This window comes from Thrips palmi, unplaced genomic scaffold (assembly GCF_012932325.1).
Source record: "Thrips palmi isolate BJ-2018 unplaced genomic scaffold, TpBJ-2018v1 HiC_scaffold_15, whole genome shotgun sequence".
Classification (NCBI taxonomy): Eukaryota; Metazoa; Arthropoda; class Insecta; order Thysanoptera; family Thripidae; genus Thrips; species Thrips palmi.
In genome coordinates, this window is record NW_023144624.1 from 10,869,066 (window position 1) to 11,138,259 (window position 269,194).

General features: G+C 56.9%; 23 protein-coding genes and 2 non-coding genes across 40 annotated transcripts in view; 12 read left to right on the forward strand and 13 right to left on the reverse strand.

The window, feature by feature from the left end:
- Positions 1 to 3,856: 3,856 nt before the first annotated feature.
- Positions 3,857 to 4,564, forward strand: LOC117641004. The gene is made up of 3 exons (XM_034378091.1): positions 3,857 to 4,011; positions 4,100 to 4,145; positions 4,288 to 4,564. The coding sequence occupies exons 1-3, from the start codon at positions 3,952 to 3,954 to the stop codon at positions 4,506 to 4,508; spliced, it is 327 nt and encodes a 108-aa protein (XP_034233982.1). The 5' UTR covers positions 3,857 to 3,951; the 3' UTR covers positions 4,509 to 4,564.
- On the reverse strand, positions 4,509 to 6,301 carry LOC117641003 (protein takeout-like). Its single transcript, XM_034378090.1, has 7 exons — positions 6,141 to 6,301; positions 5,851 to 5,953; positions 5,682 to 5,774; positions 5,334 to 5,484; positions 5,131 to 5,264; positions 4,887 to 5,030; positions 4,509 to 4,798 (listed from the first exon to the last, which is right to left on the reverse strand). The coding sequence occupies exons 2-7, from the start codon at positions 5,927 to 5,929 to the stop codon at positions 4,650 to 4,652; spliced, it is 750 nt and encodes a 249-aa protein (XP_034233981.1). The 5' UTR covers positions 5,930 to 5,953; positions 6,141 to 6,301; the 3' UTR covers positions 4,509 to 4,649.
- Positions 6,302 to 7,721: 1,420 nt separating this feature from the next.
- On the reverse strand, positions 7,722 to 11,571 carry LOC117641216 (ionotropic receptor 75a-like). The gene is made up of 9 exons (XM_034378368.1): positions 11,493 to 11,571; positions 10,617 to 10,735; positions 10,353 to 10,520; positions 9,950 to 10,233; positions 9,667 to 9,875; positions 9,344 to 9,511; positions 9,107 to 9,225; positions 8,787 to 8,925; positions 7,722 to 7,760 (listed from the first exon to the last, which is right to left on the reverse strand). The coding sequence occupies exons 1-9, from the start codon at positions 11,526 to 11,528 to the stop codon at positions 7,722 to 7,724; spliced, it is 1,281 nt and encodes a 426-aa protein (XP_034234259.1). The 5' UTR covers positions 11,529 to 11,571.
- A 1,375-nt stretch (positions 11,572 to 12,946) lies between these two features.
- On the forward strand, positions 12,947 to 19,276 carry LOC117640940 (CLIP domain-containing serine protease 14D-like). 2 transcript variants are annotated; one of them, XM_034377975.1, is made up of 7 exons: positions 12,947 to 13,444; positions 16,239 to 17,180; positions 17,269 to 17,429; positions 18,064 to 18,179; positions 18,267 to 18,532; positions 18,620 to 18,789; positions 18,876 to 19,276. In XM_034377975.1, the coding sequence occupies exons 1-7, from the start codon at positions 13,318 to 13,320 to the stop codon at positions 19,050 to 19,052; spliced, it is 1,959 nt and encodes a 652-aa protein (XP_034233866.1). In that variant the 5' UTR covers positions 12,947 to 13,317; the 3' UTR covers positions 19,053 to 19,276. The 2 variants fall into 2 exon arrangements, with proteins under 2 accessions (XP_034233866.1, XP_034233867.1); XM_034377976.1 differs by lacking the exon at positions 12,947 to 13,444 and adding an exon at positions 16,068 to 16,149.
- Positions 19,257 to 22,525, reverse strand: LOC117640942 (T-complex protein 1 subunit eta). Its single transcript, XM_034377978.1, has 8 exons — positions 22,371 to 22,525; positions 21,667 to 21,927; positions 21,079 to 21,429; positions 20,681 to 20,979; positions 20,440 to 20,592; positions 20,211 to 20,362; positions 19,945 to 20,133; positions 19,257 to 19,834 (listed from the first exon to the last, which is right to left on the reverse strand). The coding sequence occupies exons 1-8, from the start codon at positions 22,371 to 22,373 to the stop codon at positions 19,599 to 19,601; spliced, it is 1,644 nt and encodes a 547-aa protein (XP_034233869.1). The 5' UTR covers positions 22,374 to 22,525; the 3' UTR covers positions 19,257 to 19,598.
- Positions 22,526 to 22,886: 361 nt separating this feature from the next.
- LOC117640941 (spermine oxidase) lies at positions 22,887 to 26,712 on the forward strand. The gene is made up of 6 exons (XM_034377977.1): positions 22,887 to 23,078; positions 23,255 to 23,424; positions 23,533 to 23,799; positions 23,878 to 24,824; positions 24,911 to 25,031; positions 25,148 to 26,712. Exons 1-6 carry the CDS (start codon positions 22,907 to 22,909, stop codon positions 25,334 to 25,336), a joined length of 1,866 nt encoding a protein of 621 aa, XP_034233868.1. The 5' UTR covers positions 22,887 to 22,906; the 3' UTR covers positions 25,337 to 26,712.
- A 275-nt stretch (positions 26,713 to 26,987) lies between these two features.
- On the reverse strand, positions 26,988 to 27,101 carry Trnal-caa. Its single transcript has 2 exons — positions 27,064 to 27,101; positions 26,988 to 27,033 (listed from the first exon to the last, which is right to left on the reverse strand). It is a non-coding gene; the product is annotated as a tRNA-Leu (tRNA).
- Positions 27,102 to 27,584: 483 nt separating this feature from the next.
- LOC117641218 (laminin subunit alpha-1) lies at positions 27,585 to 96,627 on the reverse strand. Its single transcript, XM_034378369.1, has 40 exons — positions 96,615 to 96,627; positions 92,829 to 92,832; positions 91,498 to 91,553; positions 80,926 to 81,275; positions 64,149 to 64,421; positions 63,612 to 63,840; positions 63,170 to 63,411; positions 62,753 to 62,908; positions 62,523 to 62,678; positions 62,033 to 62,434; positions 61,372 to 61,965; positions 60,824 to 61,068; positions 60,562 to 60,749; positions 60,193 to 60,302; positions 59,936 to 60,113; positions 37,291 to 37,397; positions 37,034 to 37,217; positions 36,775 to 36,914; positions 36,190 to 36,501; positions 35,927 to 36,100; positions 35,506 to 35,849; positions 35,249 to 35,383; positions 34,923 to 35,178; positions 34,201 to 34,854; positions 34,019 to 34,130; positions 33,615 to 33,931; positions 32,988 to 33,536; positions 32,562 to 32,910; positions 32,280 to 32,446; positions 32,034 to 32,204; positions 31,542 to 31,966; positions 31,144 to 31,458; positions 30,751 to 31,030; positions 30,534 to 30,674; positions 30,394 to 30,450; positions 29,961 to 30,307; positions 29,337 to 29,862; positions 29,057 to 29,206; positions 28,731 to 28,893; positions 27,585 to 28,648 (listed from the first exon to the last, which is right to left on the reverse strand). The coding sequence occupies exons 1-40, from the start codon at positions 96,625 to 96,627 to the stop codon at positions 28,140 to 28,142; spliced, it is 10,080 nt and encodes a 3,359-aa protein (XP_034234260.1). The 3' UTR covers positions 27,585 to 28,139.
- On the forward strand, positions 73,433 to 73,505 carry Trnar-ucu. The gene has a single exon. It is a non-coding gene; the product is annotated as a tRNA-Arg (tRNA).
- On the reverse strand, positions 93,629 to 134,325 carry LOC117641426. The gene is made up of 8 exons (XM_034378723.1): positions 134,115 to 134,325; positions 98,850 to 99,073; positions 98,628 to 98,772; positions 97,325 to 97,447; positions 96,986 to 97,132; positions 96,615 to 96,872; positions 96,250 to 96,289; positions 93,629 to 95,938 (listed from the first exon to the last, which is right to left on the reverse strand). The coding sequence occupies exons 1-6, from the start codon at positions 134,284 to 134,286 to the stop codon at positions 96,634 to 96,636; spliced, it is 1,050 nt and encodes a 349-aa protein (XP_034234614.1). The 5' UTR covers positions 134,287 to 134,325; the 3' UTR covers positions 93,629 to 95,938; positions 96,250 to 96,289; positions 96,615 to 96,633.
- A 1,776-nt stretch (positions 134,326 to 136,101) lies between these two features.
- LOC117641154 (uncharacterized protein C11D3.03c) lies at positions 136,102 to 138,787 on the reverse strand. Of its 2 annotated transcripts, none has more exons than XM_034378289.1 (7): positions 138,662 to 138,787; positions 137,868 to 137,982; positions 137,218 to 137,364; positions 136,928 to 137,132; positions 136,614 to 136,771; positions 136,345 to 136,450; positions 136,102 to 136,265 (listed from the first exon to the last, which is right to left on the reverse strand). In XM_034378289.1, exons 2-7 carry the CDS (start codon positions 137,976 to 137,978, stop codon positions 136,183 to 136,185), a joined length of 810 nt encoding a protein of 269 aa, XP_034234180.1. In that variant the 5' UTR covers positions 137,979 to 137,982; positions 138,662 to 138,787; the 3' UTR covers positions 136,102 to 136,182. The 2 variants fall into 2 exon arrangements, with proteins under 2 accessions (XP_034234180.1, XP_034234181.1); XM_034378290.1 differs by lacking the exon at positions 138,662 to 138,787 and adding an exon at positions 138,481 to 138,614.
- Positions 138,788 to 142,522: 3,735 nt separating this feature from the next.
- LOC117641441 (uncharacterized protein ZK1073.1) lies at positions 142,523 to 152,944 on the forward strand. Of its 3 annotated transcripts, none has more exons than XM_034378765.1 (9): positions 142,525 to 142,770; positions 148,961 to 149,075; positions 149,147 to 149,264; positions 149,353 to 149,563; positions 149,693 to 149,767; positions 151,033 to 151,047; positions 151,300 to 151,418; positions 151,498 to 151,660; positions 151,871 to 152,944. In XM_034378765.1, the coding sequence occupies exons 1-9, from the start codon at positions 142,699 to 142,701 to the stop codon at positions 152,114 to 152,116; spliced, it is 1,134 nt and encodes a 377-aa protein (XP_034234656.1). In that variant the 5' UTR covers positions 142,525 to 142,698; the 3' UTR covers positions 152,117 to 152,944. The 3 variants fall into 3 exon arrangements, with proteins under 3 accessions (XP_034234657.1, XP_034234656.1, XP_034234658.1); XM_034378767.1 differs by lacking the exon at positions 142,525 to 142,770 and adding an exon at positions 148,307 to 148,508; XM_034378766.1 differs by lacking the exon at positions 151,033 to 151,047 and having other exon boundaries at positions 142,523 to 142,770.
- A 5,325-nt stretch (positions 152,945 to 158,269) lies between these two features.
- Positions 158,270 to 160,661, forward strand: LOC117641439 (phosphoglycerate mutase 1-like). Of its 2 annotated transcripts, none has more exons than XM_034378763.1 (4): positions 158,270 to 158,488; positions 159,504 to 159,736; positions 159,847 to 160,111; positions 160,196 to 160,661. In XM_034378763.1, exons 1-4 carry the CDS (start codon positions 158,386 to 158,388, stop codon positions 160,354 to 160,356), a joined length of 762 nt encoding a protein of 253 aa, XP_034234654.1. In that variant the 5' UTR covers positions 158,270 to 158,385; the 3' UTR covers positions 160,357 to 160,661. The 2 variants fall into 2 exon arrangements, with proteins under 2 accessions (XP_034234654.1, XP_034234653.1); XM_034378762.1 differs by lacking the exon at positions 158,270 to 158,488 and adding an exon at positions 158,550 to 158,893.
- On the reverse strand, positions 160,637 to 162,934 carry LOC117641440 (ras-related protein Rab-24-like). Its single transcript, XM_034378764.1, has 6 exons — positions 162,729 to 162,934; positions 162,545 to 162,633; positions 162,333 to 162,459; positions 162,157 to 162,256; positions 162,026 to 162,076; positions 160,637 to 161,913 (listed from the first exon to the last, which is right to left on the reverse strand). The coding sequence occupies exons 1-6, from the start codon at positions 162,837 to 162,839 to the stop codon at positions 161,813 to 161,815; spliced, it is 579 nt and encodes a 192-aa protein (XP_034234655.1). The 5' UTR covers positions 162,840 to 162,934; the 3' UTR covers positions 160,637 to 161,812.
- A 215-nt stretch (positions 162,935 to 163,149) lies between these two features.
- LOC117641476 (homeobox protein Nkx-6.1) lies at positions 163,150 to 203,822 on the reverse strand. Its single transcript, XM_034378841.1, has 3 exons — positions 203,095 to 203,822; positions 191,016 to 191,269; positions 163,150 to 164,912 (listed from the first exon to the last, which is right to left on the reverse strand). Exons 1-3 carry the CDS (start codon positions 203,657 to 203,659, stop codon positions 164,163 to 164,165), a joined length of 1,569 nt encoding a protein of 522 aa, XP_034234732.1. The 5' UTR covers positions 203,660 to 203,822; the 3' UTR covers positions 163,150 to 164,162.
- A 5,257-nt stretch (positions 203,823 to 209,079) lies between these two features.
- LOC117641683 (PRADC1-like protein) lies at positions 209,080 to 211,298 on the forward strand. 2 transcript variants are annotated; one of them, XR_004587494.1, is made up of 7 exons: positions 209,093 to 209,215; positions 209,295 to 209,434; positions 209,573 to 209,709; positions 209,799 to 209,914; positions 209,997 to 210,164; positions 210,249 to 210,478; positions 210,557 to 211,298. XR_004587494.1 is itself a non-coding variant. In XM_034379196.1 (6 exons), the coding sequence occupies exons 2-6, from the start codon at positions 209,335 to 209,337 to the stop codon at positions 210,367 to 210,369; spliced, it is 642 nt and encodes a 213-aa protein (XP_034235087.1). In that variant the 5' UTR covers positions 209,080 to 209,215; positions 209,295 to 209,334; the 3' UTR covers positions 210,370 to 211,298. The 2 variants fall into 2 exon arrangements, 1 of the variants encoding a protein (XP_034235087.1); XM_034379196.1 differs by having other exon boundaries at positions 209,080 to 209,215; positions 210,249 to 211,298.
- A 456-nt stretch (positions 211,299 to 211,754) lies between these two features.
- On the forward strand, positions 211,755 to 221,263 carry LOC117641680 (beta-TrCP). 2 transcript variants are annotated; one of them, XM_034379190.1, is made up of 11 exons: positions 211,755 to 211,918; positions 215,281 to 215,500; positions 215,584 to 215,770; positions 215,856 to 215,949; positions 216,034 to 216,204; positions 216,283 to 216,474; positions 216,552 to 216,814; positions 216,903 to 217,013; positions 217,119 to 217,197; positions 217,275 to 217,509; positions 217,588 to 221,263. In XM_034379190.1, the coding sequence occupies exons 1-11, from the start codon at positions 211,868 to 211,870 to the stop codon at positions 217,599 to 217,601; spliced, it is 1,617 nt and encodes a 538-aa protein (XP_034235081.1). In that variant the 5' UTR covers positions 211,755 to 211,867; the 3' UTR covers positions 217,602 to 221,263. The 2 variants fall into 2 exon arrangements, with proteins under 2 accessions (XP_034235081.1, XP_034235082.1); XM_034379191.1 differs by lacking the exon at positions 211,755 to 211,918 and adding an exon at positions 214,883 to 215,009.
- A 134-nt stretch (positions 221,264 to 221,397) lies between these two features.
- Positions 221,398 to 222,761, forward strand: LOC117641684 (sulfiredoxin-1). 3 transcript variants are annotated; one of them, XM_034379199.1, is made up of 3 exons: positions 221,398 to 221,613; positions 221,976 to 222,118; positions 222,230 to 222,761. In XM_034379199.1, the coding sequence occupies exons 2-3, from the start codon at positions 221,981 to 221,983 to the stop codon at positions 222,437 to 222,439; spliced, it is 348 nt and encodes a 115-aa protein (XP_034235090.1). In that variant the 5' UTR covers positions 221,398 to 221,613; positions 221,976 to 221,980; the 3' UTR covers positions 222,440 to 222,761. The 3 variants fall into 3 exon arrangements, with proteins under 3 accessions (XP_034235090.1, XP_034235088.1, XP_034235089.1); XM_034379197.1 differs by having other exon boundaries at positions 221,600 to 221,725; XM_034379198.1 differs by lacking the exon at positions 221,398 to 221,613 and adding an exon at positions 221,635 to 221,808.
- A 610-nt stretch (positions 222,762 to 223,371) lies between these two features.
- Positions 223,372 to 238,128, reverse strand: LOC117641678 (cyclic AMP-dependent transcription factor ATF-6 alpha). Of its 3 annotated transcripts, none has more exons than XM_034379188.1 (14): positions 237,826 to 238,128; positions 233,263 to 233,427; positions 228,030 to 228,091; positions 227,772 to 227,925; positions 227,507 to 227,676; positions 227,235 to 227,403; positions 226,964 to 227,140; positions 226,452 to 226,873; positions 226,222 to 226,362; positions 225,996 to 226,141; positions 225,680 to 225,910; positions 225,329 to 225,583; positions 225,019 to 225,239; positions 223,372 to 224,932 (listed from the first exon to the last, which is right to left on the reverse strand). In XM_034379188.1, the coding sequence occupies exons 2-14, from the start codon at positions 233,387 to 233,389 to the stop codon at positions 224,469 to 224,471; spliced, it is 2,739 nt and encodes a 912-aa protein (XP_034235079.1). In that variant the 5' UTR covers positions 233,390 to 233,427; positions 237,826 to 238,128; the 3' UTR covers positions 223,372 to 224,468. The 3 variants fall into 3 exon arrangements, with proteins under 3 accessions (XP_034235079.1, XP_034235078.1, XP_034235080.1); XM_034379187.1 differs by lacking the exon at positions 237,826 to 238,128 and adding an exon at positions 235,897 to 236,176; XM_034379189.1 differs by lacking the exon at positions 233,263 to 233,427.
- A 224-nt stretch (positions 238,129 to 238,352) lies between these two features.
- On the forward strand, positions 238,353 to 240,837 carry LOC117641681. The gene is made up of 6 exons (XM_034379193.1): positions 238,353 to 238,710; positions 238,792 to 238,847; positions 238,943 to 239,104; positions 239,183 to 239,347; positions 239,433 to 239,627; positions 239,710 to 240,837. The coding sequence occupies exons 1-6, from the start codon at positions 238,497 to 238,499 to the stop codon at positions 239,875 to 239,877; spliced, it is 960 nt and encodes a 319-aa protein (XP_034235084.1). The 5' UTR covers positions 238,353 to 238,496; the 3' UTR covers positions 239,878 to 240,837.
- Positions 239,912 to 241,959, reverse strand: LOC117641682 (cell cycle checkpoint protein RAD1-like). Of its 2 annotated transcripts, none has more exons than XM_034379194.1 (8): positions 241,468 to 241,682; positions 241,169 to 241,267; positions 240,951 to 241,096; positions 240,773 to 240,872; positions 240,562 to 240,696; positions 240,419 to 240,483; positions 240,199 to 240,343; positions 239,912 to 240,114 (listed from the first exon to the last, which is right to left on the reverse strand). In XM_034379194.1, exons 1-8 carry the CDS (start codon positions 241,570 to 241,572, stop codon positions 240,034 to 240,036), a joined length of 876 nt encoding a protein of 291 aa, XP_034235085.1. In that variant the 5' UTR covers positions 241,573 to 241,682; the 3' UTR covers positions 239,912 to 240,033. The 2 variants fall into 2 exon arrangements, with proteins under 2 accessions (XP_034235085.1, XP_034235086.1); XM_034379195.1 differs by lacking the exon at positions 241,468 to 241,682 and adding an exon at positions 241,847 to 241,959 and having other exon boundaries at positions 239,973 to 240,114.
- Positions 241,960 to 247,757: 5,798 nt separating this feature from the next.
- Positions 247,758 to 251,417, forward strand: LOC117641219 (paired mesoderm homeobox protein 2-like; the record flags this gene model as incomplete). The annotated part of the gene is made up of 6 exons (XM_034378370.1): positions 247,758 to 247,833; positions 249,878 to 250,068; positions 250,151 to 250,226; positions 250,326 to 250,430; positions 250,688 to 250,873; positions 251,007 to 251,417. Coding segments are annotated over 6 exons (747 nt in total), but the record flags the coding sequence as incomplete, so codon positions are not given.
- A 669-nt stretch (positions 251,418 to 252,086) lies between these two features.
- Positions 252,087 to 262,064, forward strand: LOC117641737 (protein son of sevenless). The gene is made up of 24 exons (XM_034379315.1): positions 252,087 to 252,465; positions 253,066 to 253,332; positions 253,423 to 253,506; positions 253,588 to 253,668; positions 254,663 to 254,869; positions 254,967 to 255,107; positions 255,184 to 255,393; positions 255,466 to 255,581; positions 255,670 to 255,797; positions 255,886 to 256,086; positions 256,199 to 256,316; positions 256,442 to 256,598; positions 256,673 to 256,780; positions 256,862 to 257,025; positions 257,113 to 257,383; positions 257,457 to 257,612; positions 257,694 to 257,876; positions 257,976 to 258,093; positions 258,183 to 258,352; positions 258,471 to 258,587; positions 258,694 to 258,949; positions 259,034 to 259,365; positions 259,445 to 259,733; positions 259,814 to 262,064. The coding sequence occupies exons 1-24, from the start codon at positions 252,361 to 252,363 to the stop codon at positions 260,293 to 260,295; spliced, it is 4,461 nt and encodes a 1,486-aa protein (XP_034235206.1). The 5' UTR covers positions 252,087 to 252,360; the 3' UTR covers positions 260,296 to 262,064.
- An 810-nt stretch (positions 262,065 to 262,874) lies between these two features.
- On the reverse strand, positions 262,875 to 267,689 carry LOC117641739 (ras-related protein Rab-11A). Of its 3 annotated transcripts, none has more exons than XM_034379318.1 (7): positions 267,529 to 267,689; positions 267,338 to 267,429; positions 266,375 to 266,496; positions 266,149 to 266,222; positions 265,792 to 266,066; positions 265,534 to 265,707; positions 262,875 to 265,454 (listed from the first exon to the last, which is right to left on the reverse strand). In XM_034379318.1, exons 2-6 carry the CDS (start codon positions 267,375 to 267,377, stop codon positions 265,571 to 265,573), a joined length of 648 nt encoding a protein of 215 aa, XP_034235209.1. In that variant the 5' UTR covers positions 267,378 to 267,429; positions 267,529 to 267,689; the 3' UTR covers positions 262,875 to 265,454; positions 265,534 to 265,570. The 3 variants fall into 3 exon arrangements, with proteins under 3 accessions (XP_034235209.1, XP_034235210.1, XP_034235208.1); XM_034379319.1 differs by having other exon boundaries at positions 267,338 to 267,453; positions 267,529 to 267,676; XM_034379317.1 differs by lacking the exons at positions 267,338 to 267,429; positions 267,529 to 267,689 and adding an exon at positions 266,851 to 266,926.
- A 692-nt stretch (positions 267,690 to 268,381) lies between these two features.
- LOC117641738 (nucleolar complex protein 4 homolog B) overlaps positions 268,382 to 269,194 on the reverse strand; it is a 4,352-nt gene continuing 3,539 nt past the window's right edge. For both annotated transcript variants that reach the window (XR_004587497.1, XM_034379316.1), the window contains one exon: positions 268,382 to 269,194. This exon is cut by the window's right edge. The gene's annotated coding sequence lies outside the window, so the exon portion shown is untranslated.

Here is a 269,194-nt window from a genome sequence, read left to right on the forward strand (position 1 = left end):
AAGCAAAATTTTTTCCGTCCGATGGGGCCAGAATGGCCTCAGTAATGCTAGGTTAGGCTAGGTTAGTGCAACCTAGGCTTGGGAAGCCTGTCCGGGCGAAATAAAAATCGGCTTAACTAACCTAACCTAACATAACCTAACGTAACACAACCGAACCTAAGCAAATTTTTTTCCGTCCGATGGGGCAAGAATGGCCTCAGTAGGGCTAGGTTAGGCTAGGTTAGTGCAACCTAGGCTTGGGAAGCCTGTCCGGGCGAAATAAAAATCGGCTGAACCTAACCTAACCCAACCTAACCTAACCTAACCTAACGTAACCCAACCCAACCTAACACAACCGAACCTAAGCAAAATATTTTCCGTCCGATGGGGCCAGAATGGCCTCACTAGGGCTAGGTTAGGCTAGGTTAGTGCAACCAAGGCTTGGGAAGCCTGTCCGGGCGAAATAAAATTCGGCTTTACCTAACCTAACCTAACCTAACCCAACCCAACCTAACACAACCGAACCTAAGCAAAATTTTTTCCGTCCGATGGGGCCAGAATGGCCTCAGTAGGGCTAGGTTAGGCTAGGTTAGTGCAACCTAGGCTTGGGAAGCCTGTCCGAGCGAAATAAAAATCGGCTGAACCTAACCTAACCCAACTAAACCTAACCTAACCTAACGTAACCCAACCCAACCTAACACAACCGAACCTAAGCAAAATATTTTCCGTCCGATGGGGCCAGAATGGCCTCACTAGGGCTAGGTTAGGCTAGGTTAGTGCAACCAAGGCTTGGGAAGCCTGTCCGGGCGAAATAAAATTCGGCTTAACCTAACCTAACCTAACCCAACCCAACCCAACCTAACACAACCGAACCTAAGCAAATTTTTTTACGTCCGATGGGGCCAGAATGGCCTCAGTAGGGCTAGGTTAGGCTAGGTTAGTGCAACCTAGGCTTGGGAAGCCTGTCCGGGCGAAATAAAATTCGGCTTAACTAACCTAACCTAACCTAACATAACCTAACGTAACACAACCGAACCTAAGCAAATTTTTTTCCGTCCGATGGGGCCAGAATGGCCTCAGTAGGGCTAGGTTAGGCTAGGTTAGTGCAACCTAGGCTTGGGAAGCCTGTCCGGGCGAAATAAAATTCGGCTTAACCTAACCTAACCTAACCTAACCCAACCTTACACAACCGAACCGAAGCAAAATTTTTTCCGTCCGATGGGGCCAGAATGGCCTCAGTAGGGCTAGGTTAGGCTAGGTTAGTGCAACCTAGGCTTGGGAAGCCTGTCCGGGCGAAATAAAATTCGGCTTAACCTCACCTAACCTTACCTAACCCAACCTAACACAACCGAACCTAAGCAAAATTTTTTCCGTCCGATGAGAGCACACCGCTACAACTAGCACACACGACAATACCAAACGAATATCATCGAAAGAAAACCAAACGAGTATCATCTGCTTTCATTAACGTTCGTTGAATGAGATTTTTTCAAAAAAAAGCATGTTTATTTGAAATATTAATATTTTAATGGTAGACGCCTTTTTTGGTAGACACAATGAGCCGCCCCCATTTTTGGCTGAGCGATAGCGAAGCCTGTTACTCCAGTGCGGTTGAAAAGTTTTGTCTGTCTGTCTGTGTGTCTGTCTGTCTGTCTGTGTGTGTACACTACTCCTCCTGAACGGCTCGGCCGATCTGGCTGAGATTTCGCAGGGTTATTAGGTATGTTCTTGGCTCGGCACACGCGAAATTTCACCATCCTAGCTCAAGTGGTTCAGTTTTTATAGCCGAAAAACACCTAAAAAACGGCGAAAAATCGAGTTTTCTGTCGGTAGACCTCTCCTGCCTGGATGAAAGGGGGGTCTGGGGGGCGGAGCCCCCCAGCCACGACAAGTTGAAAAGTTACAAGGGTCAAGATCGTGTAATTTGTAGATGAAGCACCTCTATCTAGAATAAAGGGGGGTCTGGGGGCGGAGCCCCCCAGCATGCAACAGTTCTGAAGTAACTGATGATGGACAAGCATTGTCTGCCGGAGGCAGCCTAGCGCCGCAGGCCAAGGTAGGTACGCCAGGCGCGGGTTGGAGAAACAGGCAGCGACACATCGCGAAGCCTGTTACGACAAGACGCGGTCTGGCGTAAACCTACCTTGTAATGGTAGACGCTTTTTTGGTAGACACAATGAGCCGCCCCCAAAATTTTTCTTCCCCAAGTCGGATAGCCCTGGGGTGAGGAAATGTGCGGCTGTCCGACTGGACCCTGGATCCACCTCTCCCCCTCCCCCACCCTCCGCGGCGGCGGCTTGAGGCGTAACTGCCCTGAAATTGGTGCCACGTGTCTCGTCTCGTCCTCGTCTCGGCGAGACATCGGCAAGCCGGCAAGACGGCGGGTGGGGCAGGCCTCGGGCAGGCCCCGGGCAGGCCGACCAGTACGGCCCGGACAGGTTGCCAGGGCAAAAGGCCCCGAAAGAGTGGTGCCGTGCCCCCCCTCTCCCCTTTTGACGAGTATTCATTCACTCACGAGGACGCGGTGGGCGTGGCTCGGTGGTTCACCCTGCGGCCTGAACAGTGTAGCGTGGCAAGGCACGGGGTGGGTTCACCATCTTCTGGGGAAATGCGCCAAAAGGGAGGTGTAAATAGTTTCTCCAATCTAAGGATGCTTTTGTTTTCATTACCGCAGTGGCCCCGCGTCATCGGTCAGGTCATCTGTGGTGTCGACTTAGTCGTATCAACTGCCCCAACCTACAGCAGCCGAAGTTTGAGGTATCGATTGTTATTTTTGACGCTCCCCCCCTTTGTCCTCCGGACAATCTTCATTAAAAGCGCAAATGATTTTTTTTTTCGCAATTCGGAACAACTGCCGTCAAGGGGTATGCCTGCTCGACCATCAGTTTATTCTCCCACTCGACAGAGGGTGCTGCTGCAGCGGCGCGCGGTGAGGCGCCCGAGGTGGCGCACCACGTGGTGCACGTGTTCCCGTTCCGGTCGACCCGCGGCAGCGCTCAGCGCCGGGCGGCGCGCGTGCCGGGGCGCCGCGGCCGTCCGTCCCGGTCCGTCCCGGTCCGCCCGCACATGGAGGGCGCGAGGGCCGAGCACGCGTACGCAGACCAGCCTCTCCCTGCCGCACATGGAGGTGGAGGGCGCGGCGCCTGCACGCGTCACCCTGGGCGTCACCCTGGCCGTCACCGCCCCGCCCTCGCCGAGGCCCTGGCGACGGACGGCGGGCTGGCCCAGGCCTGGCCGCCCCGTCGCCTCAATTTGGCGCCTTTCTTTTTGTATCCGGATGATGGCTGACCCCGTGTACCCAGTCTAGGCCAGGCGCGTGGCGGCCGTGGCGCTCTCGGCCAGGGTGACCTCCTTCGCGAAACGGTGGCAGAGGGTGCGCGGCAGGGCGCGGCGCGGCACGGCGGCTACCAAGGGCACAGCGGGACGGGCCACCCTCTGCCCCCTCCCCCCCTCCCCCTCCCCGCTACGCCGCGCCTCGTGCCGGCTGCCAGTGCCGTGATTAGCAAGCAGGCGAAAATCGAAATCAGTGCCGCTGCCGCTTCGGGTTCCGAGTTTCCAAGCCGCGCCGCCTGTCTTGGCCGCCTTGTCTTCCCCTTTTCCCCCCTTTGACCTCCACTCGGCTCCACACACGCCGATTTACCTAGCAGTGGGCGCTATCCTTTCACGGCAGCAGCGATGTGAACGACCGCGGGAAAATGACCATCCCAGCAACGGACGATAGACACGAAATCACGAAATACGTGAATGCGAATAGGTCAACGGCAGTTCCATGTGGCTTATCTGCGCTCGCGCCGCATCACCGCCACTCCGCGCTTGGACAGGACATGATTCAAGGCGTGTTTTTTGAAGCAGCCAATCAATCAATCACTCTCGCGCTTACTCTCGAGTGCCACAAATTATCAGCTCCGTCCGATTGCGGCAGGACAACCGCACGGGACGTGGGCCCATTCCTCGTGACTCCTCGCCGACGCCATGAACACCGTCCTGACCTGCTTCGGCCTGGCCCTGCTCGCCGGGGTGGCCTGCGCCCAGGTAAGGATCGGATTGCACGTCGCAATCGGCATTGTTTTGGTTGTTGCTGCGATCACGGCGTGTGTGTGACGGAGTGCCCTGTGTGCAGGCGGCAGCCCCTCGCGACGCCGCGCTCGCCACCACCTCGACGAAGGGTACGTGCACTACCCCGCCCAACAGTGTGGCAGCAGACCGACTGACGCGGGCTACACCGCTTCAGTCTGGGGAGCAGTGTTGGCGATTTTCTACTTGTTTGTGTTCCGATCTGTCACTGAGTGTGGCCCTGTGTCTGCGCAGCCCTGCTGCCAAAGCTCGGCTGCTACCTGGAGGCCACGGGCCAGGTGGCCCGGTTCATCGCCGACATCCCCCGCAACTGCCTGGACCTGGCCTGGCGCTCGCGCCACCGCCACCCCGGCCCGCTGTACGTGTTCCCGCCCTGCCTCATCACCTCGGCCGCCGCCACCTACCAGCTCACCACCATCGTGTACAAGCCGTGCAACGCAATGAGTTGGCACTGATAAACAATTCCTAACTTAGTTTATTGATGAAAAAATATGAGGACTATGTACATGCATTTGTAGTGTCATTGGTCTAGGGAACACAGGCCCTTTAGAGTAACTTATCACAGCAGTTCGAGAGTGGGGGTGGATGCGGGGCGATTACTGGGGGAACAGCTCGTCGTAGGGGATGTCGAACACGGGGGAGACGTAGGTCTTGATCCTCTTGGCGAAGGCCGCCGCGATGGACGGCCGCATCTCCTGCATGATGGACTTGTCGTTCTCGCTGACGACGCGGCTCAGCAGCTCGGCTGCAACAAGCACCTCGCCGTTGACCCCACACACGTCGCAAGAAACAGGGAAAACTTTTAAAACGTGTAAAATAGGAAATGGACTCACCCTGTTGGGCGTGTGCAGGGTTGACAAACTTGAAGGCGGTCTTCTGGGGGATGATGTCGAACTCGACGTTTTCCACGTTGAAGAAGTCCTTGCCGCCCTGCTGCTGCTTGTGGCCTTGGAGGTTCAGCTTAATCTGCACGTTATCTGGAAAGTGGAAAGTAAAAAGTGGGAAATGAGAAACTGCCGCCTGCACTGTACTGGTCCACTCCGGCGCCCCGGTCCGCCTAGTCCGGCCCGGACTCACCCATCCTGATGTTGGCACGGCCCTCCCCGTTGATGGGGATCACCAGGACGCGGCCGCGCGTCTTGTACTTGCTGACGAGCGTGATGGTGGGCACCTTGAAGTCCATCATGATGCGGCCCTTGGCCAGGTCAGCCCTGCGCAAAGCACTCCGTCAAGGCCGGCCCCGCTGCGACGGCGGTACACAACGCTTGCCAAAGACTCACCGGACGGTCTCCAGCTTGGCCAGGTTTGCTCCGCTCACCTCCGCGTCCGAGAACGTCATGTCGATGTTGAGGGGGCCGTTCCCGCCCCTGTTGAGGTGGATCGAGCCCACCTTCAGGGGGTCCAGCGGGGCGATGCCGAGGTCCGTGTTGCCTGCGGAATCAGCAACCATCGGTCATGGGGTGGTTGGTCACGGGGTGGTTGGTCACGGGGTGGTTGGTCACGGGTGGTTGGTCACGGGGTGGTTGGTCACGGGGTGGTTGGTCACGGGGTGGTTGGTCACGGGTGGTTGGTCACGGGGTGGTTGGTCGTGGGGAAGAACGCGCGGTTGCGGCGGCAGCCAGACTCACCCTTCCCCAAGTCCTTGACGGCCTTCGTGATGGCGGACTGGAGGCACTTGTTGAGGTTGGCGCCGGAGGCCTTGCACGTCTCCCATCCGGCCGCTGCATGCAGTGACAACAAAAACCGTTCAATACAGGTACTCCAGACGTTGCACCCAAACGTGTTGGCGGTACTCACGCAGCTTGTGCTCGGCGAGGGCCAGCGCGATGACCCACATTGTGGCCAGGAGGCACAGCACGTTGCGAGCGGTCGTCATGGTGGAGTGACAAGCCACAGATTTCTGCACGAAAACGAAATCAGCAAATGGGCACTGCAGCTTGCGGGCCACGCTGGCAGTGGCAGTCCCGACTGCAGCCCTGTCAGCTGCACTGCATGCACTGAGCCGCTCGCCGCTCGCCGGCCGGCGTTCTGGCGTACGCTAGCGTTCGGTGGCTGGAGGCTACTAGAGGCCACTGGAGTCTACTCACCTGCGCGGCGCGTCGACGGGGAGGGGCGGCTGGTCCGCGGGCTGGTCCAGGTGATTAGGAAGTGCGTAGCCGGTGGGGACCGCGGAGCGACTGTGAACCACTTGGGTCTGGAAGTCAGCAGCTAAGCTCGCGTCTGTGGCCGAGCCGAAACTCAGAGTGCTCCCTCCCCACTTCCTCCGCGCAAATACTCATCCTCCTTTTGCGTAATTCATCTCTCCCCCTCCCTCTTTCTCTCCCCTGCCCCTTCCTTCCTCTACTAGGTACCCCGGCGCCACAGCCTTTGTCCCATTCGCCGCGCGCGCCTGTAAAGACCTCCCGAAAAAAAAGTGCATCGATGACACTAAGAAGTGCCATAAGCGACGCGCGGTTTCTAAGGAGCGCTCTGCAAACTGACGTGTGTACATTGTACACTCTTATTAGAGCATGCTTCCAAGCACACTCTTATTTACAGCATACTTGCCAAGCACACGCTTATATAGAGCAGTGTGCCTGGCATGTACACGCTAAATAAGAGTGTACTTGCCAGGTACACTCTATTATGGCGTGTGCCTAGCAAGTATGCTGTAAATAAGAGTGTGCCTGGAAGCATGCTCTAATAAGAGTGTACTATGCGCACACTTCCGTTTGCAGAGCGTGTGAAATGGAACAAAACGAAAAGGGACGCTCTGCGACACGGGAGTGACAACACGGCGGGCGACGTGCGGCGGCCGGTCAATTCGCGTACTACGTTACGTGCTGCCCTCCCGACCCAAGCCCAAGGCCATGCTTCATTCCTTACAAGTGAGCTCTGGGCAAATCAGCTCGATCCGTGGTTTGGTGGATGCGCGGCGGCCGGAGTGGGGACCTGCGTGAGCGGCGTGGTCCTCGACGTGGTCCTCGGCCCAGGGAGGCTGCGGTCGCTGTTTGGGGGCAGGCCGGGCAGGCCGGTCAGGCCTCGCGGTGCGCGCTTACGGCCGCCCCCGAGTAATTGACCCCGTCGTTATCTGGCGCGCATTCCCCGAAAACGGGCGGCGAAGGCGAATCCGAGCGGCGGGCCGATAGGCGTAACGAGCAGTGGCGTGCCGGCCGGCCGCGTCGCCGGGCGGCAGCATGAGCAACACGATCAAGATCAAGACGAGCAGGCCGAGGTGAGGTGCGCGGTGCCGAGTTTCCCGGAGTTTCCGCATTCTGAAGCGTTCATCCAGAATGTTCCCCCGCGGCGGTGCCAAGAATCATCGGAATCGGACGGAAAATTCCCGCGACAATTTTGGAAGCGTGATAATTCATCAACGGATTTTGATGCGTGCCGCTGTTTGTGGCCCTCTGCTCCGCGACGCCATTCATCGAGTGCTGCGCGAGCATGGGCACGCGGCGCGAGGCTGCGTCCGGACAACGCTCTGCTCGGTCGCCACGAGGCGGAGCGCGGAGCTATTCGGATGCTGCGTGCCTCCCAGGCACTGCCCGCCCGCCGCCGGTCTCGTGTCTAGTGTTTAGCACCACAGAAAAGCGTCGATTCGGTGCGTCCAACCGGATGATCCGTGGAATCCAGTTTCTGATCCGCTCTCTGACACGTTCGAAACGTGACGATCGAACTGGATTTTGTCAAGTCGTCAGTCCAACCGTTTCCTTGACTTGACCAGACTGGAAGAAATAAATTTTACATGAAGCCACTATAGTTCAGTTCAATACGAATTGTTTTTAACAGACGCTTAATTATTTTCCAGAGAGATACATCGGCCTTTTGCTAGGTACAGTCCTGTGTTGGCTTGCTCCGTATTTAATTTTATGATCTCGGCCTGTGGCCAGCACAGCCAGCACAGCACACATCTCGCCGTTTACGTCATGAGTCACCCTAGACTCACGGGTTGATGGAGAGCCATACAGTAGGCCACGCGTGGGGCTCGCCCGGAGTGGACCGCGGCCCCCTTGCCCGCCGCGCCCGCCTCGCCGTGCCCACGGAGTGAACTTCGGCCCGTGCCAGAGTCGCCAGAGTGCCTGGCCCGTAAAAGACAAACGCCTGAACCAACAAGCACCGATTAAACGGTTGGCCCGACGAGACATGCCTGTATGTCGCATGGGTAGCCAAGGTAGGTACACTGTTACGCCCAGCGATCTGGTAGGAAAAACACAGGCACCGCACCCCCACCCTCGTCCTGGGTTCGACGTTTCCAGAAGACGGCCTGCCGCCGCCTGTCACCCGCCGTGCCGCCGGATATGCTCTGGTGACGCGCCGCGCGCCGCCCCTAGCCCGATGGCCGGTCCGGAATGGTCCAGGGTCCGGCTCGGCAACCTGTCCAAGGTCACGGTCTGGGCGCGCGCTGGAGCAAGTAGGTACCGCGAGGCGCACGGAGCGCGGCGTGCGTTCGCCGTGACGCAGTTCGATCACCGTGACGTGATCGAACCGGCCAGCGCGCGCGCGATTGGAGAAGTGATCCAGTGGCCTGCGCCTCGCTGACGGTGATCCCGGCTTTATTCCTGACTCCTCGACGTCACCACACTGACGACGTGCACGGCAACACGTCGCCGTCAAGCCGGTCGCTCCACCTCGCCGTCGCCCGCGGCGCCGGCGTCCACGTCGACCGCCGTCGCGTCCACTTGGTTCCTGGAGAGGCGCACGTGTGCCAGCTCGGCCAGCAGCACGAGCACGGCCAGCGCCGTGCCGCCCACCATGAGGTAGTACGAGCTCCTGGCGCCCACGAAGCTCATGGAGGTGAAGCGGGCGCCCTGCGCGTCGCAGCGCGGCTTGCTGTACAGGCTGCGCAGGATGAAGCGCGCGCGCAGGCCGCGCTCCCACTGCAGCAGCAGCCTGCAGCAGAGGGCAGGCTGGCCACAGGCTGGCTAGCTGGCTATGCAAAGCGCCCGCGCGCGCCGCGATAGGCAACCCGCGCGCACCGCAGCGTGGCGGCGTCGCCCACCCGGAGCACGACAGGCGCTCCGCTACGCGCTCCGCTACGCGCTCCGCTACGGCCAGGGCCTAGAAGACTCACTTGATCTTGAACAAGTGCGTGATGGGCGAGTCGCGGCGCGTCACCAGGTTGGGGTGGCGCAGCGACGAGTAGCCGTCGATCTCCGCCAGGTCGCACTTCTCGTGCTCCTCGAAGGTGGCCTGGGGGCGGGCAGAATCCAAAATCGGCGTCTTTATGACCTTGTGTGTCTCCCTTACACACAGGGCCCTTGTTGGAGCCGAGGCACTGCAAGCGGCTGGGGCTGCAGAGGGCGCTTGCCTGGATGTGGCCGTAGAGGGGCGAGTCCATGGCCACGAAGGCGAACAGCCCGTCCTGCAGACGGCGCACGCCCTCCGTCATGCTCAGGAAGAGGCGCCGCTTGCCCTTGCGGGCGATCTTATCGTAGAAGAGGCCGCGCCGCACCTCGTCCGTGCCGTTGGCCATTTGCTGCGAGAAGCAACCGCAGTGACGCGCGTTCCAATCCGGGGCACCATTTGTTGACACCCAAGTCGATGTGCATTGGAAACGCGCATACAGTAAAACAAACGGACAAAATTTTGGCTGGAGAACGACTTGTTTTCACGAGCCGTGCCCGTCCGTACCTCAAGGAAGTACACGTTGTAAGGCATGTTTTCGGCGCCTACGGAGAGGCGCGACTTCCAGAGGTCCCTGAGGGTGCGGATGGAGGAGGAGGCGCTCTGCAGCAGCACCACGATGGACGCGGAGTAGCACGTGAAGAGCAGCAGCACGGCCAGGAACAGGACGAACGTCACCAGCCGCCCCACCAGGCCGCGGGCCTCCACGGGGGACCCTGGAAACTCGGGGTTGAGTCTGTTGCGAACCCCCAGCCCCGGCCTCGGGGTTCAAGCGCAGCACTGCACGCACCCTGCTGCGCGATGGCGCCAAACGCGAGCATGAACACGTCCGAGAAGGAGGAGCGCATGGCCTCCTTGCGAGAGCCCTTGCCGGCGCCCAGGCGGCGCTGCCCCGCCAGCCCCGCGTCCTCGTCCTTGCTCTCGAAGGGCTCCTCCAGGCGCAGCGCCAGCACGGCCATCACGCAGCACACCGCCACCATGATGAGCGACGCGTACCACAGCGAGTCCGGGAACGGCAGCCAGAACACGTTGTCAGTGTAGGCCAGCGGCGGCTGGCGGAACACCGTCACCGCCCTGCGGCCGAGGTTAGATTGGGTTAGGTTAGGTTAGGTTAGGTTAGGTTAGGTTAGGGTACGTTAGGCTAGGCCCGATCCGAAACGACACCCCGCGGCGGCGCTCGATGTACGACGCACCGCATGGGGATGTGGAAGCCGGTGTAGCGCATCGCCAACATCCTGAAGGCCACGGGCAGGGTGGCGGTGCCGCCGACCTCCACCAGGCCGTTGAGCAGGTCGCCCAGCAGCCCGTCGAACTTGCCGTTGCGCACGTAGCCGTGGGAGTTGGTCACGTGCAGCGACAGCCTGTCGGCGCGCGAAGCAAATGGTTAGGCCGGCTGGCTAGTCAGCCTGCCGACCTCTCGTTTTGTCTGCTGCCGGGCACTGGGCCGGGGCACTCACGTGGCGTTCATCAGCTCGTAGGCCTGCAGCAGGATGGGGAACGTGGTCTTGGTCAGCTGGTCCAGCTCCTTCTCGCGGCCGTCCGTCAGGTGGTGGATCGAGTTGTTGGAGTCCAGCAGCTGTGGCGGCAGAGGGAGCAAGAGTCAAGAATGCCCCCCCCCCCCCAACGCATCGAGAAGTTTGTTCATCGACGGTGCGGAGCCTCACCGCGATGCCGGTGGGCACGACGTGGCCGCCCATGTCCCTCTGGATGTCGCCGCGGCGCGGGCGCAGCAGGGCCACCTTGTTGGGGCGGCGGCGCGCCCAGGAGGCCACGTGTTCCGGCACGGGGGCCGCGCCCAGCACCGGCCGGTGCGCCTCGAACACGTCCACGCCGCCGTCCGCCACAGGGCACGCGACCGTCACCTGCCAGCCGATGTCCGCGCGACGTAGTTATACAAGGTAGAGAAGTCGAGAACAATGTTTTTAGGCCGAGTGCATTCTGAGAAAAAGCGAAAATTTCATCTGCCTAAAGAGCCGTCTGAGGAGACGCGAGCGCCATCTCGTGGCGAGTTCGCGTACTACACTGTACTCGGTACTCGTTGAGTTGGTCTGGCAGCCGCCTGGCCTGGAGCGGCGCTGCCGTCGCTCCAGCCCACGCGTCGGAGCGGAGGTACACTCAAAGGGTTCAATGAAAAAGCAGGCTGCCGCACCTGGCTGTCCACGAGGGCTGTCCGCGGGGTGGCCGCCGCGACGGTGTCCTCGGCGCACGCGGGCTGCACCAGCACCCAGCGGAAGGGCCGTCGGAACAGGTTCAAGTCGCTGGCCTGCGGTCAGCAAAACGCTATACACCCAGCCCCAGCCTCGGAGTCGTTCTGCCGGGTACTGGGGACGTACCAAGCTGAGCACGAGAGGGGCGTCCGGGCAGCTCATGTCGATGAACACCTCCTCGGCGAGGGCGGGCTCCACGGGCACGCCGGGCTTGCCCCTGGACGCCAGCCCCAGCAGCAAGGTCCGCAGGGACGCTGGCTGCAGGGCGTGGAGCAGCGGCGGGGGCGGGGCTCGCGGCAGGAACAGGGCGTTGCGCGGCGCGGCCGGGACCGCCGCCACCGCGGACGTGGACGCCGACGGCGAGGTTACGGTTGAGGAGTTGGTGGCGACAGCAGCCCCCACCACGACGTGCGCCGCCACCCCGCGCGACGACAGCGCCTTCAGCACGTCACGCCGGCCTGGAAGACAGCAAAGACAAGAGTCCACCGTCGCATCCGAAGCAAACCGGAACCACGCGGTCAGAACGCCTGCAGTCGGTACCCACCCCACCGGCAGACCACCCCGCTGACGTGCGACGGGGCGATGGTGCTGGCCTGCAGCGCGAGGAAGTCGGCCAGGAACTCGAGGGGCGGCGCGGAGGAGTCTGTCCCTCGCGCGGCCGCCAGCACCAGGAGCGCCATGCCCCACAGCCGGACCATGGCGACCTGTGGCGGAACAGAAGAGTGTTACAGTTCCTGCTAAAGACTGAAAAGTTTGCGTTCCGGCCGCCAGTGGCTCGGTGCCGCCCGTCTGGTGGCTGGCGCGCTCCGTTGGGGAGTGCGGCGCGCTTGGGGTCGGCCTTGGCAGCAGGCTGTGCATGGACGACGACATCGACGTCGCCCCGGTACGGATCGGCTCGGCCCCCGGTAATTGCAGGTCTGCGACACGACGTCTCCACGGCCCTTTTTTTCCCACGCCAGATTGCAGTGTGCGCGACAGGTTGATTCGCTTGCTAGACGACCTCCCAATTGCCAGTGCAGCTGCTGCTTCGCTTCGCCGGGCGGGCCGGGACGGGAGCGTCCGTCCGCCTGCCGCTAGCCACACCAGCGCACGGCTGTTCGTTGGGCTGCCTACCTCCCGGGCGCCCGGGCGCGCGCTCTGGTGAGTGCCTTTCCAGTCTTTGCTCTGATTGTCTCCTCACCGATTTATTTTCAGTTTCCGTAGAAACCGACAAGCCGTATCTCGTGAACCACCTCGCCATTTTTTCACGTCCTCTCGAACGGGTCTTCCGCGCGTGTCGGCGAGATTGTGCTCTTTCCGGGGAATTCCAAACCCGAGCCCCGTCGGCGACTGGCCAGTGCTCTGGCTGGCGCCGCGCCCCGCCGATCGACTACCAGGATGACTACTGGTTTCAGAAACGGAGTCTCAGTGGCAGGGCAAAAGTGAACAGGCTCCGGTCCAGTGGTCCAGCGCGAGGAATAGGGACCAGGGCGATGGGCGATGCAGATGAGGAGAGGGAGGAGAGGGGGGAGGCGGCGCGTGGAGGCAAGTTGTTGTGTTCTGTGCCGTTGTTCCACCAGAAGCCAGAGCCAGAAGGTGCCGGTGCGTTGGTGAGGCTGGTCTGGCCAGGCCGTGCTCGGCAGTGGCGGACCGCGTCAGTGGCGTAGTTGTCGTGGTTTCGTGACCGGCGTGACGCCGTGGCACCGTGACGCCGCCGCCGTCGCGTGTCGCCGAGGGTCCGAGGGTTCGTCCCGCTCGTCCTCGTCGCCGCCCCGCTCGGGCGCACTGGTGCTGCAGTGCTGCCGCTTCGGCCGTCGTCGTCGCCTTCGCTCGGAGCCTCTGCGCCGTCGCCCACCACAACTGCGCCGCGATCCAGGGTGGCTTGACCGCTGTCGCCCAGGATGAGAACGCGACGCGGCCCGGCAAGGCAGCCAAGGCCCCGCCACTGGTAGTGCACTGGCCTGCCTCCGCCATGCCGCTCGAGGCCGGCGCCGGCGTGGCTCGCGTGGCTACGCCACCGCTTGCAGCCCTGCTGGTCGCTGCCCTGCTACTGGCCGGCCTGCCGGACTCCCAGCAGCAGCCGCAGCAGCGCGACAGAGGTGCGTATCCAGTGGCGAAGCAGCGCTCGCAGCGCGGACGCTCTTTGCTGTTGTTGATGTGGTTGTTGCTAGTGTTGGGTAGTGGCGTACTTGCAGCGCGGACAGGTTGGTGGGGAGATGCGGTTATGGGGCGGGAATTCCCTCACTCCGTAGCGTGCCTATTGGGTGCAGCGGACTTCGATTTTCAATCAAGAACGAGTAATCGACTTGATTTCCATTCGCTGCCACATGATAGATAGAGCGAGTCGCCAATGCATAAACAATGCCCGATCGCGGCCAAGATTGGTGGCGACGCGCGCAAGATGGCGGTCGCCAGGCCGTCAGGCCGCCAGGGCGGGGAATGGCAGTGTGTATTCCTCTCACATTTCCTGGAAGGGCGATACTGCAAGATTGTGCGTGTGTTCGGCACGACCACGACGAGGCGCGGCGCGGCGGCCGAGGCGAGGCGAGGCGAGCGTGGTGGGAGGAATGACCCCCAAGGTTGTGCTGGAGCTGCCGCCCCGCCCGCCTCGCCCGGCCGGGCCGGGCCCGCCGTCTTAGGGGTGGCGAACCCCTTCGCCGAATAATCTCAAAGTGCCCCGAGTTCTTTGTCGCGAGGCGCGCTCCGCGGAAAAGGCGCTTTGCCTGGGGCTATGGGTCGGGCGTTCCGGGCGTACCGGGCGTTCCGGGCGAGCGGCTGGGACCAGGCCGGCGGCCGGTTTAGCGAGGGCGCCGCGACCCGGAGCGACCCGATGTTTCCACAATGGAGTGTGCACGGTGATTGTAGCCGGCGGCGGGGCGGGGCGGGGCGGCCCCCCAAATACATTTCCCGCCACAGCTTATTACCGCGCGGATCTCGCGGCTGCTCGCGGCCGGAAGCGACAACGCCCGGGCGGCACGCAAGCACACGCACTCCGCGCTGGTGGAAAGATTCCTTTCCAATTCCTTTGGGATTCCCGGGGCGGCTTATCGAAACCAGGCTTTGTTCGAACTATTTCTGATTCGGAGTTGGATTTCGCAGGGCGTCTTGGCGCGAAAGCGACGCGGGCACGGCCGACGCGTACACTGTAAGTGCCTCGCGGACGCGGTGCGGGATTATGAGGGCGGGGCGCGAGGAGGCCGGCCGACCGGCTCGGCTGGGGATTCCCCGAAGAAGGCCCCGCTGACTCCTGATTCCTGTTTGCGTTGTTTTGCTTTCCTTGAGCCTTTCCTTGCCTTTCCTTTTTTACGGTGGGGCCCAGCAGCAGGTGTATGACATCCCACGGCGAGGGGGAGGGGTAATCATTGCAGCGCGCAGGCCGCCCAGTATCTGAAGAATAAATCGAGGGGGTAGCAACTCCCAAAAATCGCGGCCCGACTATTACGTTTTGAGACTATTACGCGTAATAGATGGGATATTACGTATATTACGCGGCTATTACGTTCTATTACGGACTATTGTGCTACGCGGTTATTACGCTTTGAAAAACAGCGCTAAATCTTTCACGTTGCTTCCGCTTCCTGCAACATACTCGTGTTATGAAAAATCCCGCTGTACATTTGCAGTGCACAGTTTTTCTTTTCTTTTTTGGTTATTTTTGAAGGTTGTTCGAAGTTATTTACTAGAACTAGGTCCAAATCAAGTGAATTTTCAAAGTGGTCCAAATCAAGATCTTCTTTCAGAAATGGATTCGTCTCGTCAAGACAAACAAAAAATGTCAACACATCTCATAGGTTTGGACGGGAATGACAACGTTATTGAGCTTCAAAAGTACCAAGAAGGTCATTTCTTGACCATCTTTGCAAGTTTGTAGGTGAATAGCCTTTTTATGTTCCATCCAAACCTATGACATACGTTGACATTTTTCTGTCTTGTCGACACAAATCCATTTCTGTAAGAAGATCTTGATTTGGACCATTGGAAAATTCACTCAAACCGCTGAGAAATATTACAAGATTGGATTTCAAGGCGGCACTTGTAACGTCAAGTTGAAAAGATCTCGGGCTAAATCCATTTCCAAAAAGTTTTAGTAAATTTTCAAAATCGTCTAAACTTTGATGTCATGAAATGACTGCCTCTTGACAAGTGTACTGTACAAATTAAGGTGATGCCGTCCTTTCAGGTACAGTAAACGCTGTACCTCTAGGTACAGTAAACGCCGTGCTTCTTAGTACGGCAAATCCTGTTAATAAATTAACAGAGAATACCCTACATTTTTCGCACAGTGTACCCCCTCCACCCGACTCTGGGGGAATGCCGACAACCGTGCGTGGAGTATAGCCAACGCCATCAGGAGCTGTCAATACTCCCTGACAGGGGCATTTCTGACCTATTACGCGGTTATTACGCGGCTATTACGATAATATTACGTGTATTACGTTATTATTACCGATATTACGCGACTATTTCGGTTATTACGCCGTCATTACGGCTATTACGTTGTTATTACAGAGCAGGTGACCCGACTATTACGCGAGTTGCTACCCCCTCGGAATAAAAACGTAAACAGGCAGGAGCGCGTCCCCGGCGCGGCGTGCGCAGCGATCCCGAGGCGATGTGTGCCCATAATGAAAGGGGTCCGACCATCTTTTTTCCTGCCGAGCTGAAGTGTAGTGGGCAGCACTTTGGAAGCGCGCCACGCGGTATGAGCGGCATCCGGCCGCCTCCGGGCTGGAGATACTTGGAGATTCTCCGGTACGACGGGCTGCTTCGGAAGACTCCGCGAGCCGTCCCGTCGCCGCGGCCTGTATGAATCAACAGGGGTCGGATAGCACTTGACTGGAAATGTTGGGGCAATAACGACAATAACGCTGTCCGCCTGCTTTCTGCTTCCAGCCGGATGCCAAGGGGAGTGCGTGGCCTCGTCGCGCTGCCCGGAGGACCAGCGGCACCTCCCTGACGCCGATGGCCCTGGCGGCCCTGGCGGCCCTGGCGGCGCGCACTGCCCGGAGCGGCTGGTGTGCTGCACCCGCGGCGACGACAGGGAGCGCGTCAGCAGGCGCAGCATCGGCGGCAAGCCGCAGACCAAGGGCGCGATGGCAGCGTCCTCCACCTCGTCCTCGCTGCAGACCACGTCGGACTCCCCAGTGGCCCTGGCGCTGACGCTGCGGCCCGGCACAGCGCCGGCACTGGTGTGGCCGCCCGCGAGCTCCAGCCACTCCAGCGAGGCCAGCGAGGCCAGCGAGCCCGCCGTGGCCATCCCATTGCTGCCGCCCGTCAACGCCCCTCAGCCGCCAGCCCCCACCGTGCCCCCCGCCCCTGTGTCCAGCCAGATAGCGCAGCGCTCCGGCGGGCCCCGGCAGGACGCCGCCGACGCGGACGTCTGGTTCCCGGAGTCGCCGTCGCCGCCCAGCAGCGCACACCGCCCGCCCACGGCGTACAACCGGCCCTCTGAGGACGCCGCCAAGCGGCCCGGCGACTTCCGGCCGCACGGGTTGTTCACGACGACGACGAGGCGAGGCCAGGACGCCGCTGCGGACTCGACGCGCCGCCCCTTGAGGCGGCCCGGGTGGCCGCACTGGCAGCACGACAACCTCGGGGACAAGCGAGTGCCGGACTCCCTCGGCGACGGCATGGCCACCAACAGCAGGCTGCACTTGCACGTGGAGGCCGATGACGAGGCGACGTCCAAGATGCGGCCCTCGGACGCCACGCCCAGCGTCCCCAGCAGGACGGGCTGGGGGGCCAACCAGTTCGACGGAAGGTCCACGACGGCGCAGTGGGGGACGCCACAGCCCAAGCGCACTGTCTCCAGGACGCCCCGCGTCAGCGAGAGAAGTAAGTCAGAGTCACCTTTCACGCGCTAGCGGCTAGCGCAATCCACTGCTCGGGCCATCTCCTTATCCAATCACTTGTTTGTCCCCAGAGTGCGCCGAGTTCGCTCGCCTGCAGACCGAGCGTGTCGTGGCGCTGCCGCTGGTGCCGGACCCCAAGCCCTCGGTGCAGCACGTCCAGAAGTGCGACACCAACTCCGTGCCGCTGGTGGTCGGCGGCAGCGACGCGCGCCTCAACGAGTTCCCGCACATGGTGAGCTGCAGCGCCACCCACGGTGCAAAAGCTAAAGGGCTGAGCCCCTGCGAGCGTAGGCAACGCGCCCCACAGCGGTGCGCCCCCCTTGGCGTGTTGCCTACCGCGCGGGCGGCAGCGCTCGTGCTCGCTAACGGTTCCACCATACCGCGCCGTCAAGTCGCATCTCTGCCGTCGTCACGTCAATGTCATGGCCGGCCAAAGCGGCGCGTAGGTGTATCGCTGGCATTGCATAACCGCAACCGCGGAACTGGTCTAGCCCGGGCGAGCTGCTCTGACCGCTGCATCTCCGCAGCACCCCAGACAGCACCTCGCGCAGCATGCGACACGGCCAAGAAACAAAACGCGTTTCGGACGCGCCCCGCATCCGGGTCGTCTAGTTCGCGAGGCGTGCTGTGGGCTGCCTCTCGCTCTCCTTGGGGACGCCTCGCCTCACGGGTGCGAGGGGGACAGACGCAGCCCCGTTTCGGACTCAGCCTGCTGCCCTATCAGGCAGCGGGCGACAGCGGTAATGAGACGCGAGACATGCGACGAGTGACACCCCCAATAGCGGCTGAAAACAAACAAACACGCCGAAAATTGTCGATTGCTGGTGGTTTTTGAACCCGGGTCGTCGCCTTTGCTTTGCTTGCAGGTGGCGATCGGGTACCGCGGGCCTGCACCCAGCTCTCGCATCGAGTGGAACTGTGGGGGCTCCCTCATCAGCGAACTGTTCGTGCTGACAGCGGCGCACTGCACGGCCACGGCGCAGTAAGTATACATACCACGTCGCGGATCTTGGCGCCGAGGCCGTGGGGTCTGGGTTTGGACGCCGTCTCACAGGCTGCCCTCTTGCAGGGGCCCCCCGATCCGCGTGCGCCTGGCCGAGCACAACCTGGAGTCCAATGAGGACGGCGCGCGGCCCGTGGACGTGGCCGTGTCCAGCATGGTGCGGCACCCTGGCTACCAGCCGCCGGCGCGCTACCACGACATCGGCCTCCTCCGCCTCGCCCGGAAAGTGCCTTTCGGCGCCACCGTGCGGCCCGCCTGCCTCTACACCGAGGACGAGGACACCTTCGCCAGCGAGCCGCTCGTCGCCACGGGCTGGGGCCACACGGAGCAGCGTGAGTGGCGCCCCGCGTCCCACTTGCTACTTACAGTGTCGCGTTTTCCTTTTGTGTTTCGTAGCGTTGATGTGAATTGGTTTGCAGTTGGTGAGAGGAGCCAGGTGCTGCAGAAAGTCATCTTGAACTTCGTGGACCAACGCACATGCAGCTCTCTGTACTCCGCGGACTCGACCACCTCCAGTCTGTCCAAGGGAATCGTCGCGGACTCCCAGATCTGTGCTGGCGTCCTGGAGGGAGGCAGGGACACGTGCCAGGTATGAATCCCCATTCCGGCTGCGTTCACACTTCACTCATCAACCTGAATCCAATATGGTGATGCATGTTGCAATATTTTTTCCAGGGTGACTCTGGAGGACCGCTGCAAGTCACAAGCCACAATAATCAATGTGTGTTTCACATTGTAGGCATAACTTCCTTTGGGAAGGTGTGTGCAGCTCGCAACTCTCCCGGTGTATACACGAGAGTATCCAAGTACATTCCCTGGATAGAAAGGCACGTGTGGCCAGAGGAAAGATGACAAATTTCCATTGAAGCCTTTGCTTGCCTTGACAAAGAACAAAGCAGAAATTGAACATCTGCTTTATAAAATGGTGCATTTGATCTCTCCAAGATATGCCCATAAGCATGAGATTTTAATTTATTATTCCAGTGACATTTCCCTTTGTAGAACGTAATTAGTATTAGATAGGACTTAAGTGTCAATAAAAAACCATTTGCCAAATAAAGTCAGTAGAAATTTAATAATTCTCCTTGATACAAAATACTATGAAATGCATTCACAATAGAAGTTGGCATTACAGTAAAGCAGTGTGTGCAGTTAGTAGTTAATGGTAAATATAATAATTAACAGTAGATCAATAAAAGCAATGAAATGAAACGTGACAGATGTAGACATGACTGCATACAACATCAACAGGCACTGGGATACAAATTTAACCAAGTCACTTGCCTAATTCATTGTACTGAAACATCACAAAATGATTCAGATGCAGGTATGCACCAAGGCACAAGGTAATGAGGACTGTGCAAAAATAAATTAGAGCCAAGATTTATGATAATGATCCTACATAGGTCGGCCCATGCCCCTGCCCATGCCCCCGGGCATTCCCCCCATCTGCGGGGCATCGTGGCCACCGGACTTCGGGCTCTTGATGGTTTCATCTACAGACAGGATTAAGCAGGCTGCTTCACTTGCTGCAGTCAGGGCATTGATCTTGATAATAGCGGGCTCCCACACACAGCTTTCGAAGTTGTCTGAAATATCTTCCTTCATGATGTCAACACCAAACCAAGATTGACCTGTTAACAGCAAAAACATTTTATATCAGTTACAGTTCACATCAAACCATTCATTCACACGTCATTAACAATCGCAAATCCATAATAGACTGAAAGAAAATGACAAACACCTTGGGCGTGTTTCTGCCTCAACTTGTTCAGAATATTGGTGGCATCGAAACCGGCATTGTCACAAAGCTGGCGAGGGATGACTTCCAAAGCTTTGGCAATGGCACCAATGAGAAGCTGCTCTTTGCCAGCAATTGTTCGTGAATAGTCTCGAAGATGACGGCTCAACTCCATTTCAATAGCTCCGCCACCTATTAAAAAACAAATGAACATTAGATTTCCAAGGAGACAACTGCCACTAGATCTGAGCAAGTCATATGATCCTTACCAGCGACAACAGCATCATTTTTAATTGTCCTTCTAACAATCATGATGGCATCATGGAGAGACCTGTCAGTTTCCTCAAGGAACTGTTCAGCTCCACCACGAAGTAACAGTGTGCAGGTCCTAGCATTTTTGCATCCTTTGAAAATATTAAACCTGAAGCAAATAAAAAATTGTCATTGCTAAATAATCTAAAACAATTAATGACAATTAATGATTGAATTAGGGCTCACCTCTCACCACCCACTTGGATCTCCTCAAACTTCTCACACTGGCCAAGAACTGAGTCCTCCAGGTCGTGAGCTGTGGACATAACTGAACCACCGCACGCCTTCATTGTCCTCTTCAGATCATCTTCAGGAACACGACCAGCACAGAACATATCCCTATAGAGAGACAAGGATCAGATATAATAATTGGAAAATCAGAATAAAGTTTAAAATTAAGTTACATCAAATTAAAAAGATGACTTGCCTATCAGCAAAATACTGGGTGGCAACATCTCCAATTGGGAGCTTTGATAAAACAACCTGGGCACCACTCTTTACAATCTTGTCAAGCTTCTCGTAGAGGATTTGCCATTCTGCGTCAACAACCTTCTGGTATTCACTCACAGATGCCACTCTGACCTCAGCATTATCACGTTCTGCTTTCAATTCCAATTCAACATTTAAGAGGGCAATTTTGGGGTTATCATAATTTTTAGGTTGCATTTCAAATCCAGCATATGAGAAGGTTTTCTTAAACGCTACACCGCTAATTAGCTGAGAATCCTAAAAATGACCAAATAAAGAAGAAAAAAAAAGTTACAATTATTATAAAACAATAGTAATATAAATCTCTGGTCCAAAACATTAAGTAGATAAACTTACCTCAAGAGCTCCACCCTGGATTTTCTTCACACCAATCATATTCAGGGGCAACAGCTCATCTAGCATCAGAACAGCATCCACAACCATTTTGGAAAAGAAAGCCTTCTGTTGATGAATAAGCTTGGAGCTAAGAGCAGTGGCAGCACACTTCTCAAGAAGGGCCCGGTGCTCCGCAGCATTAGACTTCTCAATTTTAACAGACAGGCTGTTTATTTTTTCTACAGCAAGCTGTGTAGCCTTGCGGAAGGCACGAATGATGATTCTGGGATGAACTCCCTCTTCCACAAAAGGCTTGATTTGCTTCAAAAATTCTCCAGCCAGCAAAACAACACTGGTGGTACCATCACCAACCTGACAACACACAAAATTAATTTAGTAAAATTAAATAGGGAGTTTAAACATTATTGACATAGAACACAGTTTGAAGAATGTACAGTGAAACATGAAATGATGCTCCGAACTGTCAAGCATCATCAGTCTAACTTCAATAAATTTATTTTCTCTCCTAAATTGTCAGGTATGGAACTTTAAATCTTCAAAGAACATACTGGCAGGAGATCAAATCAAAAAGAGAAACAAATTTCTCACCTCAGCATCCTGAGATTTTGCGATGTCAACCAGTGTTTTGGCAGCGGGGTGAACAATTTCCAGGAGTTTCATGATTGTTGCGCCGTCATTTGAAACTGTAGCCTTGCCACCTTGGTCGACAATTAGCTTGTCCATTCCACGGGGACCCAGGGTAGTCCTGACAGCGTCCACCACTGCCTGACATGCTGTGATGTTTGAAAGGAGTTGCGAGGTGCCCTGAGAGCTGTCCGTCCCCTCTTTCAACAAAATGATTTGAGGTTGCTGAAACAAAAATATAAACAGAGATGGTTAAAAATCGATATGGGGGCACTATGCTTCGAGTCTAAATCGCTGAGTAGAAGAATAAGAAAATTTACTAGACAAAGTAAAGACAATGAAAATTTTGAGTACAGGTTAGAAATTAGAAAGAGGTGGATACGATGATAGTGGAGGCAACATTGAAGCCGCTCATTCCAGACAATGGGAGCCACTGACAAGGAGGAGATTAAAAGTAATTGCAAGTGACGTTATGTAATATGCAAAACATTAGACAAACTATTGAAAAACGCCGGACATGAACACCTGATATTTCGAACCGATATAATAGAACGAAATATATGAAACTAAGGGTACAATACGGTACCAAAAAGTCGTAAATTATCAAATTTACAATTTTTAAAACAAATGGATGCACGATGGATATTCTTTCCGCGGATTAAAATTACCATTGTCACGGGGTCTTGTGTTGCACAGACAGAAGGATCACTCACACTCCCTCAAAAAACACCGCACCGCCTGACTAACCCAATCGCAATCTCGATGCCAATGTAAAGAGAGTTTTGCATGGATGTATGAGAAATTGTGCGAACAAAACAAAGAACTTGAACTTCGGATATTTGTGAATCTGTGGCTCTAATTTTGTTAAATAGCCTGCACTGCTAAGGATTTAATATTTATGCTACACGAATTTGGATTTGAGTCCTTAAATTGTTCAAGGATCAAATCACCATAGGCAGCATCTCACCGCGAGGACAGTCGCGCAAATCGGCAACAGAGATCCTCCTTGACTTCTTCACCTTCACACGAATGTATGGAAAAGTCTCAACTCAAGAGATAATTTAAAATTTATGTAGGTTTTTAAGGGTTTGGTAGTGTTCTATCGAAAACCCTCACACTCTGCATGATCTTACATTTTACAGGGAGGGAGAAGGGAGAGGCAGGGAGAGGGGGCAGCGGGCAGCGGGGGAAGCACGTATAAACAATGGCGTCGTCTGAACCTTCGGATGATCGAAAAAGAGTTAAAATCTTAATTATTGGTGCAGGGATGGCAGGATTATCAGCTGCTAACCATCTAGCCAAAAACGGGATGACCGATTTCCTCGTTTTGGAAGCTTCAAACAAGATCGGAGGCCGAATTTTCTCTGCACAGACAGGTACCAGAACTATAGCCCTTTTAACCTACCGGCCCACCGCTATTCATTCAATATTTTCGTCTATTGACCTCAATTATAATGATGTTGACTTCTGCAAGTATAACCACTAATGACAACTAGTCACGACATTCACAGTTTCGTCAAGTCTAACCAGAGGATATTTTTATGTGTTTTAGGAAAGCACAAACTAGAACTTGGTGCCAATTGGATCCATGGAGTTCTTGGCAACCCGCTGTATGAAATAGCTGTAGCCAATGGTCTAATCGACATTGTTCACGTACCAAAGCCTCATCGAGTAGTTGCAGCGACAGAGGATGGGAAACAAGTACCCTTCGGAGTACTGCAGGTTTGTCATTAAATAACCACAACTTGATTCATTTTGTTTTGATTCATTATTTTTCATTGAGAGTTACTAGCTTAGTTAGATATCTTAAATCACCCTTGGTCATTGCAGGAAATGTACCAGGCTTACATTTGTTTCCTTCGGAGATGTGAAGAGTATTTCTTATGCCAGTATCTGCCACCTGAAGGTATCAATAGTGTGGGCGAACACTTGGATTTGGAGATGGCATTGTTTTTAGAAAGAGTGAGTGATCCAGCTCAACGCCACCTTCGGTCCCTCATTTTTCGCTGCCTTTTGAAACGGGAGACGTGCATAGCAGGCTGCCATAGCATGTCTGATATTGACCTCATGCAACTGGGTAGCTATACAGAACTCCAGGTTTGTGCATTGCTTTATAAGTATTTGCTTGTAATTTTTATAAAATTTAGATCTTTAAAACATTTTTTATTGTTTCAGGGAGGAAACATAGCTTTACCCTCTGGTTACAGTAGCATATTAGAACCTGTCTCTAGATTGATACCACCTCAGAATGTTTTGAAAAAGCATCCTGTGGCAACAATTCGTTGGCGCTACAGTGAGGAGTTATTGGTTGGCAATTGTGTTACTAGCCCTGGAACAGACTCTGGAATAGATTTACATGGGTTAGGAGATGGTGGTAATGAATCTGATGACTCTGACGTAACAGTCACTGGAGATACTCCCCCTGACACATCTCCAAATTCGAGCAGGGAACCAAGTAGTGAAAAAGAGTGCATTAGTGTTGTTGAAAATTTAAAAGTAGAGGATCCTAATAATACCACAGCAGAAGGTGGAACCAATAAAGACAACGAATCATCCGAAGCACCAAAGACTGAAGGAGAAAGAGGGGCTGGTATTCAGGATCAGAGAAAATTTGAGGGCCTTCCTAGGAGACGAAAGAACAAAAAACGAAGATCCCACCAACCAAATGTAGAAGTAGTCTGTGAAAATGGACAGCAATTCTATGCTGATCATGTTATATGCTGTGTCCCATTGGGAGTGTTAAAAGCACAAGCCTCTCAGCTTTTTAGCCCATCTCTTCCTCAGTTCAAGCTGAAATCAATAGACAAACTTTTATTTGATACAGTGGATAAGATTTATCTTGAATATGATAGACCTTTCCTGAATCCCGAAATTTCAGAAGTTATGCTATTGTGGGACTCAGAAGAATGCTGCAATGATTCCAAAGATATGAAAAACAAGTGGTTCCGTAAAATATACTCATTTTCCAAACTGTCAGAAACTCTTTTACTAGCGTGGATCTCAGGAAAGGAAGCTGAATACATGGAAACGCTATCTCATGAAGAGGTTGCAGAGACCTGTACGATCATCCTCCGAAAGTTTTTGAATGATCCCTTTGTTCCACAGCCAAAGTCATGTATTTGGTAAGTTATTTTATAAAATAATTAATATTATTAAGGAAGGATTGTTGTTGGCATTAGTTTCTAACAGTCGCCCATTTTACCCTTAGTACAACTTGGGGCTCTCAGCCTTATACACGAGGAGCATACACAGCAATTGCTGTGGGAGCGTCTCAGGATGACATTGACAACGTGGCTCAGCCTCTTTATTCCAATGATCAGCAAGCAAAGGTAACATCATTTTGCCTTGACATCTTACACAATATTAATATTAACATGCTAACGGAGAATGATTTTTTTTTTTATTTAATTTATTTTAATATGATGATGCTATTTTTACTTTACAGCCTGTTGTTTTATTTGCTGGTGAGCACACCCACAGCAGCTTTTACTCAACTGTTCATGGAGCTTACCTAACTGGTAGAAGTGCTGCACAGATATTACTGGCACCAGACTCCCCTGAAGAACTGATTCTTGAAGTTGATGAAGATGCAAGTGATTTGAGCTCGTGGATTCAAGGAATTGCTCTCCAATGAGCTGCGTAGTTGTTTTTGCTCAGTAGTCAAAATGAAAACTGTGATGCGTTTTTGTGTGTTAGTGAAAGTCCTTAGCTAAACATTTCCAGTTTAGACTTGCAGTATTGTTCTGTGAATGACTCCTATAAGTCAAAGAGTGCACTCTGGTTATAATTTATTTTGTGTTGATTGGTTTTGTAGCATAATAGCAGCAGATTGTATGCAAAAGCCCAAATCATTGAACTGTCATTTTTTAAAGCTGAGTACTTTTGAAAGAAAAACATTCATATTTCGGTTTGAATGATGTACATTATGTTGACACATCACATGAGATATTTTATTTGTTAGTTTATTCAGATGTTTATTATTCTACTCATAAAAGACCCTTTGTTAACTATGTGATTATAGGAATATGATTTATTTTCTGTGTCAAGGGCAATAGTTTCAGGTGAGTTAACAGGTTGTTTAAAGTATGCAAGGTTTAAAGGTTCAAAGCCGCATTTAGTGAACATCAGTGCTTCCAAATTATTGGCAGGTTTTTGATACCTATTTTTCATGTTCATACAAACCTGATACTGGTGCTGAATATCTCACTCACCTTGCCTGCTTGTTATGATTGCTATTTGAAAAACAAGTTTAATGTTGTATAAAAAGCTGTGATCGTAGAGAATCTGTTATGATAGTTTATTAAATTTAACATTTTAGGAGTATTTTCATAAGCATGAAAGTGGCTTTTATGGAAATGGACAGCACATTTTTACACGTATTTATATTTCTGTATTTATTACTAGTGTCTCTCTCCTTTTTTTAAAACCCATTTTCATTTTCCTTTTTTTAATATTACCGGTATTTTTTTTCCATAAAGAATTTTGGACTCAAACTCAAATGTTGGTTTAGTTTGAATGTTTGGGCCCTGCTTAAAGGAGAAGACTCTTTTCTTCTCTTTTTACTTTCAATGAAAGCTGTCCATCTTTCATTGCCAATTTCATTACCCTCCCTGCTTTTCTTGTAAGAGCTTTTATAAGCAGAGAAATAAGACTGTCAACTTAGTAGTCTCCTTTCTTCATATTGTGATGAAAACTTTGCAGACATGTGTGGGTCAATAAATTTCAATCACATTTATGAGGCTGGTAAAACATGTCACAAAAAGGTTTGTGACTTTTAGTGCTTCAAATAATTACTGACGTGCATGCTATGCAGAATAAATTAAAGGAAAAATCTAGACAATATTTGCTGCATTTGTAGATTTGTTGCTATTCTTAATACACTGTACAATTTGGCACAATGGCATCCACACCACACATTTGGTTTTCTTTCTTTTCATTGCAGATAAGCTTTTACTTGAAGTTTTGTTTGTATGGCTGTTTCAATAAAGTGAGAAATCTTTCTAGTCATTTCCCCATGTTTTGTCTCTTCCGTTTTTCTCTATGTTTTTTGGATTTTAAAATGTTTTTTTCTTATTTTAACTAGTAAGCCTTATCCTGTAAAGATATTTTATGCTGCCAATAAATCTTACTCTCCATTTCCGGGTGCCCTTACTTTCTTTGTTTCCTTTTCCTTGTGTTGGGTTGAATACTGATGCCATATTTCACAATATGCTGATCAGAGGTCCTAAATTATCATTTAGGTCATCTACATACGCCACCGGTCATGTTCTACTGCATAAAATGTATGTCAGAAGTGGGATTTGAACCCACGCCCTCAGATGAGGACCAGAACACTCCACCCGCTGCGCGGGCAAGGATATCCTTGAGTCTGGCGCCTTAGACCGCTCGGCCATCCTGACATGCTGCGCAGAGGCGGGCTCGGCGCTGTACACACCGCGCCGCTCTGTACACGCCGCTTGCCTCCGAACAGCGTGCTTCGTCTGCGATCTCCGTCGACGCGGGCTCGTCTCTTTTGATAAAAACGGCACGCTGTAGTTTCTACAAACTTTAAAGAGATTCATTTGACCTTTTCCTGAAAGTTAAAGCACAGGAAACTTAGGGGAACTTAACCTCACCGAGAGCATCGGGCGAGCTCCTACCAACGTCTCGGATATTAAAAGAGAGGTTCAATCGCAATTTGCTTCTCAGTTTTGTGTTTCAGATTTAATAGTTGAGTGTTTCTATATTTTACACTATCTATTTTATTATTCAGAGACTGGGTAAAATTGGATAAAATGTCCACCCATCAAGACGTTGGAAATATGGCAAGGCTGGTAGTGTTGCGCGTAAGTGTAGAGTACAAACTATGGCGGGAAGTAGAGGGAACCGAACAAAATACAGAATTTTACTTGCTTACAAAAAGCACATTTGGCACATTGATTTATTTCATTGTTACTTTAAGGGTACATATGCATGAGCACATAGTACATGACACGATTTCATAGATTAATGACCATGAGACAAAGATGATGAAGGAACTTGTACTTATAATACACATGTAGTTTGGAATGCACTGATTTTTAAGAGAATTTTGTTCAAATAGACAAAGTATCATTGATATGAACTTGATATGAAGATTTATCATGAAATGAGACGAGCTCTTCCTTCTCACCTGTACACTAATCTGGCTTACAAAGATTTATGTACATTATAAATATAATTACATATAAACAATAAATAAGCTTATAATTTTTACAATCCAATATATACAGGGACTAATACATTCTACAATTAGTAACAGATTTTTAAATGACACCACCCTTAACTGTTTGGTCCCGTGACAAAGTCCACAGAAAAATAAACAAAATGCTCAGTCTGTGTCAAGTCCATTCGGTTGTATCATTTAGGAACATTCACATAAAGCTTCTTTGGCTAGCAAAACCAACAAAAACTCGCAATCAATTTTCCACAGGACATGATCCAAGTCCTATGTTATGAAGATCAGCCATCACAGTCCAGTCTCTACGCTCACCGCCAATCATAACTTTGCGGATGCAGCCTTTGAAGTTGTCTTTCACCCCTAAACCTTCACGGACAATACCTTCAGGAAGACCCCCAATGAACATAGGACTGTTGGTCCTAGTTTCTACGTAATGACCATCATCAGCTAATTGGTGCACTTGTTTCAAGTCGTCAACTTGCAACTGAAGCTCTCCACGCTTGTAGCTAGTCCGTATCCTGTGCCATCGGTTGTCACAAAGAGTCCACTGGGAAGGCAAGGCAAGATTAACTTCGAACCCACGTCGATCTCCAATGTCTCCCGCCAAAACCACTCTTCCATTATTTAGCTCCAGAGACATAGCTGGGTATCCTTTTTGCTCTGATATGCTCAGAAGGACTCCGGTCAGTTCTGAAGTTCTAAATTCAACCTCCACTTGGAGTAGATCTGCTACCACAAATTTATTTTCTATGGGAAAGAGGAAAAAAATAATTAACAGGATAAGAAAAGAACAAAATAAGCCATAAATTCAAACTAGAAGGTAACTTACTATATATGGCATAAGCATCACCCGCAAAATAGGAACCTAATTCTACATCAGAAAAGCATTGCCCAACTTGGTGGTGGGTGGCATCATCTCCCACCAGGTCCTTAGGAATCGAATTGACTGTCAGACTTCTCATACAACCTCGGAAATGCTCTAATCGCTGGACCTTCAAAGAAAAACAAGAAAAAAAAATTAAATTAAAAATCATACAAACAAAAACAAAGAATTTCAAATGAGTCGTCATCGTCACTGATAATAAGTCTGCAATACTTCATTAAGTTCATTAAGAAAGAAACGGAAAAATAGTGAATAAAAATGAGTACACTTACAAAATTATCAGGAGCTAAGAGACTATTGTCTGGCAAGCCTCCAAAGTATACAGAATTTCCTATGTTCATTTTCTTTGGACCTTTCCTCCTCTCTGATGGATCATTATCCACACTGAGGGTTAAAGTCCGCCCTTCTTTCTTCAATCTCACCTGCAGCAACAAAATAAATAGGATAAAAATGGTTTCTTTAGGCTTAATTAACTTTAATAAACACCATTACAAAATGAAAATTCAAGAAAGAGTTTTGAGCGTGCATTTTGTCCTGACCGTTCTCACTCACCGTGTGCCACACGCCGTCGTTGTATGTGTTGGGCAGTGACACTTCCAGCTTGTTGCGACCTTTGTAGATCACCTGGAGGATGCCGTCGAGTAGATAGGCGGCCAGGTACTGACGCTGCCTTCCGCCTCCTCCGCCCCCTCCTCCGCCGCTGCCCGGGACGAGGTACAGCATTCCGCTCGGGTAGAACGTCCTGAACTGCAGCTCCACGGCGAAGTCTCTCTGCAGGATGTTCCTCTGGCGCCGGAACGTGAAGAGGACGTGCGAGTCGGGCGCGTCGCCGAACTTGACGGCGCCCGACTCGAACGAGTAGCTCGACATCCGGCGGCAACCCGCGGGGTCTGCGGCCTGCAGCGGCGGCGCCTGCGCCCGCGGCGTGGAGGCCGGAGGGGACGACGGTGAGGATGACGATGACGGCGCGATGGGGGAAGTGTTGACGGGCGGCTCGAGGAGGGCGATGGCACCCATCGGGACGAGGCGGCCGATGGCAGCGTTGTCGAACGACACGGGTCGGCCCATGGACAGCAACCTGCACAAGGGAAGTGCCAGAGTAGCAACAAGCGGCACCAACGGACCGACACAGCGTACCACAGTGCGGCAGCCCGAGGCGCAGCTTGCGCAGCTTACTCGTCATTGAAGATGGCGTCCTTGATGGTGCCGATGAGCGGCATGCTGGTGGCCAGCATGTCCGACACGTTGAGCGTGGCCGGCACGCCGCCGAAGTACAGGCCACCCTGGTCGCCGGGCGCCCTCACGGCGGCGGGGCCCTCCGGGAGGCTCGCCGTTGACTGCAGGACGTCGTCGACGCGGAGCTCGAGGCGACGGCCCGTCTTGGTGACGGCCACGGAGTGCAGCAGGCCGTCGTTGAGAGGGCCCGCGCCCGGCGCCGATTGCAGCACCACGGTGCCGCGACCCGCGTCCACGCGCACGTCCAGCCGCCCGTTCCACAAGGCGCTCGAGTAGTAACTGTTGTCCTGCAAAGCCACATGCACACCCTGCTTGAGGACACGTCGCATCACGGAAAAGTCAATCCGTCGCCTGATGAATAGTGCGTACTCACCCCACTCTCAATGAAGTTGGTGTTCTCTTCCTCGACCTCGCTGCTGATAGGGCCTCCCTGCGAACAGAAGACGACCACGTCCCGTTTACAGAAGACAAGCACGCTTCGCCTCCTTGCTGCCACTGGCGGACGGTACTTACCGGACGCTGGAACGTCGACACCATGAGCATGGTGTCCGGCTGCAGAGTGCTGAACGCGAAGCCGAATGACGATTTCTTCCTCAGTGAATGCGAGGCTAGCTCCAGGTAACCGTTGCCTCCAAAGCTCGCTACCCTCACCGGCTGCAAGACACGGGGGAATGTTAGAGAAATTAAGTCTTGCTCCCGGGAAAGCCCTTGGCAGCCCTTGGTGCATTACCTTGTCAGTGCAGGAGGGCTCGACGCCGTAGAACTGCCCCCGCAGCGGGTTGTAGCCCTCCTGAGCCGCCTGCACCATGGACATGCACCCCAGGAAGGACACGAGCGCTTCCGGGGGCCCCACGGTCCTGAAGCCCGGAGGCACACCGCCGATGTAGTACAGGGCGCTGGCCAGGTCGGGGAGGCTGTCTGCCTTGAGGGGCGTCGCCGGGGAGCCGTGGCGCACCTCGCCGTCCACCTTGAGGAGGCCCTTCTCGAGGTTGAGCTTGCGGTCGAAGTACCTGCGGACAGACGGGCGGAGTCACGGTTAAAATGCCGCTCTAACAGAGAGACGCGTGACAAGACCAAGACAAGGCAGCTCATTCGTTGCCCGCTCGGCCGTGCAGTGGCGTACCTGCTGGCCTCCACGCTCGTCCAGTTGCCCGAGTTGTACCGCGCCGCCGTCGTGATCTCCAGGTGCTTGTCCTCGTGGCCGCCGTAGCCGATACGGAAGCGCACCTTGCCGCGGTGCAGCGACAGGGACACGTAGCGGCCCAGCGGGTCGTCCTCCTTGACGGCCAGGAACAGCAGCGCGTCCTCGTCGAAGGACCGGAAGTTGAGCGACACGCTGAAGAAGTACTTGTTGTAGGGGCTGGAGCTTGAGTGGCGGAGCTCGGAGTAGCCGTCGCCGCGGAAGTGGTAGGCCTGGTCGTCCTGCTGCTGCTCCACTCTGCGGCGGGAGAGAGTCGTCGGTGTGTTAGTGTGGGCAGAGCGGCAAGGCGCGAGGCGCAAGGCTCTGCCGGGAATACTCACCCCTGCTTGCAAGCGCCGCAGCCCGCTGTGGAGGTCCTGAAGTTCCACAACCCGATGGGCCTGCCGTCCAGCTGGAGCGAGTGCAAGCAACCGCCCAGCCCCACGGCCGCCGCGTGGGCCTCGTCCTCCGTGCTGCCGCCCACCCAGGCCACGCTGCCGGTGTCCAGGCGGCCGAAGCCCGGCGCCGTCGCGTTGAACACCACCTTGGGGGGCGGGGCACCGTCCGGCCGCACCGCCTCCACCACCATGAGGTGGCCGATGTTGCCCGTGCGCTCCGCCTCCACGCGGTACCACAGCACGTCGTCCGGGTTGAGGCCCGGGCGCGCCACCAGCGTCGTCGGCGCCGTCACGGACCCCGGGCCGCCACCGACGTCCCACGACAGCCGCACGCGCCGCTCCACCATGTCCAGCGCGATGAAGTCGCCCTGCGCGAGACCAAGAGTTAGACGCTGGACTCGCACCGGCGAGAGGCGGGGGTCTGGGACGGCTTACCGTGGCGGTGCTGGGCAGGTAGAAGATGGGCGCGGACCTGGCGCGGCCGGATATCGAGTAGAACAGACTGATGGACGTGGTCGTCGTGGGCCCCGGCTCAGGCAGCGCGTACGACCGGGAGCATCCGGGGTCCTTGGCGGAGTCCTTGGTGCTCTTCAGCGGCAGGCGGATCTGGAAAGAGGAATGGTGCGTGCAACGGACCGTCGAAAGAGTCAAGCGACGAGAGGAACAGCAAGTGGTACTCACGCCGTCCGCGACGTGCCTGGCGCGAGCAATCTTGTCCTTGAGGGCCTGCAGCTGCTCGGCGAAGGTGTCGTTCCAGCGCTGGAAGTTGTGCTGCTGCTCCGCCGACGCCTCCGCAAGCGTCTGGAGCGTCTCCTTGGAGCGAACCAGCAGCGTGTGGGACTCCTTCACTGCAACACCACGAAGCCGAGGTTTAAGGGGGCGAGCGCCGGGAGCGCAGGCAACCACGAGGCAGCCATGCACGGCGGGCTGGCCTACCCAACCCTCGCAGGGGTTCGCACTCACGCTGCCTCTCCGTGGCGGCGAGGCCCTGCTGGCCCTGCTGGCCGGCCGCGTCGCCGTCCAGAGACAGCCCGCCCATGGTGGGCCTGAGCACGGCCGTCACGTTGTGCAGCACGTTGGCGGCGAGCGTGCGCTGCTGCGCCGCCAAGCGCTGCTCGTCCAGCATGTCGTCCAGCACGCGCTGGGCCTCGCCGCGCTCCAGCAGCAGCTGCCCCTCCAGCTGCTGCAGCTGCTGCAGCGGCTTGTGGTTGTCGTTGTTGCGGCGCCCGGCCAGGATGATGGTCTCGCGGAGGGTGGCCACCACGCTCTCGTGCTCCTCCAGGTTCTGCCGGAGTCTGCTCACCCGCCGCGCCTGCAAGGCAAGGGGCACCGTGAGGACCGGTAAAGTACACTCCGTGGGCAACGCGGGGCCACGAATGGACCACGAACCTGCTCGTTGGCCGAGCCCTCCAGCCGCTGCGAGTCCTGGAAGGCGAGGCTGCTCTGGTCGAGCAGCGAGTCGAGGTGCTTGGGGTAGGCCTTGCGGTGCGCCGAGTCCGCGGCCTCGCTCGCGTTGCTGGCCGCGGCCCACGCCTCGCGCAGCGCGTCGGCGATGTTGCGGTACGCGGCGCTGGCCTGCAGGGCGAGCTCGGCGTCGCGCTTGGTGCCGGAGAAGAGGCGCTCGTACATGTCGGCCGTGTGCTGCAGCATGTTGGCGCGGTCCCGGGCGATGATGAAGTACGTGGTGAGGTCGGGCCGGCTCTCGGAGCGCACGCGCTGCTCTAGGGTGGCCGTCTGGTTGGACAGGCGGGCCTGCTGGCGGCGCACACCCTCCAGGTTCACCTGCGTCGCGCTCACCGCCGCGTCCGCGCTGTTGAGCGCCTCGGCGTTGGCCGTCACCATGGCGGACAAAGAGACCTCCTCGGCCGACAGCCACGCCGCCCGCGCCACCAGCTCCTTCATCTTCCGCCTGTTCTTGTTGGTGTAGCGCTGATCCACCTGCCGGGACAGAAACACAGGGCGTGACTCACGTGACGGCCGCGCAGCCCTACTCAACAGGAAGGAATAGCCACTCACCTGGCTGGCGTTGCTGTTGCTGAGGCTCAAGGTCTCGTTGAGGTCGCGCAGCCCCTCCTGCAGCTGCTGCACCCGGTTGCGTACGTTGGCAAGGCGCTGCACATCGCCGAAGTCCAGAAGCTTGACCAGCTCGTCGTGGATCTCGTCGCACTTGCGGAAGTTGTTGTACGTGTGCGTCGCGCGCGGCTCCAGGAAGGCCATGGCTGCCACGATCGAGTCCAGCACGTACTGCGCGTCGGCCAGCGCGCTGCCCTGCTGTCCTGACGGCAGGTGCGGCGACGGGCCGGCCGCGTACGTCCTGAGGCTGGCCACCGTGTCTGCAAGCAAGCGAAGCAAACCCAGGGGTAAGTTAGGCTGCGCGTTGGAGCAGGGCCGGGGTGCCTGGAGGCCACACGGCCACGCACCTTGGATCTGCTTCCTGGTCTTCTCGATCTCATCGAACACGCCGTCCACGCCCTGCCGCAGCTGCGAAGCCACGCCGCTCATCTCCACGCTGGCGTGCTCTACTTTCTTGGCCTGCAACCGAAAACCGTCGTGTTCAGTGCCCCATGGCGCACCGAACTTGAAGCCGCACGCTGGCGCTCACCTCTTTGAGAGCCTGGTTGGCGGGCTTCCGCATCGTGGCCGGCATGGACACGGGGATGTCGTTGGCCTGCTCCGCGACCTGGCGCCACGCGTCGAGGCGGGCGCGGGCGTGCTTGGCCTGGCCGTGGATGCCGTCCAGCACGGCCCAGGGCGCCTCGAGCGCGCCGCCCGTCGCCTTGCCCGCGCCCAGCTCCAGGTCGAAAGCCAGGTCCTCGATGCCGCGGAGCAGGTCACCCGTGCACGCGTCGTCGCAGGTGGTGCACAGCCCGCGCGCCGTCAGCACCTGCCGCGCAGGGCATCGGCTGCAGCGCAGCCCCGACACCCCCGGCAGGCACGTGCACTGACCCTTGTCGTCGCAGGTGTCGGCCGCGCTGCCCAGCGGGTCGCACAGGCAGGGCTGGCAGGAGCCGCCCGGCCGGAGGGGCTGTCCGAACCACCCCGGCGCGCAGTGCTCGCACTTGGCGCCCTCGTAGCCCTCCCTGCAGTGGCACACGGCCGGGCCCGCGGCCCCGGCGCCCACCTCGCACGACGTCGCGAAGTTGCGGCGCTCCGACGGGCAGGGGCACGCGCGGCAGCCGTGGGGCGCGTCGGGGTGGCCGTAGTGGCCCTCGGCGCAGCGGTCACACGCCGGGCCTCCCGTGTTGGCGGAGCAGTTCTGCGCAAGGGCAAGAGGGTCAGGACGCGCACACACAGACAACCAGGCGCACGCACAAACACACTCACCTTGCAGTGGCCCGACTCCACGTCGCACACCTCGGAGCGGCCGTTGCACTGGCAGGGCCTCGCCTCGCCGATCATCTGGATGACGATGGTGGAGTGCACGGCCGTCTTGTCGTGCCAGCGGAAGAAGCCGATGCTGGGGTCCTGGCACGAGGAGGCGCTGTACTGCCTCGGACACTCGCACAGCTCCACGCCGACGGCCGGGGGTCCGCGGAGGCCGAGCACAGCCTGCGCCGTGTCCAGGGAGATGCCGCGCAGCCTGCAAGCACACGTCGTCCTGAGGACACCGAAGGCGGCAACGACTACGACAGACGCCTCCCGGCACTTACACGGCCTTGGTGAAGTCGATGGCGTCGGTGGCGCGGATGAGGACGTGCTGCACGTTCTGCAGGGCCAGCATGAGCAGCTCGCGCGTCACCTTGCTCGTCGCGTTGTTTTTGGCGCGCCACAGAGAGTGATGGAGGCTGTATGGGACAGAAAAGAAAAGATCATTAAAAACTACGTCCTCTTTTCGTCCGACCTGCCGAAAAAGAGGACAAAAAGAGGTCGCTCCGGCCATGCGTTGCCCTCCCTCCCTCCCACTGACCGGACTTCGTAGTGGCCGTCGGTGCTGGAGTGCGACGGGAAGTGCTCGAGCACGATGCGGTTGTTGCCCTGCAGCTGGATGAGCGGGTACGAGTCCAGCACCTCGGGCGGGAACAGGGTGGAGCCGCCCTCCGTCTCCACCGTGAAGCGCAAGAAGCCGCCGAACGAGAGCACCCTGTCACCCAGGAACTGCCTGGGGAGCTGCCAGTAGATGGGCGTGTCGAACAGGTAGTTGACGCCCATCTCCACGTCGCCCGCGTCGCCGGGGATGATCCGGAGGTTGTTGCTCACGTCCAGGCGGTCCGGCGTCGTGTTGAGGCTCTTGTCGGCGCCGGGCAGCGCCAGCTGCGAACAACGGGGAGCTCTGTCATGGCCTTGAACTCCCGCGGCTATACTCTGCACTGGAATCACATGCTCCTCACGTTGATGTAGCAGATCTCCTTGGTGTTGACGGGGAAGAGCTGCGCGCCGGGCCGGAACTGGGGGTTGGTGGACTCGTACTGCACGGAGAGGGTGCGCGGCCGGAACTGGGTGACGCGGCCCCACGTCAGCCCTTTCTCCGAGCACAGCGACGACCGCCCGAAGCAGAAGCAGGCCTGGGGCGAGAAAAACAATAAAACGAGTTCAAGGAGTCGCAGACGCGAGCGCTCTGCTTTAAAAATGCAAGGCCCACTGGGCAACCCACCTGGCAGCCGTCGTGGTCCTCGGCGCGCAGGCCGAAGGTGCCGGGCTTGCAGACGTCGCAGCGCGCGCCCCCCGCGTTGCCCTTGCAGCTGCACTGGCCCTGCGCGTCGCAGCTGCATCGGCCCTCGGCGTCGCAGGTGGCGGGGTCGGCGCCGCGCGCGTCGCAGCGGCAGGCGCGGCAGTTGGGGTAGCCGTAGAAGCCGTGGGCGCAGGCGTCGCAGCGCGGACCCGCGAAGCCGCGCCGGCAGGAGCACTGCCCCGTGCCCGCGTCGCACTGCGACAAGTACGAGCCGGCCGGGTCGCACGCGCACGGCTGCAACGACGGCGTGTTCAGCAGGAGGACATTGACAACGAGCAAAAGGCCACGAACAACCCACAGCGGGACCGGTGGAGGCGGCAAAAATCCCGGAGTCGCTAGATACTACTCGAACCGAAAGTGTGACCCCACCAACGGATTCCTCATTCAGAGAGCAGTCCATTGGTGGAGTCACACGTCCCATTTAGCGACGCTGGAGCTCAAAACATTTTGACCGCCTCCACCGGTCCTCTGGCCCACTGTGCAACCTGGAGCCAGGTGGAGCCTCACCTTGCAGCCGCGGCCCGTGCGGAAGCCCCACGAGTCCATCTCGCACACCTCGCACTCCTCGCCGAACGTGAGCGGCGGGCACACGCAGTGGCCGGTGTCTGGGTCGCAGACGTGTCCCGGCCGGTCGCAGGGGTCGCACTCTGCAAAGGGAACGCCGACAAGGCGTTACTGGTGGACAAGTCACCCGACTGATGCAGCTGCAGTCGCCGTCGCTCCGTCCCTCTCTCTCCCACCCGAGAGGGACGGAGCGCTCCCTTACCTCTGCAGCCGTCCGGGGAGAAGCCGACGTAGCCGGGGAGGCACGAGTCGCAGGCGCGGCCGCCGATGCCCGGCTTGCAGGGGCACTGGCCGGTGGCCGCGTGGCAGGACTCGTTGTAGGCGCCCAGCGTGTCGCACAGGCACGGCGCGCAGCCCTCGCCCGCCTCCAGCCCCCAGAAGCCGTGCTGCAAAGGAACGACAACGTTAGAGGGAGGTATGCTCCGCGGATTGAGACTCGGAACCCCGGGCTCCACCAACCTTGCAGGCATCACAGGTCCTTCCCACCACGTTGGCCCGGCACTCGCAGCGCCCCGTCACGATGTCGCACGCCGCGTGCTGGGAGCCGGCAGGGTGGCAGCCGCAGCCTGGAGAGCAGAAACAACGCAATCAAGAAGAGGAAAACAGAAACAAAATGGAGAGTCGTCGGCTCCACGAGCAGCCCAAACCAGGGTGAGCAAATTGCCTCATTATCGCCAAACGCGCGTGGCGGTCGCAAGACTCGCAAGATCAAGCCGTCACATTCACGTTCACATTCACTCTGCCGGTGCAGGCCGCCAATACGTAAACTACCGCCTGGCCCTGTAATTTGCCGCCGTGCCGTCCGGCGGCTACACTGTAGACTCATTCCGAGAGTAGTATGTCTCTCCCGCACCTACATGGGACGCTCCATGAGTGCGAGAGAGACAGAGCGACAAAAACGACTCTCGGAATCAGTCTTCAGCAGCCTCATTCCAGACAGTGGATCGTCGCTCTGTCGTCCTCGCACCATTCCAGACCGCCCCTCGAGTGCGAGAGGGACGGAACGACGAGAGCACCGTCCGGAATCAGCCTATGCGCTGTCAAATAAAGTGGCCGGGCCGTCGCACGAGCCGCTCGGAGAAGCACCGGATTATTTGCAGGCAGTCCATAAAGAGCGGCTTGGGCAGTTGTCACAATGCCTGGCGCTGCCCATAAGCAGCCACAAATCGCAGGACCACCGCGAGGCAGCCATTAACGCGCCCGTGGGGCTTACCACGCGGCTTACTGCTTTCCTCCGAAACGAGACGGACAGGACAGCCGAGCGATCCGTCGCTCTGTCTCTCTCGCACCCTTTCGGAGAGCCCCATGAGTGCGACAGAGACAGCGACTCTTCTGCATCGCTCGCGGCAGGCGGCCGGCCGGCTGGGCATGAATGGGACTGGGATGAATGGGACGCGCGCTATCGGTCGGCCGAGGCCGCGGACAGAGACAGCGCTATCGGGCAGAAAGGGAGGCAGCGCCGGCTCTGCCGATATCGCGATATCGCGACGCGTTTCCGGTATTTTAGCAACCGGGCGAGAGCAGCGAAGCGCCGGCCGCCGCCTTATCGGCCGCGGGGGTCAAGACGTCAAGGTGTCTGTGTGTCGCTGGCACGCTGTGTGGGAACGACGCAGCACGCAAGCATACGCCCGTCGGCAGCCCGGCGAAAAAGGAAGCGGTTTGGCGCGGCGCTGCTGGGCGCTCCAAGGCGCCTGCGGAACGCGGGGTAGGCAGCCCTGCAAGACAGGCGGGCCGCCGTGCTGCCTACCCCGAGGTTCGCAGGCGTTCGCGCCACACCGTCGGCGCCGCCGCACGGAGTGCACGTGTGTTGGGCGTGCGTGTGAGTGTGCCGGTGTGGGCGACGATGAAGCGCGATGCCAAGGTTGGCCGGCGGACTTGGCGGGGTCCTCCTCCCCCCTCCCTCCCCCTTCCCCGTCTGCGAGGAGTGGGCGGCGTCGTACTGCAACGCGGCGGCGCGTGTGCGTGCAGCGGCAATAAAAGAGACACGCACGTTTTAAAAAGGCGAATCTTACAATTGGCCCGTAGCCTGTAAAATAAATAAATCAAAAGCGGGAGAATTTATCTCGCGAGAACAGCTTTGGGGGGGGGGGGGGCTCTTCTTGGCGAGAATAACGACGACACCACGTTATTACAGTTCGGCCAGGAATGCCTGAAAGCCTGCAACCAAGGCACGCGTCGCCTGCCCGGCGCGTCCCCTCACACGGAAAATAAAAAAATAAAAAATAAACCATCCACGGCATGCATCCGGCTGACGCATACGCACGAAGGGCCTCAAAGTCTCATTAAAATATTCGAACTACGCGCGATGGACAGGGACTCCTGTCTTTCATCGACAGCTGGCTAGCGCAGTAAAAAAAGAAGAGGTAATAAAAACATCAAAAAAACAAGATTGCGATGCCGGTACTCGAACCCACGCCCCGGTGCGGCCGCGCGAGGGAAGCCCCGCGCTCCCATTCGAGCGACTGTGAGACAAAGAAGGCCATCAAGGACATCAAAGACGGCTCCTTTTAATTGAAGCGGCTGTGAGGCTGCGGCTTGCACCGCGCCCCGCCAGCCCCGCCAGCCCCGCCCCTCGCGGGTAATTGAAGCTGTTAACTTGTATTAGGTGGCCGTGTGGCCTGGCGGGCCGCGGTCGGTTCGACAGTGCGTGTCAACAACGACTACACCACAAAGTAAGGCGGGTCACGGGGTGGCGTCGCGCAGCGCTGCGTTGAGCGGGCCCTGCCCTTTGTTGTGGGCCTGGGCCTCGGCCTGGGCCGGCCACCCACCTGCAAGCAGGGCCCGCAGGCCGAACAAGCGTGCCCTCGCTCTCCCTCTCTCGCACCCCTCGCACGCCCCGTGGGTGCGACAGAGACAGAGCGACGAAGCGTCGATTCTTCTTCGGAGCCCGCGTCTGGCGCGGCGTTGCGTCACGGGCAGGGCGTCGAGGAGGTCGTCCTGGAGGGCCAGGGCCTCGGCCAGGGCCTCGGCCAGGCTCTGCAGGGCGACGAGGCCTCGGCCGAGGCCCTGGCAGTGCACTGCAGGCAGACTGATTCCGAGAGACGTTTTCGTCGCTCTGTCTCTCTCGCACCTGTGCGGGACGCCCCATGAGTGCGAGAGAGACAGAGCGACTCGGAATGAGTCTGCTGGCCGTGCGCGGCGTGCGTGTGTGTCACGTGTCGCGCGGAGGTGCGATAACGGGTCGACAATGGCGTGCGCGGCGTGCACGGCGTGCCTCGTAAATCATAACCCCCGCGACGCCTCGCGACGCTCGCCCCAAATTAAGCCCGGGTAGGGCAAAGGCTCGCGCCGAGGCTCGCGCCAAAGACGGGCACGGCACCGCTTTTGCTTTTGTTTTGTTGCGAAACGAGAACGGAAAAGAAATGAAAGGGCGGTCATGAGTTTAGTAATGATTTTCAGCACGTTACGCGGCTCGGACCCGACCGTTAGGTCCAAATTTTGCCTTGCCAGTGAGGCCTTTGTTGTTTTTTCATGGACACAATTTTGAATCCCCGACATGAAAAGATTAATATCGAATAGGGATCTCCGGCTTTCTCTGGCCTGGCCTTTCAAGGTCGACGTCGATGGCTCACTCTCGGCCGCACGGGCCCAGCAGGCTGATACCGAGCAGCGCTCTGTCTCTCTCGCACCCCTCCGGTGCACTGCGAGTGCGAGAGGGACAGCGCGACGGCACTGCTGTTCGGAATCAGACCGCAGCCAGCCGACATGATAGCGCGACAAGCGCGGCCCCACTGTGAATGTGGTCGTCGTTTTGTGGCAGTGTCAGTGTCAAGGCTGATTTTCCTCACAAGAATGTCATCAAAACAGTGGCCAATGGTTTGCTCTGCATTGGTGGGGTCACACGCTTGGTAGGGTCAGGGCGGGGAAGAACTGGACAGGGGAAGAACTGGACACCCCATATTTTACTTCAAATACCGTAGGCACAGGAATAACAACTATCAAAAGTTGTTCCGTGGTATCAGCGGTTCATTACACGACAGTTGTCAGGCCAGTACTTACGGCATTTGAAGTAAAATGTGGGGTGTCCAGTTCTTCCCCTGTCCAGTTTTTCCCCGCCCTGACCCTACGAGTCCTTGATTAGCGACTCCGGAGCTCAAAATGTGTCTAGAGTTTTGGCCGCCGGGGCCGGTCTTCTGGTCCACTGTGCGCTGGCGCGATGCGATGACACATTCGCGCCCCGGTCCGCGGTCCGCGTCGGGCAGGCCGGGCAGACCGCGCAGGCAGGCCGCCTCGGCGCGCATGACTCAGGCCGGCCGACAGCCAATCAGATGGCCGGACTCATTTCCATATTTCCTCGGCCGGCGCTGATTGGTCGATAGCGTCACGCTGGGCTGCCTGCCCGTCTCCCTCGCACTCGTGGGGTGCACTGTAGGGCCGCGAGAGAGACGGGGCGAAGAGGCACGATCGCAAGCTGGACGGAAACCGGAGACGCGGAGCGGACGCGCGCTTCCGCGAGCTGCGAAGTGCGTGCGAGCATGGCCCGCAGCACGGCGGCCGAAGCCGCGCCTTCAAAGAGGACTCGAACCGATCGTGTGACCCCACCAATGGATTCATCGTTCGTAGCGCAATCCATTGGTGGGGTCACACGTTCTGTTCGAGTCCCATTTAACGACTGAGGAGCTCAAAATGCGTCTAGAATTTTTGCCGGCTCCACCGGTCCTCTGGCCCACTGTGCAGTGCGCCAGGCCACACCTGCCGGGCGCCGCGCCGCGCCGGCCCGACCGCTTCGATGATTAACATGTTGGTTTTGGCAGCCAGCAATAATTGCCAGGCCGACTTCGTTAAACTTCGTTACCGCCGGCCGCTGTTCGGAGGCGGACCTGCCGGGCCTGCCGGGCCTCGCGGCAGCACGGCGCACGGCCAGGCCGGCCCGGCCAGCGGCAGCAGCGAGCCAGCTTCCGAAAATTGGACGTATACTCTGCCAGCGGCCTAGCGATCCCAAACACGAAACACGCGCGCGCAGTTCCACCGAAAGGTTCCCATTCCACCTTCCCTCCAGTGCAGGGCCGAAAGCCACCGGGGCCCTCCCGCCCGCTGGCGCAGGAAAACAAATGCGCGCTGCGTTTTCGCTCGGCGGACAGGATGGGCGTGGCGGCAAGGTCCTGCCACCGCCGCCACCCACGCGCCGGGAACCGCGGCCGCGACGCGCCATTCATAAACGCGAAACGCAACAAGTAGCAGCCAGGCACGCCGTGGCGTGGCGTCAGGCGCAGCGGGGCCATTTTTACTCCGTCGCGGACGTGGTCGATTTGTCAGTCGCCGATGCCTCCTCCGGAAGGCAAAGAAGCGAACATACACTCGACTCAAAAGAAACAGAAACGATGACCAACGATAAACAACGAGTGCGATTTCATAGTCGCCGTCGAACGCAGCGCTGACGCGCGCGCACTTGGGTGGCGGCCGGATCACGGGGTACGACTGTTCGACAGAAGTAGGTCGCCGTAGTGACTCCGCGTGCAAGGGGCCGCGTCGCCGGAGGTGCCGCGCGAGTGACGCGACGGCCGACGGCCCGGGGGACCCGCTTGCCGCGTGCCGCGTGCGTGGGGAGAGGAGCCCCCGTGGGCGGGCCACGTGCGAGAGGGTCGCGTCCGAAAGGACAAGGACGGACCGCCAGCAGACTGAGAGTCGTTGTCGTCGCTCTGCCTCCCTCGCACCTATACGGGACGCCCGTGAGTGCGAGAGTGACAGAACGACGAAAAGACTCCTCGGAATCCGTCTGCAGGACGGACCGCCAGCACGGCGGCGAAGTGGCTTTAGCGCGGACCTCTGACCCGGATCGCACCGGGCCGCGACCCGGCACACCCGGCCATATACCCTCTGTCAACTGGAATGCCTCTTGTCACCATAACAGATTCGCAGAGTGTGCTTGTGAGCTTGGGAGAGTGCGATAGAGAGAGCCGACTGCCGGCCTCCGCGGCGCGGCCGGGAAGGGCCCTGCGTTCAAGTCCCCGCGCGGCAGGAGCTTGCAGTGACAGTCGTCGAAGGGTGCAAGGACTTGTTTTGGAAGTGGCGCTTTCAAAATAGGGCAGACAGACGCGTTTGAGGGCTTGAGGCCGTGGCCTGCCTGTCCGGGCGGCCTCTTGCCGCCGGCCAGTCCGCGAGGCGTGAAGGCAACTGGGCGCGACATTCAAGACATTCAACCTGCCGCGGCACCGCGCGGCCAGGCTGCAGCGCTGCAGACGCGGAGAAAAAGAAATGCCGCCGAGCCAGTTTACGAACCAAGTCGCACTTACAGCGAGCCAGCGAGCTTGCAGGGCCTGTGGCTGAGGCTGCCGGTGGCTGCCTGCGGACGCCCTTCCAAATACAGGCCCTCACGTAGCGCCGCAGCCGCAGCGCCAATATGGCGGCCAGTACTACGTGTCCAGCGCGGGGCGGGGCGGGGCGGGGCGGGGGCCGGTACAGTTCCATTTCCTCTAAAACCCCTGACCGCTCGAAAAAGGAGGAAATCAAAAAGTGAAGCGCTTGCCGCCTTGCCGCGCTGCGGGATGCGAACGACTCACACCAAGTGACGCCCTCTGTCTCTCCCGCCCGCGGCACAGTGCATGGGCCAGGGAACCGGTGGAGGCGGCCAAAACTCTAGACGCGTTTCGAGGTCTAGAGTCGCTAAACAGGGCTCGAACTGAACGAATGACCCAACCATTGGATTGCTCGTTCGGAGAGCAATCCATTGGTGGGGTCACGCGTTCGATTCGAGTCCCTTCAGCGACTCTGCAGCTCAAAACGCGTCCGGGACTGCGACTCCCTCCACCGGTCTGGCGCACTGAGCTGCGTCTGCGCCACTGCGGCGGCGGTTGCGAGGCGGACTGTACCGCAGCCTTCCCTGCGGCCGTGCCCCTCATCACCGTTTATTCGACGGGCGCTTTACGGTGGTGCGATACGTGTGCCGACAGAAGGGCGCGCCATTGTCGTTGTCATGAACTGTCATTTGTCGCCGTGATACCCATCTCCACCGGCGGGAACAAAATTCATTCAGCCCGACGCGGCAACAGTGTAGCGACTCGTTGCAACGCATGACAAACAGTGTGTGGGCCTGCCTAGGCCTGCCAAGGCCTGCCACGCCGCTCCGCTGCTCCGGCGCCGCAGCCTCCTTATCGTAGGTTAAGGTCCCAGGCTCACGGGCGGCGCGGCGGCGCGGCGCACCGACCGCAGTCGTAAGAAACGCTCGCGTCGTTAAAGTTTGCGTAGTTTGTTCCGCACGGCGGTGATTTAGACCGGACTCGGGCCATCAATAACTGTAATTGTCGGCGTGTCACGCATCGCTGCCCCGCCACCCCGCCTCGAGGGTAGGCAGGCCCGCGACGCAAGCCAGGAGCAAAGACGCACCGGGACGGAGCGCACGGTGGATTGGCCAGAAGATCAGCGCAGGCGGCCAAAACTCTAGAGTGTTATGAGCTCGAGAGTCGGTAAACAGGACTCGAACCGAACGTGTGACCCCACCAATGGATTCCTCGTTCGGAGAGCAATCCATTGGTGGGGTCACACGTTGGTTTCAAGTCCCATTTAGCGACTCGGAGCTCGAAAGGCGTCTAGAGTTTTGGCCGCCTCCAGCGGCCTTCTGGCCCACTGTGGAACGGGGACGTCGTCGTGCTTGGCGCAAGGCGGCCCCCATTCGCGGGGTAGCGCCACGGGCACAGCGAGGTCCGGGGCGACACACCGTAATCCGAGAAGGTGGCGCGCGGACACACACAGACACTGAAGAGCTTCGCGTGCCGAGGGGGTTTTCGCAAAAGCCGGTTTTCGTTCGCGTTTGAGCCGTTTTCCTTCTTTTGTCTCTTTCTAAGGAGCTGATCTGATAAAAAAAAAATAATCCTGGGGGAAAGAGTAAAATTAATGGCGCGCAAAAACTGCAGATGGTCGTGCGTTTTCATTTAAAACCCACAGCCGTTGCCCCGGAGTGTTTGTTTAGTGCGCGTGTTGGACTACCTACTGTGCGTGCGTCTCTGTGCGTGTGCATGTGTGAGTGCGAGCGCATGCGTGTGTGTGTGTGTGTGTGTGTGTGTGTGTGTGTGTGTGTGTGTGCGTGGGGGCCGTACCCTCATCAGCCTTTCCTCACCCATATCCTAACTCGCCAACGGCCATTGATGCCCCGGAGGTGCAACTCGGAGCCCGGTTGTGTGTGCGCGTGTGTTTGGATTTCAGTTCGTGTGTGTGTGTGTGTGTGTGTGTGTGTGTGTGTGTGTGTGTGTGTGTGTGTGTGTGTACCTACGCGATGATAAACCAAACCGTCCGGCGGCGCTAACTGCATCTTGGCACACTAGAGGGCGCGGTCGGATTCCCCACGCACGCATCCGATAGGATTCTGTCTCTGTCTCTCTCACACTCACACACACGCACACGCATACACACGTTGCTCGTGGCGGGTCGAAGGGCCAAGAGGGCCGGCGCATTAAATAACCCCTTCCCTCATCAAGGTTGGCGAGACTTTAATGGTCTCTCTCGCCCTTTTTTGCTTACAGAGTAGGGGGCACGGGCTATGACACGAGGGGGAGAAGAAGAAGAAGGAGAAGAAGAGGCAGCGAGAGAAGCGCACCAGCACCGCACTGCGCCGCTGAGTCACTGCTAGTCACTGCCGCCGCTACAACAAGGGGGCTTTCCTTGTGTCAGGCAAACGGTTAGCGTCAAGCGGGGAGATAAGAGGCAGCTATAATGAGACAAGCTGACCCCCACCCCCTGCCCCTCCTTCCGTATTTCCTTATTTCCCGTCATCTCTCCCCCTTCCCCCGCTCCGAGAGGGCCGAAGAGGGCGAAGGGGTGGCGCGGTGCAGGAGGGGGGGGGGGCGTCGTGCCGCACCTGCATCGCGCACCGCGTCGCCGTGTTCACGTCTGTTTCGCGTTTCTAAATTCAGCGGCTGGCCGTAAAGCGTAAAGCGCGGTGACGACGGCGTCGTCGCGCAGCTGCAGCGCTCGGTGACGCCGCGACACGCCGCGACACGCCCGGTGTGACGCGACATCCGCACCCTCGCGGTCCGTCCCTCCTTCGGGCACCTTGTTGCACTTCGGCGTGAGAAAAGGGAAAAACTCTAGGCGCGCTGACCGCGGACGGTTTCTGTTCCTCTCTCTTTCGGAAAACGAAAACAACGAAACAACTGAGCGCGCTGACCACCAGAGCGGCTTGCTTTTGTTTTCCTCTCTTTTAATCTCTTCATAAATCCTTCGCTTCGCGGCTCGAGCGACGCGTGAGTGTGATTTACAGGCCCCGGCCCGGCGGTCCCTCGCGGAGGGAAATTTCGCGCCGACGACGCGCCGTTTTTCAATTTCCGCGCTGCTCGACTGTCCTTATGGTTTTCCACAGCCGCGCGCAGTGGGCCAGAATACCGGTGGAGGCGCCCAAAACTCTAAATGCTGAAGAGGACACAAATGGAACGTGTGGCCCCACCAATGGATTTCGCGTTCGGAGAGCAATCCATTGGTGGGGTCACACGTTAGGTTCGAGTCCCATTTAGCGACTCTGGAGCTCAAAACGCGTGTAGAATTCTGGGCGCCTCCGCCGGTCTTCTGGCGCACTGCTGCGGGGGGCGCTGGGGGCGGAACGTAACGTACCGGCGGGGCCCTCGTCCAGGCCCTCGTCCAGGCCCTCGTCCAGGCCGCGGCCCGGAGAAACTCGAGGTCGCCCCGCCGCTAGCGGAGCTCCGCCACGACGCGCCCATCGCCTTCATTTTGAAGCGCTGCGCTCGGCGGCGTGGGCCGATACGGCCGTCGGGAGTCCGGGCACCATCACTCTTTGCGGCCGGCCGGCCGGGCCAGGCTGCCAGGCTCCGCCAGGCTCCGAGGGCGCAAGGCAAGGCGGCGCTAGACAGCGCAAGGCGCAACGCACCGGCATGAGGGACGGTTGCACCAGTACTGCCCACACGGCCACGCCGCGCCGCGGCCCGAGAAACAAAACCAAAGGCAGGGCGAGAGGTACGCGTTATCCGGGCGGGGCACCTAGGCCTCCTCACACCGAGGGCCACCGCGACACCCGACACTGTCCACCGCGTCCACGGCATGCGGGTCCAGTCCGGAGTGGCCCCGGCCGGCCGAGGGCGTAAAACGAGATTTGCGGCGCCCGCCGAAAACGGCTTTCCATAAATTTCGACCGCATTTTCGGAGTTTTTCGCGCCGTCTCCACCGCCATGCCGCAGCTGGACCGGCCGGGCTGCAGTGCCGGTGCATACGACCGAGCACAGCAGCAAGCCGAGCTGCGGGCCGCCAGGTGGGAGGCGCGGCGGCGAGGCGGCGAGGCTGCGGCGCACCACTGGAAGAAGAAGGCGGCGGAGTGCGCGCCTATGCCTAATCCCAGAAATAGAAGCACCTTATGCTGGCGCGCACCTCGCGTCTACACTGTTATCAGGCTTGCTGCAGCTGCACCAGCCTGCAGCGACCAGAAAGGCCGAAAATGGGAAACTCGTTGTGTTGTCGTCGGTGACGCGTTGCTCGCTGGTTTGGGGCTGAGGCCACTCACCGTACTTGAGGCCGCGCCAGTTTTCGTACTGCTGGCCGTAGCGCCGGTGCGCCGCGGGCCGCGCGGGCTGGGGGGCCTGGCCGGACCACCCCGACGCCACCACCTGGATGGTGGCCATGGGGGGCCGCGAGGGCCGCGAGGGCCTACGCGGCGCGGCCACGGCGGTGGGGGCGCGCAGGGCGGACAGCGCGCCGGAGGGCGCCGACGGGGACGCCCATGCCGCGGCGGCGCCCACCGAGTACGTCGAGGACGTCGACGACGTGGTGGTGGCGCTGACGGCGACGTGGAAGCAGCGCGCGGCGCACAGCCGGTGCAGCCGCGTCTGCGTCCACGGGATGGCGTTGCTCTCGTGGTGCTCGCTTCGCGCGCCGCCGGCGTGGACGAGGCAGGCCACCGCGGCCAGCGCCCACAGCGAGGCGGCCACGGCCAGGGCGGGCCTCATGGCGCGGCCATGTCCAGGCCATCTAGGGCGAGTCGGGGGTCAGGCCTCGCTGCGTCCAGCGTGGCGGGCAGGCGGGCAGGGTCGACGCGTACGTGCTCGGGGGCGGCCTCAGGGGCTGAGCGCCGCGCCGTGCCGCTGGCCGTGCTAGCAGCGCTAGCAGGCGCAGAGCAGCTGCAGCGGATTCGCACTCCACGCGGCGAACCGCCACACTGCAGCAACGACGCACGACGCGCCCTACACCCGAAACTTCACTGCACTGCACTGCACTTCACTTTCACTGGCACCGAGCGCGTCGGTCCGAACCACAACACTGTCGGCGCGAGCGCCACCATTTTTCATCCTTTTGGCCTGGACGCCAACACTGTGCACTGGGCGGCACTGACCCGGCCCGGCAGCCAGACTGGCAGCCCGATAGCACTATCGGCGGCCCCTTTCTACTCGCGCCACTTCGCGTTGCTTCGCGTTTGGCGCCGCGAGCTGCACTTCGCGAGGCGGCGGGGCGCGGCGGGCGTCGCGGTGTGCGTCGCGGCGTCGCGTCTGCACCGGGCGGCGTCCGACGAGGGACTGGCGGGCCGGGCAGGGCAGGCAAGGCAAGGCAGGCTGCGGCCCGCACGGTCCCCGCCGCGCTGTCCGCAGCATCCTTCTCTCTCGCTCGCCCACGGTCCCGCCGTCTCGCTCACACGATCCGCGCGCCGCCGCCGCCGCCCCGCCGCCTTCCCAGAGGCGCTCGGTACCTCTGGCCAGAGTACACGAAGGGGGGCCCATCTTTACAATGTCTCACTCGCAACGTGGAGAAGAGAGGGCCGTGCGGAAACTGCGGCACAAGCCGCGTTTCTTCAAAAATTACGTGAGACGGACTTACATTGCCTAAATAAGAGCGATTTCCCCGACAGCATACGAATTTGAATTGCCCGGGGCGCCCCGCGCATAAAAATAAACGCACCGCCGACGAAATTAAATCGAAACTCATGAGAAAATGATAAATAATGGAGTCGGCCCGAAGTCAAAGGCTCGTGATCGGGCGACGCAGCGAGGCAGCGACACCAATCAAGCTTCCATTTGCCACTCATCTCGACGGCCATAAATCGCGAGTGCGTTTTTCGCGCCACCCGCAGTTCATCATCCCAGCGGTGTGTCTGTGTGTGTATGTGTGTGCGTGTTCTCAAATCGCTTCCATAAATTAATTTCTTTCCGGTTTTCGTCCCGAAATTACAAACTGCAGCCCCCCATTTCCTCCAATTACAACAGCAGCGCGCACCCACCGCACCCAGGAGAGGAGGCTGCACCGCGTGGCGCGTTGCTGCGCGTTGCACCGAGGTGTAGGTAATCACGACCCGCAGCGCGGCAGGAGGCTCATTCCGAGAGTCCGTGTTCGTCGCTCTGTCTCTCTCGCACTGATACGGGACGGCCCACGAGTGCGAGAGAGACGGAGCAACGAAAACGACTCTCGGAATGAGACTTACACAGCGCCACCGCGGCTATCATTGCGCCTTGATTTAGTACGGTCCAGTGCGCACGGACGGACAGACGGACGAGCGGGCAGGCGGCCGAACGGACAGAGTGCAACCGAGAACGGAGTCATCCCGTATTTCAGTGAACGGAAGATATACGGAAATCGTTATTTGGGCCGAATTTGGGGGGTCACTGCGTTCAGTCGCCTCCTGAAAATGATATTCCCGTGAAGGGAAACGTCACGTGCCCTGCGTATCAGTCGCGTCACCGACGCGCGTCGTCAATTGTTGGACGAGGCGACAGTGACGTGACGACGTGACGTCACACCCTGGATCCGAGGACCGAGAATGCGGGTGAGATTATCTCGATCCGACTGACTTTTACAGCTCCGCGATAAGCCCGACAGTCGCTTTCGTCGCTCTGTCTCTCTCGCACCTATGCGGGACGTCCCACGAGTGCGAGAGAGACAGAGCGACGAAAACGCCTCTCAGTGTGCGGCCCGGCCTGACGGAGCGCCTGACGCGAGGGCGGGGCGCTGTCCCGGCGTGCCCCGGCGTTGCGGCGGGGCTTCGCCATGGCCTCGCGCCTCTGGACTGCAACGGCTGGGAGCGACGCCGCACACCGCGCGGGGAGCATCGCGGGACTGTACGGCGTGGTGCCTCGTCTGTAGACTGATTCCGAGAGTCGTGGTCTAGACCACGTTTGGTTTTTCAGTGTCGGAGCGGCTCCCGGCAAAGCTGCAACAGTGTTTGCGCAGGGCGAGGGCGGCGGGGGCGGCGGGGGCAGGTGCTCCAGGGCGACTTTCGGGAAGGCCGAGGGCCTGGCCGAGGGCCTGGCCGAGGGCCTGGCCGAGGGCCTGGCCGAGGGCCTGGCCGGCCAGGGGCGGGGAAAGGGGAATCGGGTGCGATGCTGTGTTTCTGGAAATAAGATGCGATAAGATGTTGCCAGCGACGTGTTTCAGCGCTATCTATCGGCTTGCCGGCTTGGACGACTTGCCCGCGCGCTACGGCCCGCGCGGCTTGTCGGCATGTCGGGCATGGAGCGGTCCTAGCTGGCTGCCTCGCTAGTAAGGGGTATTGAAATGCACGTTTTTTTTAATTCCATACCGGCACACTCGGAAAAGGGTTCATTCTTACCTAAAACCACCGCAAACCAAATTTGAGACCGATCGAAAAATATTTAGGGGTCGCTACAATGGCTGAAAGTTGTAAATTTGACGTAATTTTTGAAACTATACAACTTTGGAGTATTTGAAGCCCTGCGCAGCCGGTGTCGGTCCTAGCTTGTTGCCCCCGCAGACGTTTTTTTCCCGGGATCCAGGCCGACCAAAAGAACCCTACGGGATGCATTTTGAGCGAATGATAACGGAACTGGGTCCATTTTACGCTCAAAAAAGTGTATTTTTCTCCGCTTTAAGGGTTTTAGAGGCCTACCAAACTATTGCCTTGCGTCACAAGAAATCCAAACCCATGTATTTTGATAGAAAAAAGGTTGCTCTTTTAAATGGCGGTCACGGAAACAGTCTAGGATTTTTGGTTTAGACTCCAGAGCCGTTTAAAGTTGAAAAATGGATTTTATTTTAGTGAAAATTAGAGCAAATGTTCACTCGTAGTCACGTGCGACGTATGGTTTGGCCACTAGCGCTACCCGGCGAAGTGCAGGCGGTGCGCTGTGGTGGGAGGAGCTTCACGGGTAGAAATGTACGGCTTTTATACGGCTGCAGAATATTTTGAGATCAAAGTAACGCCAAGGCGTTCGAAAAATTCCCGGATTATGTTTGGACTGTGTCAGCAAGATGTCGACAAAATATTCGGATATTTTGCGGGCGTTTTGCCAGTCTCTGGCCGGCCGCTTTTCGACGTCTTTTCAAACAACCTTAAAAAGATGTCCAGAAGGCAAAGACAAAATATCGGCAAAGAGGTGCCGCATCGCTGGCCGATGCAGCAAAAGAGAGACCACTGGCGTCGATCCACAAACCTGCCGCTTGCGAGACAAGGGCGGATCCGCTGGGCCGGGCCAGAGCGTCAGCGCTGAAAACGAATTGCAGCTGAGCGGTCCGTCCACGTATCCACGACCGCGTGAACTCAGCCGGTCCCTGCCCCAGGATCAAGCCTATGATGTCACGATCCAGCGAATATAGCGTGGACCTGCTGCGACCTGCTGTGAAAGAATGGGAGAAAAGAGGCTGACACAGTCCGAACATAATCCGGGTATTTTTCGAACGCCTTCGCCTTACTTTGATCACAAAATATTTAGCAGCCGTATAAAAGCCGTACATTTCTACCCGGGAAGTTTCTCCCACCACAGCGCACCGCCTGCACTTCGCCGGGTAGCGCTAGTGGCCAAACCATACGTCGCACGTGACTACGAGTGAACATTTGCTCCAATTTTCACTAAAATAAAATCCATTTTTCAACTTTAAACGGCTCTGGAGCCTAAACCAAAAATCGCAGACTGTTTCCGTGACCGCCATTTGAAAGAGCAACCTTTTTTCTTTTAACATACATGAGTTTAGATTTCTTGTGACGCAAGGCAAAAGTTTGGTAGGCCTCTAAAACCCTAAAAGCGGAGAAAAATACACTTTTTTGAGCGTAAAATGGACCCAGTTCCGTTATCATTCGCTCAAAATGCATCCCGTAGGGTTCTTTAGGTCGGCCTGGATCCCGGAAAAAAAAAGTTTCCGGGGGCAACAAGCTAGGACCAACACCGGCTGCGCAGGGCTTCAAATACTCCAAAGTTGTATAGTTTCAAAAATTACGTCAAATTTACAACTTTCAGCCATTGTAGCGACCCCTAAATATTTTTCGATCGGTCTCAAATTTGGTTTGCGGTGGTTTTAGGTAAGAATGAACCCTTTTCCGAGTGTGCCGGTATGGAATTCAAAAAAACGTGCATTTCAATACCCCTTACTCGCTAGGTGCAGTCCAGCCCGGCGTGGCGCGGTGTGCATTCCCAGCCCAGGCGCGAGGCCCGCGCACAGTGGGCCAGACCGGTGGAGGCGGTCGAAATCCCGGATGGTTTTTGAGCTCCTGAGTCGCTGAATCGGGCTCGAACCGAACGTGTGACCCCACCAATGGATTACTCTCCAAACAAGGAATCCATTGGTGGGGTCACACGCTTGATTCGAGTCCCATTTAGTGACTCTGGAGCTCAAAACGCGTCTGAGTGGCCGCGTCACTGCAGCCTTGCGACCGCTTGCGACGCAGCGAGCCCGGCACCAGTAGTAGTCTCCTCTGCGGCGCGCCACACTGCAAGTGCATCACTGCAGTGCATCACTCCGCCGTGTCGCACTGCTGCGAGCGCTGCAAGCTGCAAGAGTCGGACAGCTCAAACGGCGGCGGCGTGCGGTCACGGTGCCCGTCCGTCGTGCGCGTCCCCCGGAGGCGTGAAGGTGAGGTGCTCGTCGGTGAGCACCCTGGGGATACCGTGCGGCGGGCCAGCACCGCACAGCACCGCACCACCGCGATGCAGAGATATACCGCCGTGCCGGTGCCCTTCGGCAACCTTCGGGCCTTCGGGTGCGGGCGGGACATCACAGCACGCCCCGTTCGGGAAAAACGGAACCCGAACCGAATGAGCCGAGGCAGCAGACTCGCGCTGCCGCCGCCGCGCCCTGGGTGGCGTACCGGGGCGTTCCGAGGCGTTCCGAGGCGTACCGGGGCGTACCTGACGTGCAAACGCTTTCAGGCGATAGCGCCCACGGGGCACGTGCCGGAAGAGGCCGCGGAGGTCGCACGCGCCAAAACGGAAACGAGCTAAAAGCCCCGCGACGCGACGCGGCGGGACGCAGGGCGACAACGAGCTGTGGCGTTGCGCGCGGTGGCGGAGCGGGGCAGCGGGCCTCGGCGAACAGAGAGAGAAGTACGTAGCCTAGCGAACCAAGCACATTACTAAATTTTCTCGCAGGCAGATCATGGGTGCTAGGTATGAAATAAAGACAGCTCGGAAATCGATTTTGAAAATCGAGTTTGTCCTACACATCACGGTTTGTAACCCTCGCGGTCCTTCGCGGCACGTCGTCTGGCGAATGGTCCAGCCGCAGAAGGGGAAGGGCGCCTCGCCGAGAGAAGTGAGAAACTGAATACAGCGGGGCTGGCTTCTGACACGCGCAGCGTTGCGCGCAGGTGCAACCTGCATTGCGAGCACAGGTGTAGGCGGAAGACGGGGCGGGGCGGGGCGGGGCGGGGCGGGGCGGTGACGGATAGGACAGAGGCCCCTTGTGGCGACACCTCCGCACGCCCCTGCACCTGAGCCCACGACAGCAAGCGTCTCATGGAACCTTCCAAAACCAACGACACACTGTACGTGTAAGTGACCCGTGTCTCGGCGTGCGGCGTGTGGCAGTGTGCGTGCGAGCCCGCAAGTGAGACGGCAACATTTGAATGGGGTGCTCCGCGTGCTGCGCGGCGCTGCACCGAATTGGCAACACTCGCAACACTCAGCGTATCCGCCGTATCTGCGGCGCGCCGCCCCGAGAGTTGCGTGACTGTACACTGCGCACCCACCGCCTGCTTGTTTGTTGCACTTTGAGGCGGCACCGCCAGGGCACCGCCTTCTCCAAGCCGCCGCCGCCGCCGGCGTCTGTTTGCACCGCGGCAAAAAGGCGAAAAAAGAGGCAAAATGGCAAAAAGGAGAGGCAGGCGAGCTTGTCTGTTCGTCATTCCGCTCTCCGAAAAGCAAAAGGGGGAAAGGCATGCGATCTGGCGGCGCGGTAATCCTCGCCTCGGTTCATTTGGCAATCGCCTTGTTCGCCTCCATCCCGCCTGGGCGCGGGTTCGAGTACTCGCTCCGGGGGACGCACTTTTGCCGCCAAAAAGGTGGAACTCTACACCCTCAGCTTAGCAGATGACACCTTTTGGACGTCGACGCAGGACGGACGCCGTCGGGCCGGCGAGCCACGCAGAGGAGGCGGCCGGCCGGCAAAGGACGGCCACTGACCCCCAGGCCCTCGCCGCCGCGCCCGCCGCGCCTGCCGCATTCGTGATGCACTTCAAATTCTACGAGAGGAAAGTAGAGAGGAGGGGGAGGGGCGCCGGTGGCGGCGAGATAACTTAAAATAGCCGTGTGTAATCGCCAGAGACGGCTCGGTGCCTTGCCGCCCTCGCCGCCGAGAAAGCCCTTTCCCTTCCCTGTTTTCCTCGTCCACGCAGTGCACGCCGGGCCAAAACCACGAGGACCGGCACGCCCGTACTGGAGCGCGGGGACATCGCCGCCGCTACGCGCCTCCAGCCACGCCAGCCGCGGCCCCAGCGTCGTCCGTCCGCGAGCACGGCCTCCGTTTCCTGCCGCTGCACTGCTGCATGCAGCACCACGTGCTTCTTGGCCTGGCTAATGTCTCAGATCGTGTTTATGGTTTGCGATAGAAGCCGCCGCTGCCACGCCGCGCCCTGCCCTGCCGCGCCCTGCCGCGCCACGCCAAGCGTAAGAGCAGGGCTGTGCCCAGGGCTCACCAGGGCTCGAGCGCACACACTCACGAGCATGTTGCTTCGCACGATAGCTCATGGAGAGCGAGCGGCCGGCCGGCCGGCCAGGGTGGGGGCCTCTTGGGCCTCGTGGGGCCCGTCCACCACACGGCCAGTCCTGCACACTGATACCGAGAGTCGTTTTCGTCGCTCTGTCTCTCTCGCACCCATGGGAGACGCCTCATGCGTGCGAGAGAGACAGAGCGACGAAAACGACTCTCGGAATCGGTATGCCGCGCCGCTATCGGGATGGCAGCGTCCAGTCAGTCAGTTTCATCACCGGCTCCGGCCGGATAGCCATAGCCCACCTCGTTATTGGGAGATGCCTCCTCCCATGGTCAGAGGGGGGGGGGGGGACTTATCGGCGCCGTTTTTGTTTAGATTCCCGCGGCGTGATCGTGTGTTGTTTTTGGAGGAGGGCCGCGAGGGCCGCGAGGCTGCATACACCGCCGGACCGGCTGGCCGAGGAACTGAAACCGCTACACCAATCAGAGCCCATACACAAAGATCCACAAAAAAAAATGACTCCATTTTTTTCGGTCCGATAATGACGGTAATAAAATGCGACATTTAGGGACCACCCCTGCTGCCGGGGCGGCGGCGCACCGCGGCGTGAGGCGCGACAGAACACACAGAGGCTGGTCCGGCTCATGAATACCTAAGTGAGATTACCACCAGCCGAGTCGCCGCGGAGGGAGGGGGCAGGGCGAAGCAGGGCGAAGCAGGGCGGCGTCATCGTCGCCGCCCCTAAGTACGGGGTCCGGCAGGGTCCGGCGGGGCCACCTGCGGCGCAGTGGCCAGCGCGTGCCACGGCCGCACAGTGGATTTGCCAGAAGACCGGCGCTCGCGACCGAAACTCTAAACGCGTTTTGAGCTCTAGTCCGCTAAACAGAACTCGAATCGAACGTGTGACCCCACCAATGGATTCCTCGTCTTGAGGGCACTGCGTCGGTGGGGTCACACGTTCGGTTCGAGTCCCATTCAGAGACTCTGGAGCTCAAAGCGCATCCGGGATTCTGACCGCCTCCACCGGTCTTCTGGCCCACTGTGAGCCAACCCGCGGGCCGCAGGACGGCGGTTCAAATCACCCGATTCGCGGCCCCTTTATTTCCTCCTGCCTGCCGACAGTGTCGCCGAGTAGTGTAGGCCCTGGAGGCCTCGGAGGCCCCGACGCCCACACGACACGCGGCACTGCGGGCAAGGGTGGACCACAGCGGCTGTTGCACGCCAACAGGCCGACTGATTCCGAGTGGGAGGTCTCTCTCTCGCACTCAAGGGGCGCTACCGCCACGAGAGAGACAGAGCGACGGCTGCACCGTGCGGAATCAGTCTAAGGCCAACAGGACCGCCAAGACCGCCCCCCACGGCCGCACTGCTACACCGTCAGGGCGGGGAGCAGCAGAGTCGTTTTCGTTGCTCTGTCTCTCCCGCACCTATACGGGACGCTCCATGAGTGCGAGAGGGACAGAGCGACGAAAACGACTCTCGGAATGAGTCTGCGGGCGGGACACACGGAGTGACAAATGACGTCGTGGAGATGGATGGCGGGGGCAGGCCCATGGCCCATGGGTGGTTGCGGGTGGTTGCCTGCCAGCCGATTCCGAAGGCTACGCTTTGGTCGATCTGTCTCTCTCGCACCCACGGCACGCGCCATGCGGGTGTGAGAGAGAGAGAGAGAGAGAGAGAGAGAGAGAGAGAGAGAGAGAGAGAGAGAGAGAGAGAGAGACACAGCGCGACGCAAGCAGTCCTCGGAATCGGCCCGCTGGCCCGCAGCGCATTTGCGCCCCGAAATAGGAATAGGAGCGAAGCGCCGTGACTGCAGTGCGGTTGCAGCGGCCGAGGGACTGCGCGTAAATTATTAATTATTGGCCCCGGCAAAGCGATATCCCGCGTCGGCCGTGCCGCAGCAGCGCAGCAGGTCCACTGCGAACCGCGCTATCGCCGCTGTCTCTCTCGCACCCACGGGGCGCACCGTAGGGGTGCGAGAGAGACGGGGCGACACGTGCGGAATCGCCGACTGCGGGCATCGGGGCATCGGACAAGCGCCGACGACGACCGTCCGCGTTAGATTGCATCGCCATTGCAATTGCAGCCGCAGTGACGCAGCAGCGGCCGTGGCGGCCGGCAGCGCATGCCGCAGCAAAGCGAAGCAAAGGCTGCATGGTCGAATACCAATACCAATACCGATGTCAAAGGAGAGGCGATGGGGGCCGCCAGATAAGCAACCTCATCCACGGCGTCATCGGCCGCGCCCCGCCGCGCCCCACCAGGCCGTCCAGCAGCGGCTGGTCCGGTCCCCAGTGAAAAGATCATCCAGGGCCCGCCGTGGCAAAACGGAAAACGCAACAGAGGATTCGAACCCACGACAAGCCGAAAAGACCTTCGCCGTTTCGGTCATCATGTGCTTTCTCTCTGCTCCACCTTGACTGCGGATCGGTCGGAGCGTCAGTGTGTATGTGTGTGTGTGTGGGGGGGGGGGGAAGACACCTGTTGCATCCCCCCCCAATATGCACACACACACACACACACACACATACACCTCCGTTTCGCGGTACGCTACGCCACTTTAAACCACGCCGGCGAACTGATTAATGGAGTCAATCGATCTCAATCTCACAAGACGAATCGAGACGCGCCTGCAGGGACGGGAGGAGCGGAGAAGGGGGCGTCAGGTAGGTCGCGGATGCAATCTTGAGGTGGCGTGGCGAGGCGTGGCGGGGCGGGGCGGGGCGGGGCGCAAAGGACGACAAGGAGCCCGTCCTGCAGCACGCCCTTGCTCGTCACCTGCCCGCCCGACGCCTCTCCTGACGTGCACCGCCGCGTTCACGTCAAAACCAACGTCCGGGTTTCCCAGGCGCACCCTGGAAAAATGCCCTGTTTTTCCAGGGTGCGCCTGGGAAACCCGGACGTTGGTTTTGACGTGTTCTTGGCGGCGTCGCGGTTCGTCGCGGAAGGTGGCGGGGACGGCGCCGCCGGTGTGCGGTGATGAGTTTACCCACTACCCTCGGTACGCGACCGACGAAACGCACTTCCCTACAGGAGAAACAAGAATGATAATCAAAGTTGGTTGCGGTCCGAGGCGGCGCGGCGCATCCGCACGCAACGCCACGACACCGTCAAGGCGCAGTCGCAGTCGTGCCGGGGGAACAAACACAAACCGCACCGCCGCACCGCGGTTCAAGGGGCAGCCCCCAAAACCGTAGCCCCACCCACACCCCGCGCCAAAACAAGACCGCGCCAACGCAGGCAGTGCGGCGCCGGCATAGAAAAGGGGCGGGCAAGCCGAGAAGTCCGAGTGATTCCCAGAAAGGTTCTAAAATAATCCCCATCATAGATGCGTGGCGAGGATCAGACCCCAGCGCGCTGGCAACTGACTCAAACACCGATTTAAGACGAGTGTGGCAGTGTATGGGATCGCGGGCACCGGATCGCGCCGGGCTCGCCGTCGAGGGACGGGGGGCACTCCGTGGCGTGGAGCGTGAAGCTCGAGGCTGGCAGCGTGCTCAATGAGTCCCGCCATGCGAGAGCGCCTCGGAGAGCGTCGCGTCGCGTCGAGCGCGGGACGGGACGGGACGGCCGCAGACCACGCACCGCGGACCGCGGACCCGGTTCCCGTCCGCCCGGCCGGCCGGCCCGCCGTGCGCGTCGCTAAAGACGCCAAATCCGTCCGTCCGTCCGTCCCACTTGAACAAACAGTCGTGATGGCAGGGGAGAGATTCGGGCGGAGAAATGGCCCATGTCGCGTCGCGGTCAGGGAGGGAGGGGAGGGGAGGGGAGGGGAGGGACGGGGCGGCAAGTGCAATGTCAGTCTGCCTCGCGGTAAAGCGCTGCGCCGTCCGGAAATAGAACCAAAGAGCTCCATTTCATCCGTTCGACTCGACTTGCACACGACGCACCCCCCCCCGCGCCACCTGCTCCATATTCCCTCGCCTCTCTCTCTCTCTCTCTCTCTCTCTCTCTCTCTCTCTCTCTCTCTCTCTCTCTCTCTCTCCCCCCTTCGCGACTCCCTTCGCCGCGCGCCTCGCGACCAAGAATAGTGGACGGGCGTTACGTCTCGTCAGACCTAAGTGACCGCCGTGGCGGAGAGGGGGCCTCGTCTGCATTCAAGTGTGCTTTCGTCTGTTTTCTGTCACGCGGCGTCGCGGGACGCCCCGCCCCTCCCCCCTTACGGGGCGACGCCCGAAGAACGAACCACTCATCATTTTTCGGGGGACACGGGCGTCGGCAGGGGCGGGGTAGCTGGGTAGCTGTCCCATAGTCGGTGTGTCGCGGCGGTGCCAGAGGCCAGGCAAAGCGCCGGAACTAGTGCTCCGAACTGTCTCTCTCGCACTCATGGATGCCCGCAGGGATGCGAGCGACTGGAACTTTCTCTCTCCTACTCATGGAGAGTTGCGCAGGGATGCGAGAGACGCCTCGCGACGAAAGCTCTGTTCGGAATCAGCCTGCGGGGCCGCTATGCGCCAGTCACGCGGTTGCGACCAGGCCGGGTCGCTACGGCGAAACAAAGACAGGCAGACAGACACTGACAGACGGAGATACTCGGAGGGGAATCTCTGCCTAATTGAAAATAGTACTACTACGCGGTGTGGTCGGACCGGACCGGCCGGCCGGCCCAGCCACGGCCCGCTGCAGGGCGCTCTGCGTGACGCGGCTGACAGAGCAGGTCATGACGGCCAGGCTGCACTAGGGCAGCCAGGGCAGCCAAGCCCGCAGCCTGATGCACTGGGCTGCACTGGGCCAGGCTGGCTGCCTCATTCGGAGGGGTCGTTTCTCGGCTCTGTCTCTCTTACTCCCTTGCGGGACGCTCCATGAGAGCGACACAGACAGAGACGAACTGATGGTTCGGAATGATGCGGAGCGGCCCCCGCCTTGGCCCCCGCAGCACCGGCATTCCGTCGGCCGCCGCACGCACACCGGAGACCGTACTACCCCGGGACGGTTTCTCCCTCTCGAAATGCCAAACAGATTATCCTTCTTTCTTTTTCCCCGCCGGCCGATTTCTAGAGCGGAGTGCAACGCGCGCTTCTCTCGTCGATGTCGATGGGGGCTTCGCCTCTTAAACGGCCGTAAACGGCCGAAACGACACCGTCAACAGTTTGATGCCGTCGTAAACGGCCCAAAACGAGTGTCTCTCGAGCGACTCTCCAAGTGGATTCGCTGCCGCGGCCGGCCGAATGGACCACTGGTGGCTGGCTGGGGGTTCGCGCCGCGACCGGGGCGCGTGCAGGCCGCCCATCCACCGCTCGAGTACGATGGGCTGCCTACCCGCCGGGCGCGCGGCGCACGGGGCACTGAAGCGAGACTTACCTGCGCAGCCGGTGTCCGGGTCGTCGTAGTGGTGCTGCAGGCAGGCGTGGCAGTGTGGTGGCGAGTAGCCGGGCTTGCAGTCGCACGCCCCCGTCACCGCGTCGCACGAGGTCGACGTCGAGCCCTTGCCGCTGCACGCGCACGCCACGCAGCCCGCCGTCACGTTACCGCGCCCCTCCTGTCACGGACAAGTCACGTGGTTAGTCACGCGTCGTCACACACACACACTGGCGTCAGGGAGTCAGTCACACACGTACCTCGCAGCGGTCGCAGGTGCGACCCGTGTACCTCGGCTTGCACTGGCACTGCCCCGTCGCCTCGTCACACGAGTCCGTCGTCACGGCGCCGACATTGTCACACTGGCACGCTGGATGGGAAAGAGACACTCCGTCACAGTTCAGCTTGAAGCTCCACCGCAGGGGCGCGATGGCGGGCTGAGGCACAGTATGGGGTCAAAACTCTACAAGCGTTTTGAGCTCCAGACTCGCCAACCGAACGTGCAACCCCACCAGTGGATTGCTCTCCGAACGAGGAATCCATTCGTGGGGTCACACGCTCGATTCGAGTCCTGTTTGGCGACTCTGGAGCTGAAAACGCGGCCGGGGGGTGACGGTGAGCACACTCACGTCTGCAGAGGCCCTTGTCCGGCTCGCCGAAGTGGCCCGCCTTGCACTTCTCGCAGCGCCAGCCGTCCGTGTTGCCGGGGCAGCTGAGGCAGCGCCCCGTGGCCGCGTCGCACGGGCCGCCCCCGCACTCGCACGCCCGGCACGCGTCGCCCGGCACCGTGGGGTCGCCGAAGAAGCCCTCGGCGCACCTGCAACAAGTCAGTACTGTACCAGTCCGAAATGCCCGGGGCGAGAAACTTGGCGAGGACGGCGCCGGCCTCACCTGTCGCAGTGGCGGCCCGCGTGGCCCCTGGGGCACGCCGTGCACACGTAGTCCTCCAGCACGTCGTTGTCGCCGACGGGGTCGGTGGGCATCTGCAGCTCGCAACTGGGGCTGAAGTTGTTGGACGGCAGCAGCAGCGGGCAGGCGCACGGCCGGCAGTCCCCGGGCAGGCCGCGAAGCGCGTCCCCGAAGAAGCCGTCCGCGCAGCGCTCGCAGCGATCGCCCGCGGTGTTGTGCTCGCACGTCTGCGTGGGAGGGATCCACGTTAGTGAAGATTCTCCTCGAGAATGTGGTGGACAGTCGCACAGTGGGCCAGAAGACCGATGGACGCGGTCAAAATTCTAGACGCGATTTGAGCGCCAGAGTCGAACCGAACGTGCGACCCCACCAATGGATTCCTCGATCGGAGAGCAATCCGTGCGGTGGGTTCACACGTTCGGTTCGAGTTCCATTCAGCGACTCTGGAGCTCAACACGCGTCTAGAGTGTTGGCCGCCTCTACTGTATGAGTCGCTGCGTCGTTCTGGCCATGCGCATTCTCACGCTCACCCCGCAGGCGTTGGTGTCCGGGTCGCAGGAGGCGGCGTGGCCGTTGCAGTTGCACTTGGCGCAGAGGCCGCGGTGGCCGGACGCCAGCCCCGTGGTCGCGTTGCTGCCCAGGCCCTGCGCCGACACGCGCGCGTAGCCCCACGCGCACGCCTCACAGGACAGCCCCACGTAGCCGTCCGGGCACGCGCACTGCTCCACCAGCGTGAGCATCACGCCCGGCCTGGAGTAGCCCGCCATGCCGTCGAGGAGGTCCTGGTCGGGCGCCGGCTCGCCGCGCTGCAGCACCGCCATCTCCAGGCTGCCGTCCACCTGGTCGCGGTGGTACTTGGCTCGCACCAGGACGTGCTGCACGTCGGCCAGCACGGAGAGCAGCTGGTTGCGCGTGGCGGGCTCCCCGCGGTACGGCGACTCGACCTGCTCCGAGCCGGTCCGCCGCAGGCGCGTCGAGATGTCCCGGACGCCGTCCCGGAGCAGGTACCACGACGGCTCAGCGGACTCGTGGCCTTCAGGGCCTTCTCGAAGGGGCACCCTGACGGTGGCGTTGTGCTCCACGTGCACCGAGTCACCGTAGCCCACTCGCATGCCGTTCGCACCCTGGGTGGAGAAACGCCGATTAAGAGAGATTCGAGCACAGTGGAGGCGCGCCAAGCCCGAGACTCACGATGAGGATGAGGTCGGGCCCCGCCGTGGGCTTGCCGCTCGTGTCGCCGCGCATCACCACCCAGGCCGTGGCGAAGGTGAGGACGCTGCCGTAGGACGCCAGCAGGTTGCCGCGGTAGGGCGGCGGCGCCAGCCAGTAGTACGAGTCCACGTCCAGGTCGGCGTCGGCCACCGTCAGCAGCCCCGTGTCCTGGTCCACCACGGGCGTGACGGTCTCCGTGACGCGCAGGTCGCTGACGAGCCAGCCCTGGTAGTGGTTCACCTCGGTCAAGGCCAGCGCCGCCTCGGTGCAGTCCGTGGTGATGCCCGAGCAGAAGCACGCCGAGCAGCCGTTGGGGTCTCGCCGGTCCAGGCCGAAGTAGCCCGGGCGGCAGCGGTCGCAACGCGCGCCCTCCACGTGTGCCTGGAGGAGGACAAGCGGGGCGGAGCATAAGAAAAAGTACAGCACTGCGCAAAATGAACTCGATCCCGCGACGGTGGCGGCGGCCTACCTTGCAGAAGCACTCGCCGTCGCAGTCCGCGGCGTGCTCGGAGCCGCGGGGGTCGCAGGGGCAGGGCTCGCAGGTGGGGAAGTTGCGGTGGCCGGGCGCGCAGCGGTCGCAGTGGAAGCCGGTGAAGCCCTCGCGGCACTCGCACGCGCCCGCCTCCTGGAGGAGCAACAAGAGCACGCCGTCAACGCGGTGCCCCTCACGCCGCCGCAGTCGAACCGCACAGTACTCACCACTCCCGGCGTCGTGTCGTCGGCGGCGCACGCCCCGGAGGAGCCCTCGGGGTGGCACTCGCAGGGCACGCACGGCTTGGTGGCGTCGGCGGCCACGCCGGCCGGCCGGAACCAGCCCTCCACGCAGCGCTCGCAGTTGTTGCCCGTCGTGTGTCCCTGCAGCAGGGCAGAGGCAGGCGTCGCCGTCACCATCACCGTCGCCAAAAAAGGTCATCGCACAGTGTGCCAGAGGACCCGCGCAGGCGACCAAAAGTCTGGACGCGTTTTGTGCGCCAGAGTTGCTTAGGACTCGAACCGAACGAGTGACCCCACCAATGGATTGCTCTCCGAGAGAGGAGTCCATTGGTGGGGTTGATTCTTGGCCACCTGCGCTGTCTTCTGGCTCACTGCGCGCCGCCGAGACGACGTGGTACTCACGGTGCAGTTGAGGCAGACTCCGCCGCCGCGGTAGACGCCGTGCTTGTCCATGGAGGCGCCGCGGCGGTCCACGTCGGCGTCGTAGCGGCAGGCCCGGGCGTGGCCGTGGCACTGGCACTCCTCGCAGGGCTGGCCGTGCGCCCAGGGCTGCTGCTGGAAGCGCGCCCGGCAGCGCTCGCACGCCGCGCCCTCCGTGTTGTGCTGGCACTTGCACGACGCGCGCTGCGACAGAGACAGAGAAACTCGCTGGGGTCGCTGGGGGTGCTACGTGAAAGGCAAGCTGAGGCCAGGGCTGAGGTTGGCAACCCTTTTGACACTGCTGCAGTGTGTGCACTGGCGCACCGCCGTGAGGGTAGGCCGCCCAGCCGGCGCGGTGCACGTTGGGCTGCCTGCTCTCCGGGCGGCGCGGTGACTGCAGAGGACTCGCGGTGCAGTGGGCTACTCACGCCGCCTTTGGCCGGGCTGGTGCACTTGCTGGCGTGGCCGTTGCACGCGCACTGCGCCCCGATGGACAGGAACTTGATGGAGTAGAAGGCGCGGCGCGGGTCGGCGTTGTGCGGCAGGGACAGCTTCTGGAAGCGCAGGCGCACCTTGCGCGCCGCCTGGAAGGCCCGCAGCGAGTCGGACGACGCGTTGGCGCCGGGCCGGCCCTTCACGAGCCACGTGTGGACCTGCGCACCACGAGCACGACCATGAAGGACGGGAAGCGAAGGCCAAAAGACCGGTGGAGGCGGCCAAAACTCCAGACGCGTGTTGAGCTGCAGAGTCGCTGAACAGGACTCGAATCGAACGCGTGACCCCACCAATGGATTCCCCGTTCGGAGAGCAATCCATTGGTGGGGTCACACGTTCGGTTCGAGCCCCGTTTGGCGACTCTGGAGCTCAAAACGCGTCAAGAATTTTGTCAGCCTCCACCGGTCTTCTGACCCACTGTGCGTACCGCGACCCAACCCGTGTTGGCCAGGGCGGCTCAACTCACCGCCGCGTCCTCGGCCGGGTACGCCTTGGAGTGGAAGCTGGTGCAGATGACCTGGTCGTCGCGCTGCAGCACGGCCTTGGCGGGGTCGCCGGGCGTGGCGGCCACGCCGAAGCGGCCCCAGCAGTCCTCGTCCGTGGGGGCGTAGTACTGCCACGGCGTGAAGGCGCCGTCGCCGACCTCGCCGTCCGCGTCGTCCACGCTGCGTTCGAGCACCCACGCCGCTGGCCGCGGACTGGGGCCAGTCTTCAGGATGACGTAGGACACGTGGTAGACCTGGAACAGTGGATAGAGAACAGGCCGTAAGAAACGCCAAATCCAAGACAAAAATCAACGGCTGGCGATTCGTGGTGTGTATTCACTTCAATCAATTTTTCGGGAAAAGTCGGCCGCACTGCGGCTTCCGTTGGGTCCCCCGGGACGCCGTGTAACGCCCACTACCTCCACCCCGACACGAGTCTTTATCTGAACCTACATCTAAATTAAAAGGCACGGCGGGGCGGGGCGGCGTACGGAGCACCGCGATGCGATGATGGGGCGTCAGGGCCCCGCCAGGCCCCACCAGGCCCCGCGGCCTCGAGGGGCAAAAGGCATAATGGCTGCTAATCACAATAAATCGGAGCCCCGCCCCCCGGACGCCCCCCGGACGGTTCACACCGCGACCAATGGCATTGGACGCATTCGGCGGCGCGTGGGGCAACAAGAGGTTAAATCAGCTGAGAGGATCATCGACGGCCCATCGGGAGGATGGGGAGAAAAGGAGGGGGGGGGGGAGTCACCGCCCCCGTCGTCCACTTCGGCCACGCGGTCTTCGGATACCTTTTCCGGCCGTTTTCGCAAATTAGCGACCTGGCGCTTTGTCTCGCCGCCGACGCGGCGTCGGCGCGGTGGCGGCACGGCGGGACGGCAGGGACATTCCGTGGGGCCGCTGGAGTCTCCGGACCGGAGTCCGCTGGAGAAGTAAAGCGAGCCGGAGCAGGCTCACAAAAGGGAAGGGTGTTTAGCGCCGTCTGGAGACGACCCTGCCGCAACTCAACACTGTAAAAAATTCCGTACTTTTGTACGGAAATGGTACAGAAAAATAAAGTACGGAGGTACGGAGAAAAGTACGGAACGTTCCGTACTTGCTCCATAGGAACCCATGTAAATGGGTACGGAAAAAAAGTACGGAACGTTCCGTAGTTGGAAAGTACGGACGGTCTAGGCAAATTATTGACCAGACATGTTCCGTACTTTTTCCGTACTTTTTTCTCACAGTGAAGATAATCACTGCACGTCTAGTTCATAATCAGTGAAATAATCAACATCATCCAATGAAATGACAATCATACTTTCGGGGATTCAATCACTTTTGACCATTTTTGCGAGACCACTGCTCCCAAACTATCAGCGGTCAAAGCCTTCCCGAGGCGGGTCATGAAAGAGTGGGGTCTTTAGAATAGTAAGGCGTCGAGGGAGGCCTTTGACCGCATCTAAATTGGATGCAGTGACCGCTCAAAGTCAGCAAAAACGGTAATTTTCTGAAATCCATTCACTTTCTGACCATTTTTGCGAGACTACTGCTCCCAAAGTATCAGCGGCCAAAGCCTTCCCGAGGCGGGGTATGAAAGAGTAGGGTCTTCATAATAGTAAGGCGTCGAGGAAGGCCTATGACCGCAACTAAATTTGACGCAGTGGCTGCCCAAAGTCACCAATATTGAATTTCCGACACTTTAACAGCTTTCCGAGGTCGGCGCTCAAATAATCCCCAATATTTCCCAATAATCAACATAATAACCTCCTATAATCAGTGATAAATAATAAAATAATCAAAATAAATCACATGTAATCATACTCTAAATATAATCAGTGTACATGAAAATCTTGAGTTGGTTACCCCTTGCCCGCTGCCGGCCATCGGCGCCATATCGGCACGTCCCCGTCGTCCAGCCCTCCTCCAGCAGCGGGGCCAGCCTCTCCAGAAGCCCCCAGAATCTGTCCAGTCAGGCGCAGCTCGATGGGTCCTACCGAAAACGAACGATCTCTAAAGTACGAATAAAGAACGAACGATCTCCAAAGTACGAATAAAGAACGAACGATCTCCACGGGACTGCCCAGATTTGAGGTTATGTAAGACATGGGTGTGAAACAGTTTGCTTCGGTAAAATCATTGACGCATTTCCAAGAAATACAGCTAACAACGGAAAACTGAACAAAATGTATTTCTTTTACTTGGGCTATCGAAATTACATTTGCTTTCTCCGTATTTAAGCATATCGTTCGTTCTTTATTCGTACTTTGGAGATCGTTCGTTCTTTATCCGTACTTTGGAGATCGTTCGTTTTCGGTAGGACCCATCGAGCCAGGAGCAGGCCGCGAGGGCCCCGCCCTGCCGCCCCTCTCCCTCCAGCAGAGTATTCACCTGTCCGCGACCGAGACAAGGTCCACGACGAGATTAGCAGCACGTGCAAAATTAGTGGTGCGTGCTGCTCTCACTGCGCTTTTGTTGGTGGCGAACGTGCCCTGCCCTCCGTGCCCTGCCCTCCGTGCCCCCACTCCCGCTGCGCTCACAACTCCGGGACTCCGGGCGCTGCCCGCGCGGCCTGCGCTGCTCCGGACGGCTCCGGACATGCCTCAGTGCCTGCCTCACCTGGCCGGCCGCGGCCGAGTCACTCCGGGCGCTGCCCGCGCTGCCCGCCTCCGGGACTCCGGGCAGGCCACCTCCTCGGCCGTGCTGCCGCCCTGGTGTCGATCTGGAGCAGAGTGCCTTCCAGCGGCATAGCGCACGCATCGAATCCGGCCGGACAATGCCGCCAACCCTTGCCTGGCCGGCCACGCCCGCCGGGCCAATAAAAGGAAGCCAATTTAATGGACTGTGTGCTTTGGGCTTTGGGCGTGTGGGCGTTAAGGGGTATTGAAATGCACGTTTTTTTGAATTCCATACCGGCACACTCGGAAAAGGGTTCATTCTTACCTAAAACCACCTCAAACCAAATTTGAGACCGATCGAAAAATATTTAGGGGTCGCTACAATGGCTGAAAGTTGTAAATTTGACGTAATTTTTGAAACTATACAACTTTGGAGTATTTGAAGCCCTGCGCAGCCGGTGTTGGTCCTAGCTTGTTGCCCCCGGAGACTTTTTTTTTCCCGGGATCCAGGCCGACCGAAAGAACCCTACGGGATGCATTTTGAGCGAATGATAACGGAACTGGGTCCATTTTACGCTCAAAAAAGTGTGTTTTTCTCCGCTTTTAGGGTTTTAGAGGCCTACCAAACTTTTGCCTTGCGTCACAAGAAATCTAAACCCATGTATTTTGATAGAAAAAAGGTTGCTCTTTCAAATGGCGGTCACGGAAACAGTCTACGATTTTTGGTTTAGGCACCAGAGCCGTTTAAAGTTGAAAAATGGATTTTATTTTAGTGAAAATTAGAGCAAATGTTCACTCGTAGTCACGTGCGACGTATGGTTTGGCCACTAGCGCTACCCGGCGAAGTGCAGGCGGTGCGCTGTGGTGGGAGAAGCTTCCCGGGTAGAAATGTACGGCTTTTATACGGCTGCAAAATATTTTGAGATCAAAGTAACGCCAAGGCGTTCGAAAAATTCCCGGATTATGTTTGGACTGTGTCAGCAAGATGTCGACAAAATATTCGGATATTTTGCGGGCGTTTTGCCAGTCTCTGGCCGGCCGCTTTTCGACGTCTTTTTAAACAACCTTAAAAAGATGTCTAGAAGGCAAAGACAAAATATCGGCAAAGAGCTGCCGCATCGCTGGCCGCTGCAGCAAAAAAAAAAAACCACTGGCGTCGATCCACAAACCTGCCGCTTGCGAGACAAGAGCGGATATCCGCTGGGCCGGGCCAGAGCGTCAGCGCTGAAAACGAATTGCAGCTGAGCGGTCCGTCTACGTATCCACGACCGCGTGAACTCAGCCGGTCCCTGCCCCAGGATCAAGCCTATGATGTCACGATCCAGCGAACACTGTTGATCATGCGCGGCAATAACAGCTAGTGTATAGCGTGGACCTGCTGCGACCTGCTGTGAAAGAATGGGAGAAAAGAGGCTGACACAGTCCAAACATAATCCGGGTATTTTTCGAACGCCTTCGCCTTACTTTGATCACAAAATATTTAGCAGCCGTATAAAAGCCGTACATTTCTACCCGGGAAGTTTCTCCCACCACAGCGCACCGCCTGCACTTCGCCGGGTAGCGCTAGTGGCCAAACCATACGTCGCACGTGACTACGAGTGAACATTTGCTCTAATTTTCACTAAAATAAAATCTATTTTTCAACTTTAAACGGCTCTGGAGCCTAAACCAAAAATCGTAGACTGTTTCCGTGACCGCCATTTGAAAGAGCAACCTTTTTTCTATCAAAATACATGAGTTTAGATTTCTTGTGACGCAAGGCAAAAGTTTGGTAGGCCTCTAAAACCCTAAAAGCGGAGAAAAATACACTTTTTTGAGCGTAAAATGGACCCAGTTCCGTTATCATTCGCTCAAAATGCATCCCGTAGGGTTCTTTTGGTCGGCCTGGATCCCGGGAAAAAAAAAGTCTCCGGGGGCAACAAGCTAGGACCAACACCGGCTGCGCAGGGCTTCAAATACTCCAAAGTTGTATAGTTTCAAAAATTACGTCAAATTTACAACTTTCAGCCATTGTAGCGACCCCTAAATATTTTTCGGTCGGTCTCAAATTTGGTTTGCGGTGGTTTTAGGTAAGAATGAACCCTTTTCCGAGTGTGCCGGTATGGAATTCAAAAAAACGTGCATTTCAATACCCCTTAGTGGGCGTGCGGGCAGCCCGTTGCGGCCAGCTTCGCGGCTACCGTGCGTGCGGTGACTGCGCGCCGATTTAGCAGGCGATTCCAGGGACCCTGCTGGAGGCGGAGGCAATCTTTCGCCTGGAAAATAAATTGAAAGCGATCCAGAGGACGAAAAGAGGACTGGAAGGCAGACAATGCCCCGAGCCCTACAAGGACCAGGCTGCGACCACGCCCTCCGAATCGAGATAATCGAGATGGCATTCGATTAGAAAGCGCGACCGCCGAGTTTTGACAGACGAACTGGATACCATGACGACACGCAGGTGCCACTGCACCACGGCGGAGGCCTTCTCGGGGGCCTCGGAGGCACGCACCACGCCCTGCTGCAGTCCGCGAGGACCGACGCCGCGAAGCGCATCGTTCTCTCCTCACCCTCGGCCCTCTTGGCGTCGCTTAGCACGGCGACGCGGCGCGGCCCGGCGTGGCTCTGTGTACTCGCCTGCCTTATTTGGCAGGACTAAGCCCAGCCCTGCCAGTCCCGTCCACCAGGCCAGGCCTGCATTCCTGGCGTCCCCGTCGCGACCAAGCCGGCCGAGACCAAGCCGCCGTGGCACTGCCGTGGGACTGCCGAGGCACTGCCGAGCCGAGGGGCAACGAGTCCACGGGGCCGTCGGCGGCGACCCGGCGGCCACGGGGCACTGCGTCGTCCTGGGTGACCAGCGGGCCGATACCGAGAGTCGTTTTCGTCGCGCCGTGTCTCCCGTATCCATACGGGGCGCCACAGGGCTGCGAGAGAGACAGCGACGAAAACGGCTCTCGGAATCTGTCTGGTGTCCGCGTCGAGCACGTCGCCGTCGAGCACGGCGGCACGGAGTGTGTCGTCGTTGTAACTCCCAGTGTAACTCCCCAGATAAGGTCCTCGAGTACTCGCTTTACTGGTGACGGCTCTCGGCCGGGGCGCGGCCTGCGCGCTCTCAGAGAACCTCGCGGCCGCCCGCACCGCGGCACCGCCGTGGAGGTAGTGGCGCGCTACACTCGTCAGAGAGCTCCCCACCGTGATTCGCGGCGGACGCGGCGGACGCGTGAGGCGCTGACCTTTGCAGAGACACGGCCGTCTCGAAGCAGAAGACGGCCCTAGGCGTTACGGCCGCGGCCCAGGCTGCAGTTCCAGTGGCACCAACGGCCGCCAATAAACGAATTAGGGACCGTTGAGCGGCCAGAAGCGCGCGGCCCCCGCATGCGTCGTCTGCCAGCCAATCCGTTGTGCGGGCAGTGTAGGCGCGCACACGATGGATCGCCGCTATTTTATTAGGAAGCAGACGTCTGGAGGGAGAGAGAGGCAGTGATTGAAAAATGACAGCACTAAATCGCGGGAGCCGCTTAACGAACGAACATGTGTACATGACTCGTGCATGACTCCCTCATTGCGCTGCAGTTGGCTGCACTGCCTTACCCCTTCCATCTTAATAAAAAATCCAATTATCATTAGTTTTGCTGAGGGGAGCAAACGAGCATGCGAAAACCAGGTCCAACGGCGGGAGTCGAACCCGCGACCTTCGGGCCTCAAGTCGGACGCAGCGTCCACTTGTGCTACGGAGACCTCCACGATTTCCACGACTATTATTACCGAGGAGGCGATTGACCCACATGTGTCGGGCAAACAAGCGAGTAACGACTCGGCGACACGGAGGTCCGCGCGCATCAGCACGGCACGCGACTCACACTCTTCACTCGGCTCGACTTTACTTTCTCTCTCTTTTCTGCCAGAAAACGAAAAATAAGTCACGGCCCCCTCTGTGCCGATCCCAAACCGAACCGCGCGATCGCCATTACCTCATGCATTGCCTTGTAAAGTAAAGTGCACCTGAATCGCCAATTAGAGGTGACCCGACACAGCCGACCCTTCGAGGCGGGCCAGCAGTAGAGAGCCTCTATTAAGGGGTATTGAAATGCACGTTTTTTTGAATTCCATACCGGCACACTCGGAAAAGGGTTCATTCTTACCTAAAACCACCTCAAACCAAATTTGAGACCGATCGAAAAATATTTAGGGGTCGCTACAATGGCTGAAAGTTGTAAATTTGACGTAATTTTTGAAACTATACAACTTTGGAGTATTTGAAGCCCTGCGCAGCCGGTGTTGGTCCTAGCTTGTTGCCCCCGGAGACTTTTTTTTTCCCGGGATCCAGGCCGACCGAAAGAACCCTACGGGATGCATTTTGAGCGAATGATAACGGAACTGGGTCCATTTTACGCTCAAAAAAGTGTGTTTTTCTCCGCTTTTAGGGTTTTAGAGGCCTACCAAACTTTTGCCTTGCGTCACAAGAAATCTAAACCCATGTATTTTGATAGAAAAAAGGTTGCTCTTTCAAATGGCGGTCACGGAAACAGTCTACGATTTTTGGTTTAGGCTCCAGAGCCGTTTAAAGTTGAAAAATAGATTTTATTTTAGTGAAAATTAGAGCAAATGTTCACTCGTAGTCACGTGCGACGTATGGTTTGGCCACTAGCGCTACCCGGCGAAGTGCAGGCGGTGCGCTGTGGTGGGAGAAACTTCCCGGGTAGAAATGTACGGCTTTTATACGGCTGCTAAATATTTTGTGATCAAAGTAAGGCGAAGGCGTTCGAAAAATACCCGGATTATGTTTGGACTGTGTCAGCCTCTTTTCTCCCATTCTTTCACAGCAGGTCGCAGCAGGTCCACGCTATACACTAGCTGTTATTGCCGCGCATGATCAACAGTGTTCGCTGGATCGTGACATCATAGGCTTGATCCTGGGGCAGGGACCGGCTGAGTTCACGCGGTCGTGGATACGTAGACGGACCGCTCAGCTGCAATTCGTTTTCAGCGCTGACGCTCTGGCCCGGCCCAGCGGATATCCGCTCTTGTCTCGCAAGCGGCAGGTTTGTGGATCGACGCCAGTGGTTTTTTTTTTTTTGCTGCAGCGGCCAGCGATGCGGCAGCTCTTTGCCGATATTTTGTCTTTGCCTTCTAGACATCTTTTTAAGGTTGTTTAAAAAGACGTCGAAAAGCGGCCGGCCAGAGACTGGCAAAACGCCCGCAAAATATCCGAATATTTTGTCGACATCTTGCTGACACAGTCCAAACATAATCCGGGAATTTTTCGAACGCCTTGGCGTTACTTTGATCTCAAAATATTTTGCAGCCGTATAAAAGCCGTACATTTCTACCCGGGAAGCTTCTCCCACCACAGCGCACCGCCTGCACTTCGCCGGGTAGCGCTAGTGGCCAAACCATACGTCGCACGTGACTACGAGTGAACATTTGCTCTAATTTTCACTAAAATAAAATCTATTTTTCAACTTTAAACGGCTCTGGAGCCTAAACCAAAAATCGTAGACTGTTTCCGTGACCGCCATTTGAAAGAGCAACCTTTTTTCTATCAAAATACATGAGTTTAGATTTCTTGTGACGCAAGGCAAAAGTTTGGTAGGCCTCTAAAACCCTAAAAGCGGAGAAAAATACACTTTTTTGAGCGTAAAATGGACCCAGTTCCGTTATCATTCGCTCAAAATGCATCCCGTAGGGTTCTTTTGGTCGGCCTGGATCCCGGGAAAAAAAAAGTCTCCGGGGGCAACAAGCTAGGACCAACACCGGCTGCGCAGGGCTTCAAATACTCCAAAGTTGTATAGTTTCAAAAATTACGTCAAATTTACAACTTTCAGCCATTGTAGCGACCCCTAAATATTTTTCGGTCGGTCTCAAATTTGGTTTGCGGTGGTTTTAGGTAAGAATGAACCCTTTTCCGAGTGTGCCGGTATGGAATTCAAAAAAACGTGCATTTCAATACCCCTTAGCCTCTATTTGTGAGAGAGGTGCCAATGTCACGTGACCTCTCCCACCACGACTCTCCGCCGCGCTCTGATTGGTCGAAACCCACTTTTCTGGCGGCAGAGCTCAGTAACGCGGGAAAATGTAATGCTGTCAAGTTAAAAGCGAGGAGTCAGGTGGATTATTAATTACTCAAATGGGCTGAGCGATGTATTTTAGTAAAGCAAAGACAAATTTAAGACTAATTAATACAGGAAAACCCCGAATAGAAGAGTAGATGCCACTGTGTTTCACGGGAAAGAAAGTGAGGTTATGTTGGTTAAAATTATTATTTTCGTAAAATAGCGTTAGTTTCAGGGCAAGTTGAGTATTTTTTCTTGGATTTGCAAACCAGTAGAGTTAAACCTCACACACACAAACACTTGACGACTTCTATTTTTTTAAAAATTAAGTATAAAAATCCCGAAGTGGACTAGGCTCTCGGTCTTTGGCAGCGCTACAGACGCGAGTTCAGGCTCGGCTCGCTACGGCTCGGGGATCGGTTGGGTTGGAACCAATCAGAAGGCGTATAGGTCACGTGACATTGGCACCTCTCTTTCAAAATAGAGGCTCTCTAGGCCAGCAGGGACTCGCACTCGCAGTGTAGGGGCATAGCGCAGCAGAATGTCAATTATGCAAGCCGACGCACAGACGGAGCGCTCCGCGCTATTCGCGGGAAGCGTCCCTGGCGCGTGATGCAGTGACCGCAAGTCTCTGTAGCGCAGTGGAAAGCGCGTCGGACTTCTAATCCGAAGGCCGCGGGTTCGATCCCCGCCAGAGATGGTGTGAGTTATTTTACTGTACTTCTCTCCGCGATGGTAATCTCGGTTCCTAGGTTAGTTTCGAACGAGGACGTGCCACAGCCCGCCACCGCCACCCACGTCGCAGCTCCTGCGACAGAACGTGCCTAGGTTCACAATTCACAATGCACCAGATCCTCTACGCTTTTTAAAAATGTTTTTGGCAACCCGTGTGTTATTTTCCGATCATTTATTTTTAACGACGGCGTAACTTTTTTCGAACGAGTAGCAGTCGCCGTCTCGGCACGTGGGGTCCGACCCATCACACCCAGAGCGATCGGACGGGGTAATTTGGACAATCAACTGCAAGGCACGGGTAGTTCGCCACGCCCTGCCACGCCCTGCCACGCCCCGCCACGCCCCCGGGAAGCCGCCGCGCGGGACCTCACCACAAAAATGGACACTGCAGAAAGCGGGATTCGAACCCGGGGAAGCGCCGTCTGCACTTCCTCTGGCTGACGAGCCTCTCGCTGCGGGAGAGACAAAAGGCCGTGGCGACAAGCGACGCCATTTTCACGAGGAGCCGCGCCCTGGCCGTCGAGGCACATTCAGCGCATAACCACTACACTGACACTAAAAAATAAAATCTCATTTCACTAATTATTTATTCTTTTTTCAAAATTGTGAAGATGGACACGGTTGGTCTTGTCAGCGGTTTGGCATCAAACACCGTCGACGCGGCGCCGGCCACTCGTTCCGCGCACGACGACGGCAAGACGAGACGACGAGAGGCTACTTCGGGGCCTCGTCCCGGCCTCTCTAAAAAGTGGGAATGTCTCTCTACGTCTCTCTCGAACGGCGCGCCGCCGGCATGGAAATGGGAATGACGACAGAAGCGGCCGAACGGGGGCCTCGCGGCGGCGCAGGCGCGCAGGCGGCGGCGGGAGAATAAAAATTTACAGTTTCCTTTGCTGCGCGTCGCTCCGCGTCCTGCAGCAGCGCAGACCGAGAGTCGACCTGTCTCTCTCGCGCCTGTAGGGGACGCACCGTGAGCGCGAGAGAGACAGAGTGACGGAAACGACTCTCAGAGAATCAGTGTGCTGGTCGGGCTTGTTGCGGCTCCCAGATTGGGCCCATCATCCCTGCCGCGGCGCGTAGCGCGCAGCGCGCTGTTTCCTCGCGCACCCTGCCGCCGCGCCGCCCTGCCCGCGGTCCGTGTTCGAGACTCGGAGCAAGAGATGGATCGGGGAATCGATTCGACGCGCGGTTCGAGATTCCAGATACTGGGCGTCACGTCTCGCACCTGACACTGAGCTCTTCATCACGGCACGGGCGCTTCTCGGCCTTCTCCGAGGAGACGAGCGAGGAGCCGAGCACCCCGCCGCCACATGCATTCAGATATCGCGGCCGAGCCGGCCCGCCTGGCAATCGAGGGGTTACCCACCCTGGGAATGCGTACAGTATAGTAGTGTGTACACCAAGTTCGGGCTCAAAATTTTCACGAAAAATCCGTCAAGTTTCAATGTAAGTCTGCGCGTGTACTATACAACGCACCAACGAGTGGGTAATCCCTCGCTGGCAATCCTTTACACCACGCTCACGCCTCTCCTCCTCAGTTACAGTTACTGTCGGTTTCAGCGGCAGGAGCCACAACATGCACATTTAGGCCATTTTCTTTCTTGTAGTTTCTTCAACTTGTTTTATTCGTTGCTAGTCTCACTTGCTGAAAAGCCCTGAGGAGGAGCAGTTTGGTCCGGCTGACGACGGGAGCAGCGGCGCAGAGCCCTCCGGCGGAGAGCGGAGGAGAGGGTGGAAGGGGGGGGGGCATCGGCGCTTTGAGAGTGTCTGGACATGCAGCGAACGCGGCGCATACTAATGTTGGTACTGTCGGGGGGTTCCTACGCCCCGCCACGCCCCGCCACGCCCCGCCACGCCCCGCCACGCCCCGCCACGCCACGCCCCGCCACGCCCCGCCACGCCCCACCACGCCCCGCCACGCCCCGCCACGCCCCGCCACGCCCCGCCACGCCCCGCCACGCCCCACCACGCCCCGCCACGCTCCGCCACGCCCCGCCACGCCCCGGTCACTTGTACGAAATCAAGTCCACAATTGTACTGCGACACGGCAGTACTAAACACGACAGCAAAACAAAAACCGAAAGGACGAAAAAAAAATATCTCAAAACAAAAAAATCCCACACGCTTTTCCCACAGTGCTGGTTTGATAATAGGGGCGCTTGGCTGCGCTTTGGGACGGCCCGACCCAACAAATTAAGGGCCGGCCACCCCAAAGGCACAAGGGCCCAGCGGCGGTATGCATTAGAGACTCACAAAGAGGACAAACCTCCATTGACAACTACGGCCAGCGTGAGTGAACTTTAGAGGGGAAACCCCAACAAAAGACGAGCGCCCGTAATACAACACAACAACAACAGCAACAACAACGGAGCATCAGCCGAGAGCCGCTCCAACCGGATAAAAAGGGGGCGAGATTCGAGAATTATGTAGGCTGGACCACCTCAGCCGGAGGGCCCGGGTGAGGGCAGGGGGGAGGGGGGCAGGTGTTAAAGAGAACTATTTTTCCGGGAAGCGTCAGCTGTCATGGGGCGGGGGCCACCTCTTCTAGTTAGAGTCAAAATGTTTGGATCGGGCTGCTGCGCCTCGGTCCCGTTGAAGGAGTGGCGGCTGACGCTGCGGTGGAAGGAGGACTGGGAGGACGCGGGAGGGGCGATGGCGACGACCCCGGCAGTGCCGTGGCGGTGCCGTGCCAGTGCCGCCAGGTGTGCAACAATGGGGCACCAGTGTGTGCCCCGAGCGCCCTGGGGACCTCGTGAGCCAGCGCGACCCCCCGGCGAGCGCCGGGCTCTTTATCAACCGAGGCCCTGGTGCCCCCCCCCCCTCTCTCTTCCTGCCCGGCCGGAAAGGACCTTTGCTTTCGCAGACCTGTGCCTCCCCTTTGCAGCGGAGGGGCTGCGACGCGATAGCGCGTGCGGTTGCGGAAACCCTTCTTTGTGCGATCTTTCCCGCCAAGACGACGAACGAATTCTACGGAGGAGGAGGGGAAGAAGTGCGAGCGGCAGCAGCAGACTGATTACCCGACGGTCCTTTTCGTCGCTCTGTCTCTCTCGCACTCTCGGGGCATGCCGCACAGGTGCGAGAGAGACAGCGCGACGAAAACGACTCTCGGAATCAGTCTGCAGCGGGGCCAATCAGCAGGCGGCACTCACGGCCTCGTCCCGCAGTCCCGCAGAGTCATGCAGTGTGCCAGCACGCCGTCATCGTCATCGGCAGCAGGAGGTGGCGGCCTGCAGACCGATTCCGAGAGTCGTTTTCGTCGCTGTCTCTCTCGCACCGATGGAGGCATGCCGTATAGGTGCGAGAGAGACAGAGCGACGAAAACGACTCTCGGAACCAGTCTTGCAGGCGGCATAATGACAATCGCACACACGACCCTCGGCTCGGCCGGCACGTTGGCCGTCGGGCGCCCCGCGCCTGCCTGGCTAATGCCGCGCCGATCCATCGCCACCGCGATCGAGATCGGGAGGGATCCATCAGAGGCAAGGAGCAAGGCGCGAGCGCGACCTCGGCGAGATGAGCCTCCCACATTCTCCTACGGCCGTGCGGCGTGTTTGACACTCCGACTGCGAGCCGCGTGAGTGTATTTTGATTGGCTTCACTCGCGTGGACCCGTCGCAGTGACCGGCCAATCCCGGGGATAGGCATAGTTTTCGGGTTTTTCGAGCACAATTTGCCTACTGCATGGAGGCATGCTTTACCAGTGTCGCGGTGCACACGCGTGTCCGCGTGACGGTGGTCGCGAGTCCGCGTGACGGCCGCGGTGACGAAACATGACGGCGGCGGTTTACGACGCTCCGAGCGACGCCGCGACGCCGCCACACTGCCACGCCTCGCGACGCCCTGTCAGCGCCCCTGATTTACCTCAGTCCCCTCAGCCCTCGCGCGTTAGCGTAGCACTGGGTGAATTGGCGCGTCGTACGACACGAGGTTCGGTTCGAGTCCTGTTTGGCGACTCTGGAGCTCAAAACGTGTCTAGAGTTTTTGGCCCTGGCGCACTGGGTCTATTTTGCGGGAGCATGCAGGACACAAAGCATAGACCCTCTCCTCGACGGCGACTCCGCGCCGGGAAGGGGCGTATTAGCCTCCGATGGGATTTCTCATTACAGCGAGTACTTACTGGTCCATCGCGCTGGGCCGTCCGCCTCGCCACGCCCTCGCCGCGAGGCCGTGCGCCCGCGGCGCTCACGTGTGGGTGCGGGGGGCGCCGGCGAGTCGAGAGGGCCAGAGCGGCGCCGACGCGACCCCGGTAGAGCTGGCGCCGGCCGAGGGGTCGACAACTCCCATATTACCTCGTACGCAGAGCTTATATTACCTCTATATTACCTTATATTACCGTATATTCCCGTATATTACCCTATATTACCTCTATATTACCTCTATATTACCACTATATTACCACATATTTCTGTGATTTGCTTGTTTCTAACCTAAACTAACGTTAAACTTGTCGTACTGAACCTTGGTATCAAGGTGTTAAAGCTATTAGGCTTCTCCTTGCGACAGGAAGAAATTCGGATTTGATGTCCGTGTTCAATCTGACATGAAGCTACGCGCCATACTTTTGTCAGATAGGTTGCATCGGGTTGCATACCTTTTATCTGACAGGGGGCGCTGTCATGAAACGAGGGTAAGGTCTGCATAATACCAAAATTCTAGCCAGAACTCCTGATTTTAGCCTTAGTCAAGGATACTGTGTCACGTTCTCATCTTCTTTTATCATATATTACCGTTGTTTTATTGCCGTATATTACCTTATATTACCCTATATTACTTATATTACCGGTAATATATACTACCTCGTACACGGCTCGAGGTAGTTGTCGACCCCTCGGCGCCGGCCAGCCGGCCTGGCAGCCGCGCCGCCACGCCACCGCGCCGCGAAAGGGGTTGGACACACCTGGGCCGGGCCGCCTCCTCGCGCCACATGCAGCACGCGGCGCTACGCAGCCCCGTTACGTTGTTACGTTCCAGTCGGTATCAGTTAACAGCCTGGGCTGGCCGGCCTGGCTGGCCTGAGCCACTTCCAGGACACTTCCACCGCCGTAAAAATGAGAGCCGGAACGGCCGCTATCTACAGTGGAGGATGGAGAGCGGGGCGTGCGCCGCGCTCTGGGGACACTGCAGGGGCACTGCTGGGGGCACTGCTGGGGCACTGCTGGGGCACTGCTGGGGCACTGCTGGGGCACTGCTGGGGCACTGCTGGGGCACTGCTGGGGCACTGCTGGGGCACTGCAGGGGCACTGCTGGGGCACTGCTGGGGCACTGCTGGGGCACTGCAGGGGCACTGCAGGGGCACTGCAGGGGCACTGCTGGGGCACTGCAGGGGCACTGCTGGGGCACTGCTGGGGCACTGCTGGGGCACTGCTGGGGCACTGCAGGGGCACTGCTGGGGCACTGCAGGGGCACTGCTGGGGCACTGCAGGGGCACTGCTGGGGCACTGCAGGGGCACTGCTGGGGCACTGCTGGGGCACTGCTGGGGCACTGCTGGGGCACTGCTGGGGCACTGCTGGGGCACTGCTGGGGCACTGCTGGGGCACTGCAGGGGCACTGCTGGGGCACTGCAGGGGCACTGCTGGGGCACTGCAGGGGCACTGCTGGGGCACTGCAGGGGCACTGCTGGGGCACTGCTGGGACACTGCTGGGGCACTGCTGGGGCACTGCCGGGGCACTGCAGGGGCACTGCTGGGGCACTGCAGGGGCACTGCTGGGGCACTGCTGGGGCACTGCTGGGGCACTGCTGGGGCACTGCAGGGGCACTGCTGGGGCACTGCAGGGGCACTGCTGGGGCACTGCAGGGGCACTGCTGGGGCACTGCAGGGGCACTGCTGGGGCACTGCTGGGACACTGCTGGGGCACTGCTGGGGCACTGCCGGGGCACTGCTGGGGCACTGCTGGGGCACTGCTGGGGCACTGCTGGGGCACTGCTGGGGCACTGCTGGGGCACTGCTGGGGCACTGGAAGGGCGGGGAGGCGAGGCGACGTCGAGCGAGACATCGGGAGCAGGAAACCGAGGAAACCACATACAGGATGGCGTAGGTCAAGGATAGCGCGCACGGCGGCGGGGCGCAAGTGCGGCCGAAGTGCGGCCGAGAGCCCCGCCGCTCGGTCGTCGGACCGTCGGACGACAAGACCCTGGTCATCCCGCTGACCACACACTGCACTCGAGGGAGCCGCGGGACGGGAGGGAGGGGGGTGAGACACGACTTTTTATCCCACAGGGAAATCTGATAGACGCTACGCTGCGAGGCAACACTGCCCCCTGTGGTGACCCAGGTCCGGCCAACAAGGGAGATCTTGCGTGACAGGTGCCTCACACACACACACATGCACGTGCACACACTCACCGACATGAACACACAACTATACACACACAGACACAGACTCACACACACACACACACACACACACACACACACACATGTCTCTCGCGATGGCAGCGCGGCGCGGCCACCCACGCCCGCGTTCCAGGAGCCACGGCACACTCCCGCCCGACGTACGTACTAACACAAACTCACGCCTCCTACGCACACACGGCCACAAACACTCACACACACACACACACACACACACACGCTCGCAGCAATTCGCCGCGCGCGGTTTGACTCAAATCGATTTGTCCGGCCACTAATTTAATTAATTAACTCGCGGCCCGGAGACAGCGGCCGCCGCAGAAGCGCGCGTCGCTTTGTTTGCCTTTTTCGTGCGTTGGTTTCTTTTCTCCCTTTTCCTTGAGCTTATATTCGCCGGGTCGGCCGCCCCGAAAAAGGAAACAAAATGACGGGACAAAATAAAAATGCGCCGCACGTGCGTGCCTTCCAGACGACGGCATGCAAATACCGAGCGGAACGAGTGCGCCGCGCGCCCTCATCGAGGCCCTCATTCTCTTTAACAAGTTCCCCTGGCGTCGCGCCACGCCGCGCCACGACAGGGCGTCCATACTCCGGAGTGGTCTCGCCATCGGGTTCGCCGGTTCGCCCACGCCGCCAGTGAAAGGCCCCGTCATTTACATGTGCACCATTCTGATTCCGCGCCAAGGTCAAGGATGCCCCGTGACTCACGCCTCGCGTCTGGGCGGACGCGGTCAACGTCCGGGTGCGCGGCCCGCGCAGCGCGGCACCAGAGGGCCTGAAGACCGGTGGAGGCGGTCAAAATCCCGAATGCGTTTTGAGCTCCCCTGAGTCGCTAAATGGGACTCGAACCGAACGTGTGACCCCACCAATGGATTCCTCGTTCGGAGAGCAATCCATTGGTGGGGTCACACGTTGGTTTCAAGTCCCATTTCGCGATTCCGGAGCTCAAAACGCGTCCGGGATTTCGACCGCCTCCACCGGTCTTCTGGCCCACTGTGCGCCACAGGAAAATGTTCGAACGTCGGCAACCTTACCTGCTGCAGGTCCAGCGTGACGGTCACGTGCTCGTACTGCGCGCCCTCGGCCAGGGTGGGCGCCTGCCACCAGCCGTCCGAGCTGGCGTCCAGGGCGAGGTCGGCGGGGTGCGCGCGGTCGGGGTGGTGGCGGTGGCACGAGTGGCACTGCAACCCCCGGCGACCGCCGCCGCCGAGGCCGCCGCCAGGGCCGCCGCCCTTGCACCAGCGCTCCTCGCCGCGCTCCCCGCACGTCGCGTTGGCGGCGATGCGGCCGTGCGGCGCCACGTTCACGATGGGCGGGTACAGCGGCGAGCCCAGCGGCGCCGCGTCCAGGTCGTCGTCCACGGTCCAGTACACGGTCGACGGATCTGCAAAGAAGGGGGCGGCTCGTTACCGAGTGTGTACACCATCCTTCGCGCCTCGTTGATCCGAATCGATTCGAATGGGAGCGAGATAAAAACGCGCAACGCGTCGAAAGAAGACGGGAGGTAAAGACGCCCTATAACGCGTCAATCCAGCGATGCTGGGGAGCGCTTCGCGCCGCTTCATGCGCACCGCCCTATTGTTATGTCTGTTGGTTCCAGTAATAGCCGCTCACAACAACACACGCTCGCACGCACACAACAGCGGGCGCAAACGGCCGAAGAGGAAAACCTCTAGCGCCAAACTTGATCGTCCTGACGGGACGCGCTTCATAAACGTCACTCAATGAAAAGTAATTCCGTAAATTGATTGACGCTCCACTTTGCCCGGCTGCTGCTGTACTCTGTTACTTACTCGCGTGCGGTGCGGTGTGCAGTGCAGTGCCTGCATCGGGCCGCCCCCGTCATCAGGGGCCACTTACAGTGTACTTACAGGACCCTCGCAGCACCTTCCATCATGCAGTGCAGGCACATGCAGGCAGTACGTAAACGACGCCCTGCAGCGTGGTCGAGCGTGGTGCTTTCGGGGGGCCTGGGCCCTGGACCTGCTTCCGCACCGGCCGGACCGCGCGTGCCGCGCCGCCGCCCTCCACCTCGAGAAGGCCCTACTATATTATGCAACGTTTCTCTATTCAATATCTCCATTGAAAAGGTCAACTGGAACGGTCAAAAATAGAATTTTCGACAAGTGTATTTAAATGCCTCGCACCGCCCTGCGGAAGGGCCGAAGCTGCTCCCCCTTGCACCTCGCTGCGAGAGGGGGGAGGGGGAGGGGGGCGCCTCACGGGTGGTTATTTTTACGCGCGGAACTTGCAGTGCGTCGCGCACTACACGCACCGCGAGGTGTCGCGGCTCCGCGTTCGGGAAAGCCTGCCTGAATCAGAATCCCCCCCTCCCCCCTCCCCCTAGGCCTCCTCGATGCGTTCGATTCATCGCCCCCGAGGCTTTACGAATGATCGATCAGGCTGACGCCCTCGCCGCGCCACGCGGCCGCCCCGCCGCCACGCCCCACGGGATCCCCGCTGCCATGTTTTGTAAACCAAGTGACACATAACTGCGTTGGCGGCGGTCCAAGCCGCTACCTCACGCCGGCAGACGGCGACGCCCCGCGGCAACCCTACTAGACGACGACGACGCCGGCCGGGCGGCAACCCTAGGAGGAAGGCGCCGCCACGCGGCCGCGGTGCGCCGGCGGCGCGAAATCCGCCAAACCGACGACGGCGTCCCCCCCGACCCCCGCCGCCGCCTTCCGCGACGTGTTTTCATGACCTCCTTCCCCCGCGCCCCTCTCCCCCGTCCCGGGCGGGCCGGGCTGGGCCGGCGGCGCTCTGAGCGATCAGATCGTAAAGGGCTTTACGGCGGGCAGATGCTCCGCGTCCGGTCGAGTCCAACGGCTCCCAAATGTTGTCGTCCTTTCTTCCTTCCACGCGGCGGCGGCGGCGGCACGACACTGCATTGTGCGCGGCCCACCGCGACAAGAGACGCGCGCTCTCCGACGCCTCCTCCAGGACGACCAGGACTCGGGACCGCGCGGCCGGCTGTCTGGTCCGCTCCTTTGACTGCCCGGAGGGATACGCCCTCCGAATGGACTTCCCTATTGTCACTCTTGTTCGTCACGGCATCAGCCGGCCGACACGTGCGCGCCGTCGGCTGTCCGGACTTTGATACCCAACCCGACTGTCCCACCCCACCCCACCCCCCGAGGAGTTTTTAACTGAACTGTCTCAAACGTGCGGCCACCGCTTTGCTTCTCGAAACGGACAAACAGAACAAACAAACGGCGACGACGACTAGCGGTGGACTCGCTGATGCTACCCGGGCAGGCCGGGCTGGCCGGGCTGGCCACGCTCCGCGCATTGTTCCTATCGCCGCGGTCTGCGATCCGCGCAACTCGGCCGTCCTGCACGCCAGTTACACTGGTAAACCGGGGACGGCGGCACCGGCAGGCCCCGCGCCCACAAAGGCCCTGCACTGTGCACGGCCCCACGGCTCGGCTCGGCTCGGCTCGGCTCGGCTCAAGCTGAATACGGCCCCCGGCTCAGCCCGTACGCTAAACAGGGTGGCGCGGACTTTCCCCGTTATCAAATAGGCCATGCATACAGGCAGGCAGGCTGGCCGGCCGGACCGCCGGACCCTCTGCTCTCCAGAGGGTGGCCCCGCCCCGCCGTACGAGTGGAGAAATGTCTCGCATGGGTGCGAGAGAGAGAGAGAGAGAGAGAGAGAGAGAGAGAGAGAGAGAGAGAGAGAGAGAGAGAGAGAGAGAGAGAGAGAGAGAGAGCCGCTGTTCGCAATCGCCCTGCTGACGGGTGTGACCGGTACAAAGCCCACAGCCCGGGGCACTGAAGCACAGATTGCACTCATTATCACGACCACCTCGACCACGCCGCGGCTCAATCCACTCTCACTCAATCCACGCTCCGTGACGAAGGCCGCGTCGGCAACCTCAACGCGCGGGTCGCTGCCGCCGCGCTGCCTGTTGCTGGCAGGGTAGGGTAGGAGTGTGGCTCCCTGCCAGCGCCGCCCTGCCGCCCTGGTGACGGTCTGGGCCGTGGCGCGGCGCGGCGCCGGTCTAAGTCGAGGAGCAGCGCGCCGCTCCGCGAAGTAGCAAAATAGCGGACGCAACCCTCAAAACGCCGGCGGGGCGGCGCGGGGCGCTCGGCGTCTAGAGCAAGGCCCCCGCCGCCGGCACGCCGCGTCCCATGCACCGCAAGCGCCCCACGTGCACAGTGTACCGGTGCGGCCGTGTACAGCACGCACCCAGCACGCATCCCCACTCCCCGGCCTGATTTAAACACCAATAAATACTGACCCAAAGGGCCTGCAGCGCCCAGAGGGCCGAGCCGAAGGCAAGGGCCGAAGAGGGCAGCCCGACGGGCCCGGCCTGGAGGAAGCGCGGCGTGGCGGCGCTGCCGGCCTCTCCAAGGGCCATGCCGCCGCATGCCGCCGCCACGGACCCTACGGGGCCGGGCGGGGCCACGGGGCCCTACAGGGGGCAGGGCCGGCGGGGCCAGCACGGCCAGCACGGCCAGCACCACGGGATGGGCCGGAATAATTATTACGGGGCTAGTTAGCAGCTCACACGGGAACAAAGCAGACATCATTGGACAGACATGAGCAATGGGCCATCGCGGCCATCACGCTCGAGAGGAGGCCGTCAGGGAAACGCGTCGGGCGTGCGCGCGGGCTGCGGGTTTGAACACCGGCAGGGCCGTTTTCTCCGGACTTACAGGGTGCTTCCGCGTCCTGAGGCTGCATTGCTGCAGGCATGCACCGCGCCGTGCCGTGGGGCCCACAACAATGAGCCGAGCGGGCGTCGACGGCGTGGACGGCGTGGACGGCGCGGCGAGCCCCGGGCGCGGCCGCGGGTCCGATCCGCCCTCAAATCGAACAATGGCGGACGGAGTCATGAGTCCAAGGCGGGACGGTGGACGGGCTTGTCCAGGACGCCAGGACGGCCGGCGGGGAAAGGAAACGTCCCATCGAGGACGCGATGGCCGCCGCCGTCATGAACCAACAAGTGGGGGCCAAATTAGGCGGGCCTCTCGAAACGCAACCGCCGAGAGAGACGAGAGCTCGAAACTCCGCCGATGACGTCACGGCTGGGGCGTGTGAACTGGGGGTTGGCCTGGCCGGCCAGGGGTGCGGGCGCGCCACTCGGATTCCAGGGCTTCCAGGGCTTCCAGCAGCAGCAGGGCGTTGGTCGCAGCTTTCCGAGAAGATGGCCGAGGCGCTCCTGGCCGCCGTCGCGCCGCGTCATGTTTACCCCACACTTAGTGTCACTGCGTCGGGCGGGGCGGGGCGGGGGGGCGGGGCGGGGCGGGACGCGGCGGGGCGGGGCGGGACGCGGCGGGGCGGGGCGGGGCGCGGCGGGGCGGGGCGGGGCGGGGCGGGGCGGGGCGGGGCGGGGCGCGGCGGGACGCGGCGGGGCGGGGCGGGGCGGGGCGGGGCGGGGCGGGGCGGGGCGGGGCGCGGCGGGGCGGGGCGGGGCGGGGCGGGGCGGGGCGGGGCGGGGCGCGGCGGGGCGGGGCGGGGGGGCGGGGCGGGCGCGACACCCCTATTGATGGCCCTTCGAGTCCCTGCGTCCTCGTCGTCCTCGTCGAGTCCCTGCCGATGCGCGTCCATCGGGACCATTGTGCCGCTACGCCGTAAACAGGGACGCGGCCGGTGTGGTCTTCCTGGTCTTCCCCGGGATTTTATTTCATGTTAAACAGGTAGAAAAATACCCGGCGATGGGGACAGAGTGCCGCTATAAAAGTATTCTGCCAAAAAAGGGCGTGATGAACTAACGACTTCCACCAGACGTTGTTTGGTTCACGCGGTTCAATTCTGTTCCAAAGTGTGGAAAATGACACTGCGACCACGCGTGCGAGTGCGTGAACGTGCACTGTGCGTGGGCCGCCCCGTGGCCGCCGCTGCGCCCACCTCGAGTGTGACTTTCACTTTTTATCCTCTCTTTTTCCGGCGTCAAATTTATTTCCACCTCGGCGAGTCGAGTACCCCGCATATCATTTCACGTTGATTTCCGGCCCGTCGTCCTCCTCTTCGGGGTCTCGGCCACTCCGTTCCACTCCGTTCGGGCGACACGCGAGGCACCGGCCGGCCAGCAGACTGGGAGTCGGTGTTTTCGCCCTGTCTCTCTCGCACGTGCATTCGGGAGCGCTTCGAGACGCGTGAGCGCGAGAGACAGAGCGACAACGACTCTCGGACGGTCTGCATGAGCGAGCACACCCAAACACGGTGTGGACGTGGAGCCGAGCGCCTTGTCCCGCTGCTGCCCCGCGGCCAACTGTCGGCTGGGGTTCGACTCCCGGCCGCGACTCGATGCTTGTAATTCGATTTTCGTTCTGGCACTGTACCCTCGGCGCAGCGCGGACTGATTTGATTCATGGACTCCAGTGGACTCCAGCCGGGAGCCACGCGGTGCGCAGCCTTTTGCGCAACGGGAAAGGTACATGGGGAGGGGGCATTGGCATAGTGCACTGGTCAGGATTGTGCAACACGCCACATGGCAAACGCCCCATCACAGTGCCCTTGTGTGAGTGAGCGAGTGTGCGCGTGTGAGAGAGTGAGAGCCGTATAGAGAGAGAAAGGTAAGATGCGGCTCGTCTACCTGGCTATCAGTGGGGGTGGCGGCTCGGGCGCCAAGAGGCGCGAAGTCTTAAAAAAATCAGGTGATAAATCCCCTGCGATAAATATCGACGTCGCCCTCCCACAAGCCGCTCACCAAATTTCTGGTGCAGCAGACGCGCGGGCCGCACAGGCCGTACAGGGAGGCGGCAGAGGGTGGGGTCTTTCTTCCCATCCCACAGGACTCCGGGGGCATAAAAGTTTTTACGGGCATGCAAAGGAATTAGCAGACGTCCACTGCACTCCCCCCCCCTTCCCTTTCCCCGCACATTCCTCCTCATCGCCTCTCCTATTTCCTCTGTGATTGGGACTGCTTTCGGTCCTAAGCGAAGAGGCCTCCTCGGCGCTCACGCACACACGCACACAGAAACATCATCATTACAGCGTTAAGTGAGTCGCCATCACGCCTCGAAGGTGCAGTGTGCACGCTCATCTCCCTCACGCACACACACACACACACACACACACACACACACACACACAGCGCATTCACACAGACACGCGGCGTCCAAGGGGCTCGCGTGCAGCCGCCTTGGTCCAGCCAAAACACACGAGCAGTATCATTCACTGCAAAATACACCGCCAAGCGGCAGTGGCGGTGGCTATTGAGAGAAAAGGGGGGCGGGGCGTTTCCGTCGTGCGATAGATGGATTTCGCCCTTCGTGGCCTTGTGTCTGTGTATTTGCATGCATGTACTCGAGAGGTCTCGAAAAAGAAACGAAAGAAGTAGTACCCGTGCGCCGCGACAAAAATGAATATATGATAAAAAGACGAGAACGAAACAAAAACAAACCCGATCGGGGCACTCTCGCGCGCTGCAGCATCAACAAAAACAACAACATTGTCCGCACAATGGGGCCGTTCGGCCGTTCCGGGCACCTTATACGACGCGGCCGCGCTCCACCGCTCCGCCGCGCTCGGACACAAAAAGCCTGTAAAGCAGAGTAACGCCCGGTAACGCCCGCCAATGACGTCGTAACGCAAACACTGCATCGCACTGCATCGCCAACGACGTCGCATCGCCGGCGTTTCGCGCCAATCCTCGGCGCCGGCGTGTGTGTGTGTGTGTGTGTGTGTGTGTGTGTGTGTGTGTGTGTGTGTGTGTGTTCGCAATAATTCGGAGAGCATCCCTGCTGCAGGCAGACGCTGACCCCTGACCTATCGGTGGCCGGTGGGCCGACCGAGCCTGGCCGCCCTTTGGCTTCGGCTCACTTCGGCTCACTTCGGCTCACTTCGGCTCACTTCGGCTCACTTCTGCACGGCGCACTTGGCGTTGTCCAATTGGCGTCCAATCGCCGGCCAAACGGCAGCGTGGGAAAGCAACGGCCCGTTTCCGAGAGTCGTTTCCGTCGCTCCGTCTCTCTCGCACGGCACGGGACGCTCCCGGGAGTGCGAGAGAGACAGAGCGACGAACGCGACTCTCGGAATCAGTGTGCTGCGCACCTCTGCATCCGCGAGAGGAGGGGGAGGGGAGAGGAAAGCAAAAAGTGTTTTATTGTTTTATCCAGATGTCGCGTAAAAAGTGGCCCGGTCGCGCCAATCCATAAAAGGGGCGCTGGTCATGCGGAGACCGGACCGCTGCTGCTGGGTGCCCCACGGTGCCCCGTGCGCCGCGCGCCGGCGAGGCTCACGTCCGAGGATGGCGGACCCGCCGCCGCAACACCGCCACGCCACGCCACGCCACGCCACGCCACGCCGCACGGCGACCGAGCCATCTACACACCTATACAGCCTATACACGACGCCGGAATTACACTCAGCCGAAATGAAATCGGCGACACACAAAGCCGGCGGGCTCTAAGGCGTGTTTGTAGAGCGGCTGAGCGGCCGCCGAAATCTGGCTGTGAGGCGTACGAGAGACCGGCCGTCGTGATGCCCGGGACGGCGCGCGGCTTTTGTGCGGAGATGTACCCGGACAGGTTCGCCCTCCCCCCCTCCCCCTCCTCCCGATACACCTGTCCGCTGTCCCCGTTGTCATCGGCCTCCTGATTGCCCACCCACGGGGAGGGGGAGAGGGGAGGGGAGCTTTGGCACCCTCCGAGCCTCCAGCGGCCTCCAGGAGGTCTCCAGCCCAGCCGGTGTAGTGGCACTGACATGACAATCAGGCAGGACGCTCTGCACACTGGAGGATGCCGCTGGAGGCCAAAGCGCGCCAAGGCGTCAAAACGTCCCCGTGTTCCCGTCGTACTTGCGCAGCGCGGAGGCCGCAGTTGCGTTGCTTTGGTGCTGTGCGTTGCTGTGCGTTGCTCTGCGTTGCTTTGCAGACGGCGAGTGACAGGGACGACGCGCGGTCTGTGGAAACTCGGCGCGGTACAGGCGCGGCCAAAAGTGCGCGCCGCCCTGCTGGTGGCCGGCGGCCCCCGTCCGCGGCGACGGCGACTCCCCGGGGAGGGAAAGCGCGCCGACTTACGGACGGCCCCCTTTATGTATGCGCCAGAGGGACTTTATTAGTTTTCACGTTGAGGTCTTTTATGGGCGGGAACAGGGAACAGGGCAGGGGCACCTCGGCATGCCCGGCCAGTGCCCGCCCCGCCGGCCGGCCGGCCGCCCCGCCCCCTGCAGCACGTCCCGCGCGTCCGAGCCGAGATCAGAGCAGCAGGCCGTGGAGGCCGTGGAGTCCGTGGAGTCCGTGGTGGCCGTGGAGGCCGTGGAGGCCGTGGTGGCCGTGGAGGCCGTGGAGGCCGTGGAGGCTGTGGAGGCCGTGGAGGCTGTGGAGGCCGTGGAGGCCGTGGAGGCCGTGGAGGCCGTGGAGGCCGTGGTGGCCGTGGTGGCCGTGGTGGCCGTGGAGGCCGTGGTGGCCGTGCAGGCCGTGGAGGCCGTGGAGGCCGTGGAGGCCGTGGAGGCCGTGGAGGCCGTGGTGGCCGTGGAGGCCGTGCAGGCCGTGGAGGCCGTGGAGGCCGTGGAGGCTGTGGTGGCGGTGCATGCCAGGGGGTCCGGCCGGCCGAGAGGCTGCAGCGATGCAGCATCCAAAGAATGCACTCGGTGACCACCTCGGGGCCGCCGAGGCCGAGACCGTGGCGCCCGATGCCCGCCAAAACCCCTGCAACCCTCAGCCGGAGAATCCACATTCAAAAGAATAAAAAGGATTGAATAAAACAAGACAGCTGCGCTGCACAGCAGACCCAGCCTGCCAGCGGGAAGGCGGCATAGGGGAAGTTGCCAAAATTGTGGGTCCTTTTGGCTCCTAAAAAAGTAAAAAAAATATCTCGTTCTAAATTTTTTTTAGCATTTTTCCTGTATTCTAGGGGTCATTCTAAACGCATTTCCGAAGGAGGCCAGTATTTTCTCGCACTTTGATTTTTCCCCTATACTTTACATGGGGGAATGGCACGGAAGTTACCGAAAATGTGCATGGCACGGAAGTTACATCATCAAACAAACCGTGAAAACGGACCAACCGGTTCACCAAATCGAACAGGTGTCTCGCCTAAAGTTTAAAAGACGTAAAAGCGCAAAATGGCCAGGTGGACCGAAATCGATAGGCCGAGTAGCAAGCTCGCAATTGATGACACGGAAGGTTACACATAAACCTGACACATGCCGGATTTTTACCTTTGGTGGTCAAGCTAGCCGGAACGGAGCCCTCCAGCGAAAATCCGCCTACCGCGCTGGAAAGAGGAAGCCGTGCTGCTGATTCGGGACGTTGAGCCGAACTTTTCCCGCTACAGGTTCGGCGCTGAGGCGCGAAACTAAAGTTGACGATGTTGGAAAACCAGTACACGGTGGACATTTTTCATCCAATAAAGCAGGAGGTGAGAGTCACTGGAATAAATTGCTATCCAAGAATGTCATAAAGGGTTGCCAACAGAACAAAAGGCTGTTCGCGGATTTGCTCTCCGACAAATAGTTCAGGAGATTTTCGCCTTGAAACACGGACTTTTTGGACAATGGACAGCACGGAAGTTACATTTTGCCCAGTTTTAGCCTGTTTTGACAGGGAAATGCTTGAACTGCATGCTCGGTTAGTGTGTGGGATAGTAGGGGAGATGAAGTTAAGTCATAGGAATCAAACCGCAGGTCGATACGTCGAAAAATAAGGAAACTGTGGCCCAAAGACACAAAAGGACCCACAATTTTGGCAACCTCCCATAGCTCCGGACTTCCAAGCCAAACAGTGGAGGGTCCAGAGCGCCACCCCCATTTTTGGCAGGGTCGAAAGAATAAGAGAGCCCTCGATGGGGTGGGCGGGTAGGGCAGCGTGCGCAAACACATCCTCGTCTCTATCGCACCCGCTGGCCGGGCCGGGCTGGGCCGGCGGCGCGAGGGAGACAGCGGCACCCCCAGCCAGGTGAGCTCCCCAAGTGAGTCCGGCGGGGCGCCTCGCACGCAGCCGCCGCGGCACGCCGGCCCGCCACGGCACGCCAGCCTCCGGAGCGACAGAGACGGCGGACAGCTTCGGACCCTTCGGACCGCAAAGGACCGAGAAAAAGGGCAGGGCCACTGCAGGGCCGGTCGTAGATCTTCGTTAAGGTGTCAGAAGGTGCTGAGGTCCTTTGCTTTGAGGGGGACCGCCAGGCGTGTCCTTCCTCCTTCCCCCGAGAGGTGGCGTCATCGGCCGCAGCCAAAGACAGCCCGAAGACAGGCCTGTCCAGGGTCCCGAACAGTCACACAGCCACAAAAGCCCGGCGTGGCGTGTCAATCAGCGAGCATTCGTGCATTCCAGTCTCCCCGACACGGCGACGCCACAGCGACAGGATTAATCGCGAGGCATAAATAAGGGCCGACGGACTGCGAATTCACCGCGAATAACCGTCGGGCTTTCAATTTGCTGCATTTGAAGCGCAGTGCCCGCCGACAAATTTGGCGAAGCAAAAAAATAAAAGGTAAACAGGCATACACACGTGCGCACACGAGCAAGGAGGTGCAGGAGGACTACATCCATTCTCCTCCTGGTCGTCGTCGTCCTCGCCGTCGTGGCGGGGACTGGTGGACGCGCACGCACGCACGCAGCACGCCGCATCTGTGCAGTGACATTCTGCCTTGCCCGCGGCGTGGCGCGCGGGGCGGGGCGGGGCGGGCGAGTGATGGACTTGCTCCTTACCTTGTTTGCCAATACCGTTATGCCTTGTCGCTCGGGCCCTGGCGGTCCTCGCAGTCCTTGCCGGCTCGAGGCCATCCCTGTCCCAGGGCTGGCGGTTGCTGCTGCTGCCGCCGCCGTGGCCGAGGCCGCCGCCGAGACAGCACGCCGCCAGCACGGCCACCAGGGCCGCGGCGTGGCCGAGGTCGAGCCCGCGGCCCCGGCGCCGCGTCGCGCCAGTCATGATGAAGGTATCCTCATGGCGTTGGTTAATCCTTTACGGGCGCAGCGGGCAAGTCAGCGGGCCACTCCGGGCTTGACAGCACATCACACTCGTCGACACGGCACAAAGGGCACTCACTAGCGGTGCCGGTGCACTGGCCGCCGCGGTCTCGCACAACCGGCGCAGCCGGCGAGCGTGGCACGGGGAGGTTAGGACGGCGCGGGGGCGGTCGCGCCCGATCCCGTCGACGGACACCAACCGCCACGCTCTGGGTCTCGGTCGGCTCGGCTGCCGTCGTCGCGCGGACTCGAAGCTTGTCGCCTAGCACTACCCGAAACAACGGTCCGAACGTCACGAGTGGGTGCTCGACGGCCGCGGCGGAGCGTGGTCTGCGAGACGGTCTGCGAGACGGCGCGGGACACACGCCACGTGGGGCGATGCGCGGCGAGGGGCGGCCGGCGGAGGACTGAGGAGGACTCACAGGACTCTCTTGTTGTTTGGTTGGTCCGTCCGCTCCGCACGGCGCACGGCACGGCGCGCCGCAGCGGCACTACCCCCTCCACCCCGAGGCCCCTCCGCGCCCTCCTTCCCGCCTGCCTTCCCTGTGCTGCTGGAGATGGCGCGAAAAGTCCCTGCGGGTCCTCAGCAGCGCATTTGCTCCTAAGCACAATGCTGAAAGTTTTGCTCTGAAAGATTCTATCTCGCTCTCCTGGATTGTTTCTAAACATGTCTCTGCAACGGCGGCTGCTCCAACTGCTGTTACCCCACGCGCGAGGCCGGGAGCGTCGTTACCCCGCGTCTGCGCATCATGGGGTATCGCCTGCTGCTGTGGGGGAGTGGGATAGGGCGCATCACGAATCAATCATAACGCAACTAAATTCATTATGGTTTATCTCTTAAACAACAGAAGCAATTTTCTTCCAAGAAGCTAGAGGGAAAACGCTTCCAAAGAGATATTTTTCACAACAAAACAATCGCTACCACAAACTAATTAGGTACTTCACACGAAAGAACAGACAGGGCAGGGGATTGGAAATCCAGCTGCTTACATAATAGAATCTAACTGCCGCTTTCAAGGTCCTAAATCCACTGCTTCGCTCTCTTAAATACTCAAAACATAAAGACAACTCACCAATCTGCATTAAGAAAATGAAAGCCATTTGTAATATGATTTAATTGACAGATGTCTTATTGTGATTATTGTGCATTATAAGTATCATTAAAGATTCAAATGGTTCGGTTCGTAAGCTTTGGAACGTGGATTACTGGCCTACTTTCGACAAAACTGCATGGAGTGGGAATCACTTTAACAGGAACATTGTATGTTTCAGGTTGATTTTTGAACAGTCAGCTACCTGCTCAGACGTTTAAAAAGCTGTGCACATGAGTCTCAAAGTACAAAATTAGGCACTAAATTTTGTTAATTTGTCACAATCAGTCGTCCGCTTCGGAAGCGTTGTCAGGTATATTTATATCAAATATGAATGAAATAGAGACTCGATGACTGTAATGGTCCGGCGAGAATAAAAGGCAAAATGCACCAAAATTCCATGCACTGATGAAAAATTTATCTTAGAATGACTAACACATTCTTTATTCAGCCGTTATTATTTATTATTTCTGATCTGCTAAAGCTAAACGAAACTTTCTATGAAAGGCGCCGAGTTCTGCTTCAAGTTGCATAATTATTGACAGATGTTAGCAGTGACAAATACATCGAAAATGTAGAGAATCACACAGAGGACAAAGAAAGACGAGCATAAATAGCCATTAAAAATAAGGACACTTTCGTGTATAATCCATAGATAATGTAGAAATAGCTATTGTCATGAAATTGTTCTTAAGACATTGAAACTGCTTGAAGTCCAAGCTAAACCTCGTCGCTGGAAAACTGTCAGAAGGTTCGTTTTCAATCTTTTAATTGACCAAAGAGAAGATCAAAGAGCAATTTTAATGTGACTTTGCGTTATAATCCACCTCATGCCGTGTAACCTATTCGTTTTCTGCAAAAATCCACAGCCATTCAAAACAGAAAAATTAGTCGTCATTCATACTGAAGTCACGTTTACACCAAAAACTCGATCAGGACAAGAAAGCCGCTTTGTCCGTGATTTTCAATAGGGTTAAAAAGAAACAAAAAACAAAAATATGAAATGACCCCTTTCGTGAAGCAGCGAACAAAAAAAGAACGACCGATCGCGGGCCTTTGAAAGAAAATCGTAGCAAATACCACAAGTAGCTACAAGTTAGGCAATGTACAATTTGCGAAGTAACTGTCTTTCAAGTGTCTACGAAAGGGGCTTTACGGTGAAAATTTTTTCTTTTCATTTTTTTTTAGAAAATGTGACGTAGATTTGACAGGACACACGGTCAAGAACGGGATAGTTCGTAACTCATATTTCCCCGATTTTGACCGATTTGGCACAACATAGTGCAGTGCAATTTGCATCACCACTCATACTCGTTAAATGTTTCAAAGCCCTTCCCGAGCTAAAAAATTACCCCAGTTCAAAGAGGTGAAGAGCTTGATTCACGCAGATAAGTTATTTTTTAATCACTCGTTGAATGCGTATCGTGATTGCATTGGTAAAACCACCAAATTGGATAAAAGCTTGATATACGATCTACTACAGCATGATATAAGTGTTTTTTACAGACTGTCGTGACAATTGTCAAAGACTGGGGATATGAAATCATAGAGGAGTCATCACAATTGCCAATAAGCATGATATGAGTAATTTACTTTTGAACAAATTCAAAACGGATATGGCTAAAATTTTAAATAAAAGTCGACATTTGATAAATGACCGAACAAAATATCACACGGTATAATTGATAATCGTAAAATGAAGTACCAACTGCCATTCAGAGAGTTGCTACAATGATATTGTTATAAAATGGTTTTGACGCACTACAAGGAATAAATATGATATGCAAAACAAATAAAAATGCTGAGAGCTTTTTAACTTCTCGGCTGATATTTGCGTCTGGTTCCCCCGACACTCCGAGATCGCCAAAAAGTGCTCGTGTCTTTAGGCAAGAATCCTTTACCCGATTGTTGTGGACCACACAACACCAACACCAACAACACCTGGATATGTTTTCACTCATGCTTTGTATCACATTCTGACCATGCCAGCACAAAGCCGATACCTTTTGAGGTCTGACGAAAGTTAAAATTTAAAAAGCCACACGAGGATGGACTATGCAATTGTTACTCAACCAGTGTCTGCGCCATTTTGAGCACAAGGAACACAGTCAAGGCAACCATTGAGGGGTCCATCTGTGTTTTTCAAACGGCACACGTTATGTGTGTACGGATAAATAATCAATCAGTATCCAACACTTCTCTTTTGTAATATTTGAACAGACTCACCGAGTGTTCCAGACTGAATTCAAAAGGATTTTTCCCGTAGGTGAATCAACAGAAGTAAATCCCGAAGAGGACAGGCAACGTCACGATACCTACCCTTAGAGTCACTGAAAGTTTACGTCTCTGCCATTACATAACCTAACTCAATTTAAAATGGCGCAGCCTGCGTCGATTTATTATGACTCGGTATCCGCAGTACCCCAGAAAACAATCATGGTAAATAAAAAGAGGAACGCGTTTTGAACGCAAAGTTTGTTGAACACTGGGTGAGTCTGTTCACATCTGCACGCACCTGAAGCGCTTCTTCATATTTACACATGACTAAAACTTCTGCATGGTAACAAAAAATGGTAAACAGCTATAAACTATCCATAATATTACGCAATCGTTCAACTTGTTTTAAACCTTTTTTTTTCTCTCACAGAACTTCTTCCTTGTGCTGCACTGGTTCGTGCCTAGACACAACGCGTCCATACATATTATCTAAAATTGTACTATTTAGGGCTCTCGCTTCTCAGTACGCTCCGTCTCTTCAGAAGCTCCCTGTATAAGTATTGTCGTTTCGTTGTTCTCTCCCTCACACATGTGCGTCTGTCTATGTCGGACACGTGAAGGTGCACAATTTTTCATGTTTTCTGAGCGTGTTGGCGCTCGCCGCACTCTCTGCCTGGATGGGCGCAGGGAGGCGGCCGGGGCGCGGCCTCGACGTCCTCGACGTCCTCGACTTGGTGGATGTCCTCGACGTCTTGGCCTTCAAAACGCCCCTTGGTGTTGGTTGCAACTACCCGAGCTAGTTGCACTGCCGGCTGGGGTTGGGTACCACCCCCGGCACGGACTTCACCCTGCAAGACACTCGGCAGGGCCTGCCTCTGCAACAACACGCAAGCAACGGGGTTAGTTCCAAGAGCTTTAGCCTAAGGTGCTTTGGCGGCGCCTCTCACCACCCTCTCACACAGCACGTGAGAGGTCTTTTGCTAATTTTGCTGAGTAGTTACACAAATAATTAGCGCCATCATCATACGAAGTAAATTGCCCAGTTTTCTGATACTTTATTTTCATTAAGAATTCTACGAAGTAAAAAAAGTTTGCTTAAACGAATGCGTCTTTAACGAGAAAGAAGCCAGAACGGGCTGAGAGGGCTTAAGTCGTGGTAATAATATTGCAATTGAAGCACACTCACCTAAACAAACCATTCGTCTTTTTGGCTGGAGGAGATATCGCTGGAAGCAAAACAGGGTTGTGTTTTTAGTGCACCATATTACCGGCGGTTGGTTTTTACAGGGTTATGTATGCGGCGAGGCAAGGCAAGCAATGGAACGGAAGGCTGGTGTATGAAGTAGAGATGGCGGGACGGCGCGTGGATGGGCAAAGTTCGCCGTGGTTCCCAGAGACGGGGCAGCGCGGGCCAGCGCGGCCAACGCTACTCTGTTTCGAGCACGTCAAAACGTCGACCGCGCGTATCAGGAGAGTAGCAACGATTAGGGGACGGTAAATGTTTGAAAAGGGCGGTGTGCTCGGGAGTCGAACCAAGGACCAGGGACTCACCTGTCTGAGCCATCGCTCCTCACTTTGCCAGGCAGCAGTAGAGGCGGGCCCACACCCCGCTGTACCCGAGCTGTGTTCCCACAGGGCATAACCAGTTTCCCGGCTGCATCAACGACAGGGTATGTGGCGGGTTGCCCAGCGACGGCCCCAAAGGGGGACCCAGCGGCCCCCGCGTCAGAGTCGTCGTCCCGGGGCCGTGGTTCAGCCCGGCACCCGTGTGCCCCGCGCCATTCAGCCCGCCGTGGTGCACTGCTTGGACTGAAACAGAAACGTGGTTCAGTTATTAACCGTGGCACTGATGCTCACCAGCAAACTTGAGAAATATAGCCGAAGCGCGAATTTGTGGGTTGAAGCTGTTCGTCGGCACTCACAGGGCGGCGCGGCGGGGGCGGATGGCCCCTGTCGGTAGACGCAGACCACGACGCCGACGACGGCCAGCCCCAGGATGAGCAGGGCCGACACGCACGCCACCACGAGGTGGGTCACGGACACGCCCATGACCAGCCCCATCTCGCCGCCTGCAAAACAATAACACATTTCGCAAATTATTTATTTTGGACGGGAAAGATTCTGTCAACACGCGCGGCGTGCGCAAACGGCCCGCCGGTTTACAAAAGGAGGCTGCCGAGTACACAGAGTCACGGACAGCGAATAAATGAGGACGATTAAAAATGAAAAGGGGGAGGGAAAAAGAATAAAAGAATACTCACGGCCGCACTTTTCGCTGGCGGTCTCGTCGCTGCCGTCGGCGCAGTGGTTCACGCCGTCGCACACCAGGTCCGTGTGGATGCAGAACTCCCTGGTCTTGCATTTGAAGTCATTGCACGTCGTTTCTGCAAAGCAAAAAAACACAACGCGCGTGTTTTTACGACTCGCTTTACGACAAACTTGCGTGACAATATAGTGCACCACACAGTCACCGCGGGCGCCTCAAACCTAAAACAGAGCGCCTTCCCGGCCGACGGCGCCGACGGCACAAACAACGGCCTTTTTTACGGCCAATTCCAGAACGGAGGCGAGGCGCGGTGCGCGCTGCCTGAATCTTTCAGCGGGGGTTCGCGTCCGCCGCGTCCGCCGCGCCGGCCCGCTCGCCATCGAGGGGACGGAAGGGACAACTACTGCCCCTCCGCCCTCCGCCGGCTGGAGGGCTGGAGTCGGACAGGCCGTCATCCCCGGCTCCGATGACACCCCCGACACGTTTCCGATGGGGGCAGCGTAACGAGGGGAGGGGGGCGGAGCGGCAGGGAAGGGAAGGACAGGCGACCAGCCCAGCGCGCCGTGCGAGGTAGGCAACACATCGTGGCCCCGCGCGTGGACGCTGCCAGCAGGCACGGGGCCCCGGCTGGTCGCGCGGGCCCGGCGTCGCTTGCCCGACTATTTAGCCATTCTTTGCCAGAGCAAAAGCGTCCTCCCTGGGAAGCTGAACCCCTGAATCCCAGGGAAAAGGGGGAGGGTTGGGGGTCCAGCAGTAGTAGGACTATCGACTCGAGTCCAGTCCGGACCATCACACTCGGCCGGCACTCTCGCGCCAACAGATTGGCGTCATATTTTAGCGCAGCAGGTCCGCTCCGCCGTGGGCCTCTGGCCGCCACAACCACTGCACGTGGGCACCGCGAGGCGGGGCGGGGCGGGGCGGGGCGAGGCACTTCGGGCTGTTTGGTTTGTCTGCGCGGGTCGGCCGGATTTATCATGGTCACAGAAAAAGGAGGGAGGGGAGGGGGTGAAGACTGCGTGGAGATTGCTAACACATATTTGGACGGATGATGGCCATAAGCGGGAATGGCAGCCAATCCGACGCGTCGGACCGCGCGGCGCCCCGGAACGCCGCTGGAACGCCTTTCGGAACGCCGCTGGAACGCCCGCGCGCTCAACGCGCGTTCGGCAGCTGATTTGTTCATTTCTGGGGCCGGCCGTCGCCGTTCCCGCGCAACCCCTGCGGTGCCCCCCCCCTCCTCCCCGAGCGAATAAACCATAGCGCCGCCAGTGGGGCAGAGACTCCGACTCCAGACTCACGGGGGTCCTTGACGGCGGTGATGATGAGGTGGAATCCGCAGCGCTCCGTGCCCCAGTTGTCCGTGACGTACTTGAGCGTCACGTGGTTGGTCCGTGTGTGGATGGGCCCCACCAGCTCGCGGGTGTCGCGGCAGGAGAGATCCCACTGCAAAGAAAACGTGCCAGTCAAGAAATGTTTCAACTTGAATAAGAGTTGGTTTAGCTGGCGGGGGCGGTCCCCACCTTGGCAGTGCCCACTGCGTGCGCGCCGTCGTAGATGTACAGGTGGTCGTTGCAGTCCAGGTGCAGCTCGTCGAAGCGCAGCATGAAGGACTGCAGGATGGAGTGCGTCTGGAAGGTGACGATGCAGTTGAGGTTGCGCTCGTTCTGCGAGCGCAGCTCCGCGCCGTCGATCTTGCGGAGCTGCTGCTGCCGGAAGTAGTCCTTGCACAGCGTCTCCATGTTGTCTGCAACAACAACAACAAAGCCGGTTATTAGATTCCGATTCGAAGCGGTGGCGAGAGGCAACGCGCGCATTTTGCGGTTCCTGTTGGATATTTCCACAACAACAACAACAAAAACAACAGCACCACCACCACACTCGCGGTGGGGCTGCGAAAGCGACGGAGCGCACCAAGTAGCCCCGCGCCGCGCCACGCGAGGCTCTTTAGCCAGACGGGCCGCCACGTCCCGTACAGTCCAAGCGCGCCAAGCGCGAACGTCCAGCCCAGACTTGGCCGAGTAGTTTCGAGGAGCTTTCGCGTGCCGACAGCCACGCGGCGGGGGTGGCATGGCGTGGCGGGGGGGGGGGGGGCGGGGGGGGGGCGTGGCGGGGCGGGGCGGGGGGGGGGGCGGGGCGGGGGGGGGGGCCCTTTACACGAGAGTACTACACAGCCAGTGCAGCAACAAAGAGCGCGCGCCGCCGCGGCCGAGCGGCCTGCCACCCGCCCTTGTTGGCGTGCTGCAGGGGGCGTGGGCCAGGCCGGGCGTCGGCCTGCACATCGCATCGTGGGGAATCGCATGTCTGCTAGAGGAAAAAGTTGGCCGCTCTGAGGCAAAAAGAGGAACCGAATCGAATCCGAATCCAATTCAAATGCATGCAGCTCCCGCTTGCTCCGGCCTCTCTCTCTCTCTCTCTCTCTCTCTTCTCTCTCTCTCTCTCTCTCTCTCCTCTCTCTCTCTCACTGACGCCGCTCCCGCCAGTGCCGTCTCCCGCTGCTCCTCGGCTCAGAGATGAAATGTGCGGAGAGCAAATGTTTGAGTGCTGCCTTGGCTTGGCTCAGTGGCGCCCTCGACGCCGAGCTCGTCTCGACGCGTGCAGTGCAGGCGTCCTCAAAGGCAGGGAGGGAAGGCGAGCTCCATTTTTCGTTTTCTCGCGTCCATCCGGGTGCCGAAGTGCCGAAGCGCGGCGCCTCGCTGCCATGCCGCCACAGCCGACGGGTACTCCATAGGGGTGGGATAGAGACGCGGGCGAGGACGGCGAGGACGGCAAAACCCTCTCGGATTCGATCAACGCCTGCATTAGGTAGGCGCTAGGTACAGCCTCGCCAACCTCCCCGAGGTGGCGGACGGAGCGATGTTCCTCGTCGCCGAGCTGCTGCCATAGCAGACTGATTCCGAGCCGGTAGGTCTCTCTCTCTCTCTCTCTCTCTCTCTCTCTATCTCTCTCTCTCCCTCTCTCTCCCTCCCGGCTTGCCGCACTGAGAGCGGTTCAGCACAGTGGAGGAGGATCAGGCCGGAGCGCGCAGCGCGCTCTAGAGGGAATTCATTAGCAGCCACCATGTTGCTGCCGCTACCGCCATCCACACCACAGTTTTACTGATTCACACGGCGACCTGACCTGGAACGGGGGAGGCGGGCAGGCAGGCAGGCGGGCAGGCAGGCGGGCTGCAGGCGGCCGGCCCGAGCTGGCATCCGAAGGTTGCCTATCCACGCCCCTGGCTTGCGCCCGCTTGCGCCCCCGGCGCAGTAATGACCCGGGACGGCGCGGGGCCGCGCGGCGAGTGACGCAGATATCGAGACAATGGCGCTGGCGCAGCGCGGCGCCAAAGCACGCCAAAGCCCCAAAGGCTTCCAACTTCATTTTAAGGCGACGATGCCGGGTGGCGCCCCGACGGGGACCCCTCGCACCCCCCGGCCGGGTAGCAGCGCCCGGGCAGCTCTATGGGGCGCCGAGGAGGCTCGCCTTTTGTCCCGGAATCGTGACAAGAAGCAAGAAGCGGAGTGCCACATTGCCTCGGACAGCCGGGACTACGGCCTTCCTGCGCCGTCGTCTGCTGGCGTCGTCTGCTAGCGTCGTCTGCTGGCGTCGTCTGCTAACGTCGTCTGCTAGCGTCGACTGCTAGCGTCGTATGCTAGCGTCGTCTGCTAGCGTCGACTGCCGGCGTCGTCTGCTAGCGTCGACTGCCGGCGTCGTCTGCTAGCGACGTCTGACAGTCTCGTCCGCTCCTCTCGACTTGGAGTGCCCTCCGCTGGTGTCGCCAATGCCATCACGCATGCACGCGGACAAGCAGCGCAGCGACTCACTACCGCTGCCGACACGTCTGCCGACCGGAATCCCGTCCAGTCGCTTTTCCTCCGGGCCGGCGGTCGATGCGGCAATGATGATGTGCGGGGTTGGGCCGGTTGGGGGCGGCGCGGCAAGTTGGGGGGGCAGGGTGACGCGGCATAATGGTTGCGGTGAACATGTCGCCTCTTCGCACCCGATGAGGAGGGAGGGAAGGGGGTGGGGGGGAAGGGGTGGGGGAGGGGGACGCGACAGCTGTCACGCCGTGAATGGAAGTAACCGCAGGGACGGCCTGACGCCGAGCCTGACGCCGAGCCTGACGGCCACCGCGGCCCCGCCCGGCCCCGCCCGGCCCCGCGCCTTGTCCAACGGGCCAACGGGCATAATGAAGCAGTTCCCCGTCATCGCAGTGGCGCTGCCAATCACGAGTCGCAGACAGAGTCAGACCGGCAGAGTGTCACAGCCAAACGGGGACGTCGAGTGGAGTGGCTGTTTGGCCGTGTGTGTGTGTGTGTGTGTGTGTGTGTGATAAATCTGTACGTGTGAGTGTGTGCGTGGAGAGGTCCTCAATTTATCCCCACGCCATGTCCGTCCGAACTCCCGACCTCGACGCTCCATGCTCCGCGCGCTGTGGCCCGGCAGCGGCTAGCGGCCTGGGGGACAGCGGGACAGAAACTGCCACCAGGCACATGCGTGGCAGGGCGTGGCAGGGCGTGGCAGGGCGTGGCAGGGCGTGGCAGGGCGTGGCAGGGCGTGGTAGGGCGTGGCAGGGCGTGGCAGGGCGTGGCAGGGCGTGGCAGGGCGTGGCAGGGCGTGACAGGGCGTGGCAGGGCAGGGCAGACGAGGCGCCACATCCGCCGCGAAGAAGGAGTGCGGCAGGGCGGCAGTGCGGCTGAATCCGGGACACGTATATGGGATAGCGAAGCAGCGGCAGGGCTGGCGGGCTGGCGGCGGGCGGCGCGGGCGGGGCGGGTCGACATACTCTGACACCAGCGCGGTATTGCAGTCGCTTGTCGCACCAGAGTCTGCTCCAGCGGCGGCCCCCCCGCGCCATTGTTTTGCAGCGCAGCCCACAAAGCAGTCCCTCCTCTGCACGGGGCGCGGCACGGCGGCCACGGCACGGCCTCAAAATAATGTAGCGCGGTGACTGCAATCCCTGCAATCCGTGTGCAGGCCGGCAGGACCAGGGACTAGGGACCTGGGACAGGGCGACGCCACCACGGCCGACCTGTGCACCCACCCCAACCCTCAACCCAACCCACCCGGTGCAACGCAGGAATCTGTGAATCTATACAGGCAGGATAAAGGTCTCTTGGGTACCACACCAACACACGCACACACACCCACACACGTGTGCACGTACACACACGCAATCCGGTTCAAAATGCAGCCCCCCGGGTGGGGATGGGCCCCCCCGGCGGCTGGCTGACCGCACCTCGCTATTGGCCCGGATTCGATGAGGCGCTGGCCAATGAGCGGCCAGGAAGGCCACTGGCCCCGCGTCGTCCGTGCGAGCGGGGGAGGAAGGGGCAGGGGCAGAGGAAGGGGGAGGGGGGCTCCTTGTGAAACCGGAAATGAAAAAGATGCAGTCCCCCGATACCGCAAAGCAAGTCTTGGACTCGAACTTGGTGTGCAAGACCGCATACACTCGCACGCACGACGCCGGGCGCGCGCCCCCACACACTCACAGCCTACACCCCCGCTCTTTCTCCCTCCCTCCCACCCCCGTCTCTCTCTCTCCCTCTCTCTCTCTCTCTCTCTCTCTCTCTCTCTCTCTCCTCTCTCTCTCTCTCTCTGTCCCTCTCTCTCTCTCTCTCACGCACACACACACACACTGACGCACACAATAGCATTCCGAGCGTGAAAAGCTTTGTGCGCGTCGGAATGCCGCCAAATTAGCCCGTTATTAGATGTGGCAGCGCCAGGCATACACAGCCAGCAGCCAGCCGCGGAGTCGGGGGCCAGACGGGCGGCGCGTCGGCCTTTTTGCTTTAGTCTCGTTGGTGTCCGCTCGCCCAAATGAACGCCGATTAATTTGTATCTCACAGTTTGCTTGTTTTTCCGGTGGTCACTCCCTGCCGCGCCGGTGTGTGTGTGTGTGTGTGTGTGTGTGAGAGAGAGAGAGAGAGAGAGAGAGAGAGAGAGAGAGAGAGAGAGAGAGAGAGAGAGAGAGGGAGTCTCGGTGGCGTTGACAGTGGATTGGAGAGACGGGGTCACAAGGCCGGGATATCGGGGTGGACGACGGAGGCGATGGGGGCGACGACGGGGTGAGAAGCATGTCATATTGACTCAATCAGGCATGGGGCCAGTTTGATGGTGAGCGCGGCGCGATCCAATCCTTTTTCCTCCTCATCCTTCTTCTTCTTCTTCTCCTCGTCCTCGTCCTCCTCCCTGCTCCTCCTCCGCCTCGCGCGGCCAGTATTTCGTCATTACGGGGAACGACAAATCACTTTGCGACTGCGGTGCTGCGGCGCTGCGGTGCGGGGCTGCAGCATCACGGCGGCTCCGGTGCGGCGGCGTGTGCGAGGGAGATAGCGGCCGGCCGGGTCGGGCGCTCTCCGCGTTCGACAGAGACGCGCGCGTTTGTTATTTGCAAAAAGGACGCCGTGAGAGCGGTGGCGGCGCGGCAGGGCGTAGCAGGGCGTTGCGGCGTGGCGCGGCGTGGCGCGGCGTGGCGCGGCGTGACGGAGGAAAAGAGTTAGGGAGGGACCGTATTCCGCGCTGCCAGGGGCTGCCTCGGGCTGCCAGGGGTAATCGTGACAAGTATCCGAAAAGGGGTTAGAACCGGGAGCAGACAGCTGCACTTCCCGGCGTCAATTCCCGACCCTTTTCAAGGAGCGACCGGCGGCTGTCTCTCCCTCCCCCGCCCCGTCTCCCCCCCCCCCAGCCTCTCACGTGAATTAGGAAGGACAGAGAACGGGGCTAGCAGCCGGCTGGGATTCACAGTGATCCGTCTCGGACAGTAGTTGACTTCCAGCTCCAGCCCACGCCAAAGTTCATTTCGAAGCCGTTGTGCAAATCTCATCTGGTGTACATTTTCTTTCGGTTGCGTTTGTTCATTTTGGGGTCCTCACCGTTTGCATCGGGTTCGCATTCCTTGAGGGTAACGCGTTCATTTCATCATGTAAGGCTTCAAATGTCTCCAGTTCGACACCGTTTTTTGTGGAACCTACATCGCCAACTGCCGCACTGAGCGTTGAAGCAAAAGTTTCCATCCCGAAGAAAAATCAGACAAAACAACAAGCATTGTAACATTAGAAAAAGCTGGTCCGGGAACCAACAAGAACAGTGAGGTGGTGAGGCTACGAGGCTTTTCCTAACGCATAAACGTAACAACTCACAGCCCCAAAAATATAACACGTCCCTCTCCTAGTGATTCAAATTTCGACACCTGTAAGGAAAAGGCACGCAGTAGCGGCCGCGCGATCCAAAAGGCGCTCAGTTGCGGCCCTGCGATCTGAAAGGCAAGCAGTTTGCCGCGCGCGATCCAAAAGGCACTCAGTTTGCTCCGCGCGATCCAAAAGACACGCAGTTTATGGCTGGCGGCCGGCAAACTGCGTGTCTTTTGGATCGCGCGGGGCAAACTGAGTGCCTTTTGGATCGCGCGCGGCAAACTGCGTGCCTTTCAGATCGCAGGGCCGCAACTGAGCGCCTTTTGGATCGCGCGGCCGCTACTGCGTGCCTTTTCCTTACAGGTGTCGATTTATCGGCTCCATTGAAACATGTCGGCTGCTTTGTGTGTGTTTTGTTCCTCTACTACCTGGACGGCGAAAGAGGGGGAGGGGCCGGGGGGGGGGGGGGGGGGGGCAGGCATCAAGTTATCATCCCAACTCGTCACAAAACTCCCCCCCCCTTTCCTCCCGGTAAGCGTCCGCCCCTTCCCTCCCCCTCCCCCTTCCGCTCGCAGGCCTTGAGGCTGAGGGAGGCACGGCGGCGGCAGGGCCTTACGGTGTGCTCGCAGCTCGCATTCCGCAGGCCGAAAGTTGGTCCGGAAAAGTCTGGCGGCATTGTGTTTGGAAATGTGTCACTTGTCGGCCGGACTGCCGTGCCGTGCCGCGACTGCCTCGCTAATTACGCCCCGAGTCGGCAGTCGCAACGTCGCAACGCGAGCCGCGGCACTGCCAGGGAGGGACTTACGCAAGCTTATTTAAAGTATGGGCCCTCCAGCGCCTCCAGCGCCTCACTCCAGCGGGGCGGCAGCGCAGCGGCAGGCCGTCTCTATACCCGTCTCGCAACAGTAGTCGGGACGGAGGGAAAACGGGGGCCGCTGTCGGCCCTTTTTTGTCCCTCGCGAGGAGGGACCGACACGCCCTCTCTCTCTCTCTCTCTCTCTCTCTCTCTCTCTCTCTCTCTCTCTCTCTCTCTCTCTCTCTCTCTCTCTCTCTCTCTCTCACACACACACACACACACACACACACACGCCCACGCAAACGGCCACCCACGTCACGCCCACACATGCACGCACGTCTCTCACAAGGTAAGTTAGGGAAACCACAGCATACCACAAATACCTGGTGCTGGCGAGGCAGCGGAGTGGATCTCGGGGGAGTGCTCACTCACCCACACACGCACGCACGTTCACACACACAGAGACACACACACGGCGCGAGGGCGGTGTGGCAATGGTCCCCAAGTGAAATCAGAGCACTCAACCGGGTACCTCCCCCAGGTCAACGACGGTCGTGCGCTTCTCGGCGCACCTGAGCGGATGTTGTGCCCCGCCTGGTTACGGAGGTAGGCTGACCGAACTACGAGCAAACGGTGGCCTTTCTCGTTGACAAAGGTGCAAACGCCGAAACCCCTGGGACCAACGAGTCAGCCGCCAGAGCGCTCAGAAAATGAGTCGCATTCAGCGTCCAGTCCGAGAGCGGCCGCCGCTCCGCCTGGGCGGTAGGCAGCCACTCGGCTGTCTTGAACGGAAAGTGTCCAATTTTCATTGTTGTCGTTTCTGTGGTTATCACTGAGTGCCGTCGACGGCCCGGCCGGTGTTTCTGTTGCTCTGTCGGCGATTTCCGAGCCGTTTCTCTTTGGGTTACGCCGCTCTGTCTCGCAGCGTCGCGGACGCGTCGCGGACACGTCTCATTTTCTGAGCGCTCTGGCGGCTGACTCGTTGGTCCCAGGTGTTTCGGCGTTTGCACCCTTGTCAACGAAGGTCGTGCGCTTCTCGGCGCACCTGAGCGGATGTTGTGCCCCGCCTGGTTACGGCGAATCAGGGGTGCAAACTTAGGGGTTGAAAGTGACACGATTTAACGTCTTTTGGGCCCCGGACGGAAACGAATTGACCGAATCACTTCAAATTTGGTGTGGAGCTGCCCGAGGGACCCCTCCTTCGTGCTGCGAACACGGGGTCCCGCCGGCGGCCCCCCATCCCCTTCAAAAGGGGTGAGGGGCGTAAGTGGTTTCCACCCCCTGCCAAAACGTTGTTTAGCAACGATGTGCAGTTTTTTTCGTCTGGAATCGATTCAGGCGGTTAAAATCAATTGTGTTTCTTGCTTTTGGGCCCAGTTTTTGACATTTTTGGTGGTTTTAGGGTATAAACAAGATTTGGGGTGTCAGTCGTTAGGGGCTGGACACCCCCTGGAGAGTGCCACGGACACGGAAACACTTTTGTCGTGTCCGGGGGACCTCCCGCTACCACGCTGACCACCTGGAAAAGGTCCTAAAGAATCATCCCTTGCAGGGGGTGGTTTTTTTTCTGGCTCAGGAACGGTGCGTCGTACAGGGGTGGCTCTGGTCTTAATCGAAAGAGGACGTCAAAATGAGTCAACTCAGCAAGTTTGAACCCTCTGTAACAACGGGAAGGCCATTTTGAACCCCACAAAAGTGTCAAAATTTGACACTGTTTTACGGGAGGGGTGGAAAAAGACGGATAGGGGTGGGTTTCGTTGTTCAAACTTTGGGGACGTTTACCCAACACTTTGGCCCACCTCTCCTCAAAATTTCAAGTTCATAGCTCAATTCTAGCAAGAGTTATAAGAAAAGGAAAAAGTGGGGCTTAAATTTTGACGGCCAGTGTAGGCCGTTTCCGACCCCTGCCCGGGGGGCCCGCTACACTGGATGCGGCGCCGCGATACTCGATCGGGACTCCAGTTAGTCCAGCGGGTGGAAACTCCCTTAGCGCGGCTGGGACCATGTCTCGGGCGGCTCGCCACGGCCCGGTCGGCCGCCCGGCGCCCGAGAATAGGCTGCACCGGCCTCTATTATTGCTTAGAAATCAATTAAAAATTCGACTTTTGGAAAAAGTGGCCATGCTAAGCCACAATTTATTAACCAAGGAATCGTTTTCATTCATTGTATTTGACCAACAGACATGTTATAACAATGAATTTCTCTCCGAAACTTTTCGGCGGCGACGCGCTATCCTGCGAGCTACGGCCATCCTACGCATAGCAAACTTAATCCGTTTCGTTCTCAGCAATCGTTCATCGCATTGCAAATCCGAGGACAGATTCGGAATCTGCGTGAAATTTCCTGTGGCGTAGGACGTATCGTTATATTTAAAATTCTCAAGATAAAGTGTAGTCATAAGAGGGAAAATAACCTAAAATGACCTTGAAAAACCGGCAAATTTAACGTAGTTTTCTCATTATAACTACACTTTATCTCGAGAGTTTTAAATATAACGATACGTCCTACGCCACAGGAAATTTCACGCAGATTCCGAATCTGTCCTCGGATTTGCAATGCGATGAACGATTGCTGAGAACGAAACGGATTAAGTTTGCTATGCGTGGGATGGCCGTAGCTCGCAGGATAGCGCGTCGCCGCCGAAAAGTTTCGGAGAGAAATTCATTGTTATAACATGTCTGTTGGTCAAATCCAATGAATGAAAACGATTCCTTGGTTAATAAATTGTGGCTTAGCATGGCCACTTTTTCCAAAAGCCGAATTTTTAATTGATTTCTAAGCAATAATAGAGGCCGGTGCAGCCCATTCTCGGGCGCCGGACGGCCGACCGGGCCGTGGCGAGCCGCCCGAGACATGGTCCCAGCCGCGCTAAGGGAGTTTCCACCCGCTGGTTAGTCGCAACTCGGCCGACCCGCGCCGTCGCAGCGCCGCAACGCCGCGCGATGAATCGGCCGGCATATCGCTGCGGCGCGTCGCCCGACATGTACAAAGTTTTAACGAGACCGACGTCCTATGTGACAGCCCCGCCCCGCCCCGCCCCGCCCCGCCCCGCCCCGCACGCACCGCCCGAAAGCTCTAGCCAGCCGGCCAAACTTCGCTTGCTCGCCGGAACATTCTATTACGTACGAATAGCTGGGGGCTGCTCCCGCCCCCCTCCCCGTCCCCATCCGGCAGTGGTGCTGACTCGCTCGAGTCGCCGCTTGTTCCGCTAGTGCCAAGACAAGAAGGCAGCAGGGGCCCCGAAGGCCCGAAGGCCGAGCCGAAGGCCCGGCCCCGCCCGACGGCGCGCGTTTCTTGCCCGTGTCCGATTGTCCGATGTAGCGCGTCCCGTCACGGACACCAGCAACCCGGACGGCGTCCGCCACTCCAGTGCACGCTCGAAAAAAAACTGTCACGGCACTTTTTACCCCACGAATATGATGCGATTTTAAGCACATCCACCCCACCATACTGCTGGAAGTCAAAATCATTTTGGCGCCAATTTTTTCCTTGAGCGCTCACTGGGCTCCAATCGGGGGCGCAACAAATAGCTCGACAGCCAAGCAGCAGCAGCAGCAGCCAAGCCCGGTTCGGTGGAGTGCCCTCCAGTCTCTGCCAGTCTCTCCGGCCGAGCTCTCCAGTCCCTCCAGCGTCCGGACCGTCCTCCTCCAGGCCACTCCGACTTGCTGCGCAATGCCAGTGGCGTGGCACGCCGAGGCTAATACGCACTAATTGGCCTCGCTGCCAGAGATATCGGCCCGATTATCCGCGGCCAGAAACAGACAATGCGGCTGAGAGGCCGGGGCCGGACAGGGCTGGGCTATATCCGGGCCTTAGCCATGCCGGAGCGCTGGAGAACCAGCTCAAGCGAACATGGCTCTCAACTGCAAAACCCAACGCTGCGAACATCGCACGAGAGATCCCGCTGTCTGTGCGTGTGTATTACACGGCACGCGATGTGTGAAAAAAAAGACCCCACGTGCCCCAAGCGTTAGTCCTCTCCGAAGAGCCTCGAATCGAATCAAACCGACTTGCCGTCCCAACAGTGTATCTCGCAGTGTATTTATTGGTGCCATGTTGTGTGTTAACACAAAGCTCGATTCGAGTCTTGATTCGAGGACTCGAAGAAGCGTGAATACGGGTCCCCTTTCCATTCTCTCGTCTCCTCTGGCTTCCGCCTTTAGCGCCGTGGAGGCAGGCAGCCCGGCCGCTGCGGCGTCGTGCGGGCTGGCCTATCCTCTCGTCTGCAGGCGCTACACTGCCCTAGGCCGCGTCACGACGGCAAACCCCCCTTTTTATTTAAAGTTGGCCGGGGCCAGTCATTCTGTAGAGTGCGTCGCGGCGTAGCGGCAGCGAGGCGCAAATACGCATCGGCAGCGCGGGCGGGGCGGGGCGGGGCGGGGCGGGGCGGGGCGGGGCGGCGGGGGGGGGCGGAACGGGGCGCGGCGGGGTGAGACAGCCGGAGGCGTTGGCAGACAGAGCGCCCATTTTCCAAAGTTGGCATCCCCTTGTTGACAGAGTAGCGGCGCGTTCGCAAGTTGGCACCGTTTCTATTGACGCAGAGCGGGTGTGGCGCAAACGCCGCGGGCCCAGGGGACGCCGCCGACGAGGACGAGGTCGACGACGAGGAGCTGGACGAGGGGGAGGAATACGGCGAGGACGAAGACGACCGCGAACGCCAACCCTGAACAGCGTGTGTGTCTGCACGCGCGGCGGCGGGGGGAAACAAGCTCGCGAGACAAAAGTGGACAAAGCAACAGGGCGCAGGGCTGCGCAGGGCGGCCCAGCCGAAAATCCCGGTTACGGTTCCGGAGAAAATCTCCGCTTACGATCGTAAATCGCCCCAAATTTTCCGGTTGCGATCGGAAACCGGACCTAATTTACGGTTACGGTCGGTCACGTCCCGGTTACGATCGGACTCGTTCCGGTTACGACCGGACTCGTTCCGGTTACGACCGGACCCATTCCGGTTACGATCGGACCAGATCCGGGTCCGAGGCCGGACTCGAAGAAGCATGTCCCATGCGTTTAAGTCTCCAGCGAATTTTCAGAAACACTCCATAACTTGTGAACGGTAACTTATAATAAATTTCTGAAGTCAAAATTGGGCGTAGCTCGCAAAGTTTACCCTGTGTTCATGCATATATAACGCGGATCCCTGCTTGACGGAGCACCACAGAAGACAAACTTGATGTCTTGTGACACTTTGTACTCCGACCGGAATGGTCAGTTACGGTCGTAAACCCTTCCTGGTTACGATCGTAGTCGTAACCGGAAATGTCCGAAATTACGGTCGTAATCGTATTCCGGCCGGAATCGTATCCCGGTCGTAACCGTACTCGGACCGTAACCGGGATTTTCGGCTGGGGGAAGCGAGCGAACGGGGACCGGCGGGGGCCGAGGTGACAAAACCAGATGCGTGGCGAGCACGCCGGGAAAGCCGGGGCAATCCAAAGTGAAATAAAAACGCGCCATGAAAGAGGGAGCAGGCGCCTTTGAGGAAATGAACAAGAGGGGCCCTCGGAAAAAGAAACAAAGGACTGGGAAGGCCCCAGCCCGCCCCGCCCCACCCCACCACGTCCCGCCACGCCCTTGCCGCTCTCCAGGAACCAGGAGCGGGCGATAACGCGGAGCAACACGACGAACACGGGGCGCTACAAGATGAAGAATGACCAGCCCGCCTTTGTGATAGCCGGCAAGAGGGAAACAATTTAACATCGCCGTGCCGCTGCACTTTCGCCCTGGGACAGCGGGACAGCACAACACGCATCAGCAAAGTGTCGCCCGGCGGGGGGACCGGGGGACCAGTGGCCATGAGGGGGGGGGGGACTCGCCGCACACGCAGCAGTCGTGACCGCAGACGTTGCTGGATGGAACACGGAGGCGCCAGTTTTTGTAAACCTCACACATACATTCGCGCACACACACGCGTGAGGGGCCTCCCACTGTAACAATCTGCGTAATACACAACGAGCAGAGGATTGTCCGCCCTACGATCTTGCATCAGAAACGCCTGTTCAGTAGACAACACACGCCACACTATCCTAGAGACACCTAAACTATCCGATCCAATCAAACTATCTGTGTAAAGCGAAATTTTGAGTGAGGGACCCCTGGCGTGCACACAGAAAGACAGACAGACAGACAGACAGACAGACAGACAGACAGGCCCATGTGGGCGGGACCCAGGCGGTGCGAGACTGCGAGTGCCAGGTGCAGTACACGCCGTGGACCGCACCCTGCCACCACTGCCACCGCGGCTGCCACTTCACCCCGTTGGAAATAGTCACACTGTCTAGGCGGGTGCAAACGACGGCAGGTCCCCCTCCCATCGGCCTATTAATTCCACCTGCAATCTGACCCTTCACCCCCGCCGAGCCCGCCGAGCCCGCCGAGCGCCCGCCGCCACAGGATCAGCTTCACGTGCGCCTTGTGGGCGCGGCGCCGCCTGCGGGCCCGCCACCAGGGGGCCCGCCCCACAGTGGGCCAGAAGACCGGTGGAGGCGGTCAAAATCCCGGACGCGTTTTGAGCCACAGAGTCGCTTACCAGGACTCGAACCAAGCGTGTGACCCCACCAATGGATTGCTCTCCGAACGAGGAAATCCATTGATGGGGTCACACGCTCGGTTCGAGTGCTGTTTGGCGACTCTGGAGCTCAAAACGCGTCCAGAGTTTTGGCCGCTGGCGCCGGTCTTCTGACCCACTATGCGCCTGGAGGCCATGTCAGTCACTGGCCCCGCTGCGTCGCGCTTCCTCTCCCTCACTCCCACGGCAAGCCCCGTGAGGGCGATAGAGCGACAGAGACGAAACCACCGTTCGGAATCAGCCCTGCCGTGGCCCCGCCTTGGCCCCGCCTTGGCCCCGCCCGTGAGCCCTGCCTTAATGGAGGGGCTAATGAAAGCCTGTCGTGGCGCGCACACACTGGCAAGCTGGCGGGCTGGCGGGCTGCAGCGCGGTGCTCCGTCTGCTGCGCGCTGCTCCTGACAGGACGCCGCCGCCACGCCGCCAGACACCGCCAGACGCCGCAGCGTCGCGACAGCGCAGTGTCGCCCCGCCGCCTTCCTGGCGGTAATTACGGCACCTGCTCGCGGCAAAAAACAACAACAACAACAACAACAAAACATTCACGGCGTGGCGGGGCGCCAAGTGAGCGAGCCAACGTGATAATGGGTTCGAATCAAAAAGCGGGGCGGCGGCGGCGGTGCCGGGAGTCGAACCCGCGCCGGACAGCGACGGCACGCATGCAGCGCGCGGGACGGGCGTTGACTTTGTGACATGAATCGATGGTGGCATCCGCCAGAGTGTGAGAAAGAGAGGGACTGTATCGACCGCGGGTGCGGCAGCACGGCGGGCACGGCGGGCACGGCCTGCACGGCGCGCGGCCCGGTCGCTCCACAACGACACGAACTGACTGTCTCCGTCCCGCCAATGGGAAATTACCGGTCACGATGGCGCGCCACGGCGGCAGCGCTTTCCGCATCCCCATGAATAAATGATTCCACAACGAGTTGAAACTGCACGCAGTCACGCTTTGGACAATAGGCCTGGCCTCCCGGCCCGCCGGACCCCCTCCCCTCGCCCCTCATCGGGCCCAGGTTGTCGCACTGTAAAGAGTCACACGACTGACTCACCGCGCGTGCCGCAGCACGGCGGGCCGGCGCGCCCGGCCTGCCGCCGCGCCCGATCCCCACAACGACCCTCCAGCTCCAGTCTCCAGTCCCGCCCACTTCCAGCGCTCCGACAATTCCGCTCACGATGGCGCGCCACGGCGGCAGCAGCTTTCCGCACGCTCCAGGCTCCATGATCCCCACACAGTTGAACTGCAGCGCCAGTCACGCTTTGGCAATAGGCCTGCTGCTACATGCTCTCGGCAGCGCCTCAGGCCCAGGCCCTGCCGCTACTGCCCCGGCCACCTCCAGGCTCAGGCCATGTTACATGCTGCTCGGCCAGCGCCTCCAGGCTCCAGGCCCATGCTCTACATGCTGCTCGGCCAGCCCCTCCAGGCTCCCATGTGCTACATGCGCTCGGCAGCGCCTCAGCTCCAGGCCCATGCTGCTACATGCTGCTCGGCCAGCGCCTCCAGGCTCCGGGCCCCCTGCTGCTACATGCTGTCGGCCAGCGCCTCCAGGCTCCGGCCCATGTGCTACATGCTGCCGGCCAGCGCCTCAGGCTCCAGGCATGCTGCACATGCTGCTCGGCCAGCGCCTCCAGGCCCATGCTGCTACATGCTGCTCGGCCAGCGCCTCCAGGCTCCAGGCCCATGCTGCTACATGCTGCTCGGCCAGCGCCTCCAGGCTCCAGGCCCATGCTGCTACATGCTGCTCGGCCAGCGCCTCCAGGCTCCAGGCCATGCTGCTACATGCTGCTCGGCCAGCGCCTCAGGCTCCAGGCCCATGCTGCTACATGCTGCTCGGCAGCGCTCGGGCCGGCCTGCTGCACATGGCTCGCCAGGTAGGCTCCATGCTGCTACATGCTGCTCGGCCAGCGCCTCCAGGCTCCAGGCCCATGCTGCTACATGCTGCTCGGCCAGCGCCTCCAGGCTCCAGGCCCATGCTGCTACATGCTGCTCGGCCAGCGCCTCCAGGCTCCAGGCCCATGCTGCTACATGCTGCTCGGCCAGCGCCTCCAGGCTCCAGGCCCATGCTGCTACATGCTGCTCGGCCAGCGCCTCCAGGCTCCAGGCCCATGCTGCTACATGCTGCTCGGCCAGCGCCTCCAGGCTCCAGGCCCATGCTGCTACATGCTGCTCGGCCAGCGCCTCCAGGCTCCAGGCCCATGCTGCTACATGCTGCTCGGCCAGCGCCTCCAGGCTCCAGGCCCATGCTGCTACATGCTGCTCGGCCAGCGCCTCCAGGCTCCAGGCCCATGCTGCTACATGCTGCACGGCCAGCGCGCGACGCGTGCAAATCATTTCAATTTTCGCCGCTCGTCCTGCCGGTCCCGGTCGTGCTTCGTGCACGATTCGGCCGCGCGCTGCATAGGGTGGCCACTCGGCGGCGGCGCCGTTCAATCAGGCGGGGAGGCCGGATCAGTCGGCACCCCTAGGCATTGCGGGGCATTGCAGGGGCATTGCCAGGCGAGGCATGTGCGCGGCACCGAAAACGTGATAATCGACTCGGGCCGCAGGCGGGTCTCGAACCCGGGCGCGCGGCTCCTCTCCGAGAGCCGGAGGCTGCAATTTGGGGCGCCCGGCCGCCGCGGGGCGGCACGGCGGCACAGTGGCTTTCGCCACCGGTTGATTGTAACTGTGTATGGGGCGCCCTTCTTGTAGGCCAGCTCATTGCCACACTATCGAGCAGCCCTAAGCTCCGCCGCGCCGCGCCACGCCCCGCCCCGCCGCGCCCGGCTTGTCTGAAGCACGCCACGCCACACGCAGAGCCGAAGAAAACAACACAAATACGGAGGGGTTGGGGGGACAAGGCAGTAAACATTTTAATAAGAGACGTGACATGACTTGAGATGGGGGCTGCGAGGGAGGAAAAAGGGAGGGGGGGGGGAGGCTGCAGGCAAGGGCGCCGAGCCCACTGTGGTGAGGTGGCAGTCAGCGGGGAGTGGGGCAGGGCAGCCCGGCCTGGGGTAGCAGGCGTAGAGATACATTTCACGCACACATGCACGCCGCACGCACGCACGCACGCGCGCGCGCGCACACACACACACACACACACACACTCAGATTGTCCAAACCGAAAGACAAGCGGGGCTGGTTGTGTGTCGTCTGCTGGCAGTGTGGCCACACCGTATCACTCACCTGCAACAAAGGCGAGAAAAACGAAAGAATCAAGTCAGTGCTACCAAGGGCGGCCGAGGGCGGCAACGCCTTGCAAAGCGCGCGTCTCGTGTCTGTCGTGTGTTGGGTGCCAGAGAGGCAGATATATATTTCTTCCCCCTGTTTTTTATCCTTGGTTCTCGACACGTGAGAGGAAAAGGGATGAGGAATTCGCACCCCGTGTGTGTATATTGCCTTGCAGCTGCAGCGGTGCGGGGGGTGGGAGGGGGCATCCAATATCAGGGCTGCATACACCGCTGTCGTGGGGGTAGGCGTTAAGAACCCCAGCCCCGTGCGCGCCCCCCCACTGGGGGATCTTTGCCCGATTATTAAGCAGCTCCACACCCCCTCGCCGCGGCACGGTGGGGCGTGGCGGGGCGCGGTGGGGCGTGGCGGGGCGCGGTGGGGCGTGGCGGGGCGCGGTGGGGCGTGGTGAGGCGGGGCAGGGTTGGGCGCAGCCCTACTAGCTCCTCCATGAACATTGCTTCATACCGCACAGCTACACGGCGACAACTTTGAGGATTGGTCACAGCAAGCTCCAAGCCCTGGACCCACGCGGGGCCGCAGGGGAGTCGGGGCGTCGGGGAGCGGAGTGCGTCCCGGCCTCGGTCCCGGGCCCTGGCCGCCCTGGCCCCTTGGCAGTGTAGGGCCGCGGGGGACTCGGAGAGGCGCCGCCTGGACAAAGGTCAATCGGCATCCACTGCCGTCGGCAACGACCCTGCCTGGCCCTGGCTGCCGTGCCGGCCTGGAGTCGTGATTAGAAAGGAGGAAGGGAGGGGTGGCCGGGCCGGCAGCACCACTACCCAGGCGGCATTGGGACATGACGACCCACAGAGACAGGCCGCCCCACCAGGATCGCCCCGACGATCGCCACCACTGCCGTCACCGCCCCTGTTGAGCCCCGCGCCGCTGCACTGCGGGGCTGGCGGGGTGCAGGCCAGTGGCGAGTTCGCGGAGGAGCCCCCGGACCCCCTGTTTCCGGTGGGGCGGCGCGCCGCGGCGGGGGTCGTCGCCGCCCATCCATCTCGCTGCGGTTTCCGCCGCCATCATCGGCGGGCAGCGGGCCGGCGGGGCCTCGGGCAGGGCGGCAGCGGCGGCAGTCCGAGTTACCGCAGCGCAGTGTTCTCAAACGGGCGGTCCGGCTCGGCCCATCCCGTCCTGGCGCTGCTTGGCCAGAGCGCCCAGCCCGGCCCACCACTCTGAGCATGGGCCGGGTGGCGGCCCGGACCGTCCAGAGGAGCGGGCCGTCGCACAACCCGCTCCGATCGGCACCACGCTTGGCTTCGGCTGCGTAGCCGAGCTCGCAACGCGCTGGCTCACTGCGAGCGGCGGTCGGTTCGATCCCAGGCAAGGCAGCGCGCCGCTCGGCAGCCATCCTTGTCTAACCCACTGGTCGCCTTGAGTGCGAGAGAGACGCAAGATGTGCTCGCTCGTCGAGCGCCGATCACACCTCCGCCGCCGGTCCACTGGCCGCCGGCGGCCGGTGACAGAGGCAGCCGAGCCGAAGGCAGCCGAACCCAGCTCGGTGCCTCGGACGTGTCCCGCAAAATTCGGACGGGAGACCGACGGCCCATCATCGTCCACTGCCTAGGCGGTGGGCCGAGCCGGACCGCCCGTTTGAGAACACTGCCGCAGCGGCAGCAAGCGGCAGCGAACGGCAGCCTCGCGGAGCACAGTGGAGCCAGAGCCTCACCGACAACAAGAAGGGCGATTATTTCCATTATTTCCCCACATACCGCCGGCCTTTTCATTTCCACCCTTTTCATTTCGAGCTCTCTTTCTTCCCCGCAGCCTTCACCCCCTGCCGCTTTTTTGTTTTGCTTTTCTGTTCTTTTTCTTTTTGTTTTGCTTCATGTTTGGCGAGACGCCGGCAGAAACCTCCACGCGGTTGCCGCGCGCGGCTAAAACCGGAGAGTGGGATACAAAATGGAAGAGCAGCCGAAATGCTGGGCGCCGTTGAAAGAGCGCCCCATCCGTGGGCGGCTGCCACCGCGGCCACCGCCGCAACGCGAACACCACCGCGCTCGCGAGGGTGTCGAAGCAGAGCAGGCACCGGCCGCGCCAACACGCCGTCGTCATCCGGAACAAAATGTCCGCCACCTTGGAACAAACTTGCCGGACTCGGTGCTTCCCCGGCCGTTCCGCGCTTCCTCTTTCTTTTCCTCCAGGAGTTGGAGCCTGCCAGGCTGCTGGAGCCGCGACTGGAACCCTTCCCCCTTCCCCGCAAGGCGGCTCGCTGTCGGAGTTCCCCCGCCAGTTTCACAGTCGTTTGCTTATTTTATTTACAAGTTTGTGCGCCGCGTCCCGCGCGACGGACTAAACCTGCCCCCGGCCGCCCCGGTCTCCGTTGACCCGAACGTGTTCTCGTCGGGGAGAAAAATCACGCCAATTTAAAACGGCGCTCGACTCGCCCGGTGCTTTCCGCGTTCCGCCGCGCCGCGCCGCCAGGCATCCGCGAGGCATCCGCGGTATTGAATTCCGATGCAGAAATAACACAAAACTTGGCGGAAACGTCCGCCCTCCGCGCGCCCGCCGCCGTGTGGCAGTGTGGGCGACGACAGCTTGGGGCGTCGCGGCGCGTCTCGTTATAACGAACGACCAATTGGGGGAGGGGGTGACGGCAGTCACCCGCAAGGAGTGTTGACCATGTCGAACTCGGGCAAACAGCGCGAAAACCCAGCCAAAGTACCCCCGCGCCCGAGCACCCCCTCGCCCGGCCGCGCAGCCCTCACAGCCCCGCACTGCCTCCAACACGCTCCCCGTCCCCCCCCCCTCCTGCCCCACCGCTAGCCGCCCTGGCACCCATGTCGCTGCGTCGCCACCGACGTCAAAGACAGCCGCCTGTATTTGCTTGTGTGCTGTGTGTGCGGTGTGTGCGTGCGGTCTGTGTGTCGTGTGTTGTCTTCGACGAGGCTACCCGCTGGCGTCTGACCCGACGCACGCAGGCAGACCGACTGCCATGCCAGCGGAGCGGCATCGCACAGTGGGCCAGAAGACCGGTGGAGGCGGTCAAAATCCTGACGCGTTTTAAGCTCCATAGTCGCTAATGGGACCCGAACCGAACGTGTGACCCCACCAATGGATTGCTCTCCGAAAGAGGAATCCATTGGTGGGGTCACACGTTCGGTTCGAGTCCTGCTTAGCGACTCTAGAGCTCAAAACGCATCTAAAGTTTTGGCTGCCGGCCGGGCCTAGCAGCTCTGATGATGCCAGTCTTCTGGCGCACTGTGCGTCGGAGCGCCCGCGCATTCCAGGGTAGGCCACGCGCTCCACTGGCGCGCGCGGCGTGCGGACCGCAGCTCGCTGCAAGGCGCTTCGCCACGCTTCGCCCTCCGCCCCACAGTGGGCCAGAAGACCGGCGGAGGCGGCCAAAACTCCAAACGCGTTTTGAGCTCCAGAGTCGCTAAACAGGCCTCGAATCGAACGTGTGACCCCACCAATGGATTGCTCTCCGAACGAGGAATCCATTGATGGGGTCACACGTTCGATTCGAGTTCTGTTTAGTGACTCTGGAGCTCAAAACGCGTCTAGAGTTTTGGCCGCCTCCGCCGGTCTTCTGGCCCACTGTGCGCCCCGCGCTCCATGACTCGGCTCGGCCTGAGGCTGGCGGCCCTGGCGGCGGCGCGGCGAGACCTGAGTAATTCTCCAAGTATACACACCTCTGGGAACAACCCCTCCCCTTTCCACCCGCCGCCACTTCCATGCCATCAGGGTGGACGGAATCCCGAGCGCTGATTGGGCGTGGGAAAAATGGCGCGCTGACCGAAGGCCATTTGTAACAATTTGGCCCTGTTGCCGCCTTGCCGCCTCGGCGCCGTGGCACGGCCGTGCCGCCCTCTCGTCACACCGCCAGCTGACGCCACCGACAATTAGTTCGGGAAAGAGTGAGAGAGTGAACGGGCGTGATGGGAGAAGAAACGCGATGGGAATAAAACGGAATCGAATCGGTCGAGACCGGAGCGAAGCGAGAGAACCGAAAGCGGCTTCGTTGCCACAGTGGAGCGCGTCGCGCTGGTTGCCCGCGTCCCCCGACAATAATGATGGTCTCCATGACCAGGCGGACGGCGCGAGGGGGGGGGGCAGGGTGTTGATGCTCTGCTCACGAAATAGGTCGCTGAGTTGCCGACGCAAATCATGGCCATTCATCATAACGCGGGGCAGGGTGTGAGGAGGGCGAGGGGGACTCATCGTCGCGTGGTTGGTAGCCCTGGGAAGTAATCAACTGCCGGACGTATCAAGATGCAATGCAGCCAACTTGACTTTAGTTAAATTCATCAGCGCGCTGCTTAGCGCCCCCGCGGCCCGGCCGCCGAGTGTGACTCGCTGGGCGAAACTCGCGGCTCGTGACCGGCCCTTCAAACAGCTTTCGAAAAGACTGAGCTCGGCCGTTTCGCTTTCGACGTCGGGGGTCTTTGAACCCGCGGACGAGGCGCGCCGTGCGGCCCGCCATGCACTTGGACTGCAGACATGTCCGCCCGTCTTGCTGTGTAGGAGCCCAGGCCGGCCTCGGCAGTGCAGAAGGGCCCAGGGCCCAGGGCAGCCCGGGGGTGGAAAGGCCAACTTTGCAGCAAACAAATGACGAGCCGGGAAGAAAGAGGTCTGTTTGGGGAGAGCGGGGACGCCCAGCCGTCCCGTCCCGTTCCCCTCTTTTTGTCTTCAACCAATCATAGCATCGGGAGGACTTGGCAGCGCAGTGAAAGAAACGCTCCCAGAGTGTTTCATCCACAGTTAATGTTTTTCTCGCTTCGCTCATTTCATCCCGCCCCCTCCCCCTCCCCCAGCCCCGCTCCAAACTCGCGGTCATGGCGAGTCGCCGGCAAAAGTTGAGGTTGTATTGAGAAGAAAGGAGAGCGACGGGCGCGGCAAGTTTCGGTCAGAAAAGTTGGCCAGAACCGATACGTTAGGGAGGGGAGGAACAGGCGCAGCCCGCGGAGCCCGCGGAGCGGCGGGCGGAGCCCTCTCGCCAAGATAGGGGATTCCGAGCGCCCCGCCCCGCCCCGCCCCGCCCCGCCCCGCCCCGCCCCGCCCCAGCTGACCCCGCACTCCGCCGGCCGGGATGGCGTGCCCGCGAATCCGTCTTACTCGGCAAGTGTATGCGAATGAGTTGCAGGCGATAGGAGCGCCGCGTCCGTCCGGCCGGCCGTCCATCCGGCGTCCGGGACCGTGCGGGGCGCCCCGCACGAACCTCCGCCAAAAGGCGAGAGCAGATACGGCTCCGCGAAAAGAGTGAGAACCGAAAATCGAGTTTACCAGAAATTACGGATGAGATTCGTTTAGCCCCGTTTCACCCTCTGGTTTTGCCGTCGTGTACAAAATGACTGACTCATCAAAGGAAAAGCCGACATTTTTTTCGGGACTAGGGCCTTTCCTATACCTGCACTCGCCGGCCCCCCTCCTCGATGCCTCCCAGCCTGCCTCATGGCCTGCCTCCCCGCCGTCCCATGACGGCACGATCACTCTAGGAAAATTCCAGCTTCATCATAAAATCCTCGGGATATTATGCAAAGGAGCCTTCTCCATAAACGTCCCCTGGAGAGGGACGAGGTGGTAGCCCCCTCCCCTTTCCCTTCCTTCCTTCCTTCCTTCCTTCCTTCCTTCCTTCCTTCCCCCAATCATGGGAGAGTCGAGGCCAACTTTCCGGAGCGAACCGAAAAGCAACTTGACAAAAAACAAAGACACGCAGCCTATGGGGGACCACCGGGACACCTTAGTCGCGGTATGACACCGTCAAGCCTGATGGCCGAGGGAAACGAGGAGACGGAGCGACGCTGAACATGCCACTCCTGCCGATTGGTTTCGGTGACCGGGGCGGCTTGGGATGGTGGTGGGCTTGGGCTGGCGGTGGGTTCGGGCTGGCGGTGGGTTCGGGCTGGTGGTGGCCCCGTCGCGCGAGAAAGTCAGGTTCGAGCGGGGGCGTTTCAGATTGATGGACGAGCACCAAAAATGAAGCTATCTGCGGGGTGTCAGGGAAGCGAGGTGGAAGGCCATCCGCCCGTCCGTCTGTCCGTCTGCCCATCTGTCCGTCTATCCGTCTGTCCGTCTGTCCATCTGTCCGTCTGCCTGTCTGTCCACCAGCGTGACAGCCAGCGGGTCCGCCTGCCCGCCGGCCAGTCCCACCTGGTTGGCGGCGGGACGGTAGCGGCGGTACACTGTTGCGCCAAAGTCGCCTCCTCCGAGTCCCGAGTCTCCGAGGACCTGTCAAGGATCCCACGGTGCGCCGCACTTAAGCCGCGCGGCTTAGAGACGGCCGGGGATTAGCTAAAGCTCATCGAATAATTTGTCCGCCAGGCCGGCGGGCGGGCTGGGCCAGGCACCGCTACGCACCGGCGCAGCGCCGCAGCGGCCTGGACAGAGCTGCAGGTGTCGCACGGTGGGAGGGGGAGACACCACCGCACATTCGCTGCCGAAACCTCGTTGCCGGCCGGATTATGTAAACTAGAAGGAGGACTGAACAAGAACATCAAACTTACATCCATCACACTCCCCCCTCCCCCTTCCTGGCCTAATACGGCGCGCAAAGCACCACTTCTACACTACGACCAGCGAATGGCGGTCTCGTATAATTCCGGCAGACATAGCGAAGCGTGGCGCGGCGTCGTCTGCTCGTACATGCGCGGAGCGGCACGGAGTGAAATGAAAGGGAGGGGGAAGGGGGGGTATTTATTCCCGCCTCGGGACATTTTTGCGTCAGCCGGGCAGCCCTCATGCTTTACAGTTAGCCAACTCGATAGTGATCTCAAGAGAAGGAGCGAGAGAGAGAGAGACAGAGATAGAGAGAGAGAGCCGTGGAAGAAGCGGCAGCAAAAGTTTGCAGACTCCTTTTTTTTCTTTCTTTTCATCGCGCCACTCCAAACTCATAATGTATTTTTGTTTCGTTCATGAATAAACGTGGAAAATACGTATTCAAGTGTGCGAGGCCGGGGAAAACGACTTTGAATGTCTGTGTACACAACGCCCACAATATTTATTTTTAAAAAAATCCAATTAGAGCGGGGGCCTTTATATTATTCCATTTTTTCGCACAATTTTCTTCTGCTCGGTCGAGTGGCCATTTTAATAGCCGTAAAGTGGGGCGGGAATTGTCTCACTTCCTCTTCTTTTCGTCTGCAAAGCGAGAGAGCAAGAGGACGAACCACCAGTCCCCCAGGGGAGCAGAGGAGAAGAACTCAGCTCAGCCGTGAGAAATGTGCAGGCACCGCAGAGAGGCAACGCAGGCCGTGAAAAGCACGGAAAGATAGCAGACCCAGAGACAGGCAACGAGTGCCGAAGGAGCAGCTCCGAGAGAAAACAGGAAGGGCGCCGCGGTGGCGGCTCGGAGTAGCCCAGGCCGCGCAGGCCCAAGGGGTGGGGAAAAGGGGGCACATGCAGGAAGGTGCAGGCACAACAGCCACAGTTCAGGTAAAACAGTGCAGGTGCAGTTTAAGGGGGGCCGATCGCCCCCTCCTGTGAGATTCACAAAACGCCTGATAGTAGGCACCCAGCATCACATACCCCTGTAGGTAGGAAAAATATACACAATCCCCTGTTGGGGACTACTTAAACCGCGCCTGTAACAGTACAGGCACAACAAGGTTCGGTGCAGGCAAAACTTGAGGCATATGAGAGGTACAGTGCAGGCACAGTGCAGACACGGTGCAGGCACCAGTGCAGGCACAGTGCAGACACGGTGCAGGCACAGTGCAGACACGGTGCAGGCACAGTGCAGACACGGTGCAGGCACCAGTGCAGGCACAGTGCAGACACGGTGCAGGCACAGTGCAGACACGGTGCAGGCACAGTGCAGACACGGTGCAGGCACAGTGCAGACACGGTGCAGGCACCAGTGCAGGCACAGTGCAGACACGGTGCAGGCACAGTGCAGGCACGGTGCAGACACCAGTGCAGGCACAGTGCAGACACCAGTGCAGGCACAGTGCAGACACCAGTGCAGGCACAGTGCAGACACCAGTGCAGGCACAGTGCAGACACCAGTGCAGGCACAGTGCAGACACGGTGCAGACACGGTGCAGGCACCAGTGCAGGCACAGTGCAGACACCAGTGCAGGCACAGTGCAGACACGGTGCAGGCACCAGTGCAGGCACAGTGCAGACACCAGTGCAGGCACAGTGCAGACACGGTGCAGGCACCAGTGCAGGCACAGTGCAGACACCAGTGCAGGCACAGTGCAGACACGGTGCAGGCACCAGTGCAGGCACAGTGCAGACACCAGTGCAGGCACAGTGCGTGCCCGCGGCCCTTATCCATCAGCGCGGCTTTGATGCTCGCCGATACCCTAATCTCTCATCTTGCCTCCCCTTCCGTCCGGTCCGCCCCCTGCTGCCCCCTGCCGCCCCCCGCCGCCCCCCTCCCCTCGCTCGCCACACCCCCACCCCCCACCCCGCCGTGCGCCTTCTACTGGAAGAGATAATCGCACTGGCCGCAAACCCAACAACGCCAACAACGGCATTCGACCTCAACCATTACCCCCACCGCGAGGGAGCCAAAGTTTACACGCACCCACAAAAATTTCGCGAAGCGAAATAAAAGAGCAAGATCGAGAGCGGCAACGGACGCTTGTGCGACAATTAAACTTTGGTTGAAAACGGATTTCTTTTTTCAGATTATTTCTTTTTTTTTTTGTTTAAATTTTTTCTAAAAGGGTAGCCCATCCCCGTTGTAGCGCGCCCGCTTCTCTGTTTTTGAGCTCGCCGCGCGGAGCGGCCCGCACGGCCCCCATGTCCCGACGAATGTGTCGGAATGAAAGAACAAGTCGCCATAGCCTCGCCAATCGCCAGACAAATACTACATGGCGTGGAGTGGCGGGGCGGGGCGGGGCGGGGCAGAGCTGCCACTCTCTGTCGGTCTCAGCCAACGCACCCCACCCCACCGGGCCCTCAGTTTGGTGGCCCTGTCGGTTCCTCTTCATTTCACGTTTTGTCCTGCCGCCATTTTTCACCCCACCCCTTTCCCCTTTCTCGCTCCTCCTTCACCCCTCTCCTCCCCCTCCCCCTCCTCCTCCGCGTCGTCTTCCGCTCCTCCCGGACTGCCCTTTTGCTCTGCTGAACTGAACGCTGCGGATTGGGACTCCGGAAAATTAAATTGGAGGGGAAACTTGGTGTGTGGAACTGCACACGTACTGCTGCCTCTGTGTGTGTGTGTGTGTGTGTGTGTGTGTGTGTGTGTGTGTGTGTAGTGTGCGGGCCGCGCGGCGCGGTGGCGTCCTGGGTAAGCGACTGAAAGTGCGCTCTCGCAATGTGTGTGTGTGTGTGGGTGTGGCGGAGGCGAGGAGAGAGGAGAGGGGAGAGAGAGGAGGAGGAGAGAGAGAGAGAGAGAGAGATTGTGTACGCGTGCGTGTGTGTCAACCTAAGCCCCGCGCGCGTGTTCCTTCACAGATTGATTCATGATTGATTTTCGGCAAACCCCTACCGTGTCTGGCAGGCTACAGGCAGGCTACAGGCGCGGAGTGTCAGTGCAGAATGTGTGGAGGTGGAGCAGGGGCGGGGGGTCACCCACACGGAGGCGGGGGGTAGAGGGGGGGGGGGGCAGGATTACCTGTGCTCGGGTCCGACGTACTGTATGGAAGCACCCAGCCGAAAAACGCGCCCGGGCCCGCCTCGCACCGTACCCACACGCACACCTTCTCACACACACGCACGCCTTCACACACACACACACACACACACACACTTTCACACACGCACACGCACAATCCCATCCCATCAGATACACAAGCGACCTCAGCTGATCCGACCTGGATCATGTTTCCGGCCCGATGTATGGAAATCGATGACGTCGCGCCCGACACAAAATAGGGAAAAAAGAAGAAGAAGCAGAAATAAAAAGAGGACAGAGGCGAAGAAATTGGAGAACGCCATTCAATTTCCATTCTCTAGAAAAGCGGGGCGCCGCGTTTCCGCGTTTTTCGATTCGCTGGGAGCGAGCCTTAATACTGCCGGCCGCGCAGGCCGCGCAGGCCGACGAGGAGGAGAAGAAGGAGGAGGAGAAGACACATGGCGGGGCGGTTATTGAAAGGAACGCGCGGCGGACACGCACCCCGTAGATCAACAACTCCATCCCCGCCAACGTGAAATACACACCGCTGCTTTAGCGCACGCCGCGCCAAATGTGAGCTGAATCCGATTACCCACTGGCGGCAAGGCTGGCGGGGCCTCGCGGGTCAGCCGGCCGGAAGGCAGCGCCGGCACCGCCCTCCTGGCGGAACCGAATACAAACAAGCTGCATCTACCTCCGGGCCGTCCGGGCCGTCCCGTCCGCCCCCTTCCCCGTCCGGGCGCCACGGCGGGCACGGCGGCACGGCGGGCACGGCGCCACTCCGGCCCGGCCTCCGGCGGCCCAATATGCACCGCAGCCCGGAAACCGGAAACAACGCGACGCACCAGATAAAGACAGACGGGCGGGCGGACGGGCGGCGGGCGCAGCGGAAGAGCAGCGGCGCGGAGGGCGGCCGTCCCGCCCATCGCGGCCCGCGGCCCGCGGCTCCAATGCCAGCCGGACGAATCAACTCGGTACGGAATCGGAGCGCGGAGCCTGCACCGTAAAACGGCGTGAAAAATGAAGAGCGAAGCTGCGCGGGGGAGCGGCCGGGCAGTGGAGAGGGACTTTGGGGCGGAGTTGGCTCTCGGACTTTGTTTCATGGTTTCATCCCCGTGCCCCCTCCCCTCCCCCCCCCCGCGCGGCAGTACTCTGCTAATTAGAACTGTGTCAAGCACTTCGCTGAGCTTGGGTGTGCCGGGCTGCGCCGCGCTGGGCCGCGCTGGGTCGCGCCGCGCCGGGCGGTGACAGTTAATGGAGTCGCAGGCCACTCCGCTTCAGAGTGGGGCACAGAGGGAGGGAGAGGGGAGGGGTTCAAAAAGTTTTAAAAATGGATGCAGCTCGGCGTTGAGATGTGCTGAGCGCGAGCTGTGGCGTCCCCGTCTCGTCCGTCTGGCGGCACGCTGGCGGCGTGCTGGCGGAGGATGGGTCGGCCGCAGGGTCGGGGGGTCGGCAAGCACGTGGTCGCGGTCGAGGCGGTCAAGGCCTTGGGGTCGGCCGCGGCAAATATTGATAGCAACCTGACAGCCAGCTCGGCCTAGGCCAGGTCTCGACCACGCCTTGGCCAGGTCTCGGCTGGGCCTCGGCTGGGCCTCGGCTGGGCCTCGGCTGGGCCTCGGCCAAGTCTCGGTCAGGTCTCGGCCAGGGTCTCGGCTGGGTCTCGGCTGGGTCTCGGCCAGGTCGGCCCGCCCGATGCGATATAAATGGCGGTCTCCTCGAGTTCATCGCCGAGACTTTCCGGCACAAAGGCCCTCCCCTCCACAGCCTGCGCCGTCCTGGCCACTGCTTTTGTTTCAGTGCCGGCAAGCCAACTTGCGGAGCGCGACCGAGTCGGCAAAGGCAGTCCAAAGCGCCTGGAGGCTGCGGGGTAGGCAAACCATACACTGGCGCTGACGGGCGGGCCGGCCTACCCTCCCGATCGCAGGCGGCGGCGCGGCGGCGGCGGCAGGGGAGGAGGAGGAGAAGGAGTGGGAGTTTGCGCTCGGCATACTTGGACCCGCATTAGTTGCGAGGCAGAGGCAGAGAGCGCGCGGAACGCCGTCTCGCTCTTATTGGTGTCCGATACCATGACCTGCTCGACCGGCAGCCGCGGCAGCCCGGCGCGTCCCCACGGCCCCGCTCTCGATACAACGCTCCACCCGCGGGTGCAGTCCCCGCAGTGCTCTGTGTGGTGCACTAATAAAGTAATCGCAAGTAACAAAGTGCGCCCTTTTATGTGGGCGACTTCTTCAATTGCTCTCGCTCTGCTGCACGCACACTCGCACACACAGGCCTTTCTCCCTCGCACACACGTTCGTTTCCCTGAGCCCCTCAATAGTTGCAATCGGAAATAACGGCGAGGCATTCTTTCCCGCGGCCCTCTCTCTTTCTTTCTCTCTCTCTCTCTCTTTTCCGCCCGACACTCCTCTCAGTTACCGTAAGGGCCGGCGCGCACGCGAGCCGCGCTCTCTCTCGCACGCATGGCGACGCACGGGGCGCTGCCCTTGGGAGAGAGAGAGAGAGACAGACGCGCCCCCGCCGGCGGCACGCGGCGAACCAGGCAAACGCGCGCCGAATTCGGATCAACTCAGCCGTAACGAGAGCAACGAGCGTAACGAGAGAAGGAATGCAGCCGCGGTGCCGCGATTGCGAGGCCCTTATTGCGCGTCCTCTGCCCGCGGTCCGCGGCCCCGTCGCTCTGTCTCTCTCGCTCCTATAGGGGACGCCCCTTGAGAGCGAGAGAGACAGCCTACTGCGCGCGCACTTCCTGCACTGGTAAAATTTAGGCGTAGTATTACGCCCTTCGTGAAGCGTACAGCCAGTACGCCCTTCTTCAAGCGTACAAGAGTTCATGCGCTCCTTTCCTCCTATCTAAATGCATGGGGGAATTGCCTTGAAGCGTAGTTGTACGCTTCAAGAAGGGCGTACAGTCTTGAAGCGTAGTTGTACGCTTGAATGAGGCGTACAACTACGCTTTAGTTTTACCAGTGTGGTGCTTTCGGTACCTACTTGCCACCGGCACCGGCCCTGCCGTTTACAAACACGGGCACCACACGTTTGCATAATCATCCGGAAGCGACTCGTCGCCGCGTCCCGCCACGGTGCCCCTTGCCCGAGGAGGAGGGGGGGCTGATTCCGCTGTCGTCGTTCTGTCTCTCTCGCACCCCTTGGGAACGCCCCTAGGCGCGTGAGCGAGACAGCGACGGGAGACGTCTTCGGCACCAGCCCCCAGGCCTGCCGGCTAATTCACCTGGCCAGGCCTTCCCCGCCCCGCCCCGCCCTTTCGGCCGGCGGAAAGAGCTCCCCAAGTTGCGCCGGCCGCCCCGCCCCGCCCCACCCCGCCCCACCCCGCCCCGCCCCGCCCCCCGCCCGCCGTCCGAAGGGATCTGCCTGGATCTGCCGCCCGGCGTCTCCCTTGCATTTTCCCTCCTGCGCGAGACGCGGCCCGGGCAGCCAGCGGCGCTCCGTGGGCCTTCCTTCCCGCCGAGATTCTAAACCCCGAGGTCCAAAGTTATTTTCCCAGGGAAAAAGTTGAGGGGGGCGCATGGCCAAGCCACGCGGCGGCGCCGCTTTCACACACTCCGTGCTTTTATTTCTTATTTTCGTTTTGCGGTGTGTCAAAATGGCCGCATTATGATCCTTCCCGAGGGACTTAGCGGGGTCCTTGAGAAGGCGAGACACGGAGCAGGGAGATCCCCCCCCCCCCCACCCCCAACCCCTCACTCGCCACCTTCCCCCGCCCCTCCCGCTGGACACGAAGCCCGACTCAAGCCGACGGGAGCCCTCTGGCCTGGCCGACAAGCCCCGGCGCCCCGCCCCGCCGCGCGTGTGCTGTTAACTCCCTCCTTTCCGTAACTTGGGCCAGATGGCCAAAGCTGCAGGAAGACGCGCCGCCAAAACAGCTTTGCGCGCAAATTCGCGGCCTCGCGCGTTGAGCGGCGCTGGTTTCTTGCACGCGTTCGCCAGACAGTGTGCTGCCGCCGCTGCCGGTCCGCTGCTTGATCGGCTTGGTCTGCTCACTGTCGATAGTAGTTGAGTCACGTTTCCTAACACAGACCACAGACACCGTTGAAAGCCCCCAAGGTGGAAGCACCTTCGTAAAAAAAAGAAAAATCCAAGGCCGTTCTAATTTTTTACTGATGACGTTCAGGATAGTTTTTGGTATACTCAAGCATAGCAATTTGCAATTTGTGATTTTCAGCAAGTGAGAAGAGCCGTGAAAAGAAATGAAAGTTATTTTAAATCTTAAAATGTATCATCCTGTTCCGACATGATTGTTATCGGGCTTTTTCTTTGCATTTTTCCTTTGGGCAGAGAACGGTTTGGGAATCGAAAGTCGACCGAAAACTAAGCGGGCCGGTTCGGGGCGGGAGGGCCATACAGGCAATGGCCACGGGCAGGGGCCGTGCAGGCGCGGCCCGGGCAGCAGGGCCACAAGACGGACTGGGTCTGCGCTGCGTGACTTTCTTATTGCGGGGGGAACGGCAGGGGAGGGGAGGGGAGGAGGGGGAGGGGGCTAGCGGTAGTAACAGCCGGTGGCTTGGCGGGGTAGTTCGGCCGTGTTTCTATTTCTTCCCTTGGCCCGATTTTTATCAGTCGCCACCGCAAGCGGCACACCGCCGCCCGCCCCGCCTCTCCCCACCCCGCCACGCCCCGCCACGCCCCGCCACGCCCCGCCACGCCCCGCCACGCTCGGCGCCGCTCCATCGTTCCATCCCCCTCGCGCCCGCACCCCGCAGCCGCGCCACCACAAGACGCAACAAAGACCGCGCGGGGCCCGGGGATCGGTGGGGTGCATCGTGGGATCGGCTTCAGGGATCAATTCCCCAGAGGGGGTTGGGGGGCAGGGATCGTGTCAGGGCTTTGCCCATCGGCTCAGGAATTTCAACGACCTGCCAAAAGAACAGTTTGAAGGGAGCCGACACGAAAGGGAAGGGAGGGAGGGGGCGCTCTTTTCACCACCCCGCCCAGCCCACCCCACCTCCTGATTTGAGGCGCCATGCACGCCGCTCCGCCGCCAACGCGGAACACGGCGACTATGATGACAAAGCCACTTGGCCGCGCCCCGCCGCGGTACCCGATAGCGACACCACGTCGCCGTGCTCGGTGAGGGCGTGCAGGGCGTGCAGGGCGTGCAGGGCGTGCAGGGCGTTGCAGGGCGTGCAGGGCGTGCACGTGGGGCCGGGGGGCCTCGGGGGCAGGGCTTTGCAGGGCGTGCAGGGCGTGCAGGGCGTGCAGGGCGTGCAGGGCGTGCAGGGCGTGCAGGGCGTGCAGCGTGACGCCGGGCCGCGCCGGGCAGGATGTCGCCCCGCCGCACGACCACGCACGACGCACGTCGCGCCCAGCGCATATTATCGACCTCAGCACGCACCGCAAAGACGCACGCCCGTGCCGCGTGACGTCACGGGGAAGGCGGGGAGACAAGGCAGGTCGGACCGCGGGCCGGCTTTGGCAGCTTTGGTTTGGCGGTTTGGCGGCGGACGCGCACTGCGCCGCCAGCGGCTCATCGCTGAGGGGAAAACGATTTAGCGGCGCTCCCTGGCGGTCTCTAATTCGCGCGGCCCGGGCCGCCTGCGCCCGCCCCACGCCCCGCCCCGGCAGCGCACAGCCCTTGGCACGGCCCCTCCACCGCCAGCGCTGGCACCGTGCCCGCGCCGCGCCGCCGCGCCCCACGGAGGCGATGTGCCCCAGGACCCTGACCCCAGGTCCGCCCGCCGTTCCAGGAGACCCCAGGACACAGGCTGGCGGCGGCTGGCGGCCCGGCTCCTGGACGACGCGAGGAAGGGCACCGGCAGGCCGGGCCGACGGGGTGCGGGGTGGCGGCGCTGGGGTGGACATGGGCCCGATGGCAGTGCCGTGGAGGCGGGGAAGGGGAGGGGGACTCTGCGATGCGCATATTTCGTTGGCACAAAAGAGACGGCCCGGGCTGGCTCGGCTGGCTCGGCGCGCGCCACGCAGATCCAGCATCCGCCAAGGGAAGTGGCCTGGACGGATAACAAAAGCCAAAGGCGAGCCAAGAGCCAAGGGAGGCTGCAGCCTTGGCTGAAGCCTTGGCCGAAGCTGAAGCCGAAGACGGACCACGGCAAGGCGGAGGCAAGGCGGAGCAAAGGCAGAGCAAAGGCAAAAGAGGAGCCCGACGGCGAGGCGACCCGGCCCGGCCGCGGCCACCACGACGATTGCGGCCAGCTGCCGACCCATGGTCTCTCTTGCACCCTTCCAGTGCGCCCCGTGAGTGCGACAGAGACCCGGCGAATCAGTGTGCCGGCTGGGTCGGGCTGAGCTGCTGCACAACCCTCAGGAGGAGGACCCTACCTCGGCCCCGGACGCCGCACCGCGCCGCACGGCACGGGGAAGGGGAGGGGAGGGGGCGCACTGGCACAGTGTCATGCGCACGCCGAAAAAAGGACAACAGGGGAACGACGGCATAAAAAGGCGAGAAAGTTTTGCAGTCACGTCCGACGCGTGAGCCTTCGGGCGATGAGGGCTAATCGGCTGAAGGCGGCGCGGCACGGCACGGCACGGTATGGCACGGCGCGGCACGGCACCAGCCCAGCAGATAAGCCCTCGGACGCCAGCCTCAGCTGCCGGGGTGCCGGGGTCATACATCACGGGGAAGCGAAGGGCGGGGAGGAGGAGGCGGGCGCGGCGCGGCGCCCGGAGTCGGAGTCTGATTTTCATCGCCTCTGGCTGGCTCCTCCAGGTCTCACCGCAATGCCTCATACCTTCGAAGACTGTTGTGGCGTGAGGCATTTTCATTATTCGGCCACTGCCTCTCCCATTTCGCACCCCGGCCGCCCCCGGCCGCCCCGCTGCACAGATAAAATTCCTCATTTACCGACGCGGCGATGGCGCGGCGGGGCGGCGGGGTGGCGTGAAATAAGGAGGGAAAAGATACTGCGCCAGGCAGCGCGGCCGCGTGGCCCTCCTCCACCCGGCTCAATCCGCCTGCTACCCCGTTCGTGCAGCCGCCGAAAGGTGCCGCCGCCGCCGTGCCGCCACTGCCAGCCGGGCCCCTCCACTCCAAGACCGCCAGCATCCACCTCGGTCGTCGGCCGCCTCCAAGACCGCCACCGCAGCGGCTACATATTCATTAGTGACTGACGGGTAGGTGCTGCTGCCCCTGCCGCCGCTGCTGCCGCGCCACTGCTGCTCGCTACCAATCTGTCCCTTTGGCCCTAGAGAGATCCCCCCCAACCCCCCCTCCCCCGAGCCTCTGATGCCATTTTAATTTCGTCCGCGCCGCCATGCCCCGTCCCATCGAGAAGGTTATTAAATAATGTTTGGAATCGGAATTTGATTAGAATCTAAGCGGGATGCCGCCGAGCACGCCGCGTCGCCATGGTGCCACTCGCCCTGCCTGGCCCGCCTGCGGCCTCGCGGAGTCTTCCATTGGACGTGCAACTGTTGCCAACCCTCGGCCCAGCTCGGCCCAGCTCGGCCCCGGGACTCGGACCGAGGCCGCAGGATCGAGGCTACAGCAGCGCGGCTCTCCGCCGGCCGCGGGGGAGGTTCACTCACGCTTGCTCGATCCGAAACGACCGCCTCGCCGTTGCGAAAACGGCGTTAACCTTTCATTAAAGTTGGCGCGTTAACGTCAAGACGCGACCGCGCCGTCAACCCGTCATTGGCTGGCCCACCTGCAAGTCACTGCGCCTTGCAGTGGCGTGGCAGTGTGACGCGTCGACGCGTCCCTCAGTTCAAAAGTCGGAACAGAGCCTTGCTCGCTCGCGCTAACCCGGCAGGCACTTTTGGCGTGGCCTTCTCTCAATTTATGACCGAGGCGCGTTATCTTTCGGCGGTGCTACGTATTTTTAGCGTTTCTGAACTCTGAGCGGCAAATTTGCAACCCGAGCGGATAATACTTTGTAGCGGGGGCGGAGGGGGTGGGGGAGGGGAGGGGCCGCGGGGGTAATCGGTGCGCGGAGCGACATTGTCGTTTTTATCGCCGCCAACGTGGAGTCCACGGGCCTGCACTGCATTTCGAGCGGAGATGGCAGTGGAGTGGAGGTCTTCGGCCGCACAATGGCTCAGCAGGGAAAAAGTATAGCGGCACTCGGGTGGGATCGAACCCGCGCCGCTCGGAATGGGAATCAGACGCGCTATCCGATGTGCTTAACCGGATCTATCCTGGAGGCGGGCGGTCGGCTAGCCAGCATTCAACCAGTGTGACGAACGGTCCGACGCGCACACCGGGCACAAGACGCCTCGCTCACTCTAAAATTCGGGCCGCAGTGAAGGGAAGGGGCACTTTGTCTCCGCGCGGCCTTCACCGCCCTCATCCTCCAGCCCTCCTCTCCACCGCTGACATCTCGGCCGCGCCACGACTACGCCAGGCCAGCCAGGCTACGCCCCGCTCCCGGCACGCAGAAAAAACAGCGAAAAACAGTGCACGCACTAAATGCGCCCTTCTGCCCCGCCCCCGCGGCCCCCGCGGCCCCCGCCCACTGCCTTCCGGGCTGGCAGGCAAATTGAAACAAATAGTCCTGCCCTCCAACCTATGCACAGTTGGCTGACTGGCGAGCTGCTGCTGCTGCCTGTACCCAACGGGCCCTACACTGCCAAAATAAATTACGGCCGCAGTGACGCGGCGCTGGGGGCGGGGCGGCGGACGCGACGCGCAGCACGTCCCCGTCGTGTCCGAGGCCGTGGACGTGGTCCTGGACCAGGGCCTGGTTCTGCTGCAGCGGGCATCACGCTTGCGCAATCACGTAATACCCCATCGGAATTCGCGGGGAAACGAATGGAAAGCCTCGCGGGGAATCTAGGCGGGCATCGGGCCATCGGGCCATCAGGCCATCGGGCCATCAGGCCATCGGGGCCATCCCGCATGCTGCCAACGGCTCTGCGCGGGGCGCGACACCCTGTACTGCGCGACGAATAATACAGTGTACACGCATGCAGAGCGGCAGAGCGGGGCTGAGCCGGCAGTGCCTCACAGTGCCAACGACAGCCAACGGCCTCCGGGTAGGGGAGGGCGAGGGGTGGCGGCGGTGTTTGAAATGGCGCTTGTTGACACGCCGTGCGCCGCGCGCCGTGCGTGGCGTCCGAGCGACCGCAGCAACACGACCACACGGCTGCCACACTGCGAGACAGCACCGCGTTGCAATGGGTACACGCTGGACCGGGTTGCACGACCGCTGCTCTCAAAACGTGAGTGTTCTTCGCTGCACTGCCCCTAATCTCTCCATCCCCTCAGCTACAGTCGGCTGGTTGAGGAGTCCGCGGCTCCGTCACATAGTTGGTCCGGCTTGACCAAGAGGGGGACAACTCGACCACGCAACAATCCGTAAAAATGCGGGCGGGACTTCTGTGCGTGCAGCGCGCCCCACGCCCCATAACAATGTGTTTCCTCCTCAAGCATTGCGTTGCCCCGAGTGGGCCGAGTGGGCGCCAAGTCCGCGTCTGTTTCTGTTTCCCGCCATGATTGGCCGCCCGCCGGCCCGCCGGCCCGTCCGCGCGACATGCGATGCCGCGGCCAGGCACGCGACACCGCCGCGCTCCACCAGGCCGCCTGGCAGGCCGCCCGGCCGCCAGGGCGCGAAACGCGAAACGCCGCCGCGGCAATACTCCGGCCGGCGCACCACAGAGAGGTTAGGGAACCCAAAAACGCTACTCACATTTTTTGTTGGTCTCGCCGGCCACCGCGTTGACCAGCAGCAGCACGCCGACGACCGCCAGGACCACGGCGGCAGTCCATCTCCGCGGCCGGCTAGCCCCGCCAGCCCCGCGCCAAGGGACGGCGCCGGGGGCCGGGGGACCGGGCCCCCTCGTCCGGAAGCTCAGGCTCATTCCGCGGCCAGCGTCATCTCGCCATCGCGCGGGCCGAGGCGCTCGACGGCGCCGCTACCGGCGCGCCGCCATGCTGCACCAGGAGGGTCTTGAAGCCGAGCCGGGCGGGGTGTGCCGGGGCTGCACCTCGACGCTGTGCTTCGGGTTTCGGTGCCGACGCGACCAACGCGGCGACGCGCTGCCTGCGACGTGCCGCGGCGCGCTCTGACGCCAGGCGGCAAGCCGGGCAGCCCGCCAGGCAGGCAGGCAGCCCCGGGCAGAGGCAGGCCGGGCCCACCCCCCGGCGCAGCATCTCTCTCCGTCGCGCGGCGGCCGCGGCGCCACGAGTGCGACAAGGACGCGAGAGGCGGCTGCCTCGGCGCCGCGGAGACCACCCCCCGGACGCATATCGATCCGGCGCCTAGCGACGCCCAGCTAGGCCCCGCGTAGCTGGCGTAGCCTGGTGGAGCCACGGTGGAGCGTCGCGGCGCTGAGGGGCGGTGGGGCGGTGAAGGGGTGGTGGGCCTGTGGGGCGGCGGGGAGGCGCGGAGGAGGGGGCGGCCATTTCGCGCGCTGACTCCCAACGCGGCCCGGTACGAGCCCAACCCTACGCACCCTCTCCCCCGCCTCCCCTTCAACCGCCCCTTCACCCGCCCCTCCCCCATTCACCTCGCAAACAGACATCCCCTCCCCGGCACAGCTCCAGCGACGGAGGGAAAAACATGCCTGGAGAGGGAATCGTCGATCAAGATAAACAGCCCTTTCGTTTGTCCGTTTTTCCAAATTTCGGATGTTTATGGCAGTGTCTTTGTCCGCCGCAATTTACGAGACATGAAGGACACTGAGTGCCCGGAAGGACGGGGACGGGAGGGAATTTCTTTTTGCAGCGTTTAGGAAGTGCAGCCCCAGTAAGGTCTTGGTCCCGGACTGTCCCTTGGTTTCCCGAACCCGAACGTACGGCGGGGAGGTTCACCGCCTTCACCGCCGTCTCCGAACGCATTCGCGCATTCCATGTTCACGGGTGCGACGGAGAGGCCGCCGCGAGCCGCGATCTCGAACCGAGCCGAGCCGAGCGTGAGCCGAGCGTGAGCCGAGCGTGAGCCGAGCGTGTGCCGAGCGTGAGCCGAGCGTGAGCCGAGCGTGAGCCGAGCGTGGCCGAGCGTGAGCCGAGCGTGGCCGAGCGCCGGCCGGGCCCCTCGTCTCCCTCCCACGGGCTCGCGCGGCTCGCGACGCCCCGGGGGCGACGGAGACGCGAGGTCGGCGCTCGCGGCCCGCTTTCGGACGCTGAGGCCTGCGGAGGTGAAGCTGGCCGAGTCCGCCGAGTCGGTGGGGTTGTTCACCCCTCTGCTGTCGCTGCCCTCCCCCTCCTTCTCCCCTCCTTCCCCCTCCCGCCTTCCCCGCCACCAGCCGCCCCCGCGAGCCACCCACTCTCGCGAGGTAGCGCGCGCCCTCTGGCGCAGTCCGCGCGCGACGTGCGGGGTGTAGACTCCGATGTAGGATGTAGGCCAAGCGCGTCGCCGCGTCGCCGCTCGCGGGGAGTAGTGGCGGCGAAAGTGGCGATACCCCTCGTCGTCGCGCTTCGGAACAGTGAGACGGAGGCGTGGTGTAGAGTCGTCGACCCCCAGCCCGGGACGCCGGGAAACCGGCGTTCGAGTCTCCTCCTTCGAGTTCTGCAAAAGGCTCTACATGCCCAGTGGCGCTTTTTAGGGCTTTCATGTAAACCCTTAAAAACCAATAAGTCAAATCAGTAGACCCATCAGCTGTTGGATCAAATCAGCCAGTAATTTCTTAAAAAGCCAGGCATCTGTGATAGGCTTCGAGAAAAAAGATTATGCGTTGATGTTGAAGTTTTTATTGAAAAATTATCGTTTATCTGATTTAAAAAAAATAAAAGCAGGAATTTTGAGCCGCTTTTTGTCACTTGGCTCTGAACACTTGCACTCCAAGGGGGTGACACAATTCTTCAGGTACTACCTGACCGACAGGCGTGGAAACATCACCTTTAAAGAAACAACAAAAATAGCAGCACAGTGAAGACGCAAAGGAAGCGTAATTCGCTTTTAGAAGAAAGGGAGTCACCTTGCGGGCACGTGCTGAGCCCCACGAGCAGCGGCATGTCGGCGATGAACTCGATGTAGTCGCCCTGCCGCGCCGGGCTGGGCTTGCAGAAGTACTGGTGGGTGTCCTGCAGCAAACAGTCAGATCAAGTCGGTTTCAGGTGAGTTTAGCGACTCTGGAGCTCCAAACGCGTCTAGAGTTTTGGCCACCTCCGCCGGTCTTCTGACCCACTGTGCGACGGGGACACCCTGAGGACGGACCGAGATGATTGAAATCGTGATCACACGCACCTTGGTGAAGCCCGTGCACATGAAGATGTTCCAGACGTCGTGGACGTCCCGCTCGCTGAGCCCCGCTTCCTTGGCCGCCTTCGTGAGGTACGAGTGGCACGAGCCCCAGCGCTCCTCGCCCGTGATGAGCTTGTAGGTGTAGTCGTCGCAGCGTGTGCCTGGGTCACAGAGACAACTCAGAGCCAGAGTCCATCTGAGAGACGAAGACGGACGTCGAGTCCTTTTCTGCGCCTCTGGAGCTCAAAACGCGTCTAGAGTTCCGGCCGCCCCCACCGGTCTTCTCGGGCGTGCGCTCGGCTCGGCTGGCTGCTCACCGATGACGTCGTGCACGCCCGCGCCGTCCGCGTCGATGCCGTACTTGATGGAGTCGGCCACGACGGTGGCCATGGGCCGCAGGTAGGGCAGCACGCTCCACAGCCGGTCGTACGTGGACAGGTGCGACGAGTGCAGCTGCCGCGTCTTGCCCGAGTAGAAGCGCTCGGCCGGGTTGTCCAGGTTCCAGAAGTTCATGTCGCCCACCTGCAGAGGCACGCGGACTCCTTCAAAGACTTGGCCCTTTTTTGGGTCGTCGTCGTCGTCGTCGTCACTTCGTCAGTTGGCTTACCTGCGATCCCGCGACCAGAGTGATGCGGCAGAGGTCGCCCTGCTGCATGGTCCACGTCATCGCGGACCTCTTGGGCACCACGAAGTCCTGCACGACGTCCCCCAGGAGTGCGGCGCTCCTCTTGCCGTCATACTCGGCCCGGTCAACCTGGAGCAGAAACCATGTCAGCCATTCGGTGACTAACAGCAAATTGCGTTACCAAGTCTGTTCGGCATTTCTATTTCCCTGGTCATCTTGACGCTGTGGTCTTTTATGCCTGGGTGACGCGTATCTTGAAACGTCAGTCGCACCACGGTTTCGCCGAGAGGTTTCGGCGGCCGCCCTGTGCACCCTTTCGCGCCTGTGAGGTAGGCCACCAGTCCGTCCCGCACCACACGGGCGTGCAGACGGTGGCCTACCTCGCCCCTGAAGCCGGCAGGGGCAGTGTAGGCCACCGTCTCCGCACCGGTGCGTTGCTGGACGAGCCGGAGGCCTACCTATCAGGCGCTAGAAGCGCTACAGGTTTCAAAGTAAGCGTTGCTCTCGGAGAGCGTGAGGACAGTCTCTAAAAACCCACGCGACTCAACGTAGTGGCCAAAAGCAAGGATTTCTCTTCACCACTAAATCCAGGACTCTAGTGGTGGTCTGCTCTGCTCGTACTAATGCCGTACCTGCGCTGCCGGCGGCTTGTCGTAGCACACGACGGGTTTGTGGTTCTCGAACACGCGCTTCTTGTCACCGCGACCGCACCAGCCCGCCTTGGAGTCCACGGTCCGGATCATCTTCCTGGAGCAAAGTGAGTGGCTTGAGAGTTGCGAGCAGCGGCGTCCGTCTCCCGGGGTCCCAACGCCGACAGTGGCGGCCGCGGGCTTTTGTGCGGGAGGTCGCGATCGGCGCGGCGTCGACTGGCATGATAAGCAGCGGCCCACCTCGCGGGGCCCCAGCCAGAACCGGCCAGAACCTGATTAGAGCCAGATAAACAACGCGCACCGCGTCAGCGGCCAGATCTGGCCCGGCGGACCTGGCGCTACTGCGAAGCGGAACGAGCGGTTGCGCAATAGGAGCACGCCGACAACGACTGACACTGACACTCGCGCACATGTGGGCGCTGCCACACTGCGAAACAAAGTTTGGCGCGGCGAGGCGTGGTCCTGGAGACCCTCCACGCCTGGGGACGGCCCAGCGCTCTGCGTTGAAAATCACGTACAATGTCATGCATCGTATTTTCAGCGCATTTTGCGCATGTCGTGAGCACTCCGCGCTTTGAATGCAACGATGCATTACCTTTTACGCGCATTCTAGTGCAGAGTGGCGCTCTAAGGCTATGGGTGCGGACACCCACCGCATGCCGTCCGCAGTCGGACTGCTGACAGTCCGCTGCCTGTCGCCATGCTGTCGCGTGCCGAGGAGTATCGACGTCGCGCCTTCTTCAACCAGTGACAGTTGCTTTAGATGACGCACTCACCGAAGCCGGCGGTCGTCGCTCGCCAGATCTGGACGAAGACTGCCGTTTCTATCCTACTGCCAGCTGACCAACAACTACTACGGTTCCCCCTACCCTTTTTTCCGTTTCGTCGCGGCCAAGGTGAACGAGCGTCGTTTGGGACGCGCGGTGCGGTGCGCGGTGCGGTGCGCGGTGCGGTGCGACGGTCCGCCTGCGGCCCGCGCGTAGGCAACCCATCCGGCGCCGCGCCGCGGCGGGCCGCCTCCCGACGCGGCTGACGCGCTGCTCTCGGCGCCGCGGCCGGCCGTCGCAGAGATGCGTCGTCGTCGCGGTCCTGGGCGGCGCGGCCAGCAGCGCGGGGGTCACCGCGACGAGGCGGGTCCAGCGTCCGAGGATTGGAACGGAACCGGCGGCCTGCCCCGCCCCGCCCCGCCCCGCCTTGGCGGCAGGCAGGGTTCGTCCTCGTCGTGTACTGCGCGTAAAACTGCTGCGCGGGATTAGTAAACAAGGCGGTATAAATAGAGACGTGCCCGCCGTGCCCTGCGCCTCAGCTGTGTGGGCTGCCGCCGTCCCTCCCCCTCCAACTCTTTTACCGTCACAAACAATCGCGCACGCGACCGCTCCGAGCGACTCGCACCGCTCGCAACGCGGAGCGGGACGGGACGGGCTGGGACGTGCACTTGCCGCTGGAGCGCGGCTGTTGGACTGTCAGACTGACAGACTGAAGGCCCAGCTCCCGTGCGCCGCGCTTCACAGTGGGCCAGAAGGTCGGTGGAGGCGGCCGAAATTCTAGACGCGTTTTGAGCTCCAGGGTCACTAAATGGGACTGTAACCGAACGCTTGACCCCATCAATGGATTCCTCGTTCGGAGAGCTATCCATTGATGGGGTCACATGTTCAGTTCAAGCAGTGGCGGATCCAGAGGCGGCCTATGGAAAGGGGGGGGGGGGTGACTTGGCATTTTGTGCCTAAATTTGAGGCGGCTATCTAGGGGTTATGGGGGGGGGTCAAAAACCCCATTGTCCCCCCCCCCTTTTTTCCGCGCCTGAATTCAATTTTTGTTGCTGGAGCTCAAAACGCGTCTAGAATTTCGGCCGCCTACGGCCGATCTTCTGGCCCACTGTGCGCTTCGCCGCTTCCACTTCTTCCGCGCCACAACAGTCTGTCCCCCGTGGATGGACGCGCCGAAAATAGAGCAAGCCGCAGTTGGATAATCGCTATCGTCCGCTGAATGCGCTTACTCGTTCTAATGCAGCCAGATTAATTGAAAGCAATTCAGAGGGGAGGCCAAGGCTTGCCAAGGCTTGCCAAGGGCACAAGGGCTCGTCAGGTGGAAGAGGCTGCGCCACGTTGGGGACGCTGGACCGCTGGACGCGGTTCTAAATGGTCCGTCGAGAAATTGGAAAATTGGACGACACAGTCGAGCCAATCAGGCCGGCCGAATTGGGTGTGCCCTGCTGCAGGCTGAACAGAGCTTTCTGTCTTTCTCTCACACTTTTGGGCGTCAGGGCCGGAGAGAAAGAGACAGATCGACGACGACGGAGCGCAGTTCGGAGGCACACCACGTGACGTGAGCCGTGGTGCGGTACAGCACAACAACAACAACTTGGTGAGTGAGTGTCGGTGTCTTGCCCTCGTTGTCATTGCGGAGGCGCCAGGCAGCGCCGGGCTTATCTCAGGATTTACGTTCTTATCGGCTCGAAAGGTGCAATGATGTTGTCGGGACAATGTTTTCTGTCCATGGTGCCCTCCGTACCAATTGGAAAAAAGTGACGAATTTGCGACTAGCCCGGTACGAGTTTGTGCTGAACCTGAATACGAACTACACCCAAGACTGGTCTGTCACAACATTGTCACCAGTCTGTCAGGAGTCCACACCCATTTAAAACGAAATGTCCCATTCATTCCGATTTAGAGTGTGCCGCTTAATTGATGAACCGCGTCACCGTGTCGCAGATTCTTGGCGCGTTCCGACGCTGTCTTTCTCGCGGCAAAGTCGAAGCACTCAGTCCCGTCAGGTTCGAGTTGAAATAGGAGCGGGCCTACCCGGCCTACCGCACCGCCCTCTAAACAGGAGTGTGCCGAAGATCCGATTGTGTGTGTGTGTGTGTGTGTGTGTGTGTGTGCATCTTATTTTTGCCATCCTTCGGGCCCACCTCGTGCACCGAAACAGCCTCCTCTTCGGGTAAAAGCGCGACCGTTCCTCGCCGGGTACGAATCACTTGGCGGCGCAATGCGCTCAACGACCCTGTTGACGAAACAGATTTATGCTCATGACGACTCGACTCTCGTTGAGGAGGCCTGCAAACGCTGCAAATGAAAGTCATGCCGTCGCGCTCTCGCCAAGTGTTAACCAATCACACCTTTCTGGAGAGGACAGGGCAGTGGGAGAGGAGGGCGCGACGCACAGTGGGCCAGAAGAAACAGGCGGTCAAAATCCCGAACGCGTTTGGAGCTCCAGAGTTTGGGATTAGAACCTGTGTGACCCGAGGGGCAAACAACTTCGTCAAAATTTGTACACCGTTATTTCAAATTCACGTTATTTCACGTTATTTCATTGTTATCTTATCGTTATTTCAAGGGTATTTCAAGGGTATTTTAACGTTATTTCGTGATATTTCACCTTATTTCACGTTATTTCGCGTTATTTCGCGTTATTTCACCGTTATTTTAACGTTATTTCACCATTATTTCAACGTTATTTCACGTTATTTCACCGTTATTTCACGTTATTTCAAGGAAAATGTATACCAAAATTCAAGTTGTTTGCCCCTTGGTGTGACCCCACCAATGGATTGCTCTCAGAACGAGGAATCCATTGGTGGGGTCACATGGTCAGTTCGAATCCTCTTTGGCAACTGAGTGGTCATCGGACAGAACAACCTATTTTCAATGGGTTTCCCTTGTGACTTACGTCCTTATGCCCAACGGCCGCTGAACTCTGGAGGTGAAAACGCGTTTAGAGTTTTGGCCGCCTCCACCGGTCTTCTGGCCCACAGTGCACTGCTGGAGCAGCTCGCCACCACCTTCCTACCAGCATCCTGGTCGCCGTGGACGCCGTCCTTCCGTCGACGCGGCCCCCAGTGTGCCGAGTGGCTGTCCGCCACCTTCCTGCTTGGCTACCAGCATCCTGGTGGCCGTGGTCATCATCGTCATCATCCTACCAGCAGCACGCTCTGCTTCTCCTCCTTCCGCTCCCGCGCCACTCGGCTCGCCGCTGAAGCGCAGAGTGCAGCAGACTGAGAGTCAATCTCGTCGCTCTGTCTCTCTCGCACTCGTGGGGCGTCCCGTATAGGTGCGAGAGAGACAGTGCGACGGGAGCGACCCTCGGAAAGCAGTCTTCAGAGGGGCGATATCCGTCCAGCCGTCCCTGCAGGCGGCAATGACTCTGGTCGCTGCCCCTCAAGAAGGGTCGGCCGCTCCCACGCGTTGGCGTTGACGACGCGGGTTCAAACACTGGCATGATTATCCCTTTTTTCGGGGCGACTGAACGACGCACGCGACGCCTCGCTACGCTACGCAATACCCTCACCCGGCGAACGTGGCGGTGTGGCGGTGTGGCGAGCGGACGGGGCACGGCGGGCGTGCCTCCGCGCTCTGGCCGGCCAGGGGGTGTGGCGCGGGCCGCGGGCCGCGGGGTGGCGGGCGGCGGGGCGGGCGGGCGCGGCGGGGACGCCTTGGGCCGGGGCTGGCGGGGCCGGCGGGGCCGGTGTGGCTGGCGTGGCCCAGGCCCATACGCTGCAGACCGCGGTGCCGCGATGCCAGTCGCGTTCTAACCTTACTTTGCGTCGCAGTCGCCAGCCCCGCCAGCCGCGAGCCGAGCCAGCGCAGCCAGTCGCCGAGCGCGCCAACGACCCCGCACCTGCCGACCTCCGCCGCCGCCCTGCCTCGCCCCTCGATGAATGTTCCCGCCCTTTCCCGGCCGTAGTGGACGTCCTCGCCGCCCGCGCCGCCCGCGCCGTGACCCTGCCCTCAGCGGCCCTTAGCGCAGCGAGCCGTCCGCGCCGCCCGGCGCTTCCAGGCGCGCCAGTCCTGCAGCAGAGCGCCGCGCCGACAACATGAGCACCCCGGAGGAGAAGAGAACGCTGCTGCGGCGGCGCTCCAGTGTGGGCGGCTGCACCGAAATCAAGGTAAACACGACGTGCCGCGTGCCGCCCCGAGACCGCTCCGACCGGCAGCCACCAGGAGGTCGGTCGGGGCGGCCAGACAGTGGGCTGAAATTCCAGCCGGCGTTTTCTTGAGGGTAGCCCGCGAGCACGGTCGATTCCAGCGCGTCCCGCAGACACCGCTTCCCACGATGCACCGCGCCGTCCCGGAGGCGGTGGAGGCCGTGATGCAGAGCGTCAGCATGACCATAGCCAGCATGACACTGGTCATCGAGCGGCGCGCCACCCCGCACCTGAGCCCGCCACCGTGATGCCCGTCGTTTGGCCGTTCGGCGTTCGGCCGCGGGCTGGACACGCGGACTCGGCCATGGCTGGCAACACTGGCCCGCCCAAGACCGCCGCGAAGTAGGACGCCGCCGGCGGCGCCTCCCCGCGGGTCGATGGTCGATACGTACGGACGCTCATCGATATTGAATGGCACGTCGCCGTCGCGGTCGTCTTCGGAGACAAAGCGGGGCCTTTTGTTTGGGGACGGGTAGGCGCTTGTCCGAGGCGGAAGTTCGGGCGTCCGGCAGTCCAGCCCGGAAGTTCAGTCCGGATGGGATTGACGACGCGAACGCGCCCAAAACGTATCGCAATGGAGCCATTTGACGGCAGGTCTCGGAAACAATGGTTCCCGCGCCGCGGCCCCCGCAGTGCCCCGCAGTCAACCGGCTGCCCCGGCCTCCGCTTCGCTGAGCCTGCTGCGCGCTGCGCCATGGCCGCGCCGCTGCGCCCCGCGCGGCTCCACCGGGAGGACGCCAGAGGACGCGCGGCCCAGCCTTTGTTGACGCGCCGGCCGGCCGCTCATTGCTGTTCAGTGGCGGCCAGTGGCGGGTCTGCCGGCCGGCCGGGTTCACTGCGCCGCGCGCGCCGCGCCGACTCTTGTTTTTCCAGCGCAGCGATTCAATGACATGTCGCGCGAAAACAACAGCAAAATGAAATGCGCAGCGGCGCGGCGCGGTCTGGCCGGCTGAGTCGCCATAGACACCCGGCTTTGCTCAGCACATCTGTCTGTCTGTCTGTCTCTCTGTCTGTCTGTCTGTCTGTCTGTCTGTCTGTCTGTTTGCCTGTCTCTCTGTCTGTGTGTCTGTGTGCCTGTGTATCTGTGTGTCTGTGACTGTCTGTCTGTCACTGTCTATGTCTGTCTCTGGTCTGGCCTGTAATCAACACCACCAACAACACCCGTCATCCCCAATAATTATAATTTCCACCACCTTCCTCATTACGCGAAAACAATGACACGCACTAAACTGCGTGCGTCCCCGTGCTTGTTTGTGATTGAGGGGGACTGGGGGCAGGCGGCTCTGATTAGTGTCATGTGCGCCATCCTGCAGCATCCGTTCCGTCGTCCCTTGTACTGAAGTAAACAGTTCGGAGCCACATGTCGCGTGGGTGGAGGAGGCAAGGCCCGCCGGGCGGGGGATGCCCGGCGGAGGATGGATGGAAGCAACAGCAGCAACAGCCGGACCAGCCACTTGTTGATCGCCTCTCAGCAGCCGGTGCGAGACGCGCGTCTAAAGCGCGTAAACGGGAAAGTGGGGCGATAACAACGCGAGTCGAGTCCCACGAAGGACGACGACGACGGCGAAGAACCGAGGCTCCGTTTTTATCCCGCGAAGAAGACCCACGAGGCTCGTCACCAGAAAGAGTCGGCCAGTGAGTCGGGGGGCAGCCAGGCAGGGGCAGCGCACCGCCATCTAATATTAGCAGCGGCGACGCAGCGAGTGGCGGGCGTGGCCTGGCGTGGCCTGGCGTGGCCGGGCGTGGCGCGGAGGGCGGCGCGGCCCGCTGCCCGGGGCGCGGCGGGGCGTGGCTCAACGGGGCAGGAGAGCACCGGTCTGGGTCGGTGTGCATCGGTCCGCAACGGGGTGCAGGTAAAGGTCACGACGATGGCCGTGACGCCCAGAGTCGGCTGGGCACCCTTCGCCCCCTCGCCACCCCACCAGTTCGGCCAATAGCTCTGCCGGGAGGGTACGCCGCCTGGAGGGCAGGCCGCCCTGCCCGCCGCCGACAAGGCCGGCGTCGAGAAGCCTGTCCGCCAGGCGGCCCTGCAGCCCTGCAGTCGGTGCGCCCTTCCAGGGCGAGGCAGGCGAGGCCCTCGAGACTCCCCAATCAATGCAAGCAAAGGTCACTCCTACGGCCACGCGGAAGAGGAGGAGGGGACGGCGCGCTAAACCGGGTATTTCCACAGGAATATCAGATTCGAACACGGACCCAGGAAGCTTCCGGGCGGCACGCATTCCTTTTTCGTGTGGATCGGTTCGCGGGGTGAACGCCCCTATCGACATGCCAGGCAGCCCTGGCGCGCGGAGGGGCGGGGCGGGCCGAGGTCACCCTACCGAAGGCATAGAAGAAGCTCCTAACCCTGCGAGGAAGGGGTGGGGGTGTCCGTCAACGGAGCCGACAGGTCATTCAACCAGACCACCCTGGCAAACTAAACGAAAACAAACAAAAGAGTCTGCCAAAAAAATACGAAGTGGAAAACTAGCACAAAAGTTTTAAGGGGGGACATCACTCCAAAATGATAAAAAATTGCAACTTTTTTTTAATTGTTTATATTATAGACCATTCCTTTCTGCGTCAAATGGTGAAAACCGCATCCCGGAATTCAAAAAATTGCAGTTTTAGTAGGTTGTGCGCCGCAAACATGCATAGGGGAAAAGCCCAGTTTCCCCAACTTTGATCGCGTTTTTCTCGGAACATGAAATTGCAAACGGTTGCAGGCCTCTAGGGCGCAGTTTTTGAGCTACAGCGGGGAGATTTAGCATGGAAGCTCCTACGACATGCCGCTATGGTGGGTAGCAAAATAATTTGCATTGGTCAATTTTTATTATTTTTTTAACGTTTAAAATTGAACAATTTTGACCAAAAAAAATTAACAATATTTTTTGGTCTGTAACAAACAGAACTTAAAATGATTTTTTAAATGTGATTGAGGTACCCACCATAGCCAGACATCTCAGGAAGGCTGTCACCAAATTTCAATGTTCTAGGTCAAACCGTTTGGCGTCCAGCGCTGCAACAGTGCGAAATGGTCTAACCTAACCCTCAAAAATGTGTTTTCAGCGAAAGCGCTGTACTGCCCTGGCGGATTGACTTTGTGTTGTTTTATACTTTATCTGTTAAAATATGAACAATTTTTCTCTTTCCGTTTGGTTTTTATGACGTTTTTACAAAGGCACTGTTTTTGGAGTGATGTCCCCCCTTAAGCTGTGATGAAGATCGAATTTTTTTTTCGTTTCGTCTCCTTGTGATAATTAGGTTAAGCCTCGAGGATGCCGCCGCTGGCCATCCGCTGGTCGGTGCACCTCCTCCGTGGCGCCGTGCCGCATCTACCTTCGCGCCCCGCCGGCCGCAGGCCTGCCGGCCGCAGGCCTGCCGGCCACAGGCCTGCCGGCCACAGGCCTGCCGGCCACAGGCCTGCCGGCCACAACAGTGCCCGGCGCATTGATCCGATCCCGCGGATGCCCGGGGCTGAAAGTGAAGGGGCCCCGGGCAGGGCCCCACGGGGGAGGGGGCCGCCCTCACACCGCCCCCGGGCCGCCCCCTGGCCGCCCCCGCAGCCCACGGCCGCCCCGATGGCCCGCCCCCGATAGCACTTACAGTGCCATTTGGGTGAGTCCAGTGAACTGGGCCACGGTGGGGCGGGGTGGGGTCAACGCACTCCCTCGCGCCGCCGCGCTCTTTAAATTTGTTGTTGTTGCTGTTGTTTTGTTGTTGTTGTCAGTGGTGGCGGTGTTGTTGTTTATGTTTACGTTGTTGTTGATGTTGTTGTTAACGATGATGTTGTGGTTAACGATGTTGGCGATGATGATGATCTCGCGTGAATTTGGGTTTTGTTTCGGTTGGCTGGGCCAGGCGGCCAGGCGGGTGAAGTCACCTCCCAGAGTGGAGTGATAAGCCGCAGCAGGGTTGACTTGGCTCGCCGCTGGCCGCGCTCACCACGTTGTTGGCAACGGGACGAGCCGGGCGGTCCTAAGTTCAGGGGATGAATGGGGGGCGGCGGCAGCCATGCGGCAGCGAGGCGACGGGTCAGCGGCAAGGAGCAAGACGGCAAAGCTAGAAGGGCGGCCAGGGCGCTGCGGACTTGTTTTGACGGCGGGAGGGAGTCTGGCTTGCAGCTTGCGGGCCTTGCGGCTTGCTCGGCCTGGCTGTGATAGCGCCGCGTGGGGCAGGTCAGCCACGACCTTGATGCCTTGGCGCTTGGCGCTTCGCAGCGAGTCGCGCCGTAAAAAGCGAGCCAAACAAGAAGGGCCTCGACTCGAGTGGCGGGGCCTGGGGCTCGCGGCCCGGGGCTTGGCGACGGCCCCCGAGGTGGGCGTGGCGCGTCCTGGCCGTCCCGGCGCACCGCACCACCCTGCCCGGCCCAGCGGGGCGCGCGCGCAAAGGAGCTCTCACGGGTATCTCGGCCTGGCCGACCTTCTGGAGAGCACCCACCGCGCGGCGGCAGCACCGCGCAGAACGGCAGAACGGCAGGTGTGTCGCCGTTATCGCGTCGTCGTCGTGCTCCGCGCCTCGGTGCCCCGGTGCAGCGCGGGCAGGAGGGGGCGGGGTGACAGCGGGGCGGGACGGGGCCGGCTGAAAATAGCTCCACAACTGAATGATTGCGGCACAGGACGAGTGTCCTCGCGTCCAGCCGGCAGTCGGGGAAAGAGAAGGACAGAAAGGGAGGGGGGATGGCGGCCGCCAGACGGCAGCCGCCCCACTTCCCCCGCGGGGCGAGGCGAGCGCCGGCTGGGTAGGCAACCCAACGCGCGCCGCCGTGCGAAGCGCTGCCAGCCGGCCGGGGGACTGACTGGGACGGGACGTCACCGTCACCACCGCCCGACAAGCAGACCGCCAGACCGGCAGGGTCGCACGAGATAAGCACAAGAGAGGCGCGTCGGCGCGTCATTGCCACAGCCCTCGCCCGCGCGCAGGGAGCGCCTGTTGCCTGCATTCTTACCCTCACGAAAACAATGCGGAACTCTCGACTCCCTGCTTGGAGGAGGGGACTTCCGGTCATTCCGGGTAGTCGTTTCGTCGCTCTGTCCCTCTCTCTCGATTCCCATAAGTGCGACAGAGACAAAGCGAGGAAGTGACTCCTCGGCAGGCAGAGCTGCGCGCGTGGACTACCTAGTGCACCAGGAGGACGTGGCCAAGACTCCTGGACTCCAGGAGGGTCTGGCTGTTGAGGGGTGAGGCTGCACGGCCACACGGGTGAAAAGGCTTCTAGACTTCTTCTCCGTCAGATGAAGACTGAAGTCCTCTCCCCCTTCCCCCACTGCTGGCCGGCGGCGCCGCACGCACTAACGTATTCGGAGCAGAGTGGATGCCGCCGGTCGACACTGGACGGCGATGACGCCGTCCGAACACAAGACGGCGGCGACGCTGAGACGCGCTGCCCCCGCCCGCCCTACCCCGCCCCGCCCCCGGCCCCGGCCATCCCCGGCAAACTCACCCCATAGCCTGGTTCCCAGCGCCGTTCCCAGCCCACACACACCCTGGTGGCGTCGTTCAGTCCCAGGCCGCACCCCGCTCGCGTCGAACGCCCTTTCCGGCCGTCTGCAGAAAACGGCAAACCAGCGGCAAACCGGCGGCAAACCGGCGCGACCCGCAACAAGTGGCGACGCTGCTCCCGCCTTCTCCTTCTTCTTCTTCTCCTCCCGCGGCACCGCGGTGCGCGACTTTACGTACGCGTTTAGCGAAGCGAGCTTGGCGCGCAGGGCAGCCCCGTGATGGTGAGTGAAGGACGGCGGCGATGTTTTCTGTTTGTGAATCGCGCATGCCGAACGAGTTCGCGCCCCTCCGAGACCGCCTTGCCCCTCGCCGCGCGTCGCGCCTCGAAACCCGTTAATGGCGCCACCCATCGCAAGCGGCCACGCTATGGGCCAGGCCGCAGGCTAGGCCGCAGGCTAGGCCCCAGGCTAGGCCCCAGGCTAGGGGCCGCGCGGCGCCACCAGGACCAGGAAGCCCCTTCGCCCCCCCCCCTCTCCCGCGCCCCGCCCCCGGGCGACGCGACGCCCTTCCCTGTCTCCGCCACCCCGGAGCACCGGAGGGGAGGCGCTCCTCAAGGCCACGCGACTGCTGCGCTTGCTCGAACTGGAAACTAGAACGCTAAAAACGGCGAAAGCCAAGCCGAGGCGGAAATTAAAATCGTTCGCCGTCTTCATTTTGACTCGTCTTGTTGCAGAACTACATCGTGTCGTCGGAGCGGTGCGGCGACCTGCACGTGCACGTCCAGGGCGAGATCAGCCAGCAGGACAAGCGGGCCTGCTTCCTGACGGTGCACGACCTGGGCACGAACCGTGAGTTTGGAACGCCGAACGTCGCTGAGAGAGATCCCGGTCGCAACCTCGATCCCACTGTCTCTTTCCAGACCGCTCGTTCCTGGACTTCGTCAACACGCCCTGCATGCAGGAGATCAAGGACCGATCCATCTTCATCCACGTGGACATGCCGGGTCACCATGACAACGCCGACAACTTGCCTGACGGGTGAGATTTTCGTCTTTTCGATGGAAACCCTGCCCGGGCCAGGGCGGCGCGGTCGGCGGCGACTGTACGTCTTGATGTGCGCATCCAGGAAAGAGTACCCGACGCTCGACGTGGTCGGCGAGGACCTGGTGACGGTGCTCGACTTCCTGCACGTCAAGTACGTGGTGCTGCTGGGAGACGGTGCCGGCGCCAACGTGCTGGCGCGCTTCGGCCTCAAGCACCCCTCGCGCGTGCTGGGCATGATCCTCATCAACTGCACGGGGAGCGCGGCCTCCGTCATGGAGAGCTTCAAGAACAAGGTGAGGACTGTGTCAACAACGTTGCGGGTTTGCCCGCTGTAGTCTCGCTTCCTTTCTTTGTTTTTACGTGCACGTGATTCCCAGCGCTACGAAAGTAAACATTGTTGTTGTTTTGTTTTCGACTTGCAGACAGTTAACTGGAGGAGCAACGACACGGTGTCGTCCTCCGCCGAGCACTACCTCGTGTTTCACAAGTTCGGCCACGTAAGTGCAAGTGCAAGTACCCGCATGGTTTGGGTTGGCTGATTACATAAAAACCCATTAATTTCATAATTATTTTTTTAAAATGTGGGTTAATTTATAGAAATGTTACAATTGGGATTCTCGACTTGTTTTAAAACTAAAAGATGCCCGGTTTTGTTTATCGTCACACAATCACATCGATATCACCCCGGATATCCGCATCCGCAGCGGTCATTGTATAGCAGAAAGCAAATTTTTGCCCCAAAATTGCATTTCTTTTGACCAACTGTAGACTAAACGGGCCAGGGACATCCAATTGTAACATTTATTTAGGATAACCCATATGTTTCTGATTTTTCCTTTTCATTATTTATAAGGTTGTCTGTGCGTGTTTAGTTTCTAAAAATGAGTGCTGCCGATTTTTTAAATTCTTTTTTAGGGCAAATAGGGTTGTTATGGAGTGATAGATGTGAAAAAGCTTGGGTTTATTCAATCAAAACAAAAAGCTTGTCCGATATTGGTGCTGCTATGCAAATGAAACAGCCATGCAAACTTGAAAATCCCCATCACACGAGAGCCCATATCCTGCCCGAGTTCCATCCCCTAATCGTTGAGTTTTGCTGTATGCATGTGGAGGATTTGCTGCATGATCGAACCCGCTAAAAACAAAGTCCTTCCCGACACTCAGTGGGCCAGAAGACCGGTGGAGACGGTCAAAATCCCGGACGCGTTTGGAGCTCCAGAGTTACTAAATGGGACTCGAACCTGTGTGACTCCACCAATAGATTGCTCTCCGAACGAGGAATCCGTTGGTGGGGTCACACGCTCTGTTCGAGTCCTGTTTAGCGACTCTGGAGCTCAAAACGCGTGTAGAGTTTTGGCCGCCCCCATCAGTCTTCTCACCCACTGTACGACATCCTGTGGTCACGAAGTGCGGAGGACGTACGGCCATCAGCCGAGGGGCGCGGAAACGACTTTCACTAATTTACCACGAGACCTCGTTACACTGTGACGGCAGCGCTACCGAGCCGCCACTATCAGGCAGTTAAGCCCTCTGCTCGGTATCTCACGACACCCGATTATAATGTCACAGAATAGGCACCTTCTACGATAAGCGCGGGGTTGAGTCTTTTTGTGGCACGATAACAATGCAACCACAGTAGTCACCTCCCGTCAAAACCGCCCTGCCGCCCCCCCCCCCCTTTCCCCTCGCCTCAACACATCCCCGTGCTATGGCTAATTTTTGTGGTTCCCGCATGTGCTCCGGATTGCTCGCTGCGCTGCAGGTGATCCCGGATGAGGTAAGTCCGACCGCCGGCTGGAGCTGTGGATTTCTCGCGCTTTCATTACGAAATAAACTAAATACATTTGCGTTTTCCTTGTGACACTTAATAATTTTGTACTTACCAGGAACGCAGGTTGGAAATTCGCAAAATAATCTCTGCCAGAGATTGTTCTGGAATTTCCAATGACGTGGTATTTTAACAGCAGTGTACACGTCGCGGCGTCGGCCTGCTAAAGCACGCCATCATTGAGCCCTTTTCTGCCGGCAGCAAGTCAACAACGACTCGTCCCCGGACAAGGAGCGCGTCGTGGAGGAGTACGTCCAGCGGCTGCACAGCACCACCATCAACACGAAGAACCTCAAGCAGTACGTGCAGGTGTTCATGAAGTGAGTGCTCCTCCATCGTGATGCCCTTCCAGTCTGCGCTCGCACACTGTCTCACTCACACACTCGTCGTGCTGCGCAGGCGACAGGACTTGCCGCTGGCCGAGGCCAAGACGGACGTCCTGCTCATCACCGGGGTCCTGGGCGCCTTCGCCTCGGTCGTGGAGAAGCTGCACAAGGACATGGACAAGGACAAGGTCACTCTGCTCAAGGTGGAGAGGGCGGGCGACGTTCTGACGGACGCGGTAAGAAGCCTATTTCCGAGATGTGACGTGTTTGGCTCCACTCAGATTGAAAGAGTGATTGATGGTCATGACCATCATGCATGACCGCCATGCATGACGAAAAGGATGGCAAAAAAAATGCTTCATTGCCCAATTTTGGTGGAGAAATCGGGCAACGGAGCCCCCATCAGTATTCGAACGTGGCGCTAATTTTGAACGCTCTGCCCGCAGCCGGCCAAGGTGGCGCAGAGCATCCTGCTGTTCTGCAAGGGCCTGGGGCTGCTCACGTCCGTGGCCCTCGGCGTGGACCGCCAGCGCACCTTCTCCGGGTCGTCGGGCGAGGGCGAGTCGCTGGGCCGACGGCGACTGTCGCGCGGCATGTCCATGGAGGAGTACGACAAGCCCAACATCCGCCGCCTGTCGCTCACCTGCGCCGACCCGCCGCCGCCCGTGCCCGCCGCCAACCGCGCCAAGTGAGCGCGAGGAGGCCGAGCGTGGGGGCAGCCCCCGTCGTCTGGCCCCCTGGACTCGGGGACGGGGAGCTTGTCGCGGGCCAGCGCGCCCAAGGCGCACGGCCGCAACGCTTGTCCTGCTTGTCGCCCCGCCGGCCGCGAGGACCAGACTCCTCGAAAGCGGGGCGCTCTTCGGCGCGTCGCCGACCTGCGGATTGTTCCCGATCGATGCTCTGTCTCTCTCGCAGCCAAACGGGAAGCGCCGTGAGTGCGAGAGAGACAGAGCGATGAAAAGCCACGTTCGGAATCAGCCTTCTCGACCCGAGCGTTCCAGCATCACCAGCAACAAGCTTTACAGTATTCCCCGACGATTGTGAGAGAGTGCGTGCGAAGATGTGCGTGGGTGTGACAGAGAAGGCCTCGCCGATGGACAATGTTAGAGTAATGCACAAGTGTAACTACAGTACACTTAGAGCTTCATTTGTAGGCAACCCGTGTTCCTTTCTTTTCGTTGTTTTGTTCCTGTTTTTTTAGACGTACACTTATTCTAGAGTCAACTGTACGAATGCAGTGTACAATGTGTTGTAATGTAGGAAGAAAGCATTATACTATATGTATCGAGTCTCTTAGCATAAGCATATCAACGCGTCGGTGGTCGTTTCTCATTCCAAAGAAATAACAAAACTACAAAATACAAGGTCACTCAGAAATGACCATCGGTCCGTTGTCAAATTATAATGAGTATAGCTATTTTTCGAAGAGAGAAAAAACTTTGTTATAGTCGCATCTTGAGGACCAGTTGCATTTCAGAGAGAAATACAGTATACATACCAAATAAAGAAATACTTCTGTTCTCGTGCCAAACTCTGTGTCGGTCCACGGTCCAGGCCGCGCGCCCGCCTCGCTCTGCCGGTGCCTGTGGCGGCCTGTGGCGGCCTGTGGTACCCGATGACTCACCTCCAGGACCAATTACCCATCCCACACAGACGAAAAAGGAAAACAGAAAGAAATAATATCCGCGTTTCGGATTTGAAAGTGCCTCCTCGTGCGCCATTTGGAGTGAGTTCGCGTGCCGCTCCGAGTCGGCGTCGCACCTTTTTGCCAATGAAGATTCGGAGGAGGGGGGGGGGCATCGACTTGTTTTCAACTGGCCGCGGCGCGTGCGAGTGACGCGCTCCATGCAGCGCGGCGCGACGGGCTGGACTCAATCAAAAGCGCTTATCACAAGGAGGGATTGGACGCCTAGGCCTTGGAGGGGCCGTTGTGCCGCCGGGCCGGCCGGCCGGCAGGGCAGCGCCTAGGGCAGCCGAGGCAGCACAGCAGCGCGGCGGCGGCGGAGCGAACCGCCCCAAGAAAATAAAATTGAATTCCCCGCCGGCCGGCCAACAGAGAGCGACTCCGAGCGCTTTCGTCATGCTGTCCCTTTCTTGCGCGCACGGCGTTCAGTGGAGGTGCGAGGGAGACAGCGACGAAGCGCTGTTTTCGAATCAGTCCGCGGTTCCCGCCAGTGGCGTGCGCAGAAATTTTGAAAGGGGGGGTCGGGCCATGCTTTTTGCCTACTTACAGGGGGAAAGTACCGCAATTTGCCTACCTTCCAGGCGGCTGTCTAGTGGCCAAAGGGGGGGGTCATGACCCCCCCCCCCCCCCCTTGCGCACGCCACTGGTTCCCGCGTCCCGCAGTCCCGGGGCTGGACGTAGGGACTTCAGCCTCGCGACGGCACTGCCGCAGAGACAAGCCCGTCGCTCTAGACGGTCTTGACGGTCTCGTGGTGCTCGTCGTCGTCGTCACCGTGGAGTAAGATGGTTCTAGGCTGTTGCCGCGTATCTGGCACCGCTTAATCCGGCAGTTAGGGAGGTCGGCGCGGCCTGCCCAGGCCCGCCTCGCCTCGGTCCGCCTCAGTGCCAATCTTTGAACCCGATTGGCCGGGCCGCCAGGCCCGCCGACCAATCACTGACCCCCTTTCCACCAGTGTGGGGGTAATTACGGGTAATTATGATTTGGGGAAGCGCTTGTCTGGCCTGTCGCTAGCCGAGAGTTGGGCACAGTAGCGCCGCGCCGCCGGCAACCTCGTTCGAGACCTCGTTCGAGACGCCGTGACGTCGAGGCGACACACACACCGACCTCAGCAGTCCTCGCTTCGTCGAAAAGGAGTGCCAGCTCGACGGAAAGTCGGATATCACGTGGACGGACCGCGATTCAGAGCCTTCGACAAAGAATGATGAAATTCGGATTGCAAAAAGTTGTTCCATCGTGTCACGTTTGTAACGCTAACGCCCCCCGTTGACCGCTAGTCGGAATTTCGCTGTCCGAAGTGCCGGCGCCTCCGGTCCGGGGGGACCAGGGGGACGCTGGGGAATACGCAGGCATGCTCATTGAGCCCGAGTGCTGTGCAAGCCCGCAACCCACGGCGCCTCGGCCCTCGGTCCCGGTACGTACGAGCCAAGTAGTACTCGTACAGGCCTGCCTTCGTATCGTGCGAGAGCTGCGAGGGAGAGACGGACTCCCAGCAAAGCACCGGCCGTCCCAAAACAACGGCTTTCCGCCAAGCCGGCAGGCCCGGCAGGGTCATTGGCTTCAGCCCCTACGGCCCACGGCCCCTTCGGCCTTCGGCTCGCCATCAGTCGAAAGTGTAACGACCAACCAAGCGGTATCGCAGTACAAAATGTGATACGAGCCGAGCAGGACTCTGGCCGGCCGGCCGCCGGGCTCGCGGCTTACAGCGAGCTCTGTACCCGGTGGTTGCTGTTTACACTCGATTTGCAGGTGTATAAATAGGAGCCACAGGACTGCGAGGACCAGCCCAGCCTGGCCCAGCCCAGCAGCTGCAGTGGCGGCACTTTGGCACCCCGCGGAAGGTCAACCGCCACCCAGGCGGGTCAACAGTAAACTTGTTTTTGTTTTTCGTAATTATTTTAGAGTGGGAGGTAGCGTGGGTAGTTGCTGCGAGCACAAATAAGACGGTAGCCCAGACTCGGCCAGTGCGCTGCGGCCGAGGCGTCGCGTCCGAAAAGAATGCGGTGCGCGCGCGGTGTTCGAACCCGCGGCGGCGATACACATCAAGTACAGTGCGGCTGCCAGGCTGCCAGGCCTCGCCGCCATTGGCAGCGTGATACTTGTCATCGGTCACGTCGCTGCTGTTTTGGTCCGAACTAGCGGCGGCGTCCGAGACGGCCACGGTAGCGCGGCGCCACCGTCGGCCACCGTCGGCCACCGTGCCGCTGCTCTCCGGACACCGCGGACGCGGCCCGCCAATTCGGCGCGCCTTGGTCGCGGTCCTACGCGAGGCGAGCCCCGCGGAAAGCCAGTCAAGGCCCTGGCCCGCCCTGCCCTGGTCGCTAGGGCCTCGGCCACAGTGTTGACTCCACGTCGCCGTGGTTCAGGGCCTCGGCCACAGTGTTGACTCCACGTCGCCGTGGTTCAGGGCCTCGGCCACAGTGTTGACTCCACGTCGCCGTGGTTCAGGGCCTCGGCCACGGTGTTGACTCCTCGTCGCCGTGGTTCAGGGCCTCGGCCACAGTGTTGACTCCACGTCGCCGTGGTTCAGGGCCTCGGCCACAGTGTTGACTCCACGTCGCCGTGGTTCAGGGCCTCGGCCACAGTGTTGACTCCACGTCGCCGTAGCATCACCGACACGCGCTACTGGAGTCCATTCAAGGCCCCTCGCAGTCCTTCTAGTCCTGCATCGTGCAGTGCACGATCCCTTGGAGCTTCTGCGCAGCACGCCGCGATCCAGCCGGACAGGGGCCAGGAGGGAAAGGCAGGGAAGGCGGGGCTGGTTTGTTTTGATGCGGTGCGCGCCAGGCCGCCAGGCTCTCGCCGGCGTGCTCTCACAGCCAGGTGGAATTAGAGCTTCCCCGAGAGGCATCGAGAGGCGAGGGGGAAGGGGTAAGGGGAGGGGGCAGCGGAGGGGCAGACTGCAGGATGCATCGCCGTCGGTTTCCATCTGATGAAATGTGGTTGTTGTTTTCCTGCCTCACTCACTCCACAGGGACGGGAGAGGCAAGCCCGATGAATCAGCTCAGAAAAACTCCGAGGCCTTTGGGGAAAACGTTTACCTGGAGGGGAATGCGGCGGAGTGGTCCTTCGCGCCAACAAGGCAGGGGCGTGGCGCGGCGCGGCACGGCACGGCACGGCCAGCTCCATTCATTCCCCGTAGCCATAGCCGCCATAGCCGGCATTCCAGAGCAGTCGCCATAGCAGGGCACGCGCGGCTCTGCGCCGAGGACCAGCAGGACCAGCAGGACCAGAGAGGCGGGCCGGCGCCGTAGCCACCGCCGTAGCCCGGCCAGGACGTGGCCAGGACGTGGCCAGGACCAGGTCCAGGGCGCGTCCGAGCAGGTTCTCGGCATCTCTGTCCGGCGTGGAGATGCTGGCAGTGCTGTGCCGGCTGGCCGCACGAACGTGGCCCGAGACTGGACTGCGCCGGACCTCTCCGGCCTGGGGCCCTGGTTCAGGGCGGGCCGGCGTTCCCTCGGGGCTACCTCGGGGCTACCTCGGGGCTACCTCGGGGCTACCTCGGGGCTACCTCGGGGCTACCTCGGGGCTCGGGTGCCAGCCCTGGGGCCCCAACTAATAGGCCTGGCCGGAGCGGCACGCCAGAGAAGGAACCGACACGCAACGCCGGAGGCCAAATTTGTGGCCGCGGCGGCACCGCGGCGGCCCACTCTTGCAACAGTGCGACCTGGGTGTCGTTTACCTCCGGCGACACTCCGATAAGCTGACGTAAGTGTGGTCTGGAGTTTCGCGTGTCCCACGCCGGGGTCCCCCGGCATGTCACCTGAGTCAATCGGGCGACCGCTCCATGACAGGTGCGCTCGAACAATGGGTCCTGACCTTGTGTTACACACTGTTACCCAGTTACCCCGACGTCGCCGTGCTCACCTCGCCTCGGCCTTACCCGTCTTACCCACCTTACCTCCGTTACGTCACGCCGTGTGCCTTGTGATAACGGCCCCGAGGTCTTACGGCTTACAGGTAGGCTGACGGGCGCTTACACTTTTACACTTCCGTGAACAACCTTCCCTTTCTTTGTTCGACGAAACATTTCCGTCTGCAACGCAGAAAAGGTTGTTCCGGTCGCGACACGACTCTTTTGCCGGCTCCTCGGATAGATTGTTCCTGCCTTAGCCTTCCCGACGGCCGGCCGATGGCCGATGGCTCCCTCCCCAACGCCTCCAATGCCTCCAATGCCCGATCCCCAATCCCGGCCATCGCCATCCCGGCTTCCCGGCCGCCGAGGCGATACAGTACGGACACGGAGCAAGCGAAGCAAGAGAAGCAACGGCAAGCAAAGGCCTTCCCGCCGCGCTGCCGCGCCCTTCCTGCCCTTCCCCGAGGCACGGCCAGGCAGGCCGGCCAGGCCGTGCCCAGGCCAGGGCTTCCCCTACTACTTTACTACGACTCCCCCACCCTCCACCGCCACCCCTCCACCCCTGCCCCACCTAAAGCCCCTGTGCCATTGTGGCCGGCGTGGCCGGCGTGGCGCTGTGCGGCGCCCTCCCCCTCCCTCGATGCCTACATTGAGGCCTGTCAGCGCGGGCACGGCGGGCACGACGGGCACGACGGGCACGGCGTGGCGTAGAGCACAGAGCTGGGCCGCGCGCTCCGCCAGCACCGCTTCAGAGCCAAAGGCAGCAAGGCAGCGCCACAACGCTAAGCCGTGCGGCTGGACGCCACCGCGACGCCCCGCCACGCCTTGCCGCCTTGCCGTCTTGCCGCGCGATCCGAGTCGGTTCGGTTCGGCTCCCTTGATTCACAGTCTAGAAACGGTCGCTAGTCTGCGTGCACCGCGCCTCGCGCCTCGCGCCTCGTCCGCACAGCTGGTGGCGGCCCCCGCGGCTGTCGCTGCTGGTGTTCCCCGAGCTTGTGCCCACACCGCGGCCGGCTGCCGTTCGCACACGTTGTCGCCGACCGGCGACGGCAAGTCAAGGGATGGTGATAGCAGACTTCTCGCCACGTCGGTGAAGCTGCCAACTCCAGCGCGCTTCCCTGCACTTCCGGCCTTCCAGCCCCACCCTGTGAGTTCCGGCCTGGATCCGGCCTGGTTCCGGCACGCTCCTGCTCGAGCTCCACTGGCGACGTTCGAACGGGCGGCCCAGCACGCTCAGCACGCCACAGCACGCGCGCCCTCTCTACCGCGCAGCGCGCAGGGCGCCACGGCACCGCGAGCCTAGGCCCCTAGCCCCCGGCCCCCCGGCCCCCAGCTCGACGCCAGCCCAGCCCAGCCCCAGCCAGGACCAGCGGCCAGTGCAACCCTCGCCTCGCCTCACTTCGGGTGACCGACTTGCAGCGAAATGACGCGGCAGTACCGCGTGGTGATGGTTCGCCACGGCGAGAGCGAGTGGAACCTGCAGAACCTCTTCTGCGGCTGGTACGACGCCAAGCTCAGCGACATAGGTAAGTAGGAAAGCGCGCGGCGCCAGCTAGCGCCAGCGCAAGACCAATAGGGGTTCGAAGGCCCGACAGAGCGCAGCACCGTCGACCCCATTAAGTTGTCGCTTGTTGTCCAAGGGATTTGTAAATTCCTTCGCTAAGCATTTTACGCTATTACGCTTATCGGGGTTGAGTTTTTTATGCTCAAGTGAATTTTAGAGAGCTCAGACGACACATGTTTCGGCATGTCAGCGATCTTTAGTCGGCGGCGTCGTCTGCTCTCCCATGCTCCCGACGATGTGACAGTACCGTGGACAATCTATTCTCGTAGTTCCAAGGGTGGCCACCACGCCTGGGCAGGCGGCGCTGAGCTTTGCCTTCGAACCCCTATGCTCTCCCTCCCGCCATTTCTAGGCGGAGCCTGGCAAAGTAGATCCCTCCACTGCCAATACTCCACTCGACTTTTGGATTCAGCCTGCCTTCGAGCAAAGACTGTTGCATGTCTGTCTGCGTGCGCGCCTCTCTTTCTACCATTCCCCATCGCGTCCGCCTCTCATTCATTCCCTTTTCCATTCATTCATTCATTCATCCGCGAGCTTAACCTCTTTTCCGTCGCCTTGCGCGCCGTTAAGCACCGTCCCCTCTCCGCGTTCCCCGTCCTGCGCGACGTCGCGTCAGCGACAAACTTCGTCACGACTCGGATTCGCTCCAGGAACTAGACAACTCCGAAGTGATCAGCGTTTTTGTTTGTAAACAACAGAGCCTTCTGCTTGGGTCGCGTTCGAAACCGCGGCTCCGCCTACTAGTCCCCGGACGCACCGGACACGGTGCCACGGGAACAGTGTAGCAGAGCGCGCGGATTTTGAACCGGTCAGGAATTCCCGCTGGCCTTAAATGACGTGCTTACAGCTTACGATGCGAGCGAGACAGCGAGGAGACGGCTGCTGCCAAACCATTTCGCTAAGTGTTGGGGGCATCCTTTGTCTTCGAAAGTCCAAATTTTCTGAGGCGATAATTTGAGTTTTTAAACTGTCCACAGGAAGGGAAGAGGCCTATGCCTCAGCCAAAATGCTACAAGAAGCTGGCCTGGAGTTTGATGTTTGCCACACCTCACTTCTGTCGCGGGCAAACGACACCTTGGATGTTATTCTGCGAGAAATTGGCCAGCCAAACCTGCCAGTCTACAAATCTTGGCGCCTCAATGAGCGTCACTATGGTGCTCTGACGGGATTCAACAAACTGCAGACAGCCCAGAAATATGGAGCTGAACAGGTATGGTTTACTCATTCATTTATTTGGCTTCTTGGCAAGTGCTTGTTTACCAAAATATTGCTTTCCTCATTAAATCCTTCTTTCAAAATAATTTTTTTTCTGTTAAATAGGTTCAAATTTGGCGTAGAAGTTATGACATTCCACCTCCGCCAATTGAAGAAGACCATAAATATTACAGCGCAATTGTCAACAACCCCAAATTTGCTCTAGAATTGAGCAAGGACCAAATTCCAAGAACAGAATCTCTGAAAACTACCTTGCAACGTGTTATACCTTACTGGGAAGATGTAATAGCACCTCAAATTCGTCAAGGCAAGCGGGTTTTAATTGTGACTCATGGCACAAGTCTGAGGGGACTCGTTAAACATGTTCAGGGTAAGAGTCGTTCATATCAACTAATCTATTTTGGTGTGCCAACTCTATTCTCTTAAAACTAAAACTTGTGTCTTTTTTCTTCAGAGATGTCCGATGAAGTGATAGTAAAACTCAACCTCCCAAATGCTATTCCATTCTACTATGACCTGGACGAAAATTTACAGGCAATTGATCCACTTCGCTTCCTTGCTGATGAAGAAACTGTGCGCAGAGAGATGGAAAAAGTTGCATCAATAGGAAAGTGATAACTATGTATGTGAGGGATTACAAGACTGATTTGTTTTATCTATTGTATATGTATTTTCTTGTTTCACTAAAATGCTGAGGTTTTTGTTAATTTATGAATTGTGCTGTCAGCAATCTTAGGGAAATGGATTTAATTGAGGGTTCAAACCTTACTATAGATTTTAAATATGAGCTCTTTAACCTGATTTGTGATCAAAGTATTTTTTTTCTCTTTGCAAGAAAGTGGAAAGCTTCAATGTTAAAATCAATGTTAAGGATCAAAATTAACATGTTTGCAAATAAAATAGAAACTTCATTGTATTGATTTGGCTTTGACAAGTTACATGACACATCAGTCCTGACTAAAATACATAAACACTTGATTATAAGAATGAGCAATAACATTTACGATGTGATGACACAAAGAAGTGAAGAAGATTTTTCTTCTCGCATAAAAAAAACAACATAAGGAAGTACACAGTTTGCGCTTTACCAGGATTCCATAGAAAACTAGAAACATATTTGATGAATTGATTGATAAAGGCCCTGAAATATTTTAACCAAATCATGCATTTCAAGTCGAGAGGAAAATTAAGAAAACGTTATGTTAAATAAAACATAAATTTTGCAGTAACTACTAAGGCATTGGCAATACCCCTCTAAGAATAGGTGACTTAGATGGCACAGTAGGGTCCTTACAACACTAGATAAAGTTAAACAGCCCTCTGATAGGAGAATAAGGCACAAGTGATGAAAAGTTACAAATTTTCATCTAAACTTTTACTTTATCACATTTTGGAACTGAAAAAAGTGTATTAAACACAGCCTTTCAAACTTGATTGAACCAATCGTTTTGAAAAATTACATTATCCTTACTTTACAGATCACATACATGAACTTACCATAAACTTGGTGAAACCAAAAGTCTCAAAAATACAAAAATATAATTATCTTGTACAGAAACATCACAGACACAATTGTGACGGACTTCTGTCAACTATTAAGATACACCTTTCCCATAAGAGAAATTAATACAAATGTATAACAGATGTCAAAGATTTTGAAACCAATCGCAATCAGTAATTCATAGCATTGAATTTCAACACACGTGACCAAAAGGTCCTCTGTTACCAACGTACACCATGATCAATGACCCCAATCAGATCACGTACTTACAAATGAGAATGAAAATAATAATAAAAATGATAAAAAATAATAATAAAACAACAGGACACAAGTAAAATCAAGTCTTTGTAGTGATTGTAAAAGGAACTATTCAACCAACAGTGCAGATGTCAAAGAGCAGTAGTAGTTGACTTTCTAAATTAAGTTTAACTTAAGTAATAAACTGTCATGATTACATATATAATAAGCTGTTTGCAAAGAAAAACAAGCAAATAACTTAGTCTTCTACAGTAAAAGAATGGGTTTATCAGATCGAACACATAGCATATGTCAATCATCGAAAAATTGGGATTAACAACAATTATTCTTCTTCTTAAGTGTCTGTAGTTGTATGGTTTCTTGCTTCTGCATGGGTAGCTCACAAGAATCAGCCACAATCTGGAACAATGCCCCTGAAACAAAAATTAAAAATTCAGCAATTGTAAAAGAATGAACAGCCATTTCAACAAAAGAAATGACACGTGGCTTCACCTCTCCTAATGGATGCCATAGGGGGACACTTACCAATATTTTCTCCAGTTTTGCTTGAGGTTTCCAAAAATTGAGCTCCTATACCTTAGTTGGGAAATGTTACAACAAAATATAAGAATGATTTGATTGGCAGCATCAACTCAAGCCTATAGCCAGGTACAAACCTTTGGAGTACTGTAATACTTTTTCTGGAGGCACTGCACGGGGCTTTATTCCCTCATCAATTACATCCTTTTTGGTTCCACAGAGAAAAATTTTGCAGTTCTGAAACACAAGAAGTTTTCATGTCAAAATTGACAAAACCTCATATGGCAACAAAATAGTACACTTTGGTACATACTTCCTCTTGATTCCTTAATTCAGTAACCCACTGTTTAGCTCGGTCAAAGGTTACTCGTTCGGTAAGATCAAAGCAGACTACCGCTGCTTTAGCATCTCTATAATACAGTTGACTCATAGCATAATAACTGAAGAAAAATGAAAATTTTTAAGAAAATAATTAAAATTAAATTAAGACATTTTATTGGTGTTGGTATTTAAATAGAGACTCACCGTTCACTTCCAGCAGTATCCCAAATGCCTATAACAATGTCCCTCCCTCTTGAAGTTATTTTCTTGGAAGAAAATGCTGCTCCAATTGTCTATAAAGCCGAAAGGGACAACAGACAGGGCAATATTTCATAATTAGACAAGAAAATGAGTCAGAAAGAAATAAATAACAAAAAGCATTACTAACATTATTGTGTGGCCTGGAATGATAACGATCGCTAACGTATCTCTTCATAAGGCTAGTTTTTCCTACGTCTTCACTGCCTAACAAAACTACTTTGAAATCTGCAGTACTCATTTTGTCTGGCGTCTAGTTTACATTTGAGAACACAACAAAGAAACCTAACCCCTCCCAACTTGGTCCCGCATCAGCTGATGCTGATGATATAGAGGGGGAGGGGGTGGGGGTGGGGGGGACTCTCGGGAGAAACGTGAGGACGCGTATGAGAAATTGGGCGTTCGGGAGCGAACGCAGAGGGAATGCGCAAGTAGATACCCCGCGCTTCAGGGCTCGGCTCCCTGTTGTTTCATTTGTTCCTGCGACACGTATGACTTATATTGTGAGGGTTGATGAAGTAGGTGAAGGTGGACATAAGGAACTCAAGCAATAAGCAATACAGATTAAGATCTGCCTCAACTTCGAATGTTTATTTCCAACAAACAAAAGCTTTAAATCTTTGGAGAAAATAGCAGAATTTTACAAATATTGAAAACATAAAATTCAGTCATGAAAGTCATGCTACAAAACAATCAAAAGTAAGTACGGTACATTTGGTTTAATTATAAATCACACCTATGATGCATATGTCAAATCAATTTCTGACACAAACACTCTTGGCATCTATGAATCTTTGCTTTCATAGCCATACTACTAGATAGTTCACATATGAGAAAATATACTATTTACCGGCTTGCAATTGAGATGAAATTGAAACTGACAAACTCAACTAAATAAACTCTGAGAAAGAATAAGAAGGGACTTTAATCTAAAGGTTGCAGAGCATAGAATGAACCTTCTCAACATACAAAAAGGAATCACCAAAATGCAAGGTATTTGTAAAGGTAAGAATTACACAAATGGCATCACAAGGTTCTCACAAAAAATGTCACATTTTGTTTAGGGTACTAACAAGACATCATTAAGTACTGTGAGCACGTAGCTCTCACTGGTAAGGAACCACTCAACACACTTTCTCATCTCACTATCAATAAAATGGTCTGACTACACACCCCACCGGCCGCCACGGGCCGCCACGCCACGCGCCCACGCATGCAAGCAGTATGGAAGACACGTGTTCCTTGCCACTTCGCTCCAAAGTGGTGGACACTGATGCCGCGAGACAAGCCCACGGGGGACGCTCCGAAAAGCTAAGCCTCTCAAAGTCCCCGTTTAGAGTTCGTAACTCAGCAGGTCTGAGAAACACCTGGAAACACCCCCGCATGTCGAACGAGTGCTAGCACTTGTGAGTCCGTCAGAGGGCCCAGGGCGGCCCAGGGCCCCTTGGGATTGCCCTCGCACCTCGCACCACGCACCCTCAGCTTGTGGCACATGAAGAAACTCGACGCTCTGCAGCGTCCTGGTCGTCCTGGTTCACAGCCCGCCGGCTAGCTCGCTAGCTCGCTAGCTCACGGGCGACGTGGATGACGGCGAGGGCGGCAGCGCCGTGGTTGCTGCCGTGTCGCGGGGTAGCGACGGTAGCGACGTGGTCCCTGGCGCCGGCCTCGGCAGCCTCGGCGAGGCGCACGGCCGGCACGCCGCCTCCTTCTCGCCCTCCGCCCCAGAGTCCCTAGAGTCTCTGGGCACTGGGGTAGCGACCAGCGTGGCGGACAGCGTCGGGGTATCGCCGGATGACAAGGATGGCGTCGCCGGCGATCGTGGTGGCGCCCCCCGCGTCGGCGAGCCCATGGAGCCCCTCGCCGTCGTACTGGTCGTGCTGACGGGGCTCATGGACGCCGCGCACGGCGACGCCGCGGGTGGCGAGGGCGTGGCGGCGTTGGCCAACGGCGTCCGGGAGCTCACCGCCGACGTCACGGCGGAGGACGATGCCTCCTCCGACATGCAGCTCTCTGAGACAGAGCCGTCGTTCTCGCCGTCGCCCGTCAGCAGCGTGGACCCGTTGGAGTGCTCGTCCGCCGAGAAGGGCGACCCTGCGGTCGCGGACAGCGCCGAGCAGGCCGAGGCCGGGTTGGGACTGGGTATCGCGAGCACCGTGGTCGCGCTGGTGGCCTTCTTGACCACGACGGTAGGCCTTTTGGACGCGGCGGCCGGCGCCGGCCCCTGCTGCTGCGACTTGTGCTCGGCGGCCTCGGCGTTGCTGATATTGTCGTGCTTCTTCCACTTGGTCCTCCGGTTTTGAAACCATATTTTAACCTGCAACACACAGTTCGGGAGGCCATTAGAGGGGATAACGCGTGAAACTGGCTGAGTCCCAAAGGCCGCCGCGTCGGGCTGACAGCGGACGCCATGGCGGGCGTGGCGGCGACAGGTCGTTCTGCAACGCGGCGGGCGCGGCGGGCGCGGCAATGCAGGCCGAATCCGACCACAGCTTCGTCGCAACCCTGCTCCCAGTGAGTGCGAGCGAGCGGGGAAGCTCTGTTCGGCGGCAGCCTGCAGCGTGGCAGCGGGCTCGCGAGGTGACGCTAACGAGCGCGTTCAATTTTGACGAGCCGAGCCTGACCGCACCGCACCGCGCCCGGCCTGGCCGGCCCCGTTGGGGACGGGGCCCTGACGGGGACGACGCATGGCCGATTGGCTCTAGAGCCTGATAGCGCAGTGCACGTTGATGAGTGGACTTGATAGGCGGGGCACGCCGGCACGCCCATCTGTGTTTATGTGTGTGTGCGCGCTAGAGAGTGAGCGTGTGTGTGTGTGTGTGTGTGTGTGTGTGTGAGTGTGTGAGTGGTGCGTCCATTATGACTGCTCATAGTATGGAGCTCATAGAGAGGCAAGGGTGCAGGGCTGTCGCGGCCAGCGATGCAGTCGCACACGCCCCGCCCCGCCCCGCCCCGGTCGGGTCGGGTTCCGTTTTAAAGTGGAAACAAAAGGGTGGGTCTGGGAATGATCCACTGAACAAACATTCTGTCACGTGCGCGGCGGCACCGTAATCGATTTGATGGGCTGGAGAGCGGGCACAGGCCGCGCGGACGGACAGACGGGCGAGGAGGCAGGCAGGGTAGGGCAGGCCGGGGGATGGCGCCGTGCCGTGGCCCTGCCGTGGCACGCTCCACGCTCCGATGAGCCTGAATGAAAGCGGATGAAAGCTGAAGTGCGCATCACAGCCCCCGTCGCGGCCCGGCTCGCCCCCGGCCAACAAAACCCTCACAAACTAAAAAACAAAAACAAAACAACTTATCTGACCTTCACTAATTAAGCCGCCCCCAAATTACCTCTGTTTGATGAGGACCCTATTCTCCGCAGCGCTGGGCGCACCGCCACCCCACGGCCCTGGCTGCGCGCTGCGCGCCTGCCTTCCCGAGGGTAGGCAACCCATTCGACAGCACTGTCCGCCCGCGGCCTACCTCGGGGCCACTCGGGCCGCGCGGGAAGGGTCTCGTCTCTAGCCTGCGCGAGGCGCGAGGGGTTGCTAGAGCAACCTCAACCTATCAATAGCCGCTCATCACACCTGGCGCACGACACACACTCACCCACACCAACGTCAGCTTCTTCGCTCCTTTCCCTCCAGATTCTCGGCGAACGCCGCCGCCACCGACAAGCACCTCTCTCTGCCCCGCACCGCCTCCGCTCTCCGTTCACGCTGGTTCGCGCGGCCCCGGTGCCGAGCCGCTCCCTGCTCAGTTCACTTGAGTAGTTTTATTTGCGGTAATCAAAAGACTCCCCTCGCTTGGACGCGAGCCGTGGCGGCGGGGGGAGTGCAGGGGGAGTGGAGGGGGAGGGTAAGGGGGAGAGGCCTGCTCACACGCTTGTAATCGCTCGGCACACGTGCCCTCGTGAGCCTTCTCATGCCTGCCGCCCCGTGGGGGAGGAGCGGCAGCCTTCAGCCTTCAGGTCGCCTTCCCGCCCGGAGCGTCCCACAGGTCAGAGAGAGAGGGCTCTTGGCCCTCATCCGATTAGGCAAAAGGACTCACACAGTCGTTTTCGTCTCTCTGTCTCTCTCCCACCTATACGGGACGCCCCACGAGTGCGAGAGAGACAGAGCGACGGAAACGACTCTCGGAATCAGTCTGCAGGACCGCGCGGGAGAATGGACTCGCCGATCATGCCGCGCTGCTGTCGCCGCATCAATAAATCATAAATGGCGGCACAGCGGCCGCTTGCACGGAATGTAATACGCGCCGCGCGCCGAGCAGCGCCTCCGAAATGAGGAATTTGATTACGGGCGCGGGGTTGCCGCCAGGCTCAACACGGTGTGACTAAACGGGCGGGCAAATCCACCTCACCTACACCCTGCCCGCTCTGCCCCGCTCCCCGCTTGGCCCCGGCGCTTGCCTGCCTGGCCCGGCCAGGCCGAACCGTTCCTCCCTTCGGGGCGTTCTTTCTGCCTTTCTCTGTCTCGCGCTCTCGCGGCGCCACCGCCACCGCAGCCACAGCCAGCGCGGCCAGGCCAGGGCCGGGGCCGGGGCACGCGGGGGAGAATTAGGGAGGCCGAGATTTTCGCTGCTGCCAACAGTCAGTCAGCGGCGCGCGGCCCGCGGGAGGGAGGCTGAGTGGGGTAACTGATCAAAGCCCGCAAGGGAGCGCGTCACCCCGCAACCCCCTCCCCCTCCCTCCGCGTCCCACGTCCAGTGGTCGTTACGGAAAGCACACCCCGCCGCATCAGGTGTGTGGGCTTCATTGCAGGAGCCGAAGGAGGAGGGTTGAAGAGAGAGGGGGGGGGAGTATGAGCGAGGCAGTGTGAAGCGAAGGGAGGGACGAAGGCACAGAGAGAGAGAGAGAGAGAGAGAGAGAGAGAGAGAAGGGGTGGAGGGGAGACTGACAGGATGCAGAGCGAGAGACAAACACCGTAGCCACTTGACTCACTCAATATTGATCTACTACTGCTGGCGGTGGGGTGGAGTGCAAAGGATGAGGCAGCTAAGGGCTCGTCCTGCGGGTGCGAGAGAGAGACAGAGAGGCGCCGAGCGGAGTGGGGGCGGGCGAGGGCGGGCGGGGGCGGGCCGGGCCGGGGTCACCCTATTAGGGGCTGTGATGGTAACAAGCCACCTAGGCCGGCCCGCCGCCCCGCCCCACCCCGCCCCTCCCTCTGGACCGCAGTGACCCCCGTCGGAGCGTAAATAGTTTACACCGCGCCTCGGCCCTCGCGGCGCGGCGCCGCGGCGGCCGTGACCCCAGCAGCAGCAGCAAGGCGAGGGGACAATGGACAATGGAGACAATGAATCCGCTCCCCGTGCGCTTTTACGTTTAAGCATTCGCCGAGTGCTCGCTCTCGTTCTCGTCGACGCGCTCCTCTTCTTGACGCCCCGGTTGCCCCGGTCAGCGTGTTGTTGCCGCTTCCGTTCTGTTCGCCCGTTCGGGGCCCCGCTCGGGGCGCGGGAGGCGGGCGGGGCGCGTGGCGTGATTGGCGAACAGACACCCCTCTCGGAACGCCTCGGCAACACTGCCACGCACGCCGTCTCGCCTTGGCAAATTCACCGCTCGGCACAGTTTTGTTTCCATTTTGTGACAGTTGCACCTGCCGACATGTTGGCTGCTCGGGTAGCGTGTGTTGCTTTCATTGACTTCCGCACTAACCTCCTGAGGAGAATCCATTCTCAAAATCAACCAAATGCAATGCCCAATCGTGGAACTGTGAAAAGTATACAAACCTGTGCCGAGCGGTGAATTTGCCATAGTCTGTCCCGTCCTCCGGTCCAGACGACACGGGCCGATGACGCTTTCAACGGTGTTTGACGCTGCAGTATTTTAGAATTCATATTGTATAATTTGAGGTTAGTTTCGTGCCAAAACCTTTAAACAAAATGCACGACGGCATGTTTGAAGATTTGTTCTCAAGAACTCGCGTGTGTCTAGATGGGTCGGATTTCTCACATTAGTAGAGACCGTAAAAGTGGTCATTTCAGCCTCTTTGCGTCTGGTGTTTTTAATCCACTTAATGTAAAGAAATCCGACCTTATTTCCCAAAGCCGCGTGTGCAAAATGAATCTACATTAAATTTGCCGTGCATTAGGCCAGATATGCAGCTTTGATTCGAGTGGTTTGTATTCTATTTATCGAGTTGAAGTGAGAAGTACAAGCAGACACCATTCCGTCGCATCAACTATTGTTTGGGATATTTCTTGCAAGGTGAGTCCAATGAAAAGGAAATGTATCCTACGCCGAGCGAAATTTTGTAAGGAAAAATCGGCTCGCTTACATGTATGGCCTCCGAGGGCTCTAACATTGAAAACTAAGTGTTACAAAATCTGGTGGTAGCGTTTCCCGCGACCGAGCCATCGTATTTTCATCACCTCCCTTATTTCTATTTCGATTATAAAGAGAAAACTATGCTTCAGATGCATTCTTTAGACAATAACCTTGATTTTGATACCCGAATATGACTCCAAATGTTTCGATTTAGGGTAGATTTCTTTAAAATAAGGTACCGATGCGGGGCGACAAGTTCGTCTGCTGGCCGTGGCGCCCCGAGCGGACCGATCCCGACCCGGTCCCAGCCCCACCTAGGGAGTTTCCACCCGCTGGGGCGACGGGCGACGACGAGAGCGATGTGCGGAATCAGTCGGCAGAGAGCGCTGCTAGCTTCTCAGCGGACCTGACAAGCAGCCCCGACCGGCGAGGCCGCGGCGCCGCGCGGCTGGAGCCAGGGCGAGCCAGGGTGGAGAGGAGAGGTCCCCGACAAGGGCCCCGCACCGCGCCGCGCGCCGCGAGCGCTGCCGGTCTGCCGCCGAGCGCCCCAGAGAGGGCCTCACTTAGCGGGGGCAACGTTTGGAGGAGGGACGGCCGGCTTGTTCGCCGCGCCAGCGAATCCCTCCCCTCCCCTCCCCTCGCGGGGCCCTTGCCGCCCTCGCCTTTATTCCGGAAGGATTTTATTTCGAGCCTTTCACCGACACTGGCGGCTGGCGCTGGCGGTCGATGTTCCAGCCGCGCCTTATTACCGCGCCTCGCCGACGAGCGCCATCCGCGGCACGAGATGAACCTCGCGGCCGACGGGGAGCCGAGCCGGCGCGCAGTGGATCTGCCACAATACCGGTGGAGGCGGCCAAACTTCGAGACGCGTTTCGAGCTCCAGAGTCGCTGAGTGGGACTCGAACCGAACGTGTGAGACTGTGTGTACTGCGTACGGCGCGGCGCACGGCGTTGACTGCCGCAGTGTGCCGCCCCGACCGTCCTGGCGAGTGGATGGGCGCATTCCTGCAGCGTACTCAGCATCACGGGGGACATGACGAGCAGGAGTAGATCACGGCGTCGTTCCGGTGGGGCGGACGGACGGACGGGCAGGCAGGCAGGCAGCAAGGGGCTCACAAGCAAATCATCGGGCAGAATTCAGTGCTGAACCGGCGGGGCGGGGCGGGGCGGGGCGGTGCGGTGCGGGGCGGGGCGGGGGGGGTGAAGTGGCTGAAAAGCGACGCCAAAGTGGCACCGCGGAATGGTGGAATGGCGCGCGATACAGTGCGGCATCCCGCCCCGCCCCGCCCCGCGCAGTGCAACGCAGTAATGGCGGTTTAAGTGGCCGCTATAAACGTTATTGGCACAGCCTGCACACGCACACACTCTCACACGTACACGGGGGAGAGGCGTGGCGGTGCAGGGGGCACATGCCGAATCAAACCCCCACCGCGCACCGCGCGGCACCGCGCCCCAGCGCAGCAGTTATTAGGCGCGCAGGCCGATTTCGAGCAGAGCTTTGTCGCTCCGTCTCTCTCGCACCCGTACGAGGCGCGCCACGAGTGCGAGAGGGACGGAGGGACGACGCAGCGACGTACGGAACCAGCCTGCTGAAGGACGCGCACTGCGTTAGCACCGACCGCCCCTCGCCGCCCCGCTCAGCAACAGCGCCACGCGAATCCGACCAGAAAGGGGAGCAGAGAGAGAGAGAGAGAGAGAGAGAGAGAGAGAGAGAGAGAGAGGGAGGGGAGAGAGGGAGAGGGAGGAGGAGAGAGAGGAGTTGAGCAGAGAGAGGAGAGAGAGAGTGAGCCAGAGAGGAGTATGAGTGAGAGATGGACGAGACTGGTCGAAGCGGACGGAGTGGCATGCCGGCCGTGCGAGGGGCCGTTGGTTATTGGCGATGAGATGGCGTGTGTGATGTGTGACGGAGTGGATCGTGGGTTTTGTGGGGTTGGGTGTGTGTGTGTGGTTTGGTGTGTGTGTGTGTGAGTATGTGTGTGAGGGAGAGTACCGCGTGTTTGTTAACCAACCCGATTCCGCGGTGTCCGCGTCCCTGCGTGGAAAACGCCAACTCGGACTGTGGGGCGCGGCGCCCGGTCGCTGGCGTCGCTGGCGTCGTCGGCCAGGACGACAATGGGAGGCATGGCAGGGAGGAGAGCGACGGGCGAAGGGCGAAACCAAAATGGAAACGACGATAATCGGGGCCGCGTCGGGAGGAGAAGAAAACCTGAAAAGACGCGGAGGGATGAGATAGCAAATGAATCGGAACCTAAGTCGCGGCGGCAAGCGGCAATTATTCCAGTTATGCCGAAAGGCCGCCCCCCTTCCCTTACTCCACCCCCACCGCCGCCACGCCGGTCCCTGCCGGGCTAATAGGATTATGGTAATTTGCCCAGAGGCATGAAACACCGCCTCTCCTGATACAAATCGGGAGTGGCACTGGAATAGGCCGTGGACGGACTGGGGGCGTTTCGCCAGCCTCGCCAGCCTCGCCAGCCCCGGCAGAAGAGACGAACCGACCCACTGCTGCCACGCAGCGGGGCTGCAGGGCGAGACGAGAAGAAAACGATGACGTTGACGTTCGAACAACGGTTCGGTTCCCCCCCCCCCTTCCGCCGCCCCAGCTCGACCTGCCGCCGCGAGAGTTCGGCGACGAGGGGCGGGGCGGGGTGACTCATTACGAAGGCGAGGCGGGGCGTACCAAGGGGTAGCAAGGCGTACCAAGGGGTAGCAAGGCGTGCCAAGGGGTAGCAAGGCGTACCAAGGGGTAGCAAGGCGTACCAAGGGGTAGCAAGGCGTACCAAGGGGTAGCAAGGCGTACCAAGGGGTAGCAAGGCGTACCAAGGGGTAGCAAGGCGTACCAAGGGGTAGCAAGGCGTACCAAGGAGTAGCAAGGCGTACCAAGGGGTAGCAAGGCGTGCCAAGGGGTAGCAAGGCGTACCAAGGGGTAGCAAGGCGTACCAAGAGGTAGCTAGGCGAACCAAGGCGACCCCGCAGTCCCGCGGAAACGCGGCGAGAAAAACAGGGTTTTGCAGCGCACGCATCCGAGTCCTCCAGCCAAAGTTCGCCTGGCCAAAGGGAGTTGTCGAAAACAACCGCCAACCCCCCGAACCCCCGGGGTCTGGGTTCGAATACCGGCGGTGGCGCCCCGCTCTCCCGACCCGCCCAGCGCCCACCATCTTCCCGAACAAAGCTTCCACTCTGACCTGCCGATAACAAACGGCAGTCTCCCTCCCCAGATGAGTGTATTTGGGGCAAGGACGTCCCGCCGCGCCGCGCCGCCCCGTCCGCCTTCGCCTTATCAGACCGCAACATCTTGCCAAACTGAGATCAATGAAAGAAAGTCCTCCGCCGGCAGACGCGCATCGCGCGACGCGGAGCCGAGCAGAGCCGAGCAAAGCGGAGCCGGAAGCCAGATTACGGGAAGCGCGTCTCCGCGTGGGCCCTCCCGCCCTCCCTTTCTTCCGCAGAGTTATTGTACTGTCTTCCTTATACAATTTTTCGCCGTCCTGTCAGAGGGGACGGCGCGGCGCCAGGACTGCCAGCCCGCCACCCCCGGACGCCCCGCCGCGCCCCGCCGCGCCCCGTCATCAAGGCCGCAGTCCGGAAGCAGCAGCAGCGAGCAGCAACACCGTCTCGTCTCGTCTCGTCTCTCCGAGTCTCCCCCAGACGAACCTCTTCTCAGCGGCGAGCGTCGAGCGATCTGACTGACATCACCGAGCATCCAAATATCTTTTCTCCCTCGGCGCTCCTCTCACACACACTCACACACACACACGCTCGCGCAGACACGCGGGACGCACGCAGTCGGGAGGCTGTCTCCGCCTGGCTGGCGCCAGCCTGACTCGACGCCGCCGCTGCCGCCCCAGTCCTCACTATCGCCTGCTGCCTGCCACTGGACACTGAGTCTGCCCGCGTCGTCTGCGTGCGTCAGCCTTGGCGTCAGCGCAGCGCGTCGCTGGCGACTCTCTGAGCGTACATTTCCGGCGCACCCGGACACTACTCGTTACCCGACACTCGAGCCACTTGCTGTCGATGGGCCTGGCTTGCTGCGCCTCGCTCGGGGTGTTGAACCGAGATTGTGAATGACGCCGCGAGACGAGACGCAGCGCTGACTGGGAGGAACGGGAGCCGAACCGCGCGGTGGGGCTGACCGGCCGGGCCGCCCCTGCCCCACTTTAGGCCGTTGGGGAGTACGCGGCGCGGGGCACGGCCACGGCAGGCCCTACAGGCCCCGCAGGCGTCCACGGGGGCACACTCTTGTCGAGGGCGCACGATAGCGATTATTCAAACGGCCGTGCTGGGGTGCACGGGCGGAGCGGGGCGGGGCGGTGCGGGGCGGGGCGGGGCGGGGCGGGGCGGGGCGGGGCGTGCTCGTCGCTGATAGTGCGGCCACGCCCCGCAGCAGTGCCCCGCCGCGCCACTTGTCATGAATGACAGATCATGGCGATGACGTCGCGTCCTTTGCGCCGTCCGGTCATTGTCCACACGCACCCCTGCAGGCCGACTCCGAGCTCTCGTCGCGCTGTCTCTCTCGCACTCGTGGGGCGCCCCGTAAGGGTGCGAGAGAGACAGCGACAAAGGCGGTGCTCGGAATCGGCCCGCTGGGCGCTGGCCGCCCTGGCCGCCCGGCTGATTCCGCACAAGCGTTTCGTCGCTGTCTCTCTCGCACCGTCCGGCACGCTCCGCATGGGTGCGAGAGAGACAGAGCGATGCTGGCCTGGCCGGGCCTGGCGATGCCAAAGGGGCCGGCCGTCCCGTCAGCCTCCCGCTTCTCGAAACAATGAATGACTCACTTCCTGGCGCTGCTGGCCGTGCTGGCCGTGCCGGCCGTGCCGCGCACGCAGTGCAGTGCGGTGCACTCGGCCTGCAGCGTCAGCACCACCACTGTAGAGACGCAGCCCCGGCGGCCGGCAGAGGCCGAGGCAGAGACGAGCAGAGCCACAGACTCAGCGGCGACGCGGCGGCGCGTCCGGAACGCCGCGTCGGGAGCCCCGGAATATCCGCGCCTGTGTCCGGTGGCGAGTGAAATCGGGAACCCGGGGCGAAGGCGAAGAATGAAGAACAAGGAGGACACGGCGCTAATGAGATTCCGTTGATTGGCCTCCAGCCCGGAGGCTCCAGCCAGCCGCTCCAGCCGCTCCAGCCGGGCGGGCGGCCGGGCGCTGGGTAGGCAACGCGCCCGCAGCCGTGCGCCAGCGCGGCCTACCTGCCGGGCTGGCCGCGCCGCCGTGGAGCTGCTGCACTGCCAGCGGTGCACTGCGCGTGCGGAGGAAAGCCTCGCTCTCGCCCAGCGTCGGTAGTCGGCGCGGCGCGCGGCGGTCGGGGTGCTTCCTTTACTGGACCCACTCCGACCCTGGATGTCCACTCCCCTGTGCCTTCACTGTGTGGGATGCACACTGTGGATGCTATGGCGATCCCTCCGCAAATGGGTGCACCCGGGGGCGTTGGATCTCCACGGGCGTGTTCTCAGTTTTCACCACGCAACACCTGCCGGGCTGAAGCGCTGACGCCGCGCGCTGCCGCCACCGATGCGGCCGGCGATAGCGCCTGTCCTGCGTGCCCCTCTTCTTCGCCTCCTCCCCGACGTCCCCGACGGCGGCAGGCTTTGCGCGGCCCACACGCGCCCTCAAACTGTCATCCGCCGCTCGTCTTTGCGAGCCCCCGCGTCACCGGGCGGGGCGGGGTGGGGCGCGGCGAGGCGGGGCGGGGCGCGCTCGCAATCATTATTATTCAATTACAGCGCGCACTAATTAACCCTGACGGCCAGTCGTTACTGTTTTTGTTATTGTTTTGGCGCGGCGGTGTCGACAGCGGCTGCGTCGCTGCGCCGCTTCGGTGTGGTCCTCGCCGTCCCCACCGGTCCGCGCTCCGCGCTCCACCAATCAGGGGGCGGGGCGGCCGTGTCGCTCGTATGAGAAATTGCGGCGTCCCTGGCCGGCGACACGGGCAAGGGGGAGGGGGAGGGAGGACAGGGGGCGGACAGGCGCTGCGCTGCGCTGCCTGGGGGCTGGGGCCGGGGCAGGGGGTGTGCATCATCGGGGATTTATTCTAGGCTTATCACTTCGCTCATCACCAGCACAACGGCCGGCCCGCCGCCAGCCACCCCGCCCGGCCCAGCCCGTCTGTCGTCGCCAGGTAGGACAGCGGAGCCTGACCCAGCCCGGCGGAGCCCGGCGCAGCCTTTGTGGCGCGGACACGTCTCTCGCGCGGACTCTCTCGCACTCACGCAAACGCACGGCTCACTCTCTCACTCACGCGCCGCGCACAAACAAGGCCGCGACTCGAAGCTCCCGCCCGGGACAGTGTCGGCGGGTTCATTTGAATGCGCGCTGCATTTACATGCCACTTGTTGCGTCGTGTGCGTGCAGTGGAGCGGCGGCGCGGCAGAGACGCTGGGCCGGGATTGGCCGCGGAGGGGAGTGCTTCTTAGTGTACTCACTCCCTCACTCACTCACTCCCACGCGCTCGCTCACGCACCGACCCGTCAGGGGAAGGCCCCAATTAACGAGGCCCCGCCAAAATGGGAAGAGGGCGACAGACTCGGGCAGGCCACGCCGAGCGTCGCCGAGTGTGTGGTCACGTGGTCACTTGCCGGGGCTGGTGCAGAGGCATGCCTTTATCGGCCCAGGTGCCCGGGTAATTATCGCAGACACTGCAGCTCGGCACACACACACACACACACATATATATATACACACACACACACACACACACTCGCAGACTGCCCAGCGTGTGTCCGTTCACAAGTCATTAGCATCGTAATCCCTCCCGGCGCCGTCAAAGGAAGGCCGCGGCCAGAAAGCCGGAGACAGAGACGACGGCGGCACAGAGCAGAGAGTACGTCGTCGTCGTCGTGGTGACTCGCTCGGTTGCGCCATCGCTTCGGCCGCCGGGACTCCAGGTCACCGGTTCGAATACCGACGCCAGTCTGCTCGTGTGCCCCCCGGGCCCCGGGGGCGAGGAAGTTTCGTCTCGATGAGCCACTTTTGTTTCCCGGCTGCGCGGCGCGCCGCGGCGCTCGGCGGGCGGCGCTGCGACATTGTGCCTTCCTTCCACTCGGCCGGGCTGTGATTGGCGTCGTCACTGACGGCGACGACTTCGGAATGGCAAATGGTGGCGGGGGGGGGGGGGGCACGCGATCGCGCCGCAGCGCGCGCCGCGCCGACGGAAGCCGCCCGTCAAGATAGATACCTTGTTGTGTGACCAACATAATTACTGCGACGCCGGCAGCGGCGCGAGCATCGGCCAATGGGAGGCCGCCGGGCCGATAGAGGAGCGAGAGAGAAAGAGAGAGGTTGCACAAGCGCAGCAAGCGCACAAGCGGCAAGCGACCGCTCACATCAAAGGCTGTGGCTCGCGGGGCGGGGCGGGGCGGGGAGCAAAAGAATCCCCGTCTGCGTTTGACACCGCCACGCGCTTTTTCGCAAGCAAGCCGCGTTGGGCACGGCGTGGCACGGCACGGCGTGGCACGGCACGGCGTGGCACGGCACGGCGTGGCACGGCACGGCGTGGCACGGCACGGCGTGGCACGGCACGGCGTGGCACGGCACGGCGTGGCACGGCACGGCACGGCGCCATACGCACCGTCCCTGCGCTCCTCGCTTCCGCTGCTGTTTCGAATCGAGGTTCGAGTCCCGATGCAGCGCGTTCTTCCTCATTTTTTAATCTAAGTTTGTTTCCTCTGGGGAGAGGACAGGGAGGGGAAGGCCCGTTGGGGAGGAAGGGAGAGGGGAAGGGGAGGAAGAGGCTGTTCGCCGCTCTCCTCTTTATTGCTGGCGGCGTGGAAACACTTTGCGCAACGGAAGCCCTGGGCTGCCCTGGGTGTCAGTGAGAGCGTGCTTTGAGCTAGCCGGGGTGGGGCGGGGCGGGCGGGGCTTTCACCAAGTGGGAATTTAACGGCCAGACACAAGCCTTCACGATGCTGCTATTTCAATGCGAAGAAGACACTCGCCACAAGCCCGCTCTGTCGCCGCGCGGCCGACACACACACACACGCGCGCGCGCGCGCGCGCTGTCCGAATCTACAGCAGCGCGCGGCAGAGACAACACAACGCAGAGAAGAAGAAAAGCATTGACTGCGCTAGGCACCCCCTCCCCGCCTCCCTCTACCCCTGCCTCTGCACCGTAACTTCCCCCGCCTCTCTGTTGGAGCCGAAAACAGAGTCAATTAGTGTGACCCAGTCCCGAGTGCTCCTCTGCGGTTTGGCGCCGCGTTTGGCATGCACTCTCTCGCGCTCACACACACACACACACACACACACACACACACACACACACACACACACACACACGCCGTGGTGCGGGATTCGCTTTCAGCGGGAGAATCTCGTGCTCCTGTCTGCATTCCGCGGCTTTTGGCACTGTTCCGTGAAATTTGCAATTTTGACCGCCGCCGCTGCTTGCAACGGCAGCGCGCGCACTCACACACACACACGTCGCACAACAAATGCAGCCGTCATTTTTGTCCACGTTGTTGTTGTTGTTGGGCAGGGTTGCCAACTCATTAGAGACAGACTGATTGGAGCGACTGCCAGCAACTGTCTCACACCTTGCGATGGTCCCGATGGTCCGCTTTTAGAGGCGGAGTGACGTCACCGCGGCTCTTAGGACGGGCCCGCTAAAGGCAGCCCGGCTAGAGGCTAGAGGAGCCACTGCGGCAGTGTTGCCAGACCCGAAAGACTCGATTATCCTACCAACACCCGAAAATTATCGTACAAGCAGCAAAATTATCGTACAAAACGGAAAAACCGTATTCTTTTTGCAAAACTAACTGTTTTATGCTATTATATGCTATTTTCTGTTTAAACTAAGCCCTCTCTAGTCATGTCAGGCTGCAGAAAGGCAGTAAAACAATTGTAGCGAGGTTGGCAGCGCGACGAGTGGAGAGCGCGAAGACTTGAGCCAGGCGAGAGCCGAGCCCTGCGCCTTCGTTGGCGAGGCACCCGAGCGTCGAGGCGGGGCAGAGCAGAGATCGTCTTCGGTGGCAAACCCCGCCCCATCCGCCTTTCTGCGATGCAAAATTCAAAAACAGGTGCTCAAACTTCCCAAAGTGTCACTATTTCGGTTAAATATCGCCAGTCTTTTGAAATTATCGCACTATCGTACGGATATTTTGAAGTTATCGTACGTATCGTACGGATATTTTGAAATTATCGTACGTTTAGGGGGTATCGTACGGAGTCCTATCGTACATCGTACGGAGGCCAAAATTATCGTACAAAACGATAATTATCGTACGGTCTGGCAACACTGCACTGCGGCCGCTGCCTTGACTGCCGCCAGTGCGTGGCTGGCGTGGCTGGCGGGGCTGGCGGGGCTGGCGGGGCTCGCGGGGCCCCGGCTTTCGGAGCAGCGGACGGGCCCTCAGCCCGACGGGCTTCAAATTAAGTGTCAAGGAGTCAGAAGCAAGCCAGTCGCAGACGGCGAGGACGCATTCAAAGTCGGTTTCGGGAGACACTGAGAGTTCCCACCGTCAGTTCAGCCCAGTACTTACAGCCCCGCAGCGCCTTCGGGACATTCCCTCGTACAAAACACGTCCTGCGGCCTCGAGGAGTCTCGTTTCGGCAGTTCGTCGGCCGGCAAGCACGGCACGCCTTTCTCGTTGGAGTCGCAGCTGTAGTGCCTTTGGCTGGGCTGGGTCCGGCCCGCCCGGCCCGCCTGGCCGCAGACACAACACTTCCCGTTCGCTGCCGCCTATCGGCCGCCTCTTGACCACCATTCGGCCGCCCATTGGCCGCGCATTGGCCGTGCCCGAGTGTGCGTGAGTGTGCGCGAGGCCCACCGAGAATAACACATCACTCGGCCCTCCAACGAGCGGCGCCACGACGCTCACGACGCGCGTCGCCTCGAGAGCGCCCGCCGTCTCCGCGTTCCGAGTCCTTCTTCATCTCCGCCATTAATCACCAAATGCGCGTCACTGCCTTTGTCGCGATGCTGCTTGATGAGTAAACCCAGAGCCAAAGCGGCCAAAGCGACCCCCCTGGGCACCCCGCCCCTCCCCACCCTCTGGGCCTTCCCTCCCTCTCCCCCCCCCCCCTCTCCCCCCCCCCCCCCCCCTCTCTCTCTCTCTCTCTCTCTCTCTCTCGCTCGCTCGCTGTCGCTCCCTTGCGACCACGCCCATACCTCGGCCACACTTAAACACCGCCACGCCCAGTGGGACGAGTCTTCCGGGTCAACCCTTTCAGTGCCGCATGCTAGCGCCGCGGCGGCCGGGGGGAGGAGGTGGGGGCAGAGGTCCTCTGGCGCCGGCTCTCTCTCTCTCTCTCTCTCCCCCCCCCCCCCCGTCTTTCTCCCCCAGGGCGCCACCACGGAGCCCCACGGCGCAGACCCACGACGCTGATCCGTTGGTCAAACACCTGTGCATGCCCGAGTGGCCTTTGGAGCCCCACTCGGGGTCTGCCGTAGCCTGGCCGTAGCCCTCCCCCCCCACCACACACACACAGTCACACACAACGCGATGAATCAAGGGAACCACTTGCTTTTCGGGTTTTGAGACGTTTGAGACGCGCTGAGAAGATTAGTGATTCGGGTTTCGGGGAGAGGAAGACGAAGTGCGAGGCGGTGGCGGGGACCGGCCGGGACCGGCGGGGACCTCCCGGCCGACAGAGCGAGACGGACAGAGCGACTGACAAACGGCGGGGCGCCGCGTTGCCCCCTGACTGATCACCTGAGAGCGCCTCAAGGGGCTGACAGACAGAGTGTCTGACTGAGAGCGGCCGGCCGAGCGTCTGCCCGACCTCGATCCGGCGACAGCATTAGTGGCGTTCGTATATTAGAGCGCCCCGCCGGCGTGTTACAATGTCGTCACTCTGTTCGGCACGACCGCCGTTTGATTCGTTGCGGTGGTCGCGTGTACGCGTGTAGCGGTGTAGGACACACCGGCAGAGCGGCCCGGCGGAGCGGCTTAAAGGAAAAGAAATCGCTTGTTGACAGAGCTTTGGGGGTTCTTGGGGGTTATTTGGGTGGCGCATGCCGGCCGTTTGGCGGCGCGCCGCTCGCCGCGCCGCGGAGGGAGGGTCGCAACAAACTTGCGAAAAGGCGCGGACGAGGACGGACCACGACCACGGCGTTGCACAGTGGGCCAGAAGACCGGACGCGTTTAAAGCTCCAGAGTCGCTAAATGGGGCTCGAACCGAACGTGTGACCCCATCAATGGATTGCCTTCCGAACAAGGGGTCCGTTGGTGGAAGAAGCGAAATTGTCCTTTGCATCGCCCTATCGCTGATCGGAAACGAGATGGAGTAAAGTTGGTATTCCTCTGTCGAGTCAGCACTAGGTCCCGGTGGGGTGGTACCTAGTCCTGGCGACCCACTCCGCCGGGGCGCGGCTAACTACACCGCATTCCGGACGCAGTTGCGCGGCTCTGCGGCCACACGCCCAGATCAATAGGCCGCCAGGCCGACTGCTTCGCCGCGCTGTCTCTCTCGCACGCAAGGGGCGCCCCGACGGGGTGCGAGAGAGACAGCGACTGGCCGTTCGCCAGCGCCTCGCCTCGCGGACCAGAGGGCGCCAGAGGGCCAGAGCCTCTCGAAGCAGATTTATCGACCAATTAACGGTGCGATATGTTGAGCATGCATTAGCAACTATGAGTCGGGAGCCAAGTTGCAACACCAATCGCCGGAACACCATCATCATACGCGTCGCCGCGCCGCCAATGGAGGTTTGGGCGGCTCACTCATTTTGGGGGCCATCACTTCGGAGCGCATAAAAAAAGGCAGGGAATTCGTACAGTTTTGGTCGTGAAGGCCTGCCCAAATACTCCGCCATGGCTGCAGCGTGGAGTCTATTCGGGGAGTATCTGAAGGTCTATTATGTCTGTCGACGCGCGGGAAAATCAACCAAAATGCTCGATATTCCGCTTAATTTCTCGCCATTTGACGAAACCACAACTCACAATTAAGTAAACTGGGCTAAGCGCCTGAGAAGCCCCTTGACACGACGTGCGGTAAATTCTCGCTGACCGAACCCTGAAGGGCAACGCAACGGTGGCCGAATCATTGTTTTTCGTGACGCGAAGGGGCAATAAATCTAGGGCTGTGCGGTTAACCGGTTAACCGGTTATTGCATTCGGTTATTTCATTAACCGGCCGGTTAAGTTAATGCCTTTTCCGGTATAGGTTAACCGAATAACCGACAAATACGGTTAACCGGCCTTCGGTTAACCGGTTTTAACGTCGTGCTTAGTTGCATAATTGTTTCGGGAGACCACCTATATACTTAATTTATATGGAGTTTTCTAATTTTGGTAATAAAAACCTGTATATAATCCAAAGGTAATTGTTTTTCTAAATTGCTCCGATTACTTTATCGTGTTACACACAATTTGTTTCGTAAAATTTCACCTTTTTAAAAACTAACCGGTTATTTTGAGAAATTGCAATAACCGGTTATTGTGAGTTTCTTTAAAAACCGGTTAATTTTGACAAACCGGTTAACCTGGAAAGAATCCGGTTATTTCAGTAACCGGTTATTCGGTTAGAATTCCAATAACCGCACAGCCCTAAATAAATCCGCATCTATCCGGCGAGAAAACAGAAGCTCTACGAGGCTGCTAGACAGGCCGACTGGGCGGGGCGGGCGGTCCGAGGGCGGTAGGCTCGCTGACGGCCTGACGGCCTGAGCGGGCGCCGTCGCGTCCCCGGGGCGGCGCGCCAAGCCAAACTAATTCATCTCGCGCGAATTGGGGAGGGAAGGACCACAGGAGAGGGGGGCGGGGCGTTTGAGAAACGTTTAGTCCGGGTTCGGCGGTCCGCCCCGCACACGCCGCATGCACTGGCACGTCCTCTGCAGCACGACAAGAAGGCCCAGGGGATGGCGGTGCGATTTGTTGGTTCGGTTCCGGCCGTGGGAGAACAGCACACAAAATTGAAAGGCGGTAAAATTACCACAATTGAGAGCGGTAAACTTGCAAAGGCGGAATCCAAATTTTACCGCCTTTGGGAAGGCGGTACTTTTTCAACTGCCCCAAAAAGGCGGTACAAATGCAGGTCTGGAGAAAAAATAATGTACGGGTCTTAAATGGCGGTAATAATTATACCGCCAATGCAGAAAGAATATTCTGTACCGCCTTTTAGGAGGGGAATCTTTTTACCACCAGAAGAGGATGGCCATATAAAAAATATAAAGCCGCTCTAAAACCCTAAGGTTGTACCACACTGCAAGCAAGAATATAATTTCCGCTCATTCAAGCAGTAAATTTTGTTTCCGTTTTTAAACTAAGAGGTCCTTGTTCACTTAGCGGAGCCGCTAACATTCAGTTTCCCGAAGTCAGATGTACTCACATAATCACTTGGCACTGCTTCTTTGATGGGAAAATTTGCAGAAAAGTTGAGTTAAGTCATAAAGCTGGATTCAGACATGTAGCATTGTACACTGTTAAACTGGGCCAGAGCACTGGAGCTCAGACCACAGACTGTTGATGAACTTCTATAAAATTTTTACAGTGTATCCACTTCACTCCAGTTTCACAGTTGCTTCCATGGTAAAGAACAACCCTCGCCCACACTCGACCCCGTTGGTGCTAGACGTCATTGCCCAAAAATAGAAGAAACTGAATAATATTTATATGCATGCACAGCTACAGGCGGCCATTTTCTTTCTGCAACCATCTGCAACTTGTTTTGTTGACGCGACGAGTGACTGCGAATATCTGATATTTTTATGGGCAGTTACGGGTCGGCTGTACGCAGGATATAGGCAGTATTCGCAGTTAGAGGCCTACAAAAACAAAAGCAGAACTAACCTGAAAATCATAAACAAAGGGCCGCCGTCGGTTCGTGTTTTTGTCCAATATCCATACATATAATCAAGTTTCCTCTAGTTTTGTGAGATAGAGACCTTTTGCCAACTGTGTCGTGCGTGGGCGAAGATTGTTTGCTACCATCCAAGCTACAGTGAAAGTGCGTGTAAAATGAGAAAACTGTCAAAACTTCATAAGTTTATATACACACTAGCACATCTGTGCTCCACCAAGCCCAGTTTACCAGTGCAGAAAGCTACAAGATTTGATGCTATCTACTTTGGATGACTCAACCTGTTTGCCATATTTATCTTCTGAGCAGCAGTTTCACTGCTGTGCACTCAATCATGATTCATGTGAGTACATCTGACTTCAAGAAAACTGAATGACTGCTGCTATGCTATGCAAGTATGGACCTCTTAGTTTATGAGCGTCACAACTATCGTTTCTCTTAAGAGTCCCCAGTGGGTCTGACAACCTTCACGGGCAATTAGAAAAGTCTGCTATCCACACATTACCTAAGATATATTAACAAATTTTGGATTCAGCGAGACATTTAAATCTGACCACAATGGTACAGTGTAGGCGGTAAATCAAACAACCGCCTTTTGATGAGCGGTATTGATGGCTTGTGTTTGGCGGTAATTTAGGTACTCCCTCTGACTGGCGGTACTGATGCAATGTTTTAATAACCCTCAATTATGGACTCAGCACTGATGGAATAGTTGTGGCGGTAAATGAAAGTACCGCCTTTGATTGGCGGTAATGATGGCACGTAAAAGGCGGTAAATTCAATACCGCCTTTTTTGATACATTTGTACCGCCTTTCATTTTTGGGTGAGGAGCAGTGGCAGCAGGGCCTGCAGTAAGGTACGGCCACCCCGCCACGCCGCGCCCCGCTCAGGTGTCTGAGTGGGTACCAGTTTATTTCGGGCCGGCAAAAGCTCGTCTATTGCTCCTGCACTTCCTCTCTTTCTATCACTCTGTCCGCTCAGTCTGGCCGGTGGGCCGCTGGGCCGCGCGGGGCCCTGCAGACAGATAATGTCCTGGCCCCCGCCCCGCCTCGGACTCCCAGACAACGGCCGGCCGGTCTGCCGAGCCAGAGGCAGGCAGAGGCAGCCAGAGGGGCGTGGGGCGTAGCAACGCCGAGGTGAGGGCGAGACCGGTAAGCTGTAGGCCCTGCAGACCCTGCCCAGCGAGTCAGAAGCGTCGTCGGTCTGTCTCTGTCGCACTCACGGGGCTCTCCATAAGGGTGCGAGAGAGACAGGGCGACGGCCCGCCGAGGGGTCGGAGAGTAATATGTTGATTTGGTGGCGACAGTGCGGCCGGGCGCGTGTCCGCGTTCCGCCCAGATATTACTCAGACGGCGAGGAAGGGGCGGGGCTGGCGGCGGTCGCCAGCCTCAGCCGGCCTATTAGGCAACTTCTCGATGGCAAAATTTGAAATGCAGAGGCGTACAGGCCAAAATTCTAGACGCGGTTTGAGCCCTAGAGTCGCTAAACAGGACTCGAACAGAACGCGTGACCCCACCAATGGATTGCTCTCCGAGGAACGAGGAATCCATTGATGGGGTCACACGTTCAGTTCGAGTCCTGTTTGGTGACTCTGGAGCTCAAAACGCGTCTAGGGTTTTGGCCGCCTTCTGGCCCACTGTGCGCCCGTCAGAACGTCTCCCCAGGCCAGCGCGTTTCCGCCACTGTAGTTGCTAATTGCAGCCCGCCACTGTAAAACAGCGAGACGCGGCGGGCCGGCGTGCCTCGTGGTGCCGAGAGGCGTGCCTTGATGCCTTTACGGTGGCGGACGACGCGTTCAACAACCCTCCTCGTTATACAGGAATAAACGGGGCCTATTTCGCGGTCCGCGACGCCCCGACCCGACCCCGCGGCCAGGCCAGGCCAGGCGAGGCCAGGCCAGGCCAGGCCAAGCCACAGGACGCTCCGCCCAGCAGGCCCCGCTTCAGCCAGAGATCGCCGTCGCGACAACACCAGACCAAGGCGGACCGGGGTGCCCGTCAAACACGTGTCTTGCCAAGAGCAGCGCCAGCAGCACCAACAGCCTGCTGCTCTTTGTAACTTCCCGCCGCACACCGAGCGTCGCTGCGCCGCGCATTAAAAGTTTTATTTTTGAAAACGTTTTCACTTTCGCGTTGATTTACCGCGCGGGTGTCGTCTGGTCTTCCGCGCTCCCGCTTGCCCTCGGATCGTTTTAGGGATTCGGGGAGCCGGCTGGATCGCTTGATCATAAACGAGGCGACCGATCGGCGCGGCCTGTCTCGCCTCTCGAGCCGGACCGCACAGTGGGCCAGAAGACCGGCGCGCGGCCAAAGCTCTAGACGCGTTGCCAGAGCCGCCAAACAGGACTCGAACCGAGCGTGTGACCCCATGCTCGTTCGGCGAGCAATCCATTGGTGGGATCACATGTTAAGCTCGAGTCCCATTTAGCGACTCAGGAGTTCAAAACGCGTTTTATAGTTTTGGCCGCCTGCGCTTGGTCGGCCGTTCGGGTGCCAGGGTTGCCTACACTGCAGGCGGCTAGCGGACCGAGCTAACAAGCGCATTGCCGTCACTGCTTTGGCTCTGGACCACTTTTCGGGCACTTGGCGGCGGCGCCGTGCGGCGCTGCTCCGGAGGGGAAGGCACGGAGGGAGGGAGCGAGGGAGGGAGGGAGGGAGGGAGGGAGGGAGAGAGAGAGAGAGAGAGAGAGAGAGAGAGAGAGAGAGAGAGAGAGAGAGAGAGAGAGAGAGAGAGAGAAAGAGAAAGAGAGAGAAAGAGAGAAGGGAGAGAGGAAAGGACCAGGCGGACGGACGGACGGCCGAAACTTTTGACACGCAGCCCGCTCAATCAATTAAGCGCTGCAGTGGCGGCGAACGCGGCGGCCACGGCGGGGCGGGGAGTCCTCGTGACGCGTGATGTTCTCAGGTCGTTAGCAGAACGATAAATCCCCCACCGAACCGCCGAGCGGCGCGCCGCGCCCGCCGCGCCATGGGCCGCGCAGTCAAATCGGGCCGCCATCTCCGTCGCACCCGAACAAGGCTTCGGCTTCGGACGGCCGCTCGGCCCGCATCTCGCAAAGCCGATTCCGATTCGGGGTCGGGAGGCACTCGGCTCGGCCCGAACAACACTCGAATTGGCCGTGCCGCCGCGCCGGGGCGATTCCGAGTTCGCAGCGTTCGCAGCGTTCGCAGTCGGCCGCGCGGAAAGTGGCTCAGGTGCGAGCGGGGGAGGGAGGGGAGGTCAGCGCGAGCACGAGCATGAGGGACTCGATGAGGGACGACCGGGGCGGAGCGAGGCGGACCACAGGCGGCATCGGAACCGCAAAGGACGCCGAGGCCGGGGAGTGAAGCAAGAGGTGTGGCTCATGCGCCGCCAACTTCCACTTCATTTGCTAACTACACATTTCCATTTAGGGAGCAGCCAGGTAGGAGGAAGATAGGGGGGGGGGAGCCTGCCGCCGCCGAGGAGTGCCCGCTGGGGCTGATCTCACATTCAAATAAGCCTTTCAACACGCCGAGCCGACAGATGCAAAGGAAAGAACAAGGAGGAGGGAGGGGAGGGGGAAGGGCGCTTGATTACAGGATCACTCCCGAGTTTACTTCGGGCGTCATCGGTTTCAGACGAAGCCATTATAAGAAAGGGAGAGGGGAATTCGATAGAACGACAGTCAGTGAGTCAGGAGAGAGGGAGGGAGGGAGAGAGACGGAGAGAGGGATGGCGGAGCGAGAGAGAAAGAGGGGAGGAGGGGAATCGCCGAGGAAAAGACACCGTCTCCGTTCATGCACCCTCATCAACGAGGCCCTCTCTCTCTCTGTCCCTCCCACTCTCACCGCCGCCCCGCCTCCCCCTTTTCCACCCTGCTCTTTCTCTGCAGACTTATCTCTCTCTCACTCACGCAATCATTCTCGTAATTGATTTCCGAGCACTGTCGCCGTCTCTCTCCTTTATCCCTGCCTTGCTCGTTCTCCCTCTTAATATTTTTTCCGCTTCTTGTCTGCATCGCCAGCCCCTCCTCGCCCTCTCCCTCCCCGCCGATTCCTCTCTCTATCTCTCTCACTCCCCTGGCTGGCAACGCGGCGCCCCTCATATTGCAATAACCAAATAAGAGAGATGGCGAGCCACGTTGCTAAACGGTCCCTCTCTCCCTCCCTCGCTTTATTTCTGCCTTATTTTACAAACCACGCCAATCAATAAGCGAACATCGCGGAGCGCGACGCGGCGCCGAGGCCGTCGTGACCGAGGCCGCCCTGTTTCGGTTTTCGCATCCCAGGTTCCAAGTTGGTGGAAACAGATGAAGGAAGCATTTTCTCTCCGCAGAAAACTAGGGACGGACGGTCAACTAATCGGAGGAGCCCCTCCCTCCCTCGCCTTCCCCGTGCTCTCGGGGCTGATCTGTCTTCGCGGATATTTGGCTCAGGCTCAGATTGAGATTATTAATTAGGCTGTCCTAATGAACACACCTCTGGCCAAGCCTCTGGCCAAGCCTCTGGCTGGCGCTGGCTGGCGCGGCCACTCCGTCTCCGGACGAGCGGCATCGGGCCGCCAAGCCGCCTAGAGTGTCCGGCCGTCCGGCCCTGCCAAAAGTAAGCGGCGGCGCACAGTGGGCCAGAAGACCAGCGCAGGCGGCCAAAACCCTAGACGCGTTTTGAGCTCCAGAGTCGCTGAATGGGACTCGAACCCAACATGTGACCCCATCAATGGATTGCTCTCCGAACGAGGAACCCATTGGTGGGGTCACACGTTCGGTTCGAGTCCAGTTTAGCGACTCTGGAGCTAAAAACGCGTTTAGAGTTTTGGCCGCCTGCGCCGGCCCTCTGGCCCACTGGACGCCAAAGCGTTCGCGAGCGTTCGGCACACAAATGGGGACGGGGGTTCACTCTCGCGGTTCACGTGCACAGCGAGCCGGAAGAGCCGTTTAGACCGGCGGCACACTGGGCGCGTTGTGGGCCAAAGAGTGGCCGACAGTGTAAACAGCAATACTGCCCTGAGTCACTCGAAGGTTAGGTCACACTGAAATTTCCGGGAGCGATGTTGCGTTCAGTCGATAACCATCGCTTTGAACTCAGTGACTCGAACGAAACAAACCGTTGGCATCATCGCGCGTTCAATTCGAGTTGCCATTTGAGGACTGCCGACGCAAAGTGTGCCACGAGTTTGGTCCAGCCAAACGGGCTGCCCCGCCCCTGGCTGGGAATTGCGAGGTCGCTGACGACGCACCGCGGCGAAGCGGCGAAGGCGAAATCGAAGCCGAATGAAGGAGGCGCCATCAAGGCGCCCGTCAAGGCCGTAAAGTGGCGAAGCGGCGACGCGGCGCCGGGGGCAGCGCGACCGGAGCGCGGCGACGAGCAGGCCAAGCAGCGCCCCGGGCAGGCACCAGCAGGTACCGCGAGGTAAGCCGGCCGCGGGGCGGCCGGGCCGGGCGCCGTCGTCGGGGTGGTGCGCGGCGGATGCTGCGGCGCGGAGGGGAAGGCCGAGGACCGCGTCTGCACTTGGCGTCGGCAAACTGACTCACATGCTTTGAGCGCGGGGCGGGGCGGGGCGGGGAGGCGCGCCACCCATCACTAACAGCGTTACACATGCATCAGGAGGGTGCGGGCCTGCCCTGGCCCTGCCCTGGGCCTGCCCGGCCACGCTGGCCAGGGCTGCAGGGCCACTGGAGGCCGCGCAGGGCCGTGTTGGAGCCGCAAACCTCGTTCCCCGCGCAGTCGCATTCAGATTCGCATTCGCTTTCGCACTTCGCGCGGCGCCGAGTGCGGATCTCGCTCCTAATTGCCGGCGGAAGCGGCCGAATGGAGGCCGGATTGGCAGCCAAGCACCGCCAAGTGGCGCGCCCCGTCCACTCTCTCGCACCCCAGCGGAGCGCCCCGCGAGTGCGAGAGGGACAGAGCGACGAGGCACTGTCTCGGAGTCAGCCAGGGCGGAGTGGTTCGGGATGCACCACGCGGAGGGCCGCGCCGCGCCGCGCCGCGCCGGGCGAACGGACCGACAGGCGGGCAGACAGGCGGGCGGACGGGGGACAGATTACGAGCGGCGGTCCAAAATAAACGTTTGAGGCCCAGCAGTCCTTTGAGAAGTTGGATCATCATCAGGACGACGCGGTGGCAGCAACAACAGCAGCCAGAGCACCGGCAACAACAACAAGTCACTGTAAAAAATTTCGAGGGTAAATTTACAAATCTGGACCGGGGCAACGCTTGTCTTCGGTCCTGGATTGGCGAATCACGGCAGGCAAAGCAGGCGTAAGAACCCTACAGACTGGCGAAAAATGCTAAACGTGCAGGGCAATCGCCGGCCCTGCTGAAGTTCTTCGGCCGTGCCAGGGGAAAGTGCCTTGAGGCCGCGTCAATCTTTTCGATCCATGGGGGAAAATTTGTCCTTTTGGTGTGAAACGTGGGGTCCGCGGGGGCAAAATAGAAATTTACACATCACGAGCAGGGTGCGGATGCTGGAACCTGTCCTCAGAGTACCCGGAGAGCCATGGCTGAAGTGATGGGCCCGCGTTGAACCAGACCTCTTGCTCCGGCCCGCCCGCATCTCATTCGCCGCACGCTTGCCGCAAGGTCGGGGGCGCGATGACCGGCCCGCCGCCAGCCTATCCAACCTGGTCGCCGTGCCCTTGGACGAGGAAGATGTTCATCCCAAAGCGAATTCACCGCGTCCGACAGAGCGTATTTCCCCCTGTCAAGTTTCCACTCCAAAGCGACTCCACCGCGTCCGAGAGGACAGAGCGACGAAGATGTTTCGACATCCAGCGGGGTTCGGGATGCACCACGCGGAGGGCCGCGCCGCGCCGCGCCGCGCCGAAGGAACTGACCGACAGGCGGGCAGACAGGCGGGCGGACGGGGGACAGATTACGAGCGGCGGTCCAAAATAAACGTTTGAGGCCCAGCAGTCCTTTGAGAAGTTGGATCATCATCAGGACGACGCGGTGGCAGCAACAGAGCAGCCAGAGATTACCACATTTAAGTGCGCTGCCCGCGCGGCGCGGGTCCCGCCAGGTCCCGCCACCCGGATTACAACGCGACGCGTCAAGTTTTTTTTTCCGCCCCGCCGCCACGCCCATCGGCGGGCGGAGTGGATCGCCTCTATATCGAGGAATTTGCCGGGGTTTGAGCATTGCGTGACAACGGGGAATGGAATACGCGGCAACATTCCGGCCGGATTGATCTGTTTTTGTCCGCCCCGCCCCAGCCTCGCCAGCCCCGCCACCGAGGACCGCGTTGCGAACCCGTGCCGCGTGGGGCGGGGCGGGGCGTGGCGCGGCGTGGCGGGCCGACACGTCTCCGTTGGAGCTCCGAGCGTGCGCACTTGAACGCCACGCCGCGGCACGCCGCCCTGTCGCGTGACTGCGAGACGACGCCGGCCGCACGCCAAGTCCCGCTCGTGCGACAAGCTCATGACGCTCACGACGCTCATCGGGGTATCGAGACCAGATGAGGCGTAAATCATCCCGCGACAAATGACGTGTCGCGGCGCGGCGGGGCGGGGCGGGGCGGGGCGGGGCGGGGCGGGGCGGGGCGGGGCGGGGCGGGCGGGCGGGGCGCTGCGCGGGTCACTGCGCTCGCCACGCTCGCCGTCGTCGTGCACCTGCCCGTCGCGTGCTTCGCCGTGCTTCGCCGTGCTTCGCGGCCCCCACCACCTCCACGGCCTCGACGGCGTCGCGGGGCGCGGCACCGCGGCCTGACGGCACCACGGCAAGAGGCTGACCGGAAAAAAGGAAGCAACATAACGCTGCCAATCTCGGGATGGCGACGGCGGTTCCTCGCGTTCTTCGCTGCGCCACTGTATTCGATTTCGGGGGAGCGAGGTGGGTAATGCTGGAGTTGGAGTCGGCACGCCAAACCTCTCACCCGAACGCAAAAATCGACTTTTATCTGCTGGCAGCCCGCTGGTCCTGCTGGCTGCCACCAGCGCCGCATTCCGATCCGAGCGAGAAGACCGCTACGGCCATGTCCAGCAGAATGATTCCGCTCTGTCTCTCTCGCACTCATGGGGCGGCTCTCGGAATCGGTCTGCTGCCGGTGTTCGAGCCTGGCCCTCCACCGCGTCACGCAGAGAGAGACCGACGGGCAGCTCCGGGTCCTGCTGGGTCCTGCCGGGTCCGGCAGGGTCCCCACTTTTATGGTGCATTTCTCATCGGGCGGATCGGAGACGTCGTGGACGTCGTGGACGGCGGCCCTCCACTACACTATCGCGGGATGGCGTCACAACGACCGCCACAACGACCGTGTCCGGCCGCTTCGAATTAAAGGGCCGGCCTAAAGGCGCCTGGAGGCCTAAACGCGGCGATAAGCGGACCAATCGGGGCGCTGCACTGCAAGCTGCACGACGAGGCCCTCTCGGCCCCACACACCTACAGTGCGCGTTCAACGCGCCTCTGCGCTTTAATTGGGTGTCGTTGCTGCTGCTGTAGATGTTGTTGTTGCTGCTACCGTTGCGTTGTCGTCGTTACCACCCACCTGGGTATCGGTGACGCCCAGCAGCCGGGCCATCTCGGCCCGCTCGGACGACGACAGGTACTTCTTGACCTCGAACTGCTTCTCCAGCTCGAAGATCTGGCGGCCGGTGAAGGTGGTGCGCGCCTTCTTGCGCTTGCGGTCCGCCGAGGCCTCGGGCACGCTGTCCCGGTCGCTGAGCGAGGACTCGCCGGACGCGTTGCCGTCCGTCGAGGACACGGCCTCCTTGCGGCGCCGCTTGCCGCCGGCCGACGAGTCTGCAACAGGCGAAGCAACCGCGCACTCAAACCTCCAATCTGCCATCTGTCGAACCGGAACGACCGAAACGCGCCGCGCCGCGCACGCCGCATGCACTACACTGTGAGGGAGGCGCGGCCGGGCACTGCGGCTCCATTCGATTCGAAGAGTAGACGACTAGACTAACAGGCGGCCCTCCTCGAGCGCGCGGCCGCGGGGCCGGCCGGCCGAGGACACCCAATAAAGCTTTTACAGTGAAGGCGGCAGCCAGGCAGCAGCGCGCCGGGATGGGCCTGTCGACGCTCTGTCTCCCTCGCACTCGCGGGGTGTCGCGGGGCGTCGCGTGGTGAAGCGAGAGAGGCAGAGCGACGAGCAAGCGGCGCGCTGTTCGGACCAGAGCTGCCGCGGACGGGCCCAGCCAGCCCACTGATTCCGGAAGAGTCGTTTTCGTCGCTCTGTCTCTCTCGCACCGACGCAGGACGCCCCATGCGTGCGAGAGAGACAGAGCGACGAAAACGACTCTCGGAATCGGTCTGCAGTGGGCCCGGCCCGGCCCGGCCAGTGGGCCGCTCGTAAAGCGAGACAACTCCCTTCTGGAAACGCTCGCGACGCTACAATGAAATAAACGAGCGGCCGGCGCCACTCCGTGCCGCTCCGTGCCGCTCCGCCACAGTGTTGGCACAACTGTCTGGCCGCAACCGCGCCGAGCCGAGCGCCGCCAACCCTTATTCACAAGCAGCACCACCAGCACCACCAGCAGCGCCTTCTTTCCCGCCCCACGCGAGGCGACGCCGCGTCGCCGCGCCCGACAGCCCGACTCGTCTCGTCCGAAAGTTTGACAGTGCGGCCTGAACAACCCTGCAGACTGATTCCGAGAATCGTCTTCGTCGCTCTGTCTCTCTCGCACTCGTGGGACGACCATTATAGGTGCGAGAGAGACAGAGAGACGAAAACGACTCTCTGAATCAGTCTGCTGTTAGCGCTTCCGGAAAGGCAGAGAACTTACAACCGTCGCAACGGTCACCGGTGCCGCGTCGAGGGTCGGACGCCAATCTGCGGCTTGTCATTCTCAGCAGGACGGCCCAGCCGAGCGGTTAGCGCCCTGGCCTACGGAGTCCCGGGTGGCGGGTTCGATTCCCGCCACGCGCTCGTTTGTTTTGTGCCCCGCCGCCTCCCCGCCCGCCCGCCGGCCGGGGCTTTTAACAGGCGGTCGTCATTAGCGAAACAAGACGCGGGGGACCGGAGGGGACCGGGAGACCGAAAGGGCTGATTCCGACACTTCCCCGGCGAGCCAGGCCGGGCCAGGCCGAGCCGAGCGAAATTAAAAGTTGGAGGGAAAAAACGCTCTCCTTCTCCCTCGTCTTGGAAGAGAGGAACGAAAGGCTTGGAGAGGGCGCAGCTCGGCGCAGCGGAGAAGCAAGGAGTCGCAAGAGAGGAGCAAAGGGTGAAGAGAAATGATGAAAGACTGAAAGAGAGACCAGGCAGGGATCAAACGAAGATGGCAGACGAATTCGGACAGCCATTGAAAGGAGACAGAGGTATGTCTATTTCCATTGGGGTTTACGAGGGGCTTTAAAAGTTTTAATTGAGCAATCAAGGAGAGCGGGAGAGGGACGGAGCGAGAGGGTCCGAAGAAAGGCGGAGAGTCGACCTGACGGGCAGGCAGGCCGGCGGGCAGTCGTGGGACATCGGGGGGCTTCCCCCTTCCACGCAGTCCTCGACGCAGTCCTCGACGCAGTCCTTTTCAATGACAACAAGGATGTGCACCGGGAACGAAGCCAGGCATGGCATGGGCTTGGCATGGGCGCGGCCTGGCTGCCGGGCCCCAAACTGACGCACACAGAGATTCCACCTGAGGCTAGCTTTAACCCACCCCCACCCCTACCTCCCTTGCTTTGCCGCAGCCACTGGAAGCGAACCGCCCCAGCAGCCGGCAGGCAGCAGGCAGCGCCACCCCGACCGTTTCCCGGCCGAGAAGACTATATCAGTCTGAGGCTTACGTCAAACCCCGGAGCAAGGAAGAAAAAGGGGAGGGGGAAGCTGGGCCAAGAGCGCCAAGCGGGCCAGGCAGGCCAGGAAGCGAGGAGGCAGGAATAAGATGAATTTGTAATGTTGCAAATAACGTCGCCATGAGATGATTACGGCGCCGTGATCAAACGGGCCTCTTTGACAACACAGGCGGCAGTGATCAACTTACGTGGCCGTGACCGCTGAGGTGGCGCAAAGCTGGCACGCGCACACACACGCACGCACACACACACACGCGCGCGCACACACACATACACACACACAAACACACGCGCGCGCGCGTGTAACGTGTCCTCACTTCATTAAATCGCACGCGGCTCCTCACATGCCTCATCCCGAGCAGCGGCGTATAAGCTCCCTGTGCGTGTGTGTGTGTGTGTGTGTGTGTGTTGGTGTGTGTGACGCAGTAGAGACCGTACCGGTCAGCCTGGCTCCATCAATGACAATTACAACGACAGGATGATCGCAACATTAATTCTCGGCTATGGAAAATCGTGCACCACATCGCGCATACGCACACACATGCTGTTGATGCGACGCCCATATGGTTCACACCCATCCGCACATGGCAGGCAAATATAAAAAAATAAAAATACCACTTTTTTTTAGTATAATAAAACGGGGCGCTGTGACACTTGTGGCCCTAAATAGTCGGCCAAGGCACATGGGGAAGTACAGTTTGGCGGCAGACAAACAGGCCGACAGTCCGAGCGGCGGATTGGCGTAGGAGGGGTCGAGGGAGGGGGGAGTAAGAGAGGCAGAGGGAGAGAGGGAGGGAGAGAGAGAGAGAGAGAGAGGGATGAGTATGGTAATTAGCAGCGAGTGGTCCAAGCCACAACAAGGCCCAGCAGCAGGCTGATTCCGAACAGAGCTTTCGTCGCTCTGTCTCACTCGCACTCATGTGGGGCCGGCCGTGTGGGTGCGAGAGAGAGAGACAGAGCGACGGAACGGTGTGCGGAATCGCTCTGCAGGCCTGGCGTGGCCTGGCGCTCCGGCTGGCGCTGTGGCTGGGGTGGGGCGCTGTGCTGGCGTTCTGGCGCTCTGGCTGTGTATGCAGCAGATCATTGAGTCTGCGGGGTGATGATGCCGCCCTTGTCCCTCCCCTACCCCTTCCCCTCCCATCCAGCCCCGGGCCGGGCTGCCTGCCTGCCTGCCTGCCCGCCTCCACCCGGGCGTGCCTCGGGCCTGGGGCGTGCCGACCTAACCCGCCAAACAGGCGAAACAGGGGAAACAGGGCTGCGGTGCTCGCTACGCCATTATTCCCTTCCTTTCTTTAGATGCGAATCAAAACGCGGGGCGGCCGCGGCCGGATCATTTCCGCAAACAGTGAAGCAGTGGCAGACACAGCCGGGGCGCAGTCACGGCTCACTCAGTGGTCCGGCGACCCGCCCGGCAGCGCTTTTGGCTGGCCTACTTGCAGAGACAAAGTGTTGCTTTTTGCCTATTCGCAGTGACAAAGTGTTGCTTTTTGCCTATTCGCAGGGACAAAGTGTTGCTTTTTGCCCAACTTTCAGGCGGCTTTCTTGGCGCCAAAGGGGTCAAGCCTCTCCCCTTCAAGCCCACCCTTTCACAATTTGAGCCCGATGTCCTCGCAGCCGGTCTGCCCGGCGGTGTTCGACTGACTGAAGCGACTGAGTCGCCGGCGACGGATGCCGACTGCGGCATTCGTAGCAGCTCCGCCAGTGGAGCGACCACCGCTGCCGCACAACAATGTGAGTCGATGCCGCGCGCTGCCGGCTGGCGGCTCAGTCGCTTACCTTCTCAGTCAGTCGACTCGGCTGAAAAGTCCGAACACTGCTGCCCGGGGTCGAGTTGCCGCTCGCGTGCCGCGCCATCTTCCCCGTCTTCCTAGTGTCTTGCTATGATTCACCGCTCTGATGATAACATCATTCTCGGCAGGTAAAGAGCAGCCCCTCCGCGTCGCCCCGCGTCGCCCCGCGTCGCCCCGCCCCCGCGGCACGCAATTTGTCAAGTTCTTCACAAGTTGACGCTAACTCGCGCAGCACAAGCAGCTCGTTCTGGCTCGCTCCCCTCCTCCCCCTCCCCCTCCCCCTCCCCCTCCGCGCGCTGCCGAGTCGCGGCGCGGCCATACACCACCCAATTACCGGGCCGTTAGAGAGAGCGCGGGAGCGAGAGGGAGGGGGCGGTAGGGAGAGGGAGGGGGCGTTATGTTATACACAGATTTGTTTACTACGGCCGCCGGATATTTTGGCCGAGCCAATCGAATTGATGGAGAGGGGAGATACGGGCGACGCGCTCGGACACGGACGGACGGACGGACGGACGGACACGACAGGCAGGCGGACGGACGGTGGACACAGGCGGGGTGTAGGTGTGGACGTGTAGGGTGTAGGGTCGCACAGGGATTCACGCAAAGCGGGATCGCCACGCGCACGCCGCGCTGCTGTGGGAGAGAGAGAGGGGAGGGGGGGGAGAGAGAGAGAGGGGGGGAGAGAGAGAGAGAGAGAGAGAGAGAGAGAGAGAGAGAGAGAGAGAGAGAGAGGAGCAGACGGGGCGTCCCAAGGGGCGTACCCACACGTGGCCTTGCTGGACGCGTGTGCCCCGCAAAGCGCGCACGCGCGCGCACACACACACACACACACACAGGCGCAAACAAACGCTCTAAATTGTTTTAACTGTGACGTGATGGCCGCTCGTCGCACTCCAAAGCAGAATAACGAACGGCCCCCTCCACTTATCAATACCACCACTTTGTTTATACGAGCCGACGATAAGCAGCATCATGCCACACACACACACACACACACACACACACACACACACACACACACACACGTTCAATCCACACGAGAGTGCAGCGACACACACACACACAAACACGCGCGTGAAATGGGGTGAGGAGGCGCAAGGCTTCCGATGATTCCATTCGATACGTTATTCAAACTGCTTTGGCAGTGTAGGCACATGCTCGAGGGGCTCATTAACGCGGCCCCGAAGAAAGGCCGCTGCTCCTCTCTCTCTCTTTCTCCCTCCTCAGCGGGCTGGGCTTCCTCGAGGAGATGAAAGACGGCGCGGGCTGCAAGGGCACACACACACACACATTCACACACACACACCAGAGTGACACAGGGCAGACACGTCAGGCCGTGACACGTCGACGGCTGCTCCCCGAACTCTTCACGCGCGGCCAGTAATTTTGGAAACGGCCGCTCGCGGCGCCAGGCCTGGCTCATCCCCGCGTCGTCCCGCGTCCCTGTGTGGGGCGAGGCGAGGCGAGGCGACGCGAGGCGAGCCCGGCGGAGCGTAACAAAGTTGTCACAGCTGAGATTTCCCTCCCCTCCCCTCCCCTCCGGCCGCCGAGCCCCGCGCGGCGATGCAAAGCGATGCGGCGCGGGCGTCACTTGAGAGAGCGACGCATCAAACGGAGCGCCGCGCTGCCGCCACCGCCGCCGGGGTTATAAATACAGTGGCGTGTGATCGCCATTGGGGCATTAGGGTCGCCGCGGCGCCGTTTTGGCGAGTTTGGGAAGCCGACAGGGTCGCCGGGCGCGCAGTGGGCCGGAGGGGGCGGCGGTCGAAATCCCGGACGCGTTTGGAGCTCCAGAGTCGCTAAATGGGACTCGAACCGAACGAGCCCGCGGAGAGACGCTCGGCTGGCGTTCGGGTCTCGTTCGGGAGGCTTTTGACCTCAACCAGATTGGACGCAGTGGCCGCCCAAAGTAGGCAAAAATGGCCACTTTCGGAGATTCAATCACTTTTTGGCCAAAGTTGTGAGGTTGCTGGTCAAAAATTGGTTGAGGTCAAACTCTGCGGCTCGAATCGCGTCAAGAATTTTGGCCGCCTCCAGCTCCAGCAGTCTTCGCACGGTAAACCGAATGCCTCGAAAACCGGGAGAGCGCCCCGGTTTTGGGTGCGCTGTCTTTTTCTATCTTGTGGAGAGGGAGTGAGACAGCGCATCCAAAACCGGGGCGCTCTCCCGGTTTTCGAGGCATTCGGTTTACCGTGCGTCTGGCCCACTGTGCAACGGGTGGGCGACGACGCTGCGCGACGACGCTGCCGGACGGCTGGTCCCGTTTTCGATGTCTCGAAGCGTTTTGCCGGCAAACGGCAAACGGGGGACGGCTCGGCGGGTTCGTCTCGCCGCCACCTGATTGGTGGCATCGATTGGCACGGCGAGCAGCGGGGCAACGAGCAGCGGGGCGCCCAGCCTTCCGCCGATGCATAATAACTGCGCCGTGTTGCCTGCCGCTTCTGCCACCGGAGCCACTTCGGGGGCCTCCGGGTCACGGAGTATGGATTGGGGCCTCGGCGGCGCGGCGCGGTCGGCGGCCACCACTTGGACACGTCCTCGCGGGTCAGCTGTCCCCACAGCGAGTCGGCGGCTAAACAGTGTGCAAAGACCCCGACGTGCGCCCGAGCGCCCAATCGCCGAGCCGGATGGCGCTGACAATTAAATCGCGCCGCTTTGGTAACAAGTGCAGATAAGCGATTGCAAACGCCCCGCTCCGCGCGCCGCATTTGGCGTCATTTGATCGGCGCCCCGCCGCGCCCCGCCCGGCCGCGCCACCCGGACTGTGATAATAAGCAGCCACTTTGTGAATGAAAATGTTTTTGAAAGCCGCGAGAGGCTGATAAGCCGTGCGGGTAATCTAGGGCCGGCCGGGATTAGACTGTCCGACGCAGACTTCCCTCGGCGGACGGAACGCGGAACGCGCAGACCGTGTCGCTGGACGGACGGACGGACGGCGAGTCTGCGGCGACGGCGGCGACTCGACAACATCATCCTCGCCTGGGTCGCCTCGTTGTACGCCCACGCACAGTGGGCCAGAGGACCGATGGAGGCGGCCGAAACTCTAGACGCGTTTTGAGCTCCAGAGTCGCTAAACAGGACTCGAACCGAACGCGTACCAATGGATTCCTCGTTCGGAGAGCAATCCATTGCAACACATTCAGCTCGAGCTCTGTCTGGAGAAAACGCGTCTAGGATTCTGGCCGCCTCCAGCGATCTTCTGGCCCACTGTGCCGTGCCCACTCAGCCTCGGTCGCTGTCTCCCTAGCTCTGATGAAGAGGGGCAAGGGTGCGAGAGAGACAGAGCGACAAAACACCGTGATCGGAATCGCCACCGTCGTCATCCCAGTGAAAGCAAAGCCACCCCTCGTCCGGAGTCACGGCAGTCACGGCGGCGGTTTCTGGGCAGAGCGGCGTTCGGACCGTGGTTCGTTACCGCATCCGGGCGGTCCGGGGATGTGTCCGGGGTCGGGTCGGGGGTCCCCCGGAAATGCCAATGCCCGCGCTGCCTGCGCTCCTCAATGCGTCCCGTCATCCTGGTCAGCCCGTCCGCTTCTTCGACGAGGCAAGCCATTGGCGTCCCCCAAAATCGGCCACGGGGTTCGTGAATGCGCCGCCTGGCGGCCTCGTCGCTCTGTCTCTCTCGCACTCCCGCCGCGTTCCCTGTGCGTGCGAGAGAGACAGAGCGTTGCTTCGGAATCAGCCCGCTGGACGCAGTGGTCTGTCACGTCGGGGATAACGTGATCGATTGGATTAAAAACTGCTGTCAAGCTGGCGGGCCGTGGCGGGCCGTGCCCCTGGCGGGGCCTCTGGCGGGGCCGGGCCGCCCCAACGGTGGCAAGCACCTGATCCCCAAGGATCTCCGCAGGCAAGGCCCACCGTGCCGCACCGTAATCGTTTCAAACCCGGCGGACACCTCGTCGCGTCACCTCGAGTGGGCCCGTGTCCCAGCAGGCCGGCCGCTTCGAGAGGGAAAAGTGCGACGAGACATCAAGGCTCGACGGTTTTATGGCGGTCCCACAGAAATCATAATCGCCAGAAGAAGAAGAAAAAAACATCGAAAATAACACTCGAAACTTGAGCCAGCATAAGGTTGTTGATCAAATTCCCCCCGGGCCGCTCCGTTACAATCAACTAGTGGCTGACGCGGCGTGCGAAGGGTCGTAAAAAAGAGCGAAACGGAGGCAGAAAATAAAATATAAAAAAAAGGACGACAAATAAAGCGGTGCGCAGATTACGCGGGCATATATCACGGCGAAGATCAGGCGGCTATCACTGCTGGATTAGGGCGCGGTGCGGCGCGGGGCGTATGGCGCCGCGGATTAGCCGCGAAATGTGTCGCGCGGTTCGTTCTTATTGCTCGCTACGCCAAATTTGCCGCGTGCAGTCTCTGTTTCTCTGTCATTGTTTCCCTGTCTCTGTTTCCGCTCGTAGAGCCAACGGCACGCCGAAAAGGCCATGGCGGCGAGCAGCCACAGCCTCCCTTGCTTAGTGCCATTTTCAGCAACACTAGCTCAGCAACATTTGGGGGAATTGGAAAATCCCGCTTAGAGCGACGGAAGTGTTTGGCCTTATCGGCTGAAACGTACACGATTTTAATTAGCAGGTGCGACGAAAGCTGAGAGTTTGTATCGACGCGATTCGACATTTTATCTCTGTTCCTCCGTGACGTACGGGAACTCGCGGGAAGCATTTAAAAGACGTGCGTGATGGACAGCAGCCGATTAAGCAGCGAGATTATCACGTCGCCTATCTGGGCCCATCCATCAGGGAGCACTCGGTGGCGAAGAAAACTGTCACAATGGGAAACGCTTGCTACCGGATTACGGGTCGGTGATGTATCGCGGTCTTAAAGCAGATCAGCGGAGCGCTTCTAAACGGCGCCTCGCCAGACATTATCAATTAAAAAGCGAATGTCACACGAGGACGGGTTATCTCTCTCTCTCTCTCTTTCGCTTTTTTAATCATTTGGGACTGTCGCGGCACGGGCGGTGTGCAAATGCAAATGCCACGTTGTTCCACGTTCCGCCCAAAAGAAGGGCAAGGTGCGCTACTTGTGCTGGTCCTATCAAGTCAAGTGCAGAGGCACTGCAGACCACTCGCGGCTGCTTGAAAGAACACAACGAACAACCAGCGCGAGCTGAGCAAAGCAAACACTCTAAGCAATCGCTGTCGCCACTTGGGTGCTAATTGTTTTCGAGGTTCGCCGGAAGGTATGTATTATTGAACCATGGACCTGAAAAGGTCTATCAGTTCCCGGAATCGCCCTATCCACCTCAGATTGAACAAGTGGGCCCAATTTCCGTCCACCCACAAATTTCGATCACGATTCAGTGTTTTTTCCCCCAGCACGGCCGACGTCCCGGTCGGCGCCAACAGGTGGGTCTTGGTGTGCACGCGCGGTGCACCGCCATGGCGGACGCAGCGCGCAGGCCGCGCGGGCCGCACCGCTGGAAGAGTATCGCTCTTGCTGCAATTACAAGCCGTGTGCCGCAAATGTGAGCGTCACTGGCAAAAGACTGGTTGAAAAAACAAAGCGGCAGACACGCCGTTTTATTTTCGTCGGCATATCCACACGTACGCAGGGCTGCCAATTGCGGAATGCCGCATCGACGCGCCGGACAGGCATGCCAATCGCGCATCGCGCGGAGAAATCAAACCGGAGAGCACTTTTTGTGGCTTGGCCGGCCTGCTTCGGCCGGCGCCTGGCAGGCACACACGCCCGTCGAGCACGGGTGCGTCGCGGGACTGCCTACCTTAGCCCCTGGCAGCGGGCCCGCCCGTCGAGCACGGGTGCGTCGCGGGACTGCCTACCTTAGCCCCTGGCAGTGCGATTGCGATTGCGATTAACGGCTGGACCACAAGTGATCGTCTGCCTTTCGGGCCCGCCCGGTCATGTCGGTGATTCACCAGCACGTGACGGGGCGTCCCTACTGAGAGGGTGGTTTTCTCGGTAGACCGGGTTCATACGCCCCGAATCGGGTTGTAGCGGGGACGCCTTTTGGCCGTCCACCCCTACACACCTTGCAGCGGGCCCGCCCGTCGAGCACGGGTGCGTCGCGGGACTGCCTACCTTAGCCCCTGGCAGCGGGCCCGCCCGTCGAGCACGGGTGCGTCGCGGGACTGCCTACCTTAGCCATTACCATTAAGGGCTAGACCACACATGATCGTCCCTGCCTGCTCCGGCCTCGAAAAAAAGACCCGCTCGCCGCGTACGAGTAGTATTTGAACCCGCTTCTCCCGCTGGAGCATTGGGTCAGCTTTTGCATAGTCAGCACGCATTCTGCGATGGCGGCTCGCAATGCGCAGGGCCAATGAACCTGCCGACGAAATACTAATACGCTGAGTGCACGAAAAAGGGCAATAAATCGATCGGGTTCCGGGACGGGCGCGGCGGGGCGCAGGTACGGCGCGCGTGAGTTGAAACTGATTGGCCGCTGTTTGGTTAAGCTGGCGGCGATTAAAACGCATGGGAACACACACACACACACACACAGCGAGATCATGCTACCGCAATTAAGCTGCCGTCGCCACTGGATCGCCCACAGCGTTCATTGAAAATCAGAAGGGACACCGAAGCGATGAGTATCGAGAGGCAGACGGAAGGACAGACAGACAGACAGACAGACATGCGGACGCGGCGAGCGTGAGCACTCAGCCGCGCGTTACATGTAGGTCGCAGTGGCTAATCCCACTTAGGCTCGCGCCGTCCGCGACCGGCCGAGGGCCTCCAGATACAACCGAACCGAGCCGAGCGGGGATCTGCCTTGATTGACACCTGGCCATCTGACGAGGGGACGGAATACGAAGAAGAATCAGGAGAGAAGCACGCATAAAATATGGCGTGGCGATTGCCTTAGCGCGGTCGTCACAGTGGAGAGAGAGAGAAACAGAGAGAGACAGAGCGAGGGAGCGCCAGAGGCAGAGAGAGAGACAGAGAAGAGAGAGAGAGAGAGAGAGAGAAGAGAGAGAGAGAGAGAGAGAGAGAGAGAGAGGATGGGAGCGAGCAGGCAGCAGCGGGCCGATTAGCACCCCGTTAAAAATGGCAAATGCCTCTCTCCGGATTGCCGCCGCTCCTCCCCTCGTCCTCCCCCTCCTTTCCCCTCCTCCCCGCCGCGCTTTAATTGCGAGCAGACCGCTCGCGTCCAAACGAGGTGTGTTTCAATCGGTGCGCGGCGCGGGAGGGGAGGCGGCCTGATGAGCGGTGATGAGCAGTAATGCGCACACAAACAGCGGGGGAGGGGAGGGGAGGGGAAGGGCTGCGCTCCAAACTGCTTTATCGTGTTCGCAGGAAGTCAGGGGGCCTGCATGTTTTTATAATACATGCGACGCGCAGGGCCAGGCAGCCAGGCAGCAGGCAGACCGGGCTTCGCAAATAAAGTAATGAAATAATGGAGCATGGAGCCCCGTGCTCCGCCGCTCTGCCCTTCGGCCTCGGCTCGGCACCACTTCGGCTTTTCGCCGGTTCGGTAATTCGGATCGCGTCGAGTCGGCTGGCTGGACGGCCCACCGTTTGGGTTACTGCGCGTTTTGGAATTTCCGCCTCCGCCCATTCATCAAAATGAAAGGCCGCGATCATTGGCGAGCATCCGTGCCGCGCCGCCCAGCCCCGGCCCGGCCCGGCTTTTGCTGGTGATCCATTGAACGGCGAACGGTGAGGCAGGCTGGCCTCAGGAAAGACAAAGTGCACGGGGCAGTGTTCGAAGCTTAATCAGCTAGCTTTTGGTCTGGACTCCACTGCCCTGCCCATCAGCGCAACAATGTGGGGGAGTAGGGTCGAGGCGGGTGGCGGCCGAGACACCGAGCCACGCACCACCACACCGAACGAGAGGCGCAACAATGCGTACACAGCGAAATGGCGGTGGCGGCGCGGCAGCCCGGTGTGGCGTGGCGCCGAGCCGACGGCTTGCCGACGGGTCGCGGTCGCGAAGGCGGAGCAGCGACGAGGTTGGGCCGGGACGCCGCCGTCCAGCCCCCAGGCGGCCCCCGAGGCCGCAGCTCCAGTGCATGCTGGGCCTCAACAGGTGGACGCGGTGGGGCCTCGGGTGGGGCGTTGGCGGTGCTTACCTCGCAGGGGCACGGAGGGCACGCGGACGGGGGGCACCGTGGGGACGCCCCCCTTGACGTCGGCCAGGCGGCCGTTGAGGACGCCGTTAAGGACGAGCGGCGTGGCCAGTCCGTTGAGAGGCTCTCGGAAGGGGCCCGTCGGAGGCAGCAGGCCGAGGCCCACGCCGAGCCCCAGGGGCGGTGTCATCGACGGGGAGGCATCGCGGCTCCGTGCCGTCGTCGACAGGTTCAGCGGCTCGTCGTCGTCCTGGACGGCGTCATGGACGGCGTCATGGACGTTGAGCGACACGCGCGGCACCACGAGCAGGCTGCCGGCGCGCGGCGGTGGCGCCTTCAGGACGGCCTTCTCCTCCATCCAGCCGAGGATGTCGACGATGCGGTGCGGCGTCGGGGACCTGGGACGCTTGCCGTACACGTGCGGGTGCCACGTGGGGGGCGGCGCGGCGTCGATGCTGTTGTTGTTGTTGACGGTGCTGGTGTTGTTGTTGAGGGGCACTTTGGAGGTCGGGGATGTGGCGGACGACGGCGTCGTCAGTAGGGGCCCTGGGTCTCGGGGCTGCTGCATGGCGCGAACACAGGGCACGTCGCGTCACCGGACGTCCGCGCACGTCATGGCAACAATGCCGCCGCACTGCTTCGCGCTTCGCGCTTCGCGCTTCGCGTCGTAACCTGCCGCGGCGTGGCTGCTCTGCGCTGCGCTGCGCCGGCCGCGACGCGCCACTCCGCTCTCCTCGGAAGTCAAGCGGTTACTGATTGTGCTAGATGAACGGTTTAGAGTGGCAAGCCCCTGCCGGCCCGGGCCGCGCCGCCGTGCCGCATCACAACCCCCTCCACGCCTCCCGGGGCGGGAGCGCGCGCGCCAGTTGGGCGGGGCGTGGCGGGGCGCGGCGGGGCGCGCGGGAGCTGTAAAACACATCATGATGATACCGCCGCCGCCGCCCCCCACCACCGCCGCGACGCCCGCTCGGCTCGCCACGGCCAGGCCACTCGGCATGGCGCCCTGCCTGCCCTGCACGCTGCACAATTCAGGGGGAAGATATCGCTTTGGACTCCCGGGGCCTCCAGGGGGCTGGCCAAGGCGGCCAAGGCGCCAAGGCTGGCCTCCGAGGGGTGGGCGTTACAGGACCGCGGCTGGTGCTCGCGGGCGGCGCGCCGGGCACAGGTTGGCTCACGGAGAGTCTCCTTGACCTGCAGTGCCTCCGTGTCTTCGCCTTGGTCTTCGCCCCCGCAGGGCACGCGCCGCTCGCACGAGATGCAAGGCGCGAGGCGCGCGAGGCCCCGCAGTAAAACTGTGCGCGAATGACACTGGGCACAGATTTCCACGGCTAGCAGGCTGACGGGACGGTCCGCATCGGCAGGCCGGAGAGGCAAACGGCGAGACGGCTGTCGACAGCCGGATAAATTACCATGAGGAGCACGGGGCGGAAGAGAAGGGCCGCGGGGGGCAGAGGGCTCGCCGCTATTGATGGGCTGCGGGATGGCAGGGATGGCTCCGCAGTGCTTTGCTAATCGCGGGGCCAGCCGTCCGCCACTCCGCCACTCCGCCCCGGGGCCGCCAGTAAGCCCTTTGCTTTTGCTTTCCCCGCCACCCAGGACCCAGGACCGAGGCACTGGAAGGAATGGGACCCAGCCAGCAGCATTCTTCCCTCTCCCCCTCGACGCTCTTCGCCACCGCCGCCACCCCGTCCTGCCGCCACGCCTCGGCCACGCCGCCCCGCGGCCGCGTTAATTGCAGTGCACAGTATGCCATTCCCACAACAGGGACGTGCAGGAAGGCAGGAAGGCCCTCGTTCAGCTAATTAGTCCGCTATCACACGCAGCCGCCGTGCCGTGCCGTGCGCAGCAATGCCGGGGGACACGGCGACAGGGCGGCCCGGCCCGGGGACAGGCTCAGGCCCGGACAGACGCAGCCTCCGTCAGGTGTTCGTGTCCTCCAGCGCGCCTCGCAGCGCTCGCATCCAATGCTTGCAGCCAATGCTTGCAGCCAGCCAGAGGCGGCTCCTTTATCGGCCCGTTAATGGTGATTGGATGAGCAATGCAGCACTGCGGGCACTGCTTGGGCTGCCGCGGCACCGGCGGCACAAGCGTGGCCGACAAAAAGCTCTCCGCGCCGTCGGGCCGCCGTGCCATGGCGCCTGACGGGCAGGCCGGCCCGCAGCACCCGCGCGCCGTGCGGGCTGCAGCCTGCAGTCGTTTTCGTCACCCTGTCTCTCTCACACTCATGCGGCGTCCCGGGAAGGTGCGAGAGAGACAGAGCGACGAAAACGGCTCTCAGAGTCAGTCTGCAGGCCCGGACCGGCCTGCCCGCCTCCAAGAGCGACCTCAATAAACTGGAGGAGTCTGATTACGCGCTCTGTCAGCGTGCACAGCTCAGGCCGCGGACTTCGGCACTTTCGGCACGCCAGAAGAGTCTCTGTCTCTGTCGTACTCATGGAGCGCTCCGTGTGGATGAGAGAGAGAAGAGAGACAGCGCGACGAACCGCCTTCGGAATGATGCGGCGGCCGAGGCTATCGGAAAGGAGGTGATGGACTCGCAAGCAGATATTGTTGAGACGGCACGGCGACACGGTAGTGGTCATCTGAGCCCCGTCCCCCACCCCTGTGCCGCCCTGTGCCGCCCTGTCTGCAGCGGCTTCCAAGTGCAAAGCCCCCGCAACCCACATGGCTCGCCTCCCACGCACCGCGCAGCCGATTTCTAGATCGTGTCAATTTTATCGCGGACATTGCATTGCCACATTCGCGCCAGCACAGCACTCGCGGCGGCGAGGCAGCGGCACGGATTCCGCGATTCGCACCGTTTCTGCAGCCCGGCCCACGCAAAGGCACAACGCACCTGTCGCACAACGCGTCTGTCGGCCCGAGTGAGGCGTTGCCCCTGGGACTGCCATAGGACACGCGGCGCATGGCTTGATCCGAGGCCCTCGCTGTCGTCGCTGTGCATGCTGCAGGCTGATTCCGAGAGTCGTTTTGGTCGCTTTATCTCTCTCGCACTCATGGGGCGTTCCTTTACAGGCGTGAGAGAGACAACGACAAAAAAGACTCTCGGAATCAGGGCGCTGTGCGGCCGCGGGACGTGTTGTGCAACGCCGGACGACACCCTCTGAGCCCTGAGCCACTTTACTTCCGTGTGTGTGTTTCCTCGTCATCCAACGTGCGCACGGTGCGCACGGTGGCGGCGCAGTAACGGGCCACAAGTCTTGCACAGTGTCTCAGCTCCCCTTGTCCTCTCATAGAACACGAATCCAACTCTGGATTCCTCATTGCAGTGCATTGGTTCCTCGGGGCAGAAGGGAGAGGGGGATGCCCTTTGGCGTTTATCTACCTGGACCACTCTCAACCCCCTCCCCCTCTCCCCCCGAGCCACCGTTGTGTATGCATCCTCATCAATGCGACTTCCGGTCCCGGCGGCGCCGGCCCTGCCCCGGCCGTGCCCCGGCCCGTGCCCCGGTTCGGTTTTGGCGCCAATTTCGCCGGCTGCTGTGCTGCCGTGCTGCCGATGCGCCGCGGGAACTAATTAAATGCAGGTCGCTTTGCGCTTTGCTGGCTTTGCTGGCTTTGCTGGCTTTGCTACTGCGACTGTTGCCGCTGTGGCCTGCCAGGCCTGCCGGGCCTGCCTCACGGCGATGTTGGCGAATATGAATATTCACGGGTCGCTTGGTTTCGGACCGCGTGCAGTGTGCGCTGTGGCGTACCGTGGCGTACCTACGAACACGGCCCGGGGCGCGGCGCCGCGATGGCCCGGCCCACTGCCCATTGTCCCGCCCGGATGCATATGCACTCCGCATATGCACTGCCGCGATGCTCGCCGATTCACTCAATGCAGGAAACGAACGCCCGTCAAAGCGGCACTTTACTAACCGGGTGGAAAGTGGAAAGGGGGTGGGGGGAAGGCCGTGCGATGCAGCGCCGCGCTAGGTAGGCAACCCAACGGGCATCTGCTGAAGCAGGCTTGGTTGCCTGTCCGCCCGGCGCTCCCTGCGATTGCGCCAGGCAAGGCTGGTGCGAGGGATCGGCACATCTGGTTCTGCTCTGGTCGGAAGTGCAGAGGGCGGGGCGCAGCAAGTTCTAAGGAATCAAGGGACTTCCCCGGTGCGGTGGGCGACCGAAGAGCGCCGCTCACAGTGGGTAGAGGCGACGTGCACGACTTTCAACTGGTGAAGTTAAGTCGCTACGCCGCCTTTAGTAGTAAATTTCCAGGGTTCTGCTTCTAGCGATGGGGATGTGCTCCGTGGCGGTGGCATGGTCTCGTCACACAAACGCACTACAAATAAGAGCGCGAAGTGACATTGTGACCCCTCCTCCCTCCTGTGAGAAAACCATTGCCGCCAGGCCGTTTGGAAAGGAAACCATTTCTGGACGCGAGGAAACAACTCGCCGGCACCCGCGAGTAAATCCTAACTGGTTGGCTGAGTGCCACTTCGAAGTTTCGTCGAATTGTTCTTAAGCTTCATCCCACTCGGCCAGAAGTCTAAGGGGCGCCGACCGTGCAATGGTGATCCGTGGACGTGCGGTTGATTATTTTGGGAGTGTGATGCCAACCTTAACAAGCTGGCCGTAATGGATAGGAAATGGGGAAATGAAGAATTTAGCATGCATAATAGCAGAAGAAAGGAGCGGGGAAATGTAGAAATGAATATTCGGCAAAAGATGCTTCGAAAACTTATTATATGTATTGGTAGAAAGGTGAGAGCTCCTACATGTTTGATAGTGTAAGTTTGTGACTGTGGGATGGGGCATTTTACTGCCAACAGAGAAAGAAAAAAAATGTTGGAAAAGAGGAGTTGCGTTTGAAAGAGGGGATGAGAATAAAGAAATGTTAATAAGGATATAATATTGTACATCAGTGGTAGATAATGTTGCGGACGGAGTGTGTAAAAAATGTGTTTGAATTAAGTAAAAGTTCTGATATTTTCTGAAACGGAATGGTGGCAAACCAGCCCACAACCGCCCCCCAAAACACAGCCCGCCACCCAGACCCAGACCCACCCCACCAATACTACGTTTACACGGGAGAGCTAGCCTCGGTCAACTCGAGGGGTGGGGGAGTGGAGGGGGTAGGTCTCGAGCTAGCCGGGGTCAACTCACGCGCATGAACACGTAGGTGGGTCAACGAGTTAGACCCCTCGAGCTACCCTGGCTAACTCGTTGACCGAGGCTAACTCCAACGTGTAAACACCACACGGTCAAGTGAGGTTAGGTGTGCGCAGTGTTTTTGAGGTGTTGTAAGCCCATCTATTTTCTATTATTATGAATACACCTGTGAAATCGTTGGAAAAAACTTGGGAAGCAGTTTTCTGTTGTATGAAATCATTAATTTACTTATTCTATTTTATGTAATTTTTATTGATTTGTTTTTTACCACTTGTAACTGATTGTTTCTGAATAAAAATATCCTTTGTCTATTGCGTAAAGCAAATTTCGGCCTGATTTCGACTTAAATTCGAAATTGTTTAGGCTATCTTGAGGTTAGAAAGTCACCCCAACAGCGCTTCGCCGGCACCGCGTGAACATGACGTCTGCTAGCCCTGGCTGAGTGGTGTCTCCCCTCCACTCCCCCACCCCTCGAGTTGACCGAGGCTAGCTCTCCCGTGTAAACGTAGTACAACACAGCATCCACACAACTTGAATAAAGGCTTGAATAAAGCTGCATAAAGGCGGAGCCTTATTAAACCAACATCGCGAAGCCTTAAGAAGTCTTAGACTTTAGCTAGTAACTGGTTAGGGGGCTCTATCCTGTAAAATTGTCCTCAAACCAGTTTCGAGCAGGATTGTCTCCCGGGTGCCGTGCGAGTTAGCTTCCGAGAAGTTTCTCATACCAGGAAGTCCTGCTGATCAGGAAGGCACTCTGATGTCGATTCCAAGAAAACAATCTAGCATGACATTTACTTAAGAGGTCTGTTATTTATACACGGCATTAATATTTTATTGAGTAATTAGAACGCGAGAGAGCGCTTCTTGGTCTGGAATGAGCTGGTACCATTCGTTAGTGGCGTTTCAGTGGTTGGCGTGTTGGCAGTACCGCAAAAACACACGTTTTCTCCCCCTCCCCCCTCGGAGCTGTCAGCCCAGCCAGCCAGCAAAGGACCTGAGTTCTGGCAGTTTCGGCATGTTGGAAGAATAAGTTAGAAACCAATGCTATTCTCTATTGGTTAGCCGCAGTTGTTTAGTTCTAATCAACATTATTTGCCAACCATTTTCAGATTGACCATATAGTATTGACAACCGTTGTCTTCTTTTAAAATGGCATTCTCTCCATGGCGCTTGAAATTTGCCAACAACCTCCAATGGATTGCTTGGGTGCTTTTATTTTCCCAAATCTTTATTCTTGTTCATTCTGTAGGTTAGTATTAAATTTTATTTTTGATCTCTTCTTTAATTTTGATCTCTTCTTTAATTGCGTTAGCTGTCATTTTGCCTGCAATGCATCATACATTCTCACTCTCTTAGTTATAAGCTAATTTTTGTGTCTTCATTTTAGCTAACAATTTGCATTTAATGGAGGGAACAAGTATACCTGAAGTGCTGGGGTCTGATGTATTTTTTGAAATAATTGAGCCTGGAGAACTTGGTTATACTTATAGATTAAGGCCAGCTAAAGATTTTGGTGCTCCATTTGTATGTGTTTATTATTATTGTCTACCTACCTTATTACAATTTTACATTCAATGATTGTTCAGTCTTCTAACCCACACTCTTATTCTCAGAACGAGAGCTTTCGAGCAATGGGTGTTGGGCTGATTCCTGTGGATCCCCCCAGTGGCTGCAGTTGGCCACGAAATGCTGAATTTGTGGAGGGAAACATCGCCCTAGTTGAAAGAGGGTATGTGAGAATGTCAGTAATTCATGTTTTCTCATTTCGTTCCATTTTAGCTTTATTCGTCATTGGATATTTTCTTTTTCAGGGAATGTTCATTTGTAACAAAAGCATTGAAAATGGAAGAAGTTGGAGCTCTTGCTGTTATAGTCGCTGATAATGATATTAAAGGTGATGAGCATTTCATTGATATGGTCGATGACAACACACTGAGAGAAGTCCACATACCTGCTGGATTCATTCTAGGGAAGAATGGGTACGTAATGCCAGAAGTCTTTCATCCATGTTCACTTTTTTTTTTAGCCAAATAATCTTACCAACTTTTCTTTTTAAACTCCAGGCATATGATTCGCAGAACACTGGCCAAACTTCGAAGAAGAAGAGCTATTATAAATATTCCTATAAATTTAACTTATGTGCCAGTTGTGAAACACAAACAGCCACCATGGCTTGGCTGGTAACTTTAAAATTTTTATCTTTATAAGTTTCAACAGCAATGGTGTGATAAGGGTTGCAAAAGTAGACCTCTCGTTTTTAATTGTTAGTGGCACTACTTCAAACTAGTCATTTGTACGTATTTAAAGTAAGTACCTATTTGGAATGATTAGTATTTCTCATGGTGACTGTTATGTTGTTGAATTGTTTTAGGTAGTTCAATTGTACCTGTAAAAAGTCAAATCATGCATCATCACCGTCCTTAAATATTAAACTGCCCTAATTTTTAGCACTGTTTGTAAATTTGTACTATTAATGGGTTGACTCATAAGCAGATGTCATACTGTTTAAAGCAACAATCACAATTAGTATTAAAACCTCCCAGCACAGTATTGATAGAATGCATTGAAGGTTTTGACTTTCAAGTAACTCACTTAACTATGTTTCAATGAAATAAAAGTTGTTATTAGCACTTTTATCCTTTATCTTTTTGTTATGTTTCTCATGTCTAATATGACCACTTTTTCTGATGCGTCAGTTTGTCTGAAAAAATTAATGTGTTCTACTCCCTTGTCAACCCCATTCTTATCTCTTTGTTTTATTTATTTATTACGGGTTTATTGTTTACTTATAAATGGCTTTTGCCAGTCTCATTTATCAGATTTTTTTGCTCTCGTGATCATTCGTTGTTCCAATTAATCTGCTAATGAGTACAGTAAACAAATGTCTATGTTTTCCACCGTCCTCAATTTCCCTGGCCAGCTACGTACATGGACAAATTCTAAATAGCGATAAGGCAGTTTTTGTTGGTTTTGTTTCGTATTTACTGGCTGGATTTACAGTCCTGATTTCAAGTGACTATTGGTAACAGTTTTATGAGAAGTTTCCTTGTTCGCTGTAACCTACTGTTTTTGTTGAAACCCTAGAAAGTAAAAAAGAATTGAATTGTTAACAACCTCCTTGTTTTCTTCACAACAATGACAATGAACTAAATTTGAAAGCAACTAATGATTTACGTAAGTTTTCCAAATGAAAAGGATGTGTTGAATGGTGGCAACAGTACCATATTTATGACAAAAGAAGCTGAAAAATGAACAACCCTCCCAAATTTTGACTAATTTTCACCAAATTCAATTAAATGAGGGTGTGGAGGGGGAATTTCGTCAGTGTGTCGTCTGCTTTCTTTGACAGATCCAACTACCTTACTGTAGATCACATTATCTTGCGTTTTTTCAAAAGTCACAGTTGACCTCGTCGTATGAACATAAATACAATAAAAGTTGGTTCTCGATCCTGAGAGTTCTTTAAATAGGCGTCGTAACACAAAGAAAAGTGTTTGGAACCTGCTGGGGAAGGATCAGTTTACCTGGCAACCCTGTTTTGCCGTGACGTCACCTCTCCCCCGACCCCACCTCTCCTTCCTACCCCACCTCACTTCATCATTAAACTCACACACAGTAACGGGGAGTGCAGTGTTGTTTCCGTTTTAAGCGAATTCTGCACGGACTTCTCGATTGGAAAACCATGGATATGGAAACAGACAAAGTCACAGAAGATGGAAGATCTATACCAGAGGTAAGGTTCCGTGATTTGAGGAGGATAAAGTGGAGAAAACGCGAGCCACAGTGACGATGCTGCAACCAGTCCGCCATCTTGAATTAGGTTAGGCACTATTTGGGTTTTCGAGTATTTGTTTCTCCTCCATTCTTCACTGGGTATTTGCATCGGTTGTGTCTCAAGTCCTGGTAGTTCCCAGCAGTTTTATCAGAACCACCGCTTCCAGAAAGTCGTAGCTTGTCACTATGCTCGTTCCATGACCTCCAATCCACCATACCCCTGTGCTCTAGATATCGTCTGTTTTCTACTTTCCAATCAAATTTCCTTGCTTCTCCCCTGTTTGACGATGTTCTTTCTGCGGTTTTCGATCACTTGTATTTCCTTCAACTCATTATGGATTGAAACTGGTGCCTGTTCGTTTTTCGAATCATAGGAGGAAGGCCACTTTACTGCTGGCCATTGTTTTCATAGGAATGAAGTGTCACTAACTCGACTCCCACACAACATTTACATCAGATTTTTAAATTTTAAACGTATTTGTTCACTCTTTACTTCCTAGTGAGGCTAATGAAAATTTAACTTCTTGTATATCATACATATGTGCTTGCATGGTGAAAACATCCATCGTCATTCTCCAGTTTTGACAGATGGGGCTCAAAGCTTTTTTATGTCCATTCTGTGAATGGTTTTTACTTTGTGACACAAATTAGGGATCATGTTTCTTTATTTTAAGAATTGAGAGAACACATTTCATCTAAGTATTACTAGGCTGTTTATCTTTTTGATTGACTCTTGGTCTTAAAGTTACAGACAGTAGTCCTGGAATAATGCTTTTGTGTTTGAAACATCTAGAGCACACTTTGCTATGAATGCAAGTCTAAAAAGTTCCTTGTTGAAGCCATGTTAAAATTGCATTATTGTGAAAGTGTTATCCAAAATTTTCTGCAATGAATGAATGGATGAAAGAATGATCGAGTGAATGTATGTATTTATTTATTTACAATGTAAATATATGACTAGCAAGTCTCATGGATATGCTGAGCTGTCTAAATAATGAATGCTGCAATCCTAAGACTACTAGCACAACCTCTTCCCTAAACTGAATTTATTGTCATTTATTTCCATGGGCTCTTCTTCTGTAGAATAACTTCCATTGCAAGGTGTATTTTTTTTTTTTTTTTCAATTTTTTTACGTGCTCTGTTTTGTTGCTGGGACTGGGGTGATTGACTCTCCCTGCGACGATGTGCTGTTCCATATGAGATTGACAATCTGAGTCGATATTTGCACTAAACGCACGCGACGCTGCTGTAGGTCTCTACTGGTGGAGGAGTGTCTTCTGTCAGAGAATTTCCCTCAAACGCCATCCTGGTCCTGGTGTCGTCTCTTAGTATATTCCCCTCGCCATGCCGCGTCTTGGTCCGACTGATTCACGCGGCGACTCTTTTCCTGCACGTTGCTTGGCTTCTGCATTCGCAGCGCAATCACATCGGTCGTTGGCTCCGTGAGTCATGGTGTCATTCCCTCAGCCTCGGCGGCCGGGCCGCCACACTGGCCACACCAGCCGTCTGTCACACTGCACTCCCTTTATTCTTTCCACAGCTGTTGCTCGCGCCTTTCACGCGCGAAATGTCTTCCCCGATAGGTGCGCAAACGGACCGCGTCCGCGCAGGGAAAGTCCCTCGAAACGGAGAGTGGAATTTCGGGTCCGAGCCGTCTAGCCCCCTCCCCTCCTCCCCCTGGCCGTCGTCCTTTCTTTTCAGCCTCATCGAACCCGCCGGAAGTGCACCGGGATCTTCGCACGCAGGCCGGAAGCAGCCGGAAGCCGGGAGGCGCGTTTCTGGCATTCCACTGCTCTTCTGGCCAGCCCTCGGATTATGATGCTTTCGGCCCTGCTGGCCGGGCCGGGGAAGGCGAAACAAAGAACTGACTTAGTCATGACTGGACTGCGAGAGCGCTCCATTTTTTTTCCGGTTTGCCTGCTTTGGTTGTCGGGGCTTGCTTGGCGCTGCGCTGTAGCCGCTTCGCTTGGCTTCCCTGGTTTTGTCACGAGAACGCGCTGCGCGCTGCATCCAGACGGCGGCGAAGGAGGGCGTGAGAGCGAGCGAGAGAGAATGCGTATGTGGGAAGATGGGCTTGTGTGTGTCTGTGTGGGAAGTAGGCGTGTATCCAGAAACTGAATCGCCCAGGCTGTGCCGGGCGGTCCCCAGGCTTGTCCGAGCCAGTCCGAGCCGGTCGGCAACAAAACCGCATTAGTGGGGGCCGACCGGTACTCGAACCCGGGACTGTCCAGGGACTGTCGTCTCGCCTGTCCTTGCATCTGCCCACGCGCTTCGCGCTTTGTTTTTCGAGATGGGCTCAAGGGGTTTCACTTTCCTGAGGCGAGTAGCGGTACAGGGTACCTGCTGCAGTGTCAGTGCCTACCCGTCTGGCCCGTCGGGCTGGGGCCGGGGAGGCCGGGCAGGCCGGGCCGGGTACTAACAGGTACTCGTCCGAGTCGTGCCGTCCGCACGCGGCGAGGCGACGCGCTGCACGACGGCCTGACCAAGGCCTGGCGCAGCCCCCGCCCGTTTTGTCCGACGCATCAAAGGGAAAAGTCTCAAGCTGGCGTCCAAGTTGTGGGATTGAGTTAGACTTGACTCAGCCGGTCTCTCTCCCTCTCTGTGCAGAGGCTCAGGGCAGAAGCCCGTTCCTAGGGCCGAGGCCGAGCGGTCGGTGGTGGTTTGTTGCTTGTCCAGGTGTCCGGCCGAGAGCGGGGGCCTAAGGGACTGAGCAAGGAGTAGCTCTGTGCCTCCTCCCTGCCCCTCCCCCGAACGTGGCAGCGCAAAAAACGTTCGCCGCGTTGCTTCGGCTGCACTGGGATAGCCGAGCCGAGCCGAGCCTGCCAGTCTGCCAGGTAAACGGCCCCAGCGCCGCGCCGCTCCGCGCTCAGCCCCGCTCAGCCCCGCTCTCCCGTTCCGTTTTGTTCCACTGCCTCTGCCTCCACCACTGCAGTCGACTCCGCTCTGCACTTCGCCAACTACGCCACCGGGAAAGCGACCCGAGCTGCGCCGCGCATCCGAGTATCCGAGGCGAACTGGACTCCTCTTGTGTATTTCTTGGATCTGCAGCGTATCTACCTTTGTCTCTTATTTCATCTTCTCTGTGAATTCTTTTCTTCATGTAGGCTTCACTTAGGGCCTTCTTGTTTTGTTTTTTTCGCAGTTGTTGTTAGGTTTTGCTATGTAGGGTTTGGTAATTTTTACCAGAATGGATATGCTCCTGTGTGTGTCAAATTATTATTAAGTAGAAGAAAAGAAATTGATTGTTGGTACTATCTGCAAGTTACTGTGTTTTGATTTTAAAGCACCTGTACTCATCCAGTGCCTCTGTTTGCTTTCAGTGTCAACAGATGACTGTACTAGGAGAGAAGAAGAGAGAACAGGCACCGCAATTCTCCACTGAACGTGACACATGTTTGAAACTATTTGAAAAATGGACCGAACAGGACCAGATCGAGTTTGTCGAGCACTTACTGTCTCGTATGTGCCACCATCAGCATGGCCACATCAACACATACTTAAAACCGATGTTACAAAGAGACTTCATTTCTATGCTACCAAGTTAGTTACTTGTTTTGATTAATAACAGTAATGGTGCTTTTGAAAAATGAATTTGAATTTCAAAACTTTGTCTTTATTTGCAGAGAAAGGTTTGGATCATGTAGCAGAGGGAATTCTATCAATGCTAGATGCCGAATCACTCGACGCTGCACAAATGGTGTGCAAAGAATGGTACCGCGTCATTTCTGAAGGGATGCTCTGGAAGAAACTAATTGAAAGAAAGGTCAAAACAGATTCATTGTGGCGAGGGCTGTCAGAAAGAAGAGGATGGTAATAGTGGATTTATTATTATTGAAATTATCATTATTATTTATTATGTTCAAATAACTTTGTAACATTTTGATTTTGTCTTTAGGATTCAATATTTGTTTAAACCCAAGCCGGGAGAGAATCATCCAAGCAATGACTTTTACAGAGGACTGTACCCAAAAATAATTCTTGATATTGATGTGAGTTTTTATATACTGTGGATTTTAATTTAACCTTGACTTGCCAACATTATATTGACAAATTTCTCTTCATATTATTTTTAGAGGCTAGAAAAGAACTGGCGAACAGGTCGACACATTCTGCAGAGAATCAATTGTCGTTCTGAGAATTCTAAAGGAGTGTATTGCCTCCAGTATGATGATCATAAAATTGTTTCTGGCCTGAGAGACAATACTATCAAGATTTGGGATCGTGTAACTTTGCAGTGTATAAAGGTTTGTCAACACTTTAAATGTTATCTGGAACACCGTAACACATTTGATTATAATGAATCTTTGTCTGGGCCTTCTCAGGTTTTGACTGGTCATACGGGGTCCGTTCTCTGTCTACAATATGACGACAAAGTCATCATCAGTGGTTCAAGTGACTCGACTGTTCGTGTGTGGGATGTAGCCACTGGTGAAATGGTGAACACACTAATTCACCATTGTGAGGCTGTTCTTCACCTGCGATTCTGTAATGGAATGATGGTGACATGCTCTAAAGTAAGCACCATGAACACACATACTTCTAGGTAATAATGAGACATAGCATAATAATTAATTTTATTTCCTCTCTTAAGGACCGCTCTATTGCTGTCTGGGACATGACATCCCCAACGGAAATAGCTTTAAGAAGAGTTCTAGTTGGGCACAGAGCAGCTGTAAATGTTGTTGATTTTGATGAAAAGTACATAGTGTCTGCTAGTGGAGACAGAACCATCAAAGTGTGGAACACCTCATCCTGTGAATTTGTTCGGACACTAAATGGACATAAGCGAGGAATTGCTTGCCTTCAGTATCGGGATCGGCTTGTTGTTAGTGGCAGTTCAGACAACACTATCAGGTAATGAATATGTGGCCATGCATTGACTGGTTGCAGTAAACTGGTTTGAAGCTTACTTCATTTTTATCAATTGAATTTAATATTTCAGATTATGGGATATTGAATGCGGAGCATGTCTCAGAATACTAGAAGGTCATGAGGAATTAGTGAGATGCATACGTTTTGATAGCAAGCGAATAGTTAGTGGAGCCTATGATGGGTAAGTATATTTTGAGCCTTTTAAGTCTTCTCTGTTATCTCTTGCTTCTGATTTATTTGTATTTGTGGCAGCAGGAAAATAATAACTCTTCTATTAATTTTGCAGCAAAATTAAAGTGTGGGATCTTGTTGCGGCATTGGATCCCAGGGCTCCATCTGGCACTCTCTGTCTCAGGACTCTTGTGGTAAGGTGCCATTTTTTGTAGCATTATTTGACTGTATTGACTCATTTGCTGACATTGTGACTCCCTCTTGTCTGCAGGAGCACACGGGACGGGTCTTCCGTCTTCAGTTCGATGAATTCCAGATAGTAAGCAGTTCACATGATGACACAATACTGATTTGGGATTTCTTAAATTGTGATCCTCTAGAAGGTGGCAGTGGTAATGCCAGCGGCAATGCTAGTGGCAATGCAAGTGGCAATGCAAGTGCCAGTGCCAGTGCTGCAGAACCTGCTCCTTCCAGCCAATGCCCACCAGACAACAGAACGCCATCCCGTAAGTTCTATTGTTCATAATTTAAGTAGAAACATTGTATTGGACTATAAATAATATCAATTCTTGTTTCCCTTACAGCTTCATTTGGCTGAGACTTTTATGGACTACCTTTTGACGGCCAAAAGTGGCATTTTAAAGTCCTGACTGCAAATGCTACCTACTCCCTGTAATGTGTGGAACATCACCATTTTGACTTTGTCCATTGTGATTTGTGTTTCTCTCCAAGATGCGTTTTGTTCCCCTCTAATGTACAATTTTTTTATAATCTGCTGTGATGGTGCTCAACAAAGAATATTGCCTGGTATGACGGAGGTTGGTTCATTTTGTTAATTTAATTTCATGAATTATTTGGAACTCATTATTTTATGACTTTTATAGATGTATGAATTTCAGTCGTTTTAGACGGTCTATTTATTGAAATGCGAAGCCCCATATTGTATTAGTTGATGCCCTTGGTGTTCAGTGAAACATACAGTGCCAGCACATTTACTATCATGGATTCTGCTGCTTTTTTGCTTTACTCTTTAAGTTCAGGAGCATTACCAGTATGCAATTTATACTAGTTTGTGTAATGGTAGTTTCTTTAAAATGCATCAATTCATAGCATATATTGCATACATTTAAAGTTTCTTAAACTGAACAGTTCTAATGATTAAGGTCCTTCGCATTTTAAGAGGTTGCCCATTTCATGTTTGATGTCACTATATGAGGACATGGTACTTAAATATTGTGTTTTGTGAATGCCTTCATTTTTTTGGTAGCTTTGGTAACTTGACATTGGTTAACCTGCATTGTTTAACTTTTTTTTTCTTTTCTTTTTTTGTACGGTCGCTGTCAGACCATAGGTTACCCTCATTGGTTAGGACAAAGAACCACTTGTTGTTATTATAAATTTTATTAGTGTAGTTTCTTGCCTTTCAAATTATGTTGGCTTCTCTCTCAACTCAGATCTCATAGTGTCATGTCAGAACTGTTGCTCTCAACAATTTTTTTAAATGTTACATGGTTAATCTATCAATTCAAATAAATAAAATTTTAGTGAAGCTCATTGTTTATGTTCTTGACATTCAATTGTTATGATTTATCTTCTTATAAAATTTAGTTTTAGTAGTGCTGTTATTTTATTGTCTTAACATTAAAAATTTCAGAGGTGCTCTGGCATTAACTGGCAAAGAGAGAATTTTCAAATAGCCGGCATTGCACTGTTTATGAGTGTGTGTGCTATAGCTGTCACATGTATGTTCAGGGCTGGGCAACAACTTAATCATAATAATTGTCAGAATGTAAATACTATTGACCTGTAATTGTTTTTATTTCTTTTTTGTTAGTTCGTGTTCTTACCATCCTTGAGGTGTGTTTGAATGGAAGTATGTCTGTGTTTTTGCAGCTAGTGGAAATTTCACATTTCTACTGTCTGTTGTATGGGTGTGTGTGTTAGTGCATTAAGACATAGTGTATATATAGGTATGAGAGCGACAGGACACTAACTTCTGATGGGCTTCAGCCCAATGTCTGTGATTAAGTGATATTCACTATTGTGCGTATGAGCATTCATTGTAAGTCCTCCCAATCCCTAGTGTTCATCAAATGAAAGTGTGAGGCTCAGAGACATTAAATTGTGTTTGCATTAAAAACCAATCTTCCTTTTCTTTTTGGTGCTTACTTAAGTTTAAATTATAACTGTTATATATTGTAGCCCTGCTACATTAAAGAATGTAAAAATATACTGCTGATGTAACGAAAGCCAATTCAAATCAGCACTTGTGGTCTTCACTTTCTTAGAAATAGAACATAAATAGCCTTCACGTAATGTTAACCTAATGTTACACTGACTCCCATATAACTCATTTGCTTGGAGAATGTTAAAAACTTCAATTTAAGTTTTATTAAATGTGTGAGTTAATGTTTTCAAAGGTTAACATCAAGTTGTACAGACAAAATTATAAATCATCTTTGTAGTTACCGTAAGTGCTCCGACACAATACAATTGGAATGCGTTGCTACATCTTGCTGCGCTACCGTGTGTAGTAGATCCTCAAACATTCCTTGTTGATAAAGTAGTACAGGTCACTAATTGTTAAACAATTTTGTAGGTGTCACAAGCACTAGGCAAATATTGTTGCTAACTTTTGTGTCCTTGAGAACTTAAGTGCTTTTGTTAAACACTGAACACTGCCTTTGTACCTATCTGCATTGCAGGAGGTTTGCATAATTGGCTTGTTTATTCACCAATCTGGTGCAGGGAAAGCAGTGTTTGTTTGAATTTCAATGTCTAACTTAAGGACAGAAATTCTATTTAAATTTTAACAAATGGACCAAAACAAGATAAAACAAGACAGGAAATATTTCAGAGGAACCGCGGGATGATAGAGTAAAGTTTTGCTGAAGTTTTCAGCAGATTTCTAGGGTTGTTAACTCTAGAAGAGACATTGATCACTCTACAGCAAAATCGTCTTTATTTGTAACTTAAATAATACAATTAATTGATCAGTCTAAGAGCTTGTCAAAATTAAACTGAATGCTGAAATGTGCACTAGAAGGAATGAGGCAAGTGATAAATTAAGTATTTCAAACTTTTACACTTTTTATTATACTTGAAAGGCCAAGTATTTGCAAAGTCTATCAGCAACATCAAGTACTATTAACCCTATCTTTACTTGAAAGTGGTTCAGAAGCTGTAATAACTAAGTTTAAACCTAGAATCATGTCATAGAGGTTTGAGACTTCTCATCACTGTTCATCCAATTTTGCCTCATGTAGGAACTGAATTTTCTGAGCAGTTTTGCCCTCCTTTCACTAAGATAATGAGAAACTTTGACAATTTATTTTTATTCAAGCTGTGTTGAATTTCACTCATTCATTCAGTCAGTAACTTATATGAACTGACGTATTCATGCTCATTCATTACCTTAAATTCCCAAATGGAATAGACTGAGCTCGGAGCGCTACAAGTATGTTGTATATATGCACAGCAAATCACAAAGAGAATCTTTGGTGTGTGTGTGGAGTTTTCATGAGTGTTCTTTTCCATGGCATGAATCTGTGATGAAGGTTATTTTTATTTGAATAGAGGCAGTTGATTTTGTTTCTGGAATGGTCTTTGTATCCTTCTTGTTCACCGCATTCCTTCTTCTATTGTACTTTTGAGACAGCTGAGATTTTCAATGTTACAGATGGGACTTAATGTTTAGACTACATACTTATTTCCAAGTAATGTTAAACATTTAGTCCATTCGATTGATTTTTCCCTTCTTTAAATAAAAAGGGCCTTTAGTTGATCAAAGCTAAGACAAGTCATATGCCTGTTATGTTGGGTCACAACTATCATATCACCATGACAGAATTTTTCATGCGATATAAGCTTCTATGGAAGACTTTGTATATTTCTTGTGGCCTAGATTGGGCTTGTGAAATGGTTTGCTTGATTTTAATCCCAAGACTTTGGATCTGACAATTTCTGTTGTCTTCCTCCCTTTTATTCTGCATCACTTTTTTTCTTTAGATTAGTTTTCATTTTCCTCATCTTACCATTTATTCTTTATTTGAATGGTCTTGTTATGGAAACTACATGGTTGATGGAATGTGTGATTCAAGGATATCTGTAAAAACATGATGCTGGCTATCAAGACAAATCTTGCGCCATTCCAAATATTGTCTTGTTAAATAAATGTAATCATAAATTGTAACATTTTGTTAACTACCTGTACCCTCCATTTGTCATCTCATCCTCAAATAAAAAAAATACACATGTCTATCTGATTTTGTTCTTTTGTGAAAGTGTGAAACCTTTGGTTTCGAAAGAAAATCGTAGGTAACGCCACTCCTCTTGAGCCTCAATGCATCTATACTCGTCATCCGATGAGCACTTGAACGTGCCAGATGGGTTGCCTATCTTCTGGGTGCCAGGCGGATAGGCCACCCATTTGACATCCCCGGGGACAAACCAAATATTCGTCTCAATTTCTTATTCCTTTTCGTAGCCGTGGGATACACCCAAGAGATGACCTGGGCTTGGTTGTAAACAAGCCCGGGGCCACTAAAACTTGGACATTGAGTGCTGAAAGATAAAACAAACTAATGTAACACAGCACTGAATTCTTCATGGTAGGTAGTAGTCCATGACTCCCTTCTGCCTCTCCCCTTCTAACCTCTCCCCGCAGGGAAGTTCTCTATTCTTATTTTTCTAATTGGACATTTGGCGCCAACTTAGACTGAGGTAAAAGTTTTTCTGCTTTCTTGACTGGCGATAAAACTATTTTTTATATTGATACAAGGGAGTCTCCTGTACTTGAGCTGCAGGTAATGATGAAACAGTTGTAGTTATTTGTCAGTGTCTCATTGTCTTCGTTTAATTACATAAGTCTCACTGAAAACCAAAATACTAACATCAACACGTCAGCACTGCTTTGAATACATTTCATACTGTGAATAAAGGAGCGATATGCGTGTATTACCGCTTGTTCCAGCTAAAATGTCAACTGATTACGGATCAACAGTTCACTCACGTAACATAGAGGATGTCGAAGATATCCCCATGGATGTTATCATCCGTCCGCTTATACTGGAAGTCAACAATGAAAAAGTCCACAGTCTCATGGAAACTTTAAAGGTAGGAATGTTTCTTTGGTTTAACCACATGATTGTTTCACCTACTTTGTGGTATATATGTATTTTGCAACATTGTGAAACATTGCAAAGTCTCACTTTTCCATATTTACAGGATCCTTCCAAATCTGGCAATGTGCCCCCTGTTGATGTTCTTTGGGTTGAAGGGAGAGAAGGGGGCAACTACTTTTATTCATTTGGTGGTTGTCACCGGTATACTGCCCACAAGAGACTTGGGCGCAAGACGATACCTGCTAAGCTGATCAAGTCTACTATAGATGATTTACGAGTATACCTTGGGTCTTCCACTCCTGACTTGAAATAAATCAAATTTCAATGATGGTCTACATTCCATGGAGTGACTGTATTATTGTTCTGTGATCCAATGGTGTCAGCATTACACTTAATCAATTTTACCAGACGTCAATTTTCTGTGATCAGATGTTTCTGCATCAATAAAAAAAGTTTTATAGGTATTTCTCCTCATTTTAATATCCTCTTTTAAGCTCGCATACAAATCAACAATACTGTTACACAAATCACTGACAATGATTGCACATTAAGGGGCATTTGGCCATTGTACTAAAGAAAGTTTAAGGTGAAAAAGTTGGACTTTTTGACCTTCACTTTGCAAAAACTTAACCAACTACATAATTATAAATTTATATCCAAATTTGTACAAGATGTATACACAGCTGCTTCTAGCTATCTTTGATTCTATGGTGTGCAAAATCAGGCAGACGAACTCAAGAGTGCTGGCAAAACACACAACCACCACTAACATAACTGAGCAATCATTATATTGTCAACAATTACATAGAATAGAAAATGCTCTAAAAGTACAAAAGATGGAACAAATAACTTTAGACTTGGTCACACTTTCATTATTTTTTTCATTGATCAATTTTGTGCTGTCAGTCATATGTAGCACCGTTCAACTGATCATTTTTAACACTAATGGCAAGGTTTTTTTTTCTATGAACCATTACATTTTACAATGTACTATGCCAAACTCAAAAGATGTACATCTTTACTCGTTATAATCAATAAGAAAAACATGGTAATAGCAATACCTCTTAATTATATGCTTCACGAAATTTCACTATTACTACTCCTCACCCAAAATAAATGCATGATATTGCATTTTAACAAAGAGCATTTTAACAGACTAGTAAACAACAATAAATATACAAAAAAAAAGCTAAAACAAAAAACACACTTTAAATGATTTGAATACTTGCTACACATATTTATGAACCGGACTCTGGTACTTGTGCTTGAGTGGTCAGAGAGGTTCCCTAAATAAATAAGAGCTACAAGAACAAACATTATTAACACCCGTGCAGAAGCAATAACAGGAGATAAAAATTTACATACATTTATAAAGATAGAAAAAATCTGGGGAAACAATGGAGAAAAATGAGAATGTAATGAGACATAAAGCTTTCTACAGTAAGTAGATTAATCATGCAACTCAAAGCAACCAAGTTTCTAAATCCTGTTTCTTGTTTTATTCTCATTAAAGAAAAAAAAGCAAACTCCAAATCAAGGGAACTAGGACTTCATGTGTCACGACTAGACCAATGTAATACTGGAAATTACAGTTCATATGAAGTCAAATGAAGATTTCTATAAAAAAAATTTTGTTCATCAGAGGTAATTTGAAAAAAGTAGAAACATTGATATTGAATAAGAAGCTGGCATACATGAAGGATGGCTCTTTACTCAATGTTCAATAATATAAAACACCAAAAGAAGAATAAAAGCACAAGTAAACTATGTGAGTGCCAGTTGGTGCAAAATTAAAACCAGAACCAAACAAAATTAGAAAAATTTGAGCTACAAGGAATTAGATTAAAAATCAAAGTCCAAAAACTGAACATAATTACTTCACAGAGCACACGAGCAGTATTTGACAGCATAATTGTGCAAATCTGGTTACCAGAAATAAAAACCTAAACCTATCAATTTTATCTCTGAAACATTGATGGAACACAATCATTTAGTAGGAAAATGCGGACAAGATAGGTACCTAATCCAGAAATGGTATTTTTCTATATGTAACCACATAATAACAGCTACTAAACTCAGTTCCTTTTGTGATTTGATATGGGTTAATTTATAACTAGTTTTGACAAATGCGACTCTTAACATAGAATGAAATTTGTACATCAACAACCTACAGTACGCATTTGAAACACATTAAACCTAAAGGTCTAAAAAAAGTACAGAGATCATACAAAATCCTGAAAAATTATAGAAGTTACTCACAAACACAGATGTCCTTGGAGATCACAGCCTTGTATAAAATAACCAACCAGTTAATATGAACAGCATAAATAATTTGTAATTTTCTATGGATAGTCGCCTAATTTTGAAGGTTTACTTTCTGCGCTTAAGGTACTGTTCACCTCATTACGCTGTTGGTTTACATTCCTGCCTTTTAGGAAAGCTGTGTTCATTTTCTCAATTTGGGAGGGTGACAGTAGAAGTCTTTCTCGGTAACCATTTTTTACAAAATAAGGCTTGTATGAAGGTTGTACAGGTGAAGGGGAATTTTGTTCTGTCTGCGATGAGTTGTGAAAGGTTTCTGATGATGGGCTTGATCTTGAAGCAATATTGCCAGATGGAGAGGAGGTAGATGAAGAATCATTCCCTGTAGAACCACTATTTTCAGTTGAAGCATTGGAAAAGCGGTCGAATGCGGAGGGTCGCATATGGGCTGGTATATCATCTTGGCGAACGTGCAGCATTTGGGTATTTATCACTTCACAATCAATCTGCATCATTCTGATATGATTCAGCCCAAACATTGATTCTGAAAATAAGAGATGAATAAGTAATGAGCTAAAATATTGATAAATGATTTCAATAAATGAATTTGGTGGTGGTGAGTGAACTTACTGTTGATTGGGACCGCTGGGAGGACAAGGGACATTTTGGGTCTTGAGGATGTATTGTGAGCCTGAGCTGGTAAAAGAATATGATCACCAGAAAATGAAACAACATAAAATGTGTCATCACGTCGTTGGAAAGAGTCTAAAAATGCTGTGTAATCATAGAGAGGTGGTCGAACTCCATATACTTCCACCTCATTTATAGCATTCGCACTTTTCTTTGAAGCCCTGATTAAAAAATAAATAAAAAACAATTTTGAGTGAAGAAAAAAAAAGAGGTTGCCAATGGTAGAACAGTTTCAAGAAAAAGTAAATACCTGTTTGCAAGAGACTTTCTGCGCAATTTAGTGCGTTTATCTTTGAAGCCATTGTCAAATTTAGTTTCTGTTGAGGGCATGGCAGCCATATTGCTGGCAGCTCCTACGGATTGTTCTTGAGAGGTTTCAGACAACTTGTAGTTCGGTCTATTCTTGTTATTGTCAAAATGTTTGGATTTAAGAGCTTCTTGTTGAGTCTGGTCATAAGGGTGCTCAGGATCTGACCCAATCCAGCGACGCAGTTCACTGTCGAGCCTGAAATATAGAGGCAAACAGAAATTCAAAATCCTAAATGTGTCTTAAATACGCAGCAAACTGTAAGGAGGAACACAAGCAACACAAATGTTATACCTTATAGACTCTGTTTGGTTAATATATAGAGGACAAATAGGCTGGGCAGACCCTGTGCCAGTAGAATTCCTTGTGAGATATTCTGAGCCTGTACTGTTACTTGATATGTCAGCAGCTGGTGCCCACAATAAAGAACGTCCTTGTCGAGTCATGGAAGCAGGGAGACTCTGCCCTCCACCTACATCTAAACTGCTCATGGTGAGTGGCTCATTATTCTTGCTCACTGATGATCTGAAAAATATGTAAATAATTTAAGTTGAGGCAAAAGATGAGGAATGCACACTACAGTCACAGTCTGGTAGGATGGTCGACTTACGAGAAAGATGTAAAGTGTAAAGAGAACATGAAGAGGACTACAAGAAGGGCCGTTGCTTTCTTTGTCTTCACTGAAAAGGCAGGTGTTTTAGTCCAAGACATGGCATTTTCAAACTCACTGAGGCGTTCTCTGAGAACTTCATTTTCCTGCAAAACAATTAATTTAATGAGCTTCAGGAAAATTTCTTAGCTGAGACAGATGACACAGATACAAATTAAAGACTTACAAGCTTCAGTTGAACATTCTCTTGTTCCAGGTCCGATAATCTTCCTTCAAGTGATGACACGTACTCTTTCTTCTTCTTGCGTGATAGACATGCAGATTCCCGATTTTTTATCATTCTCTGCTGCCTTTTGATGGCTTTCATCTAATCAAGACACAAAAGAAGATGTTTCAGTAAGACAAGTTACATATGGTTATATATAGAAAAAGAATAAAAGAGCTCTGAGTGCTAACCTCCATTTCTCTTTTGACTGGATTTGATGAGGCCTTGCTGACCGAGAAGGCAGACGACTGTAAAGGTCTGACAGCATTGGCAGAGACAGGAATAGTGGCGACAGCTGGCAATGAGTTAGTAATGGTTTGGCATGGTATCAAGGGTACCTTTGCAGGCCCTGTGCCTGGTGTTATGACTTGAGCAAAAGTAGGAACTGCTGTTGGACCCGTAGAGGCTACCGCCATTGGTGCCACAAGTTGCTGAGTAGATGTGGGGGGAACTGTTGCGCATTTATTAGTAGGTTGTGTTTGTAATCTCAATGTTGTCGGAACAGTCTTTGTGCCATTAATGACACCAATAGTACATGTTGATTGATTGCCTCTCACTTTTTGTGTAAGGGCGGCAAAATCCTTAGCAGAAAGAACAATTGTCTTTCTTTTGTCTGGAATAATTTTTAAAAAGGAAAGACAGATTAAAACGAGATGTCAGGGCATTAATCCCAGACACAATTATGAAAATGAAAATGCCTTACCTCCTGCAACAGGAATTGAAGAAGGTAATGTTACAGTCTTCACAGTGGCAGGTGTTGCCTTACAGACAGAAGTGTTAAGTGTGTTCTCTGATGATGGTTCAACACTGGGTTTGGGCTTTAAGAAAGGTGCTGGTCTCTGTGATAGGGTCACTTGCTTACTGGCTTTTAATTTGAGACCTACAACAAAATACAATGGCATCATTAAACAATATATTTTTTTTTAAATTAGAAAATGAGTTGTCGATAGGAGCAAAGCAATGAAATCACTCACCACACGGCATTATTTGTACAAGAGCTTCAGAAACATGAGGAGCTGGGGAACTTGTTGGAGAAGGCGTATTTGCATTGTTACTGACTGAGATAAACTCACTTATCACCTCAGGAGACTCTGGAGGACTGTTGTCTATAAAAGGTGGAGTAAGGGGTTGCACTTCTATTGTCTGAAACATTGAGAAAGGAAGTCCCCAATTGCAATGTTAAAGAAAGCGATCACAAATACACGAGTTTAGCAGGAAAACTGGGCAATAAAAATGAAAATCTAACCTTGGCGTCGCCCTGACCCTGGCCCTGGCCCCGGGTGGCCGGCGCGCCGGCTGCTGGCCATAGCTCCGTGCTGCACAAGCTGGACGTGGAGCCAGCGCTCGAGGGAGGAGGAGAAGGCGGGAAGTCTGGCTCAACCTTTATCTCCTCTTTAATGTCGTTCAAGAGCACAGCTAAAATCAACAATCATGCATAAGTTAGTTTAAAAAAAAAAATATTTAAAAAAATGATTGAAACAAATTGGCCAAAATTCAAGTCTACTACTCACGCGCTGCATCCTCAGTGGCTGGCCTCAGGTTGGGAAACGCGTCCGGGCCCCACTCCGAGGCATCGTCCAGGCCACTGAGAAACGGGTCCAGGACATAGTTGCGGCAGGGGTCGTCCGAGCCGTAGCTTGGCGAGTCATCCAGCAGCATGGGAATCTGTCGACAAAATTAGCACCGTCGTAAAACAAAACTCGCACAATGAAACAAGAAAGTGCCTCGAGCGCACTGAGGTGAAAAAGCAACACACAAAGAGCACTCACTTCCAAATCATTTGGAAACTGTTGGAGGATATCGGAGTCCGGAGGAATGGGACAGTCGACATCTGAAACACGAATAAAGATAGCAAATTAGTTCAGTGAGACACTGGACAGGGACCCATCTCCTACGGAGATTAATCCATTGGTGTGGTCACACGCTCGTTCGTTAGAGTTCCCATTTAGCGACTTTGGAGCTCAAATTTGGCCGCCTCCAGCGGTCTTCTGGTCCACAGTGCCGCACACCGCACGCATACCCGCTTTGTTTCGACTGTCTAAGCGCGCCGGTCACTGGCCCGGCATTCCCTCTGCCTTCCCCCTCCAACCTGCCGCCACCCCTTTGGACAGGCGCACGGGCTGACCATGACCAACCTCTCCTAAGACGCAGAGGTGAGAGGGAGGGGACTCAACCACTCCGCCTGGCCATGGCCTGGCCGAGGGTGCTTGCAGACGACGGTTTCTGCGCGGAAGTGCGAAGCGGGCAACGGGAACATCGAGTATATTTCAGTGTCGGCCACGCGACCGCACGCCTGAGCCTCGGTGAACTCGCTGCACGCCGCACGCGTGCCGGCTTGGTGTGGTGGCGTCACGCCAAGTCGCCGCGCCGCCGTGGGTGCGACAGAGACGTCGCAAGTACCCCGCGGTGTGGATTCAGAAAATGGATAAGAAATACTCTTGGCAGAAAAATGCTCTCGGGTGAAGGAAACGCTCTTGAAGTGGGCACCGCAACCAGTAGCGGTACTCATTCCTGAGGCCTTAGTCGATTTGCGCGCCTCCATGGGAGTTCGAGAGATCGAGTCGAGAGCCCCCTCGAAGCTCTTGGCGGGGCGCTCCTGCGCCAAGCCGAGCGACGCCGAGGCAGCACACGTGCGCACTTTTGCCAAGAGCGCCGTGGCCGCCAAGGGCCCTGTGACGACGAGGGTGGGCTTCGCGCCGAGATACAGCGATACACCAAATTCCCGCTGCTCTCACCTCCTACCTCCAGCGCATGTAACCGGGGTGGGCTTCGCGCCGGGAGAGGCGAGGCCTGGCGAGGCCCTCCTGGTGGACGCGTCGACGCGTCATCGATTCTATCGTGTATCCGCACACTCGCATCGCAGCGGGGAAAAAAACCGACAAGCTTCATCGGGCGCGACATTGACCCCGAGTCTCGCACCGCCCCGTCCCACGCACTGGGCGGCGTGCCACGCTTCGCGCTCCGCGGCCAACGCACGCCGCGCCACAGCGCACAGTGGGCCAAAAGACCGACGGAGGCGGTCATCCCGAACAAGTTCTGAGCTCCAGAGTCGCTAACCGGGACTCAAACCGAACGTGTGACCCCACCAATGGATTGCTCTCCGAACGAGGAATCCATTAGTGGGGTCACGCGTTCGTTTCGATATCCGTTTAGCGATTCTGGAGCTAAAAACGCCGTCTACAGCTCCGGCCGCCTGCGCCGGTCTCCTGGCCCACTGTACGGCGCCTTGCGGTCCGCGGAACGTCGCGGCATGGGTCGCGGGGCCACGCAACCTGGTTAGCGGAGAGCGACGACGCGGCCCTACCCGGTCGATGCCCGGATGGGGTATGGACAGGCGTCGCTCAGGACAGTGCTTACGTTGCTGTCACTGACGCGCGCCAGAGGCCTTACACAGGGGTAGTGTAAGGATCCATCGCGCGCCTCTGCGGAACGCCTCACGAGTGCAAAACAGGCGGAGCAGAACCAGGCGGCCAGCTGTGGGCACTTTTGGGGGCCCTATCGGAGCATCCAACCAAACACGCGATAGCACAAAACGGCTGCCTTTGGAGTGAGATTGAGTCAACTGCGGTACGAGCACAGGTTTGATTTTGATTCGAGTTCCGTTTGCGGACTCGAGAGCTCGTCCCTGCAAGCACACTGGCCGGCACTGGCCGGCACATCGGTTTAGGGCCTAAACTTTAGGCCTCACATTGAACGCGCCTATAGGCAGCTGTCACAATGCCACAAGCCACCCCGGCCGCCCGCTCCGCGGCGCCACGGCCACGTGCCCCGCGATAAGGCCGTGCGGCCGGGGGCCAGGGGGGCGGGAACTCCCCGCCGGAACGCGGCCAGTTTGCCTGCTGGCGGACAGAGCCAACGGCCAGCCTGCGAGGCCAAAGGGGCCAAAGCAAGAGCCCGCGGCCGCGTTTCCAATACTTCGCTCAATACTTGGGGCTCCCCAGTCGATAAGCGCACTGCCTGCATGAGGGTTTGTCGGGCCAGGAGACGGCAGCCAGGAGGTGGCTCGCGAGGGCACCCGTGTGAGTCCTCGACGCCGCCCTGGCAAGCGATGTTTCATCGAGTGGGTTCGGCCGAGGGGGAAATCACTCGCGTAATAGTCGGGTCACCGATTCCTAGTATTACGCGTAATAGTAATAGCGTAATACCCAAATTTTTTAAAATTTTCCCTATTTAGGGTCTGATTTTAGCCCAAATATGGATAATTTCGAGCGTAATAAGCCTTCTGTAATAGCGTAATAGAACGTAATAGGGAGTAGTCGGGTGACAGTTTTTAAGAGTGATTTCCCCCTCGGGTTCGGCAGGCAGCGGCCCTCAGCGCCTGCGAGGTAGGCCACCGACCCGGGCAGCAGGACACGGCTGAAGAGACGGTGGCCTACCTCGCGCCTCACAGGGGCGTCGTAGGCCACCGTCTCTTCACCGCTGTCGTGCAGGCCGGGCCGGCGGCCTACCTCGCAGGCGCCTTAAGGGTGCACAAGAAGTGCAGTTCCCTGAACCCTTCTCGGTGGAGCCGCAGTAAAAATGACTCCGTTTTTTCGGATCCCCCCCGGGAAGAATGGACAAAGTCCAAATGGTCCAGAAATGCCAATTGTGAGCCTGAGCCAACCAGTCAGCAGTTCGGATAACAGGCAAAAAGTTTTTTTTGGTTTTTTTTTTGTAGGTACTGGCACAACTTTGTGGCCACTAACATGCAGGTCCCGCGAGCGAGCCCGCGAGGCAGCCACCACGGGGAAGCATTCGGCCCGCGCGAGCTGGACGACGAACGTTCGAACAACACACGTGGCAGGCGGCAGGCGGGCCGCGGCGGCACAAGCGGTGGACACGTATACATGGATAGCTTGTCTCGTCGGGCGTCGGATAAGACGAAAGCCGAGTGTAACGAGGCGTGCAAGCAGAGCGAGCAGGCTGGCCATGTACGATGCGGGCACCTTCGCCCCCCGCCCCCAATAACCACCGCGCTGACGAGCACGCCGAGCACGCCATGCGGCCACCCGCAGATGAGCGATAAAAACAATGCCGCCGCCGAAACAAAAATAAAACATGGGAGCGGGAAAAAAACACACACAAATGACGCCTAAAAGAATGAATGGCACGGTGGCCGCGGGCACACGCTGCGGATGCTGACCCACTAAAAAGTGCATCGCGTTGTTATTGGACGTGTCGCTCTGTATTCGGATCCTTATCAGAGTCGTCAAGGACGGAAAGGACCCGCGGCTCCAACAGTCACGACAGGTAGCGCCGCGCCGCCGCGACACGCAAATACGGCGGCCACTTCTCGAGTCGTCTCGACGGCCAGGCACGGCCAGGCACCACCCGGGGCACGGCGGCGTCCTGGCGGCGTCCTGGCGGCGACCTCCATGCTCTCGTCGTCCAGGACGAGGCGCGTCGCGGCCACACGGCGCGCGCTGCAAGACTGTGAGGATTAGCTCGGCGTGGACGGGCCTGCACCCGACTTGAACGACAATCATGTTCATGGACGGGTTCCCGCGGCTCGTACATCCAGTCCCTGCAGGGAAGCGGCCAAACTCCCCGCCGCGCTCCCCATTTTTTTGCCATGGTTTGGCGTGCATCGCGTCCATGACGAGACCCCGAAGTCGACGGATGGCGTGTGAGCACCGACCCGCGGCCCAAATTTTACGTGCTATTCGGACAGGAAGCCCAGTGTCCGCGCTGATCCTTTGTGGCCGATGGCGAGCACGCCGAGCAGCATAACGTGCAGCGAGCGTGTAAGGACGCCGAAGAACGCAGCACCGCGCAGCACAGGGGCGGTCAAAATCCAGGACGCGTTTTGAGCTCCAGAGTCGCTCAAATAGGGCTAAAATGGGACTCGAACCGCACGTGTGACCCCACCATTGGATTTCTCTACGAGCGAGGAGTCCATTGATGGGATCACACGCTCGGTTCGAGTCCTGTTTAGCGACTCTGGAGCTCAAAACGCGTCTGGATGTCTGGATGAGTTTTGCACGGAAAAAAATGGATTTGCTAGCCCAGCTAAAAATTAGCTGAGGCAGCTAATGTATTGGCTGGTATGGCGCCACCGGAGATTTTAGGTGGCACAGCCAAACTGTAGCAGGACTAGCTATTTTGTTAGGTGTTACAACTTCTGAATATTGGCTTACGCAGCATGCATATTAGTTGAGGCAACTAATAGTTTTGCCTTCCTTCGGTGAAAATTTGCTACACCAATAAATGGGTCAGCTGTTTGGATTAACATGGGCCAAAATGTCGCACAAAAAAAAGTTCAGGCAAAGAGGACGCGAACCCTTGTCCCTTGTTTTACGAGATGAGGACGGTACCACGGCGCTGCGATGACATCTAGCAATGTAACCAGGGGCATTTTCTTCATAGTCTCAACAGCGCGAGGGAACGAACGTTGCCCGTCGCAAAGTGCTAAATGCGTGGCTGGTGCCCCATTGACACAATCATGTTCATGGACGGGTTCCCGCGGCTCGTACATCCAGTCCCTGCAGGGAAGCGGCCAAACTCCCCGCCGCGCTCCCCATTTTTTTGCCATGGTTTGGCGTGCATCGCGTCCATGACGAGACCCCGAAGTCGACGGATGGCGTGTGAGCACCGACCCGCGGCCCAATTTACGTGCTATTCGGACAGGAAGCCAGTGTCCGCGCTGATCCTTTGTGGCCGATGGCGAGCACGCCGAGCAGCATAACGTGCAGCGAGCGTGTAAGGACGCCGAAGAACGCAGCACCGCGCAGCACAGGGGCGGTCAAAATCCAGGACGCGTTTTGAGCTCCAGAGTCGCTCAAATAGGGCTAAAATGGGACTCGAACCGCACGTGTGACCCACCATTGATTCTCTACGAGCGAGGAGTCCATTGATGGATCACACGCTCGGTTCGAGTCCTGTTTAGCGACTCTGGAGCTCAAAACGCGTCTGGATGTCTGGATGAGTTTTGACCGCCGGTCTTCTGGCCCACTGTGCGCAGCCCTCTCTGCACGCGCAACGCAACCGCCCCAAACCCACGCACGCCCGGCACCACAGACTCACCCAGATCGTCGAGAAGAAGGTCGTCCGGCAGTCCAAAGTCGTCCACGTCCAGCAAGTCCACACAGTCCATGTCTATGACGCAGTGCTCCACGCGGTGCTCGGCCCTGCCCCGGGACCCGTCGCTCATCGGGGAGCCAGCCTAACATGGGGGAGGGGCTGCGGGGGCTGCGGCAAAACACCCCAATGACGGTCAGCCGCTCGGAAGCGCGTTCAGTAAACTCAGTCGGTGGTAGCGAAACGGCGTCGCCGTGTCAGCAGCCCCTCCAGCACTGGTGACTTTGACCGGCCAGCGCTGACGCCACGACACGCACTCAAAACCCAAAGGCCACGCCGGCAGCGCGCCATTCCATTCCGGTCGGAAATACGGCGTCGGCGACCACCTGCGGGACTGGCATCGATGTACCGCGCCGCCACGACTTGGACTTTCGGGTCACCTTCCCTCGATAAGGCGAAACGGCCGGCCGAAAACACGCGGAAGTGCGCCGTCCTGTCGACTTCGCGCCTCGCCCCGCCTCGCCCCGCCCGGCCCCGCCCCTGGCGCGAGCCTCCAGGGGAAGTATACTCGTCCCAGCGTAACCTTTCCGAAAGTAGCCCCTCGTCCGTCTTTTCCCCAAATCGGCGCATTTTATTTTACAATCCTCAGGAAATAAGTATTGATTCTAAAAATAAAGGCGATTCCGGCAGACAAAAATGTGTGGGGCTTTCACTGATATAAGCAGTTATTATTGAATCTCTTTCAGTTGCTCAAAGATAATCTAAAAAGTCGGGAGCTCGGTCGGGAGGAGAAGCCGCCCTCGCGCACAAAATCCGGGATATCTAAAGAAGAAGGCAAAGTTTCGCAAAATAAAGGCGATTCCGGCAGACAAAAATGTGTGGGGCTTTCACTGATATAAGCAGTTTTATTAAATCTCTTCACTTGCTCAAAGATAATCTAAAAAGTTGGGAGCTCGGTCTAGAGGAGAAGCCAGCCTTGTGCACTCAAATCAAAATTTCTGAATAATAAGGCACAATTTCGAAAGACAAGGGCCAGCTGGGCATACAACAACGTCTTAGGTTAGAGAAATGCAAGCTGTCATTATGATCTCTTTCAGTCACTCAATTTAGTGCAAAAAGAGGGTCCTAGAGACCGGTGTTTTGAGGGGCTCGGACCGGCGCGTCGTCTGCCCGCGGAAATGCAGAACCCGGAATGCTTAGTGATTACGTCTAAGATTGTTCGTATTTTTTCAACGTTGTTTACTTATACGATTTATTACGATCGCAACGGTCTAGAATTGATTATTAGTTTTTAAAAATCCTATTACCTGCGGGACTATTTTCTGTTCTCTGGCTACTGGCGGAGTGATTTGGAAAGGTTACGCTGGGACGAGTATACAGTACACTGGCACTCCGCCACGCCCCCCACCCCTTTTCCTCGCGCATCCCTACAGGTCAAGGCAGACGCAGGCGGCCTGCTCCAGTCAGGATCAACGGCTGGCTCATCTTCTAGGACACGTTGCAGGGCACGTTGCAGGGCACACTGCAGGGCCCCGCGGGGCCGGCGGCGGCGACTCTTTAGATTGTGGCCTCGCTTGGCCGCTTGGCCGCTTCGGGACGCGGCCCTTATCGAGGCCCTATCTATCTGCGCCCCGATTTAACTCTCTCCCCGGCCCCAGCCCGGCGCATGGCGGCATGGCTGCGTGGTCCAAACGGCTGGACGGGACCGGGGGCCGCAGGGCCGCGCAGCCAAACGGCGAGCCAAGTGCGGATTTGGCTCGATGCAGCAAACTGAGTCATGTCTGCGAGTCGTCAACCCGCGAGGGAAGTCCACCGACAAGGCGCGTCGTGACGCGGTGAGGCCCGGCCCGGCCGACCAGACTCAACCCCGATTTAGTGCCCTGCGGCCAAGCCCGCGGCTTTGGCGCCAATCCCAGGCCAGCCCGAGCGAGCCGTCCTTCATCCCGCCTCCATCCGTGCATTCGCCGTTCATTCATGCGGCCGTGCATTCATTCATGCATCATTCATCGGCTTGCGTTGATTGGTGCCATTGGTCCCGCTCGCCATTCATGCATTCGCTCTGTTGCCCTGGGCTGGGCCCTGGGCACTGCCGATGCACGTCCACGCTTCGCTCCCAGGCCCAGCCAGGCCCAGCAGGGGCATGGCAGCAACTCCGCCAGACTGATTCCGAGAGTCATTTTCGTCGCACTGCCTTCTCACTCCTAAACGGGGCGCCCCATGAGTGCGAGGGAGACAGGGCGACGAAAACGACTCTCGGAATCAGTCTGCGCGAACGCCGCGGGGGTAGGCCGGTCTATGAGAACGGGATCCATCGGCGCCGCGAAGGAAAGAGAACGGGTACGGCACCGGCCGGCGGACACGGGACATGGGGCGCAGGGGGCGGAGGGGCGCCGAACGTGCCCACGCAGGTCGAACACGTGCTGGCGGTCGATGGCGAAGAGGAAGGGCTGTCCTATGAGCGCGGCACCCTCGGGGGCGCTGCCACCGGCCCCCTGTCGCCAGCAGCTAGCCAGCAGGAAGTCACCAAGTCACCGACCATGGCCTTTCCCTGCAGCCTTCCTCCCTCAAATTTGGCAGCGCGCGCTTCTTCGCTTCCCACTCGCCCCCGATCACACCATGCACACACACACACACACACACCTTCGGAACGTGGCCAATTTCACACGCCCCCACCGCACGCGTCCGACGCGTCCTCGAGCGGCAGGTGCTGGGCAGGGCAGCGAGCACGTCAGCGAGCACGTCAAAGAGGAGCAAGTCACGGGCGCGACACTCCGCGGCAGCTGCAGCAGCAGCACGCCGTCGACGTCGTCGTCGTCCTGCTGCACTCCGGCACTTCCGGCCCGCTCGACCGAGGGCGTTGGGGCGTCTTTGTACGTACGCCGCGCGGCGCGCACGTGGCGGTTTGGTACGGCGCAGTACTCTCCGGCGGCCCGCGAGAGCCGCACTGCCCGCCGGGCGCGCGGTGCCGCGGCGAGCACGCCTCCACGCCGCGCCGGCCGGCAGCGCGGACCCGCCGCGGACGCCGCGGACCTAACCGTCAGCCTGGCGGGGGGCGGGGCGCGGTGGGGCGGGGCGCTAAGGTGTGTGTGCCTTGTGCTTGGGAGGGGCACTCCATCTCTCTCTGCGCCACCCAGCCCGGCCAAAGCGTGGCGGCATGGCGCAGTCACTGAACCGCAGTGGCGCAGCAGCACGCCCCGCCCCGCCCCGCCCCGCCCCGCCGCAGAGGTCGCTGACGCTACGCTGACGTTGCCCGGGTGTGCCCTGTGCTGGTGTGCCGGGGAAAGGGGGCGGCTGGCGCGGGCGCCGCAGCGCGTCCGCAGCGGAGCGAGAGAGAGGCAGGACGGGACGGGCAGGACACAAAGGAGGAGGGGCCCGCGGGGAGTGAGAGTGGAGGGGCCGCGAGAGGACGTTGCCCATGAACCCACTTGGGCAGGCCCGGCAGGCCCGGCAGGCCGTGCGCCGTGTGCCCGCGGCCGGCCCTCTCCCGTCTCGCGGTGCGGAGATTCCAAGCCGGCCAGGTACGTCCAGGACGCGACGCGTCCAGAGGACATGTACCGTCCAGGACCCGGCCCACCACGTAATCGTTACCCCACGGCCACGGCCACGCGGTATGACGCTGCCCGCTGCCTACGGCTGCCCAGCGGGAAGACTGGTCCTGGTCCGTGGTCCGGAGCTTGATAGGGGAAAACCGGTCTGGCTATCAGCCAGCGCCTGTACTGTACAGACTCACATGCCGTCCCAGCCTATCCTAGTATTCTCTTCATTGTCTTCTAAGCTTCCTGGCCATCTTGATTCTTTGATCTGCGTCTTTCCTCAATGCAGCTGACTCAAAAGACTCTGTTCATGCCGTACCCGAGCCCTAGGAAAAACCTGCCTTCTCATAAATTGCCAACCCATTCATGCCTTTCAAATCACCTTCATTATGAATACAGAAGGAACGAAATGAGGAGAAAAACATGCTAGGAACTATTCAAGGTCCTCCTACACCCAGACATACAACCTCATGGCTTATCAGTGTACTGGGTTATCAGTCGTCAGGTGCAAATCTAGCACTTCAACAGTGCTCGCAGAGCTCCGCAAGTCAAGTCACAGTTGGAATGGGCAGAGAAAAATGGCTTACCTATGTTAATACATAATACATAACAACGTAGAAATTACTTTGAGTGAAAAGCATCACTTGGGCAGGTTGAATACTTTCAGAGGTGAAATATCAGTTTGACAGTTGATAACGGCCCAGTCGCTCTGCAGAGTCAATGGAAGTCAACAGTCTGCGACTGGCAAACACTTTCCGACAATTATCACTTGAAGCCACAGAAAGCACGAGAAGTCCAAACTGGATGGGAGGACCTTGGCCCGATAGGAGCTATCACACGGTCGAGAGCTGCACTAATTGACCGGTGCCCGGTGACAACCTCTCTCTCCCTCTCTCTCTGTGGCACGGGCACGGGCAGGCCGAGACGGGAGTCCTGACCCTTCCGAGGAAAGCAAGGGGAGCCGAGAACGCCATGGCGGTAGGACCACTGCCAGCACAGGGCGACTGCAGTCCACGGCACTGCACTCTGCACTCACCCAAATCGAAGGGACCGTTGCGTGTCGACCAGCCCGGAACGTAGGCAGACAGGTCGGCGTCGAGCTCGTCGTCTATGGGAGCGTCTCGGTTGCTGAAAACCATCTTCCGGCGAAGCACTTGTCACTGGGGGCGGCGATGTCCTTGCTCGCTGTCAAAGTCAGCGATCAACACTTCGAAAATAGTAACTTCCACTGGACGAAGGGGATTAAATTTGACACTTTTCACACACAATGTTCCTCATTCAAGGATCGCGCAGCGACACCCACTCGCCATACTCGTCTGCAGCCTTCTAGAAGTTGGAGCTAGGCATGTAAACAAACAAAAAACAAAGGCAACGGTATTCAAAAGTGCCAACGTAACTTCGAGAAAATGAGACAGAACCATGTTATTTCTGTGGATTGAGGAGGCAGTTATTCCTTTGAATATTATTTACATTATCTAAGAAGTTTCTGTAACAGATTTTTGTACAATGGTGAAAAAAGTCACAGTTTCAACCCTCTTGCTACACAGTGGATTTTAACATCTCAGTGGCATTGGCGGCAACTCAACTCAAAACCCGTCCGTCCGTCTGTCGTCCCCCTGTCACCTTTGTTTGTTGACTTTCTGCACTTTTTTAACCTCCTTCTGTTGCGTTTGCCCTGCTTTTTGTCTTCCCTATCAAATTTCAGTCATGTCACCAGATCAGGCAGCACTCATCAGATCCTTCCGGCAGGAGCTGGAAGGTGCCAGCTTTGGTTTGGGACAAGTAAACGACAACGAATTGGAAGGCTGGCTTTTCCAGGCCGGCGCGGACAGGGTGCATCTTCTCCAGTGGTGCTTGAGCCAATTGGACCCTGTTCTCCGCGACCGCTTTCAAAATTGCGAGGAGAAAGAAGCAGAGAAAAGTGAGTGCTATCGTGTCTTTCCTCATTCCTCTTTGTATTTTTGTATTTTTTGTATTTTTTGTAATTACATTAAGTTTGCAGGAACGATTGAACACCTTAAAAGTTATGGTATTAGTTCGAGGGCCGATATTATTTTGGTAAGGCTGAGTTATTAGAATTGATGTTGTCAAGTATATTTCTGTCCAAGTTATACATTTCATATGTCTTCTGTACATGTATGGCCTTATTACAGGGGAGTGCAGCACTCAAAGAGCAAGTCGTGCTATGGAAGAAACTGCTGGAGCTTTTAAAGGGAGCCAAGAGCCTGAAACAGTCACCCTCAAAGGGAAGAAACACGCGAGCCTCCGTTACATTACAGACATGCTCGTCTCTTTCCAACAGCAAAGACTTTTTTGTAAGTTGCGTCAATGTCATTGTTTTTCAAAATGTAGGAGGAGGCAACTTTTTAAACTCTTCAATTTGTTATCTGCAGGCTTTATTACATACAAAGCAAAAGTTAATCCCTACTGATTTACGCTGTGTTACATCTACTGTATGTAAAAGAGATTACGAGAAAGAACTAACAGACTCCCTGGCAAGATTAGAGGAGTTAAAAAATTTGGCTTCAAATTTATCTTCAGATGATGAAAAATCTTTTGTGAGTGTTCTCGCTCCTTATTCTTCATTGCAAATCTGTCGCATTGTATATAAAACATTCTCCCTGTGACTCCTCTGCTTTTCAGGCTGATCGCCCAGTACAAACCAGTGAAGATTATGAAGAAAATTTTCTTTCAAGTTTTAAAAAGATTAAGGAATGTCACAAGATTATAATGGATACAGTTTTTCCAGCAGTGAAGCCGCAACCTGAAAACCCTATTGTGAATATTCTTGGATCTTACATTGAGGTTTTAGCTGACAATCTCTCTGCTTTTGTTCAGGTAGGTTTTATTGCAGAAATTGCACAACTTTAAACAAGATTCTCTTTTCCCAAAATAAATATTGATGCAACATGAATTTCAGATGCTTAAGTCTACTGAGGATATTCATCAGATGGCAGAGGCACTGCAAAAGAGTCGCCTTGAAGGCCTGGAATTTACTGACTCATCACCCCTTCAAGAATGCATTTCAAAATCATATATGTTAGTTACTGAAACTTTGTCCCTATGGAGGATACATAACTTGACCTGAAAATTGCTGTTAGTCAGCAAGAATCTTTATAAAGTGTCATTTTTTTATAAAAATTTATTTTCCCTTAAAATAGTGATAATAATTTAGTGGTAAATAATTTCATCATAATTTCATTATAATTTCATGATAAGATAAATGGAGTGTTAAATCAAAACATCAGAAAGGTTCTGGGAGTGTGTATTCATCGGCAGGTTCAATTACAGCTAAACCACCATCCTCATTTGTAGCTTGTATGCACTGTCAAGATGAAAGAAAAAACATTAAGTAAGTGAGGAATTGCTATGATTATGAATACTTTGACAAGACTGACGTAATACTTACAAAGAACTCAACAAAGCATATCTGTCCATCATCCATTTTCATCATGCACTGAAAGCATAGCAGTCCCTTTTCATCCATACGCAAGGATACTTTCTGAGACACAGCAATAGCTTTAATGGTATGCTTCAGGTGTTCTGAACGATATCTAAAAATGTTTCATGGAAATTTATGAAATAACACTCCCATCAGGGTATTAATTATTGATCTGTGACAATCTTACCTGAATGCTGTTCTTACTTTGCAATCAAAATGCTCTATCATATCACTTGTTTTCTCAATTTGATACTGTAACATTTTTTTCAATATTTTTTTTAAAACACTTAACAAGTATAAAAGCAGATTTTGTAATTCCTGGAAACCTACCTCACTTTCTCCCAGACGACTAGACATAAAAAATCGGAAGAAAGGATAACTGCCAGACAATTCTATTCCTATAAATTCACTAGTTGTGTCCAATTCATCTAAAATTTCTTTTAAAAACTCAGATCTTAAGATTATCTGCAGGTGAAAGGCAATGTTAAACAATTGTACAAGAGAGACTGTAAACAATGTCCCTGTGAGAAAAGGATCGCACCTTGTTGATAACACTGTCATCACCAAAAGAAAAATCAGCAATCTCTCCTGGGTCTTGAGTTCTAATACTGCTGTCTAAGATCACCCCATCCTCCTCCAACCTACAGAATAGATTTTGCATTCCATTAAATGAGACGTGAGACAAGAGTTAAAAAAATTAAATTCTATAAAATACCTACATTAGCAGTAGTGGTTGACCTTGCCCCTGCATACGCATATCCACAGTTGCACTCATCCCTGATGCCTCAAACATGTTAAGACACTCAACTAGTGTATGGAAATCGATTTTAAAAATAAGCTGTTCCTCGGCATTGAAAGAATATTCCTAATAAAAATAGGAGGAAATGAATACAACATTTGCCTCTTTATGCCTTGAAGCACCGAAGTTATCACATACCTGAAATATATCGAGTTGAATGAAAGCACTGGCCTGAACACATTTTGCTATTTCCACAGTAACTTTCAGGCCATCTTCCGAGCAAAAACAGACTGCCTCCTGAAATGAATGAAGAAAACAATTTTGAGGTAACATCAATAAGCGGGGTTTACATTTTTCCCAGGGATAAAACTTTTATGCCACACTTAAAAAGACAGAAAACGGACAAAAAGACTGGCTTTAATGAAATTTCTAAGTAACCAAAACATTGTTGATCTTTAATAAATTAGATTTCCTATGTTGTGACAACAAACCCTAACCTGAGAGAAATTCAGAGCTTTTATAATACTGTTGATATTCTTCACATTGTCAATCTTTGCAATAAGAAGGCAGTTCTCGTCGTTCTCTCTCTCTTGAACGAACATTTCTTACAACCCTGCTAAACAGTAAATCGAGTAACTTCGATAAAACTGGTCGCGCATGCCGACATTCAAAATCCGCACATGAACAAAAGAGTGCTTTAAAATCAGTCACACCACGCCCGCACTACGAAACTCCTCTAGGTTCAAGGTCATGTCCATCCAGCAACAGACTTAGCTCTTTTTTCTCTCAATAAAAACTATCGCTACCTAACTAAAACTTTCATGTATTTAATGAGCCATCTAGCCACATCCCTTTCAAAATAGAAAGCTCACACACACTCATTGTATAAGGTGGAAAGTTGGCACTGTTTTCCTGCTGGCGGTTTACTTCAAACTTCTTCAAACACGCAGCACGGACATTGAACGCGAACGTGAGGGAGTCTCAACAGCGATTGTCCCAAGTAAAGGGCGTAGGAGCTCTGACATCTAGATCTTTTGTGGGGCTTCTCTGGCAATGCAGTGCAACTCGAGGAGGGGGGCTGTAACTTGCAAGGCAGCGATGTGGTACGAGAAGAGGGTTGGGAACTGGGGAGGTAGAGAAGCACGTTGGGTTGCCTACCCTCGCGGCGGCAGCACTACATCCTACTCGGATCCCCCTCATTCTAAAAGTAGAGGGCTTGCGAGCTCTGCCGTGCAACGAGCGTGGCCTTTATGGCCACAGTTGACCAATTTTGCACATCGTTGTCGTCGCTCCGTCTCTCTCGCACACATGGGGAGGGGGGGGTGAAATGCTCTGCAGCTGGGAGGGTCGTGCCTCCGTCCAGCTGAACAGCTGTGTGACGCGCGGGCGGACAGGCTAACGCAAAAGCAACCCTCTCGACACCATGCAGCGAGCCTCGACCATTCCCTGGTCGAGCCTTTCATTTCTAGCGCCCAGGCTACCCTGCCGGCGTGCGTGGGGCGAAGGGCTTCCACCAGGATCTCAGCACCAAGCACCTCAGGCTAGCAGGGTACGCGTTTCTGTCGCCGAGGCACGTCCACGTCCACGTCGGCACGGCTGCACAGGAAGCCTGTCCCGAGTCGAAGGCGTCGTCGCGGGTTGCGGGCGTCTTGGCCTAGTACCGGTGGCGGTGGCAAGAGGCAGAGCAGGCGGCAGGCAGAGGCGAGCCCGCCCAAGCGGAACGGGGCACGGATCGCGTTCGAAAGGGTTGCAGCTGCAGAGCGCCTCGTCGGGGTAGGCCGGGGGCGGGAGCCCAGAGCACACCCTCACGGCGGCGCGGCGGCGTCGCGGACGCGGCCCCAGACCGAAGGCCCCGAGGTCCGGACGTCGCTCGAAACTCCGCGGCGAGCTAACTCGTTCGGACAGCTCGAGTCGCGGCGGCCTGGTGCCCGCGGGCAGGGGGAGGGGGGGGAGGGGGAGGGGGAGGGGAACGGGGAGGGCCTTTCGGCATCTTTCGGCCGTATCACGGCAGCCGCGGTGCGCGGTGCAACGCGGTGCAGCCGACAGGGGCGGAACCTGGCGGAACCGGGAAACGGGGAGGATTCCAAGTCGGCAACAGTTGACAGCCCCGCCACCGCGTATCTACACTCTCAACTGCCAAACGACGGTCTCACGCAGGGCGACGCAGGGCCAGGGAGATGTCCTATATCTGGAAAGATGTCAGTGGATGGTGACCATCCTATACATACGATCGTATATGAATCTCGAAGCTGAAAAAAAAAACATCCCGTTCTTTTCACTTTCCTAAAAAATTTCCTCGTCTACCCATGGTTTTCCCCCGGCTCCTCGTTATGGCACGTCGATCTAACATGGTGTTTGCTCCAAAGGTGCAAGCCAGAGAGTCACACGCAGGGGGCAGGGGGCGTTAGGAGGAAGGGGGAGGGGGTCAAATAAACGATCTGCCGCGGGATGGGCACACGGCGCGCGCGCGCTCACACACACACAGACACACACACACGCACACACACAAACACAAACGCGCGCGCGTACCGCTTCCTCTGTCACACAGGCCGCGGCGCCGCGGCTCACACCTGCTTATAATCTGTTAGCGCGGTTGTTCGCCGACGGGAGAATTAGTATTTTTATGATGTCGTGGCGTCGCGTCACCGCAGCGCCACTCATATTCCCGCGGGATGCCGGGACGCTGATGGAAGGCGGCTCGACGGCCCGATGACCCGATCCATTTCCACGACTTGTTTGACCGCCGCCAAACGGAACGTCGGGAAACGTGGAAGAGAAAAATGTGGCAGCATAGCGCCGCGCCGCGCACTGTTCACGCCGCCGCGCCGTCGGCGTTGCGGCGTTAGACGGTCGACTTGTCGGCGCCCATGTATGTTTTCCCCCGGGGGTGTTCGCGCCCTTTCGGCACCCCACGTCAGTAGGACGGGGAGGGGGAGGGGTCAACTCTTAACGAATGTCGGATGGGTAAGCGATTGGCAGTAGGTACCGTGCTTTCCGCCTGGAAGTAGGCTATAAGTGCGACAAAACACCCCCTTCCGACAGACGGACAAGCCTGGCTGCGCGCCGCTCGCCGCGCCACTGTGGGAGGGAAGTCCCACCCGCACTCCTTTCCACGCGCCGCGGTTTCAACGAATGGGCGGGTACGCGGCCCGTACTCCACCCAGGCGCGCCTAGGCGGCAAGGGGCGGACAGAGGACGATTTAGCCGATTTGACAACCGGCGCGCTTTTGGCTCGAGAGTAAGAGACGCCGGGGCGGGGCGGGGTGGGACCAGAAGAGAGGGGAGGGGGTCTGCGGGCCCCGCCGTTGGGCTGTCGCTGCTGTCGCTGCTTGTCGCGGGCCGTCGCTAGCGATTGCACGCCGTGACGGGTTGTGACGGCGGGCTGCGCAGGGCTGCGCAGGGCTGCGCAGGGCTGCGCGGCCACGACGACGGCGGGCTGGTCCTGGTGACGGCGATGGCGGCACTGGCGGCAAGGGGCGAGACCGGGCGAGGGCGAGACGCGCGCAGGCATGTGCCTCGCCGCCGCCTCCGCCGGCCTGGCTGGGGAGGGACATCGGCGTGCTTCCAGGGTCGGAGGCCGCGGCCGAGAGGGGTACACTGCGAGTACACAGTCGACAAGAACTGGGTGCCATGCCAACTGCGGTGCGAAGTCCATTCCTGTGGCTCCAAAATTTCCACCACGATGGAAATTTTAAATTTAAAAAAAAAAAAGAAAAAAATAGACAGGGGCCCAGGCCCAGGGCCTTGTTTTACCGCGCTTCGCTGCCTTCTAGGGCTGCCGAAGCGACAGAGTCACATCCCAAATTTCGCCTCCCTCCAATTTCTTTGGTTGAGGAATCGGAAGGAAAACTGCACACCGCTCACCGGAAGCTCCCCCTCCCCCTCCGCCTCGTCCCAATGCCAAGGTGGCGCCTCCCCACCCTGCCCCTCTCCCCCCGCGCTGCTGTTTCGAGGTCGATTTAGTTTGGGCTGAGCGCTGTGATGGATCGCCCCGGGAAAATGAGCGCGACCGAGTGGAGCGGAGCGACCGAGCCCCTCGATTTGAGGAGATTTGAAAACTTCTGAAGCAAAAGAGGGGAAGGGGCTGCGACCAAATCACAAATGGGGAACTCCATTCTTGGAAATATATGTTCAGTGATTGGCAGAATCGGGGGGCGGGGAGATTTTACCAGAAGTCTGCTAGGTTGCTTAGCCCCAAGGAGAACACCATTGTCACTGGGAGGTCAGAATGGCCCGTGAAATGGCCCAACAATGAATGGAGAAGGTCATCATTATCTTGATGTCCCTTAGACGTCAAGAAAGGCGAGGACGTTGTTTTCCTTGGGCGTGTGTCCGATTCCCCCCCCCCCCTCACTAACCTAAGAGACCTGAAATACACGAACCCCCGCGCATCGAACGTAATTGGCCTGGGCCTGAGTCACCAAAATACTTCCCGTTCCATGTCTATTTCAAACGCAAAAGACGGCAAAAAAAGAGAAGAACATCGGAAAGACACGGCGCGCAGCCGTGCGTTGACAAATGGGGCTGGCGATGTGTTTGGAAGTGGACGCTTCGTTGCAGACAATTATCACTCCTGGTTTCCCAAGCATTCTCCGGGGCTGCCACCCATACAGCGAGCGTGCGGGGCCATGGCGGGGGCGCGTTCGGGTGCCATCGCTCTCAGTCCGCCCCACGGGGACGACGAGACGACGGGGACGAGCGACCCGTCTCCCACTTCGAAGGCACCCCGAATGGGAAACGGGGCCAGACCGGAGGTCGCCGTGCTTCCTCCTGGAGGGGCATCACGGTGGCACCGACGCTGGCGTTCTCCGCATTCCTCACGCGCCAACTGCGGGCAGGGGCGTGTTTTTGCCGTGGCCGCTGTCACCACCCCGGTTACTGCGTTTACTGCGCGGTTTACTGCGTTTACTGCGGTTTACAGCGTTACTGCGCTTTACTCAGTCCACGGACGCCTCGCAAGTTGGGGACGCGCGGAACTTTTAAAAACGGAAAAACGCGATCACGGTTTCGTTTTCTCATTTTCTGGAACGGCAATCGCCAACCGCCAAGGACAGGATGATGTCCTGCCCGCAGACTGATTCCAAACACAATTTTGTTGCCGTCACTCTCGCACTCAAGGTGAGACCCGGCCCGTGGAGGTGCGAGAGAGACGGCGCGACCAGCCTGCGCGGCCCTGGCGGCCCGTTGGTGGCGCAACGCCTTCAATTACGGCTGAAACACGGTGACAATGGCGAGTCGCGCCGAGTCACACGCCGCGGTATTTCAGCCTTCAATACAAGCAATAGATATTTCAGCCGCCCAATTACCCCACAACATTTCGCACCCAATTTCCGAACAGATCCGTTGCGGAGGCGCCAAGGTGCGGGGTGGGGCGGGGCGCGGCGCGGCGCGGCGGGGCGGGGCGGGCGGGCGGGGCGAGGCGGGCGGGCCAGGACGGCGGCGCCCCTCTCGAGAGGGCGGGGCCGGGGGCGGGGCCAAAGTGACGCAGGGCGTCGGAGGCACGGCGTCGCGCCCCACCACGCCCCACCACGGCCCACCACGGGGACCCACCGCACCGAGCGCGCCGACTACTCCCAGCCCAGGTAATAAGTGCGAACAGCTGTTGATTGGGTTAGGGCAGTTTGGTTTGCGTTAGCGCGTCTTCCCCGGAACGAGTTCTCTCGGATGAAGGGCAGTGGGCGAGCTGGTCTAGTTGTCTGGCACGTGTGCGCCAGGTGCGGTGCTGGTAAGGCCACCCGAGCCTGAATAGAGTTCGAGTTGGAGAGATTCAAACTCGGCAGCTTCACGGCCGGCTCGTGCGGCCGCGAGCGGCGCGGCGCACAAGAGCGCCGCGGGTAGGCAACACTCACCTTGCGAGCGCACGGCAGCGCCGCGGATTGCCTATCTCGCACCTGACAGGCTGACTGGCTATTGCCGCGCTTCTCGAGCACCGTGAGGCTGGAGGCGCGACCGGGCGGCGGGGTCACTGTCAAACGTTGCACCTCTGCCCGCCTCTGCCACCACCCAAATGCAGTTGTAAGGACTATTTGTAAGGGCTGAGGATCTGGCATCGCGTGGCCTAGCGTGGCCTGAAAAAAGCATCTAGCAAGGCCTGGTCGTGGACGGCCGGTGGGGCAAATAGAATAAGCTTACGACCCCGCGTTCCAGACAGTTCCAGACGATGTATGGATGCTTCTTAGGCAGAGGCACAATCACAGATACTTTGTTACTTGTTTTGCACTTGTTCATGAACCCTCCGATCTTACCGCCCCGCATTCAATCAGTGTATTAGTAACCTCTTCCTTCCTCTCCCCTCCCTGCGCCTTGACTCCTCCCCTGGGACCCCGAGGCTCTCCCTGCGGCGGAGGCGCGGAGGGGTGGGGCCGGTGGGGCACGGCCGGTACGGTACGGCGTGCTCCCCGTCGTGACGGCCGTGTGGGAACACAGCGTTCGCCTCTTGGCGCCCCAGTCTGTCGACAGCCTCCCGCACGGCGAGCTCGGCGAGCACGGCGAGCACCCCGTCCCGGCACCGCGACCGCACGACCCGCCGCGCCAGGACCCCACGCACTTCTCGCGGCCGTCCCCGCGGCCGCCTCCAGTTTGCAGTCGGGGCACCTCGTCCCGGCACCCCTACGGCCCGTCGAAGGCTTCGGCCGTGCTGCGCCGCCGGGGGCCACGAGGGTGACCACGGGATGTTGAGGCGGCCCCGCGGCCTGCCATGATGGGGTACCCCGCCGCCCTGGAGCCCGTGCACCCCGCGCACCCCGCGCACGCCGCGCTGTACCCGGGCGAGGCTGCCGCCGGCGGGGCGGTGCACGGCGCCACGGACAACGCCCGCCGCTTCTCCGTGACCCGGTTGCTGGAACCGGAGCGGCCCGCCGCCTGCAACGCCGCCTGCAGCGCCGCCTGCGCCACGGACTGCAGCGAGGCGGCGAGCGCTGGACAGCACGGCGCCCAGCACAGTGACGGTACGGTGTACGTGTACGGCACGGCCGCGTCTCGCCCGGGACCGCGAGGCACCGCGAGGTTGATGCCCAGTGACATTGTTTGGACTGCGGTCCAATGCCGCCCCGGGCCGCGGGCCGGCGCGGCGCCGGCCTCCCCTCCCAGTCAAGTTACTGCCTGTTGCTGCGCCGATCAAGTTATGCCCGATCGCCGCGACGTCCGTCTTGCGCGCCGCGGCGCCGCCCCGGTCCGCCGCCGTCCGCTAAGCGACGCTAAGCGACGCCCCGCTATTAATACATTAACCGCGCCTGTCACAACTTGAAACACACCGTCGTTAAATTACTCCTAAAATCTTAAAATAACACTATGTCTTGGGCCACAATGACCGCAGCACCGCGGCGTGGCATGGCGTGGCACCGCGCGCCAGCAATGCCTCCATCAGCCGCCGACCCGCCAAAACGAGAAACAAGGCCGCCAGTTCAAATTTTATTTTTCAGTTTTTCGGGGAATTCCCAGGACGGTGTGCGGGAGCGGGAGGCGCCCGGCCGGCCGAGTGGAAACTTGAACGAGGGGGTCGTTTCGTTTCGCCCGCTCTGCATTTTGTCGCTGTCTCTCTCGCACCTGTTCACGCAACGCCGGGTGAGTGTGCGAGAGAGACAGAGACGAGAGTGCGAATAAGCGATGTTCAGAATCGTTGCGCAGCAGGTACTATACGGCTATCTCCACGACGAAGGGCGCATGTCGAAGACTGTCCTGCAGACTGATTTCGAGAGTCGTTCTCGTCGCTCTGTCTCTCTCGCACTCATGGGGCGTCCCGTGTAGGTGCGAGAGAGACGGAGCGACGACTCTCGGAATCAGTCTACTGGCGGCGTGGAGAGGTGCCGCACCGCCACTATAAATACGGTCGCTTTGCTGTCAGTGTCCATTTCCTTTACAATTTGTTGTGACCCCCTCGCCCCGCGCCTCGCACCTTTCCTCCCATGACGCCCTCCTCTCTGCCTGCACCGCCTCTGCCCGCGTGCGCCGTCCTTTCTTCCCCCACCCCCTTCGGATTTGATGAAGCAACACAGCAAAGCTGGTTGTCAAACACGCTCTCCTGGAAGCGAAGAACATAATCACCCGTCCCTCCAACCTCAAAGCCTGTGCGGAATTTCCTCAGTACGCTTCAAGGAAAGCGAAGGCTTCAAAAGTCTCGTTTGCCCTCAAAGCCACAATAATTGCCGTTCTGCCCCGTGCCACAGCGTCAGGCAGACCCCTCATACAAACCCCTCAGGCAAACCCAACCCTTCAGGGCACTGCCTCGACTGTTCGCTTCAGAAAATTTATCAAAATTTCCTTGGACAAAGTCTTAGTTGTTTTGAAAGGAGAAGGGGGTTACGACCTACACACGTACAGCGCACTTTCTCTTGCACTTTCTTCTGCTTTTCGCTGAAAATTATCTGCCCTGTCTTGGCGAGGCGGACGTCTCACTTTTGTCGACCAGGTTGGAGTCGTTGAGGGTTGTCGTGGCGAATTGAAAATGGCTTTTCCATGCATCCCTCGGTATCCCTGAGTCCCGCCGCCGCGCTGGCTGGGCCTGCTGGTCCATGCCCCGCCCCGCCACGCGAGGCCGTGTTCGCCTAGGTCGTGTAAAGTGTTCCGGTGCTACTCATGTGGATCGCGTTAACGACCGAACAGGGCGGCCTGTTCGCGTCCGCCTGGCCGTGCATCGCCACGGAGTCGGCCGGGCGATTCCGAAGAGACGTTTCGTCGCTCCGTCTCTCTCGCGCCCAGACAGGACGCCCCATGAGTGCGAGAGAGACAGGGCGACGACACGACTCCGAAGGCACGTGGGCCGCACATGGGCGGGGCGGGCAAGGCCTCGGCCGCAAACCGCAAGCAGGCCAAGCAGGCCTGACGCAGGCCGCCAACCGGCCAACAGCCAAAGGCAGCCGATCTCGCCGACTAGACCGACTGACTGACGCAGCAGCCCTTTCCTTCCAGATGAGGACTCCCCCGCGGGCGGCGCGGCCGGGCGGCGGCGGTCCTCGCAGAAGCCGCGCCGCAACCGGACCACCTTCAGCTCGGCGCAGTTGGCGGCGCTGGAGCGCGTGTTCGAGCGCACGCACTACCCCGACGCCTTCGTGAGGGAAGACCTCGCCAGGAGGGTGCAGCTGAGCGAGGCGCGCGTGCAGGTGGGCTGGCTTTCTTCAGACAAAGATATCTTTCTTTTGCCGTTGTTGCTGTTTGAAAATAAACGTGGTTCGTCTGCTGCAGGTGTGGTTCCAGAACCGGCGGGCCAAGTTCCGGCGCAACGAGCGGAGCGTCATGTCGAGTCGTGGCTGCGGCCTCGGCGCCGGCGTCGCGGTGGGCGTCGCGGTGGGCGTCGCGGTGGGCGCCGGGGTGGGCGCCGCCCCCCTGCCCCCGCCAATGGCGTCGCCGCTGGGGGCAGGCCTGGGGGCGGGCCTGGGGGCGGGCCTGGGGGCGGGCCTGGGCCTGGGCGCTCTCACCGCACCCTTCGGCCCACAGGACCAGGACACGGCACACCGACACCTGGGTACGCACTTATGGCACTTACTTGTCGTGTTGGCGGGGCTCCGCGCGGGGCTCCAAGCAGACTGATTCCAAGCGGTCGTGCTGTCCGTCTCCTCCTACCCATGCACTCCGCAGAGTTTGTGAGAAAGAGAGCGCCGGAGCGATTGAAACGCCGCGGGCTTACACCGTACCCTGCACTGCTGTGGGCCGCGGTTCGCGCTTCGTGCTCTGTGTTCGCGTCGTCAAGTGTTTATTTAGTTCGGTCGTTGCGTGTTGCAGGGGACGCCCAGTCGGCCCAGTCCATGACGGACTACTCCATGCTATGGAAGGGAGCGGAGGCCGCCAGCCTGGGCCAGAGCCTGGGGCAGAGCCTGGGGCCGGGGCTGGTCCACCCCGAGGCCCCTCTCCTGCACCACGGCCACCACGGCCACCAGCCCAACCCTTCCTGCGCGTTCATGGCGGCAGGTAAGAGAGAGAGAGGGGCTCTTGCGGCGCAGAATGCTGAGTGGGCGCCTGGGCGGCCTAGATGCCAAGTGGTTCAAGGCGGGCCATGGGCGGGCTTTGGCCGCTTGGGCTTATTGATGTTTTGTGTTTGCAGGCCTGCCACCAGCTTACAGCACGACGAGCGCCCCGTACAGCGTCACGACCAGTATCGCCAACCTGAGACTGCGAGCGCACGAGTACAGCAGAGACGCGCTTAGCTATTACTGACTTTCGATATTCATGAAAATACCGAAAATACCACGTGCCATACTTGCGGATAACAAGAGCAATCAAAGTTTTGTTACTTTCGGGATCCATGCGAATGGATACACGTATACACCTAAAGCAACAATCCCTAAAGGAGCAGGAACCATTGCAAATTGAAAGCGCACTGCAAATTCCTCCGATGATATTTGATCATATTTCCAACTACAAAATGTCACATCGTAACCAACGACTGACTTAGTTTAACCATGCTGCTTAGTATGTGCGCGTTCAGTTGTTGGCGAATAAACATTTGACTCTATCACCTGCGTTTTGCTTTTCCCTGCGTGCTCGATGGGTTGCCTGCCCGTCGGGCGTCGCGTCTCCCCCAGACCGAGCCCCAGGCCACATCCTTGCTGTACTAATTTAAATCAATCATGCGAATGAGTGCCCTGCCTGCCTTCGTGATAGGTGCACTCCTCACATAACGCTGTTGACAATAACATTCAGAATATTTTCACGAATGCGAAGTGAAACAAAGCCGAAGGGGAATACCGCCAATGCACAGTGTGATGCCACACACGCTGCATCCGCGAGACAAAGTATTTGTCCGTTCTCCCCGTCCCCCGTCCCCCGTCCCCAGACCCGGGTTCAAACTTCCTGCCGGACGCTGTACACTTCTGCGGGAACTTCTGGAACTCTAAGAGAGGGAAACAGACTTTTCTCCATTCACTCCACGCATTGCCATTCGAACTCATTTTGAATCACGGGCATCCTGTCACCACTGTAATCAACGGGAATTCCCCTACTTCATTGTCACCCAAAAGAACTCGATTTCGAGGGAAAGCAAAGAACAGCGGCTTCTGTTCTCTGACCTCGATATGATTAAAATGCGAGTCTGGTTTATTGTTGGCATCCTTAAGCATTCGGAGCGACTTGCAGTGCCTGGGCTTTCGGGGGACTTTCCCACCGTTATGTTGGCGTCCCTACCCTGCAACTCCCGCAGGCGCATGCGCGTAGTGCAGTTGTTTACCGAGTGATGCAGAGCGTTTGTGTTTTCACAATTATGGATTTATTGTCGTTGTCTGTTGATTAAGTGATGTGCTGCGGTCTTATGAACGAACGAGAATTGCACAAGTTGACATGAAGTGTTTAAGTAGTCGGTGCATTGGGAGTCTACGGGCAGGGAACCATGGTGGACAATAGGCACATCACTAGTTGCCTCTGAGATCGGTGGAGTTTTTTCGGGATTTGTGCACTTTGCAATGTTCTCAACACCGTCATCTGGCCCGGACACGCATAACTATGATTTTGAGAAGGAGGAAAACGCTGTCAAATGGCGTGGTGTGTTTGTCCAGTCCCTGAAAAAGGTAAGCAAAGGGGTGACGGGCCGCGGCCCTGGTCCAGGCGGCCCTCCGCTCCGAGCGGCTTGGCAAAGCCAGAGCTAAGCAGCAGAGCGCAGCTCGTCTCGCCGCGGCTGGATTTTGACAGTCAAAGACGAACGGTGGTCCGCGCGGGCTTACGAATCTCGTCCAACTATCCCTGAAATATACAGACCCCTCCCTTGGCCATCCTCGACTGTCATTATAGGGGAATTGCAGACAGCTCTGTGCAAGGCACTGAAAGTAAGGTTAGGGGATCTGTTTGTAAACATTATTAAATCGTGATCAGACCCTCTATGAAGAGCCGTGGGTGGTTTTATTTATAGAAATGACTCACTAAAATCGTTCGTTTTCCTCGTACCCGATCATTATTTTGCAGATTGTGGGAGTTGTTGTTCCTCAGTTAGGTTAGGTGACTCATTGCATGTTCAGTGTAATTTTGTTACTTTATGGGTGTCTTTTTAAAGTTTCAATGTTTAGTGTCCATTTCAATTTCAGCATAAAAATATTTTAATGCATTTTGATTTGAGGTGGCATGTAGATCCTGTCCAATTGTTTATATTTTGTTGTTTATCTCTGCCCACTCAGGTGCTGGAACAAGTGCATCCGTCTTTGACTGCAAGAGAGGATGCCTTGGAGCGAGTTGAAACGCTGATACTGCGGCTGCTTGGCATGCTATGTGCTCGTCCACCTCCTCACACAGTGCAAGATGTTGAGGACCGAATCAAACGCACCTTTCCAGGGCCCATTGATTGCTGGGCCCTCAATGAAGCAAGAGAAGCATTGGAGAAGGGTAAAAAGAAAGAAAATAAGTTAGTTTTGCCTGTTGATAAAGTCCACACCATGCTCATCAAGGTAAATGTTCCCTGCAAGTTGTTGTTTTGTCATTATAATGATTAAAAGGTCAGGCTTCTAATGTTAGTATTTTGTTGGTATGCTCACTAGGATGTGCTACAGTACAAAATCGACACTCAAGTCACACAGTTCTTAGTTGCTGTTCTTGAATATATTTCTGCTGATATACTGAAGGTAATTCTGTTCTCATATTTCAATGATGCAACTTATTTAGCTGCTGGTATTAATTTGCATTCTTCCTCATGTTTTTTCTAGTTGGTTGGAAACTATGTCAAGAATATTCGTCATGTAGAAATTTCCAGTCAAGATGTACGAATAGCTATGAATGCTGATAAAGTAAGTGTGCACCATTTCCTATTGGGTGTCCGTTTGTTTTGTGTGCTCAAATGTGTAAATTGATGTTTTTGATGCATTGCTTTAAGTGTCTCATGAAAAGGCAACTGTAGCCAAATCCCGTGCCAGAAATTAACAGAAGCATTTAGCATGGTGTACCCTAACCACTGGTGTAATGCAGCTTTTGAAAATGAAACTTCATAAATAAATGTGATAATGAGAGGGCTCAAAATCTATTTTGTTTACGGTCTATGTCTTATTTTTGGTGCTGTGCTCCTCTTTTCATGCGCTCATTAGAGGTTGCTAGGTGGTATGTAATGAATGGCTGATATGTATCACATTGCAAAGCCTCTCATTTAAACTTTCAATTTGTTGTTTTAGCAATAAAACTTTGTAATTTATTTTTTTCGACTAGAGGAACATGCTTCCCTCAATTACTTTGAGGCAATAGACTAGCTTGGAGATACATCTTACTTGCTGTAAATTATGTTCCTAGTGTCCTTGTCAGTATCTTTTGGAGCATGATTCTTCTGTAACCTTGAATCAACATTCAATGCATGCAATTATATGGTTTTCCCCTAATATTATCGTGTTAAATTACCTTCACTAAAATTTTGCGTTTTGTGTGCTTTCTGAATGGATAGACCACTTAAAAGGTTTAGGTCTTAATTATAACCTTTACTAATGCCCTTGTCATTCCCCAGTTAAGTTTACTTAAGTCCAAATGCCTTATCCCTAAAGCAGCATGCTCTAGTCAAAGTTTGTTTTTAATTGCTTTTCTGTTTATTACTATGTAAAGATTAGTTTATTATCCTAGCAATCATGAGATTACCTGTAAGCCTTGCATCTTTGCAATTTCTCCTGTAATTTAGTCATATTTCTTCTTTTGTTGTATTGAAACCAGTTTGCTCTTACCTATCCCTTTTTCACCCACTTTCCTTTTTGAAGTTTTGAATGTCAGCGGCATATTTAAATTAATGAGAATCTTGTGTGACAGGTGCTATTGGACTTGTTTTGCCAAGAAGATGATAGCAACTCTGCAACCACTGTTGCAAATGTACCAGATTTGCATCGTACTCCTCAAACTTATGAAGAAGTGGTCAAGGATCTCATACATGATGAGAAGCAGTATCTAAGGGACCTCCATATGATAATAAAAGTTTTTAGAGAAGAAATAGCAAAAGTAGTGGATCATGACAGCAAGGTCTGTAAATGTTTTCTGATATGTACTTGGCACTCAAAAGTGTGTTTTTTTTAGTTTCTTTTTTTAAAAATAAATTTTGTTTTCTCTTGTTATGCAGGAACTAGATTTAATGTTCAGCAACATCATGGAAATCCAAGAATTAACGGTAACTCTGTTGGGCTCCCTTGAAGACATGTTAGAAATTAGTGATGAGAAGCAAGTTCCTGCTGTAGGAAGCTGCTTTGAAGAACTGGCAGAGGTATTGTTACAGCTCGATAGATTTTACTTGTGATTCTATACTGATTCACAATAACTAACATGTTTCTTTGATTCAGAATGCTGAGTTTGAAGTTTATAATACATATGCAAGAGATATTATTCAAGAACCATGTAGAGGAATGTTGTCAAAATTACTTGCAAGGACAGATGTGTATGATGCATTGCAATCAGCTGGCCATGGATTCAGGGAGGCTGTCAAATACTATTTGCCGAAGTTACTTCTTACGCCAGTGTGGCACTGCTTTCTTTATTTTGATTATGTTAAGGTAAGCTTCAGATCATTATGGTAGTGATGATCTACAAAGTGAATTTTATCACCATGACAACCATTTTTGCAGGTACTTCAAAGGTTTTGTCCCTTGAAAGAAGATAAAGAGACACTAGAGCAAGTGGGAGGCCTTTTAACACCCCTTGAGGTCAAACTTAATTCAATTGTTGGGAAACCTCCCAAGCAGTAAGTGTATCTTCTATTTGTAAATTTTTGTATTTGTATTGGATGTGAGTAAATTTTGCTAATGTGTTGTTTTCTTTCTGCTATTTAGGGAAGTGGGAGTGCGGCAGCCGCGGGCCCGGCGCCAAGCCGCTCTTGAAAAGACCAATGAGCTGCATGACACTATTGGCGGCTGGGACGCCAAAGAGGTTGGGCAGTGTTGTAATGAATTCATAAGAGGTTCGTGACAAAGATATTTACTGTAATGTGCTGAAGGACCTGAATTTGCTACTTTGTTGCATTAACATGGAAATTTTTGCCTTTGCAGAGGATACACTTGGTAAAGTGGGCTCAGGGAAACGGTTAACTGAACGCAGAGCATTTCTGTTTGATGGTCTAATGGTGCTCTGCAAGCCAAACAATAAACGGACATCTGTGTCTGTTAACATTGGTCCTCAGGGAGAATACAGAGTAAAGGAAAAATTCTTTATTCGCAAAGTAGAAATAATTGACCGGGAAGATTCAGATGGTAATTTATTCAATTTTCATTCACCCATTAGAGTTCTTTTTTTCAAGTAAACATTGATTACAGAAAACTGTTTGTACAATGTTGTTCATATTAATTTCTGCTTCATTTTCAGAGTTGAAACATGCTTTTGATATTGCTCCTCGAGCTGGTCCAAGTGTGACATTAGTCTGCAAAACAGCCGAAGAAAAGAATAATTGGATGGCTGATTTAATTATGTTGAATACTAAAAGGTACATTAATTGATTATTGCACATTTTGCTTGTATAATGACTGGATTACTACCCAATAATCAAATGATTTCCTTTTATTTGTTCTGGTCTTATTGTTCAGTGGTATTTGTGTTATTTATTTTCAGCATGTTGGAACGAACTCTTGACAGTATATTGCTGGATGAAGAGAAGAAGCATCCTTTAAAGCTTCCCCCTCCTCATCTGTACAAGTTTGCTGAAGCTGACTCCAAGGACAATATTGCTTTGGAAGAAAGGGAAAATGGTGGTGTCCCTCTGATAAAGGTACAATCATTTCTGCAAAATATTACTGTGTATTATCTTCAATTTTTCTTATCTTATTGTCTAATTAATTTCAGGGAGCCACCTTGTACAAATTGGTTGAAAGGCTCACCTATCATATCTATGCTGACCCCATGTTTGTGAGAACTTTTCTGACAACATATCGAAGTTTTTGTACACCAAAGGTAAAAGTTCTTTTCAGTGTATCAGTGGATGGATGCTGAAAATTTCGTTCTTTAACCCTAACCTAATCTTGTGTGTTGTAGGAACTATTGAACTTGCTCATTGAAAGATTTAGTATCCCTGACCCATCATTGGTGTATGAGGACCAGGAGAACAATGATGGTGACAGCGATGTCAATATCTCAAATATCCAGAGAGAGGATTGGAAGAGGTATCGAAAGGAGTACTGTCAACCAGTGCAATTCAGGTGACTTCAGAATACTTAAAATTTCTATTTACTGTAAGGCTATTTTCCAAAGTTCAAAATATCTAACCATTCTTCTACTTTGTGCAGGGTTTTGAACGTTTTGCGCCATTGGGTAGATCATCATTATTATGACTTCGAAAGAGATCCAGAACTTTTAGAAAAACTTCATGATTTCCTGGAAACAGTACAAGGGAAATCCATGCGAAAATGGGTTGTCTCTGTCATGAAAGTGGTGAAGAGGAAAGCTGACAGTGATGCTAATGTCCAGCAGCGTGAAATCACATTCCCCTTTGACCGATCTCCTCCCCCAATTGAGTGGCACATCAAATGTGCTGAGGAAGAATGGACCATACTCACTGTAAGTGTGTACAATTACAGAATTGTAAAAGTTGTCAGAGCTTTTTTACTATTCACTTATTTTCAATCCACAGCTACATCCAATTGAAATTGCCCGTCAACTCACATTGTTGGAGTTTGACTTGTATCGAGCAGTCAAACCATCTGAGTTAGTTGGGAGTGTGTGGACCAAGAAGGACAAAGAACAGTCATCCCCTAATCTACTACGCATGATCAAACATACCACAAATGTGAGTGATGAAAGCACTTTAAGGACAGTCAGGATCTCAGTTAGTCAATCAGTGATTTGATTTGCTTTTGTTTTCTTGTAGTTCACTCGATGGCTGGAAAGGAATATTGTTGAAGCAGAGAACCATGATGAACGAGTGGCAGTTGTGTCTCGTATTATTGAAGTGATGATGGTGCTCCAGGAGCTGAACAACTTCAATGGAGTTTTGGCTGTTGTATCTGCTATGGGCTCTGCATCTGTTTACAGGCTTAAGTTTACATTTTCTGTAAGTCCTTCATTTCAAATTTAAGATGATTTTGACACCTCTCTCTGTCATTTACAGGTCTGATGATTGTGTTATTATTGTTGTGTTTGTGGATTTCAGGCTCTTTCTGCTCGTCTGGAAAAGGCTCTTGAGGATGCAAGGGATTTGAATAGTGACCATTTCAAAAAGTACCAAGAAAAGCTAAGATCAATAAACCCTCCATGTGTTCCCTTCTTTGGTTTGTTGCTTGTTCCAATAATTTCACTATTGATCTTTATTACAGTACACAGTACCCTAACCTTTCAACACATGTTACTCTCATTTCAGGAATGTACCTTACAAACATCCTGCACATAGAAGAAGGAAACCCAGATTTCTTACCTAATGCTCCAGCTCTCATAAACTTTAGCAAACGACGAAAGGTTGCTGAAATCACTGGGGAAATTCAGCAATACCAGAACCAACCCTATTGCCTTTCTGTGGAAATGAAAATTAGGGTAAGCTCTTCATCTAAATTTTTGGTCCAAATCCTTTCAAACTTTTATTATTATTTAAAATATGTATTACCATTATTGCTTAAAAGATGAAATTGAAAACTGTTTGTTTCATTTACAGCGTTTTATTGAGACTTTGAATCCATTTGACAATATGCCTGATTTGGAAATAGCTGATTTCCTGTACAGGAAAAGTTTGGATGTGGAACCAAGAGGTGTACAACGACCACCTAGATTTGTGAGTATCTGAGCTTGAAAGTTACTGCAGGAAAGGAAATATTTGAGCTGCACCCCATTGCTTACCTGTCCCTATTCCTAATTAATCTGTTTTGCACCTTATCCAGTCGCGTCGATGGCCAGATTTGAATTTGAAGTCGCCCGGCATCAAGCCACGCAATATCCTTGTACGGTCTCACCCTCCCACGCCCCTGACCAGTGTCACCGAGCGAACAGCTCCCTTCCACGCCGACAAGGACGGCGAAGACACCCCCCGCACGCCCCTGACGGCGTCTGCACCGCACACGCCTCCCCCGCACACCGGCTCCATTTCTTCCCCCTCAGACTTCAGTGTGTTTGCCACTGTCGTCCTAGGTCCTTCGGGTAAGTCACGTTCCCCTGCTCCAGCTCGTGTGTGGAGTGGCCGAAGTGTCGGACCTGATGCGATCCTCGCTGTCCGTGTTGCAGGCATCGGCAACATGTCACCGGGGCTCATGTCCCACGCCTCCATGCACTCCCAGTCCACCGTGAGCTTGGTGTCGCCCACCTTCCAAGGATCCAACCTGGTGGGGCTGGCGGGGTTGGTGGGGCCTGGAGGGTCTCCGGCCACGTCGCCCTCGTTTGTGCACCCGCCGCCCATCCCGCCGTTCCCGGCGCCGGACAAGATGCCCCCGCCCGCCAACCCGCCGCCACTGCCCCCGAGGCGGCCGCGGGAGAGCTCCATCAGCGACGGCGCGTCGGGCCCGGCGCTGTCGCCCGTGTCTATCCACGCCCCGACGAGGTTCCCGTCGACAAGCCAGGTACAGTGCAGTGGCGGGGTTCTCTTCGCTTTCCTGCGGAGTATTGGCAAGGCTTGACTTGTGGTGACTCCGATTCCAGGCGCAGGCACTGCAGGCGCGACAGGCTCCCGACGCCCCCATCCTGCCTCCGCGTGACCTGTCGCCGCCCCCGCTGCCGCCCAGGACGAGCACGCTGCCCAGGCCGCACGCCCAGTCTGCCCTGCTGTTGCGTCGCAACTCGGGCATCGCGGACGCGTCGGGCCTGAACGCGACGCAGACTGCACCGCGACGGCACATGTCCATCAACGGGCCCATTTTGGCGTCCTCCACGTCGCAGCCGCCGTCGCCTCCAGCCAACAGCAGTACTAGTCCCGTTACCTATGCTTCAAGTGAGTCAAGTCGCACAATCTAATCTGGCATGGCACCTTGTACTGTTCTCTGGCTAGAGATTAACGGAGTTGTGTTGCAGCTGGTGCCGGCACCTTGAACCACCCCATCAACCACCGAGCCACGCAGTCCGTGCCCGTCCTCAACCACGGCCGCCAGGGCAACCACGTGCCTCCTCCCATAGGCTCCATCGGGCCCTCGCGGCACGGCCACAACTTGAGCTCCCTCACCCGGCACGGCACCCACGGCAGCCAGACGCTGCCCACATCGCGGACTTGCGCCGTCCCCGGGCCCGCCCCCATCCCCATCCCCATTCCCATCCCATGCCCCACGCCGGCCCTGTCTCTCAATCGGCACGGCAACCAGCTCGGCACCACGGGGTCACTGTCCCTGTCCCTGCAGAGCAGGCCCATCGCCCACCAGCGCCACGGCAGCACCAGCGACTGCCCGCCGCCCTCGCCTTCGCCCCTGACGTCGCCGTCAAGTTTAACGTCGCCCACCCCAAGGCTGCCGCCCAAGCCACAGGGCACTGCCGGAGCGTCGGGTGGCCACGCAGCGAGTTGATGGAGGAACTTTGTTGTATAATGTGCTCTGGTCTTAAAATGAACTATAATTTTTATTGCCCTTCCCCCACTTAAGATTCCACATGCTTCAGAGGAAATTTTAAAAGTTTATGTACTGCTGCCGCTTTTGTTGCAGTACTGTCATTTTCTCTTATTTGTTGTTGCGCTGTTGCATTGGAATGTGGTGCTTTTATTTTCCATGTGAATATCTAAATTGACATTTTCTTTAAGTTATATTTTTGTCATAGCTTTTCAGAGTTTTAAACTATTTTTTCTGACGTAAGTTGTTTTTTTATGATTTTTTTTCCTTTCATCAACTTTATTCTTTGTCTCTTTGATTGTATTGTTTTATAAAGCTTCATAAATGGGATTTCCCAATTTTATTTTTGATCAATTCTACTATGTTGTTCTATTAAGGGCTAGAAATGAATTCCTTGTTAATTTTTGCATGAATTTTTAACAGGGAAAGAGAATTTGAATTCAAGACTTTATTTCAAAACAAAAAAAAAAAACTTACTACATCTTTATCTCCTGAATCTTTTGTTGAATTAGAGCTGTAAGGGAGTGAACATGAAAGAAGATCAAGTGTTTTGCAGTTTGCACACAATGAACAGTGTTATGGGAGGAAGCCTTTTGTTACAACCTTGTGTTTTGTGTCTGCTTGTGTGGGGTTAACCGACTCCTTAGAAATATAGCCACCTTATTTTTAAGACAATATTTTGTGATGAATATAAATCAATTTCATTTATTGAATGTTTCTCTTTACAAATGTTTTGCAGTAATGTTGTGAATGCCATCAGTTATGCTTAGTTTTAAAGCTTAGCTTGATTGAATACTAGATATGGAGACCTGTATAGGTTCTTACCGTAATTTCTTTTATACTGGAAAATATTAAGAGCACAAATTTACAACTTTATTGTGCAAGTCCAAAGTGTTGGATTTTAGATGCAATTAGTGAACATAAAATGTGCCTGGAAAGATAATGATATTTATTGTAGGTTTCTGTTCTGATATCATACAACACTCAAATAATGTATGTATGGCTGGGTTTCAACAAGAAAAGTTATAATTATTCTGCTCATCAATTGTTTCATCATGGTCATTTGGGAAAAGTGTAATATTGGCTCTGCAGTGAACTTCCTCCCCATATTTGAAATCTTCGTCTGCCTAGTTGACCTACAGGTCTTCTTAGCATTGGATGCTAAGGGCGAAGACAATTTAAAATTTTACTTGCAAGCTGCGAGTCATTTGCAATGATGAAAGTGTGAACTGTGCATTTCCATGGAACACATGCTGTAAGAAAATTATGTGCAGGTTCTTTTTCAGAACCCTTTAAGTTGTGAGAATGACTGGCACCTGGTGCTGTATTGATTTGCCACTGTTTCCGTGCCAAAATGTAACATTCCGGGTTTGATGTTTTACAACCAAACCCTTTATGACTTGTAATTTAAACTCATGTTTTCTGCATATGATTATACACATAAATGTACTGTAAATGCAGATGGTAGTCGAAGAGTCAGGAAGAACCACAAATGTTGTATGACAGATGAATGAACTGTGATATGTAGTGTTTTTAATTTTGTGATTGATTTTTTTATGACCTTGGTAGGTAAGTAGTGTATATAAGTGTGCCTTATATTCTATACATAAGGCGCATGAATCCTATATATGCAGTATATATAAAGTATATAAATGACCAAACGATGAATCATAATTCATTGCTTATGTATGTGATTGTATAGAATAAATAAATAAATTGTTAAGAAAGCAGTCGCTGTTGTCATGTTTTACTTCTTTGTAAAAAGTTGTTACAATTTGTTCACTCCTCCACCTTCTGCTTGCCTTAAGGTGACTGGCATTTCAAGTTCGAGATGAGATTTGAAGCTTTGGTTAATTTTATTTTAAAGCGATTACCCCCATGCTGGTTGAGGTTTATTGGGTCACAATAACTTTACAGCACTTACAGTTTTAAAAAATATAATACATTGACCGCTGCCACATGCAGAAGGTACACTGCAGTTCATTTAATCATGGAATCATTCACCCTCATGCACTCAATTAGCTCTCTGATGAAAAAAAATCACAGGATGGCAAAGAATTTTTGTTTTTCCCATTCCATTCCTTCTTCTAGTACAGGCACTCACGCATGTACACATCTACAAATTGCATTAATTAAACATCTTCATATTATACATAATAGTAAGCCACAGGACCAAACCAAGCCCTTTCTCATGAAATGTGCACAAAAGCGCCACTACTCTATATTTCTACCTTGATATGAAGAGTTGTATTTGGAATTTAACAATGTAAAAGTTACCAGAGTATTCAGTATTAGTTTATGAACAGCTTAACATACAGTCTTGGCTCCAACAGAAGAAGTCTTTGAGCACAAAAATAAAAGGATGTATGGCAGACAATTAGATTATCCCTGGAATTTGGATTAGGTCAAAAGAGGGACCAGTTTTGTGCGTATCACCAATGAATACAGTGTTAGAGGGAGTGATGCCCAGTGAGCACTTAAAACTGAGGTGAGTCCACACAGAGTAAAAATAACTATAGTTACTTTAGACACAAAGCAAGTTACTGGTTTGGAGAACAAGTTTTATTTGCTAAATCATTTTACAATTATTCAATCGGTAGACCACTCAACACAGATTAACAGGAGGTGCAGATGTAAGAAAGCAGAAATAAGACAGATGTCAAAAATGGCACCTTTTACTACAAACTTAACAAATCAGCCTTTGGGTTCAGTGCAACAGGAATGCTATGAACAAAAGAAAAGAAAAGGAATGAGGTAAAATTTACTCTTGAAAAGTACATCATGAAAAAGTCCTCTCAGCATGATCAGTACCATTATCATAAGACTTAAAATTTCAGAATCACAAGCACCATTATTGAAACATGTTTGTATGTATTCAAATTTAGTAATGAATTCTGACAAATTGCAAATAGAAACCTATCTAATTTGATATTAAATCTGTTCATAGACATGTCCAGAAAACATCAGGCTTCATAAGGACATAAATATAGTTTAAGAAGTGAACAACCATATATCGGAGGCTATGAGCGTCTGTCTGTTGCACTTCCACAAGTTGTGTCAAAAGCATAAGACACGCTGAGCGATAAAATGGCTAATTTTTATTACTAGTTTAAAGAAAAAGAATGGAACAATAACAACATAGTCACATAGTCAAAGATCACATGTTCTTCTGGCATGTTTCTCAAAACATGGTCTCCATTATGCCATTATGAGAGTAATTAGATCACCAGGTAACATGGTGATAAATATAAAACTACTTACATAAGTAACATCACTTTCATTGGTATTGAAACTGGCCAGAAATACATACAGTAAGCCACTCATGGCCATTTTTAAAAAAATTACTTAGATGCTGCCACGTTTACTTTCTAGTTCGATTTCTATCCATTTGTTATCAAGAGAGTATTCCCCCAATGCAGCATGACTTCCCGTAACATCCACATCGCATTTGACATTAGTTGAATTATGCTGGTCTTGTACTTAATCACAAAATATAATTTTTAAATGAGTAAAATTAAGCAATACAGACACAAGCACCTCAAGGCACATTCTTCACAGGGTAGGTTGAAGAGTCATGAAACAGCTCCTGGCTTTTTTTTTTTTTTTGAAAGGGAACCCTGAACAAGTTGCATGTTTTCTTGACACATTGCTTTTGAATACATTAAAAAAATTCCTTAGATGACTAATTCTGCTCCCAAAGTAAATGCCAGAAAGTTACATCCACAACCATTTGATGAAAAACATGAAGAACAAAGGAATAAAATAAACACTGAGTAACAAAAAGCAACGTTATAAAAATTTATTCCAGATATTAAGGCAGCACAACTTTGAGTAAATTGTGCATCTTATGGCGCAAAATAGAATACTTCAAAGGGGAGAAAAAGTTATTTTAACAAGGGCCTTGTGTAAAACAACACCAAACAATAAAAGCTGGGCCGCTTCACTGGGAACATAATTAATCTCATAAATGCTAAATAATGGGAAAGGTATTAAGTAAAAATTATAACTTGTTACATTTTTAACAGCTTTTGATAAATATTTAATTAAAAGTAAACCCACAATGAGGGGAAGAGAGAAGCTTTGCCAGCAAGTATCCTCCCATTTTGATAAAATTTTGATTAACAACCAGGTGCCTATGGCAGATCTCTCCAGCTTACTCGCACCAGTCCAATGGCAAGCCAACCAGTTGCAGCCCAGCAAAATTAAAGAGTACACCCAGAGTTGTAGAAATGACCAATTAAAACGCTTCAAGATTTCTATTTGTTGCTGTTGTAGTTGTTGGGAAGTCCTAATTCTACTTGATGATGCAGTGGCTCTACAATAGCCACCCCTTTGGTTTCCCTCCATACAGCGCAGCTAAATTTAAACAATGTACAAAACACAATATAAAACTCATTAATTACAATATATCATGCTGCCACCTGATAGGAGTATGCAGGTCATTTGGGACGGCTGATGGACTGATGGCAGAGAATGGAGAACCCTTAACCCTAGAGGACTTGACGAGTGAAAAACTCAACTGCATGAACTGTCAGCAAGTCTGCACGCATGCATGCACACAGGCATTCACACTTTCACACATGCATTCGCACACTCAAACACACACACACACAAACACTTGCAACAAGTATCAAACACGTAATCTGTCCTTAAAACCATAGGATATTACCCTAACTCACTAGTGCACACTCTCCTCAGCACACCCCCAACATAGGAACTAAGGTATCCATTTCATTCCTATCATTGCTCAAAGCACTTGTCAACAATCCACTAAAATACTACAAAACATTGTCACAAAACTTTATAACCTAGTAAAAATTTGAATTGAAGATACTTTGTAATGCTAAGAAATCTAGCACATTTAGGTTTTGCTTCCTAGTATTGCATACATTGAATTACCCTGATCACAGTAGGGGGCAGCACAACCACTAGTCCAGCAACCTCAAAAAGATTAAAAGACTTGTTTAGGCCGCATGAGTGTGTGGTGAGTGAACGAGTGTGCACACAGAGCAAATGGCATGTGTTGTGTCACGTCGTACAAGATGACAAGCTGTGTTCAAGTAGCATCAAAGTGGAGTGGAGCCTACAAGATCAAACCACAAATACACGCCACATCACTCCTGTGAAGAAGACAGTAAATAAAAATGAAAACATAAAATACATTTACATGAAATTTAAACACAGAATTTTGACACACACCTGGTCCAAAATCGCAACTAACTGAGGGGGCATCTTGTCACTGACAGCACTGTTTACGCACACTGTCAGCGTTTACAGTGGGCTTCACATCAATCGGTTCTACATTTTGAGGGCGAATGGTGTCTCCTTCTGGTGGGTCACGAATCTGCTTCTGAGATACAATACGATAGATTTCTGAAACAAAACAAAGGAACCATTAGAATGAAAAAAATATGACAGCAAGTGAATCACATGGTTCCCCCATCCACCTTGACTCACCTGTCAGAATATTTTGGAATGCTAGTTCCACATTTGTTGAGTCAAGAGCAGATGTTTCAATAAATGAAAGTGAATGATGTTCAGCAAAGTTCTTTGCCTCATCAGTAGGGACAGCTCTCAAATGCCGTAAGTCCGACTTGTTGCCCACGAGCATGATGACAATGTTCTGATCAGCATGGTCTCGGAGCTCTCTCAACCAACGTTCAACATTTTCGTAAGTCAGATGCTTCGCAATGTCATAGACCAATAATGCTCCAACAGCACCACGGTAGTAACTGAAACAGCATGTGGAGCAATAAAAAAACTGGCCACAAAATTAAACTGCCAAAGTAACACTAAAACTCCGATAAAACTTACGCTGATGTAATTGCACGATAACGTTCCTGACCGGCAGTATCCCATATTTGAGCCTTGATTGTCTTACCATCAACCTATTAAAAGCAGACAAGTTTGGTAAAAAAATCAACTTCATATTTAAAGATTTTAGAACTCTAAAAAGCTGAGGATCAATTGAGATCTTCAATATAGTGGTATGAGAATAAGAGCCGAATATGATTGTTGAAAGAAAACATAATTGACATACCTGTATACTTCTTGTTGCAAATTCAACACCTATGGTGGATTTAGATTCCAGATTGAACTCGTTCCTTGTGAAACGAGACAAAAGGTTACTTTTGCCAACTCCCGAATCACCAATAAGCACCACTGGAAGAAAAAGCAAATGAATTATAGGACAATAACAGCAAACAAATAACCACACTCTTGGACATTAATAAATTAGAAGCAGAACAAAATGCAAACATTAAAATAAAATGCATTGACGAAATTGGCAAAATTAAAAAAAAAATCAACGTCAGATGACAAGTGGATAGGAAATGGACAGTGATAAGAATGACTCAGCTGACACTCATAAAAATATGGCCAAGGGTAAGCACATTTACAAATCAGGGAAAATATGAGAGCCTCAGCAGTTAATATCACGGCGGACGAATAGTTAAGAGAAAATAGAAGGTTCAAAATGGAATCAGTCCATTCACAAATCCAAACAAAGGCTCTAACCAAACCACTTCTCAAAGGCAGAACAAATGACAAAGTCAACTTTGACAGTTATGTGATTCATTCATCCCATAGACTTGATAATCTAGTTACAGCAGCCAAAGACACTGAGCGAGAATTATCAAAAGTAGGCTCTTCTCCTTTCAACTTGGATTTGATTTAATTTGATTGATTGCTTAATAGGGAGATGATGGAAAAGGCCGCGCCTAATCACGGCCGAAAGAAAAAGGGCAGCGACAGCACATCCCCCTTCACTTCAACCCTTCACTAGTAAATCCTCATGAAATTTCAACAGCGGCAGAAAAACTAGCAGAAACAAGTAGAGTTCCTAGAAACTACAAGGGAAATAGGAGTCTACAGGCTAACAGGCTTATTTTGACAACTAGACGTAGGCCGTCAGGATCACAGCACGAAGAACAGCTGATAGCCAACGCAACTTAGACATTGCACACTTATTTAAGTTAAAGAAATCAGTCATCAAGTTTCTTACCTTTGAACAGATAGTCGTATTCGTCGTCTCGGGTACCCATTTTAGAAGATGGGCGATAAGTTTATTGTGGTTTTGAAAGCCTAACCCTAGTCCTACAACAAAGCAAATTTCGCAACCTTAAAATCCAACAAGAGAGATAAAATATGCAAAATTTACAAACAAATGGAAATAAAAGAATCTGGGGAAATTACTTGAGTACGGAGCAAGACAATGATGTCAAAGATACAGCGCAGAAACAAGATCAGAATATTGGGCCGATGAAAATACAGAATATGGCTGCCACTGCTTCTGCCAACTTCTCCGCCCCTCAGCACCACCAGCGGACGTGACGTCACGAATGGAAGTGTCAATGTCACTTTTTAAATACACTGGGAGTTATGACCATTTATCGACATTATTTGTCGAAATGTGAGGAATGGGACCCAAATTTTCAGTTTCAATCCAGCCTTTCCCCGTTAAAACATTTTTCTCCGAACCACGAAATGCAAAAGCTCATTCCACTGCTTAAGTTAGTGCACAACAACACAGTATTAAGGAGAGGTTTTATATTGCATTAATGACCTTTGTTGAGGGGGGCATGACTTGAGGAAACTCGTGGACTTTCATATTAGATAGAGCACTTAAGCAGCCTGTTACATTCCCTGTCACTTGGAGGATTTTTCACCCGGAGAGTTGGTATGCATGCATCCGGCCACTGTGGCATGGGCGGGAAAAGTGAACTGATGTCGGGACTACGTCTAGACGAAACGTGTGAATTCAGAGGCACCATTGAGGCATGAGGAAAATAAAGAAAGATATCTTACACACCAGAAGCAATACTTTTAATTAACATCACGTGAGTTAATTAATTACATATAAAATGATTAGAATGTTGGTGTGCTGATTAAACAGCCTTTTCACAGCTTGACATATCACATCACAATCCTTGTGCCAAGATTAGGCTTTCCCATTTAACAATAGTAGTTCAAATCTGATGATCTGAGGCAGTCAAATCCAAAGAATTAGCAAGGTTTGATAGGTGTTGTATGAAGAAAATGGGCCACATAAAGGCTCACTGTTTATCTTAGCTCTAATCATGACACAAGAATTGGGAAAATGCAAACATATGTACTCTTTATTACATAGAATGATAGTACTCTTGAGGGAAACAATAAGACACAGCAAGTTCAAGACGAAGATGAAAGGTTCAGCAACAATCATTTAGCAGCAACCAAGATGTAGAAAATTTGTGAAGATGTGCTTTAAAGGCCAAAGGAAATTAGCTGGCTTTCAAAGCACTTGTTGCTGAAACTTTCACCACAGTATCCAAACCATCCCTGCACTCACATGACTCAGAAAGTCAGTCACATGCAGCCATGTATGACATGGCAAACACTCAGTCTCACACAGCAGTATTGCCCCTTTCAACATACCAACTATCACAGCGATTGGTGCCATACCTCACATGGCAATATGAAACAAAAGGGTCACGTCAAAAGTTAATGTTTAAGTAAATTTGCAACACTATGTGCCTTGGGTGGATGCTCAATCAAGGTGAACAATTCAAATTACTGTACTACAAAAGAAAATCTTAAAAACAAATAATTAAGAAATGGGGTTTTAGCAGCAACTGCAAGTCTACAAATTGAGCTCCACAAATCTTAATTTTGAAAGTTTAAACACAAAATTAAAATTATGAACAAGTTATAACCCTTAACTGATAAAAATCACAGACAAAGAATTATTTGTTGCACAAGAATGATTTTGATCATTCTCTTCTGCAAATGCAACAACTAAACTCACAATCAAACATGGGTTCGGTCCACAAATAACCAATTAAAGCACAATCCTACATAAAACTTGTTACAAGTTTCCAAT

What these genes read in the sequence shown, in the direction of transcription:
- LOC117641684 (XM_034379199.1), top strand. Translation starts at nt 221,981, where the DNA reads ATGTCAACTGATTACGGATCAACAGTTCACTCACGTAACATAGAGGAT. An exon ending in GTCTCATGGAAACTTTAAAG is followed by an intron (nt 222,119 to 222,229) that starts GTAGGAATGTTT and finishes CCATATTTACAG; the next exon opens with GATCCTTCCAAATCTGGCAA.
- LOC117640941 (XM_034377977.1), top strand. Translation starts at nt 22,907, where the DNA reads ATGGCGTCGTCTGAACCTTCGGATGATCGAAAAAGAGTTAAAATCTTA. An exon ending in GTAGCTATACAGAACTCCAG is followed by an intron (nt 23,800 to 23,877) that starts GTTTGTGCATTG and finishes TTATTGTTTCAG; the next exon opens with GGAGGAAACATAGCTTTACC. An exon ending in CAGCCAAAGTCATGTATTTG is followed by an intron (nt 24,825 to 24,910) that starts GTAAGTTATTTT and finishes TTTTACCCTTAG; the next exon opens with TACAACTTGGGGCTCTCAGC.
- LOC117641154 (XM_034378289.1), bottom strand. Translation starts at nt 137,978, where the DNA reads ATGATCCGGACCGTGGACTCCAAGGCGGGCTGGTGCGGTCGCGGTGAC. An exon ending in GGGCGTGCACGACGTCATCG is followed by an intron (nt 136,772 to 136,927) that starts GTGAGCAGCCAG and finishes TCTGTGACCCAG; the next exon opens with GCACACGCTGCGACGACTAC. An exon ending in TGTGCACGGGCTTCACCAAG is followed by an intron (nt 136,451 to 136,613) that starts GTGCGTGTGATC and finishes TGTTTGCTGCAG; the next exon opens with GACACCCACCAGTACTTCTG.
- LOC117641739 (XM_034379317.1), bottom strand. Translation starts at nt 266,911, where the DNA reads ATGAATCACATAACTGTCAAAGTTGACTTTGTCATTTGTTCTGCCTTT. An exon ending in TGCCTTTGAGAAGTGGTTTG is followed by an intron (nt 266,497 to 266,850) that starts GTTAGAGCCTTT and finishes TTTTTCTTCCAG; the next exon opens with TGGTGCTTATTGGTGATTCG. An exon ending in TATCGTGCAATTACATCAGC is followed by an intron (nt 266,067 to 266,148) that starts GTAAGTTTTATC and finishes ATGCTGTTTCAG; the next exon opens with TTACTACCGTGGTGCTGTTG.
- LOC117641476 (XM_034378841.1), bottom strand. Translation starts at nt 203,659, where the DNA reads ATGCAGCAGCCCCGAGACCCAGGGCCCCTACTGACGACGCCGTCGTCC. An exon ending in GCCCTCCGTGCCCCTGCGAG is followed by an intron (nt 191,270 to 203,094) that starts GTAAGCACCGCC and finishes CGCCTGTTGCAG; the next exon opens with ACTCGTCGGCCGGCGGCAAG. An exon ending in TGGGCGTCACCGATACCCAG is followed by an intron (nt 164,913 to 191,015) that starts GTGGGTGGTAAC and finishes TGTGTGTTGCAG; the next exon opens with GTTAAAATATGGTTTCAAAA.
- LOC117641426 (XM_034378723.1), bottom strand. Translation starts at nt 134,286, where the DNA reads ATGAGCCTGAGCTTCCGGACGAGGGGGCCCGGTCCCCCGGCCCCCGGC. An exon ending in CACCGCCGTCAAGGACCCCC is followed by an intron (nt 97,448 to 98,627) that starts GTGAGTCTGGAG and finishes TTTGCTTTGCAG; the next exon opens with AAACGACGTGCAATGACTTC. An exon ending in CGCCCCCGCCGCGCCGCCCT is followed by an intron (nt 96,873 to 96,985) that starts GTGAGTGCCGAC and finishes TTTCTGTTTCAG; the next exon opens with TCCAAGCAGTGCACCACGGC.
- LOC117640942 (XM_034377978.1), bottom strand. An exon ending in CAAAATCTCAGGATGCTGAG is followed by an intron (nt 21,430 to 21,666) that starts GTGAGAAATTTG and finishes GTGTGTTGTCAG; the next exon opens with GTTGGTGATGGTACCACCAG. An exon ending in AAATGATGCTGTTGTCGCTG is followed by an intron (nt 20,134 to 20,210) that starts GTAAGGATCATA and finishes GTTTTTTAATAG; the next exon opens with GTGGCGGAGCTATTGAAATG.
- LOC117641441 (XM_034378765.1), top strand. Translation starts at nt 142,699, where the DNA reads ATGAGCACCCCGGAGGAGAAGAGAACGCTGCTGCGGCGGCGCTCCAGT. An exon ending in GCGGCTGCACCGAAATCAAG is followed by an intron (nt 142,771 to 148,960) that starts GTAAACACGACG and finishes GTCTTGTTGCAG; the next exon opens with AACTACATCGTGTCGTCGGA. An exon ending in TACGTGCAGGTGTTCATGAA is followed by an intron (nt 151,419 to 151,497) that starts GTGAGTGCTCCT and finishes CGTGCTGCGCAG; the next exon opens with GCGACAGGACTTGCCGCTGG.
- LOC117641681 (XM_034379193.1), top strand. Translation starts at nt 238,497, where the DNA reads ATGTCACCAGATCAGGCAGCACTCATCAGATCCTTCCGGCAGGAGCTG. An exon ending in CCAACAGCAAAGACTTTTTT is followed by an intron (nt 239,105 to 239,182) that starts GTAAGTTGCGTC and finishes TGTTATCTGCAG; the next exon opens with GCTTTATTACATACAAAGCA. An exon ending in CAGATGATGAAAAATCTTTT is followed by an intron (nt 239,348 to 239,432) that starts GTGAGTGTTCTC and finishes TCTGCTTTTCAG; the next exon opens with GCTGATCGCCCAGTACAAAC.
- LOC117641004 (XM_034378091.1), top strand. Translation starts at nt 3,952, where the DNA reads ATGAACACCGTCCTGACCTGCTTCGGCCTGGCCCTGCTCGCCGGGGTG. An exon ending in CCGGGGTGGCCTGCGCCCAG is followed by an intron (nt 4,012 to 4,099) that starts GTAAGGATCGGA and finishes CCCTGTGTGCAG; the next exon opens with GCGGCAGCCCCTCGCGACGC. An exon ending in CGCCACCACCTCGACGAAGG is followed by an intron (nt 4,146 to 4,287) that starts GTACGTGCACTA and finishes GTGTCTGCGCAG; the next exon opens with CCCTGCTGCCAAAGCTCGGC.
- LOC117641683 (XM_034379196.1), top strand. Translation starts at nt 209,335, where the DNA reads ATGGCATTCTCTCCATGGCGCTTGAAATTTGCCAACAACCTCCAATGG. An exon ending in TATTCTTGTTCATTCTGTAG is followed by an intron (nt 209,435 to 209,572) that starts GTTAGTATTAAA and finishes TCTTCATTTTAG; the next exon opens with CTAACAATTTGCATTTAATG. An exon ending in TTCATTCTAGGGAAGAATGG is followed by an intron (nt 210,165 to 210,248) that starts GTACGTAATGCC and finishes TTTAAACTCCAG; the next exon opens with GCATATGATTCGCAGAACAC.
- LOC117641682 (XM_034379194.1), bottom strand. Translation starts at nt 241,572, where the DNA reads ATGTTCGTTCAAGAGAGAGAGAACGACGAGAACTGCCTTCTTATTGCA. An exon ending in ATGACAGTGTTATCAACAAG is followed by an intron (nt 240,697 to 240,772) that starts GTGCGATCCTTT and finishes TTTCACCTGCAG; the next exon opens with ATAATCTTAAGATCTGAGTT. An exon ending in AAAGTAAGAACAGCATTCAG is followed by an intron (nt 240,344 to 240,418) that starts GTAAGATTGTCA and finishes AAACATTTTTAG; the next exon opens with ATATCGTTCAGAACACCTGA.
- LOC117641680 (XM_034379190.1), top strand. Translation starts at nt 211,868, where the DNA reads ATGGATATGGAAACAGACAAAGTCACAGAAGATGGAAGATCTATACCA. An exon ending in CTGTCAGAAAGAAGAGGATG is followed by an intron (nt 215,771 to 215,855) that starts GTAATAGTGGAT and finishes TTTTGTCTTTAG; the next exon opens with GATTCAATATTTGTTTAAAC. An exon ending in GTTAGTGGAGCCTATGATGG is followed by an intron (nt 217,014 to 217,118) that starts GTAAGTATATTT and finishes TTAATTTTGCAG; the next exon opens with CAAAATTAAAGTGTGGGATC.
- LOC117640940 (XM_034377975.1), top strand. Translation starts at nt 13,318, where the DNA reads ATGCCGCTCGAGGCCGGCGCCGGCGTGGCTCGCGTGGCTACGCCACCG. An exon ending in TCAACGAGTTCCCGCACATG is followed by an intron (nt 17,430 to 18,063) that starts GTGAGCTGCAGC and finishes CTTTGCTTGCAG; the next exon opens with GTGGCGATCGGGTACCGCGG. An exon ending in CACTGCACGGCCACGGCGCA is followed by an intron (nt 18,180 to 18,266) that starts GTAAGTATACAT and finishes GCCCTCTTGCAG; the next exon opens with GGGCCCCCCGATCCGCGTGC.
- LOC117641216 (XM_034378368.1), bottom strand. Translation starts at nt 11,528, where the DNA reads ATGAGCTGCCCGGACGCCCCTCTCGTGCTCAGCTTG. An exon ending in GGCTTCCACATCCCCATGCG is followed by an intron (nt 10,234 to 10,352) that starts GTGCGTCGTACA and finishes CCTCGGCCGCAG; the next exon opens with GGCGGTGACGGTGTTCCGCC. An exon ending in TGGCGCCATCGCGCAGCAGG is followed by an intron (nt 9,876 to 9,949) that starts GTGCGTGCAGTG and finishes CCGAGTTTCCAG; the next exon opens with GGTCCCCCGTGGAGGCCCGC.
- LOC117641678 (XM_034379188.1), bottom strand. Translation starts at nt 233,389, where the DNA reads ATGAGCGACGGGTCCCGGGGCAGGGCCGAGCACCGCGTGGAGCACTGC. An exon ending in CCTTCTTCTCGACGATCTGG is followed by an intron (nt 228,092 to 233,262) that starts GTGAGTCTGTGG and finishes TTCGTGTTTCAG; the next exon opens with ATGTCGACTGTCCCATTCCT. An exon ending in AGAATGTTCAACTGAAGCTT is followed by an intron (nt 226,142 to 226,221) that starts GTAAGTCTTTAA and finishes ATTGTTTTGCAG; the next exon opens with GAAAATGAAGTTCTCAGAGA.
- LOC117641218 (XM_034378369.1), bottom strand. An exon ending in ACGACACGACGCCGGGAGTG is followed by an intron (nt 62,679 to 62,752) that starts GTGAGTACTGTG and finishes TTGCTCCTCCAG; the next exon opens with GAGGCGGGCGCGTGCGAGTG. An exon ending in ACGACGGCGTGTGGCACACG is followed by an intron (nt 29,207 to 29,336) that starts GTGAGTGAGAAC and finishes TTGTTGCTGCAG; the next exon opens with GTGAGATTGAAGAAAGAAGG.
- LOC117641737 (XM_034379315.1), top strand. Translation starts at nt 252,361, where the DNA reads ATGTTCTCAACACCGTCATCTGGCCCGGACACGCATAACTATGATTTT. An exon ending in TTGTCCAGTCCCTGAAAAAG is followed by an intron (nt 252,466 to 253,065) that starts GTAAGCAAAGGG and finishes CTGCCCACTCAG; the next exon opens with GTGCTGGAACAAGTGCATCC. An exon ending in TCCACACCATGCTCATCAAG is followed by an intron (nt 253,333 to 253,422) that starts GTAAATGTTCCC and finishes TATGCTCACTAG; the next exon opens with GATGTGCTACAGTACAAAAT.
- LOC117641003 (XM_034378090.1), bottom strand. Translation starts at nt 5,929, where the DNA reads ATGACGACCGCTCGCAACGTGCTGTGCCTCCTGGCCACAATGTGGGTC. An exon ending in CGTCAAGGACTTGGGGAAGG is followed by an intron (nt 5,485 to 5,681) that starts GTGAGTCTGGCT and finishes CTGATTCCGCAG; the next exon opens with GCAACACGGACCTCGGCATC. An exon ending in GCCAAGCTGGAGACCGTCCG is followed by an intron (nt 5,265 to 5,333) that starts GTGAGTCTTTGG and finishes TGCTTTGCGCAG; the next exon opens with GGCTGACCTGGCCAAGGGCC.
- LOC117641439 (XM_034378762.1), top strand. Translation starts at nt 158,710, where the DNA reads ATGTCAGCGATCTTTAGTCGGCGGCGTCGTCTGCTCTCCCATGCTCCC. An exon ending in TCTAGGCGGAGCCTGGCAAA is followed by an intron (nt 158,894 to 159,503) that starts GTAGATCCCTCC and finishes AACTGTCCACAG; the next exon opens with GAAGGGAAGAGGCCTATGCC. An exon ending in ACTCGTTAAACATGTTCAGG is followed by an intron (nt 160,112 to 160,195) that starts GTAAGAGTCGTT and finishes TTTTTTCTTCAG; the next exon opens with AGATGTCCGATGAAGTGATA.
- LOC117641440 (XM_034378764.1), bottom strand. Translation starts at nt 162,839, where the DNA reads ATGAGTACTGCAGATTTCAAAGTAGTTTTGTTAGGCAGTGAAGACGTA. An exon ending in ATTCCAGGCCACACAATAAT is followed by an intron (nt 162,634 to 162,728) that starts GTTAGTAATGCT and finishes TCGGCTTTATAG; the next exon opens with ACAATTGGAGCAGCATTTTC. An exon ending in AGTATTACAGTACTCCAAAG is followed by an intron (nt 162,077 to 162,156) that starts GTTTGTACCTGG and finishes TTCCCAACTAAG; the next exon opens with GTATAGGAGCTCAATTTTTG.